Source organism: Zootoca vivipara, chromosome 12 (genome assembly GCF_965207765.1).
Source record: "Zootoca vivipara chromosome 12, rZooViv2.hap1.1, whole genome shotgun sequence".
NCBI lineage: Eukaryota > Metazoa > Chordata > Lepidosauria > Squamata > Lacertidae > Zootoca > Zootoca vivipara.
Window position 1 is genome coordinate 47,813,837 of NC_142595.1, and position 279,685 is coordinate 48,093,521.

General features: G+C 48.5%; 15 protein-coding genes across 23 annotated transcripts in view; 5 read left to right on the forward strand and 10 right to left on the reverse strand.

Moving 5' to 3' along the window:
- Positions 1-12,198: 12,198 nt before the first annotated feature.
- On the reverse strand, positions 12,199-47,611 carry ACIN1 (apoptotic chromatin condensation inducer 1). Of its 2 annotated transcripts, XM_035134784.3 has the most exons (18): positions 47,164-47,611; positions 41,800-41,865; positions 41,380-41,491; positions 33,608-33,696; positions 32,247-33,488; positions 30,183-30,422; positions 29,931-30,031; positions 25,849-25,987; positions 20,316-20,361; positions 18,952-19,097; positions 18,700-18,855; positions 17,875-18,025; positions 17,620-17,765; positions 17,400-17,507; positions 16,222-16,329; positions 14,175-14,493; positions 13,656-13,756; positions 12,199-12,879 (listed from the first exon to the last, which is right to left on the reverse strand). In XM_035134784.3, the coding sequence occupies exons 1-18, from the start codon at positions 47,299-47,301 to the stop codon at positions 12,583-12,585; spliced, it is 3,705 nt and encodes a 1,234-aa protein (XP_034990675.2). In that variant the 5' UTR covers positions 47,302-47,611; the 3' UTR covers positions 12,199-12,582. The 2 variants fall into 2 exon arrangements, with proteins under 2 accessions (XP_034990675.2, XP_088511708.1); XM_088655582.1 differs by lacking the exons at positions 29,931-30,031; positions 30,183-30,422; positions 32,247-33,488; ... (2 more) ...; positions 41,800-41,865; positions 47,164-47,611 and adding an exon at positions 27,731-27,975.
- A 203-nt stretch (positions 47,612-47,814) lies between these two features.
- Positions 47,815-51,358, forward strand: C12H14orf119 (chromosome 12 C14orf119 homolog). Its single transcript, XM_035134785.3, has 2 exons — positions 47,815-47,878; positions 50,826-51,358. Exon 2 carries the CDS (start codon positions 50,827-50,829, stop codon positions 51,172-51,174), a length of 348 nt encoding a protein of 115 aa, XP_034990676.1. The 5' UTR covers positions 47,815-47,878; position 50,826; the 3' UTR covers positions 51,175-51,358.
- Positions 51,359-70,881: 19,523 nt separating this feature from the next.
- On the reverse strand, positions 70,882-74,761 carry CEBPE (CCAAT enhancer binding protein epsilon). Its single transcript, XM_035135430.3, has 2 exons — positions 74,146-74,761; positions 70,882-71,188 (listed from the first exon to the last, which is right to left on the reverse strand). The coding sequence occupies exons 1-2, from the start codon at positions 74,578-74,580 to the stop codon at positions 70,889-70,891; spliced, it is 735 nt and encodes a 244-aa protein (XP_034991321.1). The 5' UTR covers positions 74,581-74,761; the 3' UTR covers positions 70,882-70,888.
- A 2,376-nt stretch (positions 74,762-77,137) lies between these two features.
- SLC7A8 (solute carrier family 7 member 8) lies at positions 77,138-92,511 on the reverse strand. The gene is made up of 11 exons (XM_035135429.3): positions 91,487-92,511; positions 87,719-87,923; positions 87,425-87,576; positions 80,960-81,085; positions 80,499-80,652; positions 80,029-80,152; positions 79,826-79,929; positions 79,148-79,244; positions 78,759-78,908; positions 77,872-78,049; positions 77,138-77,754 (listed from the first exon to the last, which is right to left on the reverse strand). The coding sequence occupies exons 1-11, from the start codon at positions 91,611-91,613 to the stop codon at positions 77,606-77,608; spliced, it is 1,566 nt and encodes a 521-aa protein (XP_034991320.3). The 5' UTR covers positions 91,614-92,511; the 3' UTR covers positions 77,138-77,605.
- A 5,597-nt stretch (positions 92,512-98,108) lies between these two features.
- RNF212B (ring finger protein 212B) lies at positions 98,109-112,347 on the forward strand. Its single transcript, XM_088655589.1, has 15 exons — positions 98,109-98,244; positions 98,750-98,802; positions 100,387-100,461; positions 103,656-103,771; positions 104,378-104,438; positions 104,785-104,813; positions 104,998-105,044; positions 105,428-105,470; positions 105,800-105,857; positions 106,407-106,452; positions 108,813-108,852; positions 108,988-109,112; positions 109,326-109,387; positions 109,477-109,508; positions 111,465-112,347. Exons 1-15 carry the CDS (start codon positions 98,145-98,147, stop codon positions 111,499-111,501), a joined length of 924 nt encoding a protein of 307 aa, XP_088511715.1. The 5' UTR covers positions 98,109-98,144; the 3' UTR covers positions 111,502-112,347.
- On the reverse strand, positions 105,547-121,664 carry HOMEZ (homeobox and leucine zipper encoding). 8 transcript variants are annotated; one of them, XM_088655587.1, is made up of 3 exons: positions 121,483-121,664; positions 114,052-115,574; positions 105,547-105,885 (listed from the first exon to the last, which is right to left on the reverse strand). In XM_088655587.1, the coding sequence occupies exon 2, from the start codon at positions 115,522-115,524 to the stop codon at positions 114,061-114,063; it is 1,464 nt and encodes a 487-aa protein (XP_088511713.1). In that variant the 5' UTR covers positions 115,525-115,574; positions 121,483-121,664; the 3' UTR covers positions 105,547-105,885; positions 114,052-114,060. The 8 variants fall into 8 exon arrangements, with proteins under 8 accessions (XP_088511713.1, XP_034992134.3, XP_088511711.1 ...); XM_035136243.3 differs by having other exon boundaries at positions 121,189-121,591; XM_088655585.1 differs by lacking the exon at positions 121,483-121,664 and adding an exon at positions 118,410-118,693.
- A 2,591-nt stretch (positions 121,665-124,255) lies between these two features.
- On the reverse strand, positions 124,256-130,509 carry LOC118095751 (twisted gastrulation protein homolog 1). Its single transcript, XM_060281847.2, has 5 exons — positions 130,092-130,509; positions 129,178-129,329; positions 127,164-127,263; positions 126,599-126,814; positions 124,256-125,896 (listed from the first exon to the last, which is right to left on the reverse strand). The coding sequence occupies exons 2-5, from the start codon at positions 129,289-129,291 to the stop codon at positions 125,676-125,678; spliced, it is 651 nt and encodes a 216-aa protein (XP_060137830.2). The 5' UTR covers positions 129,292-129,329; positions 130,092-130,509; the 3' UTR covers positions 124,256-125,675.
- Positions 130,510-132,240: 1,731 nt separating this feature from the next.
- Positions 132,241-142,021, reverse strand: PPP1R3E (protein phosphatase 1 regulatory subunit 3E). The gene is made up of 2 exons (XM_035135614.3): positions 140,796-142,021; positions 132,241-135,594 (listed from the first exon to the last, which is right to left on the reverse strand). Exons 1-2 carry the CDS (start codon positions 141,246-141,248, stop codon positions 135,115-135,117), a joined length of 933 nt encoding a protein of 310 aa, XP_034991505.2. The 5' UTR covers positions 141,249-142,021; the 3' UTR covers positions 132,241-135,114.
- Positions 142,022-145,686: 3,665 nt separating this feature from the next.
- Positions 145,687-157,109, forward strand: PABPN1 (poly(A) binding protein nuclear 1). The gene is made up of 7 exons (XM_035135613.3): positions 145,687-147,105; positions 148,885-148,999; positions 151,882-151,949; positions 152,037-152,143; positions 152,235-152,322; positions 154,982-155,136; positions 155,790-157,109. The coding sequence occupies exons 1-7, from the start codon at positions 146,683-146,685 to the stop codon at positions 155,827-155,829; spliced, it is 996 nt and encodes a 331-aa protein (XP_034991504.2). The 5' UTR covers positions 145,687-146,682; the 3' UTR covers positions 155,830-157,109.
- A 4,118-nt stretch (positions 157,110-161,227) lies between these two features.
- Positions 161,228-178,124, reverse strand: SLC22A17 (solute carrier family 22 member 17). Its single transcript, XM_035135611.3, has 10 exons — positions 177,787-178,124; positions 176,105-176,444; positions 174,625-174,728; positions 172,043-172,197; positions 170,249-170,414; positions 169,156-169,289; positions 167,880-167,985; positions 166,355-166,578; positions 165,501-165,612; positions 161,228-163,195 (listed from the first exon to the last, which is right to left on the reverse strand). Exons 2-10 carry the CDS (start codon positions 176,432-176,434, stop codon positions 162,880-162,882), a joined length of 1,647 nt encoding a protein of 548 aa, XP_034991502.2. The 5' UTR covers positions 176,435-176,444; positions 177,787-178,124; the 3' UTR covers positions 161,228-162,879.
- A 1,386-nt stretch (positions 178,125-179,510) lies between these two features.
- On the reverse strand, positions 179,511-196,399 carry EFS (embryonal Fyn-associated substrate). Its single transcript, XM_035136311.3, has 6 exons — positions 193,463-196,399; positions 189,102-189,437; positions 187,900-187,998; positions 184,306-184,980; positions 182,871-182,960; positions 179,511-181,258 (listed from the first exon to the last, which is right to left on the reverse strand). Exons 1-6 carry the CDS (start codon positions 193,466-193,468, stop codon positions 180,845-180,847), a joined length of 1,620 nt encoding a protein of 539 aa, XP_034992202.1. The 5' UTR covers positions 193,469-196,399; the 3' UTR covers positions 179,511-180,844.
- Positions 196,400-202,481: 6,082 nt separating this feature from the next.
- Positions 202,482-205,899, reverse strand: LOC118095750 (interleukin-25). The gene is made up of 3 exons (XM_035136983.2): positions 205,760-205,899; positions 203,720-203,973; positions 202,482-202,941 (listed from the first exon to the last, which is right to left on the reverse strand). Exons 1-3 carry the CDS (start codon positions 205,775-205,777, stop codon positions 202,674-202,676), a joined length of 540 nt encoding a protein of 179 aa, XP_034992874.1. The 5' UTR covers positions 205,778-205,899; the 3' UTR covers positions 202,482-202,673.
- A 9,970-nt stretch (positions 205,900-215,869) lies between these two features.
- On the forward strand, positions 215,870-219,586 carry LOC148684138 (interleukin-25-like). Its single transcript, XM_088654875.1, has 3 exons — positions 215,870-215,887; positions 217,689-217,942; positions 218,736-219,586. Exons 1-3 carry the CDS (start codon positions 215,870-215,872, stop codon positions 219,001-219,003), a joined length of 540 nt encoding a protein of 179 aa, XP_088511001.1. The 3' UTR covers positions 219,004-219,586.
- Positions 219,587-221,822: 2,236 nt separating this feature from the next.
- Positions 221,823-226,536, forward strand: CMTM5 (CKLF like MARVEL transmembrane domain containing 5). Its single transcript, XM_035134723.3, has 5 exons — positions 221,823-222,239; positions 223,940-224,092; positions 224,366-224,461; positions 225,029-225,107; positions 226,184-226,536. Exons 1-5 carry the CDS (start codon positions 222,141-222,143, stop codon positions 226,198-226,200), a joined length of 444 nt encoding a protein of 147 aa, XP_034990614.1. The 5' UTR covers positions 221,823-222,140; the 3' UTR covers positions 226,201-226,536.
- Positions 226,537-228,043: 1,507 nt separating this feature from the next.
- The window catches only part of MYH6 (myosin heavy chain 6), a 55,368-nt gene continuing 3,726 nt past the window's right edge, over positions 228,044-279,685 (reverse strand). The window contains exons 4-40 of the mRNA XM_060281859.2: positions 278,465-278,621; positions 277,982-278,009; positions 277,737-277,845; positions 271,425-271,517; positions 270,598-270,661; positions 263,885-263,983; positions 262,317-262,420; positions 261,470-261,608; positions 260,822-260,940; positions 257,118-257,267; positions 255,533-255,703; positions 253,104-253,413; positions 251,772-251,845; positions 251,334-251,421; positions 250,460-250,577; positions 248,317-248,440; positions 247,975-248,111; positions 246,681-246,807; positions 245,538-245,666; positions 243,492-243,734; positions 241,852-242,028; positions 241,142-241,287; positions 240,011-240,101; positions 239,405-239,794; positions 238,540-238,666; positions 238,046-238,164; positions 237,630-237,826; positions 236,028-236,211; positions 235,746-235,911; positions 235,498-235,622; positions 234,046-234,354; positions 233,650-233,853; positions 232,836-232,961; positions 232,154-232,429; positions 230,756-230,851; positions 229,852-229,986; positions 228,044-228,393 (exon numbers count right to left, since the gene is read on the reverse strand). Of these exons, the coding sequence (XP_060137842.2) occupies positions 228,373-228,393; positions 229,852-229,986; positions 230,756-230,851; positions 232,154-232,429; positions 232,836-232,961; positions 233,650-233,853; positions 234,046-234,354; positions 235,498-235,622; positions 235,746-235,911; positions 236,028-236,211; positions 237,630-237,826; positions 238,046-238,164; positions 238,540-238,666; positions 239,405-239,794; positions 240,011-240,101; positions 241,142-241,287; positions 241,852-242,028; positions 243,492-243,734; positions 245,538-245,666; positions 246,681-246,807; positions 247,975-248,111; positions 248,317-248,440; positions 250,460-250,577; positions 251,334-251,421; positions 251,772-251,845; positions 253,104-253,413; positions 255,533-255,703; positions 257,118-257,267; positions 260,822-260,940; positions 261,470-261,608; positions 262,317-262,420; positions 263,885-263,983; positions 270,598-270,661; positions 271,425-271,517; positions 277,737-277,845; positions 277,982-278,009; positions 278,465-278,621 (5,472 nt within the window). The 3' untranslated portion in view covers positions 228,044-228,372. The remainder of the gene's footprint in view (positions 228,394-229,851; positions 229,987-230,755; positions 230,852-232,153; positions 232,430-232,835; positions 232,962-233,649; positions 233,854-234,045; positions 234,355-235,497; positions 235,623-235,745; positions 235,912-236,027; positions 236,212-237,629; positions 237,827-238,045; positions 238,165-238,539; positions 238,667-239,404; positions 239,795-240,010; positions 240,102-241,141; positions 241,288-241,851; positions 242,029-243,491; positions 243,735-245,537; positions 245,667-246,680; positions 246,808-247,974; positions 248,112-248,316; positions 248,441-250,459; positions 250,578-251,333; positions 251,422-251,771; positions 251,846-253,103; positions 253,414-255,532; positions 255,704-257,117; positions 257,268-260,821; positions 260,941-261,469; positions 261,609-262,316; positions 262,421-263,884; positions 263,984-270,597; positions 270,662-271,424; positions 271,518-277,736; positions 277,846-277,981; positions 278,010-278,464; positions 278,622-279,685) is intronic.

The following is a 279,685-nucleotide window of genomic DNA, read 5'->3' on the forward strand; positions in this document are numbered from 1 at the left end:
ATATGAAGTGGCAGCTGTTATCTGTGTCAACGATCGAGGAAAGGGATGACAGAATAGTCAATACAGAATAAACATTAGCGATTTTGCATATGAGAATATATTTGAGGAAGCTGCCTTATACTGAATGAAACTTATTTGTCCACTTTATCATGTTTAGCCTCCTCTGACTGGCCACGATCCACCATCTTGTTATTATTAAATTTATTATGACTATGTAGCTGGAGACACCAGGGATCGAACCTTGGACTTTTTCCATGCGAAGCGAATAGCTCTGCCAGTGAGCTACAGACCCCCATTTTGCGGGGTTAAAAGGAAGGCCCTCGCATGCTCAAATGTGCTAGGAGGTTTGAACCTATGGTATGTGAGTACAATAGCTGGTTGTGGCTAATGACGGTTGAGGAGAAAGGCATTCTGCCAATGCTCAGAGCACATGCTGCCTTTTTATTATTCCCCCGTGTCCCAAGGCTGGATCCCAGCACTCCAGAGCATCTCAAGCATTAAGACCCGGTAATAATTCAAATTTTTGTTTGTTTAACAAGGACGCCGACACCTTTTAGTCTGGAATCTGTCACTTGCAAATTTTGTGAATGTGGCCCAGAAAGCAGCAAACAGGCGATTATCATGTTTCCGTGATCAAATGTACATTCTTGTTGTCGCTTAACTTACTAGAGATCTGGGAAGTGTTAAGACGGCGGCTTGCTTTTGTTTTTTAAAAAGGAGACAACACGGAAATGTGGATTCTAATAGGCACCAGGGAGTGTGATGATTATGGGATCAGGGGGTGGTACTTGTTCCGGATTAATTAATCCAGATTGAAAGACCGATCATGTCCATATATATATATACCCTCCTCATCTCCGTTAAGTGATTTTGAGCCAGTGCACCCACAGATAGTGTGCTCTCTGCCTGCCTGTTCCTCAGAGAGTTGCCAACTGCTTCCCTGTTCCCCAGCTCCTGTGCTTCTGATGTTAGCCCATTGCTCAGAAACGTAGCCCGCTGAAAAGCTTCTTCTGGCATGGAGATCAGGAGATGAGAAAGGCTTTACCCTGCCTAATTTCTCCTCAGATCAGACTGCCGTTAAAGGCACAAGGGGCAAAGGGCAGTATGATAAAGGTGGCAACTTTTCTAGGACATAAGGAAAGATGAACCTAAAAGACTAGGTCCCTGTTCATTCATGCCCCACTGATTTAAAAGTGCTTGCATTTCTTTATTTTTTTAAAATGCAAAAACAAAAACAAAAGGGGGGAGACATATATAAGTATCTCATTTATTACTTCCCTGTTTAAATGCCAATTTTCAGTAGCCTCTGTAACTGTAAATCTTGTATCCCAGATTTCCTAGATGCCATTAAAATAAATCAGGGGCTCAGAACGAGGCCCTAAGCTGGGACCAGTGCTAGCTGTGTTTGTTTTAATTCCCTCCTGCTTCCTCCTGCAAGTGATTCCCTTCTTTCCAGCCCTCTCCACCCCATCCCTTCCTTCATTTATTCCTTCTCCCCCTCCAGGCAGGCTCTGTCTCTTTCCTCCCTCCCCCTCCCCTCCTGCCCAAATCTAAGCGGATTTTTTAGGATTAGTTATTCCCAGACCCTGGGAGAATAAACCCAGCAAATCTTATTTCGCCTCGTCAGAAAATTGACTCCAAGAGAAAGCGGGGTGGGGGGTGGGGAGTAATGCAACCCTTAGATGTGGGGAGGGAAATATAATGAGGAGGGGGCATGATGGACCTGGAGTTTTTTGGGGGGCAGATTCCCCCTGAAACTAGAAGTCCAAAAAGATATTGGGTGGGGTTGTTTTTTTTTTGGTTTTTGAGAAGCCACAAGCAAATTTGGTTAGAGTCACACTGGGTGTAGATAATGTTGGGGGTGGCTGGGCCTCTGAAGTGCAGTTGGACAGGGTGGTCTAATTCTGGGGGACCCTTGCACCCCAGTTTTACGATTCGGTGTGTTCCTAACGTTTCAGTAGGTGGGGGGGGGGCAGAGTTAGGTCCGAAATGGAGACCTGGAAGTACTGATCAGGACCAAAGCTGGGGTTTATTTGTTTATTTGTTTATTTTTGCGGGTTGGGGGAGAGGGAATCGGATCTGAAATTGAATCTGAGGAGCATCAATAGAAAGAGGGAGGCCAGAACAGGAGGGGTTTTGGCATGGATGGAAGGAAGAGGTCAAGGGCCCTGGGGTCGGTGTGTGTGCGTGGCAACAAGTAATGCAGGAAGGAATCACATTCATTTAAAGATCAGGGGGGCAGCTTTGGGGGGCTGTGGGTCAGGATGACCAAGGTGCATTGAGGAATGCAGAGGGAGGACCAGGATTTTTGGGGGGCGGGCGGGAATAATGGGCTGAGACGGGAGACTGAGGGCAGAGCCACCCCAAATCTATAGCCACCCCATAGCCCTTGTGGAGTACCTAGGACACTTGAAGAGGGGGGTGGGTGAGCTTATGCTGATGCATAAATCAGTCTGGGGAGGGGGGCTGCCATAAAATGCCTTGTAGGGGGGGTCTCTCCAGTGGGATCTGGGTTGGTGTGGAGGGGTTGTGGTGTGGGGGCTGTGGGTCAGGTTCCACCAATCCTCACCATAGCCCTTCCTCTCTCCTGGGAATCGTTGTGGGGCGGGAGGCTGAGGTGGTGGGGGTCTTGATTTATCTCCATCTCCCCCCTCCCTTGGTCATGCCAGCAGGTGTCCCCCCTCTCTTTTTCCAGCCTCCCAATGCCCCCCCCCGCAATCCTTTCCCCCGCGCTGCAGTCTTAAGACTCCCGGGGTAGATTTACAACCCAGGGCTGCGTGAGTGAAATTCCTAATGAGGCGCCTCGGAATCGCGGAATGAGACAGGCAGAAAGAAAGAGAGGAAGAGAAAACGGGGGGGGGGGGTAGGTGAGGGGGGGAAGAGAGAGAGAGAGAAGGAGGGAAAGAAAGGCGAGAGCGCGTCTGTTTGGGGAAAAGGGGGGGGGTCCCTCGTCGTCCCAGCCTCCCCTCCCAGACGGGAATCCCGCCAGCCACAACATTTGTCACAATCAATACGGAATTCTCTCCGGAACGAAGGAACGAAAAAGCCCGGCGGACGGACGAGTGCGGGCGCCGCTGGCTCCCCATCGCTTCCCCCCCTCATCTCTCCCGTCACGTCCCTAATCAAACTTTGATCCCCGACTCCCCCCGGGAATAGGGGGGACGACACACACACATACACAGCTGGGGCTGGAAAGAAGGAATGAGAAAGTGGGAGGGACGGAGAAGTGCGGGATGGAACCGCCCCCCCACCCCAAATAGAATTCTACATATTTTGCCTTTTTATCAATTAGTGATTCCCGCGCTCCTCCCATGCCCTGGAGCCAGGTCTAGAAACAGCCCCCTCCCCAAACAATAATAATAATATTAATAATAATAATATAACATGGTTGGGGAAAGAATGGATAAAGATGGGGGGAACTGAGCTCTTGTAGGGAAGTGGGGGTGGGTTGTGGGGTTCGCCCGCACTCCGTCCCCCCACGCCACCCCCACATTTTGCCGCCCCCCTCTTCTTGTGGGTACCCTCTGGGGGCTCCACCCCTCTATCCTTCTTCTCCCTCTGCCTTCCCCCCCACCCCAAAAGTGAAGGGAACCTACCTGAGTCGCTGGGAGTCCGGGGAAAAGGGTTAAGGAAGGAGGGAACGAGGCAGAGATGTAGAAGGAAGCGGGGGAAGAGAGGGAGAGAGAGAGAGAAAGAGGAGGGAGGTAGAAGAGAAGAGAGAAAGAGAGAGAGAAAAGCAAAGGGCGAGAAGGAAGACGGGAGCGCAGCAGGACCAGCGACAGAGAGATGCAGGGATTCTTCTTCTGCAGAGATGCTCGTCTGATCCTCCCCCCTCCCTCCCTCGTCTTTCTCAGCTACTACTCACTCTCCCCCCTCCCGGCAGGGTGGTCTGAGCAGAGGGAGAGAAATAATGGAGAGGAAGAGATAAGAGCCCCCCACCCACCCAAAAAACCCCAAAAAACTGAAAAGCGCGACCCCCCCCCTGCCTAGCACTGCGACAATGTCTGCCCCCAAACCCTGACCCACAGAAACCCCCGCCAGCCGTGCCACTGTCCCAGTCCTGGACCCCTAGAAGCCTTCGACTAGGACTCCCCCCCCACCCCAATTTTCTGAACTCTCTTCAACCCCCCCCCAATAAGAGTCGTCCCTCCTGGTCTAAAAGGTGTCTCTTCCCTCGCCTCCACCCCCAAGTCCTCACTTGAAGACCCTTCCTCAGAATTGCTGGTATCCTTCCACTCTACTTCCCTCCCTCGCCCCCCCTCAAAAAAAAAACTCCTTTCCTGTCCCGGCACAAATCTATTTATTTATTTCATTCCCCCCACCTGCTATTTGTCAATGTCTTGCAACCCTCCACCCTATCTGGACTCTTAAACTCTGCTGCCCCCCAATTGACGCTCAGAAGCCCCCCAAAAGAGCCCCACAAACAGAGTGCTTAATCCATAGTTTATATCCAACCTTCAGCCTTGCCCCCCACCCCAATATCTCACTCTACAGGACTAGGTTTGGGTCTGTTTCTGACCCATGGAGACCCCTAATCCCTACATCAATTAACCAAACCTTAGTCCAGACCCATCATTAATCCAATATGCTTTATAAGACATTTTTCAATTCTGCCCTAAAACTGCCCCCAATGCCTGTTGAACCCCCCACAACCAGCATCTATAGGCCGGCCCTGCTCAAAACCAGCTCAAAATCCCATGCCACCCACCCCCATTTTGACATATTGGGGGGGGGAGCCTCCAGATATAATGTTCCCCTGACTTGACACCACAGACCTCCAATGGGTGCTTCTCATGAGCCGGGCTTAGCCCCAGAATCGGTTTTCAACGTCCAGGAAAATGGGAACAAGCTGGACAAGAGTGCCCCTGAGCATGTGCAGAGTGTGCTCGGCCTTCCTCACTGGGTAACAACCCCCAGACATAACATGTGGAAAGGTAAGCGGTGAGGGGGCAAAATGGAAGACCCCCCCCAAGGTGGCCTTGAGCCCCCCCCGGCACCTCTCCGTTTGGAGATCTATCGAATACAGTACAAGGTGTCTTGAACCCAAGCCCTGCGCCCAAGTCTTTCAGCTCTGCCTCCCAGCTCTTCCTCCAGCCTCTTCCCTCAGCCAGAATACCCCACCTGCTGCGTGCAAACCCCCCACCCCACCCGAAATGAATTGTTTGGCTGCAATTGCATTTTAATGAGGTCTTGAATATTTTAAGGGACTGCGAGAGGTGAGGGAGGCAGAAATTTGGCCTATTTGGGAGGGAGCGGAAGCCAAGGAAAAATGGCGGGGAGTTGGGAAGGGGGTGGGCAGCCGTGATGCTCGTGAACACCCCACCCGACCCCCGCCCTCTCTCACAGCCAGGATCTTGGAAAGCGGGGCTCCCGTCCCCAAAACCTCCCCACCCCACATTTCTCCCCCCCACCTCCTCAACCCATTCTCTTGTTCCCTGAATTATTCACGAGAAGGAAACTTTGTGAATTCCTAATGAGGGCTCATTTTAAAAAATTGATAGTGGGGCTTGCGCTCCCGCGGACTGCCAGGCAGAACGAAAGAGGGGGGTCCCTTGCCACCGCCCACCCCCCTTTGCCCAAATCCAGAAGAGGGGGAATCAGAGGGCGGGATTGGCGGGGGAATGCTGCAGGTCAACCATCAACACAACTCCGAAGAAGGAATGAGGGAATCGGGGCCCCAACAAAAGTGGGGGAGAAGGGAGACTTGGGGTGTGCAGGATGGTTGAGGTGGAAGGTTAGGCTAGGTGTGGGTCAGGGTTGGGGCTTGTGGTGCAGACATGGGGCTTGAGGGATGTCCTTGGGATCGGGGGGGCGGCTTGAACTTTTGGGGTGCTGTGTGGCTCAGGCCTGAAAGGCATCGGGTGATTTTGGGGTGGGCACAATGGCAGGGAGTGGGCTGGGGGCTGGGGGGGGGGGCGCTGTGAGTCACGCTCGTGGAGGCCCAGCGAGGCTGCTGGCGTATTCATTATTGGTCTGCTTTTAACGATCGATTGAGGTTTAATTAACTGGCTGCGATTATTTGAGGGAATTTAAATAGCGTAATTAACCCGGCGGGGGAAACTGGGCTCTCTGCTGTTGAGGAAGGCTGAGGAACTGGGCTGGACTGGGGCGGTGGGGACTGAGGAATGGGGGGAAAGGGGGGCGAACCCCAAATATTTGGAGAGGGCAAATCCATTTGGGGTGTGTGTGTGTTCAGTGCTGAATCAACCCATTCCGGTCTGAGGGAAATGGGGGGGGTCATTTCGGTTCTTCCTCAACACGGTTTTTTGTGGGGGTCTTGTGGTCAAGCTCTACTTCCCCATAAGTGGACTGAGAGGAAGGGCATGCGTGTGAGAGAGAGAGAGATTAAATATATTAAGCAAAAGCCCTGAAGTTTAAAAAAGGGAGAAGACTTTGAAAAACCATTGTCAGCGCACCAGGCTGGGGTTAAAAGCCATCACCCACCAGAAGTGTGGGGCTGGAGAGCGACATATGGAGGGCCGGGGACAAGTTTGAGGAGTTGCACTGGCCAGAGTGGAAAGGTGAATTTTGGGTGTAGGTCTTTCCAGGGTTGTTTAGGTGGCGAGAGTGGATCGTGGTGGCTAGGGGGTCGGTGTCTATAGGTTAGGCCAAAGCCAGCAAAGGGCAGTTTTGGTAGATATGACTAGACCAGTCTCCCATATAAAGGGGGCCGTGGGTGGGGCAGGGGATCTAGGCTTTGGCATAGGCTGGCAATTGGGGAAGTGGTCAAGGAAATGGTGGACATGCAGGTTCTTAGAAGTGGCCACCAGGGTCAGGAGTCAAAGATCTGACCTGACCGAGAGATGCAGACGGGGATTGTTTTGGGCAGAGCCAATCCTGGCTTCCTCTGAGCCAAGAGCCGCCTCGCAATGCACAACAGCACAACCACAGAAAGAGGTGAAGGAGAAAGGCGATAGCAGAGGAGAGATAAAAATAGACCCGCGAGGAGAAAGAGGACCCGGGGGAATCGCGTGGGAAAAGAGGAATCTTCCCCCCCCCCACATGCATCGCTGGCTGTCACTCAGCGCCTAACCGTTCCCACACCCCTCCGCTCAGGCAGGATCATAAGGGAGTCTCTCTCTGCCTCTGCTTGCCCCATAGCAAGGCCCTGACCCCCAACCCTGGCTAGGGCAGCTATCACATCCAATCCCCACGATGCTCACGAAGCAGTTGCCTCCCAAGGACTAAGAGGACTCAGAAAGTGGACAGGCCCCTCTCGGCACAAGTTTCCACTGTGTGTAGAATAGCAGAAAAACAGTAGCAGAAACAAATGGGCAGCCTAGCCCGAGCTGAAGTGTTGTATAAGCTGTTTTTTAACAAGACGTTTATTGATTTGTAATAGTATTTTTATACCGTTAGTTTGCTTTATGGAGGTGTTTTTTATAGTTACAAGGCTCCTGGGACAGAGGAGAACATACAGGCTAAAAATATTTGAATTTGCCACCCTAAAACTCTTAAACCTTTGCTCCGATCTGCTCCTGCGTTCCTTCCTTTCATCGTTTGTTTTGTCACCTCAACTCACGCTTAACTCTGCCACCACGAGGGCTAGAACCTTATGTAAAACAAAAGCTATGGTTCCCATGGCTGGATTCTGCTTCTCGTACCAATTCCGGCGCTTGCATTTTGCAGAAGGCCAAGCAATCTGCACAGGCCTGTGGGCAAGCTATGAAATAAAATAAATAAATCAGGGGGTATATAATGGATAACAAGGAGAGGCTCCCGTGATCACTTCTGGCCCTATTAAAATATATGATTGTGGCTGCCAGCATCAACGGATTTAAAGACAAGGTGGGATCAGTTTGTGGCCTGTTAACATCAATATCCAATTAGAACCTCCATGTTCAGATGCAACATATCTGTGAATATAATCTACTGTAGATAAACAGCAGGAAGTGAGCTCTCCGAGTGCGGCTTTCTCCCAATTGAAGTGCAGAGTGTTTGAGGACCGGGACATTCACAGGGAAACCAAAATGCTTGTTTACAAAGCTACTGTACTACCAACCTTACTATATGCTTGTGAAACACAGACCACTTATAAACACAATCTCTAACTCCTCGAAATATTCCATCAACGGTTTTTTTTACACATCACTTGGGAAGACAGGCGAACTAATATCAGTGTACTGGAAGAAGCAAAGATCACCAGTGTTGAAAGCAATGATTCTTCAACATCAACTTCGTTGGACTGGTCATGTTGTGCAGATGCCTGATGATTGTCTTTCAAAGCAGCTACTCTATTCCGAACTTAAAAATGGAAAGCGTAAAAACTGTCTCAAGGCAAATCTTTAAAAATGTAGTATAAACACTGACAACTGGGAAACACTGGCCTGCGAGCGCTCCAGTTGGAGAACAGCCTTTACCAAAGGTGCCATGGGCTTTGAAGACACTCGAACTCAGGACGCAAGAGAGAAACATGCTAAGAGGAAGGCACGCTTGGCAAATCCACACCGTGATCAAATCCCGCCCAGAAACTAATGTCCCCGCTGTGGAAGGACGTGTGGATCCAGAATTGGCCTCCATAGTCACTTACGGACTCATTGTTAAAACCGTGTTTATGGAAGACAATCTTACTCAGCTACGAGTGATCGCCATAGGAGAAGAAGTCCACAGACCACCACTGACAGAGAATGGGGGAAATTCTGGATTGGCGGGCATTTCAGGGACAAAATTTGTGCTTTTAATTTGATCTCTTACGCTCACTGTGTGTCTTGGGGGCTTCAGCAGTGGGGCTGGCTGGCAGGGAGGCAGAAAATAAAGGCTATCGCGGCCGCAGTAGTGTACATACATGAAGGACGGCATAAATCTTCAAAGCTGCTCTGCAGCCCGTAAGTTGGCTGAGCATCCCCGTGCGCTCATAATGGAGAATTTGCAGGGGACCCACTGCGACTGGCACTTAGGGGAAACAGCAGAGGGTCCCTGGGTGGGGATTAGCTCCTTCTCCAGCTAGGCCTCTCTTCGCAGGCCACCCCCACCCCCAAATCCCGTTAGGTGATGTAATCCTCCCAAGCTTGAGCCGGAGTTAGGAGGATCGAAAGAGGAAATCTGGTGGATCAAGCAATCTGCTATGGAGAACGAGGCAGAAACAGCGGCCGTGTGGGTGTGGGAATGTGTGCAAAGCTTTAATCATCTGCAAGGTCTAAAACCCTCATCTCTCTACCCACCCAGCTCCCCCTCTCCTGCCCGCCCCACAGGCACACACACGCACACTGCGCCCAACTTTCCAGCAAGACAGGACTGCTGTTAGTCACCTGGCAGAGAAGCACATAGAAAGGGCACCGTCTATCAAGAGGGCTGAGTTTGGAACACTGAACATCGCCACAAGCGGAGCACACACACACACCTGCTGCAAACAGGTGGAGGAAATGGGAGAGGGGGGGAGAATAGGCTCAGCCGGGTACATAGGAAGCTGGTTTGTGCCACTCTTAAATCTCAGGGTCGCGGGTTCGAGCCCCACGTCGGGCAAAAGATTCCTGCATTGCAGGGGGTTGGACTGGATGACCCTCAGGGTCCCTTCCTGTAATTCTTTGAGTCTACCATTCATTCAGCACACTTGCCATCCATTCATTTCCAGGCCCAATTAAAGCCTCCCCCCCTCCCAAATACCTGAAAGACCACCTTCTTCCCTACCCCTGCAGGCCAGTGGGGGCCGTTGTTTCGCCATGCCCAGAAGCTCAGGGGTGGCATCCCAGGAGAGGCTATTCTCTGCAGCAGCCCCTTAGCTGTGGAACCCCCTCCCCACAGGACGCTGTGAAGATGCGCCTCTAGTTTGTCATTTGCACACTTGAAGTCTACATTTTTAGGATCCCGTGTCTGTGATTGTTAAGTTTTAAACTGTTTAACAATATTGTGTTTTGATTGTTCCAAGGCTCTTCAGGATTTTAGATAAGACATTTCCAGCCCTACCCGAAGATGCCACCAGGGACTGAAACTGGGGCCTTCTGCACTCAGAGCATTTGTCCTACTGCTACGGTACGTACGGCCCTTCTGCTGCATTTCCTGCAGCATCCCCGGAGGTGCACCAAAATGTGAAAGGGAAAATTCTATTCTGCCCTGTATGATCTACTCGAGATTCCTGCATTGCAAGGGGTTCGACTAGATGACCCTCGGGGTCCCTTGCAGTTCTGCAGTTCTGGTTTGAGGAGGGTGAAAAAGGCAGAGGGGTGGCTGAACGAAAGGAACTGCTGCATAAAGCCTTTTAAAACTTCAGAGTGTTTCTTCCAGGCATAAAAACTCACCTCTGGTTTTTGTACTGCCGGAACCGCAGCTCATTTTCAGAGGGTTCTTGCATTCTCCTTTTCTCCCATCTAAGTAATTAGCTGTGGAACACTGGTGCCACCTATCAGCCAGGATGGGAATTGCATGCCTAACAAATGCTTTTTAAAACAAAAAAAAATCATTCCAGTAGTAGACCAACTAAGTTTCGTCATTGGTATGAGCTTTTGTGTGCATGCACACTTCTTCAGATACCATGCACACATCAGACAAACACGGCTACCTACCTGTAACTAGAACTATGAAATGCTTTTTAGGCCTTTATACCCCAGACCAAAGGGCAAGTAGATAAAGTGCAAAGTGCAAGTAGATAAATAGGTACCCCTCCAGCGGGAAGGTAAACTGCATTTCCGTGCGCTGCTCTTGTTCGCCAGAAGCGGCTTAGTCATGCTGGCCACAAGACCCGGAAGCTGTACGCCGGCTCCCTCGGCCAATGAAGCGAGATGAGCGCTGCAACCTAAGACGTCCACGACTGGACCTAATGGTCAGGGGCCCCTTTACCTTTACCCCAGACCAGGGGTAGGCAACCTAAGGCCCATGGGCCACAAGTGGCCCACGGGAGTTGTTTAACTGGCCCTCGAGCCGCCCCCGAACCGAGGCACCCGCTTGGAGAGTCCCTGCACGCTGCACTAAACTGGCGCAGCACAGCACAGGGACTCACTTCCGCAGCACTGGAAATCATGTCTGCACATGCAGACTCTGGAAATCGCATCTGCGTAGATGCCAGAAATTGCAGGCATGCGTGCAATCTGGCCCACAAAGGGATCTCTGCTGGAGTGAACTGGCCCAGGCGAGGTAAACCTTGCCGACCCTTGCCCCAGACAAATTCATAGAATTGTAGTTGGAAGGGACCCTGAGGCTCATCTCGTCCAAAACAGTGTGGAGGAGCTTCAGAGACCCAACTCGGGCTTATGAAGCTCATGGGATAAATTTTGGACTAGTCTCTTTCAAGTCTAACTTACCTCAGTGTGTTGATTTGAGAAAAAATGAGGAGCGTAGATGTCCAGGACTGTGCAATTCTTCAGACAGGTTAAAAATGCAAACATCTAGCAAAGTTCTCCATGAGGCAGAAGGGAACCATTGCAAAACTACCTTTCATAAAATAAGACTTTGGGGATAGTTTATCTTTTGCAACACATACCATCCAATTTCTGGAACTTGTTTTTAAATTAAATTCCAAGAGAGGAGCAAAAAGACGGAGGGCTGAAATGGGGTCAGGCTAGATGGCCCCTGTAGGCCCTTCCCATGCTACCATATGGGAGTTCTAGCCATTGACTTTTCCCTCCCATTTTTGCACTCTACTAAGGTCTCTCTTGTTGGAGCTTTATGTACCCAAACACCCAAGATGTGGACCACGGGCAGCTGGTTAACGCAACTTGAAATGTGCAGCGTTTTATTGTATTTGCATGCATTGTGTAAGCTTAGGGGGACCTAGCTTCAGATTTTGTGAGGCACTTCCAAAATCAATACAAGCAAGCAAAGGACTTGGGTTCTCATCTTTGGGTTTCTTTTTGGGTGGATCCAGGTGTCCCCCTGACTGCTTGCGGTCACTTCTTGGGCTTTGCCCAAGCTGTTCGGAGACCAGCAAGGCTTCTTGACAGTTCAAAGGCACCAGTGAAGCCCATCTGGGTACTGGGAGGAGTGGTGGAGCCTCTGCCTTCTGTTCTCAGGCGCCATCTGCTGCCTAATGGCTGTGCAGGCGGAAAATACGTGGTCCCATGAGGGGGGAAAAGATGTTTGACCCCTGTTTCTGAAATTGCCCTTTCCTTTTTTGGCACAAGGGGCTGGAATTGCCGAGCTCTGTTGGTGTGCTGCTAGCAAGCTCCTTCTCTCTCTCTCTCTCTCTCTCTCTCTCTTTCGCACCCCGCTCTGAGCAGGTTCTGGAACTCGACTCCCCAACCCAACAAGAAAGATGCACAGCGGGTATAAAACTAACGCCATCTCTTTATTATGTTCTTTTTTCCTGTATTCATCAGAATAATAAAAAAAAAATTCCCAAAATAAAATACAAATTAACGGGGAGGGAGCTGGCCCCAGGAGAAGAGGGGAGCGGGAGGACTGGGGATAAAAACCGCCCCACATTCCGAGGAGGAAGGCCCCTTCTTCTCCCTGCCGCAGCCATTACATCCGTCGAGCACGCCTCTCCCTCCTCGCAAGAGCTGCTGGAAAAGGGGAAGCCCAATCCCTGGCTGTCCCAGTCCTCTCCCAAAAAACCAGGGCTAGATTTGGGGTAGGGGGTGGGGGAAGGAAGTGCCGCCACCGCTCCCCTTCCCTCCCCGCAGAAGGTCAAAGTAAAGAAGTTGGAATAGGTCAGCGGCGCCCCCCCCTGTCCTGTACAGGCGTGCTGCGACTCCGGCTCCGACTATGGCGGGCCTTTGCCTCGCGCCGCTCGCGGTCCCGGCCACCGCGCTCGCCCCCTCTGCTGCTGGCCCCGCCTCCTGTGGCGTTGGGGCGCTCCCGTTCGCGCTCCCGGCTGTGCTCCCGCCTCTTCTCCCGCTCGGCTTGTCGGCTGCGCTCCCTCTGGCGGGCCTCCTCCGCCTCCTGCTCCTTGCGCCGGCGCTCTCGCTCCCGGGCCCTGGCTGCCCGCTCGGCCTGCTTCTGAACGTACTGGAGGGGAAGAGAATGGGCAAGAAAAGGGAGGTTGGAAATAGCCCCATTTTCTTTTTTTTCTTTCCTTCTTTTTTCCTTTTTGTATTGTTTATGCATCTTTGAAAATAATTGTGGTTTTGCTTAGAATTATTTACAAGAAGACTATATGATCAGCTTATTTTATTATTATTTTGTTATATGATTTTGTATATTATTATTTGAATGTTAGTGTTTGTTTGGTATGCTTGTGTTTTCTTAAGTGTGTGATGAATGTATTTTAATTTAAATTTAAATAAAGTTTATTTTAAAACCTTAAAAAAAAAGAGGAAATAGCCCCATGGACCAGGAGAGCAGAGCTCCTGGTGTACCTGGAGCCAGGCAGAATCCATTTAATGACGCAGTTCGTTGCCAAACTTTCCTTCAGGAAAGGCTGCGTGGCTCTTTGCTCTTTACGACGGCTAGCAGAAGTTGGGCAAAAAAAGTAAAGGATGCATAAAACATCTTGCTTGGCCTGCACCCTGGGAATCTCTTCGCCTTTAGAAATAAAAGTTTCTAGTCCTCAGGGTCACAGAGAAGAGGGAAATGTATGCACCCTCCCGCTGTCCATTTGACCCAGTGTCCCAAAGGATCTGAACGCGAGGGCAGATTTTGACCAACGTTCTGGATTGCTTGGCTTATTCACCCTGAATAATAAACAAGAATAACCCGACAGGGGAAGCCAGCCCATCTCCCTGACAGTCCAGACAGCAGCAAATGATATTACTGTCGCGTTCCTGAAGGACAGTGTCTCTCACCTGGGTGTCTGTCAGAGGAAGCCAATAAATGCAGGGGGCTGCTTTGGTTTTGCGGAAAAGGTCGTCCAGCAGTTTAGCGGGGGGCTCTTCCTGGGCCTTTTCTGTTGGCAGAGAGAGAGAGGAGGAAGCAGAGACCTCAGAGGGGCAAATGCAGCCTCAGACTTCTATTCTTACAGTTGTTATTGATTAAGTACTTTGCACGCCAGAGCGGTCTCTGAAGGGAGGCTTCCTGGGCCTTCTTCCCTCGGCTTCCTAAAGACCTCGGCCCACCCACTCTCCAGATGCTCTCAGCCACTCAAAATGGCAATTGCTGAAAGGCGAGGCGGAGATTTCAAAAATTCATGCTGCCCCAATGGTAATACTCATGTGTCCGCCTGATAATGCCAGAGGGAAGGCTGAATCACAGCATCGTGGAGTTGGAAGGAAGGGGCTGCCCTCTGCCTGCCCCTTCCCACACAGCCCTGGATCCATCATGGAAGGAAGAATTTTTACACACACACACACGGCCCATATACTCACCCTTCTTCTCGGCTTTCTTCTCCTTAGACTTGGGGCGCTCCTTGCGGCGTCTCTCCCGGGACCGGGATCGAGAGCGGGGCCCCTCGCGCACCTTGTCCCGGTCCCACTCCCGCTCGGCCCTCGTCCTCTCCCGCCGCTCCATCTCTCTCTCCCTCTCGGCCCACTGCTCCCGGACCACCGCCTCCCGCTCTCGTGCCTCCGAGCGCCGCGGCATCTCGCGCTCCCCCCGCATGCCCAGGCCCACCCCAGGGAGGGAGAGCGCCTCGTCCGCCTTGGCTTCTGCGGGACGCTCGGCCAGCAGACCCCGGTGGAAATCCAGCTGGGGAAGAGGAGGAAGAGGAAGATCAGACACACATGGCAGCTTTCCTTAAAACGCCCGGCACTCCGATCATTCAAGAAGCATTTCCCAACTGATTCCATTGCCTTTGACTTAGCAGTTTTGTGTTGGACGATTTGAGGCAGGCCAGAGAAAGGACTTCTTTAGTCAGTGCACAGGAGTTTGGTCCATGGGATGCAGTGATGGCCACAAATCTGGGTGGCTTTCAGAGAGAATTAAGACAAATTCATGGAGGGTAAGGCCATTAGCGGAGGATAGAGATATTCACCACTGTCATAGAGGCATTATACTGGGGAATGTAAATGGAAGGGCTGTTGCACTTAGGTTCCCATTGGGGCAGCTGGTTGGCCACCTTGAGAACAGGGCGCCTGACTATATGGGCCTTTGGCCAGATCCAACAACCAGGCTCTTCAGATGTGCCACGGAGGCTCCTCGTGAGCCAAAGGGCAGGATACAAATGGAAATAGGCAGATAAACTGCCCTTATAGAGCAGTGTTATATTTCTTTCTGACTGTGGCCAGCCACTTGCTCTGAGAAATATGCCCACTAGGCCAAGCGATGTCCATCTAGCAAATTGCAGGCCTTCACCCTTGATTTCCACTCCACGTCAACAGGGCTATTATCCCTGGGCAGACAAATGAAACCTCCATACATTGGCCCCATCCTCGAAAACCCCCACCGGCCTCCACCACAACCTTCAACATCAATGAGTTTCACAGGAAAATGTCTTGAAGCAAGACATTCATTTGTGTTCCGTCCTGTCTGAATTCTCCACCAGTTCTGTTTTGGTTGTTTTCACTGCACGAGAAGCCCCGACCTCTTAAGATGCTACACTCCGCCTGCGTTCTACTTTTAGGAGCCTTCGCCTCTCCAGACCCTGCTGGACCACAAGTCCAAACACTCCTGACCACTGGGCAATGCAGCCAGACATCCGTTCGCCTCACTTCAAAAAGGATATTGCAAAATTGGGAAAGATTTGGGAAAGGGACAAGCAAAACAATCGAGGGGGTTGAAGAAAGTTCACAGCATTTAGGGGTTTGGGGTTTAAAGAAAAGGCGAGGACGAAGCAATATGATGGAAGATTATAAAATGCTGTGTGGTGTAGAGAAAGTGGAAAGAGAAAAGGTCCCCTCCTCTCATAACACTAGAAGGGCATCCAATAAAGTTGAAGGCTTCAGAAGTACTTCTTCCTGCATGGCATAACTGAACTGTGGCTCTTGCATCCCCAGGAGGCAGCAATGGGCACCAACTTGGATGGGCTCCAAAAGAGAATGGGTCCCATTCATGGAGGAAAAAGCTATCATTGGCTACTTGCCATGATGGCTCTGTTCTGCCCCCTGCAGTTGGAGGTAGCAATGCTTGTGAATACCAGTTGCCGGAAACCACAGGAGGGGGAGAGGGCTGCTGTGCTCAGGTCCTGCTCCTGGGCTTCCCAGAGGGCATCTGGTCAGCCAAAGCAAGACCAGGATGGTGACTTGAAAGCCACTGGCCTGACCAGCAACGCTCTTGTCTGGATGGCCGGCCCCAAGTGCCCCAGCCCCGCACTGCTGTACCCCTCAAAAGGGGAGGTAAACTGAAAGACTTATTTAAAAATGGGGCTCCTTCTCCCCATCTTCCCAGCTTACTGCATACAGCCTCTCCTGAGACATCGAGGGAACTGACAGCAACAAATCCCACCCTCTATTCTGCCTGATCTCTCACAGTTCATACCTCATCTTGCTCTGCAAAGTCTGCTGATAAGAATTTGGGGTTTGATTGTGGCCACTTGACACCATGGAGGGCGTTGCGAGTTGCTACCGCTTCTTCCACTGTTGAATACTGAAAAGAAAAAGGGAGGTGAAAAGGAAGGAAGATTTAAAAAATAAAGACCAAGTTTGGTTTCCCTTCATGCTTTAGAGCAGGGGATTGTCACTAAGTGAGCACAAGTCCTATAAAATGTTCGGTCGACGAGGTTCACGGGTGGCTCTGGGATTACGCTCCAGTCTTGCATACGGCTCTCTCTCAAATTTGAGTTTTAGTGCTTCAAAAAGCAAGTCTTTCACCTTCAAGGCTGCTACCACCCTTTCCTGGAGAAAGAGTGAATAGTTCTTCCCTGATGGGAAAATGTGCTCTAATCCTGGCTTCATTCAGTGTACAGTCATACCTCGGTTTAAGTATGCCTCGGTTTGAGTACTTTCAGTTTAAGTACTCCGCGGACCCGTCTGGGACGGATTAATCCACTTTCCATTACTTTCAATGGGAAAGTTCGCTTCAGGTTAAGTACGGACTTCCAGAACCAATTACACTCCTACTTCGGGTTAAGTTTGCTTCAGGTTAAGTACACTTCAGGTAAGTACAGACTTCTGGAACCAATTGTGTACTTAAACCGAGGTACCACTGAACAAAACCTATACACCGCTTGCTTGCTTGCCTGATGAAGTTATCAATGAGAAAAATTAACAATTAAAGACATTCAAAATAACAAGGAGTTAAACTTGGTTGAAAACAGTCCGGGGGGGGGGGGGCAGAACCTCTAGGATCAGGAGTGGGGAACTGCAGGCCTGGGGTCCAAATGCAGCCATCCATAATATATCTCTGCCTGGCCCTCTCCCCAAGCCATACCCCACGGTTGGCCTCGCTTGGCCCCTCCATGTGTGCTTGCCTGGATGGAAGACAGAGAGGGGCCTTCAGGTGCGTGGAGAGGCAAGCCCACTGTATAAAGGACAAAGATGACCTTGGTTTCCCTGCCCGCCTTTGCCCCCGGCCCCTGGAAGGCTCCCGGGAAGGGAATGAGGCCCTTGGCTCTATCCCAACCTTTCCCAGGCCATCCGCCAATCCGTTGCAGGGCACTTGCGTTCGAAACAAGGATTTGCTCCTCTGAGCTGGGGGAGGCGGGGCGGAAAACTCACTGTGACGTAGCAGTGGGACTTGATCTTGTCGATCCAGAAGGCTTCCTCCACGAGGGTGCCTGTCCGGCCCAGCAGCTCCTTCAGCTGCCCGAGAGTGAAGGGTCTCACCTGCGCAAAAGGATGCCGCCGGGGTGTTAAGGCAGGTGCTGCCCCCAGTCCAGTGGCTGCTGGAGGGCCACCCTCCCCACCCTACCCCACCCCACCCGGGTCACGGACTCACCAGGTTGCAGATGTGGACGATGCTGCTGACTTTACCGCGGGGCGGAGAGGGGACCTGGGCTGTGCGGACAGGGTCGTCGATGGTGATGGAGACGCCAGAGCGCTGCTGGCTGATGGAGCGCCGCGTCAGAGTGTCGCTCAGCGTAACTACGGGGCGGGATGAAGGGGAGTTGGGGCTCAGAAGCAGGAACTCGGACTTTCCGGCCCCCGCTTGTCATTCCGCCCCTGCAGCCTCCCCTTCTCCCTCGCCCCGCACCTTTTTTCACTTCGTGCTCCACGGGTGGCGGCAGCACGACTGCCTCTACGGCGACAGCGGGAGGGGCCTCGGGCAGCTCTTCCTCGTGCGCCTTCTCCTCCTCTTCCTCCTCCTCTCCTTGGCCGTTCTCTTGACCTTCAGCCGGCACCACCTGGGGGGGAGAGAGAAAAAACAGGTTGTGTTTTTCAGGAGCGAGGGACAGAGGGCTTCCACTGGAAGCAGCAGCAGCAGCAGCAGCGCCTGCCATGTGCCCAATGGCGTAGCCAGAAAAACACGCAGACGGGCTTAGCAAGGGCAATAGGCCTAGAGAGCAACTGGGAGGCGACCTGGCTCAGCTTCATCTCATATGTAAACACCTCGGATGCTACACCTCACGGCTCGTTCTCAACTGACGGAAATGGATCTACTGAAAGAGAGACTCTCTTGGTTATCTCTGTTTAGCTCTGTTTAGTTTAGCTTTTCCCGGGTATTGCTTACTTGCTTATACTATGAAAAATACGACTTGCAACATTTAAAAAAGCACCAACGTGAAGCCCAAAAAAGGAACGAAAGAAAGAAAGAAAGAAAAGGAAAACCCAGTTGTCTTAAAGATATGCATTTTCAAGGGGACATTGTTCTACCCCTTGTGCTAACTTAGGCAGGCAGTTCAGCTGCCATCCTGAGCAGGCAAGACAATGTGGAGGTTGCCTGCCTACGGTGGCCTGGAGGGGGAGGCCCCCAGAGGCTTCCCTTGCGGTTCCACTCAGAAGAGGCTCCGGACCACATTCCTGCGGCTACTTTCTGAGCCAAAACGCCCACCCAGAGCCCACCGCTGACGGGACGAACCTGTGTGACGGTGCGGCAGATCTTGAGGGCTTTCTCGTGGGGGGGCTCCTCCGGGTGCCGCTCGGCCTCATCTTCAGAGATGCGCGAGTCGTCGGCGTGCAGGTCCACCACTGCCTCCTGCCCTCCCGTCGGTGGCTTGATCTCAGGGATCAGGCTCTGGGGGGGGAGGAGGACCAAGGGGGAGGGGTGGGTCAGGCCAGGATTTAAGGAGCTGTGCCGAGCCTAAATAGAGCCGCTGTGAGCCCAGGGTACCTTGAGGGACTCTGTGGTGATGCTGATGGAAGGTTTCTTCTGCGTGGCGGCTGTGCTGGCCCCCCAGCGCCGCTTCCGGCCTCCTGGCTGCCCTCCCTCTGTGTCACTGTTTGTTGCTGCCGCTGTGCCTTTGGCCACCGATGACGCTGAAATCAAGAGGGCAGACCCAAGGCTAAGACCCCTCCCCTCGCAGGGACGCAGCCTGCTCTGTTTTTCAGTGAAATGGCACCTCGGAGGCAGAGGGGGGTACCTCCCTGGCGCCCTCAGGTTCATCTCTCAAGGGATTAATCTCTCGAGACAGCTGCAAGGGCTAAGGCGTAGTCTCGAAGGCTTCTGTAAACCCAGGTGGCTTGGGCAGGAATGCACTCTGCACATGCTCAGTGTCAGGGAAGATATGGCCAGCTCCCCTCCCTTTACTCCAAAATCCAGCCTAAGCCACGCAGTGATGACAGGGGAGGGGAAGGACGAGGAGCTTTGTAAATGTTTAAAGGTAAAGGTAAAGGGACCCCTGACCATTAGGTCCAGTCGTGACCGACTCTGAGGTTGCGCGCTCATCTCGCATTATTGGCCGAGGGAGCCGGCGTATAGCTTCCAGGTCATGTGGCCAGCATGACAAAGCCGCTTCTGGCTAACCAGAGCAGCACATGGAAACGCCGTTTACCTTCCCACTGTAGCAGTTCCTATTTATCTACTTGCATTTTGACGTGCTTTCAAACTGCTAGGTTGGCAGGAGCTGGGACCAAGCAATGGGGGCTCACCCCGTCACAGGGATTCGAACCGCCGACCTTCTGATCAGCAGGCCCTAGGCTCAGTGGTTTAACCACAGCGCCACCTGGGTCCCTTGTAAATGTTTAAAGCCCTGCAAAAACTACTTTAATAAGAGTGATCAGACAACCGATCCTTAATATTGCACTAAAAAGAGATCTGCTTTCTTGAGTTCCAAGGGAGGCAGACTTCCCCAAGAATCACTCATACTCAGCCCAATTTGTGGCCATCTAACATGAGGACTAGAAGCTTGGGAGGAAAGTGGGAGGAAAATGGGCCGGGAGGGGGGGGAGAAAGACACGCTGGCACTTTTCTTCGTCTATTAAACAACATGGGAAAATTCCCTCTGGCCCCACTAAGACCAGCCCCCTGGGTAAAGGCCGACATGCTGTGCCTATACCTAACCAGATTTTCTCCTGGCTAAACCCATCCACCGCGACTCCAGAAAATGCAGCAAAGGCTGCTCATTGCTCCTGGTTTTCCTTCCCCTCAGAACTGCCTTGGAGTGGCGGCAGGGGGAGATCCCAGGAGAACTCCCACCCTTCTCCAACATGTCCGGATGCCATGTGTGGTCGCTGGACCAGGGCTCCTTTACTTACAGACAACAGATATCTTCCTCTTGAAGGCCTTGGGCTGAGTTGAACCCTGCAGAGAAAAAGGGAAGGGGGGAATGGAAAGAGAGAGAAAGAGAGAGAGAAGGGAGGAAGGGGAAGGAGAAAGAGAGAGAAAGCCCCGCATAGAGGGGGTAGTCAGGTCAGCGTCAGGGGTTTGGAAAGTGGCCGCCACACCTTTTTTTGGGGGGGGGAAAGAGACGAGGGCATAAGTAATGAAACAGGGGCCCAGATGAGGAGTTGGGGAGCTGGGCAAGGGTCCTCTGCTGATTCAGGAATAAAGTAGAGATGGCAGAAGCCCTACGCCTCACTCTGCCCCCGCTTGGTAGCTGTATGGCAAGCGCAGCGTCTCCGTGGGAAACATGCTGCCAAAGGGATGCCGATTACGAACCAGGACCTCTTTTGCCTCTCAGAAGTTTATTTGGACTCGAGTCCTCACGAGCGCAAGAGGATCAACACAATGCTCCTCCATGAGCCTACTCAGTCTCTCACAACTGACGCTGGAGGCCCCATTCTCGGTCCTAGAATCACAGAAATGTAGAGTTGGGATGTACCCTGGGGGTCATCTAGTCCAACCCCCTGCAATGCCGGAAGCTCAACTAATGTAAGTTAGTCTCGATGGGTGGGTACAAGAGACAGGACTTATTGGTGGTGGCACCAAAACCTCAGCTTTCTAGCTTGTTCTGAAGATGCAAGATGACTTTCATGAATCATCTTAGAAATGTAGTAAGACATTTTACTGCTGCTTTTTTGTTGTTTTAATGTAGTGGGTTGGCTATATATGTGATTTTTTCCCTGACATTATATAAACATCTTTGGGGGTTTTAATTGAAAAGCAGGTAGATAATACTAAATAACTGCTGCATTGAGACAACATACACTCTAACCCAAGGGCTAAAGATTCTATTACTAGAACACAGATAGAAAGAATCCCTAACTATTAGGACAAACCTGGATGGGATATTATTCTAATTACTTTAATTTTGAATGGTTCAGATAGGGGAAGCTGCTTGTGCATCAATACATGATAGCTATTGAACAAGGCTGGGCGACTTTTATTATTTTACTTTTAAACCATGCCCCTTCTGGTAAGAAAACGTGCAAGCTCTCAAGTTAACACAAAACTATTCAGCTTTCCATCCTGCCCAATGAAGGGCCCAGTGTACTTGAGACCTTGCCAAATTTTCACACACGCAGAATACAACCCAAAGGGCTTTAACTCTTTTCTAGGCTACGGCGAGAATTTAAGGCAGCCTTGTGATTAGCTGCTCAAAGCCTTGGAGAGAAATGGATGGCTCTTCCCTCCTTTTCTTTTTAAGCCAGTTGTGGCACATTAATGAGCAATGCAGGCAATATATTCACAAGCAGATCCTAAAGAGGATAAACTTCAATGGGCATTATCTCTGCAAGGCGAAATGGGCAGCCCAAGTTAATTCCAGGATAAGAGAGGCTTTCACTGCTGCTGCTGCTGCTGCTTTTAAACAAAGGACAAAGAATATCCCAGGTGTCGGCAATGAATTTTAGCCACCACACTACCTGCAATGCTTCTAGTCCTCATGGAGTCCATTTGGCCCAGGCACAGCAGTGACACCACGGTTGTTGGGCCCAACGTGTATTTAGGTTCTCAGACGCAACAGGCAATTATTCAGAGACTGGCCGTCTGCCATGTAACTATGTCTCAACACTTTAGTTGGGATTCCTGCATTGCAAGGGGTTGGACTAGGTAGCCCCTGAGGGTCCCTTCCAACTCTTTTGATTCTGCATTGTTTCTCACACAGATTTTCTTTTGTTAAAGAAGAGGCCTTTCCAAAGTTCCACCGCTTGGTTTTCGGGGGGGGGGGGAGGAATGGCCTTCCTGTCTAAAGTCAAGCATTGAGCTCTCGGGCCTGCGTTGTATGCAAGGGGGTCTGGAAGCCACCAAAATGCCTCCCTCGGTTTCCCTGCAGCTCAGCAGCTGAGAGCCCAGGCGACAGCAAGGCCAGGACCAGCCCTCCCACTTAACCACAGCCACTGGCACAGGGAGGAAACCACATCATTCATCTGCCCTCCACAAGAGGAGAGCTTCACACCTCGTGGGGGTGACCTGGGACCAAGCCACAGGGAACCTTTGTGGAGGCTCCCACGTGGCTTTAGCCCCATGCTAATTAATTAGGCTTCAGCAGGGATAAAGGAGGCGCTGATGCCAATTAAGGAACATTGCTAAATCCTGTTCCTGAGAGGCTGGTGCAAAAGCAGCAATAGGGGAACCTGGAAGCTTCCCGATGTCGAGAGATTCCAGTTCCCATCAGCCTCAGCCATCCCATGGCCAGTAGCCAGGGCTGATGAGAGATGGAGTCCAGCGACACTGGAAGCCCCTCAAGCTCCTTATCCCAGGTGAGCAGAAACAGCCAGCTTGCTAGCATCCCCTTTCTACGTCCACTTTATTCCTCAAACAGCAGGTTCCCAAGGAAATGGAGGGAGCAGGTGGTTGGGAGTCAAGTACCACCCTGTTGATAGCGTACCCCACAGTCTGAGCGAGGATGGGGGCTGGACCAAACCAGGTTGATGCAGGAACTAGCCTCAGAGATCCCCTGCTCCCTCATCATTAAAAATAATAATAAATGCAGGGGAGGGGACCCTCCATTTAAACTGAAACATGACCCACCCGCCTACCCCAGGGAAAGTTGCAAGTGATACTTTTTTTTCCTTTAAAAATTAATTAAACAAAAAATTAAACAAAACAATAAAATCAACAAAATTAGGACAAGTGCTCCAGGTACCCTCTCACACCTGGGGCAGGGTCTTCTGTTCAGCCAATCGCACCTCAGTGTGTGCGCTGTATCTAGGCAACGGCTGGTCCAATCGGAACGAGCCCTCCCTGGCCTGAAAGGTGCGTGCTTGGTTGGGTTGGGTGACAAGAGAGGTGGTGGTTGGTTGGTGGTAGGTAGGAACCTAGCGCTTGATTGGTAGGTGGTCGGAGCCAAGTGTCCCAGAGGAGAGAGGGCGAGACAGAAGCGCCTCCCCCACTGGCAAGGTGCGGTGGGGGGGAGGGTTAAGGCATCAGTTCTTGGCAGGCAGAGACTGGGCCAATGGAGAGCTGAGCACCACCGGTGGTGCATGGCAGCAAGAGTCCCGTGACGGGCGAGGGACTCTGTGATGCCGGGCGGAAAGCGTCAGCAAGCATAATGGAGAACAGAATTCGTAACGGGGCAACCGTCCAGACCACGTGCGGAAAGAGGACGGCTGACATCGACAAGTCCTTTTCTGGAAGAAGTGCCCATGTGGCGATTCAACGGCAGCAAATGCAAGTCCTTGAGGGGGAAAGACCTCCAGAGAACCCTACGTAAACAAAGTCCCCTTAGGCAATGCTTGGCAACTCCAGAGAACTCTGTGGAGGTGGAAGTCCTTGAGGCATGGCGGAGAAAACACGGCCTTGCGTGAGGAAAAACCCGTGCCGAGCAACGAGAGCTGTGGAAACTGGTTAACTTTGCACACCAGCGGGATTGGAAGGGGAGGCCACCTTCAAATTTCGGGAAAGCCTCTCAAGATGCCGAGTCCCAGACTGAACGGAGGAGCTGCCGGACTGCTGCAGCTTCTCAGGAACTGAAGATCATCAGGCCGGGGCCTTATCGCAGATGGCCAAGCGTGATGGAGAACTTGCTGGGAGTCTCTGAAAGCAGACGTTTGCTCCCAAGGTGATGAAGGAAGCTCTCTCAAGTTGACTTCAAACGTTTGGTTTTCAGAGGCAGACAATTCTACCGCAGAATAAACGGAGTCCTTAAAGGCAACCTCATACGAAGCAGAAGCACCTTGAGTGGTGGAAGGAGGCGTAGACATTTCCAACGGGTGGTAAAAGACACCAAACAGCACCAGGCGGGCAACATGAGACTTGAGTGCCCAGAAAAGTCCTGACATTCCTGGAACCGTTTTGCTGATACTGTCGACCAAGCAGGATTCCAACAGCAGCGCTCTTTAAGATTTTGGAGATTGACTATATATCAACCGAAGGCAGAACGGGTCCCAAGGACAAGATGGCACTCTCTTTGACGGACAGGAGAAGAGGCCCATGGATTCAGGAAGAGCCACAGCGCATGTGGGGCTCCCAGACGAGAAGCTCTGTGGTTACGGAGCCAGAGGGCTTTCCACAAAGTGGAGAGCGGTGGCGGAAACGGTCCCAGGAGAGGCCTAGTATGTTGTGGCCCCTCCAAAACTCTCATCCACCTCCACGGGTACCTGTCTGTGCGGCCTGCTCAAGTACGTCTGTGCTCTCTCTCTCCGGTTCTCTCTCTCTCACTCTCTCTTTCGCACTCCCGGTGGATTGGAGCCTCTTTAAAACGGGGATCAGAACAAACGAGTCCAGAGGAGAATGTCAACGGGGTTGTGGGGGGAAACTCTCTTTAGGGTGAGGGGGAAGCAAGGCCTGTCCCCACCCTCCCCTCTTCTCAGCAGCACAGAAAGCAGTCTCGCGTGTGTGTGCTCGCGTTACGTGCGTGTGCGTGGGTGTGTCCTTAAAACAGCCCTGCCTCACCCCGGCCGAGATCCGCCACCCCACCCCCACCCCACCCCGCTTTGGAACAGAGGAGATGGAAGAAGCCAGGTTCATGCCCCGGCTCAGGGGTGGGAAGAGTCAAATTTGGGAAATGCAGGGCAGGGAGGAACGTGGGCAAAACGAACCTTTCGATAACATGACATTCAGCAAACACATCAATAGTTAACCCTCCCAAAATCCAAGTTTGGCTGCTAGCTGACTGCAGGAGGCCCAGTTTATGGGGAGAAAGAGGTATGTGTGTGTGTGTCACTATCTAGCAAATCCATGCAGACGATATTTTGCATTAAACATTTACACCACATTTAAGGCCGGGTGAAGTGTGGTGCGCCACGCTCAGGATTCAGAACTCTTTGCCCCGGGAAAACCCAAATTATGCAGCAAGGAAAGCGGAACTCTTGAGTCCCACCTAAATTATGCAAACTGGGCACCTTTGCATAATTTCATCTTCGTTTTTCATAATTCATTCCACACCACTTTTACACAATTTATTCTGGTTTCCCTAGCTGCGCATAGGGAGGTCAAGGAGTTCTGCAGAGCGCTGGAGACACTTCTCCCTTCCCCCAAAGCGCTGGACACCTTCCTCAGAGACATTCATGCAACTCTTATTACATAAGCATCCAAGCTAGGAACGTGCTTCTCGGCTGATTCTGATTTAAATAATAATAATAATAATTTAAACCCCAAAAGCTAAGAGTGTTCCCAGAAGTTCCCAGCACCCTGGTACCTCAGGATACAAGGGATGAGAGGAAGCTCTGGATTGGGGAGGGGATTAAATTAGAAGCACCTGCCCACCAAGGTTATGGGGTGGAACTGAGAACTGAACAAACAGGAAGCCAGAGACCCACCAGCCCTGGGCACATGGCTGACCTCTCTAAAGAAGGTCTCCCCACAAAAGTCCCCCCTAGGCACCTTTCCACAGGACCTCAGGACTGCCTGCCCCATTGCACCCTGGGGTCCCTTGCCCGTCTGCCGAGCGGAGCCCCAACACACTACCTCTTTCTTCTCCTCGTCTTCGGGGCCTGGTTCGGGTCCGGGGGGCTCCGCGGAGGGGTGTTCGTCAGGGCCAGGCTCAGGGGCCTCGCTCTCTGCTCGGGGCTCGGACGGCTCCATGGGCACCTCTTGCTTCTCCTCACTGTGCAGAGAGAGGGAGAAGTGGTCACTTATGGCATGGGGTGGGGTGGGGAGAACATGGCCATCTCTTCTTGAGAGACAGAAAGCACCTTGGGGGAAAGGCTGAGGCCTAGGAAAATACTACTTGTTACAGCCCTGTGGAACCTTCTCCTTGGGGGTCTCTTTCCCTCTAGCTATCATTACCCCCCATTTCTTCCCTCTTGGCCACTCCCCCCAAAAAACAGCTTTGTGAACAAATATGCTCCAAACAGCCTAGCTTCTCCCCCACTCATGTAACCTTCCTAGAGGTCATTTGGGCCTTCAAGGAACCTCCCTCCGACTGTCCCAGGCTTAATCTCAGCCCCAGAACCTGTGAATCTGCCTGAGCACATGAGGAGTACCATTCTGATATCCAATGCATAAAACACAGCCACCCCTTCCCCCCCCCCCACATCTGGTGTTAGGGGTCAGAAGATAGCCCCTGAGCCCCTTCCCTTTCAGAGATCAACCACAGATCCCTAAAATAACAAACAATTTCCAAAATTATGAGCCCTCCCTTCTAAAGCTCTTATAGACACACTTCACCCCTAGAATGTCACCAAAGGCTGCTTCTTTTGTCTTCCAGGCCACAGAATCCCACAACCAAATCTCTCCCCACCCCAAATTGCTCTCATGCAAAGCCTCCCCCAAAGTATCACAACATCCCCATGGGTCCTCAGAGGCCTGTCCTTAATAAGAGACCAGGGAACTGCCTGCCACAGTGAGGCCTGTGGGGAGGAAGGGGAGGGGGGGAGAATGGACCAGGGAGAGACGGACAGACAGAGAGGGAAAGGAGATGGGAAATAGGAAGTCTGGGGAAGAAAGACACGTGCAATTTGAAGGGGGTGGAGGGAAAGAGCCAGTGTGCAGCTGGAAGGCAAATAGGAGGAAAGAAATGGAAGAAAGAGGAGGGCAGGCAGGAGAAATATTTGCAGAAACAGCAAAGGGAGTGGTGGGGAGGTGTTGTTGAGACCAGCTGGAAGGGAGTAGAGGCAGAGTCCAAGGAAAGGAGAAAATGAGAGGAGAGAGAGATGCTGCAAAATGAGGGCCCTTCAGAAAGGGGAGAAGCAAAGGATTGCTGGAGGAGAGTGACCCTGTCAAATAAAGGGAAGAACTGGGGAAAGGGTGGGGGCATGACAAAGCAGAGGGATGGAGGGAAGGAGGGGGGCTAAAGCCAAGAAGGGAATGGAAGAGAAAATGGATGGCAGAGGGGCCCGGAGGAGGAGGAGGAGAGGGGGAAGGGAGCAGCGAGGCAGAGAAAGGAAGAGGGGGGAGGGGCAGGAGGCAAGTGAATGAATCGGGGGAGAATGAATGGAGGGGAGAAAAAAGGATTTACGCGCGGGGTGGGGGTGGGGAGCAAGCTTGGAGCAGGATGCGGCCGGCGAAGGGAGAGAGAAGAGGGCTCAGGAAGGAGATCGGGACAGATCTGGCAGCGGGTAGGGAAGGAGAGGCGAGCGAGATGGGAATGGCGCAGGGAGAGCAAGGCGCGCGGGGCGGGGGAAGGAGGAATGAAGCGAGGAAAGGGAAAGGGAGAGCGAGGCGACCCGGCCGGGAAGGACGCGGCAGCAGGCGGCGGAGCCCGGGCGGGACTGCGGGGAGCGATGACGGGCGAAGGCCGGCCAGAGGAGGGGACGGGCGAATGAATGGATGGATGGATGGATGGATGGGAGGGAGGGATGGATGGAAGCAGCGGCCGCGCTGCGCCAGGCCGGGCGCCCCGTCTCACCCTCCCTTGCTCTCGGAGAGCAGCATGGCCCGGCCGGCGCTTCCTCCGCTCCGCCTCTAGTCCAGCAGGCGCCGCAGCGACGCGGGGCCGGGCGGGGGCGGCGGCAGGAGCGGCGCAAGCAGCGTCAGGAGCGCACCGGAGCCGCGGACAGGCGGCGGAGCCATCTTGCCGCCGCCGTCTTTCCCAGCAGCCCCCGGGAGGGTTTGGGGAGGAGGGGGGAGGAGGAGGAGATGGAGAGGGGAGAAACCGCGGAGGAGGAAAGGGCATGGGTGGGGGTGGGTGCCAGAGGAAACGCGAGGAGACCGGAGGGGAGGTGATGGGCGGCTGCAGAGCCCAAGCAGCAAATCAAGGCGCGCCCTCCTTGACACACACACACACACACACACACACACCCGACCCACGCTTTGGCCTCGGCACCGCAGCTTCTTTCCCCAACCCCTGCACAACACCCCACTTCCATGTCACCCCAAAAAGAAAGGGGGGGAACAACACGTATGCAGAGACTTTTTTGGGAAGTGGGCTGCTCTCTTGGGGAAGGAATGGCCACATTTGGGGAATGGGCAGGGCGGGGGGGCTTCCCACACTTCTTGGCTGTCAATGATGCAGCCCAGCCAGGTCTGGTCCTTGGCATCTCAGGGCAATGGAGAGTCTGTGCCTGTGACAGCAGCGTCAACAGGCACAAGTTCAACAGGAACAGCTTCCCCTGCCCTGTCTGCCGCACAGCACTGGGTCATGAGCAGGAACAGGGAATTGTGCCCTGTCCCATCAAGGATAATGATGGGAGGTTACTGGGCTTCTTAGGGGTTTATCTGGTTGGCCACTGTAAGAACAGGGTGGTGAAGAGATGAGCCAACGGTCTGATCCAGCAAGCTCTGCTTACTGTGACCTACTCCAGTAAGATCAGGGGGACTCCCCACCTCCGCATCCTGGCCACTATCAGGTAACAAAACTGGGCGGCAGCACCGGCTTTTGGGACACCTGTGCCCTACAAACCAGTTGCATTGTCCCTCCCACCCCAAGTTATTTCGTTTCCCGTGTTTGTTCCAGGGAGAAATTAACTGGCACCGCCCCAATGGTGCAAGATCAGTCAAAGGAGGTTCTCCTCCTCACCATCCCTTGAAAAGCAACTCCATCGCCATCAGTTTGGCCCAGTGGGTCCCAAGCAGAAGCAAGATTTTGTTGGAGCATGTTGCTGCAGAGACTGCAGCTGCTTTTGGGGGGTGGTGAGCCTTTAGATAGAGTACAGTACCTAGCACAGAATGGGAACTGCTTAAACGCTGTACATGTGTACACTACCGGCCTAGCCTAACTGAAGTGGGGTTTCAAGCAGCCCAGGGTGATGTGAAGCAGCTCTGCTGATACCAGAAGCATCTACCTGACCATGGTTGATCTGCACCACCAAGATCCAGAAGTCATGACACCTTGACACTAACGAGGCATGCCAGCTGTTTCCATCCACCCCTCAGCCTTGGACCATGCAGACCACTTTAACAAAATCAAAACTTTTGAATCATCATAAAACCTGTAATAGCATAATCTCTCTACCAGAAATCAAGTCTCCTCGAATGAGAGGTGCAAGAGGAAGGGCAAAGAACTGAGCAGTCCTTGGAGCCTCTTGCATGCAGAAGGACCGGGGTTAATTCCCGGGTGGCATTTCGTGGCACGACTGAGAGGCTCCCCCCTGACAGCACTGAGCAAGGTATATGTCCCTTAGGAGCGCACAGAGGCTGGTTTAGACAGAGACCCCCTGATCATACTGAACTTAACAAGCACTGCTGGGGAAATAACAAAGTTCAGCTAGAAATATGTAGTGTATCAGTCCTGAATTTCTAAAACTAGTAAATTCGGCTGGAATTTTCTGCATTGCAGGGAGTTGAACTAGATGGCCCCTGGGGCCTCTTCCAACTCTATGACTCTATGAAATCACCTCTTCCCCCAGAAACCCTTCCGCAGCCCGCTCTGCACATGCCTCTGACCACCCACGTGTTCTGGAGCTCAAAGGTGAGCCAAACGAAGCCCTGTGTCACATGTTGCGTTGTGTGGCATTGCTGTGTCGTGGCCTCAAGCCAAACCTGAACTCCTGGGCCCGCTGCCGCCCCGGAGGTTCCCTTCTCTATGCGCCTCACTCCCCAGCGGTGCGTGTGGGGCTTGCTCAGCCTCCACCCTCCGCTGCCTGGGTCGCTCGGCCTTGGATACTTACTTTTCGCTGTGCCGCTGTTCGGATGGGCGGTGTGGCTCCGAGGCAGGGACCCCGCTGTCGAGGCCACTGGCCTCCATTGGAGTGGGGGGCTCTGGGCTGCCCTGTGGGGAAAGGCTTAGTTTAGCAGGAAGAGGCCACAGGGTCAGGCTCTCAAGACCTCCCCCGCCCTGTATGCGCCTCCCACTCCAAAAAAGATGCTCGTATGGAGCAGGCACCCCGCCCTGCAACCCTTCCTCTCCCCCCATTCCGTACTCGCTCTGGAACTGTCATCTCCATCTCCTCCTCTTCCTGCTGTTCCTGCTCCTGGCCATAGCTGGGGTGTCTCTGGGGGTCCGACGGCAGGGGAAGGGTGTTTCTTCGCTCTTCCCTAGGGCTTGATGACCCATCTTGCTGGGACGGGGGGCTGTGGCGTGGGGGGCTCTCCCCTGTTGGGGAGGGCTCTTTGGTGTGGGGGTAGCTGGTACCGTCCCTTGAGGCTTCAGGGCTACGGGACTGAAAGCAGAAAAATAGGTGTTTTTTTTTTTTTTAGATGGCTGGCTCCAGCCTGACGAAGGCTGCATCGAAATGAGAAATAATCCACAGACACCTCTCCCCTGCTGCTCACAAGCCGGGGAAGGCGCAATCACGAAGCAAGCTTGTGACTGGATTAAAGGAAAGTAAACTGAGCCAGTCAATTAATTGATTAAATCCGCAACCTGAGAAAGAATAATAGTTTGGGGGAACATGCTTTCTTTGCTTTTAGATGATGATTCACCAATGTGCCACAGTTGGTATAATTTCAGAAAAGCCCTGCCTCTCCCATTAAAAAGGGAACACCTCTTAATATGTTTGCCATTTGCAGTTGCACATGTATTTTATTTTATTTTTAAAGCTGCTTGCCAGTTAGGTGGAGTTACTTTTTTTTTTTACTAGCACAAGTGATTTTTAAAGCAAGTTTTAGATCTCTGCGATTAAAATGACTATCAATACGGCCGTGCTCACAAGAGGCTCATAGCTCCCAGCACCCTTGAACATGCTTTATAGCTAACAGCTATTGAGAATGGTTGTGCGGACAGAATAGCCCAGCATCTAAAGTTATGAATCCTTAAATATGCACAAGAAAACAAACAATGCACTGAGACAGGATTGTTGCTTTTCTTTTTTTAAGAAAAAGAATCCCCTCTTCCACACACACCCTGGGTTTCAAACGCTTGTGCAAATTCAGTTTTCATGCAAGCCTTACAATGCGTATTTTTAAGTTGCTCAAGGCACCAGGGACTGAAAAATTTGGCCAGAGGCAAGTGGGAGGCATCTGAAGCCTGGCAGCTTCTAGTTGGCCAAGCTCCGCCCATGATCTCCCATGGATTAGCTTGCCCTGAGCTAGGAATGCCTGTTTGTTCTTAAGCAGCATCTCGCTTTGAGCCAGACACTCTCCGAATGCCCCGTCTCACGGCAGCTTCAAACAAGGCTCTGGTGATTTAAGCAGGGGGCAGCATCTAGACACAGCGATCAAATGCTGAGCTGCTAGCCATGGGCCTTTTTCACCCCGTCAGAGCACATTTGTTGCCCAGAAGTCAGGGAAGGACCAGAATGGGGCACGTTTCCAGGGGGAAAACATTGCCCTGCTGCTCTGGAAACTTCACCTACTGTTTGAAGCCCAAAGGTTGGTAAGCAGCAGCAGAAGAAGAAGACAGTACATGATCTCAAGTATGGGGATGCTGCTTGTAGCCTGGTAAGTGAGCAGCGTTCTTCAACTTGGGGTGCCCAGATGTTGTTGAACTACAACTCCCATAAGAAAGCACTGGGGAGGGGGAGGATGGGAGTTGTAGTCCATCAATACCTGGGGTCACAGGCCTAGGGGAAGCTGTCATAACAGAGAAAGGGCACTTATATATACACCACTGATGACCAAGGGGCTGGCTAATTACAAGGTGCTTTGAAACACCCGCCAAATGTATTGTTTCTCATTTCCATAATTAAAAAAAAACAACGAGAAGGGGGGAGGGAATCACACACATGAAAACCCTGGTGGCCCCCATGGATAAAAAGACTGGGCTGAGGTGGAGGAGAGCTGGATTCAAATCCTTCCTGCTGGGAAAGGGGCCCTCAACAGGTTGAAGTGGTAATAAAGTAAGAAAAGGGGGAAAGTACTAGGCAGAGGAAGGGGGGGGGAAATGTCAGGTGTTCAAGAAACCACTTTGCCTCTCTGGAAAAATTGCACAATGGGACCATCCAACCAGGACTGAATCTGTGATCCTAAACAGACACAATAATCCAGTGTGGGAAGCCCAGCTTTTTGCCGCCTTCAAGTGACTCGGGAAGAAACTGGGCACTCACCTTTCTGCTGCTGCCGCTGCTGGAAGGCGACCGGGACCGCGACCTGGAGCGAGACCTGGAGCAGGAGCTGCTGTGCCGCTCGGAGCCAGAGCGGGACGGGGACCCCGAGGCCCGCCGCTTCCTGGCAGGCGACTCGGAGGAGCCAGAGCGGGGCCTCCTGGTGCGGGAGCGAGGCTGCGAGCTGCCGCGAGAGCAGGACCTGGAGGAGCTGGACGCCGAAGAGGAAGAGCGGGAGGAGCTGGAGCCTGCGGGCCTTTCCCGCGGGCGCTGCAGGGGAGATGGCGGGTGGCCGGGCTGTTCCTCTGGGGGGCCGGGGCTGGCGGCGGCTGGGACTTCCTGAGCGGGGGGAGATGGCTGAGAGAGTTGAGGGGGGGCCTCTTCGTCTTCTGCAGGGCTGGGCTCGGGGGCCTCCTTGGTCAAGAGAGGGGGAGGGGGCTCCTCGCCCCCGTCATCCTGCTGGGCGTGTTGTGCTTCCGTCAGCTGTGGAGGGGAAGGGGAGGCCTGGACCAGGGCGGCAGCGGCAGCTGCCGTCTCTTCCTCCAGAGTCTTCAGGGCCTCGGCCGCTTCCTCCTGATCCTTGTCTCTCTGGATCTCCTCTGCCACCACCTGCTGTGGCTGCAGAGGGACCCCCCACCCCCGCAGGACCACCCCCTGCTCCCTTTGTGCCTTGTGGGGGGCAGTCGGCCCTCTCTCCTCCAGGCAAGGCCCCTCCACCTTTAAGGCTTCAGGTAGCTGGGCTGCGGCCTCAGCAGGCTGTGCCTCTTCCGGAAGCCCTGGTATCTCAGGGCCCCTCTTTTCCTCCTGGGGCTCCGCCTGTGTCACAGTTGCTGTCTGCTCTTCCCTGCACTCTGGGGCTGTGGGTTCAGCCTCCGCTAGGCCCTTTGAGGGTGGGAGAAGTGGCACGGCCGCTCCACACCCTGGGGCATCCGGGGTTTTGGCCGTGGCCTCTTTTGGCTGAGCCTGCGGGGTAATGGGCAGGGAAGGCTGGCATGCACCCTTCTCCAGGGGAGCTGGGGCGGCGGGCTCAGCTTGCCCCTTCGGCGTCTGTTTGGCCGGCAACGTGGCAGCTTCCTCTTCCTCCTCCTCGTCCTCCTCGTCATCGTCCTCTTCGTCGTCCTCCTCCTCCTCTTCTTCCTCCTCTTTCACAGGAGCCCTCTGGGCTGCCCTCCGACTCCGGAGAGGCGTCTCTCGTTCTTCGCTGCTTGGGGCATGGGCAGCTCCGGGGGTCTTTACAGCTCTGGCCTGAAGGGAAAAGGAAATCACGGCATGCCTCCAACAGCTCTGCACCGGCCCTTCCTGGGGCAAATGCTTCACGCACCTCCCCACGCTGACCTCCCTCAACCCGTGTCACAGCCACTTACCTGCCTGACTCGGGTCGGGTGCTGCTCCGGTCTTCCTGGCCCTTCTTCGTCAGATTCTTCCCTCTCCCGTGACACAATGCAGCTTTTGCCTAGCAAAGGAAGAGGAGGACCGTCAGCTGGGTCAGGTCAGAAATCGACTCTCACACAAGGTAGGCCACCCCAAGGGAAGCTCAGGTGGCAGCTGGGAGAAGCACAAGGTCCGGCATTGTGTTCTCACAGTGGCCAACCAGAGGCATTTTGGAAACCTGCCAGCAGGATTTAAACAAAGGAGCCCTCTCTCCTCCTCTGGTGTCCAGCAAATGGTACTCAGAAGCATTGCTCTCACCGACCATGGGGTCAAAGTACAGCCATCATGGCTAGTAGCCATGGATAGTCTTATTCTTCGTGAATTTGTCCATCCAAGTGGGCGGCCATCACCGCCTCCTGTGTGTGTGTTGGGGGGGGGGGGGAGTTCCATAGTTCCACTGCGTGAGGAAGAACTTTCTTTCATTTAGCTGACTCGATTCCAAATGGATCGGCTGCCAATCCATTTGTCCCCAATACATATAAAAGGGTTCCAACCCCACCCCAGTACCTTCATTTTTGACACTAGGAGCAGAGGAGACCGCCTGGTAACATCTCAGAACATTGGTCCATCAGTCTCAGTATGACCCACCCTATTCCTGTGACTACCATTGGTTTTATCTGTTTTAAAAATTGAATTCTTAATTGGTTGTGATGGCCGAGTTTTAAGTTGCTGTAACCTGCCCAGAGATCTGCTGATGAACGGTGGGCAATAAATTGAACAATGATGATGGTACACTAACCAATAGCAGTAGAAGAAATAATTATAATAGTACACAGACTAGCCCTACCTAGAGATTTCACTGGGGATCGAACCTTTTGCATTCTAAGCAGATAGTCTGCCCCCCGCAAGACATGGGTCTTCCTCCCGATTACTGTCGACGTGAGTACTACCAGAAGCCTCTTGTAATACTCACACAAGCAATGACAAACACAAGTAGTGTGAGTGTGTATGTACACACACACACACACACACACACACAGGGCTAGCAGCAAACATTCCCCTCTGCCATGCCTCTCCATTTTGGCTGAAGTGAGAGCAGATGTGGCTGATCTCTAATCTTGCTGGAGGCATAGCCAGAAGTTGCTCTTCTCCCGGGTGTGTAAACACTCGGAAACAGGCTTGCCTCTGATCTACAGTGGAACAATACTTACTGATAATCCACATTCTGAACAAAAGCTTTGATCAACCGTGATGATCAGCAGGCGTGCAAAGACACGGATGTGGCAACAGGGCATCTAACAGGGCATCGCCTTAAGCCTCAAGGTGTGGAATGCTGCCCGGCTGTTTGGCGGGAGCAACCCCACCCCACCTCGTCCCCCTGGTCATCCAAATCCCTCTGCGGCAGAAGCGTGTGCAAACACATCTTCTGAACATAGAAACTGGATGAGCGCCAAGAGGTTTGCAAATGCCTGTCTGTCTGGGGCACCTCCTCCTGCCCTCTTTCTCTCTGGAAGCCAGGTACATGGGAGTCACATTCTGAGCGGGTCAAGAGCACACACCTTTTAAAAAGCTAGACACTCAAATCCACACTCTGGAATCAACCCCACGAGTATGTTTCTTAGCAATTGAGAGGTGAGGCAAAAGCACATGAACCCTGTAGTTGCATAGCTGTGCTATAACAAGGAAAACAACATGGAACAATATGACTGAACACAGTGTACATCTCCCCCCCCCCCTTTTTTCTTTACTTAAAACTTTTCAAAATCGCAGCCTACCCTACAGAACAAGTACTGTAAAATCTATCATGCCCGTAACAACCCAGACTCTCGATAATGGCATCAGAATACTGTAACCAGCTCCGAACGGTTCATGTTTTCCGAATGCCATTTGTCATAGTCCATGCATTTCTGTAATTAACTAATGCAATCTTGCTGCATCGTGTCTGAATCTGACAGTCTACTAAAATGTCTGTATTTCAGAGCTTTGAAAAATCTGGCTTAAAATCATTCCATCAGACCTTTTACATGGTTACACCTGGTTTTAAAGCAGAATTGTCTAGAGCAGGGGCGGCCCCATTCCCTTTTAAGCAACCTTTTGAGGACAACATACCAGAGACAAAAAGCTGGTGCAGCAAGGAGCATAAAAATTTCCTTTGCACAGGAGTTTTGCTTTCACACACATGCCTCTCTGTCCTCCACCCAAACAAGCGAGAGGCATTATCAGAGCTCAAGGACACATTCCAGACAGGCTAAATAGCAGTGCAGCATTATCAGAATGAGAAACGGAGAATCTCGGTCCACGTGTTCCCCTCCCCCAAGTATGAGGCCCTATGGCGGTATATAAACTCAATCAATCAACCAATCAAGGCTGCAGGGAGGAGTTTGTAAGCATCACTTTCATTTTAGATCAACCACACCTTGCTGTGTCACCCAAACCTGACAAGCCGAAGTTGATCTTGACCATGGTTTGTTGAAATGGCAAATCATCCGGCTGCATCCAAAGTCAGCCATGCACAGAGGGTAGGAAGTTGACATTCGTGGAGATGGCTAATGTAGGTCCACTAATTCCAGTAGGTTTACTATGAGTAGAACCTGGTTAGACACAACCCGGCATTTAAGAAAGTGACTTATTTCAACAAACCATGGTTAAGATAAAACATGGTTTAGGGTTCCGATGTAACGTCTGAAATGGAAGCAGAAGGCTCTGATTTTCCCATGGCTATTCTTGAAGAGAAGAGAGGAAGGGAGGGAGTGTGCGAGGGCAAGGTTTGCTGCACTCATCCCCCCGATTCTAAAATCTGGGTTATGTGCAAACCTAGGTTGCCCCAGAGTTGGTGAGGCTCAAGTGACATCAACACGAAAAAGAGCCTTTAGTGTCATTGGCCCAGTCCTGAGGAATGCTTTGCCAATAGGGCAGTGGTTCCCAACAGGTGGTCCGCGGACCCCCAGGGGTCCGCGAGCTATGCCAGAGGGGTCCGCAAGATGCTATTAGAATAAAAAATATATTAAATATATTTCGTATGATAACAGATTTTTTTGTTTTGGCCGCTTCCTGCATGAGCAGAATCTAGCGCAAAGCTAGAATTAGATAGAGGCAGTAGTTCTACTGTATGCCGTTAGGTGGCGCTTTACAAACACTACTGTTTTGCAAAGAGGCAGCGTGCACATTCTACTAACGCTCACCTCCCCAAGATGCTTTGCGCGCGTCGGCTTCGTTTGTGTGCTACTGCGCAGGTACCCTGTCTTCTCCATTCCCCTCCCTCCTCCCTGGTGCACGCTGCCTCTTTGCAAAACAGTAGTGTTTGTAAACAAAGCGTTGTTTTTCGCGGAAGCTACAGTTCACGTAGTTAAAAATGGACCATTGGTTAAAAAGTGGTTCATCTCATTAAGAACTGAAAATTAAAACTAACTGTATACTGATGGAGTACTCTGTTGTAACTGTAAAAAACATATAAATATAAAATATAAAAAGACTCTTAATTTGGCTCTCACTTTTTAATTTTAGGATTAGGAATTAATGGGGGTCCTTGTCACAATAGCGGCTCGATGAGGGGTCCTCGAGAAAATTTTGTTGGGAACCCCTGCAATAGGGATTCAGCAGGTGCCCTCTGTTTCAACCTATAAATGCCTGCTGAAAACTTGGCTATTTTAGAATGGCAGATTAAATTGATGGGCTATGACGAAACGGCAAAAATGACCAGAAGAATTAGGAAACAGGAAGACCAACATTTTAATAAGAAAAGGGGAAAATATTTAATGTATCTTAAAAAGCATTGTAAACAATTAAAATTAGTGGTAGGATCCGAATGATACTTGTAGTTAATGTTGGACTACGGTTGTGATGGAGATTTAATAGAATTTTATTAACAGAGAAGATGCAGGAGGAAAAAAGTTAACACAAGGACCCACAAAGGGGAGGAGGGAAGTCCATGGGAATTTATGGAATTCTCTTTTTGTTTTGGTTGTTTGATGACGGTTTGTAAATTTCAAAATTTGGAAAATTAAAGAGAGAGAGAGAGAGAGAGAGAAGAAAACTTGGCTATTTTGCCAGGCTTATGGGGGAATTAATAATACATCCTTCTATAACAGTCAGCCAATGGTCTCAGGTTTTAAATTAAATTTATATATGGGCAGTGCTTTTTTCTGGGGAGACGCCCTAAACATGTAGTGAATCTTTGTACTTTTCTCCATTTACTGTATTAATTTTGCGCAATTTGAATGATAAAATGGTGATTTTCTTGAGTCAAAATGAGAGTACCCCTAAACATTTTTTAAAGAAAAGAAGCACTTTATATACCCTGTTTCTCATATTTTAAGACATACCCATAAAATAAGCCATAGCAGGATTTTTAAGCATTCAAGGAATATAAGCCATACCCCGAAAATAAGACATAGTGATAGGCGCAGCAGCAATGCCGGCCGCGGCAGGAGGAGGAGGAAAAAAATAAGACATCCCTTGAAAATAAGCCATAGTGTGTTTTTTTGAGGAAAAAATAAATATAAGACATGTCTTATAATATGAGAAACACGGTAGGTATTACTTTAAATTGTATTGATATATTTTGATCTCTCTGTGGAGTGCTGTGGAGAAAACCTTTGCCCATGTGGTTCTCAACAGACTACAGCAGGGGTCAGCAAACTTTTTCAGCAGGGGGCCGGTCCACTGTCCCTCAGACCCTGTGGGGGGCCAGACTATATTGGGGGGGGGGAATATGAACGAACTCCTATGCCCCACAAATAACCTAGAGATGCATTTTAAATAAAAGCACACATTCTACTCATGTAAAAACACCAGGCAGGCCCCACAAATAACCCAGAGATGCATTTTAAAGAAAAGGACACATTCTACTCATGTAAAAACACGCCGATTCCCGGACCGTCCACAGGCCAGATTTAGAAAGTGATTGGGCCGGGTCCGGCCCCCAGGCCTTAGTTTGCCTACCCATGGAGTACAGTCATTCACTGGCAGGGTCTATCCCGAGTCACAATACAGCTTTAGAGCTCAGAGGTCAGCAGGCAATGTGATTTTCTCACTGTTACAGCTGCAGGAGTATTGCCTTCTATATCGCCTTCATAGACCTGACAAGGGCCTTTGACCTCATCAGCCGAAAAGCGCTCTTTGCACTGCTCAACAAGATAGGATGCCCACCTAAGCTTCACAAGATGATTGTGTTTTTGTAGCAACAAAGGGTTTTTTAAATAAATAAAATAAACTGTCCCTCAATGTTCTTTCCAAATTTCTTAAAGAGGTCAATAAATGACTGACCTTCTTGAAGAACAAACATACACTGCCTATCCTAATGGGGCATGAGGAAGCAACTCATTTAGAGGGAGAAACCCACCAATTATTGATGCCTATATCCTGTTGCACAACCTCAAATTTCAGAGTTTCTTCTTGCAGCATCCCTGAGGAAGGAAGACTTAAACATGACCTTGGTTCATCACAACCTCCAATTTTAAGTAACATAATCTACTCAGGGGTCCTTTTATCTTTACCTAAACTACTTAATGGTTTTATATCGTTATCATGAAAGTTTAATTAATAACTCTCGTGGACTTTCCACAGTATTCCGATACCTGATATAAAACTTCCATGCTATCTTGTCCATCAGAAAATGTGCAGAATATGAACGTGCAGAGTACGAACCCATAATTTACCAGAGTGTACCAGCTGTTTCCCCTCCGTTTCATCAGAAACACTCCACAAGAACAAGTTGTTTCTCCTGAAAAACGTTTTCCAACTCATCAACTTCATTTTAATATTCCCTTTGCTTTTTTACTTGGGGCTTTTTCACAAGGACCCATTAACTTGCCAGGTCATCAAAGTTTGTGTTCCGAGCTACATATTTAATTGTTTTCTATATGGAATTTATAACCTGCCTTTTGACAGACATCCATAAGAATAAAAACAGTGCAGTCAGCAGACAAAAGTACAGTGGTAGCTCTGGTTAAGAACTTGATTTGTTCTGGAGGTCTGTTCTTAACCTGAAACTGTTCTTAACCTGAGGCACCACTTTAGCTAATGGGGCCTCCTGCTGCGCGATTTCTGTTCTCATCCTGAGGTAAAGTTCTTAACCCAAGGTACTATTTCTGGGTTAGCAGAGTCTGTAACCTAAAACGTCTGTAACCTGAAGCGTCTGTAACCCGAGGTACCCCTGCAACAGCATCCTTTCCTCCACCTTTTGGCCCATCATTTCAATCCTCTTATCAGTTTTTCTTTCCACAGGCAAAATATTTCTCGATCTTTCAGTGTTCTTAACCAATTCCTTAATTTAGAACTTAACACATTTTTCTCACTTTTTTTGGTCACTCTTTGGAGTTAGAATTGCAGCCTTGTCAATACAGTGGTACCTCTACTTATGAATAACTCTACTTACGAATGTTTCTACTTACGAACGGAGCTCCCTCCGCCATCTTGGATGCGGTTTAGATAGGATTTTTTCTACTTACGAATTTTTAGATAGGGTTGCTTCGACTTGCAATTTTTTTCTCCCAATGCATTCCTATGGGATTCGACCTACCATTTTTTTCGCCTTACGAATGTGCATTCGGAACACATTAAATTCGTAAGTAGAGGTACCACTGTACCGAAAAGAGCGCCTTCCTTAAAATCAACTACTTCAGCCCCTATAATCCCTCCCAGGTGAGTTGCACCTGGATCCATCATTATTAACTTTCAGGAGGAACTTGAGAACCTTGCTTACCTAGGCGTTTGATGACTGAAAAACACTGTTCATGACAGTCACTGGCTGAGATAATGTTTTCAACTATTTTTAAAATGTGTTTTAAAATGTTTTTATTGCTGATGTGCTTGCTGCCCTGAGCTCCTTTGGGAGGGATGGGTGGCATATAAACTGAAGGAAGAGAGAAAAAGAGAGGGAGCACCCTACATTCACAGTCATGCTTGGTGAGGACGCAGGAGAGGGCCTTCTCAGTGGTTGTTCCCAGACTTTGGATCTCCCTCCCTAGAGAAGTTCGACAGGCTCCTTCCTTGCTGTCCTGCTGGCAGGTGAAGACTTTCTTCTTCCAACAGGCTTATGGGGATTTACTGCTTGTGTCGTGCTGTTTTCATTGCAATTATTGATATATTTTAAACAGATTTTTTTTTTAGATTATATAGCTTTAATTCTATCAGTGTTTAAATGTATTTTAATGATTGCCTTTTCTATGATTTTAGTGGTTCTTGTTTTCATCTGTAAGCTGCCTTGAGTCCCGTCAGGTAAAAAGGCGGGGTATGAATAAATATATATATAAAGGAGGAGGAGGGAAGAAAAGAAGGAAGCTGTCTGTAACCCCAGAGACTTTTCTTTGTATGTTTTGAATTGCCAGAGCTCCATTAAATTTGCACCATTCTTCTTTTCCACCTAAAATGACCACAGACTCTTGTGTAATATAAATATTGTGGAAAATGCCACTAACTGGGAATGAACAAAATCAGTATTTTCAAAAGCGGCACAAGTCTCCGAATGCCACAGGAGCTCCAGGGTGGGCAATACGACTCGTCAGAACACAAACCGTTCCAAGACATCCATTCTGGTTTTATACCAAACTTCCGCAGCAGGCAAAAGATATGCTGGCTACAAATTAGACTTAAGAGTTCCCATTAGCCAGTTCTCCGTTCTGGCTCTTTGGTTACAGAATTAAAAGCCAACAACAGCAACACAAGAATGTGCCTTAATTCTTTGGTTCTGAAAGGCAGTCTGCCTCCCAAGTCTTACTGGGGTAGAGAATCGGAAGAGAGAGAGAACGGGGCTCATTATACTCACTCTCTGAATCCGCGGCTTCCCGAGCTTCCCGTTCCAAACGTTGCCTCAGCAACTCCTGCTGCTTTTCCAGGTACTGTTTGATGAAGCTGTTTTGACTCATCTCCTCGCCAATCTGATAGGACACAATAGAGAAACTGGGCCTTAAAAGAAGGGCAAGAGTTTCGACCCCAACCGTAGGCAGTTATGGTGGATCTAGCAAGTTAGAATGGGAAGTCACAGGCTCCAGGGAAGTTCTGGGAAGGAAGCCTAGGTGTAAAGCTGAGGAGCCCCTAAGTTCACGCTGCATTTGTGGGGACAGGAATGGAACTGGACACATACAATTATCGTGGGACTTTCGGGGCCTACGGCAGAGAGTCAAAGGGAAAGGGATGCTCCCCGCAGACAGTTTGGTGTAGCACAACCACACAGGACATCTCTCACCTGGGAATTGGGTTGGAAGGTGGTGTGAGGGGTTGAGTGCTTCTGGAGGTTTTCAAGCATCAGGGCCTGAAATGAAAAAATGGAGATAGCAGGTCAGATAATCTCACACTGCCCAGAACTTTGGTGGCACCCAAGGCTGACCCATGCCTCAAACATACTAATCACCATCTCTCTCTCTCTCTCTCTCTCTCTCTCTCTCTCTCTCTCTCTCTCTCTCTCTCTCTCTCTCTCTTTTAAAAAAACACCCTACCCCAAAGTCCATCAAGAACCATCTCCCATACACTAAACCATAAAGGACATAACTGGTTACACCAGTTTCCCAAGACATCCAATAATCAACCATCCAATCCATTCTCCGTTCCGTGAATTAAACCCAGCATTCATCTGTCACTTCCTCAGTAAGGACTAACCTTTACCCAACCCTGCATTTCCTAAACTCATCCCAACTCTCACTCAGCAACTTGACTCAAGAAATCCAAAACACCCTACCTACCCCAGCGATTGTGACCTGTCCAAGGACAACTTCTCTTTCATACCCCCCAATAAGCCCAGGTCCTCCAAGTTCTAACACAACGGCACAAACTCAGGGTCACCTCCAAATCACTGCATGCCTTTCCACCAACACACATTGGTGAATCAAAAGTCATTACTTAATAACTTTGCACCACTTCTTTTGCGCCTCTTACTAAAATGTAATTAATCTCACTAGGATTTAGTACAATCCAGGTCATTCACAGATGTCAGCTTGATCAGAAATGGACACTTCAGTTCACCCCAAGCCAGAAACCACCCATGCCACCAGTCTGGAACTTAAGACTCAAGTTGACTCTTTTACACATCAAACCTTCATCAGATATCTTCAAAGGAAGCTCACGTGCGATTCTTGGTAAGAAATTTAGCTACTAACTTGTCAACATCTCACTGGAAGAGCACATCAGTGCAGCACCAAACACGCACACCGTCCAAGTCATCTCTCATCACACAGAACCCTGCCAGATGCATCACAGACATTTCTGCAACAGCTAATCATTTGCAACACACTTCTTTACTTGCAAAAGACGATACAAAATTTTATCCTCTATCTGCACAACAATCCATTCAGGTAGGTCATAGAATCATAGAGTTGGAAGAGACCACAAGGGCCATCCAGTCCAACCCCCTGCCAAGCAGGAAACACCATCAAAGCATTCTTGACATATGCCTGTCAAGCCTCTGCTTAAAGACCTCCAAAGAAGGAGACTCCACCACACTCCTTGGCAGCAAATTCCACTGCCGAACAGCTCTTACTGTCAGGAAGTTGTTCCTAATAACTGACTTTTAAAGAAGAAAAACCAAAGTCATGATGTGTTGAGGCTCATTTAAAATTCTGTGTGCTTTTCAGATAAATCCTGTTATCCTACAGCAACTAAGGCGGTCTTCCACAACCCAGCACCCCCCAGCTTTTTGGACCCCCATCTCCCATTCACCTTGGCCAGCATAACTGTGCTAACCGTGGTAGATGGGAGTTTTAGTCCAAAATCTCTGGAGCGACAAGAGTTGATCTAATGGTAACTAAACTTGATTTAAAGCCAGAGTGTAGCAATGACAACCCCTTCTGCGCACACAGAATGAGGTCTACGATAATAAGAATGTTGAAATCAGGTATCAGTGTCATTCAGTGATGAAAACAAGGACAAATTTCCACTCTTGCCTGAAACTCAGAACATCAAGTCCGACTAAAACAGTGGCAAGAAGTAGGGCTGGTGCATTGGTCAATTGTTAGTTGGCTCAATATTTGACCATGGTCAAATAGTCCATGAGTCTCTAAATGCCAATGTAAAGGTGTTTAGTTTTTAAAATTTCAGTACACTGTCATCTGTTACGCCTGCAAAACCCAATAGCAAAAAAGCAATGCTTCTTATAGTGAACACCTCCTATTAACTGCAGGCATCTTCAAACGGGCACAAGAAGTAATCGGCAACAAAAGCTAATGCCTAGTGAGTAGAGTGTGGAGACTTGGCAGGGGGTTGGACTACATGACCCTCAGGATCCCTTCCAACTCTACTATTGTATGATCTCATGACTAGGGCCAGGGAGATCTAGGTTGAAATCCCCTCTCAGCCATGAAGCTCATTAGGTGATGCTAGGCCTATTACATACCCTCAATTTAACCTACCTCACAGGGTTGTTGTGCAGATATAATGGCAGGATAACCATGTACACCACACTGAGTTCCTTGAGGGAAACGTACATCTAATAAATATATATATTGTTCAACAAATGACAGCCATCTAATTTATGTTTTGAATTTCACATACAACCTGTTGGTCACTGTTTTAAGTACAGTATCTTTAAAGATACTTTCATTTGGTCAATTGACCAAATCTCTTGGGGGCCAAATGACTCTAGCCAGAAGAACAAATCAACAGAAAACATGCAAAATATAGGAGGAAGCGAGTTCTTTACACAGATGGGGGGGATTTACAGTGCCAGCCAGAAATGTACTGACACTCGGAAAATGCAACGGCATTGTATCTAAGCACAAGTAATTCTCAAGTGAAGTTACTGATTCTGTAGCGCAAGCCTTACCTAATAAAGCGCTTCCACCAATAGCTAATTTTTACAAAGAGCGTTACTGGGGCTCAGGTCCACCTGGCAGTCTCTCTATTTAATCCCAATGATGTGAGGCTGGTTGTAGTCACTGATGGAAGAGCGACGCTTCTTTATGAGCACCTTGCAGGTTCCAAGGTGGACTCTCTCAGCACTTCCAACCCCGAATCCTAACAAGTTGCAGCTCAAATTAAGATCTGACTCCCGCCCAAACATAGTCTATTAATGTAGAAAGAATCACACATGTGCAATGAAGTGCAAATAGGATTCATGTAACACGTAACAGACTCACCATACACAGCCCCATGTTGTCTGTTACATTTCTGTCTTGCCCTTCCGTCAGGGAACTCATATGCCACCTGTTTTATCCTCACAACAACCCTGTGGGGTAGGTGAAGCTGAGATACTGACCCCCAATGTGTTTTACGGGTGCATGGCAATTAGAACCCAAGTCTCCCAGTTCTAGTACAACACAGTAACCTGTTACACCAATAGTCTTCAACCCTTCCGGACACTGGACCCACTTTTACCTCAAACCTGCATTTGAGGGCCCATTTCTTAAGCAAGAGACTCTTACTCTCCGGGTCATGGGTTTGAGCCCCATGTTGGGCAAAAGGGTTAGCCTATATGATCCTTGTGGTCCCTTCCAACTCTACAATTCTATGATTCTATGTGTTACATCACACTGCCGTACAGTGGAGGATATGGCTATGGTCTAGCTCAGGCACCCCCAAACTTGGCCCTCCAGATGTTTTGGGACTGCAACTCCCACGACCCCTAGCTAACAGGATCAGTGGTCAGGGATGGTGGGAAATTGTAGTCCCAGAACATCTGGAGGGCCAAGTTTGGGGGTGCCTGGTCTAGTTCCACTGTCAAGAGACGGTATGACTCAGGTAGGAAGAGTGCTGTTGTGCCCAGCTCTTGCCTGCAGGCTACCCTTGGGCATCTGCTGGAGAACAGGACACCAGACTAGCAAAAACAGGACATTAAATTAAATGGGCCTGTGCCCTGATCCAGCAGCTAGGTTCTTCGTATGCTTCTATAATCTAGATTTTCAGCTACACACCAAAGGCTTTGGTCAATTTACTTGGCACAAAGGTACACTAAGCACAGCAGGGCTTATTCACAAATTGGGAAATGGGCATAATACTACAACAGGGGTAGGCAACCTAAGGCCCGTGGGCCGGATGCGGCCCAATCGCCTTCTCAATCCGGCCTGCGGATTGTCCAGGAATCAGCGTGTTTTTACATGAGTAGAATGTGACATTTTATTTAAAATGCATCTATGGGTTATTTTTGGGGCCTGCCTGGTGTTTTTACATGAGTAGAATGTGTGCTTTTATTTAAAATGCATCTCTGGGTTATTGGTGGGGCATAGGAATTTGATCATTCACCCCCTCCCAAAAAAAATATAGTCTGCCCCCCCCCACAAGGTCTGAGGGACAGGGCACCGGCTCACAGCTGAAAAAGGTTGCTGACTCCTGTACTACACTGTAAGCAGCCAGAAAAGCGCTGACACCGAGAAGACTGACAGCTACTGTAACCCAAGAGATTCAACAGTGAAGCAGAAAAGTCCTGGGTTCAAATCTTACCTCTGCCATGAACTCAGCAGGTGTTACTATCATGATCACAGTATTTAAGTCAAGGAAGGGGGGAAGGATAACACCACACATGCACACACGTAAAGTCTGAGAACAGTTCCAATAACATTACATAAGAACGAGCAACATCCATTTATCCCATACTGTACATCCATTTGACATCCCCAAAGTCAGAGAATAACAAACTTTTGCCCAGGACAGGACACCACAACTTGTCTTCCTTTTCAATTGCTCACTCCCTGCCCCATGGCATCAAGAATGAAAGTCCACACAGGGTAAATGCCCAGGTTCCCAATCCCTCACTCTGGACTCCCTATACTTCTGATACATTCACAGATTCTGCTTCCATTTACCGTACTTATATTACATTCGAAACACAGCACTCCTTCGTACTGTCGTACGTGGGACAGATTAGAGAAATGCCTGCTTTCAGCGGGGTACAGTTCTGAAGTTGAAAGACTTGGAGCCGACCTTGTGCAAAGTTCTCAACGTGCTCAAGTGAGATACTCGCAAAACCCTCTGCACACTTTAAAATCTTGCAGAAACTTTACGTAAAATAAAAATGCAATGTGTCTTCAACTGGGAGAGCTCCAACACAGCAGCTCAGCTCTTGCAAAGCTCACCTGGCTCATCCTAACCGCCTATAACATTCGCTAGGGAAGCTCAATGAAGGAATAAAACACAGTGAATTAACCGGGGGGGGGACCCCCCCCATAAAAAATAATTTTGCAAGGGAAAAGGGAATGGTTGTGATAGAACGGGTTATAAAACCTACCACTTCCCCTCCAACACTGGATCCCAATCCCGCTTTGATTTAGTAACAAGAGATCCAGCTTTCACGAGATCTACCCCCCTATTTTTTTTAAAGGAGGACCTCCACTTCCTCCTCCTGCTGCGTGACCCCAAAGTGATGTCAGAAGTGGGGGGCCCTCTCCCTTTGGTGGTGTGGGCAGCGTCCTCCCCCCCCCACTTGTGCAACCGGTGGCTCCCCGCACAAACTCCCCCCGCCACTTGGTGGCAGTAGTGGGATACTGCCCCGCACATGCGTACTAACGATCTGCACCCCGGGGCCACGAGCCCCGTCGCTGAGGCCAAAAAACTGCCTGTCTGAGTCTGCGCATGCGCGGAGCGGCCCGGGCCCCAGGGCCCCATTCCGCCGGGCCCTTTTTCTCACCCCGCGGAGGCGCTTGATCAACGCGCTCTTCTGCCCGCTCTTCGCCAGGCCGCGCTGCTCCAGAGCCGCCTTCAGGTCGGCGACCCTCAACGCCTGGAGCGGCTTCCCGTCCAGAGTAACCTCCTCCCCGTCCGCCATCTTGTGTGGCGCCGCTGCCTGCCCTCCCCGGAGCTTCGGGGGCGTTCGGAAACTTCCGGAGGGGGCTTCGGCGCTCTAAGGCGACCTCCGACACTGCCTTCGACTTCACTCGAGAATCTCCGCCCGCGCTTCGTTCGCAGTCGTGCGTTTCCGGCCACTTCCGCTCAGCATCCAGAACCCCAAATCAGGGGAGGGAGGGAGGGCAAAGGGGGGACTTGCGCTGATGCTACCCTCGCCCGGCGATTCTTTCCGGGCTATTTCGGGTGTTTCCGGTTCTCCGGAGGAGCGCTCCAATCCGGAAGCAAGTTCCGGCAAGGTCCTCGGTAACTTCCGGAAATCGCCGGAACCCCCGGCAGTGTCGCGCGAAACCCCCTCGGCAATTTCCGCCGAGAGGAAGGCAATCGTTGTTCTTTCCTCCTCCCCGCTCAAATCATTGGACTGACGTTCGGGCATTTCCGGACGCGCTCGGCTCTTTCCGTCCCTCCTCCCGAGTCTCCTCCCCGAGGTGAAAAATGGAAGCGGCAACATTGGATGTCGGGACGGGAGGAGGGGCGTGTTGAGCAGGGAGAGGACTCAGGTGAGAACTCGGCGCCGGCTTTCCGGGGATCTTTCTTGGGAGCGTCACCCCCCACCCCCACATGTTATAGGAGGGGAGAGAATCGCGGAATTGCAATGGCAGCCCCTCCCGTTGTGGTATTTGCATGAATGGCTGGGTGGTGGTGGGGAGAGGGTTAGTGACCAAACTTGACCCTCACTTTGCACTGCCACCTTCTGAAATCTCGGGGCTATAGTTGCACTTAAATCAGAACTATACTTAGAGCTGATCTTTCTGAGACATTCCACGTTTTAGGGAGGTGGAGTGGGTGGATGATTGCGGCAGTCCTTCTCAGATCAAAAACTGACACCCGCCCTCCCTCCAGGAGCTAAGGGGTGGTTCAGATTATGCCCCCTGGTGTTAAAAAAAAAAGAGCAAGCTATTTGCTGCAACATTTTTAATTACAGGTAGGTAGCCGTGTTGGTCTGACGTAGTCGAAACAAAATTAAAAAATTCCTTCAATAGCACCTTAAAGACCAACTAAGTTTTTAATTTTGGTATGAGCTTTCGTGTGCTGTAACTAGAACTAGGGAAGGCACCACATTGAGCCACATGAAATGGAAGTCCATCAGGTATCTGAAGAAGTGTGCATGCACACGAAAGCTCATACCAAAATAAAAACTTAGTTGGTCTTTAAGGTGCTACTGAAGGAATTTTTTTATTAGTTACTGGGATGTTTTCCGCCGGTGTATTCATAGGGTATTAGTGGATCCTAGTTTCATTGCTTAAAAAATGATAAGAATGTCATCCAGTGTTTGATCCGACATTCAGGTTCTTCTCAGATCCTACAAGTTGCCTTGAGTTCCTTCAGGGAAAATGAATATATACAATAATATTCTCATTTTAAATCCTTAGCTGATAGAAGGTTTGAACTCAGGTTTCACGTGTAAACATCCTCATTCCCATGCACCATCAGGGCATTCCTTACTGGACACTCATATATTCAGCTTCCTCTCTCCATCTTCCAGAATTCTCTGTTGCAAATCTTCTCTTGTAAGGTCCCTGGTAGTTTGATGAAGCAGCCTTCATAACCTCCCCTGCTGCCAGCATACGGGACCCCAGGACATAATTCTCACTCCGCTCACTTTCAATTGGTCATTTGTGTTGTGCAATTCTTCATCTCCGGGATTCGGAGGGTCTTTTCCATCTCTTGTTTACTTCTGCTGCTCTTCATGAGAGCCTGCCACAGTTTTGCACAGCTCACTGTGGTGTTGCAGCCTTCTAGAGTGGTTGTTACATGCAGGCACCTGGAGCAGCACCATTTCCTGTAAGTTCCTATTGCACCATCAACACCCATTTGCCAATACTCTGCCTTCAAGGCATGCCTTGGTCCCCTCATTTGTATAGGGCAGGCATAGGCAACCTTGGCTCTCCAGATGTTTTGTAACTACAACTCCCATGATCCCTGACCACTGGCCCAGTTAGCTAGGGATCATGGGAGTTGTAGTTCCAAAGCATCTGGAGAGCCAAGGTTGCCTATGCCTGGTATAGGCTGTGTTGCTTTCATAGCCGTAGGTGGAGCACATGGAGTAAAATGCCAGGTTCAATCCGTGGCACCTCCAGGGGACAAATTTTGGCAACTATTCCTGTGGAAGTGGAAATAATAGTTTTGGCTGGTATTCTGTGTCCATTCCTTTGATGGGAACCACATTTTGCTGTATTTCTAAAAGAGAAGAATGGATATCGAGTGAGGAGGAGGAGAGACTAGGATCAGAGAGAGGGAGAGTGAAAGAGAGACACAGGTGATCAAAATGGGAGAGAAGGAAGATGGAGCTGAGAGGAAGGGGAAAAAACCCAGATGCAATAGTGTAGTGGTGAATTTAGAAGGGCAGAGTCCCCTCGTGATAGTCACAAACTTGCCCTTTCGAAGATATTACAACCATCTCAGTTTCCTGTGAAGTTCCATTATATGTAACAGAACGTGCACAAAATTCTCTTGAAAATGTGCCCCGTAATGCTTAGATTTGGAGCGTACAGAACAACTGCATTGCAACGGGTTTGGTTTCAACTCAACACTTCAATGATTCCGTGGATTTCTGAAATGGTTTTCTTCCTGCACACTTTCTGCGGAGTGACCCTAGGAGCCAATCCTCGGTGGCTAAAAAGCTCCTCTTTCATACTGCTGGGGTGACTCTTAAGACGCTGGAGGCCGGGGCCCTGCTGCAGACATAGTAATGGGGTCTTTAACGCTCCACCCCACAGACCCTGAACCGCTACACCCATGTTGCAAGTTAGCATTAAGGGGTACAGTACTTTGCTTGTCTGGAAACATCAAGGACTGACATTACTGGGCTTGGCAGAAGATATGCTATTTCCCACTCTTAATAATAATAATAATAATAAATTTTTATTTATACCCCGCCCTCCCCAGTCAAAAACCGGGCTCAGGGCGGCTCACACCAACAGAATTACAATAAAACATAAAAACAATTAATTAAAATACAGATTAAAATACAGTATTAAAATTTAAAGTGCAGCCTCATTTCAAGTAGTCCATAAGTCCAAGCCATGAGGGAGGAAAACACAGGGGTCAGGCTGAGTCTAACCCAAAGGCCAGGCAGAACAGCTCTGTCTTGCAGGCCCTGCGGAAAGATGACAAATCCCACAGGGCCCTGGTCTCCTGGGAGAGAGCGTTCCACCAAGTTGGGGCCAGTACTGAAAAGGCCCTGGCTCTAGTAGAGGCCAATCTAGTCATCTTATGACTCGGGATCACCAGAATATTGTTGTTTGTGGACCTTAAGGTCCTCCGCGGGGCATACCAGGAGAGGCGGTCCCGTAGGTACGAAGGTCCCGAGCCGCATAGTTTGAATCCCACCCTTCCCCAAAGCCCTGTTTCTCTCTCCCTGTCTCCTGAAGGCTCCTTCGCTTCTCCCGAGGCCACATAATTCCCTTGCCTGTGTTTCTTCACCGCTCTTCCCCTGCCCCGCAGGATGTCTGAACCGTTGCCCCTGTCGTACGTGACCGCACAAGAGATGCGCTGCCTCCTACACTGGCTGTCGGGCTGGGCCCCAGTGCAACGAGAGCAGTTCCTCCGCGACCTGGTGGACAAGGCCGTGCCTTGGAAGGTTCTCCCCCTGCTGGAAGGGCTGGCGGGACTCAGCGTGGGACCCGGGAAGCCCCCCTCCATCTTTGAGTGCCAGATGAGGCTGTGGGATCAGTGGTTCCGCAGCTGGTCGGAGGCCGAGCGGAATGAATTCGTCAGGCAGCTGGAGGAGGCCGTGCCGGATCTGGCCTCCCGGTTTTACCAAGAGGTGGCGGCGACCGCTGGGCAGGCGTAACAGGGGCTGAGTAGTGCCTCCCCCCACTCAAAAACATTATGCAGTGACTACTTTTGCATTCCTCGTGGTTGTGTCAGGTTCTCCTCCCCCCCCCCAATTTTTTCTCAATCTTATTTGTGACTGTCAGCTGTAGGGAAACAGAATAAACGTATATACCAAATGCAAATGGTTGGTTATCCAGAAAGGAGTTGAGCCATCTGTATTTCTCTGTTTTTTTTAATTGTCAGGGCCCCTTTCGTCTGTCACTAACCTCTCCCTTCCTGCAAACAGAAATGCAAGATTGCTTGATTATTATTATTCAATTTCTCAGTTGCTTTATCTTTCCCAGGGCAACCCAAAGTGACTTACAAACAAACAGGCAGTCCCACATACGGTCATACCTCGTGTTGCGTCCGCTTCATGTTGCGTCTTTTCACGTTACGTCCCGCGGCAACCCGGAAGTACCGGAACAGGTTACTTCCTGGTTCCGCTGCCTGCGCATGCGCAGAAGCGCTAAATCGCGCTATGCACGTGCGCAGATGCAACACTTCTGGATGCGAATGCTTCGAGTTGCGGACATGCCTCCGAGATGGATTACGTCCGCAACTCGAGGTTCCACTGTACATACAGGTGAAACTCGGGAAATTAGAATATCGTCGAGAAGTGCATTTATTTCAGTAATGCAACTTATTATTTATTTTTCTTTTAATTTTTACAAAATGCTTTCTTTTGGAAATTTCACAGTAATAAAACAAATAGTTACAATAATACAAAAATAAACATCGCTGTTACATTTCATTAATTACATTCCATTTATAATTGACCCACCTAACGGCAAATAATTACAATTACAACAAATATAGGCTTGGCATATCTTGCTTTGCATGTCATGCATCTGTCTCATATATTGGTTTCACCTTTTAAATTGTGTTACTGAAATAAATGCACTTTTCGACGATATTCTAATTTTCCGAGTTTCACCTGTACAATAAAACCAAGCAGGGGAATAAATGCATTAAAAAAAACATCCCACCCACAGGCTCCTTTGGTTTGAGTAGAAACCATATTTAGGAGAAAACTGAGATGAGAATATTTGGTAAAAAAATTTTATTTTCTATTTTTTGACACTTCCCATATAGGGCATTGATCTTCTGGGGGACGATCTTCTGTTTTTCCTGTACCACAAATGTCTAAATCAGCAGCAGCGAACCTTTTTGGGGCCAAGGATTACATTGACCTATCACTAAGTTTTAGGGGGAGGGGCATGGCAGTGCGGGTGTGGCCAAAAATGTAAAAATAAATGGGCATAACGGGAACTGCAGTTCTCAAATCCGCCTTCATCCTATGTTCTGCACTATTTTAAATGTTTTTCTCATTCATTATTGCATTCACTAGATATTTTTTTATGGACAACTGCATAGGAGATTATACAAAAAACCCAAAGGGAATTTTCTGGAGTCAATTCTTTTTTAAAAATAATAATAATTAAGAATATATATTTTTGAATTTAAAAATAGGGGAAATAGTGGGAAGCCTTGGGACACACATTTTAAAAAGCTTTTGATACCATGGCATTTCAGCAGGGAATCTTTGGGGGGGGGGCAAATACTGTTGTTGTTTTTTTAAAAATTGCAAATGTGGGGTTCTTGTAAGTCCCACAAAAATAATTTGAGTTGGTAGTTATGGTCTGTGGGAATTGGTTGGCTACCCTTGGTCTAAATAATATGGTCTATAATATCTGCCCTTTCTAAGCCAGTGAAGGGCATCTGTTGAAACGTTAAAGTAAATAAAACATTTCTATCTTTGTTAGCCCCCCTTAACATCAGGAAGGTCACCGTGATCAAATTTAATCCTGCCTGCCAAGAGCCCAGCTTTAGGTTGGCCGACCAGGACAAAGCCTGTTCTTGAAAGTTAGCTTTGCTGGCGGCTGACTTAAAAATAGGAATGCGTGCTGGAGAACAATCAGGCGTCTGTATCAATGGGATTAGCCGTTTGCAGGGAAGGGAGGCCCTGTTTGTGCAATCACAGGCAAGCTGTGCCTTATGACAGAGTTCCAGCAACCTCTTAGCAGCCATAGCTCAGGTAGTAAGCCCGTAATTAATACAAATACCTAACAGACTGGAATGCCTGTACTGTACTGTAATGTGTCTAGCTGTGCATATAACTCTTGCAATTATCGTTGAAATGGATTATGATGCCCTGCAAGTCCCAGGAGTGGTCTGAAGGTGTCTAGATTTGCTTCCATTCAGAGGCTGGATGGGGGAGACACACACACACACAGAGAGAGAGGGAGAGAGAGAGAGAGAGACCATTTGTAGCTCCCAGGTAGACTCGAGTTTCCTCATGGAAGAAAGGTGGAACAGGAACGTTAACAAATAAATGGATAGGTAGCAGTGTTGGTCTGAGTCGAAATAAAATAAAAAAAAATCCTTCAGCAGCACCTTAAAGACCAACTAAGTTTTTATTTTGGTATGAGCTTTCGTGTGCATGCACACTTCATCAGATACACTGAAACAGAAGTAGCTAGAATATACATAAGGGTCTAGCTACTTCTGAATATACATAAGGGTCTAGCTACTTCTGTTTCAGTGTATCTGATGAAGTGTGCACGCACACGAAAGCTCATACCAAAATAAAAACTTAGTTGGTCTTTAATGTGCTACTGAAGGAATTTTTTAAAAAAATATATGGATTTCTGCCATTTACAGTTTGCACTCAGTTCTTCACTGTTCCCCCGTTCCAGTAAGATGCACAAGGCCAGGTCTACACTAGTGGCCAAAATTGTGGAAACCTTTTGGGGAAAGTGCATTTCTGAGGTCTGATGGCTCATAACACCGCTTTTTTTTTGGAGTCGCACCGTAAAATTACATATCAGTGGAAAGACAATTTCATGAAGAATGTAATGCAACACTGTTTGTTCAATTATCTGTATTCTATGACAAAAGCTATAGCCAAATAATCAGAAAAAGGAAGCACAACTTGCTTAGGTTGATATGCAGTAGCTTTCCTTCATTTGAATGTGGCCAATGAGCAGGAGTGTTTAGAGAGCCCATCAGGTGCTATGAGCCATCGAACCTCGGAAATACACTTTTCCCAAAAGGTGTCCACAATTTTGGCCACTAGTGTGTCTGTATGTTTTGTTTTTGTTTTGTTTTTGTTTAAAAAAATGAATAAACTTTATTGAAATTCAAATTAAAATAAGCACACACATAAACACATACACGCACTTGAAATGATAATAATAGCATACAAAATCATTTATAATAAAAAATAATAATGAAATAATAACAATACTGATAATAAGAATATAACTAAATTAAATTCATACATTCAACTTAAATCCAACTTAAATTGTAATACCCGTAGCCCTAAAAGAATTACGAGTAAAAAACAAAACAAAGAAAAAAGAAAAAGAAAGAATAAAAAAGAAAAAGAAAAATACGGAAAAAGAAAATACAGACAAAAATCCTTCACTCATTCAAACTCAAGATTATTATATTCATAGTACTACAAATACATCCCACCTATATTCCCCTTTAATTATTCCCCTTTATCTCCTCCTCTCCTATTTGACTTCCACTCATCTCTCTCTCAGGTTCATCAATTGCTATATTACAATACTGCTTCCCCCTATTTCTACCAATATACATTCTAAAATATCCTGTATATAAAAATTCATCATCCATCAACCTCATCAACTTAACATAAATCAGAGCTATTCCGTGTCTGTATGTTTTTTTGTTTTTGTTTGTTATAAAATCAATAAATATATTATTATTATTTTTTAATACTCTTGTGTGTGGACTCGTAGAGTTGGAAGGGACCCCAAGGGGGTCTGCTCTTCCAACTCGCTGCAATGCAGGAACCGCAACCAAAGAAACCCTGACAGTTGTGAAACTCTGCAGTGTCTGTTTTTCCCTACGCACCCTTAGCAGCGTACAGTGGTAGCTCAAGTTAAGTACTTAATTGGTTCCAGAAGTCTGTTCTTAACCTGTAGCGAACTTTCCCATTGAAAGTAATGGAAAGTAGATTGATCCGTTCCAGACGATGGAAAAACACCCCCTAAAACAGGGATTTAACACGAGTTTTACTGTCGTAACAAGACCATTGATCCATAAAATGAAGGCAAATCAATGTACTGTACTATAAAATAAATAAGACAGTATTTTAGATGATAAAAATTAAAATTGATTTTTCCCCCCTTACATGCACTGACGATAGTCAGTTTGGATGGGGGGCTTTTATCCATTTCTGCAGTCACACAATCAACCAGTAGCTGAACTGGGTCACAAGCCACAGTCACAAAAGCAAAGTCACAAGTCAGTCCCGTAAAATGAAGAACAAGTCACAGTAAAAAAAACAACGAAAAAGCCACACAAACCAAAACGCAAAAACAATACCTCCAGCTGGCAGACTCAACAGGAAGCCTCTGATTAGCAGCGAGGGACTCAATGAACAAACGAAACACACTCAACAGGAACCAAACAATGAAAAGCGACCCCTAACACAGCAAATTTACATGAATTTTTTACTATCTAACGAGGCCATTGATTCATAAAATGAAATCAATAAAACAGTACAAAATGAAAATGTGTGTTGTTTTTTATTACCTGCGCTGATGATAGTCATTGTTTGGATGGGGGCTCAGGGTCCTCTTCCACAATCTCAATCGGTGTCTTCTCTCCTGTGGATGTCTGGGCTTTGCTCCGGGCAGCAGAGAGGTCTCCAAGCACTCAGGAAACTTACTTCTGGGTTAAAATAGTTCGTAACCCGAAAATACGTATCCTGAAGCGTTTGTAACCGGAGGTACCACTGTAATGAGCACTGTATCCTCCTTGGGACTTTCTTTCCGCTGGTGAGGTAGTGGGATGCATGGAGGAAATTCAAGCAACACCTACATTTTAGTTGCCTGGAACATGTGCCGCATGAAAAAAGCACGTTCTTTGTTGGTCCAGAACCTTGCAACAATCAGGTTCGCTGGGCGGTCCCAAGTCCTAGCATTAGGAAAAGGAGGGAAAAAATATTATAATAAAATTATTACCGTACTAAGCGAATATAAAACACAATAGAATTAAATTTGAATTAGCAATCGAATATGACAGTAAACAATAAGAATATGACAGCCATTAGAAATGTGGTTTAGGTCTTAGTCTCTAAAATATTACCTAGAGTTTGCATCTGAGGCGTTAGTCTTTGTAATAGCACAGCTTGTTCCCTGAGTTTTATGGCAGCTGCGCAAAATTTGGCCACCCTTAGCATGATCTCTGGTTCCTTATCCTCTATGAGGGATTTTAAGCACTGAGGTTCAGACCCACTTGGAATTTTCTGTATAACGGGTGATAAAGACCGAGCGTATATCTTCATAAAAACGACATCGTAGCAAGACATGAGAGACAGTTTCCACCTCTATCAGGCCGCAGGGGCAGACTCGTTCCGCATACGGTTTACCCAGATATATATGACAGATATATTGCTTGATATTATTTATTACATTTGTACAGTGGTACCTCGGTTTTCGAACACCTCTGTTTCGGAACTCGGACGCCCAAAACCCGGAAGTAAATGCCTCGGGTTTCGAATGCACCGTGGAAATCTGGAAATTGAACAGGAAATGAGGCTTCCCCCTTCAGTTTTCAAACGTTTCGGAACTTGAACAGACTTCCGGAACGGATTAGGTTCAAAAACCGAGGTACCGCTGTATACAGCCCTTCATCCAAACATCCCAGGGTGGTTTGCAACAGAAAAATACAAAAGGAGAAAGTTTTTGGCATCGGTCTGTCTCCCCTTTGGGGGTGAAGTCAAGCTGTTGGACAGTTGCAGCTCCTGCTGTTGGGACCGATGCAGGAGAGACATGCTTTGTTGCATCCGGGGCAGATGAAGGCATCCGGTTGTGCTGCTGTGGGTGTGCAACAGTGTTTCTTCTCTCTGCTCCTCCCAGCAAGTCATTCCTCCTCTGGTCACTGCTATGGATACAAGACCTGACGGATACAAGACCTGACCCAGGCATGGTGGTCCTTTGCAAGGGATTCCTACATTCTTGGGGATTCCTTGCATTCTGTGGACATCAGCAAGCCAGCGTAGAGATCGCTGAGACAGGAGTGCAAACATGCTGGGAATGTGGGCTTGGGAGAGCACACCTTCGTTAGAAATTCTACCCTGCCCTGTGATACCCCATGACGCAGCACAGGTGGAAGGTGTTGAGATATCAGGGTCCCCACTCACCACACACAGGAGGGAGGAGAACCCTGAAGAATGGTGCGCAAGCCCCTATATAGACTCTTGAAATTGCCCACCCTGTAGCCCAGGGACCCCCCCCCCCAAAAAAAACCATCATACATACATCACAGAAGGAGGCGGTCTGCAGCAGAAATCCTGCCTGCCAGGATACCTGATAATGGTCACTGATTGCATTTCCTGGGCAGCTTGGCCATTCTTTTGTGATGGTTAATGTTTAGTTCCTGAATCCAGGTCACAGGCTCACCCTATTCATACACAAATATGCCCTTAAGACAAGATTTGCAAGCAAAAAGACAATGGGAAGGCTTTCCCCATTTGCATCCCTTACTGTAGGAATATTTGAGGTCATTGGGAGAGTAAAAATGGCTTCAGGATTGCTCCTCCATACTGTTTCAGACACGTGGTGCATTTATGAATATTTATTCTATATTTGAGACCTCAGAATTCTTATAACAGGTTGTAAGTTGCCCGTGAGTCACTTCCATAAATCAAAAAAATCCTTCCAGTAGCAGCTTAGACACCAACTAAGTTTGTCATTGGTATGAGCTTTCGTATGCATGCACACTTCTTCAGATACATAAATCCATAAATAAATAAAAAAATCCATAAATCAGCGTGCTCAACATCTTGGTATTGGACGTTTGCATCACGTTCTCCCATACCCTTTTGGAGAGGCGAGCCATTGCCGTAGCTGACAAATGAGGTGCAAAATACATAATGTTGTTTAGTCGTTTAGTCGTGTCCGACTCTTCGTGACCCCATGGACCATAGCACGCCAGGCACTCCTGTCTTGCACTGCCTCCCGCAGCTTGGTCAAACTCATGTTTGTAGCTTCAAGAACACTGTCCAACCATCTCGTCCTCTGTCGTCCCCTTATCCTAGTGCCCTCCATCTTTCCCAACATCAGGGTCTTTTCCAGGGAGTCTTCTCTTCTCATGAGGTGGCCAAAGTTTTGGAGCATCAGCTTCAGGATCTGTCCTTCCAGGGAGCACTCAGGGCTGATTTCCTTAGGAATGGATAGGTTTGATCTTCTTGCAGCCCATGGGACTCTCAAGAGTCTCCTCCAGCACCATAATTCAAAAGCATCAATTCTTCGGCGATCAGCCTTCTTTATGGTCCAGCTCTCACTTCCATACATCACTACTGGGAAAACCATAGCTTTAACTATACGGACCTTTGAAGGAAGGTGATGTCTGCTTTTTAAGATGCTGTCTAGGTTTGTCATTGCTTTTCTCCCAAGAAGCAGGCGTCTTTTAATTTCGTGACTGCTGTCACCATCTGCAGTGATCAAGGAGCCCAAGAAAGTAAAATCTCTCACTGCCTCCATTTCTTCCCCTTCTATTTGCCAGGAGGTGGTGGGACCAGTGGCCATGATCTTAGTTTTTTGGATGTTGTTTTGATATTATGTAAAATACATAAGAATACGAAGAGTTGGACATGACTAAACGACTAAACAACAACAAAAATACATTATAAATATACATAATAAAACAAAACAATACCCCCCCCTGCTTTCTATCTTTTCTCCGCACTGCATGATTTCAGGCACTTATCATGCCCCCCCCCAACTTGCCATTTCTCTAAACCACGGGTGTCAAACACAAGGCCCGGGGGCCAAATCCGGCCCGCCAGACCTCATCATGTGGCCCGCCGAGTGCCCCAGCCAGCGGGACCCAGCAGTGGGACCTTGCTGCTGAAGCGCCGTGCCAACAAAGCGCCGACAAACAGCTGGGGCCGGGGAAATGCTTTTTGCCCCTGGGTCCCTTCACGCTCTTTTCTGGCGCTGAATCAAGGCGGCGACCCCCCTCCCTTTCTTTCTTCCTCTCTCTCGTTCTTATTCTTTCTTTCCCTCTCCTTCCTTCCTTCTTTATCTCTGTCTTATCTCCCTCTTTCTTTTTCTTTCCTTCTTTATTCCTTCTTTCCTACTCTTCTTTATCTCACCTCTTTCCTTCCTCTCTCCCTCCTGCTCCCTCTTTTCTTTCTTTCTTTCTTCCTTACTTCCTTTCTTCCTTCCGTCCTTCCCAACTTCCTTCCTCTCCCTCATTCTTATTCTTTCTTTCCCTCTACTTCCTTCCTTCTTTCTCCCTTTCCGTCTTCTCTCCCTCCCACTCCCTCTTTTCTTCCTTCCTTCCTTCCTTCCTCCCCTCCCTCTCCCTATCCTCAGAAACATAGGGTGCTGCTTTATACTTCTGGCCCTTAAACCCTGGAACCAGGAGAGCAGCTTCAGTGAGTCAACCTCAGCCAGTCCCTTTGGTGAAGGGTGGTGGCTCACTGGCCGAACATCTGTCCTGCATGCAGAAGGACCCCAGCATCTCCAGGTACTAGTAGCTCTGCAAAGGTCCTGCATGAAACCCTAGCCAGCCTCCACCACCCAGTGCAGTTACCAAAAATCATTTTTCAATAAATTGTACAATAATTGTACATTTGAATATCTACTTGCCATTATTCTGACTATGTTTCTGCTTTCAGAGCTAGTTATTACTTACATTATTACAAAAAACAGTAATAATTGAATGCAGTGACAATAATTTATGATAATAAAGAGTGGACACATAGTCCCACAGATACAACCGGCCCTTTGACGGTGACCAAACTGCTGATGCGGCCCCCGATGAATTTGAGTTTGACACCCCTGCTCTAAACTAAAAAGGCGTGGATGTTGCAACCTTTCCTCATTGTGGACTTGCTCCATCTCCTTGATCTGCCTCTTGCTTTCTTGATGTCAATAAGAGAGCCTGTCTGCTTTCAGTTTGCCCCTGCCCCAGCCCTGAGGCAAGACATATTGTCTGCCAATCCCAAAGCCTTTGGCTGTGTTTAGGTAGGACCCGCAATAAATCATCTGAGAAGTGAGACAAGGAAAAAAGGGGGGGACACAGTCATGTTGCAACAGCCCCAGGGCTGCTGTAAATAAGACGCTGTTGATGCAAAGCCCAGACGAACTTGTTGACTTCTCTGGGAAGACAACAAGCACTGATGCCGTAATCTTAGACTCTGAACTTCGTGGTCTTGTGGCAAGTAGGCAGGTGGGCTCGATACGGTACATGTTGCTTAATTCTCCTTAGTTTGGGGATACCAGGAGATCTGCTCCAAGGCCTACCTAGACGGCACTCACTGACCAGAAGGGGGCAGTTTCCAACCTTTAGGTTAGGATCGTGGAGAAAGTCAGCAGTGCATTCTAAAACAATATGCTAACCGAATCAGCCATCCTTAAAAAGTCGCACATCTCTCTCTTCTTCCCCCAAAGTATTTTTATTACTTGTTTTCATGTCCTAAATGGCATCGGTCCAGTATACCTGAAGGAGCATCTCCACCTCCATCGTTCTGCCCGGACACTGAGGTCCAGCTCCGAGGGCCTTCTGGCGGTTCCCTCATTGAAAGAAGCCAAGTTGCAGGGAACCAGGCAGAGGGCCTTCTCGGTAGTGGCACCCTCCCTGTGGAACGCCCTCCCGTCAGATGTCAAAGAGAAAAACAACTACCAGACTTTTAGAGGACACCTGAAGGCAGCCCTGTTTAGGGAGGCTTTTAATGTTTAATAGATCACTGTGTTTTATTTTTCTATTGGAAGCCGCCCAGAGTGGCTGGGGAAACCCAGCCAGATGGGTGGGGTATAAATAATATATTATTATTATTATTATTATTATTATTATTATTATTATTATTATTTCAAGTTGCACATCTCTGTATGCTACTATTCGGTTCAACCAGCGGAGTTAATGTGTGCAAAAACACATTACATTAAAGGGGAAATGCTTTGCAAAATGCTGTGCATATTACGGTGAAAATGCATATATTGGTGAAAATAGCAGGCAAAAATGCATTATAGGGGGAAATTGCTTTGCAAAAATGTACATAGAGTGGAGCCCAAGCCTATGGAACTCCTTCCCACCTGAAATTAGACAGGGACACTCTTTGCATTACTGAGACTTTTCCTGTTCCAGCTGGCTTGTTTTTATGTATGTCACTTAGAAAAATCAATGATCACACAGTTTATACATGTCCCAAATAAATAAAAGCGCATATAAAAATGTGTTTGTTAGCAGAAATTCACACTAGAATGGTGACAAATATTCACGGCGATCCCCCCCCCCTTTTAATTGCAAATTGTTACAACGAAGTGGTGAACTGAATTTAAGGTTGGAAAAATGAGAAATCGAGAAAACTGGGATTGACAGATCCATTAATCCCAACCATTCCCAGGCCAGAGATTTTGCCTCTCTTTTACTTACTTACACAGACACATGTTTTCCCAGTTGCATTCAAACAGGTGTGGCCAGTAATCATTCCTTTCTTGCTGCAACATAAACACAATAAAATACAGTGGTACCTTCGGTTTATGAACATCTTGGATTAAGAACGCTGCAACCCCGGAAGTAGGTGGTTTTTGGTCTGTGAACTTTGCCTTGGAAGCAGAACATGTTCCGCTTCTTGTTGAGCATGTTCCATTTGTAAATTGAGTCCCCTGCTGCTATGGGAAAGCACGCCTTGGTTTATTTAAGAGCGCTTTGGTTTAAGAACGGACTTCCGGAACGGATTAAGTTCGTAAACCAAAGTACCACTGTAAATAAAATCTCCTTCTTCCTAGAGCCTTAGACCTTTGGCCTTCCAATTGTTCCTTGCTGAGTGAAATTAGCTTAGGTGGGGTTTACAGGATATTTTCGAGGAGGGATGTGAGCAGGCTGGCTTCTTCTTCTTTTTTTAAAATATATTTATTAAAGATTTTTTCAAACAACCAGAAACATACAGGAATACAAGACACAAAAAAAGACACAGCAAAAAAATACAAAAATACACAAAAATACATAAAAAAGCAAGAAAAAAAAAAGGAAAAACAAAACTTTCCCGACTTCCCCGCCCTCCCCTTCCCGAATCTACACCCCAATCAGACAGCTTTCATAATATGCAAAAAACAAAAAAACAAAATCTTACATATCCATATCTTAAATTCCATAATACTTATTACTAGAGAAATAAAAATCATACATACACATATCTATCTCTAATTAAACCCCTTTTAGCCTCTAAATTCCCCCCATAAGTACCCCACAATTTCCGGTTCTAATGTGAGCAGGCTGGCTTCTGCATTGCCGTGTCTTTTTTTCCTGTTTGCACTCAAGTCCCTCTCAATTGCTTCCTCTCCTGCACGCACGCACGCACTTTCCTTCGGTTGCCGTCCTTCAGAGTGCGTGTGTATGTGTGTTTATGTGTTAATCTGGAGCAAGGAAGAACAGATTGATCATGTTGACAACAGCCCGCGACATGCCTGTTCAGATGCCTTGCAAGCCAAGCCTTGCGGTGTGTGCCTAAAGAGCAGCCCTTGAAGCACAGAATGGTAGAATTTCTAGAGTTGGAAGGGATCCCATGGGTCATCTAGCCCAACCCCCCTGCAATGCAGGAACCACAGCTCAAGAATCCGTGGCACGTGGCCATGGATGTACAGTATTCATTTGAGAACAGGATGCTGGAACTAGATGGGTCTTTCTCCGAGAGCAGCTGAGGCAACTGGCAGAAATAGTAAGCCAGTTGTTCCAGATTCGATTTCATGTATCACCAGTTGAAAGGATCCAGTAGCAGCGGAGGGAAATAAATACCGGGTAGTACATTCACCTATCAGGAAGTCCTGTATTGACTCCACTCGTGGCCACCAGAGGCCCTTGCAGCCCTGCCCAAGTCTGAGGCTCAATGGCTGTTGGTTTGATGTTTGCAGGCCTAACATTTTACAGTACAGTGTATTTTGCAGCGGTTTTCAAACAGTGTCCTGGGGTCCCTGGAGACATATCAGATTCTTTTAAACATGTTTGGCCCGGGGCATTTTGCTAGCCTGAGGCAAAGGACAAGATGGCTTCTCACCTCCCGCCCCCCGGAAACCAACCCCAAATTCCATTACAGATTGGTAACTACTTCTTCCTTGAACTGGGGGTCTCCTGCGCTGCAAGGGATCTCGGACCGTCTCCCCACAGGGACCACTAGAGAAGGATGAAAATTACCGAGCCCCCCTTGTCACAAAATGGTTTGACATAGTCAGTTGGCAATGACTGACATCGCTCTCTGCTAACACCTAATCCATCATCTCTGGAAATCGCTAAGTCCTTTGCTAAAGCGCTTTCCTTGTGGCAAGGAGTTCCACAGCTCATCTTTTCCTCAAGACAAGTACAGAAACTACTGTATTGTCTGTTCTGGAGGCATTGTGTCTCTCGGCATCCCCAATTTAGGCAGAATTTGCTGTTCCAGAGTCTCATAAGTAGAGAAGGCTTTTTCTCCCCCCCCCCTTCCTATCCTCCCTCGTGTTTCTCATAGTACCGTAGGTGTTTTCTTTTTACCTATCTCTTGTGATTTATTTTCACACTAAACTTATACCTTCCTGTTCCCTGCCCTCCACCCCCAAAACCCTCCTCTGCCAGATTATTTCATCCCTCCTCTCTGGAGGCAAGAGGTTTTGGAAAAACCTCTGTGGCAGATCACTTCTGTGGTATTTCTACTCTGCATTAAGGGCTAATCACTTAATTCCCCCCCTTTTTTTTGTCCCGCTGCATTCCCCGGGAAAACCTGTTTACTGCTGAATTGGAACAAGCACCATTCTATAGAAAACCTGATTGATGTTTCTTCTGATTTGCCCCTAAATCGTGGGTTTTTCAGGCAAAAGTGGCTGGGGGGAACCTCTTGAACCCGTGACTTGAAGCCTACCGGAGAATGCACCAGTTTTCCCCTTTGGGCTTAAGAGGCACCATTTAATTTAAGACATTTAGAGTTACGAGACCCCCCCATTCCCCTCCCAGAGCTGCAATATACCCAGAGTGATGTAACAATAAATCCCTCATGACGGGGAAATCTGAGAATTGTAGCTTTGTGAGGGGGAATTGGGGGTCTTTTAACAACCCTCCGCACCCTTAACAAACCACAGCTCCCGGAATTCTCTGGCAGACCCTCCAAGTGTCCCTATTTTCCAGGGACGCCCCTGATTTAGAGAAGCCGTCCCGGTTTGATTTGATCCCGGAATGTCCCGCTTTCCCTTAGGATGTCCCCGTTTTTATTGGAGAAATGTTGTAGGGTATGGATGTATCCAACCTCCAAGCCGCCTGAAGGCAATCTAGTACAGGTGGAACCTCGCTTTTCGAATGTAATCCATTCCGGAAGACCGTTCAACTTCCGAAATGTTCGAAAACCAAAAACTGAAAGTGGAAGCCTCAATACAATAGGGAAACTCAAAACGGAAGCCGCGTGGCATCTTTGGCTTCTGAAAATCGTTCAAAAACCGAAGCAGTTACTTCCGGGTTTTCGGTGTTTGAGAGCCAAAACGTTCGTCAACGGAGACATCCGAAAACCAAGGTTCCACTGTATAGGGAAGTTTGTTTTTTTTTAAAAAAAAGTTTAATGTTTTATTATGTTTTTTTTAATATATGTTGGAAGCTGCCCAGAGTGGCTGGGGCAAGCCATTGAGATGTGGGGGGTACAAATAGTAAAATTACTGTGATGGAATGGGACGCCCCTATTTTCATCAGAGAAACGTCGGAACAGATTCTCCCCTCTCCCTCCCTCCCATTCCCCTTTAAACACTTCAGGAGAGGAGTTTCGCAAACCCGGCCGGTTGCAATGAGTCTCGGCCTGGGGGGGGGGGAGACCTCAACGGTGTGGAAAGAGGGAAGGTGGCGGGTAGGGGGCCATTTTGTGCCTTCTGGGAGGGTTGCGCTTCTCCCATGGGCCTGGTCTCGGGGAGAGCTGGTTTTGAGGGTGGTGGTCTGTCTTTCCACTTGGGGCTCCCGTTTCTAGTCTGGGTTGGGGGGGACGACACCCTTGCAAGGTTGAGTTGGGGGGTGTTTGTAGCAGGATAGGGGAGCAGAGCAGCTTGTGGTTTGTGGCAGAGTTCCTTCTCCTTCTTGGTGGTGTAACAGGTTATTTCACAAGATGACGCAAGCCTTACCTTGAGGGCCGGCTCCTTTGCACCCCTGCCCGGATGGGGACAGCGAGCAAATTTGGGATACGAGGAGCCGACCTCTGGGCAAAGAGGGCGCTGAGAAAATCCCAAGTACCGGGGGCTTTCTCTAGGTGCAGGGGGGGCCTCTTTGGAGATGCAAGAGCCCAGGGGAGGCAGTGTGGCTAGCAACGTCGCTTCACCTCCATGCAGAAAGCTGCTCCCCAGAGGTTGTAACATCAACCACCTGCTTGTGCAACCCTTGCCTCTGTGTGTGTGTGTGTGTGTGTGTGTGTGTGTCTGAGAGAAAGAGAGAAAAATGAGCACAAAGAAAGGGGCCCAGGAGTCCCACAAGGCAAAGAAGGATCTAAGCCAGCGGCCATCACCACATCTCGGGGCATAGAGAGCCAACCAGTTTCAACCTGATGGCTCTTGAATCATAGAATCGTAGAGTTGGAAGAGACCACAAGGGCCATCCAGTCCAACCCCCTGCCAAGCAGGAAACACCATCAAAGCATTCTTGACATATGCCTGTCAAGCCTCTGCTTAAAGACCTCCAAAGAAGGAGACTCCACCACACTCCTTGGCAGCAAATTCCACTGCCGAACAGCTCTTACTGTCAGGAAGTTCTTCCTAATGTTTAGGTGGAATCTTCTTTCTTGTAGTTTGAATCCATTGCTCCGTGTCCGCTTCTCTGGAGCAGCAGAAAACAGCCTTTTTCCCTCCTCCATATGACATCCTTTAATATATTTGAACATGGCTATCATATCACCCCTTAACCTTCTCTTCTCCAGGCTAAACATACCCAGCTCCCTAAGCCGTTCCTCATAAGGCATCGTTTCCAGGCCTTTGACCATTTTGGTTGCCTTCCTCTGGACATGTTCCAGCATGTCTGTATCCTTCTTGAACTGTGGTGCCCAGAACTGGACACAGTACTCCAGGTGAGGTCTGACCAGAGCAGAATACAGTGGTACTATTACTTCCCTCGATCTAGACACTATACTCCTATTGATGGAGCCCAGGATTGCATTGGCTTTTTTAGCTGCTGCATCACACTGCTGACTCATTTTCGGGACTGAGTTTCGGGATTGTAAGAGATAGGGAAAACTTCTCTCCGTCCAGGTTCAATGCAAGAGGAGAAGATGAGCCCTACCAGATCAGGCCAAAGGCCTATCTAGCCCGGCCTCTGGCTGCTACGCAGGGGCCAACAAGATGCCTCTGGGGAACCCTTAGGAGCAGATTGTGAGAATGCGCCCTTTCCTCCTGGCTGCTATTCCAGGCACCGAGTGTCAGAGACAGACCTTGGCAAGATGGCGCCCCTGCCCCCGCAACCCAAAGCCATGAATCTGCTCAGTCCTCTTCAAGCACCATGCTGTGGGAGCCATTTCCAAAGTCTGACTATTTGCTTTCTTCTATCCATCCTGCATTTCCCAACATTCAGATGCATTGGATCCCACCGAGTGTTGTGAGAGAGGGAGAAAAACTTTCCTCTATGCACTTTTTCGAGGGCATCCATAATTTTATATAAAATTATATCGTGTCCCCTCTTAGTCGCCTTTTCCCTAAACGAAAAGGCCCCAGATGTTGCAACCTTTCCTATTAAATATTTTGTTCCATCCTCTTTATTACTGTATTTCGCTCGCCCTTTTAGTCCAGTGGGCTTGAAAGTAAGTTATGGAATGTATCAAATGCACCAAAATAAACAGGGGTCTAAAACTGCGGTCCACTTTGAGCTTGAGGCCCTCTTGCAACTCCCCCCCCCAAATGCCACAATTGGCTCTGTATAACCCAAGGAGGGACACAGGTGGCGTTGTGGTCTCTAAACCACAGAGCCTAGGGCTTGCCGATCGGAAGGTCGGCGGTTCAAATCCCCACGACGGAGTGAGCTCCCGTTGCTCGGTCCCAGCTCCTGCCAACCTAGCAGTTCGAAAGCATGTCAAAGTGCAAGTAGATAAATAGGTACCACTCCGGCGGGAAGGTAAACGGTGTTTCTGTGCGTTGCTCTGGTTCGCCAGAAGCGGCTTAGTCATGCTGGCCACATGACCTGGAAGCTGTCTGTGGACAAATGCCGGCTCCCTCGGCCTATAGAGCGAGATGAGCGCCGCAATCCCAGAGTCATCCGCAACTGGACCTAACAGACAGGGGTACCTTTACCTTTACCTTTACCCCAAGGAGAAGTCTAGGTTTCCACCAGGTGACAAGAAGAAATGGAGGGTAAGGTTTTATAGGGAAAGCTTTGCCTACTTGATGTCTTCCCCCCCTCCCCAAATGTTTTGGACTATGCATGCTGGAACTGAAGAGAGTTGCAATTCCAAGCATCTAGAGAGCACCAGGCAGGCAAAGGGAGAGGATGCAGCAAGGAGGGAGATCTGAGTTCGAATCCCAGCTCCAGGTTTGAAGGGGCTGTTACGAAGTGTGATATTTGCACACAAGTCTGCAGTTCTCAGACATCCTAACACCCATTTTAGGATTTTTAGACCTGGGAGACCTGGGCGTGTGGCCTGGCAATAGTGCTTTAAAGGTTTATGGAGAAGTCGAACTACTTTATTGAACTCAATGATCTCATATAACACGGCTCTGAACAAAACAGCCTCCTCCATCAGTGGGCCCTGGTGGGCGTACTTGGCTGCAGAGGGCAGTGGCATTCCAAGCAGGCCCATGTGGCTTAGCTGAGCCACCATTTTGATTTCATCACCGTGGCCTGGAGCAAGGCTATGCCAGGAGCATTGTGGGAAATTAAAGCTGGGTTTGAAGTGGGTGGCCGAGTAGGCATAAGGAGTGGTCACAGCTGTGGGCCCTGGCAGTTGCCCAAGGATGCCAGCTGCCGGTGCCGTTCCTGCTGCTCCACCCTGATCTTGTGAAGGATCTTGCGAAGGTCCCAGATCTTGCAAAGGTGGCTCTTTCATGGTTTAAAGTACTTTGCTACTGCACCTTCTGCACGGCGATTGAGGACTAGCTTGTCCCTTGTGCTGAGTGCAGAGAGTACTGGATTGAAAGCATGCCATGCATAAATCGGTCCTTGGGTTGCTGCCCACCCACCCACCCACTCCAGCCTTACACACACACCCCAGCAGCTCAGTAGTTTTGCATATGCGGCCCCAGGTTTGGTCCTTAGATGGGCTGTGGGTGCAATTCGCGACATAGGACCTTGTCTCATTCCAAGTCAGACCGTTGCCCTGTTTAGCCCAGAATTGTCTACATTCGACTGGCAATGGCCATCCAGGGTCTAAGGCTGAGAAAAATACCTGGAGATGTCGGGGTGGAATCTACACACACACATATAAAAACCGTTCTGAAAATGCTTGTAAAGAAAAGCGTTTTTACAAAAATGCATGGAATTTTCCATAAGGCTCGCCATCTCCGTCTCGTGTCACATTGCATATTTCACTTAAAGCACACTTGTGACGTTTTATTTGCAGCTGCATGGCTGAATCCAGAGACTGAGATGGAGGCAAAGTAGACGCTCTGCCAGTGAGCGAAGGATCTTCCCACATTTCCTCCTATAAGGACATAAGATAACCATGTTCAAATATATAAAAGGATGTCATATAAAGGAGGGAGAAAGGTTGTTTTCTGCTGCTCCAGAGAAGCGGACACGGAGCAATGGATTCAAACTACAAGAAAGAAAATTCCACCTAAACATTAGGAAGAACTTCCTGACAGTAAGAGCTGTTCGGCAGTGGAATTTGCTGCCAAGGAGTGTGGTGGAGTCTCCTTCTTTGGAGGTCTTTAAGCAGAGGCTTGACAGCCATCTGTCAGGAATGCTTTGATGGTGTTTCCTGCTTGGCAGGGGGTTGGACTGGATGGCCCTTGTGGTCTCTTCCAACTCTATGATTCTATGATTCTATGATTCTAAGAGAAGCCTCCTAGATCAGGCTTGTGGCCCACCTAGTCCAGCATCCTGTTCTCCCAGTTGCCACCCAGTTGCCTATGGGAAACCAGCAAGCAGGACCCGAGCACAAGATCACTTCCCCCTCCTGCGGATTCCAGCAACTGGTATTCGGAAGCATTACTGCCGCCGACTGTGGAGGCAGAACATAGCCATCGCAGCTAGTAGGCATCAGTAGCCCTTCTCCTCCATGATTTTGTCCAACTCTCTTTCAAAGCCACCAGCCCACATTGCTGGCTGTCACTGTCATAGAGTGGCATATAGTTTACGTACTTTCATTTACCTGCCCCGAATCTTCCAGCGTTCAGTTTCATTGGATAGCCACAAGTTCTACAATTACGAGAGAGGAGGGAAACCTTTTCTCTCTGCATTATTTGATCGGCTTCTGTAATGTCACCTCTTTCTCAAATTTTCTCTGAGCTAAAAGGGCCCCACAATACTGCAAACTTTCCTCAAAGTGGAGCCCCTTAATCATTTCGCTTGCCCTTTGTGAACCTTTTCCCAGTTGGGCTGTTGGTGCAATTGACTGCACAGGAAACTGTCTCACCCTGAAGGACCAGGTGCGCAGCCTGGGAGTCATTTTGGACTCACAGCTGTCCATGGAGGTGCAGGTCAATTCTGTGTCCAGGGCAGCTGTCTATCAGCTCCATCTGGTACGCAAGCTGATACCCTACCTGCCCACAGACTGTCTCGACAGAGTGGTGCATGCTCTAGTTATCTCCCGCTTGGACTACTGCAATGCGCTCTACGTGGGGCTACCTTTGAAGGTGACCCAGAAACTACAACTAATCCAGAATGCAGCAGCTAGACTGGTGACTGGGATTGGCCGCCGAGACCATATAACACCGGTCCTGAAAGAGCTACATTGGCTCCCAGGACGTTTCCAAGCACAATTCAAAGTGTTGGTGCTGACCTTTAAAGTCCTAAAAGGCCTCGGCCCAGTATACCTGAAGGAGTGTCTCCACCCCCATCGTTCAGCCTGGACACTGAGGTCCAGCTCCAAGGACCTTCTGGAGGTTCCCTCGCTACGAGAAGCCAAGTTACAGGGAACCAGGCAGAGGGCCTTCTCGGTGGTGGCGCCCACCATGTGGAATGCCCTCCCATCAGATGTCAAGGAAATAAACAACTACCTGACTTTTAGAAAACGTCTGAAGGCAATCCTGTTTAGGAAAGTTTTAAATGTTTGATGTTTTGTCGTGTTTTTAATATTCTGTTGGAAGCCACCCAGAGTGGCTGGGGAGGCCCGGCCAGATCTCTCTTTTTTTGAGGGGGGGGGCGCGAAAGTACGCATGCCGCTAAACATTTTGTGAATCTAAGTTTGGCCTCATTGAGGGGCAGTATTTCAATATGAAAATGAGAGTACCCCTAAACTTTTTCTTTTAGGGGGGAAAGCACTGATTGCCACTGTTGGCCTGTTTAGCTCAGCACTGCCTGCGATGACCAGCAATTGCTTCCCAGGGTCATGAGTCAAGAAAGGTACCCGGAAAAGCCCACAGCCTTCTGCATGCAAAGCATATGCCCTGCCACGGAGCTACAGGCCTTCCCCAATTCCCTCCTATAAAAGAAAACGACACATCACTAAAGCAAGCATGTGCCATGAGAGATCCTTTTATTTACACACTCAAAATTGCACGCGCCCACCCCCCTCTCGATTTCAAGCGCTGCCCCCTCCTTCCTTGCTCCCCACCCCACCCCGGCCGGCTTCAGCTGCAGCCCCCAAGCCCTTTGATAAGCCCGGCAGCCTCAGGCATCTGGCGGAAAATGTCACGGAGGGTCTCTGTCTCCTGTACCAGCTGCTCCACCCGGCTGCGCAGCCTCTCGTTCTCGCCCAGGAGCTCCACCATCCGCTGCTGGGTCTCCAGCACCCGGCGCTTGGCCTTGTCGCGGCTCTTGCGCACGGCGATGTTGTTGCGCTCGCGGCGTAGCCGGTACTCCAGGCTGTCTTTGTTGACCGATTTCTTCCCCTTGGGGGTGCAGGGCGGGGACGGGCTGCAAGGGGGGCCCTGCGGAGACACAGAGGGAGGAGCAGGAAGGGCCAGGAGTCAGGGATTTTATTGGCTCAAAGGAGGAAAACTTCTCAAGTTTGCAGGTTTCCGAAACAGCTTGCAAAAGCGAAACATGGCCGTCCTTTGGAACTCTCTGAATTTTGCAGTGCAGTTCTCCGGGCAATCAGTGTTGACAAAAATGCATGTTAGCATAAGGTAATAATTACTGTATTAGCAAATGTGCAGTATATTGGGAAAAATCTCTTGCAAAAGGTGTACAGTAGTCAAAACTGCTTACAAAATGTGTTTACTAGGAGAAAATCGTACTAAAACGCCAGTGAATGTTCACGAGGAGTCTTGCTGAAATCTCACATTGTCGCAGAGATGTAAAGAATGGAATTTAATATTGGAAAAAGCAAGAAACCAAGAAAATTGAAATGGGATAGATCCTTCCATGGGTTAGGGACAATAGCACAAGTGTGTGTGTGTGTGTGTGTGTGTGTGTGAGAGAGAGAGAGAGAGAGAGAGAGAGAGAGAGAGAGAGAGCATTGGGCCTCAAAACCCACAGCTGGCCAATACTTTTATCAAATCAAATTGTCATGAAAGTGTAGCCAACTTGAAACAGTATAAAAATTAGTCGTGAAGCCAGCTTGTGGACTCAGGGCATTTCCATTTACAGTATGAAGGAGCTTCATACTGTAAATGGATCGTTCAGATATCGCAAATAGATCATTTAAAGCAGATTTTAATAATAACATAGCTGCCAAGTTATCCCTTTTTTTAAGGGATTTTCCCTTATGCTGAATAGGCTTCCTCACGAGAAAAGGGAAAACTTGGCAGCTATGTAATAATGATGATGATGATGATTAATTTATTTGATTTCCCCGCGAAATGGATAAATTTGGGTTAATGGAGGAAAGATACAGGTTGGCATTTTAATGCCAACCATGTGGGTGGACACTGCGAAACATTTGCACCTGCCTAGAAACGCCCTCCATGCCAAGATGGAGATTGCCAGTTGTAGGAGGGCCCTCCCAGATGCTCTAGATATCGGCTCCACACCCTTGGATTCTGGGATAAGCAGCGGCAGCTGGTGACCATTGAAACTGGTGGGGCCGTAAGTGGAACCACAGCCAATGGCAGGCAGAGACACAGCAGGTTATAGTTTCGTCCCCACCTTCCTGCCTGCCGAGCTCTGCAGAGATAACCCTAAGAAGGAGGAAGCTGGCAGGCAGGGCCACTCCTTGGAATGGGTGCATGCAGGAATCAAAGAAATAATCAAATAAGTAGCAATAAAATAAGGAGGAGAACAAGGTAGGCAGGTGGGGCTGGCTGAGGTTGGTGGGGCTGTGCCTCCAGATGCCCTTATGGGCCCAGCCTGCTCTAGAAGCACTACCCACCCCTCTCATAGAATCCTAGAATTGTAGAGTTGGAAGGGACCCCCAGGGTCATCCAGTCCAACCCCCTTCAAGGCAGGAACCTGATGCTCCATCCAATCTGAAACCAAACCAGACCCTGCTTAGCTTTTGTACGTGTGCTGGCAGTTTTATTGCTGTGCCACTACAAAACCTTGTTTATGAGAAAGTCTGTGCTTGTAACACAGATCCTTGGTTTAGGTTAAAGGAAGTCGGGAAGTCACTGATATATGCATTCTTCTATGTATCTGAAATCTCTCAAGTGTTTTTTAATAGTTAAATAGTCCTGCAATTTTTTCTTGTTGTAATATTTTGCTGGCAGCTCATGTGGTCCCTGTGATTTTACCTAATTTTGCCTGGTCGATCGCTTGTTCCATCATAGGTCCTTGGTTCTCTGCACATCATCTCACAAAATCATCTCTCGTTCACTCGCAGTCGTGGAAAGGGCCCTTTAATGGAGCTGTTGAAGGAGGCTTTGGTATTTTTTTAACCTCTGTTAAGCTCAGCTCTTTCCCCCTTTTTCTTGGTGTAGGTTATAGCTTTTATCAAGCATTTATCCCAGTGTTGCAGAGACAGCATTCACAAGGGCTGACGAGGGACAGTGGGGTCCCGGTTTAAGAGGGCAAGGCAAGTCAGGTTTTAGGAATGGAGGCAAACACTTCAGGACTGAGCCCTATAGTTCCGGATAGAAAGGAACTGGGATCCAAAAAGAACCCATTTTTGCCCCCTCTCTTGGCTCCCTTAAAAACCTCTCCTTGAAACCCACCTTTTCTGTGCGACCTTTGGCAAAACAGGCGCTTCTCCAGGGGCAACAAACATGGTGCCAGACCTTGTTTAACTGCATCATCCCTGACTGTTGGGGCTGATGGGGGGGGGGGCTAGAGCCCAGCAACATCTGGAGGGCACAACATGGGTTACCCCCTGCTCTTGCCCATGCACCCGGTCCCTGCTGTAACTAAACCTAAGTATTTGCAACCGACCTAACTGCATCTTCTTCCCATCTCCCACTGTCTCTCCACTTCCTTCCCCTTCCCCTGCTCTCTCGCCTGTGCATCAGGTTATAGATTTAATCCCCAAAAGGGACAGGCCGCCGCCCCCTTTCTTTTTACTCTCTAAAGCACTTTCAGAAACAATAGTTAACAGTAATAAATACTCGAAGAAGATTGAGGTTGGGGGGTGGGGGAAGGAGCTGTGCCAGTGTGGACAGGATGCCAGGTTTTGAAGTCAGGAAGAGCTCAGACCCTTAGAAGAGCCTGCAGGATCAGGCCAGTGGCCCAGCAAGCCCAGCATCCTGTTCTCACAGGGGCCAGACAGAGGCCTGTAGGAACTTCGCAATGAGGATTTGAGCACCTTCCTGTGCCTTCCAGCAACTGGCATTCAGAAGCATCTCTGCCTCCAACTACAACAGGAGAACGTAGCCGGCAGGGTGAAGTAGCCACCAATAACCTCCAAAGGGGGTCACCATTTTTTAATTTTGTTATAGAGTGAGAAGTTCTCCAAGCTGGGTGAGGGTGATGAAAGCAAAGCTGGGAACAGGGAGACCGTGCTTCTCTTCCTTACCTTGAGGACTCTCAGGGCTTGTCCGGCCCGCATGCCAGGCTGAGCGAGGGCCACCTGGGCGCAGTGGGCTGGCGAGAAGTGCATGGGGCTGTAGGGATGGCGGCCACCTGCACGACCGGCTTCGCCTCCTCGTGGCTCCTCCTTGACAGCGACCGGCCGCGGGTCAAAGGGACCGAGGACCTTGCGCTCCCCTCCGTAAGACAAGTAGGGGTAGGGCTCCCCAGGGAAGAAATTGGAGAAGGGGGTGCTTGGCTTGGGCCCCCTCTGCCCAGCCCCTTGCAGCAGCTCCGAGAGCAGCTGCTCGTCTCCAATGTAGGAGGCCAGCTCCGACTCACAGAGGGGCCCCAGGTCTGTGCCGCTGGGCCTGGCAGGGGGCATCTCCAGGGCCTGGTATTGCCGCTGCTCACTGCCCTCAAAATACCCTCCTTGGGACATGGTGCCAAGTTGAAGTCTCAAATTCCGTGACTTCTCTCCTCTGTGTTGTCCGGGTCTGCTAGCGGCCCCAATGCACTCGTTCCTTGCCTTCCTATATTTCAATGGCTCCTCTCCGAGTTTCTCCAGAATTATTATTATTATTATTATTATTATTATTATTACTTGTTGTTCTTTATGTTGCTTGTTGCTTCAGCTTATGCGAGGGTCCCTTCCTCTCCAGCTGATTCTTTGGTTTCCTTCTTTGACACCAATTTGCCCTCGACTTTTAAAATCTTGTTTGCTCTTTCATACCTCCTTTTCTCAGAATGTCCAATTTTCTTCCTTCTTGGTTCCCCCTCTACCTTTTCTTTCTGTCACTGTCACATTCCTTTTCTCATCTCCCCTCTGTGCACCGTTCCCTCTTTCTGCAGGTCTGCAGCTTCTTCCCTCTTTCTCTCCGTCTTCTTCCTTCCCTCCTTCGTCTCCCTCCCCCTTCCTTCCTCTTTTTCTGAGGCGGACCCCTGCTCCTGCGAAGAGCAATTTGCCTCATCCACCCTAGCAATCTCTCCCCCATGATCCTCATCCACTTCTGGAGGGTCTTCACATTACTGTCATGCAATGAGAATGTGTGATCCTGGGGGCACTTTTCCTCCTCCCCCCCCCCCCGCCATAAGCCGTACCCTGCCTCACTCAAACAGCACCTATCACCACTTGGGATTGAATCAGTGATCTTCTGCATGCAACAATACAACTTTTAGAAGACACCTGAAGGCAGGCCTGTATCGGGAGGTTTTTTATTTTTGATGTTTTATTATATGTGTTGGAAGCTGTCCAGAGTGGCTGGGGCAACCCAGCAAGATGGGTGGGAGATAAATAATAAAACTATCATCATAATCACTATTAATATCATTATTATTAAGGCAGGTGCTCTACCACTGAATGCAGACGGCTGAGGAACCTGTGTCCAATCTGGATGTTGCTGAACTATGGCTCCCATTGCCCCTGTGGATGGTAAATGACAGAATTAAACCAAATAAAGAAATGGGAGCACAATGGTGTGAAAGTTTTCTTGCAGTTTTGCCAGCGTTTGCACCAGAGGGCTTGCTTCTGGAAGCCCCCTTGCCACCTATCAGGGGCCATATTGAAATTTGCAAAAGCTTGCCGTAGTTTTCCTCTGCGGTGTCTCTGAACACCAGCAGGTGGGGCCCTGAGGCCAGTAGTGCAACTGCACTGAGATAGGGAGCAGTGCAAAACAAAACAAAAGTAGTTGTTTTGAGGTTGAAAGGGAAGGCTTGCCCTAGAAGCCTTTGGTGGTGTGCCCACTCACCTGGTGTGTAGAGCTCTTACTAAAGGATGCTTTGGCAGAGACCTCCCAATTAATTTGGTAATGACCTCCAAAAGTTCCTCTTGCGGGAGGCCCAGGTTGCCCTTGCATAGAAAGTTGTCAAAATCACTTCACTTTGCAGTGAAAGAACCAGCCTCTTTTATAATCACCACCGCACCATCTAGATCGCCATAAGGAAACACGGGGTAGGGATTTGCTATATATGAAGGAGATATGAGGATAGACAGCCTGTGTCAGGGAAGACTTAACTTTCACCTGTTTTGTTTCCCATTCTTATATATTATAGTCTTTCCTTTGATAACTTTGACGGTGTGTGTGTGTATTCTCCCCCTGCTCTCCATTTTACCCATAGAACCTTGTGAGGTTGCCTTAAGATGAGAGTGGCTGGCCCCAAATCAGTCAATGAGCCTTGTAGCTGAGTGGATTCGAACCAACCACACGTTTAAAACACCATGACACTGCTTTAACCATCATGGCTTCCCCCAGGACTCATGGGAACTGCAGTTGGTTAGGGATGTTCAGAACTCTGAAAATTGTAGCCCTGTGAGGGGCATAGAAGCCTTGTCACAACTCTCTCAGCACCTTTAACAAACTGTTGTTTAGTCGTGTCCGACTCTTCGTAACAAACTAGTTCCCAAGATTCTTTGTGGGGAGGGGGAAGAAACAAGACTATTGGGTGGTTTAGCTGTACTCTAAGGTGCGGATGTGACCTGAGTCTCCCCAGCTGACACGCATTCTTACCACATGGGCATTTCTGCCATCAGACCTTTTCCTCCTGTTGTAGGAGTAAAGCTAACTCTCTTCTCATCTGACCATCTTCAGTGGTCCTTTGAAGGCTTGGAACCCTGTCAGTCCGGTTGGCTCCAACAGCAGTAGGACACATTATTCAGGATTCTGCAAACCCTTTAAACCTGCCTTAACCTTTAAACCTGCCTTTCCTCACTCCGTAAGGTCTCTCTGATATTCCTGAGTCAGTTTCTACCAGCATGCTATGCCAATGAAAATAATACATTGCCTTCTGGCAAACGTGTTCTGCAAATGGAGGTTTATCTTTCAAAATTTCATTGAGTGGAAAGACTGGCACGCACGATCAAAATAGTGCAATACTTGTCAAGGTGGTAGCAATCTCTGTGAAATAATTCCACTGGGAAAGCAAGAGTTAGCAGACTGGATGGTGTGTACGAAGCAGTATTTTACACATCCTAGAATACACCATTTAAGGCAACAGGGATGGCAAGTTTAGCTTAATTTATTACATCAAAAAAAGAGAGAAAGAAAAGTGAAAAATACAAGGACACAAAAACAATGGGAGAAGACCCTCTCCCACGAAATGAGGTTCAAACCCAAAGAGAATATTCCCAACAATATAAGGCAACAATAACGAAGGGGCCCCTTCCAGCAGGGTGCGCCAGGGACGTGGGTGTGGTGTCGTTGGCTGTGAAGAGAGCTCCCATCTTTTCCAGCTCCAGCAGGGGGCACTGCTGGTGGGGAGTGGTGGATGTGGGCACTCCAGCCCCAGCAGGGGTTTAGTGCAGGAAACTGGGTGAGGCACTAGTGAGGCATTCCCAGCTATTCCAGTCCCAGCGTGTGGTGCTGTTGGGAGCAAGAAGAGAGCTTTGGCTGTGCAAGGAGCTCCCATTTACTTCAGCGCCCCCAAAGGGTACTGCACTGCTTCTTCTACCCCCCAGCCACCAAGAAGGCTCAGTTCTGAGGATACTTCGAGTCTTCAGTTCCACACATTGGCTCCAGCTGTTCTTTGGTCTCTTTGCTGAGGTTGGTTTTAGGTTTCCCTGAATCCATTTCAGGGTACACAACAACACAAAGCTTCTGTCCTAGCCGAGTCACTACCTCTGCAATAAAATAAGGGTAACCGGGTGAGCTTTAAGATAGGAGGAGAAAACCCACAGCGTCATTTTTCAAAATGGAATTTCAAAAAATTCCCACCCAATTATCTGCCCAGGACTCACCAATAAAAGTGTGGAAGGCAGGTGGTTTGTGCTGCCAATGCACACCTAGGTAGTAGACTGGGACACCTGTCAGCATGATGGCTAGGCCAATCCCACACACCACAGGTTCTGACCATAAGCTGAACACCAACAGGAAGGCCCAGAACAGCAGGTAGATTATGGGGAAGAACAGGCTCACCTGGGGAGGAAAGAGATGGGTTGGATCTGGGCAGGAGCATCAGGAAGTGGGATGCAAGGGAAAAGGCTGGGAGAACAGAGGTTTCTCTATCAAGAACAAAGCTAGCAGAGGTGGGATGAATCCTACCCCAGTGGTAGAGGACATGCCTTGCATGCAGAAGGTCCCAAGCTCAGCCTCCAGCACCTCTAGCAATGGGGATCTGCTGCTGCTAGTCAAAATAGGCCAAAAGTGGACCCACACTCCAAGACATCCACCAATTTTGCTAGCAGTGGTGCCGCCATGGGGGAATTCTTTGCTGAGTGCTCCAGAAAAAAGAAATAGTAGTCTGTTCTGCTCCAATGTCTCCCCGACCCTCAGCCTTCACCCTCACTCAGGAAACACTCAGGTTCTGGATTATGTTCCTGGGTCATATAGGATCCTGTGGCCCTTCAGATGCTCTTAAGACTCCAGCTCCCATCAGCTCTAGCTAGCAAGGCCAATGACCAGGAACACTGGGAATGTTCAGCAACAACTGGAGGACTACAGGTTCTGGTATAAAGGTTTGATTCAGTTGGAAACAGGAAATTTAAAACCATGTGTTTTAAATCAGTGATGTGACTATGATTCAGCTCAATCCATCCTGTGTGGTTCCAAGTGAAGACAACACTGGTGTGAGAAGGTGACAGAGGCTGACATAAGTAGAGCAGAAATGTGATGGCAGGCGTCTTACCTTGATGGGACGGTGTCGGTGAGGTTCCCGCCAGCGCAGCACAACTTGTCCAGCCACAGTCACTCCGTAGAACAGGTAGTTGATGAAGCCCACATAATTGATCAAGGTATATATATCACTTGTTACTAGCATAAGCAATGTTGAAAGACACTGCCAGAGACAAAAGGAGAGAGAAAATGCAATTATATTGTTTTCAGAGAAATCACCCAAGGTACTTGGTCTGCCAAACCGACAGCACCTGCTGGCTAATCCCATCAATTCCCAGGAAAATGCCCCTGCCAAGTTCTTCAGTCACTGACAATTCTAACCCTGTACTGGCAGACACTTTCTCCTCATCCCTCACTGATGCATCAACTGTCCCCCTCCCAACTCTTTTTTTGATGACTCACAGTGAAAAGTAGGGCAGGTATGGGAGTGCAGCGTCGCACGTGGATCATAGCCAATACGCTGGGCAGGTGACCTTCCCGGGCTCCAGCAAAAAATAGTCTGTGAATGTTGGAGAGAGAACATCATAAATGCAAGCAGTGTGCTGCAATATTATTTACTTACTTTGATCAGCACTGAGGAAGGAAGCTGGCTCTACACTGTGAACAGGACTTACTAAAGAAAAGACCCCGGGAAAGAATGGGGAAGGCTTAAATGGATGAAGGGCCGGCCAACTTAGTTCCCCAGTCCTAATATAGGTGTTAAAGTAAAGCTGAATTAGAGAGGTAGCACTATGAAGACATGGGTGAGCAATGCAGTTGTGTGTGGAAAGGGAGCTGCTGCTATAATGGCACTTGATAGCTGAGGATTTCAGCAGATGGAACCTGTAAATGAGAATACCTCACTGAATGTCTGCTGAAGGCAGTGGGTTGTGTCAACTGGTGCAATGGGATTTGTGGTTCCTCTCCTCCTCCCATGCCCACCCAAATCTGCTCCAGAGGGTACACAATCCTTCAGAGCTGAATTTGAGGGTGCACCAGGGTGCTGCATGAGACAGAAGAGGAAGCTTAATTGCACACACAAAAGTCTGTTATGCCAGCAGAGCTGCAGCATTTGGGGTATGTACTCCCATGTTTACTCACCTAGAGGAAGTGAAAAGTGATCCATTTACTCCTCCAAAAGTGGAAAGGGCAACAGAGATGGGCATGATCCAAGCCATGACTCCTAACAGTTTCTCTCCAAATGTCTGTGAGGAAGGCAGCAGGAAGAGAGCATGTGGTTAGGGGCATTGTATTTGGAAACAAGGGGAAGGTGAATTTGCACAATGGTGTAGATGGGGCCTCACCACCGCGACAGCATTGGAGGCCAGCAACTCCTGGGGTGACATGGCAGTGACATAGGCGACATTGGCGAAGACGTAGACGAAGGTGACCAGGGGAATGGAGATGAAGATGGCTCGAGGCAAGTTCCTGTGAGGAAAAACAATTACAGTTGTACCTTGGTTCTCAAATGCCTTGGCTCCCAAACAAATCGGCTCCTGAACAATCGAAACCCAGAAGTGAGTGTTCCGGTTTTTGAACAATTTTAGGAATCCAAACATCCAGCACGGCTTCTGCAGCTTCCAATTGGCTGTAGGATGCTCCTGCATCCAATCGGGAGCTGCAGCTTACTTTTTGAACAATTCCAGGAGTAGAATGGACTCCCAGAATGCATTCGGCTGGAGAACCAAGGTACGACTGTGGAGTGGAAGAGAGGAATAAGAGTTAACATGGGTCTCATTCCCCTGTATCGCCACCAAGGGGGACACTGACTCACTTGTAAGGGTCAACCAGTTCTTCAGTGACATAGTTGAGGAAGTTCCAGCCCCCATAGGCAAAAGAGCCCTGTAAGAAGGATAGGGCCACCAATCCCACATCTGGTGTCTGGAAAAACTCAAAAGCATGTTTCGGCTCCAGCCAGAAGTATTCGCCTGCACAAAGGAGATATTGAAATACAAAAAGGGTTCTTTAAACAAAACGGGTGGGCTGTTCTCCCCCCCTTTCCCTGGGTCAGCTAATTCTCCCCCTCTCTGATACAGACTGGGGCAGGAAACTATGGAAGCCAATCCAGTCTCTAAATCAGCTTACTAAGGAATGTTGATAACCCTGAATTTAAAACACTGCAGCTTATTCTCCTTGGTGTGTGTGTGCATGTGGGGCGGGTGAGGGAAGGCAAATACAGTCCGTTGGGGAGTCAGACTCCTGTCCCCTTCTTTGTCTGACCAGGCTGGGCCTCACCTTTGCAGATCTGTACGACTCCCATAACAATGATAAGTCCCAACGCCAGCAGTTTCCCTGCTGTGAAGATATCCTGGACACGTGTGGCCCAACGCACGCTGGCACAGTTCACCCAAGTCAGCAGTACTGTGGAGAAGCAGGACAGTCAGTGGGGGAAGGGACTGTCAACATTCCTATTCTGGCCCAAATCTCTCAGTCAAGGCCAGTTTCATGACTGTGGGACACAACACTAGAGCCAGATAATGCCGGGAGCAATGTGTTTCGTTAGGGGCAAATTCAGATGCTGCACTGGCACTTTCCAGGAACAAACAAGGACAGCTTTCTGGTTCAGAGCAGCCACAGCCTTCCTTGGGTTTTGACTGAGATTGTGATTATGGCCTGGGTTATATTTTGTAAATCTCTTATTATATCATAACCTCTCATAATAAAATAATGGTACAAATATATTCTGCTCCTACAACTGTTTAAGGGTGAAGGTATTCAGAAAGAACAATTTATGATCAGCGGACAAGTGATCACAGATACTGTCCCTTATTATTTGAAGGGGACCAAGGTACATGACCCACCCCTCAGGATTGTAATCTGGGATTAAATCTGTGCCCTGCAGTATATGGGAAGGAAAAAACCACAGTTCCTATAAATGTTCCTGGAAGTTTGAGGGAATGAAAAACAAACAGATGAGGGAGGGGGAGGTGGTGACCTATTTGGCACCCAGCCTGGCTGCATCAAAACATCCCGTCAGCACAAATAGCCCCTGTCCCCTGGTAAGATAACACCACACAAACAGGGTTTACAGATGGGCAGACTGGCAGATAGGTAGAAACCCTTACTCCCCTAAACCTTCCAGTGCCTACCCACCACAGCAAAGAGGAGTGACAAATCAGACCTTCCATTTATCTTGCCCAAATCCATCACACAATCCATCACACTTCCACACTAACCACAATATATGCACAAAACTTTGACAATAGCCAAAATGTAGAGGCAAGCTATCACACATACAAATAGTCTTATACAAGATTGCAGTCGCAACAAAGAATTATTTGGATAACTATGTACAGGAATATTCACTTGCAGATACATTAACCTATCAGCCATTTAGTGGGCAAATGGGGAAGCTGTGGAGCCCTCCAGGTGTTGCTGGACTACAGGTCCCAGCATCCCTGACTAATGGTCATGCTGGCTGCAGGGGCTGATAGGAGTTGGAGTCCAATGGCATCAGGAGGGCCACTGGCCTTCCCATTCGCCACTCCTGATATTGCATATCAATATTCAAACTCAGCAACACCACCAAGGCATAACTGTCTGCCCACATTTACTCTCTGGTTTACACAAAGAAGCAGTTCTTTTACAAAACATGCAAAACCACCCTAGCACAGGAGCTTAATGCTTTGTTTGCAGTGCAGGGAGAAAAGAAACTTGACGTCTAGGGTCACATACATACACACACTCTCTTTCATGCCAACTCTTTTTTAACTTGACAACAATTCCACCACAAGTTGGCATTAAAGTTTGAAAAAAAGTAAACATCTCTGAGGAGTGAGGTACCTGTTCTCCAGATACATAGTCTGTTTACATTATATGAAAAGTATTATGCATCAATACCCATTTACTTTGCTATTCAGAGTATAATTGTAATAAATAATAATAGTAATGATAGGCCAAGAGAAGGTTTAGCAGCCCACACTAGGAATCCTTAATGGTTCTGATAAGGTCCACAAGCCTTCACAGCTCTGCCCTAACATCATGCATGAATACATGCATGTAGAACAGGCATCGGCAACCTCTGGCCCATGGAGGCCGTTTATCCGGCCCACGGGCCACCCGTGAACTGAGCTGCCTGGTTGGCAAGTCCCCCGTGCGCTGCGGTAAACTGGCGCAGCACGGTGCGGGGACTCGCTGAGCGGCGCCGGAAATTGCGTCTACACAGTCGCAGAAGCAATTTCTGGTGCTGCAGACATTTTGGAAATGGGCAGCCAGCACCGGAAATCGCTTCTGTGCAGCCGCGGACATGTGCAAAAGCCATTTCCGGTGTTTGGGACATGGGCAGCGCGGCACTGGAAATCGCTTCTGCGCCTGTGCGGCCCATGTCTGGCCCACGGGCAGAAGACGTTGCCGATGCCTGATGTAGATATATGGCAAGGAAACAAATGTTGCATTGTTTATGTTTCTCCTGACCTTGTTCAGGTTGTGAGACACGGGGCGGAGGAAGGGGGTCCGATGGGGGCGGTCTGCCCTGGGTGTCACCACTGGGGGGTGACAAAATGCCAGGCGGCACTTGCTATGGGGCCTGCAACGCCCCATGGGAGTGACGCAGTGGCTTGGGCGCCCGCAGGCTCCATGCTGCCCCAAGCGGTCCACCCGCCACCTCCCCCTCAGCTGAAGGGCATCTGAGTGGGAGGAGGCAGGCAGACTTCTTGGAGCCCCCCCCCCAGGCACAGGGCACACGTGCCGCCCCAGGCACCCAATCAGCTTCTTCCACCACTGGCGAGAGGTAAAAATGTATCTCATTTGTGCTCTGTCCAATGTCCTCTCCTTGCTTTTTTCTTTGGAGGGTGGGAAGGATGGAAGAGAGAGTTAACAGGACCCCCAAAACACAACAGACCAAGAGGAAGTGGAAACTTCTCTGCTTACTCTGCATCCCTTTGCACAATCAGTTCAAGTCCAAAAGGCTCAAAACAGGAAGCCTGGAGGCAGCTTAACAGAAAACCAGTCTGGGGCTGGGGTGAGGAGAGCAGTGTGTGTGTGCGCGTGCGTGCGCATTTTAAGGCTGTTTAACACATGAAATTTATCTATAAAACAGAGAGATTCTTCACAAAGGAGATTATGTGGAGGTTGGTTGACCATCTGTCATGGATGCTTTAGTTGATATTCCTGCATTGCAGGGAGTTAGACTAGATGGCCCTTGGGGACCCTTCTAACTATGATTCTATTATACATACTGTAGTTATGTACATTCGCTGCATACAAGTTGGAAACCAATATGACTGCCTTTAAACTATACTGTATGTTAATTACCCTGAAAAAGCAACAGAGTATTTAACAAGAGAGTGACATGTGTTAAGAGGTAAGTGGTGTGCATTTATTGCTCCTGAATATGTACTTTAAACAACTTGATTTCATCAGAAACATATTCCATAAACTTCAAGGGGGTTTTCTATATGAGGGATTACAATGACATTGAAGTTATGTGGTCAATTACGTATGAATGGCCCCTTCATGGATCAATGCCTTGTCGTGGCGAAGGGGCTTGAATAACTCAGAGAAGCTATGAGCTATGCCATGCAGGGCCACCCAAGATGGACAGGTCATAGTGGAGAGTTTTGACTAAACGTGATCCACCTGGAGAAGGAACTGGCAAGCCACTCCAGTATCCCTGCCAAGAAAACTCCATGGACAAAGACAACATGAGAAGAGAAGAATCCTTGGAAAAGACCCTGATGTTGGGAAAGATTGAGGGCATAGGGAGAAGGGGATGACAGAGGACGAGTGCAAGACAGGAGGCAGTGCAAGACAGGAGTGCCTGGCGTGCTATGGTCCATGGGGTCACGAAGAGTCGGACACGACTAAACGACTAAACAACACGTATGAATGGAGGGTAAAGGTAGTGAGGATGAGAGTCTGATCTCCTTTCCAGGATAAAGTTGGGTCGAAGAGACCCAATCTGTTTCTGCAGATCCCCAAAAGAGGATCAGAGATCAAGAGCTAGATTTGGTTTGAAGATCCCAATAATAGATCAGGGCTGCCTAAGGTTTCAGAAAGGGATCTTAGCAGGAGCCCAGGAATAACTCCAGGATGAATGGGTGGGTCTGAGTGTAGGATTCTATGGGGAAATATGTCGTGGTTTTGTGTGGGGAGTAGTAGTGTCAAACTGGTACCGGAATGAATATTTCAGGGGTGGGAGGCGGGAGAGCTGGCTTCACAATATTACAGGAACATATGTTATTGCCTTATGTTCCAACTCAGAGTCAAAACTCCTGGAAGTTCCCTTGTTTCTCAGTATTTCTGGCACTCAGCAGGAGTGGATTAAGGCCAGTGAGTCTCCAATTCCATGGGATCCTTTCAGACACAGAATCTCAGAGCTGATGCTAGAGCCAGAGGGTGTGGCTCAGATCTGTTGCTATTTTTTTTAGCACACACTGTCCCAGGGGCTAATCAAAACCAGCCACCCTATTCCTGACCTCAAAATAGATCCAGGGCTTCATTCAGAGAGGTCAGAGACCAGTTATGCCACTTCCATGGCATCTCTGTGTCCTCCTTTAAAGTACCAACAAATTTATCCAGGCCAGTCTGTGGCTACCAAGCTGGGACTGGTACAGGAAAACAACATTCTGGCCTGTTCTAGGCCGCTTGCTTACGTCAGTCAGCACTGGAGACACTAAACAGAAACCATAGTACACTAGATAAAGCGGATAAAGTCTTGCTTCACAAGGCTCTGGTGACACTGCCCAATTCCAGTCTCACAATGATTACCTCCAATCATCAGCCATAGCCCTCTCTCTCATCAGTCTTCCTGCTAAATTTTACCACTGGCTATTCTGAACCACCAGTATTATCTCTGTTTGTTTGTTTGTTTGTTTGAATTAATTTATGAATCACTTCACACAAAGCATCCTGAAGTGATTTAACAATAAAAACATCAACATATAAATGAAATTTCTAGGCAAATATAGATAAAGGCTGGGATAAAAATCTTCACTTGAAAGGCATGCTGGAAGAGAAACAAGACTTCAATCCTTCAACTGTAATTGACAGTCCAATGTTATCTGTTTCCGCAATCCCTCCCGTCTGGTTGTTGTTCTTTACTAATTCCACAGCCTTTGCATTCCAGTACTGTATTCGATTTCAAAATTTGGCCAAAAGGCCCATTAGTGAGCAGCTCCTCGTTGTTGAGGTCTGGAGGCATAGATTTTTCTTCTTCCCTGCCTCTCTTTCATATGCACATTTAATCTCTCCCTTTTTAGCTGACTCAGCTGCTGAGTAACTGGCTTTAACTTGATGGATAAACTCCTGCTGAGCTGCTGCAGCTGGCTTGCATAAGCGCCTCAGCCAAATCCCCTCCCTGGCTGGTGCTTGTCTTTCCCCACCCCCACTCCTGCCCTAGAGCTAGAAAGGAACGAAACTAGTTCAGGCCTGATTTTTCCAGCAACTGATGTCCTAAAGTAACCTCAGGGAGAACTACCCCTCCTAAATGTCTTTTGAGTTCATGGGGAACACAGCTGCCCACTCCCCACTGATTAAGATTGGGGCAACTGTGCAGACATCCAAGACAGGACAGGTGGGGGGAAACCTGTAGACAAACGGACAGAAATGGCTTAAAGCTTTGGTGGAAAGAATCTCCTGGCATTTGGGCATTCCTTATACTTTCTGTGTTCCTCACTCTGACCCTTCTAACCTTTCCGCTTCTGTCTTGTACTCATTGCATGTGGGGTGCTTTTAGAGTGAGGCTGCATACACACCATACATTTAAAGCGCCACACACACTCCAAGAATCCTGAGCACTGCACCCCCTCACAGAGCTACATGTCCCAGCCCCTTAGCAAACTATATTTCCCATAATTATTTGGAGGAGAAATTCCAATGCTGCTTACACAGCCTCTGCTACAGCTGCGGGTAAGGAGCTCTATTTCAGATTAGTAGGATGTAAGATGCATACCAAAGGACACTCAATATTAAATTGCAAAAAGTACCCTATTTTAAGAACGTTTGTTGTCATTATTTATATCTTATAGCTCACAGTACCTAGAGCACAGGTCAAACAGTGATACACCTTTCCAAAAGAGTGAAAGAATTTGTTCTTTCAGTATGCAGGCCAAATGCACATTATTCCACACATTTGTACCCACTCCAACTCCAAAGAGCTCAGGGTGGCTTACATAGATGTGAGTTAACCTGTTTTAATCTTACAACAACCTTGCAAAGTAGACTAGGTGTGAGAGAGGGACTGGCCCAAGGTCACCCAGTAAATTTAGTGGGCCAAGCAAAGATGCAAACTTATATCTTTCTGGTCCAAGCATAACAGCCTAGCTTCAACATCACACGGAATAATATCAGAATAATTACTAAATGTGTAGAAATGGTGAGTTGGCCATAGCTATACATGCCTCTGAGGAATAACTACACATGGTTTGAAACTCTTGAGGGAGAATCTGCTGTTGGCTAGATCAATTGTAACATAACTCCAGGGTCTTTGAGTAGATAAAAAATGCTTCCAGAATGTCACTATTTGGGGGTGTGATTTAGTCACATACCAGCAAGTTCAGGTTGCTAAATCATAATTGATTTTTTGGGGGGTGGTTGCAGTAAGGAAAGTGGTGGGGAAATGCACTGGAAGCTGTGTGATAACTATTGTCTTGGCACAATGTCATCTAACCTCCCTGCAAGGAATTTATAAACTGCCAGTTCAGTCAATCTGAATCAGCCCAATATTCATGGCTAAAGGATGGTAGTGGGCTCAGTACTTACAAAGGCAGACCCCAGCGAGCAGTCGCAATCCCGCTTCTGGGGGAAGGCAGGTAGGGAAGAGTGGCTGTAGTACGTAGTTTGAGAAAGTGAGGGCAATAACAGCCTGGTTGGTGGGGTAGATCACCAGGACAGCAATCCATAACCGCAGGAACCTTGAGAGAAATATTCAAGTGTGAAAGAGATGGACAATCTGCCTCTTAAAACTCATCCCCTCCTACTTTTAATCCTGCTCCACTTCACCATCACATCCCCAGCCCACCCACTTACATCCTTATTTCTTCTTTCCTCACTTACCCAGCCAGTCCCCCAAAGATGTCCTTGACATAGGAATAGTCGCCTCCAGATTTGGGGATGGTGACTCCTAATTCTGCATAGCAGAGAGCCCCCACGGCTGTGATAAGACCCGTTACAATCCACACAATTAGTGCCAGTCCTACTGAGCCTGCATTCTCCAACACACCCTTTGGTGACACAAAGATCCCTGATCCAATGATGTTACCTGGAGAAGAAACAAAGGGGTGCAGAGAGATTAGAAATCATAGAGGGAAATGGTGAGAGGGGAGACTCTCTCTAGTGCAGAGGCCCTCCAGATGTCATTGGACTCCAACTCCCATCAGCTCTAGCCAGCATGTCCAATGATCAGGGATTTTGGGAACTGGAATGCAGCAACTTTCAGAGGGCCACAGGCTAGCTACTGCTGTTTGAGTGCAACAAACATTGAAGTTTGAGTTTCAAATGAGTTTGCAGAGTCTAAGATACTGGCCCGAGAAATGGAATTACCTTCTGTGTCTAATAAGAAAGGTTAATTTAGGGTGACATTTAAATGTCAGCTTCTTCATATATCACCAAATAGAGAACACGCTACCTCTTGTACTAATCAAATTCTCTGGTAAGAAGAAATAGAAATATCCATGTTTGTGTTTTAAACTTTTCAGAATGGAAATTGTTTATACCACTTTGTTATTTAACCTATTTTCTGTTTCTATAACACCAAAGATGATATATGATATGATATATGATATATGATATATGATATGATATACCCAGTTTTTAAGGTGAAGAGGAAAGTCTCAGTCTGAACTTCCAGTCCTGAACTTCCAGAAGTTCAAGACTTCCAGTCCTATTTAAAGGCAACTCATGTTGACTTAACATAAGAATAATAGAAACAAGCACTTAATTCTTAGCAAATAGGTTTAGGACTGGGAAGTAACGATCTATTTTTTTTGCTACAGGTGGCCTGATTGCACACATATGCCAAATACTTGCAGATAATGTCTCCTGTGTCTGGGGAGGCCACGGCTGTATGCTTAGCACCTAGCCCAGGCATCCCCAAACTGTGGCCCTCCAGATGTTTTGGACTACAATCCCCATCATCCCTGACCACTGGTCCTGTTAGCTAGGGATCATGGGAGATGTAGGCCAAAACATCTGGAGGGCCACAGTTTGGGGATGCCTGACCTAGCCTATCTATGATTCCAAGCCTTCCATTTTTTGTAGCCTTGCTTTGATTCAACATCTGGCCCCATGGCCAAAACAGGGAGGATACCACTTTTAAAAGCAAACCTATGGCCCTATAATTCCATCTGAGGCAGGCACATAGCTGCCAAGTTATCCCTTTTTTAAAGGGATTTTCCCTTATGCTGAATAGGCTTCCTCGTGAGAAAAGGGAAAACTTGGCAGCTATGGGCAGGCATCCCCAAACTGTGGCCCTCCAGATGTTTTGGCCTACAACTCCCATGATCCCTAGCTAACAGGACCAGTGGTCAGGGATGATGGGGATTGTAGTCCAAAACATCTGGAGGGCCACAGTTTGGGGATGCCTGATCTGAGGCTTCAATGCATATATAGAGGACATTGTGTGCAAGGGATGATCGTCTGTAACCTGGGAGATGTTCCAAAGGCATCACTGGCGATCTCAGTGTGGCACATTTCTCTTTTTGAAAAAGAGCTTTAAAATTATCAAATAAAATTTCACTGAAATATTCGTCCAGATCAGGCATAGGCAAACTCAGCCTTCCAGATGTTTTGAGACTACAGTTCCCATCATCCCTGACCACTGGTCCTGTTAGCTAGGGATGATGGGAATTGTAGTCCCAAAACATCTGGAGGGCAGAGTTTGCCTATGCCTGGTCCAGATGAACCAGCTCTTTCCTCCTATATACACCTACCTATTATTTATGCATTTGTCCCTGTCACTACATTGCTGGCTGAATACCTCAGAGTGTGCACTGTCCAGCTTTCCATCCTTGTGGACACATTCTGGCTCTTTTCCCATCGCACAGAATCATTCCACTATTTTTCATTAAGAAAATTAAAACTCTGCAGCTGTGAATTGAAGCCAAAGGGCTGGGTGGAGGTGTGGCTAAAAGTACCAGCTGCAGGATAGGATTGGGCTGCATTGCTACAGGCCAATGGAAGTGAGAGGGGCCAGAGAATTATACACAAAACTTGAGAAGATGGGGCAGGGGGTGGCTAAGGGAAGAAAGAGGGATGCGGGAAAGGCTGGAGTGGCTTGAATATGTGGAAAGAAATACAGGAGGAACTGGTTATGTGTCATGGTTTGGGAAAGTGGAAACTCTCCCTAAGGTGGGCTTTAATGATCCTCCTGATTAAGACAGAACCAAAGAAGCAGGGCAAGGAATACTGAAAAGTGTTGATAGATGACAACTTGCCATCCTAGGGTGCAGAAATGGAGAGAAAGCATAGAGCAGTGCAGTACACTGTGGAATGGGGGGCAGATGCAGTGGAAGGAGGGCTCAATAAGTAGGTAGAATTTGGGTGTGAGTGAGGCTTAGACAAGTAGGGAAGCAAGGGTTTTCTCTCTTTCAAAGTGCTTCCTCGTCCTCGTCCTCCTCTGTTTGTTCAGTGGTCTCCTGGCACCTGCTGAAACAAAGCCATCTGGAATGAGACTGATGGAGTTGGAACAAACATGCTCCGAGAGCCAAGTTCCAGCTGCACTGGAGTGGAAAACAAACTCCAGTGACTAACTGTTGGGGGAACTGTAAAGGTACAATCTGCTCCCTCATGGCTCTGCTGGCAGCCTTTAAATCAGAAGTCCCCTAGGCCATGGAACCCTACATAATTTTATTTGTATGCCGCCTTTCTGTGGTTCAAACCATGCTCACGGAAGCTTACATTAAAAAATGCATAACTAAAGTAGTCGTAAACAATAAAACAAACATAAAAATACATAACCAAACTGAAAAAATTCCACATAAATTACAAAATACAAAAAACCAAAAACAACCATCTCCACAACAAAAAACCCCAAACCACACGGCAGCTCAAGAGTCTAAGTTGCATCTCCATATGAGGCAGGGACAACTGGAGGACTTCATTACTTACTTTGGCAAGGGGCAGTTCAGAGAAATCTTGCCCGCCATGAATTTGCAACCCCATCCATGGCAATCAGCTGTGTAGTCTCCCATTCTTGCTTGTTCCTGAGATCGATCTCCTTCTGGGCCATGACAGCAGTACATACAAGCATTCCACACCCACTGCTGAGATGCTAATGTTTTTAGTGTTTTATCAGTGATTCTGTGTGTCCCAAAACATAGAAGGGCTTAGGGTGGTGTACCACAGCAAAATGAGCTGGGAATTGACCAGGAATCTGGTTATCTCAATGGAGAATGAAACAGGCTGGGGTTAAGAGGAATTCAGTTGGTGGTGCTGGAAAGACTAGCTCTAAACGGATTGGTGATGTGAACTGACAGCTCTAAGGTATTTATAGAAAGGAGGAAAGGAAGACAAACAGAAAAAAAAAAGAAATGGTGGCTAAAATTAGAAAGGAGCATAAATAAATAAAGAGAAGGAAGGTTTTCATCCCTCATTCTGGTAACTGCAGAATATGAGGTAGAAACTTCCTAGCCAAGTTGGGGCATGGTGCTAATCACTGCTACAGGAAAGACAGAAGATCCATGGCCATGATAGAGGGTAGTAGCAGGATCTCTGCTTCCTGGGTGATAGGAGAGGATGAATATCACCCAATGTTAGACCAATATGAGAAGATAGTATTGTCCAGCTCAGCAGAGAAAATAACATCCCACCAGAGTCTCCACTTACCCACTATAATGCCACATGCGCTCATCAGCCCAATCTCTTTCTTGAGTGCAACACCACCTCCTCCTGGTTTTTCAGGGCTATCAGAACCCTTCTCGGAACCACCTCGATGACGTGCTCCATCCTCCATAGTGTTGAACTAGTCAGCACCAAGTAACTATAGGTTAGAGGTTGTGGATGGCTCTCCTAGAACTGGAATGACTCTGGATTCACTCTGTGTCTGATGGTCCAGTTACAGGCTTGAATCTTGTGAAAATGGACTTCTGCAAACTTTCCAGCTCCAAATTATACCTGTTCCCAGTCTTGCTCTGCCAGTCCACTTTGGGGGACGCTGTCTGAAATCTTTAGTCAAGATGTCCCAGTCTGTGCTTCAGGTGATGGCCAGATCTGTTGTCTCTCTTCTAGAAGCAAATGAGTTGTATCTTCTTCCTCTGATTAGAAACTTCCTTTCTAATACCAGAAATGCTGGATTTGTTAGAACTGAGTTAGGTCTCTTCTCTCTTGATCTGGGTGTCGGCAGCTAGATTTCCTTTGGTTCTGATATCAAACTGATCCTCTCTCACATGCAGTAAGTACAGTACGATATTTCCCGCTCCAAATCACAGGTGCAGATGATGTGGGATTCCAATCTCACGTTGTTGCTGTTTCTTTTTTTTTGTAGTTTGCCCTGAAGGGAAGGAGAACCGCACAACAGTGCAGGGGAAGCCGACTGGTTTGATCTTGTTTGTGCAGCTCCCACACACTCACTACCACAGTTTTATTCTGATCAGTGGCGCTTGCTCTAAAAAGATTTTCCTAGATCTTCCTTGTGGCTCAGTTTGTACAGGGATCGCTCTAAGTGCCAGGGTGGTTTCTCATCACAGCGTTTCTCTCGCTTTGATGGTCGATTCGCCGGTTTTGTTGTCCCAGCTGAGCTTCTCTCTCCACCAGGTCTCTCGGCTTCTCATGCCTTCTCGCAGACCAGCTCTTGCGCTTCTCCGCTCTGCATTTGTTTTTCTCCCTCTTGAGTTCCTTTCCCCTGCTCTTCTGCTGAACCAGCCGCTGCCGGTCCTGGGGCAAGGCGGGGGGAGATAATTATTCGCTCCAGGAGAGGCAGAGATAGACTCCTCCTCCCTCTCGCCTTACCTCTCCGCTTAAAACTCATCCACGGAAGCTGGTCGTGTTGTCGCTTTGGGATCTCGCCCGCCTTCCTATGCAACTGACTCTCGTTATGCCTTGTTCGGTCTCGTCTTCTAATAGTATCAAAGATGCCCCGTTCGCTGTTGCAGGGGGTGTGGAACACACATTAATCGGCAGCCTAACCCGCGAGGCACCAGCTCGTTACCTGAGCAGTGTCACCACAACTGGAATCTAGCCCCAACAACTCTGTTACATGATCCCATATTGTCATAGGATCACGTGACATAGAGTTCCTCAGGTTAACGGGTTCATTTCATTTCAGAAAGAAATGACCAACTCTTTAATTGCACAATTTTAAAGAATTCTCACTATACATAAATTAGCTTGTTTTTGTTTGTTTAGTCGTGTCCGATTCTTCGTGACCCCATGAACCATAGGACGCCAGGCTATGGTCTGCTCTTGTGCATACATAAATAGGCATACATGAATATGTTCAATCTATTGTACTGGTATTCACTCTATTGTTCACTCTATTGTACTGGTATTCCTCTTTCTACACCCCCTTCCAATTATCTTTTTCTCCACAGAAGCTTTTAGGTCACAGATCAAACTTAACTTTGCTGCATTGTTTTATTGTGCATTATATTATTTGCGTGTTTCATTACTATGACCCACCCTGCAGTCATTGGAGGAAGGGCAGGATGTAAAATTTAAAAATAAAGCTTTCCTTTCGTTAACCCCAATACTTTTCTGGTTACCACCGATACTGTAAGCACGCAAAGCCAAGTTTACATGCTGCTGGATTTCCTCACAAAACGCGTATCCAATCCAGCGCTTTACCAATCTCTTCTTTTCCTCCACCACCCCTGCAACTGTGGCTCCCTTTTGTTACATTTCAGTTTGAAAGAACATGAGTTTAGGTTCATACCCCACCCCACCCCAGTCTTGTAAAGTACCCTATGCTGACACTCACTCAAAGCCTTTCAGTAAGGGCACACACTGACAAAATTGTTCTTTGAAAATAATAGCGGTTTCCGGAAACGGGTTTCTCCGTCTCTGCTGCCCGGGCCGCTACCATTCACTGTGGTGATGCTTCAGTTTATCTGTTTATTGCTCAACAGCGTCTATTACACTAACAACCTTAATCTTTCTCCCTAATCAGCTTGGGGTGTGGGTGTGTGCGCACTGCCAATATACTGTACTGTACAGTAATCCCCTTTTAAAAAGTGGCACGAGTGCCGATTTTGCTCCATGATGGACCTGCTTTTGGAAGCCCCTCATCTTCCAGACCTGGAAAATCAGAAAAGAGACTTGACAACGGGGGGGGGGGAGGACCAGAATGACAGGATTTTGTGTGCCCCCACTTTTCCTGTGTACTATTCCTCTTCCTTCTTCCCCCGCACCTTCTGTTCAATGTCCCCACTTCCCCTTGCTTGGCACATTTCTCCCTCTGCTATCTCTGCTGATCTCGCACGTTCTCCTGCAATGTGGGGGTGAAGTCCAGCCTTTGGGGAGCACCCTTGACTCTTTTTTATCGTCATCTCAGCAGGAACAGGCTAGAGCAAAGGTCAGGGCTGGGAAGGAGAGAAGATAACAGCAGAGAATGAGAAAAAGCAGGGTGTGGGGAGGCAGGGGTAGTGCGTGGCGACTCAGCAGCAGCAGTAACTGCACAACAATCCATTAGAGTTGTGGGTTCAGGCAGTCTCGTGAACGAAAGAAAAAAAGGGAATAACAAGATCAAAGTGGAACTGACATGAAGCAAAACTGCAGTAAACATCTCATGACTAATTCCTTCCCTCCACATCCCCGATCTCAAAATTGAACTAGGATTCAATTGCTGCCTATAGTTTGAGGGTGCTTCTGGATCCAGCTCTTTCACTGGATACTCAGTGAGTAGTATATACAGTAAGTGCATTTTAGCAACTGTGGCAGGCACGGGCGTAAACAAATACAAATACTAACTGACCAATTGTGTTGCAGATAACTCAGGTTCCCCGCCCCCCAACATAATGCCTGCTCCCCTAAAATAAACCCTGGCTACGCCCATGGCGCCTGGTTCGAGAGCTACAGCTATTCCTGAGCCGAGAGGCCTTGCCACAGTAGTTCACACCCTGGTTACTTCAAGACTGGATTACTGCAATGTGCTGTATGTGGGGCTTCCCTTGCGCTTGATTCGGAAGCTGCAGTCAGTGCAGAATGCTGCAGCACGATTGCTGACGGGGCAAGGCCTTGTCAGCATATAGCACCTGCGCTCAGAAATCTGCATTGGCTGCCAATTTGCTACCAAGCAAAGCTCAAGGCATATTCATATTATCATATAAAGTCCTGAATAACTTGGGACCAGTTTATCTCTGAGATCATACCCTACATGCATCTACTTGGCCGCTTCAATTGGCATAATTGGCACTGCCACAGGTGCCACATAATCCCCATTCCGCATTTGTAAAAACTCAAGTGACACTTTGGAACTCCCCGCCAATTGACATCAAGCAGGCGCCTTCCCTGTATTCTTTTTCAGCGCCTGCTAAAAACATTCCCTTTTAGACACACCTACCCAGATGCTTAGAAAGTTGAAGTAATTTTAATCTGTTTTACTATTTTAATTTACATGTATGTTTTAAAGTAGGGTTGTGAATTCGTCTTCATTTTACCGGATTACCTTTTTGCAAACTGCTTTGAGGGTTGTTGTTCCGGATTTTTTAAACAATCAAGTGGTGTATTAATTTTATGAAATAGAATCCACCCTGGCCTTGCTGGTTCTGCCTCCTTCTGGTATCAATTTAAAAGGACCACAACTCCACAGATTAGGATCCCACACCCTCCATATTTAGCTTCTCCTCCCCATCCTAGGCTCCTCCTGCATCCACGGCCCTCAAAAGTCATTTTATCCCCTTATTGCTCCTCACTTCCTGGAGAGTATTTTGGCAGGTTTCTCTCACTAAGCAGCAGGAGGAGATTCCAGCAGCGCAGCTTCCTGAGGCTAAGAAAAAGCAGGTTGGAAATGCTTGGACTTGCTGGATCTTCCTGTGCTGCTTACTGACAAGTGTCTACCATTTTCCCTAAAGCTACCCAAGGACAGATCCAAGGAGCCAACGAGGAGGATCCACAACCCCTGCCAAAACCTCCTTGCTTTTTCTCACCAACGAGGAGGCATCCCAAAATCACCCACTGAGCTGGCGCAGAAATTATGCCTTTAAGGGCAAGAAAAATGGGGACCAGAAACGTTTCCCTGCCCCATCCAAACCCCCGCTGGACCATGAACCAAACTCAGAGTGGGGTGGGGGTGGGGGCACCCATGGAAATTAATGGCCACAAGTTGTTCATGGTTTTCAGCGGGTCAACTCTTGAGTAATACTTAAGTTGAATCCCACCGACTTTTATTGCAGAAACTCTGTGCCCGTCCCCGCCAACTCTCAGAGGCCGCTTTCATATTCCCCAACCTCTCTCCTCTGCCTCCATTCCTTTTTCTTAGTTTTCACAAAGTATCCCCCATCCTATCCTAAAAACCCCTTCCTCACCCACCCACCCACCCCTGCCATTTTTATACGCCTGCTTCTCTCTCCAGAGCCACAACGTCGCCCTCCATCTGCGCCCCTCCCCCCCTCTCCTTAATCCCCTTCAGTCCTCGCGCCGGACTCCCTCCCTCCGCGCAAACCGTTTCCCGCCTTTTTTAACGGTCGTTTTTCGCTCAGCGCCGAGGCGGCCAAGTAGTCTCGGGAAAAGGGCGGGAAACAGGCAGGAGCCGGGGGAGGGGGGGGGTTGGGAACTTGCCTTGGCTATCGGCGTGTGAAGCGACCCTGCTTTAAATTATAAATTTGAGAATTTTATACAGTAACTGACTTTTCAGACGGCAATCGCTGCATGAAAAACAGGCGGGTTAGAAGAGTGGGGGTAAAAAGAAAAGAGGTATTGAAGGAGTGTTCTGATGAAAATCCTTTTTATTAGTGGGTGTGGGGTGGGGGACCCTGGTCCCTGACCCTTTTGGGAAAGGTGCTTTCGAAATACGGATTCCTTCAGCACTTCCTTTAAGTCATGTTCTTTCTTTGTTGTTCTCAATAGGACTTTGCCTCCAGCTGATGGCAGGGACAGTCCCTATTTTCTAGTACCTGTCCTTGATACCATAAATTGTCCCTGCTTTCAGACAATTGTCCCTTTTAGTCCATTTTAGGAGACACAACACACACTCGCGGTGCCTTAAAAGACTAATACTAATCTATTGTGTGTATAAACAGGTGGATCTTTCTAAAGTCATTTGATTTTTGTGTGCAGGCCGTATAAAAACACCCTCAAACCATTTTCAACATCCTTTTTCAGGGACTGCACCATAAAAGCACAGACCTAAATGCACCTAAGGTGCTTCCATGGCACAGAAACATGAATCCACTATACAGATCCTGTCACCAAATTCCCACTCACATCTGTATATCCATGGACTCACATAGTAAAAAACAATGGATCAAACACCAGGTTGTAAGTGTGTGAAAAAATGTATACTTTGGATTTTGCCCTCCAAAATCTACCATCAAATCACACTCTTCAGATTGAACAGTAAAGAATAATGGTTTCAGCACATAGGCACATCAGTGTGGTGCAAAAAATGAATCTGGATCCACACACTGTTGCACATTAAGGTACCTCAAATCCACTGTCAAATCCTAACCTTGCATTCAGGTCCACGGGTACGTTGCAAAAGTCATAGACCCAGTGTTTGTTGGCATCCATCTGTCATAGGAGACAGTGGAGGAGCATGCCTTTTGGGGTGAAGTAAAACACTGTTGAAAGGCTGAAGCACCTGCTGTGGCTGTAGAGACTGATACCCCAGTGTGCTGTGGTACAAAAAAACAAAAACAAAACCCATGGTTATGAGGCACAGAGACCCATCGATCTGCTCATTAATTTTGCAGCCCACCGGGGTGGACTTTGGTAATATGGTGCCCTGACTGAGCCCAAAATTTGGTGCCCCAAAATGGATCTTCTCAATTACGGATCTTCTCGATTTTGCACCCCCTGGCTCAGTACCCTGTACGGGGCAACTGCCCAAACCACCCTAAATCTGGTGCTGAGGCCAGAAAAAGCTGCTGCTTAATCATGATTTACACCAATGCAAACAAAGTACACCATTAAAATTATAGATCTGGTTGCCTCTGCTGCAGCACCACTGTGGACAGAAACATCAATATGACAACACAGATGTGAACTGTCATTTCAAAGCAGGACGATAGTGTTGCTGTTTTTTAAAAAACAACAGCCATGAGGATCTGCACCTCAGATTCACGTTTCTGTCTTATGGTGGTGGCCACAAAGTACTGGACTCTTGGCTAATAGTGCAGCAGAACTGCATCTCATAATATTTTATTCTTGACTGCTACAGTTTTAAATCCTGTGATTTTCTGAACCTGCAATTCAAAGGGAAGGGATTAAGTTTAACTATTCCATTCAAATCAATGTGCCATGTACTGGTAAAATTTGACATATCCTCCTGATACACCTTTCTTAACAGAAGCTGAGGGAGGACCTCTGCCTCACCTGTCCTTCTTGCAACATGGACTGGTTTCATTGCAATCAGTGCTTTATCCAGGACGCATCTGACTATTACGTCACCAGCTGTGGACACATATTTTGCAAAAAATGTGCTGGTACAGGTAAGAGTAACAGCGTGATGTTTATACCATGTCTGGGATGCAACATTCAGTCACCAATGCTGCCTTCCTACACACACCCTCAGAAGATGACTAGGTAGTGAACTTTCCTATTAGTTCCTTGTGTCCTGCACATGTAAACATATTGCTTATGTTTTGATTCGTCAGCCGTACAATAGAACTTGACTGATCAAAAGCCAGCAGTCAGAAGCACTAAAATTTTCAAATCTGCTTTTTAAAGACCATCTAATGCAAGGGTAGCCAACATGGTAGCCTCCATATATTGCTGGATTCCCAACTCCCATGGTCATGGATGATGGGAGATGGGAGTCCGATGACATTTGGAACTCACTATATAGGTCACCTCTGATCTAACAATTTCCACAATTTTGAAGATTCGTTCATAATTATAGAGGATTGACCCATCTTGTGATAGAATAACTTTTATATTATTTATAATAAATTTCCACATATTATTCTAACACCTTTTGCATTTTAATCCTGACAGATAAATGCCCATCATGTGGAACCAGCTGCAAATATTTGCTTCTCAATAATAATGTAAGTTGTAGTTTCTCTAAAGCGGAATCTTATATTCTCCTTTGTTTCCATGGACTTTCTGAAACACAGATGTTCTAGTTGTACCACATCCATTTTGACTAATGTATGGAGTTCTTTTTATGAAACAGAGAAAGAAATATTGAGCAGAATTATGAAAGATGGCACAATTTTGATCCAGCCACCTTCACCACCAGAGAGATCCAGGGCTGCTAGCTTTTCCTATCTGAGGATGTGGTTATGTTTACAAAGCGGCCCTTTTAAAAAGATGCAACCTACCCGCAAACAATTTGCTAGGGCTGTATGGCAAGGGGGGAAAAGCCCATGATTAATGGCTTCCATCCATGTATGGAGCCCAAAAGAATAAAGGCTTTCCCAAGAAAGTGGGAGCATTCAGTATACACAAGACTTTCTTATAAGGCCAAAATGTTACAATTTTGAAAACACTTGTCTAATTTAATTAGTTATTAATACAGGGCTGGGGGCTGGCAGGAGTTGGACTGAGCAAGGTTTCTGCTCTGAACAGCTTCTTTGGCAATCACTCGTGGCTGAGTAAGATTGTCTTCCATTAATATGGTCTTAACAGTGAGTCTGTAAGTGACCGTGGAGGCAAATTCTGGATCTATACGTCTTTCCACAGTAGGGACATAGGTTTCCGGGCGGGAGTTGATCACGTTGAGGGTTTGCCAAACGCACCTTCCTCTTAGTTTGTTTCTCTGAGCAGCACACCAATCAGTAAGAGTATTTCAGGGGATGCAATTAAAATACAGTATGCATAATGCACTTTTAATTTGCAAAGGAGTTTCAATCCATATTCTTACTTACCTTTTTGCCCTACTCTTTCCAGTCACAAGTCCATGCATAAAAGCTCTATGTCCGAGTGTTAGTTATTTTTGCCCTGAAGCTTTCCTTTCCCCATGAAAACCCACTCTTTAGTGCTCAATTGGAGCTAACATCAATTCAGGTTTTCTGTAGAAAGGGTAAAGTGGCCATGTGTTTTGCTGTGAAAACATGCATGTGTGTGCAGCAGGGCGAGGGAATGAGTGAAGTAACTCTGCTGTTAATGCTTGCATGCTTGTGCATTCACACTTAAAGGGACCGCTGACCATTAGGTCCAGTCGTGACCAACTATGGGGTTGCGGCCCTCATCTCGCGTTATTGGCCGAGGGAGCCGGCATACAGCTTCCAGGTCATGATGAAGCCGCTTCTGACGAACCAGAGCAACACACGGAAACGCCGTTTACCTTCCTGCTGTAGCGGTACCTATTTATCTACTTGCACTTTGACGTGCTTTCGAACTGCTAGGTGGGCAGGAGCTGGGACCGAGCAACGGGAGCTCACCCCATCGCGGGGATTCGAACCGCCAACCTTCTGATTGGCAAGCCCTAGGCTCTGTGGTTTATCCCACAGCACCACCCACATCTTGCATTCACACTTAGCCATGGTTTAAACAGAGGATTTGAACATCAGTCTCTTAAATACATCACCAGCTGATTAAACCTAGAATATCTCAGTTTGCTTTACCTCTTTGGAAGATAATAAAGAGTCTGGGCCTTATCTTGTCCTCTTTGTGTTTCTGATCTACAGATGAAAGAAGATGAAAAAAAGTTTTTCAAAAGCCCTGTTGAAACTGCTCTCAACTATATCACCCATCTATCTCAGGTAAGAATGACATACCCTGTGAGCATTGTCTCATAGGTCCTAAAATGCTGGTGACAGCCAAGAAACATGGAGTGGATTTGTGGAATTGTGGGTCTTTGAGAAAAAGCAGGTTAGCTTAAAGACAGATCTGCAATCCAGTCAGAAAAAGCAGGTTAGCTTAAAGATAGTGGGAGAAGTGTATGCTGAAAATGTATTCAGAAGTATGTTTAAGAGGTCCTTCCTGCAAACAAGGAAGAAACAAAAATTGCTTCAGGCAACCTGTTTATTGAGCATTAATCTCATTTGTTTGTGCAAAGTTTTCAGGGAGGTTCTGTGAAATTGGCTGCATAATGAACATTCATTCCAATTTGTTTGTAGGGAGGTTATACCGTACCAAGCAAATATCTCTTACTTTCCAGTACATGTTCTATCACTTTCTTTACCCCTCAAAAGCTTGTTATTTAAAAATTGGCTTGTGTTAATAAATAAATAAATTAATAATGTTGTTGTTGTTGTTTAGTCGTTTAGTCCTGTCCGACTCTTCGTGACCCCATGGACCATAGCACGCCAGGCACTCCTGTCTTGCACTGCCTCCCGCAGTTTGGTCAAACTCATGTTCGTAGCTTCGAGAACACTGTCCAACCATAATAATAATAATAATAATAATAATAATAATAATAATAATTTAATTTAATAATTTATTGGCCAAGTACATTTTCCAACATACTTGGAATTTGTTTCGGCTACATTGTAATGTAAACATACACACACTGTTCCACTCACAATACAAATAAGCAAAGAAACCCACCCATAATTTACATTAAGTAAACTAAACACTGAGCAACCTGGATTTGCTACGGTAATACTGTATGCGATTGAATCCTAGCCGCAAAATAGCAAGTCTGGAAGCAGCTGTAGCAGCTTAATTTCCTATCCTAATAAACAATGAATATGATTTGAAAAGAAGTTACATTTCACCCCATTTCCAATGGCTTGGGGTAAATCCAAGGTCATTTATAGGACTAGTTAATAAGCAATCTGGGGAAGGGTTAATAATAATAGTGGTCCTCTTTGCCAACTTAGCTAATTAATTACTATGACAAATCTAGATAAAAGAGCCATATAAATATGCAGACCAACTACAGTAGTTAATAATCAGGTAGAATTTCAGCAGAATCAGCAGCACCTGAACATTAAAATCTGCCAGGATTGCCATTTTATGTGTATCTCACAAGCCTTGGTATTTATGGACCAGCTTCCTCCCCTGAGCAAGATACTACTTCTCATTGGTGGATATTACTGTAGTGACAATAATAAAGGTATTTATTTATTTGGGAAATATGTATATATCACATCTTCAACAACAAAGTTTCTAAAGTAGTCTACAAGTATTAAAATAATAATAACAAAAGCATAGTCTAATGAAAACAGTGATACCACAGTAGAATCAAGCAGTATTTAAATCAGTGAACGCATTTATAAGGCCTGTAAAAATTAAATGGTCTTCACCTGCTGCTGAAAATACAGCAATGTAGATGCCGGGAAAGCTGACCATGGGAGAGAATTCTAATAACAGGGTGCCACAAGTGTAAAGGGTGTCTCTCTGTCTAGGAATTTCAGGTATTGTAATTGCTGCATTTCCAATATTTTCAGGAACCTCTCCCTTCCTGACCTGCCCCTTTGCACCCCACTAGCTCTGCATGCCCACTACAGATGTCTATCGACTTGATACACTTTTGCAACATGTTTTTTTCCAACATTTTGAACAGGAATTTTATCTCCAAAGTTGTTACTGTGTCTTTATATTGCACTTTAAGTACTGGTAGATACCCTGCCATTCATTACAGTACTGTACACAGTACTTACCTTTAGCCAACTGTTTGAATGGAGCAAGCTTGCAGCTGCCTGTGCCAGTTTTCTGTCAATTTTCCTTTTTAAAAGCTCCCCCTAGCAAATTCATGGGTTGTTTCTTAATTTCTCAGAGTTAAAAAAAACAATTTAGGGGCTCTTATTGAACAAGGTGATAAGAGCCCCTAAATTGTTTTTTAACTCTGAGAAATTAAGAAACAACCCATGAGTTTGCTAGGGGGAGCTTTGGGTTGTTTCTTAATTTCTCAGAGTTAAAAAACAATTTAGGGGCTCTTATCACCTTGTTCAATTACAGCCATTAGCACAAACTCTGATTCACTTGCACAACATGATGTGAATCTCATATGATTGGAGTGAACATGCAAAACTATATAACCTTAAGTCAGACAATTTGTTCATTTAGCCCAGTCTACTCTGATTGGTAAGGGACCCAGGTGGTGCTGTGGGTTAAACTACAGAGTCTAGGCCCAGGGCTTGCTGATCAGAAGGTCGGCGGTTTGAATCCCTGCAATGGGGTGAGCTCCCGTTGCTTGGTCCCAGCTCCTGCCCACCTAGCAGTTCGAAAGCACATCAAAGTGCAAGTAGATAAGTAGGGACCGCTCCAGCGGGAAGGTAAACAGCGTTTCCGTGCGCTCCTCTGGTTCGCCAGAAGCAGCTTTGTCATGCTGGCCACATGATCCAGAAGCTGTCTGTGGACAAACGCTGGCTCCCTCGGCCTATAGAGCGAGATGAGCACCGCAACCCCAGAGTCGGGCACGACTGGACCTGATGGTCAGGGGCCCCTTTACCTTTACTCTGATTGGTAGATACTGAACCTGTTTCTTGTGGTGGCTGGTGCCCATTGGGAATGGCAGGGCAGCAGGCAAAGAGGTCCACCATAGGTGGAACCTAAGACAGACAGAGCCCACTAATTCTGGTTTTGTTCCTATATTTCTCCCTGTCAAGTTGTACAAGGGTAAAACTGAGTCCAAGGAGGAGGAAGCTGACAACCAGTACCACTCACAGGGCTGGTTGTAAGGAGGTAGGCAAGTGGGGACTAACTGGGGGCAGACTGAAATGAGTGGGTCACTGCCCCATTTACCCTGTGACCATCTATATATAAGGCAAATGCTGTACCACTGCACTATGCCACTTGCTTCCTGTCTAGTATGTTCCTTAGAGTTGAAAGGACCCATATTCCATTTCTGATCTCCTGAAGCAAGTCACAGTCCCTGGATTTGACCAGGAGAGCACATAATAATATTAATTTTATTATTTTTACCCCACCCATCTGACTGGGTTGCAGACTGGTTCCCCCCCCCAACTTTTCAATCCTTTTATTTCATTCCCTTTGTTTCTCTTCCTAGGTGTGCATGTTCCAGAAGGGACAGATGGAGCTTTTAGTTTCTTTCTACAAACACAATGCTTCAAAAGCAGAGGGAGCTCTTCAGGAAGCTCACCAGAAACGAACTATCCAGGAAAAGCAGGTTGTGTTCCCATGAACTAAGGCAAACAGTGTTAGTTGTAGCTGTAGGATTTAGTAGAACCATCATGAGGAAGACCATCAAAGTGTTGAACTAGGACTGCAGAAACCTAAGTTCAAATCCCTGTTTAGTCCTAAGACTCACTTGGTGATCTTGGGCCAGTCATTATCTCCCAGTACAGTATATCCTATTCCCCCTCCTTAAAACAATATAAAGAAGGTTCATATGAAATATTCTTGAATTCTTGTTTAATTTGTAAGAAGCTCTTTTATTATTGATTGATGGCAGAATCCTGGTAAGGGGTGGAGTGGGCTCCTGCATTAACATTATTCACATAAAGCAACGAATTGGGGATAAAAATGTATACTGTTATTTTAAAAAAGACTTCATATTCTTATTCCATTAGTACTAGACACTATAACATGTTAATGTGAAATGGAACTATTGGTCTGTATGACCCCACAGACCTACATCCCAGATCTCTCTGCCAAAATGTTCCCACCTAAAGGGTCAACAGTATAACTGGAAGAATACTTAAGGCATTGTAAAATAATTAGTCAGACCACCTATCTTCCATTTCTTTCCCCCTCCTCCCCTTGGCTTAGGAATTTGGAGGCAATACGGAGAGAGAACAGGGAACTGAAGAAAAAGTGGGACAACATGAAGGTAGGAGTCCATTGCTGGAAACAAATAACTTTTTTTGTTACAGGTAGGTAGCCGCGTTGGTCTGACGTAGTCGAAACAAAATAAAAAAATCCTTCCAGTAGCACCTTAGAGACCAACTAAATCTGTCATTTGTATGAGCTTTTATGTGCATGCACTCAAAAGCTCATACCAATTATTTTGTTTCCACATTTTTTGTGATTGAGTTCCAGACACCATCTGCTGGTAGAAACAAGTTCTGCTCCTCTATGCCTTTGTCAATGTTGGGATGGGAAAAGTGAATCAACCTCCCTGCAGGTTACTTATATTTGCATTTGGGTCATGCAAACCCACCCTTTTCTCTCAACAGGCTTTTCCGAGACACCGCCAGAGTAGCAGGTCAGTGTGTTAGTTCTGCTTATTGGAACATTTACCAGGAGCTGCAGCACAGAAAATGTAGACAGCAATCTAACTGTGGCAAAACGATAGAGCTGAGCTTGAGGCCACAGGACAGCAAAACAACTGGGGCACAGTCACATGCCTTTGACCCTGACTGAACAAAATTCATTTCAATTTGCTGCAGAAACAGCACTCCAAGGCCAGTTGGTGTCACACATCCATCACCCAGAGGTAGGTAGAAAGATGGGGCCTCTGTAGGCATGTATCAATGCCCTGCCTTGAGCAAATGTTCACATTACAGTGTATCTGTTTGTGTATGAGCATGTGAATGCATGTGTTCTGGCCCTGAACACATAACAATAAGTAGCTACTTACCCATCTAAAAATGCATTTGCACATGTATACACATGCAATCCAACATGTGTCCCCGAGAGGGATGGACAGGTACAAACATATGCTCAAATATTTCTCTATAAAATCAGGGTAAAGGTTTGCACATGCCTTTTTGGCTCTTGAGTATTTATTACCTTCCTTATAATGACTCAGACCAACATCTTTCCTCTAGCACAGTATGTTGTTACTGTCTTTACAGTAACCTGTTTCATATTTTGCAGTTACACCACAACCTATTTCCCAGCACTCCAGTGAGGTAGTCAGGTAGGTGAAACAGGAAATACATATTCATTGGTTGCAGGTGTGAGGCATTGTTATAAAAACAACAGTAAAAATGTAGGAGTTTGCTCACAATTCCAGAGGAATTTCAGTTTATTTCGTCCTCTTTAAGTAAAACAAAATTCCAACTCTAAACACAGTACACTTCATGCTATGATCCCTCCTCTGTCCAGTAGCCTATCATCAAAAATTGAATTCTAGTTTAGGAATCTAGACCTCTTAGTAGAGGCAATGCATAGATATTATCTGTCTGCTTGCCTATCTAGCCTTCCCACCAGTGACTCCTGGACTTTTTGTGCCTTTATTCTCCATAGTCGCTCATCTTCCATGGATGCAATCTCTTCCAGAATCAGCCAGCTATCAAACTGGCAAGTGAGTCTCCACAACTGCTGTCCTTTATCTAGAAAAGGAAAAGATAAGATGGATATGTTGTTTTTGTTCTTCAAAAACTCAGTGTCACAGAGAATTCTGAGAACCAGGAGCCACTGATATAATATGCCCATGAAAAGAGAAGCCTTGTCCTCGTCACACACTGTTTTGTGTTATCAAGGCTTAGTGCTCAGTACTTAATACATTGCCATGGCAAAAGAACTACTGGTATTCTCCTGTTGCCAACAAGGACCCACCAAGGCAATAACCATAGCTGCCAAGTTTTCCCTTTTCTCGCGAGGAAGCCTATTCAGCATAATGGAAAATCCCTTTAAAAAAGGGATAACTTGGCAGCTATGGCAATAACCACAACAAGGTCAGTGGGAGCTGTTAATATAATCTGTCTGATAAGGCCTACAGCACACATAACAAGTGCAGATTGAATTGTAATGTAAAATTTAGAATTAAGGTGTTTACAATGTTGCCTTATTTTACCATGTAAAAACTCTTCTAGATAATATTAAAAAGCAGAGATTTCTCACTTGTACCCAGCATGCCACAGGATCCACTAGGATGACCCCAACTGACTCTATAAATGGTAAGAAATAGCTTCAGATAAAAGGTAGGGCAACACAAAATTTGGCAAAAGAAATTCAACTAGACAATAACAGTTTGGGGTAGGGAAAAGAATTCAAGGAGCACACCACTAAAATCATTAAGACCAACACTAAAATATTTTTATATACATTAGAAGCAGGAAACCAGCTAGGGAGGTACCGGTAGCTGGATGCTAAAGGAGTCAAAGGTGTGTTAAAGGAGGAAGAGGAGATTGCAGACAAGCTGAATGAATGCTTTACATCTGTTTTCATTGCACAAGATATATCACTATGTGATATATCAGGTCACTATTTCTGAACTAATTTTATCAGGAGGAGAGCCTGAGGAACCAAGGAAAATAGTGGTGACAAGAGACGAAGTCCTAGGCCATACTGACAAATTAAATTTTTTTAAACATCATATCCAAATGGCATCTATTCAAGAATTCTTAAAGAACTCAAAGGTGAAACTGCTGATCTTTTAATGGAAATATGTAACATGTCTGTAAGATCAGCCCCCACACTGGAGGACTGGAAAATGGCCAATGTAACACCAATTTTTAAAAGGCGGATCAAAGGCAGGGGTCAGCAAACTTTTTCAGCAGGACAGTCCACTGTCCCTCAGAACTTGTGGGGGGCCGGACTATATTTTGAAGGGGAAAAAATGAACAAATTCCTATGCCCCACAAATAACCCAGAGGTGCATTTTAAATAAAAGGACAAATTCTACTCATGTAAAAACACCAGGCAGGCCCCACAAATAACCCAGAGATGCATTTTAAATAAAAGGACACATTCTACTCAAGTAAAAACATGCTGATTCCCGGACCATCTGCGAGCCAGATTTAGAAGGCAATTGGGCCGCATCTGGCCCCCGGGCCTTAGTTTGGTGACCCCTGATCCAAGGAGATCTAGGAGAGTACAACCCAATTAGCTTAATGTCAATTGTAGGAAAGCTGGTGGAGAGCATTATGAAGAATTACCAAACATAAAAAGACTTGCTGAATAAAAACTAGCATGTTTACTACAAGTGTAATACTAGTCCCATTAACATTTTGCAGTTCTTTGAGAGTGTCAAACATAGTGCCAAACACTTTCAAAACATTCTTCATCAAAAACTCCTGAGTATGATTACAAACCATGGGACAAGAGGACAGATCCTCACTTCTATCAGTAACTAGCTAAAGAAGAAGCAGAGAGTAGGAATAAATAGAATTTTCATAACACAATATATTATATTATTTCAATACTGGTCATCAAGAATTGGTATTAGTACCTTTGCTTTTTAACCTGTGCAGAAACTATCTGGAATAAGGGATGAGATGCCTATGAGGCCAAATTGTACGGGATAGTAAGAAAAGGGGTGATATATCCAACACAATTATACAAATCTATGGTGCAACCATACTTGAGAATACTGTGCACAGTTCTGGTAACACACCTTTAAAAATATATTGTAGAACAGGAAAAGGTTAAGAAAAAGGTAATGAATATCATCAAGGGACTGAAGCAACTCCCTTATGAGGAAAATCTACTACATTGTGAATAAGGTGGAAGAATGAGAGTGAAGTGTCTAAAATTATGCATGGTATGGAGTTTTTCTCCTCATAATACTAGAAGCCAATAGAGTTTTTCTCCTCAAAGTACTAGAAGCCAATAGATATTTTATAATGAATTTGGCAGATGAAAGGAAGTACTTAGTCACACATGGGGTCACGAAGAGTCGGACACGACTAATCAACTAAACAACTCAGTCACACAGCACATAACTTAACTCTGGAATTTGCTACCAGACAATGTTGTAATGGTCAGCACCTTGGGTGGCTTTAAAAATGTGTTTTAGACAAATTCATGAAGCATAAGACTACAGTATTGAAGGCTGCTAGTGGCATATACCTCCAGTATCAGAAACAGTATACTATACCTCAGAATCCTAGGCTCTATTTTTATTAATGTTGTATATGCTTTGACTACAGATAATACAAAAGACCAAAAGGTGGCAATGGAAGACCAGGAATAGAAGAATGCAAGATTCAGCCTCCTCCAAAGCTTATTCAATGTCCAAGAGGGGAAATTGTCCCCTCTTTTAAATGGGCAGATACATTATTGTATCTAAGAAAAGTAAAGTCCTACATCAGGCATCCCCAAACTGCGGCCCTCCAGATGTTTTGGCCTACAACTCCCATGATCCCTAGCTAACAGGACCAGTGGTCAGGGATGATGGGAATTGTAGTCCAAAACATCTGGAGGGCCGAAGTTTGGGGATGCCTGTCCTACATGCTTACCTTTGTTCTTCTCCTGTCACCTTTCCACAGACCCTCCGATAGTCACTTGAGGCATAATACTTTGTTCTATTTTGCAGCTACTCCTTCTCCAGGTTCCACTCAAAGTTTATTCTTCAGGTGAGTTCCAGGGTGAGGGATTATATTCCCTCCAGGATAATATTATCACATGACCATGAAAAGGCCATGGGACTAGTATTACTTGCCACAGTAACTTGCATTTCTCATCACCATTCATCTCTCCATTTGTTTCAGGGCTTCTCCTGCCTTTTCTCACACCTCCAGCATGACTGTCAACTCACACACGCCTACGGCGAGGCAAAATCAAAGTGCTAGGCAGCAACAAGAAACCCCATACATCAACCTCAACATCTTCTCTGGTGAGAAAGTACCCTGCTGCTAACAGACACAGCTTTTAGTCTTCCATATTTCCTCCAGTACTTAACAATGCTATCATTGTACACTATAGTTCACTGTAGTGATGATTACAATGCAAGTTGCAGTCCAAGGGTTGGGGTGACACACACCACTCAGCCTCAGAACCCCACCATATACTTTCCAGTGATCAATTCTCTATTGGCTTTAACCCATAGATCAGACAGAGGGGGTTTCTATGCCAGAACAGCATAACATTGAGAGACCTCAGCCTATACAGGTGAGGAGCAGTCTGTGATAAGAGTATGGATTGGGCAAAGCTTATCGTTGGAGCATTTTCAACAACTGCTTTTCTTTCTGTCTTCTCAGCTGAGATTCACCCCTCGCTCCTTTCACTGCAGGTAAGTAGTAACCTGTTTAGTTCCCCATCCTCTCACCCAGAGGCATACCTAGGCCCACTTGCGCCCTTGGCATGGAGATACCGGTATATCAGTGCCTCTGAAGCTGGGAGAAACCATGGATTAGAAACTGAAAAAGTCACACTTCTAACAGCACCACTGGCTGACTGGGGAGGGAGCCCTCGGTCAGAGCAGCAGAGGAACAGCCTGGGGAGTGCATGGATGGGCAGGTGGGCTCCTAGCCACTCCAAGCCAGAGTGGAGAGGTGCGGTTTTTGTGCCACTCCTGAGCCTGTGCCCTTAGCAGGGGCCAACCCCTACATATGCCCCTGCTCCCACCAGGAATTAGGGCTGTGCCCCCCACGTTATTTGTGGGCACCAGGGCACCTTTGGGCACTCCCATTTGGGTTTAATTTGAAGAGGGTTGCCTTTATTTTTTGCTTATTTTTTTTAGCTGTATTTTGCCCACTTTTATGGGATCAGGGTTCAAAGCCTCTAGGCCAAAAGCAGTTGGGGACTCCCTGAGTTAGGAGACTACAAGGACTCGTAAAAGAGAGCTTTAAAAGTTCATGAATATAATCCAAACCCAATTTCTGTTGAAGGAGTTGCAACACAGAAAATGATTCCTAATATAAATTAAGATAGCTTTTAGGGGGGGACTTCTAAACTTCAGCATGCTTGCACAGAGCATTAATAAAGCAATATAAAGAAAGCAGCACTTTGCCGCAGAGACAACATGATGAACGTCTGTGCATATTGTTTTGTGAAACTTAATTTTTTAAAGCTAAATGTGTGTGTGTGTGTGTGTGTGTGTGTGTGTGTGTATATATATATATATATATATATATATATATATATATATATATATATATAGGGGCCCCCTAAAACAAGGTTTTGAACTTTTGGGATTTGTAGTATCAAGTATTCTGTCACTTCCTCCTCCTGCTGAGCCAAGCCAGGTACTTGATCTGCATAAGACACAAACTCCTGCCTAAATCCAATATATCAAGAAATATCAACAACCTCAGATATGCAGATGACACAACCTTGATGGCAGAAAGCGAGGAGGAATTAAAGAACCTTTTAATGAGGGTGAAAGAGGAGAGCGCAAAATATGGTCTGAAGCTCAACATCAAAAAAACCAAGATCATGGCCACTGGTCCCATCACCTCCTGGCAAATAGAAGGGGAAGAAATGGAGGCAGTGAGAGATTTCACCTTCTTGGGCTCCTTGATCACTGCAGATGGTGACAGCAGTCACGAAATTAAAAGACGCCTGCTTCTTGGGAGAAAAGCAATGACAAACCTAGACAGCATCTTAAAAAGCAGAGACATCACCTTGCCGACAAAGGTCCGTATAGTTAAAGCTATGGTTTTCCCAGTAGTGATGTATGGAAGTGAGAGCTGGACCATAAAGAAGGCTGATCGCCGAAGAATTGATGCTTTTGAATTATGGTGCTGGAGGAGACTCTTGAGAGTCCCGTGGACTGCAAGAAGATCAAACCTATCCATTCTTAAGGAAATCAGCCCCGAGTGCTCCCTGGAAGGACAGATCGTGAAGCTGAGGCTCCAATACTTTGGCCACCTCATGAGAAGAGAAGAATCCTTGGAAAAGACCCTGATGTTGGGAAAGATTGAGGGCACTAGGAGAAGGGGACGACAGAGGACGAGATGGTTGGACAGTGTTCTTGAAGCTACGAACATGAGTTTGACCAAACTGCGGGAGGCAGTGCAAGACAGGAGTGCCTGGCGTGCTATGGTCCATGGGGTCACGAAGAGTCGGACACGACTAAACGACTAAACAACAACAAAATCCAATATGGTGCTGTAGATACAGGTTGAAGTGCATTACTTAACCATAAACAGAAAGGTTTTGTTGAACATAACTGAGTGATAAGCTGCATTTGTAACTGAAGTGTGAACCCAACAATATGCAACTAGCTCATTTTATTTTCTCACAGGCATTCATCCAACAGCCAAGCCCACCAACAAAGATAGGGAAGACGAAAACTACTCTCTGCTTACCAATCTCAACATGGGCAAGATGGTATTTCCTGTCCCTGCATAAACTCTGCCGAATTTTTAGGGCCTTGGTGGAAAGCCACCCACTAAAAGTATTTTCTTTCTTTCTTTCTTTCTTTCTTTCTTTCTTTCTTTCTTTCTTTCTTTCTTTCTTTCTTTCTCTCTCTCTCTCTTTCTCTCTCTCTCGTAACACAATATATTGTTTCAGGAGATCTAACATGTGATAGACTTAAGTGGTGTAATATATATTTGCAGGAAAGGTGATCAAAGGCATACTTAGTAGGCTTATTTCAAGGCTCAGTGTTACTAGGCTATGACATTTTCTAGCAGACTATTGCAACTTATAAAGCAGTTCGTAGATCATAAAATAAACTTGCCAAAATTGAAATAAGATTCATTTGTTGAGAAGCTAGTATGTATGTATTTTTGAAGTTCTCAGCTGCAATTTAGCCACTGGCAGCTCAATAGAAAAGTTCCTTTTTTTATTCCAGTTGCATAGAATATAGGACTATTTTCTCCATACTGTATAACCAAAGTTGCTTTCCAGAGTAAGGATGTGACAAGTATTCCTTTGAAAGATAAGACTAATTATCAAGAGAATCCCACAGTTATGGCTATTTGAACTAAATCCACACCTCAGTCTATTTTATTTATCTCCAACATCACACAAGTTTGTACAGTCCCATGTTCTGCCTTCTCTCTCTATGACCAGCTTATACAGTACAAATATTTTTAGTTTTTCTTGCAGGGGAAAGAGCTGTTGCTTTTTCAGCTACTCTGTAAAAATGCTTGAAACAGTGATTTAATAAATAGGTTTGTTTTTTTTAAAAAAAAATGCAGATTAGTATCACTATGTACAATCTTCTGCCTACTCATTGTTCCATAAATATCAGAATCCATCTTCCCTATAACCCCTTATAAATGATTTAGGGCCAGTTCTGAGAGTTTACAGCAGCTTTTGATCCCTTAGATTCTGGGGCAGGGAGCAGGGTAGGAAACACATCCCTGTTTCAGTGACAGTATTGGCTTTGTGGATGGAATAAAGATGGCATACAAACAGCAATGCTTCCTCCATTTCTTCCATAAAGGAGATGGTCTCTACACCTTACCTCACCTCCAAGTAAGCTGCAATGGAAAGTGGTGGGTTTCAGTTCATAGCCATCAACCATCTAGTTCAAAATGGATATATGACTGTGGATATATGACCAACGTGAAAACTGATGGATCAAGGCACCAGTAAAGGGAGAGTGAGCACAGGAATGAATAAAAAAGGGTGATGACATCCACCTAAGGAGCTCAGCTGGTAGAGTGTGAGACTCTTACCCATGAGACCCATGGATCTCAGGGTCATGGGTTTGAGCCCCAAGTTGGGCAAAAGATTCCTGCACTGCAGGGGGTTGGACTTGATGATGCTTGTGGTCCTTTCCAAGTCTACAATTCTATTAGCCTAAGATCATCAAGAGCAGAAGAAAAGTTAGAAGCTGTACAAAGAAGAGGCAATTAAAATGCAAGGAGAGAATGAAACGGAAGACAACTTAGATTAAGGCACAAAGTCACCATTCTTGATTGGCAACTGCCAAAAATCAAATATTTATAACTGTAATTTTGGGCCACAATTTTAAAAATGAAAAACAAAATCCCATAAGTAAACAAACAGAAAAAAGCCAAAGGAGAGGTGGGTTAGAGCTAAAAGCTTGGAAGAGCTTAGTCTAAATTCCATTTTTTAAAATGTGATCTGTCAGTAAAGGGACTTTGATTTATAAAGCCAAAATAAATGTTTCTTCATTGTATTCCCTAGGCTGCTGCTTCACTTAGCAGAATGAAATAGGATTGATACATGGGAGAGTAGCCAGATGTTACATATTTTTTGGGTGGAATTCGAAAAAAGACATTGTTCCATAAGTGAAGGTACAGAGAGTCATACAGTATAAGCTATGTCACTGTGCCAGTGAGGAAAACACTGACAAGCAGGAGTCAAAGAATTAGTTGGAAGCAGAGAGACAAAGCAGAATAACATGGTTCTCTTATCCCAGATATCCCGTTTAAAATGAGGGAATGTAGCAGCTTTAGAACTCAAGAACGGCAAGAAGGAAAAATGCACCAGGATTCTAGAAGGAGGAAACAATTTAGACTCTATGAGCACAACACAAAGGCTGCAATTTGAAAGTTTGATACGAAAGAAATTTATAGGTCCAGCACACTACTGAATGGGCTCGTTCTATGGATTCTGGAGAAAGGGTGTAAGAAGCCCCTTATCCTACACCTTTCTAACTCTCTGATTAAACACATCACTGCATGGTACAAATTTATTTTACTTCAATTCTAAAACTTGGGGGGGGGGGGGCGGGCGACACACATAAATATGCTGGAACAGAAAAGGGGACCAAATTCAGTGTTTTGGAACCATGACTAAGGGCGGGAATTTGATGGAACAGAACCTAGTAACACATTTGCCAGTTGAATCTTGATCCTTCCCCCAGACCTATCTCAGAAGTCCAGAATCACTAATATCCATCCAACACTCACACAAGAGCCCTAGGCAACCCAGTCTTCATCCTCCTCCTCCTCGTCCTCATTATCATCATCTTCCTCATAGTCTTCATCTTCTACTTTTATCATAGCGGCTGCCACCTCCTCATCTACTTCGTCCTCATCCCCCAAGCATACCTCTACCTCGCATGGTGCTGGCGAGTGTGAATTGAAATACTTCAGCACCTGCTCAGCCTCCATACCAGACTCATGGCACAGTGCTGACAAGTCATTTTCCTGCAGCTGCAGGTGGCTTGCACGGCACCGTTTCAGTGGGCTTATGTCTGGATGGTGAGCATGCAGTGGGTGAGGAGGTATTGAGGAGACAGGCTCTGGATTCTGTCCTGCATTGTCCCGAAACCATTTCAGCTGGCCATGTTTGAGGGCATAGCGAGTGTCTCCAAACCACTGGATGATCTCTGCTCGTGGTAAACCAGTGATCTTCTCCAGCTGGTGATAATCCTCTCTCCTGGCCCACTGACGACGAAGGAAGAAGGACTTTAACATATCCAGTTGCTCCTTTGTTTTTCGCCTAGGTTTGCGAAGAATGTCTGAGAGGTAACCTGAAGCCTGCTGCTGGTCCCCCACAGGGCACTGATAGTTCTGAAGGCTGTGTGACTCAACATTGGCTGTAGCTGTAGAGGATGATGGGGTAGCTTTGGTGGAAGACACCGCTGGAAGAATCACTGGGTGATTCCCACCATTCACTGCAGGTGTGACAGGTTCAGCCGGCTGCAGGGATGCTTTGGTAAGACCCCAGGTCATAGGGTGAGAGTTATGGAAATTGCGATCCAAGCTGGTGGTTGTGGTAGGTAGATGAGAACTAGAAAGGATTTCTTTGGTATTGTGAAGCTGCACGGAGGTTCCTGAAGGTTCACAGTTCTCCTGAACTTTGTTATGGTGGGACAAGACATTCCCCTTCAATTCCCAAATGTCCTGAGTGATTCTCCCAAGTTCCCTCATTCCTTGGGCTGTGGTGAAGTGGCTTAAGTGAGTTATGGAAGACTGCTGGTTCGGCGGATATTTAGTGGAATGGTGCACAGAGGTAGGAACCGGTCGGTGATATTCCTGACTCTTACAAGTTTGGTGCCAGGGGTCATCATCATTCCTGGCAAGCAGGCAGCTAAAGTGAAGCTGGTCCTGATGGTAGATGAGGCGAGCTCGTGTCTCTTCAATTTCCTCTGCACTCCAACTGATGCCACAGCGTAGGCGCTGTGCCATGAACCAGGCCTTGACCTTTTCCATGTGGAGGCCATGACGCAGGCAGAGCAAGGCCAGATCAGAGAGGCTGGGGTATGGAAAATAGCTGAAAGTTTGTAGCAGATGCTGGTTGCCATCAAGGTCGCTTGTCTGTGCTGCCTGTGTCCACACCAACTGGAGGTCCTCAGAGATGGGTGGTAGGCAGATCAAACCGGGAGGTGAGCCAAGGCAGCCAGGGGCATCCTTGTTGGGAGGCATGACTGCTGTCATCTACAAGAAGTCTTCTATCTCCGGGGATCAGCTTCTGTCCCTCAGAACAGCTAGAACCAAAGAGTAAAGGAAGAATATGGGTCAACAGAAGAAGAAGAAGACATCAGAGGAGGAGGGGACAGGACAGAGATTGCACAATGAGGAAATTGTAGTGTTCACTTCCAGGTGAAGAAAAGAAATATTTTCTATATATAGCAAGCCACTGTCTGGAAGAAGAGTTCTAACCTAGCCTTTCTATGTGCAGAGAATTGGCCAAGGTGGTGTGAGGTGATATAAAAGCATTTACAGTGGTACCTCGGTTTAAGAACAGTCCTGTTTATGAATGATTCGGTTTACGAAGTCCGCAAAACCGGAAGTAGTGTCCCGGTTTGCAAACTTTACCTCAGTCTAAGAATGGAATCCGAACGGTGGAAGGGAAAGTGCACCTTGGTTTAAGAATGGTTTCAGCTTAAGAACAGACGTCTGGAACAGATTAAGTTCATAAACCAAGGTACCACTGTAGTTATCATTAAAGGTCCCACCTGCAATCCAAAGTGCTACAGCCTAGACCAGGCATCCCCAAACTTCGGTCCTCCAAATGTTTTGGACTACATTTCCCATCTTCCCTGACCACTGGTGCTGTTAGCTAAGGATCATGGGAGTTGTAGGCCAAAACATCTGGAGGGCCGCAGTTTGGGGATGCCTGGCCTAGACACAGGGTCACTGCTTTTGAGTCATGGGACTGTTTTACTGATGCAGACCAACACAGCTTCTAGATAACATTTAGGAAGTAAATGGCCTTTTTGGCCTGCTTCAGAAGTAACTTATCAGCCCCCTAACAAGCTGCATGCCATTGCACTCATTCCAGACCCCTTCCCTCCTCTCACGCTCCCAGATTTGCTGCCAATATTGAGGCTTATTTAAACCAGTTTTCCATACATCCAAACTGGCAAACAGATTTAATATCCTTATTAAGCAAGTTATGAAGCCAGAATTAGATCTTGTTTGAGACTAGAAAAACAGGTGGGATATGCAACAAAATGTTACAGTGCACAATGTCCGTTGTTCAGGAGTCCAGCTGCCCCATCCCCCTCCCCATCAGTTCTCTGCCTTCGCTACCCTGCCCCAAACATCCAACCAGCAATTCTATGGCCACTGTATATGCTAAGTCTTCGTTTGGGTGTGTTTCTGTTTTAGGCATTTTCCTCTGATTTTTTTTGTCCTTCTGCAAACCTTGGGGTTCCCCAAAGCCTGCTGATGCCCCCCAAAACAGGGTTTCCCAAACATCTGAGTTCATTTACCCCCTTGATAAGCTTATAAAGTTGTCATTGACAAGTGAAACAATGTTTTGTTTCTTAAATTAATACTGTATATAATAAATAAGAACCACCCATCACCATTCCCAGGAACCATAAAATATAAAAAATAAGGAATAATGTTTTATTGTTGAATCATCTTATTAAGTACTGAGGTTCCTCATAGGCAAGGAAGGTACATTCCCATGCCTTTTATTTCTGATACTCATAGTTCCTGATTAAATTTTCAAACAATACACAGAAATTTTATTTTCCACTCTAGTCCTCTTCAGTGTTCAAAACTCCCATTGTTCTCTAGGATCATTTTGCAACAGGGAATTTCATTAGTACAAGCAGTTTCTGAGCTAAGGGCTCAGTTCAGCGCCTAAGATTTCAAATTAAAACTGCAGAGGGGAAGGAAAGGAGGACCTTTTTCTTCCTCCCCACTTCCAGCTACTCTCTAGGGGAGACACCCTCTTAAGAATATTAAGAGGGGTGGGCAGGGGAAAGACTAGACCATGTGAAAGATGAACACAATATTTTAGGTGCAGTTCATTCACTTTCAGCTTTGTATTGTTATAAAAAAGCACACCTATACATTCCGTTGCTGCGCTCATAACCTAGGTTTAAGGTGCTGTTTAGCTCCTAACTTTCATATCTCAGTTTCTAACACTGGTCCTCTTCTGGTATGGGTTAACACTTCAGCCCCCTTTCGACTCTGAGGTCTGTATTCACTCCCTGCACAGTTCCACCAACCTGGGGTGTGGGGAGCTATATTAGCCATCACTTTGGAAAACTCTGCTCTAGAGCATGGAAACAGATATATAGCTCAGTTTCAACACTGTGTGCATCTGCTTAGTTCCATTATATATGTTCTAGAATTGTTCACTTGGGACTCTAGTTTGATCCAATTTCCGCATTTACCTTCTGCTATTTCACGTGTTCCCTCATATTCATCCACATCTTTTAAACTGCAAGCCTCTGGGGAGCCTGTTATGTATTTCAAAATACAATGATTAACACACACTGGTGTGTGTGTGGGTGTCTGTGTGTATATGTCTGTACACACACACAGCACTGATCAGCCAGACTGAAATTCCAATTTTACTCTAATAGTTCTAGAAAGCAGATGGCCTTTAATTAAATAGGATAATGAAGCAACAATGGAGCAATTAATGCCAATTTCCAAAGGCACCAAAAGATTAAATGCCCCCAAAGTCAGCATTAACAGAAAGTAAATCACAATTCCATCAAAAGCAGACCGTATTCTCCAAGGTTTTGCAACTAGCCATGTAAACATCATAGTACAGTACTAGCTCCCCAGATCCGCTTCATCTGATCTTTAAGGAATTTTGCAGAATATGTGTCTGTGTATAATTATTCTCCAGGTACTCAGACATAAGCATCCCCAAAGGATTTACCCAATCGGTTTTACCCAACCGATATCCTGAGATTTCACAGTACCACCCCCTTTTGCAAGCAACCTACTTTAACTTCAACATTTCCCTTTCCAGTACTGCGTAACCTTCCCTCTTGCTTTTCCTCCCTAGGTCAAAATCCCCTCCCGTCTCCCCAAGCCTGAATTCTCTCCTCTATACAGTACGTACTCACTTTTCTCCCTTGACTCCTCCCCCACTTCAGGACTTTCCTTCCTTCTTTCTCTTCCCTGCTCCCTGCAGTGCACGCTGGGAAACAGGGGGAAGAAGGCGGGGTTTCTCAATCCCCAGGAACCTGGCCCTTTAAGGGGAGCCAGACACGTTGGGTCCTCTCTAACTTGCGTTTACTCGGGTTTTTTGTTTTGTTTATTTAAGGAGTGCTTTCCTTAACCATTTTCATTTTCTCCATCAGCTTCTGCAGATCTGCTCCCATTAAGTTGCCCAAAGCTCCCCACCCCTTTAAAAAATAGCCTAACCCTAGTGTTTATACAGTACACTGAAAATAAATTATAAAAAAGATTTAAGAACTTTTAACCCATCTTCTTTTCAAAAGAAAGTTAAAGTAGTTAACAAATTCTGACATCGCGACAATGATTTTAAAAAAACTCATAAAAATAAAGCCATCTAGGGAAAAATAAAGCCATCTATGGGAAATAAGTGAAATAAATAAATGTGGAGGAATTTGTCCACCTGTACTCAGAGCCAAAGGGACGTGGGTGGCACTGTGGGTTAAACCACAGAGCCTAGGGCTTGCCGATCAGAAAGTCAGCAGTGGGGTGAGCTCCCGTTGCTTGGTCCCAGCTCCTGCCAACCTAGCAGTTCGAAAGCACACCAAAGTGCAAGTAGATAAATAGGTACCGCTCCGGTGTGAAGGTAAATGGGGTTTCCGTGAGCTGCTATGGTTTGCCAGAAGCGGCTTTGTCATGCTGGCCACATGACCTGGAAGCTGTACGCCAGCTCCCTCGGCCAATAATGCGAGATGAGCGCTGCAACTCCAGCGTCGGTCACGACTGGACCTAATGGTCAGGGGTCCATTTACCTTACTCAGAGCCAAGGCTCGTCCCAACTTTCCCACCTACTCATTGCATAGCCCTTGGCAAAGTCCCTCTCCTTCTTTCAACCTCAGCTCCCCACATCCAGCTCCAGCACCCCGCAAGGTCCACGGGAGTTCGGAGGCCCACTGTAGAATGGGAATAGCACAGCAAGGGCAAACAGAACAGCAACTGTATGGAATTCTGCGTGTGAAATGGTTCTGCGGAACTGATGAGTTAACATTCATCCAGTCACACCCTGTCACTGCCTCCTTAATCCCAAATCTGGTGGCTGTCTGTGTTACTGAGTACAGTATACCCAGCAACAAGAAAAAGGTGCTATGCAGACAAATCCCAAATAACCAGGGGTGGGTAGCCAATGTGTCCTTCAGATGTTGTTGGACTACAGTTCCCATCACCACTGGCCTTTGGCCATGCTAGCAAGGGCTCATGGGAGCTGTAGTGTAACAACACCCAAAGGGCACCATGTTGGCAGTCCTGCTGGACCAGATTGGCATTATGTTCCCCAGATACCTATGGGAAGCCCACAAGCAGGGCATGAGCAGTCTACACTCCTATTCATTTCCATCCCCAGCAAATGGATTTCAGGCACCAAGTTGTGTCACACCAAACACATCTACCTACCTGAATCTAGAGTCTGGCAAGTATCTGTTACCAATATGCGTAAGAGATTCAGGAACTATTTACCATCTCAAAGGAATGGCTAGGCTACCCAGAAAATGCAATCAAATAAGGCATTATCAGGCACCCTGGCAGACAGGAGAGATGCAACACTCTCAAATTTCTGATGGAAACCACCTCCTTCTATAATGTATGTATGATTTTTTTTTGGGGGGGCGGTCATTGGGCTACAGGGTGGGCAATTTCAAAAGTCTATACAGTGGTACCTCAGTTTACGAACTTAATCCGTTCCAGAAGTCTGTTCTTAAACCAAAGCCGTTCTTAAACCAAGGCGCGCTTTCCCTAATGAGGCCTCCCGCCGCTGTAAACTCCTAAGGGCAGGGCCCTGTCTTGTGACTCTGTGTAAGGATTCAATCCTGCCGCCTGCAATGGTTTGCTTTTTCACTGCATTCCCTGTAGAGAACACCCTGGCAAAGTAGCACCCAGCAAGACTCTAGTCCCTGCCCATTAGCTTGTGTCACTTGGTAGTTGGGGGGAACCACAGGCCAACCTGGATCTCCCGGGCGGTGCGGAGGGGGGTAAGACTGCCATTCTCAAGTCCCTGCTCTAAAACTTCAGGCACATCACTGCTGACACAACCCCATATTGTCTCCCACCTATTTCACCCCCGAATCCTTTCACAGCATCCCTGTCCCTATCCTATAGCCCTGACTACCTGCTTTAACTACAGTCCCACACAATTGTGAGCACGCCTTACCCTCTCCTCCTCTCTACTCTGCCAGTTCTCCCCCAGGAGCTACTCCAGGGCTCCCACTTTGCCCAGGCACGCTTCCCAGGACAAATAAGGAAGGAAACCGGAAGACTGCTGTTTATATTTCTCCCCACCTTCCTTACTCCACCGCAATATGGTCTTATTTATAGCAGTTTTGGGAACAGAGTGTAAACAAAAGAGAAAGGAAGGGGGGTGGACAGGCCGAAAGAGGCGGAGGGGCAGGGCGAGTGGCGGAAGAGAAAAGGATGAGAGGAGACGGGAAACGGTGGAAAGGGGGGATATTTTTGTATGTGGAAGACGAGAGAGCGAGCAATCTAAAAGAAAGAGGAGAGCAGAAAAGAGGAGCAGGCTTCCTGTGAGAAAAGCCAGGAAGAGGAAAAGGAGGGATGTACCGGTAGCACCAAGGCTACCAAAAGGGGAGGCAATGAAGGAAAGGCTCAGTAGAGGAGGGATCGCAGCAGGCCGAGGCGAAGCGGGAGAGGGGAGGGCGCACTGAGGCTCCCACTCACCCGCCAGGGCCTGCTCCGGCTCTTCTTCTCCCTTGCAGTCGGGTTCCGCCCGCTTGGGGAGCCGACTTGGGGAGCCAGCGGCGGGGATCGAGGAGGTTGGGCTGGGCAGCCGTGCGGGCCGGGGACCTGCCATTGGCTGGAAGAGGCAGCCGGGCAGCAAAGCCGGACTCCTGGGATTTCCAGGCAGAGCGAAACAAGCAGCGAGGCGCCCAACCGGCAGGTCTCCTGGGTTCTACACTCAGGACGTTCGTCTGTTTTTGAATAGGAACCAAGGTTCAAGCCACACCCCCTTACCTGAAAACCCAGCCCCTTCGCCCCAGATGTGTGGGGATGGTTCTTTACTCTGAACGTGCTCGGAAACATCTTTGCGCCCTCCCCCTTTCATTGTGGCTTCAGGCGTTCCAGAATGCTCAGGGAGGAAAGCTGCTCTGTGTCCGATGGGGAGGGACTGCGATTTTAATATATCTCTTTGTATGTGGAGGCTTGTGTGTGTGTGTGTGTGTGTGAATAAGTTGAAATAATATTAAGTAATTGCGAGGATGAGAAAGCATCTGCTTCCCCCCTGAGGCCATTGGGAAGGTATGGGACCACATGAAATCTGAAGCTGGGTGCTGTGGTGGGATTTTGTTGAAAACTCAAGAAGGTATTCAACTAAGTTTTATTCAGAGCTGACCTATAGAAAACAATTAACATGACAAACATTGCTCCATTAATTTCAGCGGACCCACACTCTGAATAAAACTTAAGTTGATTAGCAGTTTGTTAACAGCCCAGCTGGGATTTGGTGACCTTTCTGGTCATCATATGTCTTGCACATAAACCATTACTCTGCACCGGCTTTATAGTTGATTTTGGGGTGCCTCGTTAGTAAAACAAGATGAGTGATTTTGCGGTGCCTCATTGGTAAAACAGGGATTGTTGATCTTCCATCGCCACTCAACTTCCTCTTTACTCTTTGAACCTATCACTGGACAACTGCCTTGTAGGAAGCATGCACAGAAAATTGGTAGGAGGGCAAGAACTCTGGCCGCAGAGGTAAAATAGTGCTGGATTAATGGTTCAAATGATTCAATTTTTTTCAAAAAGTCTCTTTGGATAGATTTATTTCTTGAGGTTTATACACCAGGTGAAGTTTATACGCCAGGACAGGGCCCTGTTTCAAAAATTCTTCAGCTGGAATAAGTTGAATATATATTCGTCAGAGACCCTCATTAATTAACATGAAAATAATATTTTAAAAATCAATCTGTTTAGGGAAGCTTTTAATGTTTGATGGATTTCTGTATTTTAATATTTTGTTGGAAGCCGCCCAGAGTGGCTGGGGGAACCCGGCCAGATGGGCAGGGTATAAATAATAAATTATTATTATTATTATTATTATTATTATTATTATTATTATTAGGATTTACAAGCATATATACAAGAATGTACAATACAATCTTACCGGATAGTCTTAGAGTCAACGTGTACTGGTAGTTTCGAGTTAAATGATATATAAAGCAGAGATTGGGTGTGTTCTAATAAAGATTTAAAGAGGCAGTGGTACACATTCTATCTTAAGGTTACAGTAAGGGGTATAGCAAATTACAAAAAGGGAGTAAAATCCTGATAGTTATTTAAACCTCAGGGGGAAACAGTATTGAAAAGATGGATAAATCTAGTTTCTTGTTGTAGCAGAAGTTTGTCAGTGTTCTTGCGATGAAAGCGATCTGGAGATAGCTTCCAAATTACAAAGAACAAAAGTCTTCTTCTGTGTGTTTATGTTGCATGTAATGTTCCAGGATTTGGTTAACGTATTCTTAGTTCATTGATACTAAGTCTTATTTGCCTGGCGCATATCCTAATGTACATCATTTTGCAAGGACATATCCATACATAAATACAGTTTTTTGTGTTACAATTACTAAAATGTCTAATTTGAAATTTAAACCCAGATTGTTCATTAGAGAATTCCTTAAGCTGTAGGGAATATTTGCAAATGTTGCATCCTCCGCATCGGAAATGTCCCATTGGAAACTCACCAACTGGTTTCATTTGTGCAGTCATATCAGATTTTATTCTATTCTATCTGAAGTCAGAGATGCTGTGATGGAGTCAGACCAGTGTCTGGCAGCAGTGATGGAGGCCAATAAACTGAGACCTCTGGGTCTCAGAGTCTGGGGATGCTGCCAGTTGCAACTTGTCACACGAGTCTCAAGAAGCTGCTGTGGCTACAAATGCTCAGGCCCAGTTTAGGCTGCCTCACAAGCCACTTCCATTCCTGGTCTTGTTTGTCCACGATCTGGTGACCTCCCGCCTGGACTGCTGCAGTGTGCTGTATGTGGGGCTTCCCTTGGAGACGGACCAGAAGATGCAGCTAGTGAGCGGCTAGGCTGAAAAGTGAGGCAGCCTTGATGCTGTTTTCCTGTGTTTCCCCCTGGAAAGCTAGTTTCTGGTTGTTTCTTCATCATTCAGGTCGTGATAACTTTGTCATCCCCATAAAAAGCTGTATGTAAGTAGAACAACCTATTAATAAGGACCGCAATACCTCAAGGACCGCCTGTTTCCATATGAGCCTACCATGACCCTGAGATCACCTTCCGAGATCACCTTCCGAGGCCCTTCTTCGTATGCCTCCTCCTCGAGAGGTCCGGAGGGTGGCAACACGAGAACAAGCCCTTCTCCTTGTCTGTGGAATGCTCTCCCCAAGGAAGTTCGCCTGCCACCTTCATTATACACCTTTAGGCACCAGGCAAAAATGTTCCTTTTTAACCAAGCCTTTGGTTGATCTGATTTACATCCTTTTAAAATGTGTTTGTTTTGGGTGGAAGGCTATTGGGTTGTTGTTTTTATTTTTATTATGTATTTCGTGGTTTTATATCTTGATTTTATTCTGTGATCTGCCCTGAGGCCTCTGGGTTTAGGGTGGTATATAAATTCAATAAATAATAACAACAAATAATCAGCTCAGAAGATAATCTGTCTGGTGAGGCTTCTGCAACACAATTACCTTGTCTTGTGAACTGCCCCGATATCTTGTGATGAAGGACAATATATAAAACGAATAAATAACAATAAGGACAACAACACAGGTAAAAAGATTTATTTTATTATCGTTACAAAGATGGGAAACTGACAAAAGTCTTTATATCTAGGTCCGTGAAGCAATAGACTTGGATGAGGTGTTCAGAAAACTTGGGGCTGCGGAGAGGGGTTGGAAAAGGGGCATTGTTTTTTTCCCCACAAGGTGGCTATAGGCAGGTGCAGTGCTTACAAGCAGAAGACATTTTCTCTTTTGGGAGAGGTGCCTTAAACAGCGAGTATTAGGGAATAAGGCAAAGTCAGCAGGGTTGTAAGAAAGAGCAGAGAGAGGGGACTGTAGTTGGCAAGATATCCATAATAAGCATATCCATAATTAGACTACTGGGCCAAAGCAAACAAGATGAATTTTAACAAGGAGAAATGTAAAGTACTACACTTGGGCAAAAAAAATGAAAGGCACAAATACAGGATAGGAGACACCTGGCTTGAGAGCAGTACATGTGAAAAGGATCTAGGAGTCCTGGTAGACCACAAACTTGACATGAGTCAGCAGTGTGATGCAGCAGCTAAAAAAGCCAATGCAATTCTGGGCTGCATCAATAGGAGTATAGCGTCTAGATCAAGGGAAGTAATAGTACCACTGTATTCTGCTCTGGTCAGACCTCACCTGGAGTACTGTGTCCAGTTCTGGGCACCACAGTTCAAGAAGGATACTGACAAGCTGGAACGTGTCCAGAGGAGGGCAACCAAAATGGTCAAAGGCCTGGAAACAATGCCTTATGAGGAACGGCTTAGGGAGCTGGGTATGTTTAGCCTGGAGAAGAGAAGGTTAAGGGGTGATTTGATAGCCATGTTCAAATACTGTATATAAAAGGATGTCATATAGAGGAGGGTGAAAGGTTGTTTTCTGCTGCTCCAGAGAAAAGGACACGGAGCAATGGATTCAAACTACAAGAAAGAAGATTCCACCTAAACATTAGGAAGAACTTCCTGACAGTAAGAGCTGTTCGGCAGTGGAATTTGCTGCCAAGAAGTGTGGTGGAGTCTCCTTCTTTGGAGGTCTTTAAGCAGAGGCTTGACAGCCATATGTCAAGAATGCTTTGAAGGTGTTTCCTGCTTGGCAGGGGGTTGGACTGGATGGCCCTTGTGGTCTCTTCCAACTCTATGATTCTATGATTCTAAGCAGAGGGAGAAGGTGGGGCAGAAGGCGCTGTTGCTTGGGAGGACCATCGTAGACCAGTGCAGGGGAAGGGATGAGTCCAGAGAGGTCCATAGAACCAAAAAGGTTAATGAACAGCAAGAAAAAGCAAATGCTTCATTCATGTTTGCTCAGTGAATGAAGAGTAGGAAGGAGGCAGGATCAGGAGGAAAAGGAAGCCTGGATGTGACTGGGGCAGGCAGCCCAAGCAGAGGCTAGGGCAAGCGAGTGGGTGGTTTTTGAGGGGGCAAGAGACCCCCCAGAGATCTCAGTCCCGGCAACTGGAACATTGTGCGTGGGCTCCCCCATAGCCCAGGCAGTCTGGCCCCAGACACTGGCAGCAGGCATTGTGGAACCAGCGGTAGCGCCAGGCGCCCACCGACTGGCAAGCCGTCCGGCACCGGCTCATAGACAGGCAATCGTTGAAGAAAATGGACTGGCACGGTGGCGCGGTGGCATTGAAGCCCTTGGCATCTGAGAGGGTCAAGCCTGGAAGCGAGAGGAGAGAAGGTTTGCGGCCGTTGCGGTTGAACCCAGGACAAAGGCCCGCAGCTCAGATGTCGTGCGTCTGCTTTGCACGAAGAAGGTCCCAGGCTCGATCCCCAGGTAGGGCTAGGAAAGAATCCAGACTGAGACCCTGGAGAGCTGCTGCCAGCCTGTGTAGGCAGTATGGAGCTAGCCTGGCCGATGGGAAGGCTGAGAGGCAACGGCTGGGAATGACGAGCTCATGTGTGAATTGAACCAGGGTGAATTGAACAAATAGAATAAGCTGGCCTATCCCGAGTTGGATCAAAAGTCCATCTAACTCTGTATTGTCTGCACTGACTGGCAGCAGTGCTCCAGGATTTCAGACAAGGCATTCCCAATGCTACTAGAAGACGAACCTGCGACCTTCTACATGCAAAGAAGATGTTCTGTCCCTGGGCAATGGCCCTTCTAGGTCACAGCACACATCACTCAAGTAACCCCCACGCCAATCCAAAATAACCCCCAGGTGTCATTGTGAACAGGTATGTGTCATTTATTACTGTAGATCATGCCCTGCTCTCCAAGGTTCTAGTCTGAAGCCCTAACCATTATACCATGCTGCCTCTTAACCCACCTCCCCCATGCAAATGGCATGTATCCTTCCTGCGCCATCTGCTTCTCCCAACAGCCCCCTCGCCCCCTCCCTGCCCGCCACATGCGTACCTGTGTGAGGCCCCAGCAGGAGGTGGCCGGTCTCCGCGTGGTTCTGCCGCAGCTCCTCTTCGACTGGGAGGGTCAGGATGCTCCAGCCCATGGGAGGGTCGTTGTCGGAGATGGCCATGAGTGCCCGGAAGAGCGAGGGCACCGGGGACATTAGGTTGTGCATGGAGCTCCGCAGGGCAGGGCGGGGGGCCGAGGAGGGGCGTTCGTCACACAGCCCTTGCGGAGAGGAGAAATCAAGTCAGAATTCCTCAAGGACCACAGTTCAGCCACTGGGAAGAAGGGGGCAGGGTCCTGGATCTGGAAATCAGCCCTATTTTCCTCGAAGGCCCCATAGTTCCCCCCGCCCCCGGTTTTCCCCCAGGAAAAAAAAAAGTGTGTGGAATATTCAAACTATAACAAACTTTTTTTTCAATTTCCGGGGGGGAAATGGCTTTGGGGGAAAAAAAACCGTTTCCCCCCCTTTTTCCAGGGTTTTTTCCGCCTCTACTTTGGCCCCCACCTTTTCTTCCACCCTGCAATGTGACAGTTGAATACGGGTGTTTAGCACCCCCTGGAATTCACTCACCCACACATTCACAGCACGACTCCCAGAGATTGCCCAAGCAGAAAGCACATTCCCGACAGCATGGGCACCCAGCTCGGTTGGCCTCACACTGGCACACTTCCTGCCAAGAGATACGAAGTAGGGGTGTTAACAGTGACCCCCCCCCCGGTTCCCTTTGTAAAACGATCACACCAGCGCGCACACAAATCTGCCCCCGTTTTGCCCCCAAAGTGAGGAAGGCCAATTCGACAAATACAGCCCTATTACCGAGAAGGCCCTCTGCGTAGTTCCCTGTAACCCCTATAACTTCTCGCAGGGAGGGAACCACCAGAAGGCCCTCGGAGCTGGATCTCAGGGTCCAGGCTGGACGATGGGGTAGAGACACTCCTTCAGGTATACTGGGCCAAGGCCATTTAGGGCTTTAAAGGTCAGCACCAACACTTGGAATTGTGCCCAGAAACGTACTGGGAGCCAATGAAGGTCTTTCAGGACCAGTGTTATAAACTGACTTCAAATTAAATAGTTATATTTTTCATATATTGACTTCCCACCCACACCACATTGTTTTTCTTCATACCCATTTCTACTACATTATATATCAATATTTTATCTATTACAGAAATCCCTCTAATGCAATCACTTTATCCTTTCTTCTCAAATCCTGCCCACAATTTCATTTTATAGGGCTTTTTCAGATAGTCCAAAAAAGGCCCCCATTCTTCCAAAATGTGCACGTGTTGAGAAATAATTAAATACTTAGCAGATCCTGTGAACTCAGGTTGACCCTCCCAGAGGAGGAGGTTGCCCACTGCCTCTCTGCCTGATGCCCTGGCCTGACTCTGTCCAGTCAGCCCCCTGCCATGAATGCGCTGTTCTCCCCTGATTGCTGCATCAGCTGTGACTGGGTAGTTCAGCCTCCCCAAATGAAGAGGTTGCCTTGCTGTGCTTCTGCGTGAGTGACTGTTCTGGGCTGCCAATCCAAAGGAAGCTCGTGGTAGCGGCTCATGCAGATACACAAAGGGTCGTTCGCCACCAAGAAGGAGTACTTGTCACGCATTCTAACCACATTTTGTGTGAGAGCACTGGTTAGTGCTGTGACTGAGCCTCCCATTCAAGGGGGAGAAGAGGTCTCAGGAGCAGTGCTGGATTTACGTAGAAACTAAACAAGCTAAACAAGGGATCCAGGTGGCGCTGTGGGTTAAACCACAGAGTCTAGGGCTTGCTGATCAGAAGGTCGGCGGTTCGAATCCCTGCAACGGGGTGAGCTCCCGTTGCTCGGTCCCAGCTCCTGCCCACCTAGGAGTTTGAAAGCACATCAAAGTGCAAGTAGATAACTAGGGACCGCTCCGGCGGGAAGCTAAACGGCGTTTCCGTGCGCTGCTCTGGTTCGCCAGAAGCAGCTTTGTCATGCTGGCCACATGACCCGGAAGCTGTCTGCGGACAAACGCCGGCTCCCTCGGCCTATAGAGCGAGATGAGCGCCGCAACCCCAGAGTCGGACACGACTGGACCTGATGGTCAGGGGCCCCTTTACTTTTACCTTTAAACAAGCTATAGTTTAGGGCCCCCCCAAAAAAATTAAAGGAAAAAAACCTGGATGTGCATTTCCAAAATATAAGGCAAAAAAACAAATAAAATAAAAGCCACATACAGCAACAGTGTTTTGTGTTGTGTAGGCTCCTATGATGTACGTAATGGGCCCCACCTGCTAGCCTGTTCCCTAAAATATCACTGATTTGCTCATTTCGATATATAGAGTGCCTACATTCTGCATGGACTGGTTGCAGGGCAACATGGGCAAATGGCTTGAGATACCTATAAGGTCCATAAATGAACATATAGCATATATTCAACCCGAAAAACAGTGACAATTTGTTGTTGACAAAGGGCAGCTGGACATATAAAGGGCGCCATTACCTTCAGTAGCTTAGGACCTCATCAAACCTAAATCTGGCTTGGGAAACGCCCACCCCAAAACCAAGTCTGCAGGTTTGCACCAAGATCTGATGCAAGGCAGCACCTTCTCAACCTTTTACCTGCAGCAAGCACTTGCTGACGTCGCTGGCGCAGAGCGCCTTATTGCACCCATCCGCACGGGAGACCACAGCCCATGTGGCTGCCACCAAAAGGAAGGCCACACCGTGGGACATTGCTACAATGTGGGGCGGTGGGGGGCGAGGAGACAGACCTGGAAGAAAGTGGAAGGTAAATGGTTACCTATGGGGAGAGGAACATCGATCAGGTGACAAAAGAATTGAGTAGCCCACAAAAATGTTTATTCGCCAGCTGCCCCACTGTACAGATACCTTTTGGGTCCTAAACAGATGTGGGGGGCTGTACCCCTATCAACACAGATTCCATAACACTTCCCTGGTGCCTCTTTAAGCATTACGGATTTAGTTCCTACAACTACAAAGTGGTTAAATTCACATTTCCCCCTTTCCTCTCTTATACTTTCCATCTAGATCTACTCTAACCGACCAAGGGATCTGTTGATCTCTTCAGCCCCCCAGCTTTTCAATAGAGATACCTATGCTGTGGGGCAGGTCTCTTCTCTCCACTATAGGGACATGGGGGGGGGGGAGAGAGAAGCAGCTAATCTGGGGTAAACTAGTTACTAGTACATTATAAAAGCATCTTGGGGATTACATATCATGGGCTAAAGGAGCTAACACTCCCCCCGCCCTCAAGTAAATCCTAAATAAAACTGAGTACTGTAGTAACAGGAGGGATTACAAAGATGCAGTTCCCCCCCCCCAGTCAAGGTATGGACGTAGCCCGCGGCCAAAGACTCTCTCTCGACCTCCTCGGCATATATCCAGGCCTTTTCTTTTGACGGCGTGGGGGACATAGTGATGGCTAACAGTTGGGGAAAGTGCTCGCCCCCTCCCGCATGCAACCAAGACGACGCGAAGAAGAAGAAAACTTAGTTAAGTGTCGATCGGCTTACCCGGAGAGGGGGGTGAAGTATGCGATCGGTGTATAGGGCTTTTTTTTTTTTAGGGTGTCCGGACCACAGTCGCCCCCCTCTCTCAGTCTCTGCCTGGTAGGAAAAGGAGGAGGGATCTGGAAGAAGGGAGGGCTATGAGGGGTTGGGAGAAGGGGAGATGGAGGAGGGAAGGGATAGAAGGAGGGAGGGAGGGAGGGAGAGAGAAAGAAGAGAGAGAGAGAGAGAGAGAGAGAGAGAGAGAGAGAGAGAGAGAGAGAGAGAGAGAGAGAGAAAGAAAGAAAGAAAGAAAGAAAGAAAGAAAGAAAGAAAGAAAGAAAGAAAGAAAGAAAGAAAGAAAGAAAGAAAGAAAGAAAGAAAGAAGGAGAGGGTGAGGGTGGGGAGACAACCAGCCACTGATTTGGGCTTGCACCCAACTCTTCCAACTCTCTCCCCCCTCCAGAGGACCAAAGAGCAATCCTTTTGTTCCTTTTTCAAGGCTGCAGAAGAAATGAAAGAATGAAAGCAGCATGGATGGCACCAGGCGGTGGTTTGTTAAGGTTTCTGGGAACTGTAGCTCTGTGAGCGGTGAACTACAGTTCCCAGGATTGCTAGGGAGGAATTCGTGTGCTTTAAATGCATGGTGTGTTCTCAGCCTTTGTTCTCCATCCGATCCTTGCTAGGTATATAGGTCCTGAAACTTCCTTCTTGTTCGTTTTTTGTTTGTTTTTTTGTTACGGTATTTTGTGTTGTTATTTTGTAATTATTTTGATGTGAACCACAGCCCTGCGATTTTTGGATGAAGGGCGGTATACATGGTGAATAAACAACACCTATAATTCTTTTTCCCCTCCCTGTGTTGCCAGGTGATGTAAATTGCCCAGTTCTCCTTCCCACCTGCTAGGCAGCCTTTCTCAGACTTGCGTCCCAGTTGTTGGACTACAACTCCCATCATCCCTTACCACTGGTCCTGCTAGCTAGGGATGATGGGAGTGGTAGTTTCGTTCAGTTCTTCATCAGCCAATTAGTTCAACAAACACTCATGAGTGGAAAGATGTGTAATTTCTTCAATAACCAATCTTTTTTCGAATTGATATAATATACATGAGAATATTATGGCCACTAGAAGCCATTCCTGGGGTGCGGCTGCTGTTGTATACATGCAGCTTCCAGGAGCCATAGGTGAGAGCGGAGTGCAGGGTGGAGACCAAAAGTGGACAAACTACCCCAGAAGCATGATGTGTCCCCCCACCAGAGGTACTACCCCTCCCCTAACATCCCATATACCATGCTCTGAATTGCTGGGAATTGCAAGTGAGGAGAATACTGTTGTGCTCAGGTCCTGCTTGCAGGCTTCCCACAGGCATCTGGTTATTATAATAAGAATTTATAATCCGCCCATCTGGCTGGGATACCCCAGCCACTCTGGGCGGCTTCCAACAGAAAAAAAAAAATCAATTAAACATTAAAAGCCTCCCTAAACAGGGCTGCCTTCAGATGTCTTCTAAAAATCTGGTAGCTGTTTTTCTCTTTGACACCTGATGGGAGGGCATTCCACAGGGCGGGCGCCACTACCGAGAAGGCACTGTGCCTGGTTCACTGTAACTTGGCTTCTCGCAATGAGGGAACCACCAGAAGGCCCTCAGTACTGGACCTCAGTGTCCGGGCAGAATGATGGGGGTGGAGACGTTCCTTCAGGTACAGTATACTGGACCGAGGCCATTTAGGGCTCATGGTTGCCACCGTGAGAAGAAAATGCTGGACAAAATAGTTTACTGCCCTGATCCAGCAGGCTCGTCTTACATCCTTGTTGTTGTTTAGTCCAGGCATCCCCAAACTTTGGCCCTCCCGATGTTTTGGACTACAATTCCCATCATGCCTGACCCCTGGTCCTGTTAGCTAGGGATCATGGGAGTTGTAGGCCAAAACATCTGGAGGGCCTCAGTTTGGGGATGCCTGGTTTAGTTGTTTAGTTGTGTCCGACTCTTCGTGACCCCATGGACCAGAGCACACCAGGCACTCCTGTCTTCCACTGCCTCCCGCAGTTTGGTCAAACTCATGTTGGTAGCTTCGAGAACACTGTCCAACCATCTCGTCCTCTGTCGTCCCCTTCTCCTTGTGCCCTCAATCTTTCCCAAGAGGTATGCAAATATAACGCGAGTCCGAGACTTTTCACAGTCTTTTTCACTGTTTTATTTATTTGGTTTTTCAGTCCAATTGCTTGTTTTGGTCACTTACAAACATTAATGTAAACTTTTGTTCACTGCTGCTTTTCATTGTCACATTATGGAACACACCAAAAGCATATATCACTGATCCAATCTCTGCCCAAGCCTAGCGTCTTCCCTCTGTCCAGACAAATAGTCCATTTGCCCCAGAATCTTCTGCCTGGGTTGGAATAGGGAGCAGATGGCACCCAGTAATTAGAGGTGATTTTAGGCAGCTGGCTTTCCCCAATCATTACACTATGGTGGAGGAGAAAAAAATGATGCCATCAGAAATCTATTCTATATTTTGGAAAATGGATTGTCTGTTTTCTGTCGGTTCAGATACGACTCGAGACATCATCACCAAACTTGTCATGAAGACTCCTTCAGTCTTCATTCGATATCTGGATGCCAGTCACCATTTCGAATCAAGATGGTGAAGCAGAACATGACTTTGCCTGATTTTTGGTGTGATGGGCCCAAACTCACAAGTTGCACTAGCCATTTGAAAGTCACAATATTTTGGGGTTTCTGCAAGTTCCCAGGCAGCGCCAGATACTCCTCATTAGTATAAAGAGGCTACCTATTGCGTCTTCCTATGAATAAATGGAGGCCTGCTTTTCCCTTAAACACCAGCCAGGTCACTGCAATTTTCTGGAAAAGACCCCACCTGCCTGACATGTGCCACATGTTCATTTAGCTTCTACTTGAACCAAGAGCAGTAGTACATCATAAGGACTGGATTAGGCCAAGGCTTCCAGTGTAATGGCACTGGTATTTTAGAGCATTGCTCCTATAGCAATTAGGCAGGCACATACAATTCTGATGTTCTCTCAGTGCTGAAAACATTTGTTGTGTCAAACATTTTCAGAGACTTAATTCTGCTAATTGTTGGTCTTTTGGTTTTGTGTTTTATGTTGTTTTCATATTTTATTGTAGTTTTCGGTTGCACATTTTTTGTTGTTGTACACAGCTGCACTGCTTTGCTCATGAGAGAACGGTTTGAACTGCTTGTAGGCACCTAGAACGCACCTAGAACAATGACCGAGTCACGCAGAGAATGGATTATTTTTGCACACATCGGAATAAATATTTTCAGGTGCAAGAGTGAATAATGCTTTCAATCGTAAGAGAATAAATTCATCAGAATTTTGAGAAACACTATTGTGGAGTCTTCAGTTGTTAGGGGTCTTGTGGGTCATGGAAATTTCGAACTTTAACCCATTTTTTCATTAAGGCTTACTCCCCGTGCATTTCAACCAAAGCATGGATGGTATCAGGGGACACCACTGTAAACTACCCTGGACACCATTTTGGGGAGTGCTGCTTCTACACAAGACATTATTATTATTTTCTGCAACATGAAGATAATGAATTTGGCGCAAGTGTTCATTACCCCCCCCTAAACACACAGATCAGGCAGCTACTCTCTGCTTGATCAGTGAAGTGATCTCACAATGACATATTGAAACATGCGCAAGGAACCAGTTCAGAACACACGAGTTGAAAGAACAGCAGTACAATTACATGTAAACATTCATACATTCCACATTTCCCATGTATTCATGCAAGGAGATGCGGGTGGAATTAGCATGTGTGAACAAATCCTCAGGATGAAAGCTCATTGTTCTCAGTGCCACCCATAATCTGTTTGACGGACGAGGAGGAGATCCACCTCTCAGTGACGGTATATGGCAGTGGATCTTTTGTTTCACAAGAGTTCAGTCTTTTTCACCTTACTCCGAGGCCGGAATTTCCTCCTTTCCTCCCTCACGTATGTGTATTTAGCTTACTCTTGCTCAATCTCATGAAAAGGCACCTGCGAGACCCCAACAAAGGGAAGGGATCTCTTGATGATCCTCAAGATTTACAGATGTTGCTTAGTTACATGGGGTGGGGATGGTACTTTGAAGGCTAGCCTCTTTATGCAGATTTTGTTCAGTCTCAGAGAGCCCCCAGTGTGGAGTCTTGAGTTCAAATCCTAGCTTACACCAGATTCAAGTCGCTCTCTTAGGACCTCATTTCCCCTAACTGTAAAATGAGAACAAAGGGCCGGTTTGCCTGACCTTTTTCTGAATATTTCCCATTCAATATATTTGCTTGGTGAAATAGATTGGTGAAAGCACACACAGCTAGATAGCAAGTTAGTATATTGTGGGAAACAGAGTATGTGGTGAACGTTACTGCCCTACTTCAGAGACTGATTTTTGAATTTGTCAGATATCACTCAGCTAGAAACTCCATAGCAGACTTTGACCTGCACAATGTCATGCTAGGGAGCCTGGGAGCAAACCCAAATCATCTGCCTCAAACCTTTGCATACATCTGCTATATATATTTTGGAAAGTTGTTTGCTACGCATTTGGACGCTTCTTAAGAAAAAGTAACTGAAATTTGCATAACGGCTCTTAAGATCAAGAAGCAGGTTTCTGTCTATATTTTGATACAGTGGGGCGCCATTTTGAATCCAGATGGCGGATGGAAACTTTCGAGAATGTGCTGAATTTTACCGCGTTTTGCCTGATTGTTCCTGAGATCAATGAGCAGTTTTTGGCCTATGTTTTGATACCGTTGGGTGCCATTTTGAATCAAGATGGCGGACTTTCAAAACTGCACTGATTTAAATCACTGATTGCAAAACTGTACTGATATTTTGGGTTCTTTGAATTCCCAAGTGTTGCATGAGACCTCTGGCATATTGATAGTTGCCACCCACACTATTCATAGGGCTCAAGGCAAGTACCCTGAATACAGACATTTGACAAGTCCCCCCTTCTGCTCTGTTCTGTCCTTTGGTTCCCTCCCTTCCTCCTATCTTACTGGGATGGCTCTATGTTCCCCTAGAGGAAGTGTATCCACCCTGTCTCACAGCAATCGGCAGTGGGGCTGGGGGGCTCATCCTCCTCATCCACACAGGGTGGAGGCCTCAGGCAATAGTTGCGGCCTTGGTTGTTGTCCCAGAACTCTTCTGCCCCCACAAGGTAGCAAATTGCAAACTCTAGGACAACCCCGGGGACCAGCGGCGTGAGCAGCGGAAGGCGGAAGGCAAAGCGGTCGGCGTGGTCCCGATCCCGGCCTGCAGGAGCGGCGTAGGATGCCCGAACTTCGTGTTGCGTAGCCCAAGAATCCCAGGTGTATCGCAGGGAGACCCGTTTTTCATAGGCCAAGTTGAGGACCCGGATGGTGCCGGATACACAGGAGCCTTCGGCCCGGGCCCCTTCGAGGAGAACGCACTGCGCCAGGAGGCGCGGTAAGAAATCTGGCATGGACAGGGGGTCTGGGAAGGTGGGCTCCAGCAGGTATCGCAGACTCAAAGGATCCTGGAGAGACAAAGGAAGAGGGGAGTGAGAATTGTGGAAGGGCCATGGCTCAGAGGCAGGTCACAGGTTGCTGGAGACAAAGTTGATATGTTTGATTAGAGAAAAACCATTGATGAAATTTATTATTGTTAACAACAACAACAACCCCTTTTGGAGTTTTTGTGTAAAAAAGAAAATGAATCAAAGACATTTGGGTTGGAAGATTGGGAAAATGTTACCTAACAGATAGAAGATCAGTTGGATGTCATTCTAGAGTGAATATATTTTGACTAATTTCTTTTATGAAACTGACAGACAGAAAATCAAAAGTCCTTTAAATTTATTCTCTTCTCTTTTTTTTCTATTCCCCCCCCCCTTTTCCTTGGGTGTTTTCATTTCTTTTTCTCACCTTGTTTTTAAGGGATTTTTAAATGTTTGATGTTTTATCATGTTTTTAATATAGTGGTACCTCAGGTTAGGAACTTAATTCGTTCTGGAGGTCCGTTCTTAACCTGAAACTGAGGTACCACTTTAGCTAATGGGGCCTCCCGCTGCCGCCGCGCTGCCAGAGCACAATTTCTGTTCTCATCCTGAAGCAAAGTTCTTAACCCGAGTTACTATTTCTAGGTTAGCGGAGTCTGTAACCTGAAGCATCTGTAACCTGAAGCATCTGTACCACTGTATTCTCTTGGGAGCCGCCCAAAGTGGCTAGGGAAACCCAGCCAGATGGGCGGGGTATAAATAATAAATTATATTATTATTATTATTATTATTATTATTATTATTATTATTTTCTGGCATTTCCCTGTTTGTCTGGGAAAGATTTGAAACCTTGGTGACCCACTGCCAGTCAGTGTAGACAAGACATAAGATAAGATGGACTAATTGGTCTAACTCTGTATAAGGCACCCTCCCTGTGTTCCTAATTAGAAAATGGAGCATGTGAAGGACTATTTGTGTGTTAGGGGGAAAACAGAGGGGGAAATGGTGAGTGGGAACAAACCATGAGAATTTAGAAAGAAAAGACCAAATAAGATGGAAAGAGAAAACATTATACAGGATATACGGTATGACTACATAAATTTAAACAAGTGAAAAGAAAACAGAAGGAATTCTAGAGAACGCAGGCAGAGAGAGACTAAAAGCTGGCAGGAAACAGTGTGTGCCCATGTGGTAAAGTGGTTTGAATGTGAGACTTGGACCTGGAACCTGCGAGACTCGGGTTCAAGTCCTCACTAGGCCAGGAAGCTCCCAGGGTAGGCCTGGGTCAGCCTTTGTTTCTCAGATTAACCTTCTTCACCCGGCTGTCATGGGGATAAAATGGGATATAATAAGCACATGACCAAGTAAATAAAGAGGAAAGGAATTCTCGAATCAGGTCAGGAGGACCAAGAAGAAGGAAAGTCAATGGATGGGAGGTGAGGAAAAGGGGCAATAAAGATGAAAGATAAAGATACTGGCTGGCCAGCAGAAAAAGAACAGGAGGAAAACAAGAGAGAGAGGTGGAGGAAGAGGGTGAGAAAGAGAAAGAGAAAGAGAAAGAGGAGCGAGGCCACATTTGCACCATACATTTAAGACACTCTGATACCTCTTTAAACAGTCATGGCTTCCCCCAAAGAATCCTGGGAACTGTAGTTTGTTAAGGGTGTAGAGAGTTGTTTGGCAGCCCCTATTCCCCTCATGGAGTTGCAATTCCCTAAAAACGGTAGCTCCCAGAATTCTCTGAGGGAAGCCACGACTGTTTCAAGTGGTACCATAACGCTTTAAATGTATAGTGTGGATGCGGCCCTTTAAAGCACGTTCTTTCCCCTCAAAGGATTCTGGGAACTGTAGTCGACCCCTCACAAGAGATACAATTCCCAGCGACCCTTAACAAACTCCAGTGCCCAGAATTCTTTGAGGGGAAAGGAATGTGCTTTGAATGTGCCTTAAATGTACAGGTCACACAGGGAAAAGGAAAGAAGTCAAGGGGGGAGATGAAGGGGTGGGACAAGGCGAAGAAGAGAAGAGACTGGAGATCCAAGATGGCAGCGTGTGGAGAAGGGAAGGGCGGGTGGATGAGGAGGCAGGCAAGGTGGAAAGCAAGGGAGGCGCTGATGGATCCTGTTATAGAAAATTATATGGGGGGGGGGAGCAGGACACCATTATTAATGAACAGAGAGGGGTGACAGCTGCAATACCCAGAATCCTGTTCAACGCCATCTTCCCAGTCTCCGCTCTGCTTCAAAGACCTTCACCCCTCCTGCTTGGACGCAACCCTGCCTTGAGGAAGGCTTAAGGATCTGCATATGCACAACAGTTAGCATAAGCTCACACATTTCCCTTCTCCACCTTCCCCTCTGCCCCGACTCCTTTAGATTATCACTACAGAACCTTTTGCCTTAAATTATGCTAGATTCTCTCTGTATTAGAATTGCTGTCTTATTCATGACGTATGCTAGGATCTCTCTGTATTATAATTGCTGTTTTATGTCCCAGAACCTTTATATACCAGGAGTCCAGGACTACTACCTTTTGCATAGAATTCTCTGTATTAGATATGTCTCCTGTAAAAGGAAATGCTGCATAACCCGTGCATGACCCCAGCCCACCTGAACCTTGCCCCATCGCCATCCTGATTCAAAAGACACACATGGACAAAGATGGATTAACTGGGACAGTTTATTCAAACCTCCAGAAGTGTCACCTTTTACATAATCCCAGGGATCATCCTTGCGTGACCTGGGGGAAAACACCTGCCGGATGGACCCCAACCCCTCAGCAATCGCCAGGAACGGCCCCACCTCAACTCCCATCTAGACTGATCAAACAAAGGGAAACCCATCAGCAATGGAGGAGAACAATTGACATTTCACCATATGAAGAAATAGTCGTATCAACACCCAGTTAATCCCATCAGCACCCATTTTCCTTGTCTTTCCCGTCCCTCCCAGTCCAGGGATTTCCATGTGGGGACAGAAAGGTATAAAAGGGAGATTCACCATTTCCCGGGGTTCCTTCCTACATTCTTTGAGGCAGGGACCCTACCGCTGTAGTTCTTTCTTTTCTGTAATAAAAGGGATCAGTTTGTTTTTCCTGACAGCATCGTGTGGTCTCTGTCATTTCCCGGCGGAGCTGAACTTAGGGCAAATTTTGGACCTTCCGACCCGCGTCTGTCCTTCCTAAAAGGCTGCGCATTTTAGGGGCAATTTTCCATAACAATCCTAAGTGCCATTTGAGAGTCACTTTCAGGAAAGAGAAGGGAGACTTCTGGTCTCCGGACAACATTTAAAAAACCCCTTTCCCAGCACCACCAGCCCATCTATGTTAATTCCTTTGGCTGGAATGGAGTCGTTATGGAGACATCTCTAATGCAGCCAGCAAAACTCTCACCAGCCCAAGCAAGCACAGCCACTTTTGGACCACAACTCCCATCAACAGCAGCCAGCCACAGAGTTATGGTCCTGGACGGCAGCTGGTTGGCGAAGGCAAGGCTGCCTTTATATAAAGGCCCTACGAGCAGACTAGTGAGGGCTGGGGGCCCAAAATAAAAGCATTTTTCATGTTGGCATGACTGTGTGGGCTCAGAATGGGAGGAACGGCCTTTCTTTAAGCCTGAGGACTCTCTTTGGAGACGGAGGGATCCCCTCAGCCTGCCAAGGGTGAGGAGATCTTATATCCCCTCCCAGCTCCTTGCACAACCACCATCCCTGGAGATTTGGGGCCATCTCAAGAGATGCTCAATAATTCTCAGGGGGGAAAGCTTAAGGCGAACTGCGAAAGACCTTAACTGCCCAAAGGTGGGCAGAATCTTGAATGCCTCCGAAGCCTTGTAGGTTAGCTCCACCTGGAAACTGTGGAAACAACCTTTCAAGGCATATTTTGGATTCATGCCTTTTGTATAATAATAGATCTAAGGCCTCTTCAGGGGTTACAAAGAGGGAAATGCAAATGCATTGGGGGGCAATGCAGATTAGTATCCATGCCCCATCGCTGTTTCTGCCTCCTAACTCTTGGAAGGCAACTGACTGAAAGAAGGAGACACCCGTATCTGCGGAGGCCTCTTGACACCTTTTAATAACCTCCTGTTATGCCAAATTTGAAAATGCATGAGAAATCTCTGTGGATACTAAAGGCTCTGTGCTTCTGTGCCTTGCTTTGTAAAGTAGGAAGGCAGGCAGGGAGTGGAAATGATGGCGGAGAGGCTTGCATTTTCACAACACACCTCCCCCAGCAACCATAGAATCATAGAATTAGAAGGGACCCTACGGGTCATCTAGTCCAACCCCCTGCAACGCAGAAATCAATGCAGGAGTGCACTTTAACACTGAAAGAAATATACTGGCCAGTTACCTTTCCTTCCCTATTTACAGGACTCCTGCAAAGGCTCAGAGACGTGGATATAGGTTACTACAGGGTAATAACGTGACTTTATGGTAAGAAACGAAGGCTGCAATCCCATGTACGCTTATCTCGGGACAAGGGTCACAGCTCAAGGGCATAGCATCTACTTTGCATGCAAGATGTCCCAAGTTCAATCCCAAGTGGCAACTCCTCAGGTAAGGATGGGAATGCCCTCTGCTTGAAACCCGGAGAGCCCGGAGAGTCACTGTACTGCCTTCCTTAGTTGTTACAACTCCCATCAGCTCCAGGCAACAGGTTCAAAACTTGCGGCAAGTAAATACAGAACACTATTTATTAGACCTAGCTGCCTGTTTTGATGTCTCATAGCCTCTGGATGGCACCAGCTTCCCCCCATGGCCAAAAGAGGCATTGCACATGGGAATATGGAAAGCTGCTTTCTACTGAGTCAGACCTCTGGTCCACCTCACTTGGTATTGTCTGCACTGACCGGCAGCAGCAGCAGCAGCAGCAGCAGGGGACACTCCCAGCCCTATCTGGGAGATGCCAGGGTTTGAACCTGGGACCTTGTGCATGCAACACAGATGTTCTACCCCTGGGCTACAGTCCTTATCTGAAAATGCTACAGTTGATGCTAGTTGATGCAATATAATGCATTTTGGACCAGTCCAATGCTGGTTATTTGGCTCTTTAAGGCGCTTGTGGGGGGTAATGAGTAGGAATTATTATTCTCCACGGAATTACTGTAATGCTTCCTTTGCCCTCAGAAAGGGGCTGCTGAAGGGAAATCTATGGTTGATTTCCTTCCCTCCCACCTTTCTGCCACTTCCCATTCTGCCCCAGGATTCATCCCACCACTAGGCTGGCTAACCTCCCGTTACCTTCACAGGTGGGCAAAAAGGCAGGCACGGGGCAAAGTGGCTGAGTGAGTCGCGCCTCAGCTGGGCATGGACACGCTCCGGCACCTCTGGAAGGTCGTTGGGCCAGAACTGGCGGACGCTGGTGAGCTCCAGGCCCAGGGAGTCGGCAAAGCGAACCCTCTTGCGTGTCCCGGGGCTGCGGCTGCGTGAGGCCCCCCGACTTCTGCCCCGGGCAGGGGCCGAGCGAGTCCGGCGCCTTCCTTTTCGCTTGTGCCCTCCAAAGACGTGCCGTCGCCTCCGGGGCCTGCTCCGGGGCCTGCTCTCCGATTCGGATTCGGAGCCCTCGGTCCCCGAGTCCTCTGCTATGCTCGGCCGGGCGGTGCGGTAGTAGGCTCGTTCATACAGGCCTGCGATGTAGCTCAGGTTCCGTGGGATGTTGCTAGGGGTCAGAGGGGACGGTGGGGCACGAGCCATGGGGGCAAAGCTGCAGACCCCAAGGCTTGGCTCTTCTACGCAGCTCAGGCCCAAGAATGACTTTTGGGGAGTGTGTGGTGGCAATCCAGTTCTTCACGCCCTTCGCCGGACCTTCCTCCACTGTTGCTCCGTTTGGGACGGACTGCCTTATTGCACGTTTGGGAGGGAAGATGTTCCTTTGCGGCTCTGTTGTCCACCGCCCTGCCTCTCAGTCTTCTTCAGCGCTCTGATTCTCCCTCAGCATCTTACCTCCTCTGATTTCTCCCGCTAGAGTCTCTTTGCCATGCTTCCGGTTGTCTGCAGACTCTCGGTCTGTCTGTGGGTCACTTCTTCACTTATTACCACTCCATCATCTTCTGCTCTCTCTCCCTCAGTCCATCTGGGCTGGTGTTTTCGCTCTACCTTTCCATTTTTCAGTGTATTCCACTGCTCTTCCTTCTGAAGACTTTCTCTCCCTCGTTCTACCTCATTCTTTTTGCTTTGTCACTGTGCCTTTTGGAGATGCTCTGTGTTTTATTATTCCATCCGTGCTCTGTATCTTTCTGTTGATTCAACTGTGTGACTTTGCCTTCTTCCCAAGGACACCGCCACTCTCGTCTGCCTTTGAGGAGTCAAGTCGGTCAAGTCATCGATCTGCTCTCTCCTGTATCTTTTCACTGTACTTCATCTCTGATGCTCTCTTGTGTATATTTAAAATGTTATATGTGTCTGTATCAAGATATATTTCCCTCGCTGCTTCTTCCTTCTTCTATCTGTCCATCGCTTCACTTCCACGCTCTCCCACTCCAGAGATTCCCAGACTTTCTCTCTCTCTGGAAGATGCTGTTAAATATTTTTGCTTCCTGGAGAGTTTTCAGTCTCTCTAGCTTTTTGTTCAGTGTGGTCCAGCTAAAGGTGACTCACAATCCTCAGAGATGCAGCTCCTTGACAACCTGACTGCCCATCCAGAATCTGAAGGGCCGGCACTCCAGAGGAGATCTCTCCAAGGAACGCAGACAGGCACAACTCAGCCAAGAATGGGAGGCTTGGGCTGGTGGGAAGGAGAAGATCTTTGCTTCCAGACCCAAAAAGGTTTTATTACTGCTAGGAAAAGGGCTCCCTCTCCCTCACACCTTGCCCCTCTAGGTTCCAGAGACAAGATGTACCTTTAAAAAAAGTATACGTGCCCAGAAATGTTTCTTTGGGAGATGAATTATTCAGAAGAGAAAATGGAACTAATGGATTATGCAAGAGCCATCAAGCCCCACAAAGATCAGGAAAAGGGGGGTGGGATTCAAAATCGGGGGCAGATTTGGCAGTGGGAGCTCAGAAATGGGAAATGTGTGTGGGTTTTTTTTTTGGGGGGGCTTCAAGCTGGCAACAAGGGAAGTCAGTAGAGCTGGGGAGCTTGTTTTGAGGGGCAGAGATGAAGCTGTTAACTGAGGTGGAGCTGCTCCTTTGGCTTCATGCCGCGTTAACCAGGTGCCTGAGAGCGTCTCTGTACATGAAACTGCAGGCATCCGGTCATGAATAATGGAGCAAGCCTAAAGCTTTCTGCCCTCCTCTCCTTAACATCCCTCCTGCCTGCTTTCACCACGAAGCACAAAAGGAGTTATAGGATGTTTACTGTACTATCTTTATTGCAAAGGAAGGAGCCTCTTCTCTCTCCCTTCCCTAAATTGATAGAATCACACTTTTCCTTTCCACTGACAGCCACCTTAGATCAGCTTCAGAAAACAGGCAACCGCATCACGCCACCTCCCTGAATCTCATGAAGGTACAGAAATGGTTACGGACAGCTCTACAAATACGTAGCCTTTTCACTCTTGGGAGCAGAGTGAGTTCAATGACATCCTCCTCATCTTATTTTTATCGCAGCTGTTCTGTCCCTCTGCTCAACTTGCCTCATTTCCCAAGGTCATGTGAAATTGAGCTTGGTTTGTCTCGGGCCCGAACGTTAATGCATCCCTTGCAGACACATGCAAACAGCCAATGTTTGTTTTGCACCTAAAACAATCTGTCTGTCTCTTACGCCTATGAAGTCCGGCTTTTTACACTCTGCACAATTTCTCTGGGACAGCCTTTCCAGGCATCTCCAAACTGCGGCCATCCAGATGTTTTGGCCTAAAACTCCCATGATCCCTAGCTAACAGGACCAGTGGTCAGGGATGGTGGGAATTGTAGTCCAAAACGTCTAGAGGGACCGAAGTTTGGGGATGCCTGACCTTTGCTCACTCGGCAAAGGAGTTGTTGGACTACAATTCCCATCAGACTGTGCCAATATGGCTGTGTCGGCAGGGGTTGATGGGAGTTGTAATCCAACAATATCTGGAGGGCACCTGGTGGTCGAAGGCTGAGATATACCTTTGCAAGGTCATAGGAAATGACCGGGCACACATTTTCATGTTGTGCCTTTTTCACTTGCCTTTTTCACTTGCCAAAAGGTGTTTCATTACCAGTTACCTCTCCACAGCTGGAGACTGGCCCACAGGTCCATCTCATTATACATGATAAAGCTATCTTTAGCCTTCTCACCCCTTGCTTTTTCCTGTAAGATCAATTGCAGTTGTTAACAGTCACCAACAGGTTTACCACACCTATCAATCACCCATTCCCACCATCCTTCTGAGTAATACCCCTCCCCACCCTCTCACTATATATAAGGGTCTGGTGACTTCTGTTTCAGTGTATCTGAAGAAGTGTGCATGCACACGAAAACTCATACCAATGACAAACTTAGTTGGTCTCTAAGGTGCTACTGGAAGGAATTTTTTTTATTTTGTTTCGACAACATCAGACCAACACGGCTACCTACCTGTAACTAGACAATTCAGTGTCTTTGGGGATTAATTCCGAGTGACGGGATCCATTAAGCAATAGTCTCAAAGAACCAAGGAGCAGGTGAACGTTGAGGTTAAAGAAATATTTACAAAACACAACAGAAAGGCAGCCCCAACCCCAAAGTCCACCATGATCTGCTGACTTCCAGTTCCAATTAGAATGAGCGCCAGGAGTGGTAAGAGTACAAAAAAGAAAAGAAAAAGAAAACAATATTGTGAAAATGTAAACAAAGAAAGAAGCATTCATGGCACTCTGTGAGCCCAGTGTCACTTTGCGAGAATCACAAGAACAGCATTGGGCTCTCAGGGCGGCATGGGCGAGGATGCACAATGTCCTGTCCCCCCAAACTGCATCCAGAGCGACGACCCCCCCCAGTCCCCCATGCTACGCCTCTGGTCTAGCATTTGCCACAACATCCTTGAACTGCATGTGGTGGTTTTTAATCTTGTTGGCTGGTTGTAAGTCACTTTGCGTTGCTCTGGGGAAGGTAAAGCAACTAACAACTTCAACAAATAGCAATAATAATCATCTGCCCCCTTATTTTCAGATGGACTAGAATTCTGAGTTTCTTCTGGTGGTTGAACAGATTGGCAAGGAGACAGCAGACAGGAGGAGACGCTCGTTATTCAGCGGATGGACTTAATGTCTCTTGCTTATAAATAAGAGATTTCCCTGTCCAGTACTGTACTTGTAAATTTGCAAACATCCCTATGCATTTTTACTCAGAAGAAAACCCCACTTTTACTTTAAAATCCCATTTTGATGCAATATACTCCCGAGTAATTCTGCAAAGTGTAGCCAGCTCAGCAATCCTCTAAAGATAGGAAGCCGCCTTATATAGACCATTGGCCTATATAGTCCGAAACTGAGAGACAGCACATCTCTAGAGTTTAAGGCAGACAGTCTTTCCCTTCACCTGGAATCCTTTCAGACACGACTTTCTGCCCGCAAAGCAGAAAAGCTCTCCTGCCTGCCTCGTTTTGCTGCAAGTAATGCTAGCAGTCTGCTTAGAATTTAAATATCTGAAAGAGCCCATCAGAAAAATAATCCAGACAAAATGGTTTGCTAGCAGAGAGGCAGAAAAGCGTGGCTCTGGCCTGCTCACCCTGATAATGGAGTTTTGCCTTCAGCTCTCATGACCAAAAAGCTGCTGATAAGCCTCTACACCTCGTTCAATTTGTCTAACCTCCCTTTAAATCTGCCTTAGTCAAGCGCCACCCCAACACCCTGTGGCATCAAACGGCAAATATAAAGATCTGAAAACGCTGACAGCATTAAGATAAATTCAACAGTGTAAATAAGTTGTGACGGATTCAATAATGGAATACTGAATGGTATAGTTTTTGTAAAATATGCAGGGATTTATGATATGTAAAATGAACCATGGAAAGAGAAGAATGGAAGTCATTTAAGGATGTAAAACGAGTATTTTGAAGGAAATAACAGTCCGACTGCAGCAGCCATGGGAAACAGGGCCTTTTCAGTGGCGGCCCCATCTCCTGCAATTCCTTTCTGAGAGAAATACAACAGGCTTCATTAGTTCCAAGTTTTGAAGAAAGTTTTCCCTGGTTTTTAATTTAAAGTTTTATTGTATATTCTACTTCTCGATAGTGAAATGAATTTCTGTTTATTTAAAACTGTTTTATCGTACATTTGATTGTATGTTTTCATATTACTGCTACTATGGATAACATATTTCAATTTCAATAACATTGTATATATAACGTAGGGCCCCCCTGGGAAGGCTTGTAGGAGGCACGGAAGGCCGTTAAACGGCTTTTCCAGTACCGTAGCTACAGAGACGTTGGGGACATTAGCCAATGAAAAACTGCCGCTTCAAACGCGATTAGAGAAAAGGGCCCGGAACCAAAGCGGCGTTCTACCACTTACAGTAGAACATGAAGAATCTCTGCTTGGCCAATAGGAGAGCTATTCTCGATATGATTGGCACAACTCCATCCAAAGGTTTCAGACCCAATGAAAATACGAATGTATGTAATTGACAGGCATCTCACCCAATAATCACGTGAGGCGGGTCAAAAATGAAAAAGCAATCGTTATTTCACTGTTGCTAACCAATAATGTACCACGGTCCGATTGATTGACGCATCGAGTTAGTAGCGGAGAAGGCAGACTATGATAGTTTGTCTGCCCCAATGAGAACACTCCGATTTGGTCCTTCAGCGCCCTGACAAATCATTTTCCAGTACGTTTTGATTGGCGTGCTTGCTCTCCAATTCAACTTCACGACGGAGGCAAATCGGGCGGGCGGGAAACTTCGCGAAGCCACCCAATCATACAGAAACGCCGCTAAGGCGGGCGCAAGACGTTCCCGGACCAATCACTATTCCAAATTGCAAAAGGGAGGGGGTGCAAAAAAACCCACCAACCCTTGCCCAACTCCGATCCAATCGCCGATCGAAACCTTACGAGCGGCGGCTGTCCCGAGCCAATGCCTGCAGAGCCTGAGTTCGCGAGACCGCGGGCTGCCCCGCGGACCAATGGCAAGAGGGCGCCGGGCCTCGTGGGGAGCCAATGAGCGAAGCCGCGGGCGGGCGGCCAATCAGAGCGCGACGGCGGGCGGCTAGTGCGGCAGGCGGCTGCGGCGGGGTCTATGGCGTCCGTGCGGGGCACGAGCAGCGTCGGCGGCGGGCGAGGGGCCGCGGCGGCCTTGGGGGGCGAAGGGGAGCCCGGCGGGGGGCTGGTCGGGGCCCCTCCTTCCTCCCAGTACGGGAACGGGCTCGGGGGGAGCGGCCCCGAGGGGGAGCAGGGCGGGGGGCTCCGCGAGTTGGAGGAAGAGGAGGAGGAGGGGCTGCTCCTCGAGGCCGCGACGGGCGGAGGAGCCGCGGGCGGCGGCGGGATCCGAGGCTCCGGCCCCCGGGGCGCCCTTTCCTCCTCCTCCTCCTCCTCCCACGCGCCCTCCAGGGCCGGCCAGGCGGGAGTGGGGGGGCCCCACCACCACCCTCACTCCGAAGAGCTGGAGGAGGAGGCCGGCCTGGGAGAGAGCGACCCCGGAGACTCCGCCATCGAAGACCCGGTGAGTGGCCCCTGGGTACGCCGAGGAGAGGGGAAAGGGCCCGGTGAAGCCCGAGGCTTGAATTGCTTTCCCGCGTGATCTTTGTAACCCCCACCCCTCTCTTTCAGCGTAGCCTACCTCGCAGGAGTGTTGTGAGGCCTGGCTTATTTATTTGCTGCATTTATAGTCAGCCTTTCCCCAAGGAGTTCAAGGTGGCGCACGTGGCTCTCCCCACCCCATTTGATCATCGCAACCAACCTGTGTGGTAGGATAGGCTTGAGAGGTGTTGGCTAGCCGGAGGTCTCCCAGTGAGCTTCGTGGCTGAGTGGGAATTCGAACCCTTGTCTCCCAGTTCACATAGTTCGACCTTAGTCTAACCATTGCATTGCACTGGCTTAAGAGAAAGAGAGGGGTGGTGGATGAGGAGATAATGTGTGTTGAATAATAGAATTGTGGTGTTCAAAAGGACTGCAAGGTCATCTAGTCCAGTGTTTCCCAACCTTGTGCCTCCAGATGTTTTGGGGCTACAACTATCATCCCTAGCTAGCAACACCAGTGGTCAGGAATGATGGGAAGTGTAGTCCGAAAACAGCTGGAGGCACAAGGTTGGGAAACACTGATCTAGTCCAATCCCCTCGAATGCAGGAATCCTTAGCGTAATGTGGGGCTCAGACCCACAACCATGAGATTAAGTCTCTTACTTTATATATACTGGAAACAGTTGGAAAGATATGATTTTTCAGAAATTGCATACATGCCACACGTGGCTGCTTATTTGTTGCGTTTATATCCCACCTTTTCCTCCAAGAAACTTGAGGGTGTATGTGGTTTCCCCCCCCCCCCAAATACCCCCTATACAGTACAGTGGTGCTTCGGGTTACAGACACTTCAGGTTACAGACTCCGCTAACCCAGAAGTAGTACCTCAGGTTAAGAACTTTGCTTCAGGATGAGAACAGAAATTGCACGGCGGCAGCGGAGGCCCCATTAGCTAAAGTGGTACCTCAGGTCAGGTTAAGAACAGTTTCTGGTTAAGAACAGACCTCCAGAATGAATTAGGTTCTTAACCAGAGGCGCCACTGTAGTTACCACAACAACCCCACGAGGTAGGATTATGCTGAGAGGCAGTGAGTGGACCCAAGGTCATGCAGTGAGTGGGGGATTCAAACCCGGGTCTCTCAGGTCCTGGCTCACTGCTTCATAAGGAGAGAGCGTGGCTTCAGGGAGGAGATTCTTCTCTAATGGGGGATGGTGGGCAAAAAACGTACTGGAAGGTGATTGGAGAGTACATTCAGAATATTAATATGTGATGCTCAGTGATAGTGCAGAAGCAGTTTTAATTTGGACCTGCTGACTTGGGCAGATGAGAAGTTCATTATAGTGTAAAAATGGAGTCTGGGGTTGCCGTTTGGCAATTGGATGCAGATTATAGCTTTGACACTGATTTGTAGAAGCAAAAAAAGTGGGCAGAGCTAAGGCCCTGCGTAGTGGGTGGTGACAGTAAGATTGGAAAGAGCAGAGGTAGAGTGGGAAAATAGCTAAAACCGTGGGAAAGACAGATCTCTCAGGGAGAGATCAGACGAAGCAAATGCCGGCGGAGCTGTCTTGGCATAAACAAGTGGTTGGGGGTAGATAATTGTAAAATGTCTTACAGCAGCAACCTTGAAAAGTACCAGTAATCAGTGCCATTAAAGAAGTGGAAGAAGAGAAGGGAGTCTTGGTTGGTTTGAGCTCTTAAGAACTACTGCAATGTTTCTTAATTTGCTCCCCACTTTTCCTTGCCCATTCTTCCCACTCTCAGGAGTTGGAAGCCATTAAAGCTCGAGTGCGAGAGATGGAGGAGGAAGCAGAGAAGCTAAAAGAGCTGCAGAACGAAGTTGAGAAACAAATGAATATGAGCCCCCCGCCTGGCAACGGTAAGTCTCTTATAATTAATTTGTGCTCACTCCTCGTCTTCCCTCCCCTCCCCTCCCCTCCCCTCCTGCAAAAGGTGGCAAGTATTCAGATACGGGTGGTGGTGAGAAGTTTGGAATTGTGTAATGGGTAAGAAACATCTATACAGGTGTCTTAAGTACGCGAACGATATGTTATTACTGACACCTTGAGGCTCTTGAATTCTGTGTTGGCCAGATCAAATTGATGTCATCCCTCTTAGGCTATTGTTTAAAAGGACATGGGGAAATTACATTGGAACAAAGGAAGATGCTTTATCCTGAGTGGCACCCATGGTCCATCTAGCTCAGGTAGAAGGGTTTATGCACATCTTGAGTTGCTCTACCTGCAGAAAGGGCATTGATGTGGAATAGGCTAAATGGCTTTTCTGGGTGTTGGAGTTGTTCTGAGAGATCGGATTCATGGATTGATTGTTTTTAAAATATTTGTAAACCTCTCTTCCATGGGAAAATATAGCAAGGCAGGATATGGCACGAAGACAAAAAACAAAAAAAAGGTTTAATTTCCTTGGCATTGTCTTTTTTAAAAATATATTTATTGATTTTAACACATAAAACACAAAAATAGAAAATACCAAACAAAATACAAAAAGCAAAAGAAACCACATTTATCCTAACATTTTTGACTTCCTCATGTCCCTCCTAATTGTGTTTCATTATATATCATCCTTAGTAATTTCTCAATCATACTTCAACCATCTTATTTTTACCTTAGCAAATTATAATTCAATCCTTTTATTAATTCCTTAACAAACATTTCATATCTTATTTCACACTTATATCTAAATCTTAATATACTATAATATCTCTACAAATCCTCCCCTACAACCTCCATGTACTTCCAAATCTTATATTAAACATTTCCAGTATTACAATTATTTCTTAAATACACTTTGAATTTCTTCCAATCTTCTTACTTGGCATTGCCTTTACAGGGATTTGTAAAAATCCCAGTTTGGGCTCTGGTATACATTAGCTAACCAGAGGCTAGAATTAAAACATTTTACAAGCAGCAGCATTACTGAAGTACAAGAAATTACCTATCAATATGAGGCACTTTCATTGCACTGTTTTCAACAGCTGCTAAAGACTTATTTTGGTTAAGCAAGCCAGACATGTACGTAACTTTATTGTGTCTACTTGTTTTAAAACAAGATAAAAGCAGCATAGAGCTAGAACTATTCCGGTGCAGAACGGGACAAAGCAAGCTACTCTCCTCAACAATTAGGATAAATGGAAGGTTACCTTGATGCCTTTAAAATTCACTTCAGGAAATTCATTTTTCCCTTGTCAGCAGAGGACATGGGAGTGTGTTTTAGATGATACGCATTTACCCCATTCATTTATCGGCTGTGGGGTTCCAAATTCTGTGCGAGTCTTGTGGCACTGAAGTGGGATGAATGATTTATTTGTTTCATAAAATATATTTACAACCCTACTTTAAAACATAAACATTAAAAATACTTGAACTTTCTAAGCATCTGAGTAGGTGTGTCTAACAGGTACCTGCTGGATCTCAAAAGGCAGGGAGTTCCAAAGTGTAGGCGCTGCCACCACACTTAACAGTCAAGTTCTTACAAATGCAGAACACCTGGGGTAGAGAAAGGAAGTTGCTTAAAGCACCTCCAAACCTCTGATTCTCCATCACAAATGGATGTGTGCAAGTGAGACTCAGGTAAGGGTGTGAATGTGCCGACTCTGCAATGACATTATTTTAGCAAACAGCTTTGCGGAGATGGCCTGATTAAGGCTGGATTGTTTTGCTGTATCAGATGTGTAGCTAGTCGCTTTTGAATATAGTTTTCTAGAAGGGCAGGATAGAAGTTGTTAAATAAATCTTAAAAAATTAAAATGTAGCTGTGCCTCAAGTCTGGAGACTTGTTTTGCCAGGTGTCTTGTGCCAAAGTAAGATGTGCTTGTGTAGATGAGAGCCATTTTGCAGATGAGTGAAGAGGTGTTTCAGCTCTTACAACATCAACATTGTTTGGCTAAGGATTTTGAGCTGGCTTCTTCCTCTTTCCCACCCACCCCCTTTGCAAGACGCTTCAATCAGTCAAATACAGGCTGGTGCTGATTGGGAGTTGTAGTCCAGCAAAATCTGGAGGGCACCAAATTTTGCTTTATATCCAGGAAGTCTCTGATTTAACCTCTGGCATCCCCAGGTAGACCTGGCAATGCCCCCCCCCCCCGAAATCCTGGAGAATTGCTGCCACAAAGGTGGCTTCCTTTGTTCCTAGTTAAAATTGTTCAAACCAACTTTCAGATGCTAAAAGAAAGGTGCCGTGTTGTACTTACCTGGAGAGAGAATTCCATGCAGAGGGTTTGTGAGGCTGGTGGTGTCGCAGTCAGAAACAGTGTCAAGATTGTTTTGCCCAGGTGCTGGGCCTTTCCCCGCCTCATTTTGTTGCTTTCCAGCAGACTTGGCTAGCCACTTCTGGAGGAAGTGCTGGCCAATCAGCATGTGCCTTTCCCCGGGCCCCAGAATCATTGGAGGCAATTCTTCCACCTCCAGCATTTTTCCGGCTTTACGCCAGGGTTTGAAATTTGCCAGGTGCATTTTGCACCTGGCTATCGGCCACTGGGGGCCAAGTGAAGATGCCCGGGCAGTTTCCACCATCTGGAGGTGCATGCCTGGGGATCCTTGGATCTTGACTGTTTTCACACACTAGCAACACATCCTGTAGAATTCTATCTGTTATATTTTATCTGCACTATCGGAACGAATTTCAGGAACCAAAAGGTTGTATTGAAAAATACGATTTTCGAGCCATCTGGTCCGTTTATTGGTGGCCAGCTTATATCTCCGAGTATCTTACCACTGCCTTACACTGTTTCTTTCTCCCCAGCTGGCCCAGTCATCATGTCTTTAGAAGAAAAGATGGAAGCAGATGCCAGGTCCATATATGTAGGCAACGTAAGTCTGTTCCCTGCAGCCCAGCTCAATCAGGAGGCCAAGAGAAGTATCTTGGGTTTCCTCACCATTCTCTATCCTCGGTTTCAGGTGGATTATGGGGCGACAGCAGAGGAGCTGGAGGCTCACTTCCACGGCTGTGGCTCCGTCAACCGGGTGACCATCCTCTGTGATAAGTTCACCGGCCATCCCAAGGGGTGAGTGCGTGTGACGAGAGAGGGAAGCTGGGTGTGTTTTTTCCTCGCGGTGAGTGATTGCCTTTTAAGCCTGCCCATTCTCTCTCCCCAGGTTTGCCTACATTGAATTCTCGGACAAGGAGTCGGTGAGGACATCTTTAGCGTTAGATGAGTCGCTGTTCAGGGGAAGGCAGATTAAGGTGTGTACACTCTTTGACCAGGCCCTTTCCCCCTCTGAAACGTCATTTTGTGGGTGAGAAGTTTGTATAGTGCGGTGGCTGGGCGATGAAGGCTCTGAGTTGCTGGAATTGTTTTTGAATTTATTTATTTTTACTGACACTTAATTCAGAACTACACAAAAATTCATGCCCATTACAAAGTAACTTTTAATAATATAAACAGCTACTTAGTCTAAAAAAGAACAAAGGCAGAAAGGAGAAAAGGCAAGAAGAAGGAAAAGAGAGAAGAGAGAATAAAAGAGAAAAGGCAAGAAGAAGGAAAAGAGAGAAAGAAAAGATTAGAGAAAGACAAGAATAAAAAGCACTTCTGGCCTTCTGGCCTGCAGCTATAGTATTCACTCCTTAAGATCCAACCATTCTATCTTCTATAGACCAGTATTTTTTCAATTTTCAAATCCAGCTATTACAAGTTGATTTTCTCTTTCACACAAAAAGCCCATAAGAAAGTTCTAATCCTTAAGACATGTCCTTAATTATTTTTCTCTGATTAAACATGTAAACTTTGCCACTTCAGCTGAGTCCAACAGTATTACCAGCCATTCTTCTACAGTGAGTAAGGCTGTATCTTTCCATATTTGTGCATGTAGCAATCTCGCCGCTATAATCGTACATTGGAATAATTGTCCATAACCCTTTTCCAGTTGTATATCATAGAATCATAGAATTTCAGAGTAGGAAGGGACCCTGAGGATCATCTATTCCAACTACTTGCAATGCAGGAATATGCAGCGACAATCCCATACATATTCCTGCATGGATCAATCCTGCAACCTTTGTGTTATCAACACCACACTTTAACCATTAACCCTAAAAAAGAAGAGTTCTGGCTTCAATTCAATATTAACCTTTAAAATCCAATATTTTAAAGGTCAATATTTGTATCCAATATTTTTTACCCTTTTTACGTGTCCACTAAGCATGATCGAATGTCCCTTCACGTTCTTGGCATTTTCAGCAAACATTTGAAGCACCTTTATACATTCTGAATAGTTTCTCAGGAGTTAAATACCAGCGATGCATCATTTTATGAAAATTATCTATAAGATCATATAACCCAATGTAAATTCTAACTGCTTCGTCCACATATGTCCCCACCGTTCTGCCTGTATATTATAACCAAAATTTGTGAGGTACTTGATTTGGATCTCGCACATCTTTTCTGGATGATAGACAGTGTGAAGAACTCTAGTGATACTCACACCACTGATATTCTTGCATTTCCTTTATTATCTTGCCTTTCTGCTGCTGAAATCTGTGCTCGCAAGTACCTTTGAGCAGGGAAATACTTAAGTTACTCTGTAAAGAATCGCATCCCTGGATATAAATTTTACTTGGAGGGTGAAAGCTAGTGTGTCACAGTGGTTAGGGGGTCTGCCTGGGACCAGGAAGCTGGGGATCAAACCTCCAGTTGGCCTCTCTGGGTGTCCTTGGGGGCCAGTGGCTGCCTCTCAGCCTAACCTACCTCTTAGGGCTGTTGATGGGATTTTATATACCACCTTGAGTTCCTTGCGGGGAAAAGGTGGGGTATACATGCAATATATGAAATGCAAGAAAGCAGTTAAAGACAGAAAAGAAAAGAAAACTTGGGAATTGTGGGCTGACTATTTCATCTATGAATTGCTTTCTACGGAAACATGTAACGCAATTGCGATACGTAAGCATGGTGGCGACACGGGTGGCGCTGTGGTCTAAAACACAGAGCCTAGGGCTTGCCAAACGGAAGGTCGGCGATTTGAATCTCCACGACGGGATGAGCTCCCATTGCTCGGTCCCAGCTCCTGCCCACCTAGCAGTTTGAAAGCACGTCAAGTGCAAGTAGATAAATAGGTACTGCTCCGGCGGGAAGGTAAACGGTGTTTCCGTGCACTGCTCTGGTTCGCCAGAAGCGGCTTAGTCATGCTGGCCACATGACCCGGAAGCTGTCTGCGGACAAATGCCAGCTCCCTCGCCCTATAGAGCAGGATGAGTGCCGCAACCCCAGAGTCATCTGCGACTGGACCTAATGGTCAGGGCTACCTTTACCCTTAAGCAGAGTTTAAAAACAATTGCATAAGGGACTTAGAAACATTTACCTTTTAAACCTAAAAGTACCTTTCCAAAAAAACCAGTCTTTTTTGTTGGGGACAATTCAAAGGGAAATTCCCAGGTATCAAAAAAAAATATTTATGTATGCTACTACTGTGGCCCAATAATGGCAGCTTTAACTGATGGAAAACACACAGCTTGCAGATTTAAGATATAGGATAAGAGAACAAGAAGAATACACATTTAAAGAAGACTAGGAAATGTTTACTGAATATATGGGTGAAAATTGTGTTCGTTTAAAAACACTGGTAGCATTAAGTTAAATTCAACAGTGTAAATAAGGTTTGATGGATGTAACAATGGATTACTGAATGGTTGAGTTCATCTAGAATATGCAGGGATGTATGGAATTCAAAACGAACCACCGAAAGAGAAGAAGGGAAGTCATTGATTTAAGGTTGTTTAAATGAATATTTTGAAAAGAAAATGTAATGAAAATTATATATAAAAAGTTGCAGAAGGATGGGCTGGGGGTGGTTTCTGGGGTGGTGCCTACCCTTACTCGTGAGGCTAAGGGGATCTTGTCCTTTTGAAGGTGATTCCCAAACGGACCAACCGCCCTGGGATCAGCACCACAGACCGGGGTTTCCCCCGGACCCGGTACAGAGGGAGAGGATCCGGCTACAGCAGTTCTCGGGCCCGTTTCTACAGCGGCTTTAGCAGCAGGCCACCCCGAGGGCGCGCTTACAGGTCTGGCACGACGGTGGCGGAAGGTTGGGGGGGAGGCGCTTCTACACTCCTGCCTTGCAGGGGTTCCTGTGGGGTGGCGGCTGGAGTAGGGGAGATCTATTGGCTTAGAGTGGGAGGACTCTTGATGCCCCCAGACTGGAAGTAGACTGCAGCACCAAGTGAGAGGTGACGGGCTGGGAACCACGACTGCTCTTTTAAGCAGCAGCGCTGAGACAAAACGACTTTGTAACTTGAATCAGCATTTTAATGACATTTCCAGTTGTAGATGCTGCTGGATTTGGGACTTCGAAGGAGGAAGCAATTCCAAGTATTGGAGTTGGGTCAGTTTTAATGTCACATTGCCAGTATTTTGAGTGTTCTTCAATCAGATTTGTTAACTTTGGAAAGCCAGAGTTTTGGGTTGGGTTATTATTATTATTATCATTAGGTGGTCAGGTTCTCAATCTCGGGCTTTAGAAGTTTTTAGTCAGGACAGAAACTTTGGAAGCCAGAAAAGAAACTTAAGAACTCAAAACCTGGGCTCGCACAGACCAAAAGCAAGCCATTCTCAAGGAGCTGAGCCTTGTCCCAACTCCAAGGTCTTTAGGGTTTTGAGTTACTTAGCAAACCTTTCATCTATCTTTCATTAACCTGTGTCCTTCTTCTCTCCACAGGGGCCGGGCCAGAGCGACCTCATGGTATTCCCCTTACTAAAAACAAAAAAGTGGTTGTTTTAGGAAGGAGGAAAAAAAAAGAAAAAAAATGAAGATTGTTACCATGACGGAAAAAAAAAATACTGTTGGTGGGAGGTGGAAGTTTCTAATGCTGTGCAGAGAAAGAGGGCTGACTTATTGGGAGGGGGGAAGATGTAAACATGGGGCAGGGGGTCAAATCCTGTTGTCAAATTTCCACCTGCTGGTATTGCTGACTTGAGCCCCGTCCCCCACCCCACCCCGTCCAGCCCCTCTTCCTTTTCTCTTCCATCTGCAGAGATTGTTGGGCACAACCGAGCCATTCTTCCTCTCATGCCTTTTTTAATTGTTGCCCTACATTTGGGGGAGGGGGCAGATGTGGGGGGAGGGTTTGCCGACACCCCGAAATCTTTTGTGATACTATTTGTGTGTGTGTGTGAGAGAGAGAGTTTCGTAGTTTTTGTTCATCTTCCCAACCTTTCCTTCTGCAGCCTTTGCCCATTCGGTATGCCTGTGTCCCCCCTCCCTCTCTTGTGTGCTTGGTTCTCCCCAAATCTCATTTGCTTCCCTTCCCCTTTGCTTCAGGAATTGGCAGGGAGGGGGACCTGGGGTTCCTGCCTCCCGCGGTGACGATCCTGCCCGTTTCGAGACGTCCTCCACCCTCTTTCTCACTTTGGGCAGACAAGTCTCTCTTGGCATCCCTTTCTAGGTGTGTGTATGTGTATGTGTGTCTACGTCAGACAGGGGAGCCTGCCTTGGGGTTTTCCCTTACCCCATTGATCCTTGTCCCCAGACTCCCCAATGGAGAAATGCTAATTTTAAAACAGGCTGGCGGGTGGGGAAGCTCCTGCAAAAATAGGCACCCCTCACTCAGAGCCATACATAACTGCGACTGTGTCCCTTTTTGCTCTTCCTGTCTTTGCCCCTGCGTCGCTGCCTCTCCCTCCCACCTCCCCCTGGGGGTATGTTATATGCCTTGTTTGAGTGTCTTTATCTTTACAGGTTTCTCTATTTTTTAGCCTGAAGAAATGACACCGAAACCTGAAGCTGTAGAGACCAGGGGCCGGGGAGAGGACACCCTTTTTGGGGGCAGGGGATGGGGGGATGGAGGGGGTGGGGAGGAATTGAGGCCCATATTTCCATGTGGGAGAATGGTTTTTTTAAAATAAAAAAAGAGAGAAAGAGGGAGGAGATCCAGATTGGGAGGGGGGGCAGGGAAGAGGAAAGGGGGAGAAATAGAATAAAATGTTATGAGGGCAAAAAAAAAAATTAATAAAAAATAAAGATGTTTTTTGGAAGAAAGATGAGTGTTGAGTGATTTTTTAAATTAGTTTTCAATTACAATCCAGTAATAGCCTCATTATAACAATTCCAATTTATAATACCAATCATTTATAATGCCAATCATTCAAATATTGGATTATATAATTTAGATAAAGTGGCGTCCACCAGATTTGATGATTTGGTTATTTTCTTTATTTCTGCATTCCATAACCTTACCAATTTCCATTGCATTCTGGTCATCATAATAATCCCTTATACAACAAATGCAGCATTAATAGCTTCTACAGTATTCATGTTGGCCCATTAAATGATTTATAAAACTGCAAGTGAAGTACTCAAACTATATCCTCCTTCCTGTGTGGGGCAGTTAATCTATCTTTCTGTGGTGTTTCTTCCTGTCCTTGTAAGATGTTATGTCTTCCTTTCCCCCAGTTGTTGCCGTTTCCCGGCAGGCCTTGGGCGGGGCTGGTGAGTACTGAGTGATCTTGCAGCCAGGACTCCCGGGTTCCACTCATACGAATAAAGACACATAACCTCTTCCTTTTGGAAAATTTAATTTAATTTCTTGTGCACTTTAACTGCTTTCCTCAAAGCAGGAAGTTGATTTTAGAAATTGTTTAAGAGCACAGTTCAGGACCTCTGCCGCTCCTTAGCAAGCAAGCAGCTCCTCTCTGGCTGATAGAAATATCACCTGCATCAAGTTGCCTTCAGCCAGATTGGAAACACACACACACACACACACACACACACACACACACACACACACACACACACAGTGGCTGCAGTGTCAGGGATGAGCTGTGGCAGCTGCATTCCCTTTTTTTAGTTAGCCGCAGAGCACCAATGTGGCCATTGTCTGTTCCTGTGGGACTGTGGCAGGTAATCCTTAGTGAGCAAGCAATTGAGTTTGCAAACCAGGCGCTTCGAGCGAGGAAACAAGCTAGGAGACTGCTCGGATGCCGGTGGAGGAAAAGCGGTCTAAAACAAGTGGACACTGGTGAGGGCTAAACATTGAGCCTCCTTGGTGGCAGTGAAGGCAGAAAAGAAGGTATATTTTGCTGCCTCCACTGTTCTGGGTCCTGTCTGGCCTGAAGGAGGTGGTGGAACAGACGGAAGCTCACTGTTGACTTGTTTGCAAAGCATTTTGAAGATGAATCTGCTTTAATCCCCTGGAACCTTGGCTGCTGTTAACGGCAGATGGATCTCAAGGCTTTTCCAGAACACAGTCTAGTCCTGTCGCATTGGATGAGTTTCGCTTAGTAAGGCTCCGTGGACAAGGCCGCATGTACTCTGGGCCCTTTCCTAAGGAGGCATTAATCCAGCGCTCTGGCCCAGCCAGTTGTCTCTTCCCTGTTAGTTTTTATCAGCCACAAGGGCCAAGGAGCCAGAGCTCAGGTGGCTGTCCTGCCTGACCCAAACAACTGGAGGTGAATGCCTCCTTTGAAAAGAGGGAAATGTTAAGTAACTACTGGGCAGTTGCCAATCTCCCTTTGGGAAGGGTTCTAGAGCAGGTGGTGGTGGACCAGATCCAGAAGCTCTTGGGATAACAACTGATTTTCTAGATCCATTCCAATCGGGGTTTGGGCACAGAAACTGCTTTGATTGCCCTATGTCTGGGGTGGCCAACTCCCAAGAGACTGCGATCTACTCACAGAGTTAAAAGCGTGGTGATCTATCCCCTTTTGGGGGGTTCAGGTCAAAGTTGAGCTTTTGGGGGGGGAGGAAGAAAGCCCTGTTTCTTTGGGGTGCAGGGAAAAATCCAATGTTGTTCAGCTGCTTTGGGGGGAGCCAGTGATATACCAGTGATCTATCAGAGACGTCCAATGATCTACCTGTTGGACGTACCTGCCCTATACGATGACTGTTGGGAGAGAGATGGGAAACATCCCTGTTAATTCTCGACCTCTCAGTGGCTTTCGATACCACCAAGTTTGGGGTGGGTGGCACCGCTTGGGGTCATTCTGGTCCTACTCGGATGCTCATTTCTAGAGGGCAAAGCTTGGGGAGTGGTCTTTGGCCCCTGGTGTGTGGGGCTCCTCAGGGTTCAGTTTTATTCCTCTTGTTGTGGAGCACTGAGTGGAATTACGGGCTTGGAATTTCATTGTCAACAATATGCTGACAACACCCAGCTCCACTTTACATCTGCAGGTGAGGCAGCGATGTGCTGGGCCGCTGCCTTGCCTTGGTAATGGACTGGATGAGAGCCAACAAACAGAAGCTCAATCCAGATTTAAGACTGAAGCCCAGCTATGCCTCTATCCGGGCAGGGATAACCTAAACCTGTTGTCCCTGCTCTCATAACCAGGTTTAGAAACTTCAGCTAGTGCAGAATTAGGGGCCCATTTTGAGCCTATTGCACCAATCCTGGCTCAATTGCACTAGCTGCCAAGTAGCTTCTGGGCCCAATTCAAAGTGCCAGTGTTTGACATATAAAGTCTTAAGCGATTCAGGACCGCGACCCAGGCCCTGCGATCAGCACCCGAGGCCCTTCTTTGTCTGCCTCCATGAGAGGTGTGGAGGGCAGCAACACGAGGACGGGCCTTTTTCTGTGGTGGCTCAGTGTTTGTGCCTTGCTCCTTCATTACATATATTTAGGTCCCAGACGAAAACATTCTTCTCCCAGGCCTTTGATCAATATTCTATGGCCTTGGAAATGTGTTGGGTGTGTGTTATTGCTTTGTTTCCATTACCAGCTTTCTGTTGTATTTTCATGTTGTGAACTATCCCAAGAGCTTCAGGTGAAGGGCAGTATACAAATTTAATAAATAATAATAGTACTCATGTCGTCCCATGGGAGCAATGCTACCATTCTGGGCTTTAGAAGTCTGGTGCAATGGAATTAGCTTCTGGAAATCCTGGCCATCTTTTGAGGAATCTGCAGTGTTTCTGAGAGAGGGGGAATATACAGGCAAGCCTGAAACTTATTACCTGAACTTGGCTGCGTATTGCCTTTCTGCCCCGTTTATTGGTCTACGTACTGAGCCTAGGGCTTGCCGATTGGAAGGTCGGCGGTTTGAACCCCCGTGACAGGGTGAGCTCTCATTGCTCGGTCCCAGCTCCTGCCAACCTAGCAGTTCAAAAGCACATCAAAGTGCAAGTAGATAAATAGGTACTGCTGTGGTGGGAAGGTAAAGTCACAACAATCCCTAGATAGTCCACTTGGAGGACTGAGGAGGAACACATGACTAAGCCTAGTTTCCTGTTCCTCCCACATGCTAATTAGATGGGAAAGGTGGCAGATAAATTCAGAAGCCAGATGCCATTTCCCTCTCTTACTCCTGGACTCTTGGAATACACACATCTAAGAAGCAACATCTTAGTGAGACTCTCTCTAGGCTTCCAGCCCAGAGAGAGATGAGATGGAGTCTCACTTCCTATAAGTGAACTTCACATGTAGGTATATACAGTATATCACTTTTTACCTAAGCCAGTCTACCTCTTGAGTGTGCTGTATCTCAGGAAGCCTGTAAGTAAATGTCTTTTATACTTTTAAGAGCATTGTGTCATGTCTTTTCTTTTAAGAGGGATAAAGGGGAAAATACACTTTATTTTACAGGCTTAAATTAAGCCTGCTTTTCTGCTGTGCATTTGCAAAAGGGAATGTTACTCTGCTAACTTTTGGAGCTTGCTAGCACAAGCTGGGATAGGAGATATCTAACAATATTTCCTCATCCACATTCCTGAACATTCCCACACATCTGAGCAGCAAACTTGCTGGGCATGCCATACAGCTCTGCATCGAGAGAGACCCAGTTGGCTTTTCCGTGCAAGGACCTCTCAGGGCAGCCTTCCCCCCAGATGCTTCGAACTACAAATCCCATCAGCCCTAGATGCCTTAGGACAGGGCAGCCTCTGCCCCCAACCCCCAGGTCTTGAGAACGCCCAACTCCCACCATCCCTGCCCATTGGCCCATACTGCCTGGAGTGGGAAGGAGCTGTGACATCAGGAGGGCTGTAGGCCCCCTACCTGCGCTTGAGGGAAATGCTAGCATTTGGGGGGGGGAGCGGGCAAGGGTCCTGGGACAGTTGCTGTTCCATGTTGAGGAAGGGCATCCGCTGCAGTTGCATCCCAACTCCACGAGGAACCCGGGCAAACGTTTTTAGCACCGCTGAAATAAATGGGGCGAAGCAAAGGATTCTGAAGAAGTCCCCCCCCAACTTTAATTTGCATTTAGCTTATTAACAGTCAGTAGTTTGTTTCCCGTAGAAAGCAGACAGCCATCTTCCCAGAGTCTCCTGTGTGGGTTGCGTTTTGAGTCACCAAAAGAGCAGGTGGAGTGGTCCAGTCTGTTCCTTCCCACAGTCAGGCATCTCCCCCCCCCCTTCCTCCTCGGTGATAAAAATTGGCATTTTATTTGGGCCCAGAGGAGTGGAACAACCAGTTGTACCTGATGTGTGCATGTCAATGCTTTATAAAGTATACAAATGGGCAGGGAGGGAGGAAGAGAAGGAATTAGGTTTCTTTGCTCTTAATGCCGTAAGTAAGGCTGCAGCTCGCTGCTTCCTTTTGGCAGTAAGGAAGCAGAAATCCAACAAGGTTTTGCTCCCTCCAGGATGGTAAAACAGGGAAACGCCGCTCAGCTTAAAAGATGCAATCCTGACCCCCCCAAGTATTGAGTAATGGCCATGGAGTGCAGCAGGGGATTGTGGGATAGGGGTTGAGTGAGCAGCCCTCTTTTGCAAGATAATGGAGAAGAATATAGAACAGCCCACTTTTAAAAGGCTCTTGCTTCCATTTTGGGGTTAAGTCAACTCTGGCAAGAGTGAGATTCAAAGCCCTTTGTGCTATGAAAATGATGACTGAATGTAGTGCATAGGTTGAAAGCTGTGACCCTAACTTTGAAAATGGCCTCTAAACTTTCCATCTTGGCCTCAGTTTTCTAAATCTGTGAAATGGGAACAGAAGCAATCTAATCCGAACGAATCCTCTACGGTTCAGTATCATGGGGCAAGTTATATCCCCAAGATGGTTAAATATCCAATACGGATGTTTTTTTCCCCAGACTGGAGAGCAGCCAAGCATTTTTAGGGGGGAAACTACAAAAACAGATGGGAGGTGAGGAAACACCTCTCTAAATCTGGCACCCTGTTATTTCTGCCAGGGCTCCTGAGCCTTTGAACACCTGACTGCCAGAAATATGGCAGGGAAATAATAATAATAATTTATTATTTGTACCACCTGTCAATTTCCACTTGCACAATGGCCAAGACGAGGGATCAAGGCAGACAGCTGCTCTTTCGGGGCGGGGAACTCGGGAGAAAGGATCTGGCTTTCTGGAAATACTGTACCTAGGAGGTTATTATTATTATTGCACACAGAGCGGTCTTGTTTTGTGAGGGTTCTCTGTAGCCTCCCAACCACGAAAGCCTGCATGGTCAGGGTGTGGGTGTGTGTGGTCTCGGGCCAGGCTTTGTCCAGTGAGCCACACCAAATCGCCAACTGAACTGCATGTGCGTGAGGAGCCGGGGGCCCAGCCAGTTCATGGCTTAAAAAAAAAAGAATCAAAAAATATAAATGGTCAGCGTTGCTAATGGTTTACCCCCACCCACCCTGCGACGTGGAGGAAACGGCAGCTCTCCTGCCGCTGCTTCTCATGCTACGCCGCGGAACGAAACGGAGAAAGGTGGAGGCCCACTCGGCGATGTCTTCTTCTAGCCTTGCCTTTCGCCTGCTGAGCCAGCCCTAAGCTGGGGGTCGCTGCGAGGCCTCGGTGAAGCCCCAAGCCACGCGGCAGGCAAAGGTGGTCCAAATCCAGCCAGGGTGCGTACGGCGGCGGCAGAGGGTGCATCAGCTGGCCGGGTTTGGCGTGGACAGCAGAGGGACGTCGTCCCGCCGGGTGGCTCCTTCGGCGTCCCGGCCTTCTCCTCCTCCGGACCGGCGGAGCAGCGAAGGCCTCCGGTAGAGTTCCCCGTCGCGGAGGCCCTCGGGCAGCCCCTTCCGCTTGCTCTCGGGCAGCAACATCAGGCAGAGGAGGGCCAGGATGTTGAGGGAGGCCAGGACGATGTGCTCGAGGAAGGAGCCATGCTGCTCTCGCAGCCGCAGCAGAGGGGCGCTTAGCCCACCCAGGGATGCCACGGCCAGGATCAGGCCCAGGCCCTTGCCCCTGTGGAGGGAGAGAGAGAGAGAGAGAGAGAGAAAGGGCCTTGGTGATGTGAGCCTGAAACCAGCTGCCATAGGGACGTTATCACGAAGGTTGCGGAGTTTGGGGTGCTTCAAGGGCAAGGCTGAACAAGCAGCAGGATGTTGTAAATCCTTGCTCCTGCGTTATCTAACAAAGTTATCCAAAACAGGTGGATGGCGAAGGCTAGAGAAAGAGCTGTGAGCGGAAAGGAGCGGCAAGGCTGCTGGAAATGGAATGAAAGAGAATATAGAAGCTCAGAATTGTAGACTTGGAAGGGACCCCGAGGGTCATTCAGTCCAACCCCCTGCAAGGCAGGAATCTGGACTAAAGCAGCCGTCCAACCTCTGCTTAAAAACCTCCAAAGGAAGGGGAGTACACAAGTATGAGGGGGAATTGAAAATTATTGCGCCCTTAAAGTGCTTGGTGGCTTATGGAGTTTGGAAGGGCTCTGCCCCAAGCAGCATGACATTTTACTTGGGTTAGTCACAAAACGTTACGCAGGGCACTGAAGGATGAGCCCCGACGGCTAAAGGCACCTCGGCTCCAGCCATTCGCCTGCCTTCCTCGCTCTCAGCATTTTAAAGAGTTCAGCAAGCTGTGCCCATGTGCTTATGTTCCCAGTCTTAAGGACTAGAAACTTATTTTGTTTTATATATAAAGGTAAAGGTACCCCTGACCGTTAGGTCCAGTCGCGGACAACTCTGGGGTTGCACGCTCATCTTGCTCTATAGGCCGAGGGAGCCAATGTACAGCTTCCAGGTCATGTGACCAGCATGACAAAGCCGCATCTGGTGAACCAGAGCAGCACACGGAAACGCCGTTTACCTTCCCACTGTAGCGGTCCCTATTTATCTACTTGCACTTTGACATGCTTTCGAACTGCCAGGTAGGCAGGAGCTGGGACCGAGCAACGGGAGCTCACCCCGTCGCAGGGATTCGAACCGCTGACCTTCTGATCGGCAAGCCCTAGGCTCTGTGGTTTAACCCACAGCGCCACCCATGTCCCTGTTATATATATAATTTTTTATTACATTTTCTGTTTTACAATTTAGAATAGTCATTTAAACATCCTTAAAATATCAGTGAACTTCCCTTCTTCTCTTTCCATGGTTCATTTTGCGTACCATAAATCCCTGCATATTTTACAAAAACTATACCATTCAGTATTCCATTATTACATCTGCCAAAACTTACTTACACGGTTGAATTTATCTTAATGCTGCCAGCGTTTTCAAATGAACACAATTCCCCCCCCCATATATTCAATAAACCTTTTCCAATCTTCTCTAAACGTATGTTCTTCTTGTTCTCTTATTCTATATGTTAAGTCTGCAAGCTGTGCATATTCTGTCATCTTAAATTGCCATTCTTTTTTCATTTGGACCTCGCTCGTTTTCCAATGACTAGAAACCTTTTTGAAAAAAGGACAGCATGGTCTTCATGAAGCAGAACTCTGTCCTGATACCAGTACCAAACACTTTTAGATTTTTATAGTTCTTTAGATATACCTTCTATTTTGATACTCCAAAACGTTATATAGATTATAAATGATTGTGCTACACCCTACTTATGCTGGTCTACAACCGTAATAAAGATTTGATTGATTACCAAATTCTGTGCATGTGTGGCAATGCCGCCACGAATTTATAGAGACACAGGAATATACTGCTGGTCCATCTAGGTTAGTAGAGTCTACACTGACAGGCAGCAGCTCTCCTGGGTTTCAGGAGGGGGAAATTCCAAGTCCTACCTTCAGATGTTGAGGAGTTGAACTCGGGACCTTTCAAAGCAGGCATTAGACCAGGCAGGGCCAAACTTGGCCCTCCAGCTGTTTTGGGACTACAGCTCCCACCATCCCTGACCACTGGTCCTGTTAGCTAGGGATGATGGAAGTTGTAGTCCCAAAACAGCTGGAGGGCCAAGTTTGGCCACACCTGCATTAGACCCTACTGAGCTACAGCACTTCCTCACCTGCAGCTGCTGGGGAAGCGAAATAAGGAGAGCAACAAAAGGACAGTTAATGGCCACAGCTTGAGGGCTAGAAACATGAAAGAGAAAAATGGGGTCCAGGGCAGCTGTTCCCAAGCCGTTGGCGAAAGAAGGGTGGGCTGCAAAGTACCGAAGGAGATATAGCCGGGGTGGAGTTTTAAAACAGGGCCACCTTCTCACAGTTTCACAACCCCCCGTCCACAACTGCACCTTACATTATTGTACAGTTCCCCAAAGAATCCTGGGAGCTGTAGTTTGTTAAGGGACTGAGAGAGGCCTCTCGCTCTCTCCACCTCACCTGATCACGGTGGGGATGACCTCCGAGGCGAAGAAGATGCTGAGGGATCCAGCAGCGTGGGAGGAGAAGAGGCCAAGGATGGAGAAGGTTCTCCGCGCAGCATCGTTGAGATCTGCAATGCGGAGGGAGGGAATGGGCAGAAACAGGGTGAAAAGGGGTTGCCTAAGAGAGGTCTCAACCAACAGAAGTGGCTCCAAATATTTTTCCACTCAAAGCATAGAATCATAGAGTTGGAAGAGACCACAAGGGCCACCCAGTCCAACCCAGTACTCCAGGTGAGGTCTGACCAGAGCAGAATACAGTGGTACTATTACGTCCCTTGATCTAGATGCTATACTCCTATTGATGCAGCCCAGAATTGCATTGGCTTTTTTAGCTGCTGCATCACACTGCTGACTCATGTCAAGTTTGTGGTCTACTAAGACTCCTAGATCCTTTTCACATCTACTGCTCTCAAGCCAGGTGTCACCCATCCTGTATTCGTGCCTTTCATATTTTATTTTATTTTTTGCCCAAGTGTAGTACTTTACATTTCTCCTTGTTAAAATTCATCTTGTTTGCTTTGGCCCAGTTGTCTAATCTGTTAAGGTCATTTTGAAGTGTGATCCTGTCCTCTGGGGTATTAGCCACCTCTCCCAATTTGGTGTCATCTGCAAACTTGCTCTGGATGCCCTCAAGCCCATCATCCAAGTCATTGATAAAGATGTTGAATAAGACTGGGCCCAAGACAGAACCCTGTGGCACCCCACTAGTCACTACTCTCCAGGATGAAGAGGAGCCATTGATGAGCACCCTTTGGGTTCGGTCAGCCAGCCAGTTAAAAATCCACTGAATGGTAGCTCAAAGCGACTTACACTCTCCCAGGCCCAGCAGGATCAGGGAAGCGATGCCAGCCAGCGTGGTGGTGAGGAGAAGGATCCCACGACGTCCGTAACGGTCCACGCTCAGGCACAGGAAGAGGCAGCCGAGTCCCGCACTGCCGGATGAGAGCAAGTAGGAGAGGTAGAAGTTGGCCCGTGGGTCCTCCAGGGATTCCCAGGCCAGCAGGTAACAATGGCAGATGGCGTGGGCGATGAATCTGGAGAGGTGCCATGCAGAAAACAACAACAACGCAATTTAATTTTTAGTATTTATATCCAATAATTGGGGGATTGGAGGGAATGAAAGGTGACCCGGAAACTACAACTAATCCAGAATGCGGCAGCTAGACTGGTGACTGGGAGCGGCAGCCAAGACCACTGAAAGACGTACATTGGCTCCCAGTACCTTTCCGAGCACAATTCAAGGTGTTGGTGCTGACCTTTAAAGCCCTTAATGGCCTCGGCCCAGTATACCTGAAGGAGCGTCTCCATCCCCATCGTTCTGCCCGGACACTGAGGTCCAACACCGAGGGCCTTCTGGCAGTTCTCTCCCTGTGAGGTTACAGGGAACCAGGCAGAGGGCCTTCTCGGTAGTGGTGCCCGCCCCGTGGAACGCCCTCCCATCCGATGTCAAGGAAATAAACAACTCTCTAACTTTCAGAAGACATCTGAAGGCAGCCCTGTTTAGGTTTTTATGGATTTTTGCTTTTATTATGTTTTTAGATATGTTGTAACCCGCCCAGAGTGGCTGGGGAAACCCAGCCAGATGGACGGGGAAGGAAGGAAGGAAGGAAGGAAGGAAGGAAGGAAGGAAGGAAGGAAGGAAGGAAGGAAGGAAGGAAGGAATAATAATGAAAGCATCTTGTGGGAAGAAAATGCATCCAAACCAAAATCACCCCAATGAAAAACAAAAAGAAAACAGAACAAAAATTAAAGCAGCAGGAGTTTTTTAAAATATAAAAATCATGGAAACGTAGGGTAGGGAGAAAATAACAGGGAAAACTGACGAATACCTTTAAAAATATTTTTAAAAGAGCAACCAAACAGTGATCTACTCAGTTTCGATACAGTTGTAAATGGCTAGTGCATAAATCTCATAGTTTCTCTCAAAGGGAAGTTGAGATGAAATTGTATGTTATAAAAAGGAAAGGAATTAGGACCACTGCAATGGTTATACACATTCTAGATCCTCGCATGGTGTGATGGCTGATTAAAAGTTCTGTAAGAGTGGATCCCGATGTTAAAAGCCACCTAGTGGTCTGTGCTCCCCCTTAGGCTGCGTTTCCTATCAAGAGAGGAGACTCCAAATCGAGGTTCTTGGCTCTCACACCCAATTCACAGGTCTGGAAGAACATGCGAGTGCCAAAGAGCCTTCCCCAAAAAGTTACGGCCAGTTTCACCCCTACGAGGTGTTTCCTCATCGCTGAATAACTTCCTCATCTCGAAGCCCCATTTATACCTCCCTGACCCCCACCAATGCCAAGACTTTCTGCTTCAGGACAAAGAAAGGTGGACTTACGTAGTGAAACCGAGGATGAGAACATTCTTCCAGATGTTTCTGCAGGACAGCACGGCCCGGAACGAAATCTGGGCTGCAGCAGGGAGGTGGCAGACACTATCAAGTTCTTCAGAAGCAGATTTTTTTTGGGGGGGGGACACACACAAAACAAAGAGGTTGAAGAGAAGGGCATTCCATCCATGAGGAGACGCTGCTGTCACACAGCTCTCCTCCTGCATTGCTCCTTTTTACTGAAATCTATGCCAAGTCTTCATTGAGCCCCATTTATTAAATCTGCCAGGACAATCAAAAGGCATCTCTCGCTTTCAAAACTCGCCAGGAATTGACCCCAGGCATTTTGCAGCCTCCCTCATAGAATCATAGAATCATAGAGTTGGAACAGACCACAAGGGCCATCCAGTCCAACCCCCTGCCAAGCAGGAAACACCATCAAAGCATTCTTGACATATGGCTGTCAAGCCTCTGCTTAAAGACCTCCAAAGAAGGAGACTCCACCCCACTCCTTGGTAGCAAATTCCACTGCCGAACAGCTCTTACTGTCAGGAAGTTCTTCCTAATGTTTAGGTGGAATCTTCTTTCTTGTAGTTTGAATCCATTGCTCCGTGTCCGCTTCTCTGGAGCAGCAGAAAACAACCTTTCTCTCTCCTCTATATGGCATCCTTTCATATATTTGAACATGGCTATCATATCACCCCTTAACCTTCTCTTCTCCAGGCTAAACATACCCAGCTCCCTAAGCCGTTCCTCATAAGGCATCGTATCCAGGCCTTTGACCATTTTCGTTGCCCTCTTCTGGACACGTTCCAGCTTGTCTGTATCCTCCTTGAACTGTGGTGCCCAGAACTGGACACAGTACTCCAGGTGAGGTCTGACCAGAGCAGAATACAGTGGTACTATTACTTCCCTTGATCTAGATGCTATACTCCTATTGATACTCCCTCTTTGGAGTTCGTGATAGGACTATAAATTCTAATTTTGTTGCTGCCTATATAATCTCTTGCGACTTTCATTTATGTTGCTCTGCCCTGTAATACGTATCTGAATAATGTGCTTCGTTTCCTTTTAAAAAAAATCCCTTTGCTTTCTTAATGCTGGTTATTGTCCGCCTCAATAAAGGTTTGAGAGGTATGTATATATTTCTATATATATTTTAAAGGGGCAGGTGGAAAGGAGGGCAGAGGCTTCCCACTGAAAATGGCAGAAAATGGCCTGCTCCCTGTAAAGGCTCCCAGTCTTTGGATCAAAGCCCTCTTGGCATATTCTTCTTGAGACTCACCTTCCAGTGCCTCCTGAGCCTCCGACTCCTGGCTACCACTGCCCTGAGACAGGGCTATCAGGATCTCCTTGGCTTGGGCTGTCCGTCGAGTGGCCAAGAGCCACCGGGGTGAGTCTGGGTACAATCCAGGGCAGCTAAGCAGGATCAGGGCAGGGGAAAAAAAATCAGGGGTATCAGGCAGCGTTAGAAACTGAGATATGAAAGCTAGGAGCGAAATGCCACCTTAAACCTAGGTTATGGGGAATGCAACAACACAATGTCTAGGCACACTTTTTTAATGGCAAGAATACAAAGCTGAAAATGAATGAACTGCAGCTAAAATCTTATGTTCATTTTTGGCATGGTCTAATCCTCATCTGAAGACTGCAGCAAACAACAACAACAACAACCATTTATTATTTATACCCCGGGTGCTAGAATGGATGGTTTGATGATTTACTTTATTTCTGCGTCCCCAAATCTTACGAATTTCAATTACACTCCAGTCAAAATAGCAACCCGTTATACAACAATTGCAATATTAACGACTTCCATTCGTATTGACACATTAAATCAGGGATCCCCAAACTAAGGCCCAGGGTCCGGATGCGGCCCAATCGCCTTCTAAATCCGGCCCGTGGACGGTCCAGGAATCAGCGTGTTTTTTACATGAGTAGAATGTGTCCTTCTATTTAAAATGCATCTCTGGGTTATTTGTGGGGGATAGGAATTCGTTCATTCCCCCCCAAAAAATATAGTCTGGCCCCCCACAAGGTCTGAGGGACAGTGGACCGGCCCCCTGCTGAAAAAGTTTGCTGACCCCTGAAATGATTTATAAATCTACAGGTGAAGCATTCAAACTATATCCTTGTTCTTCCCACGTGTGGCAATTATTATTCTGTCTGTGATGTTTCTTTTTTTGTCCTTGTAAAATATTATGTTTACCTTTTCCCGGTTGTTGCTGTTCTCCTCCATGCCTTGGGCGGAGTTAATATCCCATTCTTATTGTATTATTGTAATTGAAAACTAATAAACTAATAAAAATATTATCCAAAAAAGAAAGGCCTTCTGCCTGGTTTTGGCAAGAGGTTTCAGTGACGCAGCCACAACTTACCCATAGAGGAGGCAGAGGCCCAGCCCAGCCGCCATGACGCCCTGCAAGACCCTCCAACCTCCACACGCCAACGCCAGCCCCAGAAGCAGGAAGTGCCCCCCAACCATGAGGAGGTCCGCCGCCATCGTCACGGGCAGCCGCTGGGGAGGGCAGCACAGCTCCAAGCCTGGAAAGGAGGAGAGGAGGCGGGCGAGTCAAGGCACGGCCAGGCGAAGGGGGGGGATTTTTAAGCTGCAATTAAATATTTTCCAGGGGCAGGGAGGGTAACAGAGTGGGGGGTTGACATGGGAAACAATGAAAACGCCAGACGAAAACATCAACAAAACTCCCAAAAGCGGTGGTTCCCAACCTTTTTTTGGGCCATGCCCCACCTAAGCATCTCTAAAATCCTGGTGCCCACCCCCATATGACATATAATTCTTATTATTCAAAAAGTGAACTCCTATTCACATGGAGGAAGCCTAAAAGGCCGTTAACTATTAATAGCTCATTCTCAAATTGCCCCCCTTAAAAATCAAATTGTTGGGAACCACAGCCCTAAAGCAAAGTATAAGAGCAAAACTAAGTAGTCGTAACCTTGGATCTCGAACGCCTTGGCTCTTGAACGATCGAAACCTGGAAGTGAGTGTTCCGGTTTTCGAATGGTTTTCGGAACCTGAACATCCGACGGGGATTCTGTGGCTTCCAATTGGCTGTAGGAGCTTCCTGCAGCCAATCAGAAGCCGCGCTTTGGTTTCCGAACGTTTTGGAAGTCGAATGGACTTCTGGAACAGATTCCGTTCGACTTCCAAGGTACGACTGTATCTCACAGAGTTAGTATTTAAGAGTCAAACTCCTGAAAGGCCGTAGCTCAGGGTTAAAGTGTCTGCTTTGGACGCAGGAGACCCCAGGTTCAAATCCCTGCAGGGTAGGACTGGGAGAGAGCCCTGCCTGAAATTCAGGAGAGCGTTTGCCCATCTGCTAGATAAGGTGATTTCCCAGCCATTACCCTCCTAGTTCCATCAACTCATCTCCAGTGCCTGCTCTGTAAAAATGCATGATAAACTGTGGTTTGCACAATCCACTAAGTAATATAATAACACAAAACAGCAACAATCCATTGCACCTTTAGGGGGAAAAAAGGTAAAGGGCCCCTGTTAAGTCCAGTCAAAGGAGACTCTGGAGTTGCAGCGCTTATCTCGCTTTCAGACCGAGGGAGACAGCGTTTATCCACAGACAGCTTTCTGGGGTCATGTGACCAGCAGAAAGGACTGTGATGGAAACCAGTGCGCACGGAAATGCTGTTTACCTTCCCGCCGCAGTGGTACCTGTTCATCTACTTGCAGTGGCGTGCTTTCGAACTGCTAGGTTGGCAGGAGCTGGGACAGAGCAACGCGAACTGCCGACCTTCCGATCAGCAAGCCCAAGAGGCTCAGTGGTTTAGACCACAGCGCCACCCGCGTCCCAACAATCCATTGCACCTTTATTCAAACCCCAATTAAAACTATTTAAGGAATGCAACAAAAACGATTTGTTTTAATTAAGGCAACCAAACAAAGCTGGATTCAGCGCCAGCAGCCTGTCAAGTGCAGTGGTCATTTACACCTGCTGCCCCTTGCCTATTTGCACCCCCCCTAGTGAAACTCACCACCCCCCAGAGGGCCGCAGCACCCACTTGGAGAACCACTGAGCTAGGTGCACCAATGACTTGATTCAGCACAAAACAGCGTCTTGTGTTTCCTACGTTGCGGCCTTCAAAGGAGGAACCCTACCAACCGATGGATTCGCTTGCACAACGTACGAGAGGATACTCACGGCTAAGGTAGAGGGAGAGCTCCATGCCCCCCAGCATCGCCCCCCAGAGGCAACGGCCCAACATGAAGACGGAGGGCGAGGCGGCAAAGGCAGCCAAGAGGCCCGCAGGACAACCCAGAGCCAGGGCCAGGAGGAGGGTCCCACGCCGCCCCACACTGCGGATGAAAAGACAAAGAGGGTGAGAGGTTGCTCTGCCGATTCTTCTCTCTCCCCCTTCCTAGCCCAAGCTCTTCCGAGTCTTCCACAAAGGTCTGGATTAAAAGGTCAACTTTGCGACTTTCTTGAAGAAGCAGCTAAGCAGTAAACCCTATGCAAATCCAGGTTCAGGGATATTTTTAATGATTTTCATCAAGGTTTGGGGATTTATTTATTTTCTAATTGTAAGTTGTGTGTCCTCGTTTCTCAATTTGACCCTTTTAAATGGTTTTGTATGTTTTGTGGTAGTATCATAGTATCTTTAATTTTACTTTTTACTATTATATTCAAATGAAGGATTGAATATTGCTCTATCAGCCAATCACCCATTCCCACCACCCTTCTGAGTAATAATAATAATAATAATAATAATAATTATTATAATTATTATTATTATTTATACCCCTCTCATCTGGCCGGGTTCCCCCAGCCACTCTGGGCGGCTTCCAACAAAATATTAAAATACAGGAATCCATCAAACATTAAAAGCTTCCCTAAACAGGGCTGCCTTGAGATGCCTTCTAAAGGTCTGGTAATTGTTGTTCTCTTTGACCTCTGGTGGGAGGGCGTTCCACAGGGAGGGTGCCACTACCGAGAAGGCCCTCTGCCTGGTTCCATGTAACTTGGCTTCTCGTAGCGAGGGAACCACCAGAAGGCCCTCAGCGCTGGACCTCAGTGTCCGGGCAGAACGATGGGGGAGGAGACGCTCCTTCAGGTATACCGGACCGAGGCTGTTTAGGGCTTTAAAGGTCAGCACCAACACTTTGAATTGTGCTCGGAAACGTACTGGGAGCCAATGTAGGTCTTTCAGGACCGGTGTTATGTGGTCTCGGCGGCCGCTCCCAGTCACCAGTCTAGCTGCCGCATTATGGGTTAGTTGTAGTTTCCGGGTCACCTTCAAAGGTAGCCCCACATAGAGCGCATTGCAGTAGTCCAAGCGAGAGATAACTAGAGCATGCACCACTCTGGCGAGACAGTCTGAAGGCAGGTAGGGTCTCAGCCTGCGTACCAGATGGAGCTGATAGACAGCTGCCCTGGACACAGAATTGACCTGTGCCTCCATGGACAGCTTTGAGTCCAGAATGACTCCCAGGCTGCACACCTGGTCCTTCAGGGGCACAGTTACCCCATTCAGGACCAGGGAGTCCTCCACACCTGCCTGCCTCCTGTCCCCCACAAACAGTGCTTCTGTCTTGTCAGGATTCAATCTCAATCTGTTAGCCGCCATCCATCCTTCAACCGCCTCCAGGCACTCACATAGGACCTTCACCGCCTTCACCATGGACACGAAAGCTCACACCAATGACAAACTTAGTTGGTCTCTGAGGTGCTACTGGAAGGATTTTTTTTTTTTACTACGTCAGACCAACACGGCTACCTACCTGTAACTTGAAATATTATTGTAAGCAATTAACATCACTAGCAGGGTTACCTGAAGGCTTGCAATGAGAAGTTGTCTACCTTTCCATATTTATTTAAATTGTGAACTATTTTGTAATGAGTGTAATTGGAACGGGAAAAGCGTACAAAACGCAATGACATAGAGGTTAATTTTGAAAGCCATGAGGAGGGAGGGAAGGAAGTCGATAGGCTCTAAAGAGCAAGGGAAGTAAAAGTAGATACCCCGTATTTCTCCAAAAAAGAAGACACCGTCTTATATTTATTTTTCCTCAAAAAAACACACACTATGGCTTATTTTCAGGGGATGTCTTATTTTTTTCCTCCTCCTCCTCCTCTTCCTGCCGCGGCCGGCGTTGCTGCTGTGCCTATCACTATGCCTTATTTTCGGGGAGGGCCTTCTCCGTGGTGGCGCCTGCCCTGTGGAACGCTCTCCCAACAGATGTCAAAGAGGAAAACAACTACCAGACTTTTAGAAGACATCTGAAGGCAGCCCTGTTCAGGGAGGCTTTTAATGTTTAATAGACTAATGGGTTTTATTTTTCTGTTGGAAGCCGCCCAGAGTGGCTGGGGAAACCCAGCCAGATGGGCGGGGTATAAATAATAAATTATTATTATTATTATTATTATTATTATTATTATTATTATTATTATTATTATTATTATATTCCTTGAATGCTTAAAAATCCTGTTACGTCTTGTTTCATGGCTACGTCTTATTTTCAGAGAAACAGGGTAATAATAATGTGAATGTATATTATTAAATGGAAAATAAATAAGAATCCTATATGAAAATAAATAAATAAAAGAGTCACGTCGGACAGAAGCTGGAATGGATGTGCTTGGCCCAATGAGCCACTGGCCGGATCCGGCAGGCTTTCCTTATGGATCTCGTGGGAGCGAATGCCATCGTCTTCATGAGAAATGGCTTCCCCTGCCAGCTGCCAGCTGCCCCATCGACAGGCCCGCTGCCTCACCCTCTGGCTTACCTGTCGGCCAGGTGTCCCAGGAGCAGCGCCCCTGCGGCAAAGCCCAGGAGGAAGCAGAGCTGCTCCAAGGGGACAATCCATCCACGGAGACAGTCCAGGGACCACTGAGGAGAAAGAGAGATTAAAAGCAGCAGAACAATGGAGAACATCACGTTTATACGAGGGCAGAAATATTGGCGGGTGGATGCAGCCCAGGTCACTTCCAACTTTTGAGGCCCGTAACTGTAACTAAAATAAAAATTAAAAGGACCACCAGCCAGTAGAGCGAGGGACTCTTAATCTCAGGGTTGCGGGTTCGAGCCCCGCGTTAGATTCCTCCATTACATGGGGCTGGACTAGATGGCCCTCAGGGGTCCCATTTAACTCTACGATTCTATGATTCTGTGACCACACACACAAAAAACATATCCAGGTTTCCCCCCCCCCCTCCCAAAGAGTGAGTGGTTTGTTTCTATAATCAGCTGATGGGAAAGGTCTAACCTTGTGCCATCAGAACCAATATATTTATTAACATTTATATGCACATTTCTCTGTATTTAATACGCCAAAATCTTTATCAGCGATATAGATTTTTACCCAATGCTTCTCTTATTTGCTTAAATTTGCAGCTCTGAGTTGAGAGAGTTGCATCGCATTTTGGCTCGATGTATTTAAAAAACAGGTTGCAAACTTTATCAATAACCCGCAAATGAACAAGGATGTAAATTTGAGATCCTAGAAGTCCGGAGCCAAACTGGCCCTGAATGGATGCATTCTTGTGGCAGCAGACAGACGTCAAAGAGCTGGAAGGGAGGATGGGGCAAGTGTGACCCCCATGTTCCCCAATCCTGCTTTCAGGGTCTGGCAGTGACTATCCAGCAGTATGGGAACAGGGAGAATATACCCTGCACATGCTCAGGAGCATGGCAACAACAAGCGTTTACACAGTGCTTTTGAGCAAAGGGTGCGGAAGCTAAAATTCAAAACAAGTGGGGGGGGGAGGCAAAGCATAGCAAGGAATCTGTGCATGGGCTCAGATGCAATCTTCCCATTATTATTATTATTATTATTATTATTATTATTATTATTATTATTGCAGTACAGTACATCATGTGATTCAGGTTGAGCCCAGCGTTGAAAGCCAGTTTGGGGATTGGCTCCAATTAACTGCTTTGTGTAGGAGTTAAGGAACATGTTCTATAAGAAAGTTTCTGGCACTATATATTTGTTTGTGTGTGTGTGCGTGTGTGTTTGCGTCTGCCTCCTTTAAAGAACTCAGAACAGGCATAACTGCTTATTCCCACTTCATCCATTTTATATAGACACAACCACCATGTAATGCAGTTAACTCAGTTAACTTCCTGGGGATTCGAACTCGGGTCTCCTTGGTCTAGCACGAGAACCACTGCACCCCTCAGCCTCTCCTGGGTCCGGCGAGGGTAGGTGGGGGCAGGAAATGGACCTCGGTGGCAACGTTGAGAGGGGATTTGGGGAATCTCACCTCGGTCACCGGATTGTTGGTGAGGGCCGGGAGGCCTCCATATTCCCAGCTCTGGCAGCGGGGGTCCCAGCAGGTCGCGTTGTCCGGGAACTGGGTGCTGTTGGGATCTCGGCAGTGGCGTGGAGGCGTCAGAGTGAAGAGGGCGTCCGAGCCGGCTCCGAGCCCCAGGATGAGGCATGGCAGGCAGGTCAGGGCCAAGAGGAGGCGCTGCCTTCGCCCCCCAGCCCCCAGCCGCCCCAGAAGCCCCTCAAAAGACGGGGGCCCTTGGTCAGAAGCCACAAAGTCCCTCCGTGGGTCCCCGGGGTCCGGAGTCGGGGGGCTGGTATCCATGGGGTAGTGTCTGCAGTGAGAGAAAGAGCAGATCATAGAATTGAACTAGGGGTCATCTAGCCGAACCCGCTACCGTGAAAGAATCGTTAACGCTTGGCAACGGCTTCCTGCACCAAGGAGCCTTCAGTTGAGAACAGGGGTCCCCAAACTTTGACCCCAGTTGTACGCGAGCGTCAGGCTATGGCCAGGAAGATCTGGGTTCAAATCAGTCATGAAGTTCCCTGAGTGACCGTGGGGAAGTCTCATGCTTCTCTGCCCAGCCTAACTCTCAGGGTTGTTGTTGAGAGGACGGAAGAGAGAGGAATGAACTGTGTACGTAGCTCTGACCTCCTTGAAGTGTCCCCCACCCCCTTAAATGTAATAAGTAACTAAATACACAAGGCCAGCAATAAAGCGGCCAGCCGCTCGGGTTTCATCCCGCAAATCCCCAAATGAGCAGAAGCGTAAAAGGTGGGGTCAAACAGAAGGGAGGGAGGGAGAAGGGCAGGTGGCAGGAATAGGGAGGGCCTGGAAAGCACACAAAAGGGGGCAGAGGAGAAGAAGGGGTCCACATTTATCTGGCTCAGGGGTAAAGCATCTGTCTTGAATGCAAAACACCCCCAATTCAATCCCTGGGATTTCTATGGTGAATTATGGGTTGAATGAAAGGGGAAAGGGGCGGGCACTGTGGTGTTGTGTAGTGGTTAGAGTGTCATCGGACTAGGACCCAGGAGAGAGACCAGGGTTCGAATCCCCACTTGGCCATGAAGGCGTGACCTTGAGCCCAGTCACCTGCCTCTTTGCCTAACCTACTTTGCAGGGTTGTCCTGCGGATTAAAGGGGGGGGAGCATCATGAGGCCCACCCCCTTGAGAAAAAGGTGGGGATAGAAATGCAAATAGATAAATAAAATACAGGGGGACAGAGGTGGAGGTGAGCAAAAATCGGGTGGGTGGGGTCGTTTTCGCTGCAGGGAGGGAAACATAATAACGGGCTGCGTGTGTTTTAAGCGGGGGGGAGTCCAAAAAGGGAAGAAGGGGGTGTGTGGGTGATGGAGGGAGCCGGGAGAGGGAAGGGGGGCGTCCCCTGGCGTGGAGAGCCGAGGCAGGCCTCCCGTTTCCGCATTCCGGGTCCCAGGGAGGCGGAGAGAAAGAAAAAACGACGGTGGGAATAGGAAGAGGGAGAGCGAGGCGGGACATGGGCGCGGGGGGGGGGGGGCAGAAGTCTTGGGGGAGAAAAGAGAGAAGGGCGGATGGATGAGGCCGGAAGAGGGATGGAGAGGGGCGCGCGCAGAGCAAAGAGGGGGAAATGGATGGAAGAAGAGAGGGAGAGAAAGAGAGACAAAGGACGGGCGCACCGGGTGACCAGACTCACCACCAGGCGCGGGGCGAGGGCGGGTGGCCGCGCTCCGGGAGGGTCCCCATGGGCGAAGAAGGGTGCTGGAGCAGCGGAGGTGGCCGGGGGGACGCTGCGCTCCGAGATCGGGCTCCGTGCGCGTCCAGAGGCTGGGATCGCGCAAGGGGGCGACGCAGGCCGGGGCGGAGCGAGGCTGCCTCCGCCCCACAGCCGCGTCCCCCCTGGCACAGCCTGCTCCGCCCTGCAACCTCGAGCCGGGCAGGCGCGGCGAGGGACGCCGGCCAAGGGCGAGAGCGCGATCGCGGCGCCGCCGCCGCCAGCCCTTCTCTCTCTCTCTCCAAATGCGTTCAGCCAGTGCGTCACGCGCCCTGCACCTTTTGGCACATCAGCGAATCCGGATTATTCGCAACCCGTCTTTCTCCAGAATCTCATTCTGGGGTCTAGTTCAGCTCAGGTTTCGCTGGCCAACCCGGCGCAGGTCTTTGGGTCAAAGGGCTCTCCTTGAAATGCTTGGCAGTGTGGCACAGTGGTTATAGAGTGCTGAGCTAGATCTAGGTTCAAATGGCTGGCCACAAAGGCTCCCAGGGCGATCTCTCAGCAAGGTGCCTTATACCGGAGTCAAGAGCACCGCGGGTCTGTCTTAACTCAGAATTGTCCACACTGACGGGTGTGTGTGTGGGTGGATCCCAAACCTAACTGGAGACACCAGGGATTGAACCCAAGGCAGGCGAAGCAGATGCTCAATAACTGAGCCCTTTTCTTAGCCTAATCTACCTCACAAGGCGTGGGCACTGCTTCAAGTTCCTCGGAAAAACGGACATAAATGAAATCATTAATTAAAATGTACCTGGCGACACTGAAAATCATGTGAATTCAAGACTCCATTGAAAGGGCGGAGAGATTCTCTTGCTTAATTTTGCAGTGCAGTTTTCGCCTCTCGCTGGCCTTGGGCAAATTCTCGCCACTGCACCTCACCCATCATTCTAGGCTAATAAACAAGATCAGTGTTTTCCCCCCTGGAAGGTGATGCGATATAGGCCACCTTTGCCCCCAGTGTCTCACGTTCCTTCGCTTCTTAACTGTTTATAGCCACAAGTCTTCTAGACCCCATGACTAAAGCAAGGACCTGGGAAAAGGGCGTCAAGAACGGGAATTGCAGGAGGCAGATCTAGAAATATAATTTTGGTTTTTCAAAATTTTACAGGGAGGTACTCCACTAAACTTTACTCAGAGCAGCCCTGTCAAAACGAATGGACCATATTTAAGTCATATTTCAGTGGGTATACCCTGAATTAAACTTAGTTACCTATCACCCAGTTTTTAATTTTGCAGCTTGGAAATTCATTCTGGCATTTAATGACCTTGGACCCACACGTCATTCTCCCATTCTGCCAGGTGGTCAACTTTATTAGACCGCGTCTAGATCTCTCAGAGCCTTTTCTTGTAAAACTCTTACATTCATTCCCAGTTTGCCTTTGAAAACGGATTGCTGCCTCCCCCTAGTTTATGGCTGTTTTGCCGTGTTGTTTCTTGTGTGTGGGTGTGTCTGCTTTTAACGGATGCTTTATCATTTTTTTGTTGCTCATGTTTTAAATCTGTAAAGTTGTATTTCCTGAACAGCAGCGTATCAATAATCAGAAATGGAATCAAAGCACGCCAGAGTTGTCGGGGGGAGATTTGCGGGGCGGGGAGAGGAGGGGAAAACCAATCAGGATGTGGAAGGAAGCAACACAGCATGGGTGTTTGTTTTTTCACCCATTTTTATTGTCATCAAACCTAGAAAATAACTTGGCAAATATTTCCTGAGAGAGATATTCTTGACCCCGTTTGTTTCCTGGTGAGGAAGTGAGATGAGGGTCGTCGCAGGGAGCCTGTATATGTGTGTGTGTGTGCGTGCTGTAAACTGCAGAATTGTCTGGCAGTTGTCCAATATCTAAAGGGTTTTTTTTTTTCAGAGGAAGACAACAATCCTGAGGAATGAATCCGTAGATCAAGCTGAAGGACTTTCATTATTAAGGATACTGACCCCTTCCAGGTGCTGGCATTATTCCGCTGACCTAGCAGTGGCTCAATAACCCCCTGCCCAGTTATTTGTGTTGCTAGTTCACACTGTGCATCATAACAGTGTCCATACTGACCCGCCCCCGTTGTCCATTTTTTTATCGTTTCCTATTCACCCTCGGCTTCCTCCCTTCTGCCCCAGATGAATTTGCTTCTTTTCACATTTGGCTGCCTCTCTGCATTTTGTCTTCTTTTGCCCCGTTGGCAATTTCCCATAAACCTCTCTGCTGCAGCAATATTGGCCATTCTCCCAATCCCCGCTCTTTCTCTAGCCGTTGCTCCATAATCTTTTGTTTCAGGATGACAAGGGTCATTTCCCATCAATTCTGTTTCCCTTCAGCTCCTTTCCCATTCAGGTTTGGGTTTTTTTTTCACTCTTAAGAACTGTTGTCAAGTCTACGAAGAGCCAGCGAGGAGATGTGTCTTTGGTCTTACGACCTCACGCCGCCATCTTTATCGAGGGGCGTCTGAGAAACCTTTGATGTTTTCAGGGTGGAACCTATGTCAGAATTAGCAAAACCTAACCGGAGCGGGGAAATGGGTGTCACGATGCGCAGTGTCGGGTCAGAGGCTGAAGGTCTGGAACGTTCTTTGGTTAGGAAACTGTCCAAGATGGCTGCTCGCAGGTGCAAGGGCTAGGGAGTAAAACCAAAGAGGCAAAGGTCTGGCACTGACAAGGACCATTTCTTGTCATGAAGTCGAGCAAGGCCGTCTCCTCTGTGGGTCGAAACTGAGCACCCAAGGGTCAAAGGTCACTAAACGTTGCTTCTGGCTGCAGACCCTGAACGCCATGGGGGGTTAAGAGGCCCTGACAAGATGGCTGCTGGAACTTAAGGGAAACATTTGTCCTTAGGCAAGGGCCAGAGTTATCCATGGGGCAGGTTCGGGCCTCCTCAGTCCCAGAAAACCACCAAGCAGCATTGCAGTTATTGCCACAGGAGGGGGTCGTAGTGTCTCACAGCTTCAGGGCAGGAGTTTGCTGGCGGTGAATCGGCACTGACACACGACGCAGGATTCAAGATGGCGCCAGGGTGCCAAGCAAGGAAGTGAAGGCCAAGGCTTGCCGGGAGAGCTCTGCCACGCACTCGCGCATCTCCCGGGCGGCGGGCGGAGAGGGGTAGTGCAGGGCGGCCCCCTTGACCGAGAGCACGGCGTCCTTCAGGGCCTGGCAGAGGGTGCCGCTTGCCGCCCCTACCCTGGCCCGAACCGTTGCCGAGGATGCCAGGCGGGACACGGTGTCCCCCACGAAGACCAGTTTGTGCGCCGTGACGATGACAAACTTCCCATGGGGCACGAAGACCCACGGTGGCTGGTGGGCACTGGCGCTGGCCAGGAGCGCCTCGATGGCTGAGAGCAGGGTGGTGTAATGTGTCTGGCACTGCCCCGTGTAGAACTGCAGAAGCTGGCTGTCCTCGGGCGAAGGCGGAGCCTATAAACCGAAGAGAAAAAGGTTAGACGGCTGCCATTTTGCTCACTCTGGCTGTGTGGTTGTGGGCATTATTTTCAGAGACGAGAGATGGCTGGCTGCTTCCTTCGCCTGGGAAATCTTTCCCGTTGGGCGCCAGAGAACATGTCTGTGTGCAATTCTGAAAATTCAAGCAGATCGAACATGGGGAGACTTATTTAAGTGGCATGCTTTTTACAACAGAACAAAAACCTCCCTCATTGGCACAAGAGAAGGTTTGAGGGGGGCAATTTGATGGTTTTGAGGGCAAGGACCTCAAAATTCCCCAATGCTCTTCTCTGTTCCTCGCTGCTGCTGCTGGCTCCCAACTCCAATTTCCCATAATGCCCCCAGAACTACCCTAGCTGCCATGATCAGAGGATCTCTTGCTTTGCACATGTCAGAGGAACCCAGTGAGGATGAGATCTGGGCTTCTTCATTGTGGGGGGAGAGGAGCTTCAGGCCCAGAAGCTGTATGTGGCCCTCCATGCCCTCACATCAGGCTCTCAGGTCCCTCGCTAGGCCATACCCCTCCTCAGCCCTGCTCCACACTCTCCTCTCAAGTGCTTCCGTGTGGCTGGAATATTGCCTTCTAAGCTGAAATTAAGAGTCTGTGGCCGCCTCCATTTGCTGCCTCTGGCCCTGGAACATGGCCCCCAAGCTGTCAAAAAGGCTCCACTTCTTGCTTGTGCCTTATTTTGGGCCTTCCTGCCAAGGTTTTCACTGGGAGGAAGAACCTAGCAAAATCCTGGCCTACGTAAGACTTCAGTGGGAGCTAACTGCCCCCTCATCTGTAGCCGCCTTGTTGTATGTGTGCCTCCTTGGCTCTTGTGACATAACCAAATGCAGTTATGTAGCATCCCTCCCGGGGGCATTATGGGAAATTCAAGATGGCAACCTTCGTTGCCATCCAACATGGCAGCCGCCTTCCCCCTCTGCCTGCTTATGTTGTAAGGGTGCGTGTGTGTCATGCACACTGCTGGACCAAGGCTGAGCGTGGTTTGTGGGAAGACCACCTTAGAACCCCACCCCTAGGTAAAAGGTAACGGTAAAGGACCCCTGGATGTTTAAGTCCAGTCAAAGGTGACTATGGGGTTGCGGCGCTCATCTCACTTTCGGGCCAAGGGAGATGGTGTTTGTCCACAGACAGCTTTTCAGGGTCATGTGGCCAGCATGACTAAACTTCTTCTGGCGCAACGGGACACCGTGACGGAAACCAGAGCGCACGGAAACGCTATTTACCTTCCTGCCTCAGCGGTACCTATTTATCTACTTGCATTGGTGTGCTTCCAAACTGCTAGGGTGGCAGAGCAACGGGCGCCCACCCCGTCATGGGGATTCGAACTGCCAACCTTCTGATTGGCAAGCCCAAGGGGCTCAGTGGTTTAGACTGCAGCGCCAGGCACGTCCCACCCCACCTTGACAACAGACCGACTGCGTGGCCTTGGCAGAGTCTCTTCAGGGTCTCGGGCCGGCTCTCCTTTGGGGGAAACCCCCCCTGAAAAACCAAGAGGCCTGCTTCACAGGGAGGGAAATGCCAGGATCCGTCCCCAGCCTAAGCTGAAGACATTAGTACCTTTTAAAAAGCGAAACATACCATTTCCTCAGCCTGGGTCGTGTCTCCAGAAAGGGCGAGTCCTAGGCTTCCTTCAGAAGTTGTAGCTTTGGGCTGCGTTTTATCTGCTCCCTGGGAAGGAAGAGAGAGGCAGAATTGTGGGTATGTGTGCAAGGTAAAGTGGAACAGAAAGCTTAGGAGGTGATGAGGTGTTTGGTCTCCCGAGAAGATCAAATTTCGTATCAAATGATCCAGAAAACGTCATCAGTAGCACAACAAAGAAACCAGCCACATTTCCAGAGTACATTCAGGTAGCCTTCACAGGTCCTTGCAACCTGTTCCTGCTGCTCTATGCCTCATTATGGTTTGACACTTTCCCCCCATCCCTTTCCCAGTCTCCTTGAGAAACATATTTGGTGGGAATGTACCGTGGTCCATGCCTTTTTTGGGGGAAGTCTTTTATCTGACTACCAAAATTGCTGCACAATCTAACTATCCACACAGAATGAGACCTTCTGCTCAGAGATCTGCCTCCTCAGACATATAATGTAGTTCTCTCTGTTTTAAGAGTTTTATGAATTTTATGTGTTTTAGTGATACTTATCTTGTATACATTTGTGTCAGTGAGTTTCGTACACTTCAGCTGTGTTTCACAGGTAGCTTTATTTATTAGAGCTTTGTGATTAAGCAATGTACAAATCTTTCTTTCTAAATGTTTTTTTTTTAAATCAACATCATGTAAATGATGCACAGTTCGGCTTGTTTGCCACGGATTTTGGGTGAAGACCGCAGAAATGTGGTGGTGGCGGCGATAATAATTTCAATGGTTTTTGGGAGCTGGAAGCAGAGCTTCACTGCAAATGGCTCAGGTGTTTTAAAATCCGGTTCAGCTGTCAAGACACCCAAGGGATTGCATTTCATGAGGATGCTATGTTTAGAGAACACTGATCCCATTTCCCAGGATCCCTTGGGAGTGAAGCCACGAAAAATTAAATTCATAGAGTTCGAAAGGGCCCCCGAGGGTCATCTAGTCCAACCCCCTGCAATGCAGGAATCCTTCACCCAATGTGGGGCTCAAACCCACTCCCCTGAGATGCTCTACCAACTGAGGGGTCTCTACCAGAGGTCGAAGGCAACTGCTACGGGGGATTTTCAGAGTGAGGATACAGTGATGGAAAAACAACTCCACCTGTTGGATTTCTGCCTGCCATTCCGCGGTTAAGCAGATTTACTATTCTGGAAAATCACCAACACTTATTGAACTTCACTGAAATAACAGTAACAATAGCAGTACAATTAAAACCGATGCAAACAATTAATTTCAGTGCAGGAAAACAAATGATTTTTGTGCGTGAGAGCTTGGTCGGATCAAATGCAAACCCAGAGCGAGGATGAAGGGGTTTCTGACCCTGCCTTGGCCCTGGGGTCAAGGGCTGACGCACACACATTGCGGCAAGCCGTTCACCGCTGAACTCACCTTAAGGTGAACGTAGTCGTATTCCTCCGCCAGACGGATTCCCTCGTATTCGTTGTGCCCGTCATCTGCGACTTGCTCCAGGTGCTCTCCTGCCCCAAGACCCCCCAGCCGGGGTGGGGGCGGGGGCAGAGGGCGGTCCTGGATGCTCCCTTTCCGCACAATGCTCGGGGACGGGGGCGGGGGCTCGACGGAAAGCCGCTCCTCACTGGGAAGGGCAGGCAGGGGGCGCCGCGACAGGCTTTCGGCCGAGGGCAAGCGGGGTCTCGAAGGGGGTCCCGGATCCCGCAAGCTCAGTCCTTGGAGCGCCCCCTCAAGAGGCGGGGAGCCGGGCGCCAGCAGAGGGACGTCATAGATGCCCCCGTCCTCTTCCTCCTCTCCGCCTCCCGCCAACACTTCCTCGGGCGACTCGTACAAGTTCAGCAAGGCCGAGGCGCGCCGCAGGTTTGACGGGGTGGCGTAGACAAGGGGCATCTCCGAGCCCCCGTCATCCGCCTCCCCTTCCTCTTCCAAACCGGCGGGCTTCTTGAAGGTGAGGGGCACGTCATAGGGGTCGTTGGAGGGCGGAGGGGCGGAGGGCTGAGGGGCGACGCGGGCCACTTTCTTTGGGCAAGGGGAAGGCGAGTCGTACGTGTCGGACAGAGAGTCTCGGATCAGGGAGGAGGGGACGTCGTAAACCTGAGGAGCACAGAAGGATACGGACGATGATGAAGGAGAGAGATAACGAGGTTTAAGGTGCTGGGTGGAAACGCCAAAATTTGGGTTCAAATCAGTCACTTTTTATAACGTTGCCTGGAGTGCACTGTTTCACGTAGGGAATGAGGAGTCGCACCTCTGAGTGTTCCTTCACATCAAAATCTCCTCACCTGTTGAAAACTAGCCTGCTTGTGAGAAGGTTCTAGGCCAGGCATCCCCAAACTCGGGCCTCCAGATGTTTTGGGACTACAATTCCCATCATCCCTGTTAGCTAGGGATGATGGGAGTTGTAGTCCCAAAACATCTGGAGGGCCGAGTTTGGGGATGCCTGCTTTACACCTCACCCCTCCCCTTGCCTATCCCCACACAGTTCGACCAACCCCCCCACAGCCCTTTTTAAAGAGGGGGTGGCCCTTTGGAGAGGGGTTTGCCAAGCAACTTGCCTGGGCCACCTGCCCTCCCCCCCGCCCCGTGCTTGCTCACCTGCCTTTCTGCTGTCACCCTGGATTCAAACTCTAACACGACAACAGCCTTACCTTTCTATGTATATAGGAAGAGGTGTCTTATGTGGAGATATGGGGAAGTGTTTGGATACATACAACCCCCTAACATCAGACTGAAATGGTAGCCTCCCAGGAATTCTGTACTATGTTAATCAACTCCAGGAAACGAGGAGAACCACAGATTTGGGAGGAAGGGGATTTCTGGCTCGTTTACAACAGGGGTGGCAAACTCTTGACAGCCGGGGGGGAGGATATCTCATAGAATCATAGAATCGTAGAGTTGGAAGAGACCACAAGGGCCATCAAGTCCAACCCCCTGCCGAGCAGGAAACACCATCAAAGCATTCTTGACATATGCCTGTCAAGTCTCTGCTTAAAGACCTCCAAAGAAGGAGACTCCACCACACTCCTTGGTAGCAAATTCCACTGCCGAACAGCTCTTACTGTCAGGAAGTTCTTCCTAACGTTTAGGTGGAATCTTCTTTCTTGTAGTTTGAATCCATTGCTCCGTGTCCACTTCTCTGGAGCAGCAGAAAACAACCTTTCTCCCTCCTTTATATGACATCCTTTTATATATTTGAACATGGCTATCATATCACCCCTTAACCTTCTCTTCTCCAGGCTAAACATACGCAGCTCCCTAAGCCGTTCCTCATAAGGCATCGTTTCTAGGCCTTTGACCATTTTGGTTGCCCTCTTCTGGACACGTTCCAGCTTGTCAGTATCCTTCTTGAACTGTGGTGCCCAGAACTGGACACAGTAGTCCAGGTGAGGTCTGACCAGAGCAGAATACAGTGGTACTATTACTTCCCTTGATCTAGATGCTATACTCCTATTGATGCAGCCCAGAATTGCATTGGCTTTTTTAGCTGCTGCATCACACTGTTGACTCATGTCAAGTTTGTGGTCTACCAAGACTCCTAGATCTCATCATGGGCAATTCTCCAAGGGCCACAGGTTGGGTGGGTAGGGCTGGAGGGGGAAAACCCTGCAAAGAACTGGCACACACAGAATTGAACCCCACCTCTTAATGAGTGTCACTTGCCCACTGGAGCGATGCCAAATGATTGACAGGTGGGCATGGCTTTGAAGATCTGGCCCTGTGGGCCAAACTGGTACCCCTGCTGGGCCATGACTGACCCATGGGCTGCAGGCTGCCCACCCCTAATAGGGAGATTTCTGACCTAGATGGAGCAATGGTGTTAACTTGGTATACGATGGCTTCTGACATTCCGGCCATTTTAAGTTGCCGTTCCCAGCTTCCTGATCCCAAACAAATTCACCTTGAAGAGATCCCCCCCCAAACCCAAAGAGCCCCACGGCAGATGTCTGCGGCTTGTTCCCCCAAGATGCTGCCCCCTATCCTTTGGCACAGACCCACACACTCAGCACCCCCAAACTCAAGAGTGTATCTCTTACATTCAGCCCTTCGGATCCAAGTGGTCCCCTCTCCGCCCAACCCCTCCTGCCACTCCCCACGAAGCTTTCGGCCATCTAGGGCAACCTCTGGCCATCTAGGGGCTGAAAAGGACACCAGTTTGGTCTGGAGACAACAGTCTCCACATTTGGGCTGAGATACAGTTACCCTCGGAGACCGGCACGGCCGCAGCTGTCTTTAGCAACAGACGGGTCCAGCTGTCCACAAAGGCAGCTCTCCAATGGAGGGGGGATGCTTGACAGCAGGCAGCCGAATCCCAGTTGTCTTAAACGGCATGGTTATCAAATGCATCTTCCCACCCACAGTTCAGGCTACAAGGCAGGGCCTTCACCCTTGGGGGACAAGGTTAAAAAACAGGACTCGGGGGGGGGGGGGGAAGCCCTGGGAGCTGAGGGATTAAGGGGGCTAGATTTTGAAACGAATACACTGCTATTGCGACAAAGCGGAAGGCTGTTATTAGCCTTACTACTGCAACACCGCATACAAAAGCGTCGCAGAGTTGGAAGGGACCCCCAAGGGTCATCTAGCCCAACCCGCAGCAACGCAGGAATTGTTGCCTTCAGTCGGAAACAGGGGTCCTCAAACTTTGCTCTATACAGGCACCCAGCAAACCGAAGCCCTCTCGCCAACTGAAAACGCTGCTTCCGCCATCTGCAGTCCCTGTGCCAATCCTACAGGCAGTGTTGCGCTGTGGTCGGAGCGTCAGACGACAGCCAAGAAGACCTGGCTTCAAATCATCCACGAAGCTCCCAGTCACACGCCTTCTCCCCGGCCTACCTCTCAGGGTTGTTGAGAGGATGGGAGAGAGAGGGATGAACCGTCTGCAAAGCTCCAATCTCCTTGAAGGGATTGAGATTTTTTTAAATGTGTTAATTAACTAAACACCATCACAGTCAACGATAATGCAGCCAGCCGCTTGGATTTCATCGTGCAGTTCCCCCAGTGAGCGTAAGCACTAACCTCTGCGGGGTCCCCGTCTCTTCTGGTGCTCCGAGGCACCCTATAGATCCCCTCGGGGGGCAGAGGGCAGGGTCTGGCGGGCGGTGGCACCTCATAAACCTGGGGGCGGAGGAGGAAGAGAGAGGAATCAAACCAGGATCAACAAAAGGAAGTCGTGGCTACATCCTGAGGTTCATGGATGGGATTGTTTTGCAGTAGCGAAAGGCAGCCAGTACAAGCCGTGAGATTTGGCCGTAGCCCCAGAGGAATACCTTAAGAGCAACCTTCGCCAACCTGGTGCCCTCCAGTGTTTTGGAAAACAACACTGGCAGGAATGACCTAAAAAGGCTTATAAGGCTGAAAATTCTACCTTTTTACAGATAAATTAAAAAGGACATGGGAATAATGTAAGGTAAAAACGGGGATATTAGAAATGTGACGATACAGCAAAGAAACAAAGTAACCATGAGGTGGGAAGTTGATGAGCTCAGATGAGTTTGAACCTATGTGGAAAAACAAAGATTGTATTCATATGTTATAAAATGGAAACTCAATAAATATCATTTTTAAAAAAGGAAAACAACTCCCACTGGCGGGGGAAGGCTGCTTTAAATAAATTTACTCCACAGAGGTCCAGAGGGCGGCTACATGAGAACAGGGCCTTTTCTGCGGTGGCTCCCCATTTGTGGGACACACTCCCCAGGAAGGCTTGCCTAGCACCTTCATTATACACCTCCCAAGCATCAGGCAAAAACGTTCCTCTTCAGCCTTTGGCTGATTAATATTCCACGGCCTTTTAAATGTGTTGTGGACGGGGGAATTATGGGTTCATTTTCGTTCTCATTTTTCACTGCGTATTCTGCGTTTGTTATATTTGTCGTTGTGAACCACCCCGAGATCTACGGATAAAGTATACGATTCTAATTAAGAACGACAAGAATGCTCTTTCTGTCAGGGGGGAGGTGGCAGCGCTAAAGGGGGCGTGGCTGAAAGAGAAGGGGTGGAGCTAATAAACCGGCAGCTGCACCCCCCCCCACCCAGGGGTTACACCTAGTGGAATATTGGCCTCAAATCTCAAGGTTTGGGGTTCTAAGGAATAGAGCTAAATCTGCTTTGCATGCAGAAGGTCCCAAGTTCAATTTCTGACAGCAGCTCCAAGCAGGGCCCAGGAGAGAATCCTCGCCTGAAAACCTGGGTCAAATAAATAAATGACCTTTCCTCACCTCCTGCTCCTCCTTCCTGAGCCCCCTCCTCCTCCGCTCATCCTGGGGCCCTTCGTAGGCAGTCCCGACCGCCGCTGCCGCCTCCTTCCTGGGCACCTGGTAGACGTCTGCTGGGACGTGGTTCCGGCGAGCGGTGGGCCCTGGGGACCCTGGCTCGGGGAGGACTCTGACCCGGTTGGCTGGCACAATCCCCTGCTGCCCATGCAAGGAGCACAGGTGCCAGCCCTCCAGGCCCGGGGCTTCGGGCTGCAGCAGGACCATCAAGTCGCCCTTGCGGAAGGAGAGCTCGTCCGGGCACTCGGCTGCGTTGTCGTACAGGGCACGGCAGAGCTGGGCCTGGCAGGAAGCAGAGGGCAGGTCAGGTATCCCTCAAAATGCCGGCAGAGTAACGACATCTCTATATGAACTCACAGAATCACAGAGTTGGAAGGGGCCACGAGGATCGTATAGCCCCACCCCCTGCAGTGTAGGAATCTCCCGCCCAACGTGGGGCTCGAACCCACCACCCTGAGGTTAAGAGTCTCCTGCTCTGCCAACTGAGCTGTATCTTCTTCACAAAACTCCACGTATGCTGACGTGGCTGCTTCAATCTGCCCAACTTGCTCCGGGTGCCACCTAATACTTGATCTGCATTGAATACTTGTTCCGTTTGTGTGGCCGTGCCTAGACTTTGGAACTCCCTGCCTCTTGACATCAGGAAAGGCGCCTTTGCTGCACTCTTTTCGCTTAGGCGAGCCTACCCAGGTATGTGGAATGCCGGGCGTGTGTTTTTCATATGCTTTTAGCTTGCTGTTGTTTGAATTGCTGTTCTTCGCAGCTTTTGCCGATCGCTTTATTCTTTTTTGCGAACCGCTTTGAAGGCCCCCACCTCCTTTACAATCAAGCAGTGTATAAATTTAAAGGAACAGATGAAATGATATCCCAGTACAGACTGCAGAATTCTCCCAGGGATGTGCAAATCGCACACACACACAGAGAGAACCTGAGAAGTTCTTGAGGGTCTGCCTAGCCAGTGTGTTTCTCAAGCTTGCTGTTGTTGAACTACAACTCCCATCATCCCTGTCCACTGATCCTGCTAGCCAGGGATGATGGGAGTTGTAGTCCCGACAGCAGCTGGGATCCCAGCTTTCAGAAACACTCTGCATTTCACAACCACCACTAGATGCTACCAGGAAGCACATGAGGACGGCACAGAGACACCCCCCCTTCCACACTGTTTGTCCCTGTCTGCCCTGCCCGCAGGGAGGTTACATTGAGCTCCAAGGCCTTTGATAAGACAGCTTCACTGTCAACAGAAAGGTGGAAAGGAGCTGGCTGCCTCAAACAAAAGACCTCGCTTGCTTAAGTGCCATAATAAAGTTTGATCAGCTGGTTGGCGCCAGCGAGATGCCTTTGGGAGGGTGGGTCAGTTCTTGATTTGGCCCCCGGCACTTGAGCATACCCAGGAGAGGCAAACGCCCAGACTTGCCTGGTTGTTGGTAGTTTTAAGGACATAACACACAGCCGTAAGGACAGGCCATCACACAGCCTCCTGCTACTGCAGACGGGCACACGCTGTCCTTTTTGGGGGGATGCTCAGACACAGCGAGACTCAGCAGGAAACAAACCCTTGGCGTACAACCCTGTGTCCAAGACAGGCGCCCGAAACTTCACCTACGGATCAGCAGCCACACAAAGAGGCTGTATCCCCTCTTCCTGACTCCGCACAACCCTAGAATTGACTCAGGATTCGCCCGCCTGGAGACAGATCGTTCCGCCTGGAGACAGATCTGCAAGGGTGGGTGTGTCCTTCTGGACTACAACTCCCACCCTCCCTGACCCTTTGTCGTGCGGGCCGAGCCTCATGTTGGGCAAAATATCCCTGCATTGTTGGGGGGGGTTGGACTGGATGACCCTCGGGGTCCCTTCCAACTCTACGATCCTGTGATTCTATACTCCTTGGCTGGGAGCTGGAGGACCCACCCGCTCCCCACATGGGATATACCGGTATATTGCATCACAAGGGTTGTCCCTCGATCCAGGGTGTTTCCCAGACAGAGCTGCTCTGAATGCATATGTTCACACATCTGTGTTAACCCTAGATAGCCACAGGCCCAGATGCCGGTAGCCCAGTTAGTTAGATGCAGCCCAGGAGGCGATAAATGAGCTCAGGGCGAGCCCCCCTATCTTGTGCAGAGCAATGCATTCTCTCCAACACTCTCGCTTTTGCCACCCAAATCCCCCTAAATCCCAGGCTGCCATCTGTTTCTCCCAAGTCGTAGCTTATAACTCACAGCCACCCGCACAGGCAAGCCAAAGGCCAAATGTGGCAGGGACTGGGCTACCGGCTAAGCAGAAGTGCATGCAGATAGAAATAGGCACCACAAAACAAGTACAACCCTCCCTGCATTTGGGAAGCGAGGCTCTGCCACTTTAAACAGCAGAGAGTTGCAGAGAAGGATTCAACTCTCTCTCTCTCCCCCCCCCCCAATATTCTGAAGTAGTATAGTCCAAGAAAGGCTGTACCATGATTTTTTATTTTTTTGGATGCATGCATCTGCCTTCCCTTTTTAATATTGCCTGCTTGAAACTCTTCCTGGAGTGGAAGAAGCTGAACAGATGCCTTCCTAAGAGGTTTTTTTTTAAAAAAAAACAGTCGTACCTTGGATCTCGAACGCCTTTGCTCCCGAAGAGATCGAAACCCAGAAGTGAGTGTTGGAATGATTTTTGGAAGCTGAATGTCCGACACGGCTTCCGCTTGGCTTCAGGAGCTTCCTGCGGCCAGCTGGAAGCCGCGCTTTGGTTTCCGAATGTTTTGGAAGTCGAACCGACTTCCGGAATGGATTCTGTTTGACTTCCAAGGTACGACTGTACTGCTCATATTTTGTTGTTGTTTAGTCGTTTAGTCGTGTCCACACACACACACACACACACACCCATTTTCCAGATGGCAGTTGCATTTTGCAACACAAACTGGCAGCCCTTTGCAGGTATCCGGGCTCCGCAGTAAAGTTGCCTCATCAGTAAGAGCACATTAGTAAGAGATGCTATGGAACATGCATATTCACGCTCCACATGACTTGCAAATGTGAACATTCAAATCCCAAAGGAGAGATGAGACACTGAACTGGGGAATCGGTGAAATCTTCGAGACATTGGGTTTGTCTTTTTGCTGAAATGACTGACACATCTGGAAATGAGTCCCACAGCTTTGAAAAGCAATGGGTTGTATGTATCCAATACTCAAGAGAAGACCCACTGAAGTTAATGGCCACGGCTAACTTAGGTCCATTCATTTCAATGGGCCACCTCTGCGTAGGGTTAGCATCGACTACAACCCAGTGACCTTACGCGCAAAAAGAGGGGGCATTTTATTGTGTTACTGATCCCTTGATTAAAATTTAGGAAGAGTTTCTGGGGGGCGGGGGGGGGCAGATAAAATAGCCCTTAGGGGGCCAGATCCCTGTCGCTACTGCTAGCTTGCTTTCCAGTCAAACCAGTTCCGAAAGTGGCCTACGACAATAAAAAGAATCAGATTAAAATATAAGGCAGATCTTGGCCATTAATATGTGGCAATCAAGGGGTGTGGGGTGGGGAGGGAAAGAGCCAATTTGGGTGCTGACAGATAATTCTTTGCCAGAGATGATCTCATTGGGGAGTTGGGTGCAGGGCTGCTTAGAAATGAGGGCAATGTTCAAGAAGTTAGCATGTGTTTCTCTATAGGGGGAGGGTCCTTTCTGAGGGGTCCCTGACCTTCTCTCTCTCTCTCTCTCTCTCTCTCTCTCTCTCTCTCTCTCTCTCTCTCTGGTAAAGCTGCAGAAAGTAAGATAAAATCAACTGAGATGTGCCTTGATTTGAGAAAGTGGAAAGGCCCGGGGGCTCAAACCTACAAAAGCACCCAGATCCTCTGCCCCCAAATGTATTAAGTCACGTTATTAAGCAAAGACCTACTGAATATACTTGGGGACACCCGGGTATTCTGAGCTTCAACATTCAAACAGGTGCTGGGTTGCTAAGGCCCAGTGACAGCAAGGACCCTTCTTCAACCAAGAAGCAAGGCCATCCAATTTCACCTGAAGCAAAATCTCAGGTGAATCTGGGACCCACACACACAGAGATTAAACATCTTCAGGGAATTGTGAGGGAAATTTAAAATGATTTTCCATTGGCAAACGTTCCCAGGAGAGGTTTTTTTTTACAGCTCTGTACTTCTTTCCCTAGTCTTCACTGTTTGTACACCTGGAACATGCTGTGGCCCAGTGACCCTGAAACTAATCTTTTGTCCTAGGTCAAAAGAGCTCCGGATTCCAGATTCAACTCTAGACTTTGCTCTCAGGGCTAGCTAAATACCTGGCTCTCTTTTCCTAGCTGAGCATACTTACAGACATGTTGCTTTGCAAAAGGCAGGGTGTCGAAGACTGAGAAGTGGGAAAGGGACAACCGCAGACCCAGGAGATTGTGAACGAAGATTACACCTCTGTTCCTCCGGCTTCCGAAAACAATATCCCCGCCTCTAGGTGCATTATTTTGTCCACACACTTGGTTGTTCCGAAACAAAGAGGAGATTCCTGAGAAATTCAACACTGGTTTCTTATATCCTTGAAAAAAAAATATCCAGTGCTTTGGGGATGGAAGAAGCCAGAGCAGATTCAAAACAAAGAGTTTCTCAACAAACAAAAAAGTTGGCAAATTTGTCAATGCAAAGCGGGAGGGAAAAAGGTAATTTCCAACCGAACTCAAACACTCCCTGTCCTTTGATTGCTAGGAGTCTGGTTTCTCAGAAGTCCAGCCACTTTCAATTTGCAATGCTCTTTCCCCCACACCCCAGAAGTTTTTGTAAGCCTTCCCAAATCTCTTGGTCAGCAAAAGCTTCCCAGAAAAACCATCTGAGTAGGCCTGGCTGCTTCCAGGCCGCTCAGGCTGCATGGATTGATGAAGCAGACAAGGCGAAAGAGTAACAAGTTGGAACATGGGCTTGTGTTGCAACCGCAGAGTGGAATTGCAACCCAAAACAGAGGCATTTGCAATACTTCTCTCCAAAGGTCCTTGTTTTTAAAAAAAACTGGCACGCTCGGAAGAACGACCACGGATTTTTGCATCGTCATGAAATCCAGAAAGCCTTCCTGAGCTATTCCTTTCAAGCCAAAAGCCTTGCCAGCAGAAAGTCTGTAGATCCACAGATGCTAACAAACTTTCCTACTTCTCCGAAATAGATTAAAAAAGCACACACACACACACCCAGCAGGTCAGTTTTTTCCTGAGAGTGCAGGCAGTATTTACCATGTCTTGAAATTTCCATGGTGTTTTGCAAACTTTCCCCAAGACCCAGGACACTAAATTCTTTTTTAAATCCTGAGGTTTGATCCAATTTTTCTCCCAAATAATAATAATAATAATAATAATAATAAGTCTGTGTACAAATCCAGCCTGCTTTGCAGAAATCTCCAAATCTCCAGGAGACGTGAAGCTTGAAAATGCTAATACTGACAAAAATCAAACTTCAAAAATAGTGATGCACATTAGTGTAAGCTCATTGCCTAAGAAAGACCCATGTTTTCTCCCTCAGACTACAGAGGAGATGTAAGATTTGGTGATGGGGGAGATGACACACCATAATTTTAGCTTTTTCAAAGCATGGGAAACTTGATGCTCTTCAGAAAACCCCCCAAAATCATTTGTAAACTTTGAGGAATCCCACATGATGTTGTTTCCGCACCCTTTATAATCCAGAAAAAGCAGCGTTTTTTCCAACAACAACAACAACAACGAAAGTAATTGGGAGGGCTGCCAAAATCTAGAAAAATAACTCGCTAGCGCAAATATTCAATCCAGCCCAAATCCAGAATCAGTGTTCGACGAATGACGGGGTCCAACATCCAGAAAATGTATACATGTGTGCTGCAACCCCAATCCAAGTGGACACAGGTGGACTTTAGAAGTTGAATTAATCTGCAGCATCCAGAAAAAAGACTGCGCAATCCAGATGAAAAAGCAGCTGATCCAAACCAACCATACTCCTCTCTGTCATTTGCCACAAGCAAAGTCCAAACAGTCAGCTTGGATAAACCAGACTTCAGCTTTCCATATTAACCTGAAGTAGTAATTTTCTCTCTCAAGACTCCCAAGTTGTGTTTTCCCTCTTCTGTGGGTTTAAAATGAGAGACTGGCGGTTTGCTTTCCAGATGCTCTGCATTTTGGAGGGAGACCAGTTCTCTTGAAATGTCGCAAGTCCATCTTTTTTCCTTTCTTTTTTTTTGGGGGGGGAATATTATTAGCTCCTTCCTACACACATCTATTTTATGCTGAGGCAGGCTTAATTTTGCTGCAGGCTTAATTTGGGGGGAACTCTCTTCCAAGGAAAAGCAGATACCCACACCCACAAAATTTAGGGTTTTTTTTGGCCTTTTCCCCTTCGGCTGGGATCCTGGCTCCCACTCAAGCCAATAATAGAAGGGTCCGGCCTGCTTGCTTCCTTGCAAGATAGCAATTTATCCGGCCAAGTCAGAAACCAAGTTGCTGGATGGAAACTAGGTGAGGGGGAAGAAAAGGAGGCCAGTCGAAAAAAGAAAAAATTACAGCTGGCTGGGAGGCAGAAAGTAGGCGACGAAGAGGAAAAGGAGGGGAGGCGAAAGAGGGGACCAAAAGGAGAAAGCAGGGATCAGGTGGAAGGAAGGGAAACGCGCGGTCCTGGCTGGCTGGTGCGCAATCCTGGTGCGCAAAGCGACCCGGGGAAAGGAGGTCGTGGGGAAAGAAAAGATTGAATGAGAGTTGGGTAAGAAAAGCAGAAAGAGGGCAGGAGGTGGAAGCAGAGCGGAGGCTCCTCGAGGACTTCAAAGCGCCTTCTCCATCATTGTCTCCTTCTTCCTTCCTTCTCTCCTCTCCACGCGCGTCTCTCCTTTCTCTTTTTCCCCCTCCCAGTTTGGGCGAAGGGATTACTTCTTCTCGCTCCCATCTGTTGGAGGGCGAACGGCGCCCTCGCCTCCTCCTCCTCCCTCTCCCATTTTGTCCTCTTCCCTTCTTTCTCCCTGCAAAAGTCTCGCCTCCCGCCCCCTCTCCGGCTCCGGTATGGCCGGATGTGTTACTTCTTCTCCTCCTCCTTTCAGCTTTTGCCACTCTTTCTTTCTCTTTCTCTCTTTTCTTTCTCCCTCCCGCGGCTGCCGGGAGAATCACCTTCTTTCTCTCGCCCTTTCTTTCCTTTCTCTTCTTTCTTTCCTGCTCTCCTCCTTTTGCAATCGGGTCCTTCCTCCTTTTCTTTCCCACCAAAACGTGCTGAGCGAGAGAGAGAGAGACCTTTAGAAAAAGGCAGAGAGGGGAGGGGGGAAAGGGCGAAGGAGGAGGAAAAAAAAGAAGGGCAGGCAGCTGGATTTGGCTCACAGCCCAGCTCCCTCCCCTCCCTCCTCGGGCTCACACTCGCGTCTATTCCTTCTCCAGACCCTGACCCCTCCCTCTCTCCTGCCTCCAAGTCCTGGGTCCTAGAGGCTCCTCTCTCCTCGAAAAGAAAGGGAGAAGAATCACCTTGCAGAATCTTAAGGACTAGCAGCACGGTTGGAAGAAGCCAGCTCAAAGAATTGGCCCTGTACCTTTAAAGCAAACACACCTGCCCAAAGAATCCTGGGAACTGTAGTTTGCCCCTCGTAGAGCTACATTTCCCCCACCCCCACCCCCCCGAAGGAGAGGAAAAGAAAGAAAGAAAGAAAGAAAGAAAGAAAGAAAGAAAGAAAGAAAGAAAGAAAGAAAGAAAGAAAGAAAGAAAGAAAGAAAGAAAGAAAGAAAGAAAGAAAGAAAGAATCGTATGGAAACTTGAGGACTAGCAGTACATTTGGCAGAAGCTGACCCCAAGCATTGGCTGTTTACGCACCATGCCTTTAAAACACACCCCTCCCTCCGAAAGATTCATGGGAACTGTAGTTTACCCCTCATCGAGCTACAGCTCCCTGTCTGCTACCCAGTGATATTGAAGAAAGTTTCAACATCTGGTAGGGAAGACTTTTGCACATTCCTGGTCCTTGGCATCAGGCATCAAAATGGCTTCATGCACACCCATACATTTAAAACACACACACCCCGTATATCCTGGGAACTGATGCATCACAGACCTACAGCATATTATTATATCACAACTGGAGAGAGACCTGTTGGGATGTAATGTAAAAGTGCTGTCTGAAATGTATAAAATATTATTGGAATGGGAGGCACAAGATGGGCAAGTAAAACCCTCAATGTTACATTGGGCAAGAGATATTTGGCATAATATAGGCATGGAAGCATGAAGACGATTGTGGAATAGGGATATAAAATTTACAGCATGTTATGGTCTCAGAGAGGGATGCGGATAGCGCTGTGGTCTCTAAATCACAGAGCCTAGACTCGAGCTTGCTGAACAGAAGGTCGTCGGTTCGAATCCCTGTGACGGGGTGAGCTCCTGTTGCTGGGTCCCATCTCCTGCCAACCTAGCAGTTCGAAAGCATGTCAAGTGCAAGTAGATAAATAGGTACCGCTCCGGTGGGAAGGTAAATGGCGTTTCCATGCGCTGCTCTGGTTCGCCAGAAGCGGCTTAGTCATGCTGGCCACATTACCTGGAAGCTGTACACCGGCTCCCTCGGCCAATAACGCGAGATGAGCGCCACAACCCCAGAGTCGTCTGCGACTGGACCTAATGGTCGGGGTCCCTTTCCCTTTATATTGGCAAAAATGTATAAATTTAATCAAATAAGTGTAGGAAATGTAAAGAGAAAGAAGGTTCTTTTCATATGTGCTGGTCTTGTACTAAGCTTAAAGCTTACTGGGAAATGATATATAATGAATTGAAAAGGATGTTTAAAATAAAGTTTGCAAAACAACCAGAAGCTTTTCTTTTGGGAATTATAGGGACAGAACTACCAGAACTGTATAGAAACTTATTCATGTATGCTACTACAGCTGCAAGAATGCTACTCACCCCAAAATGGAAAGAAGCAGAAGTCCCAGCAAAGGAAGAATGGATACAAAAACTTATGGAATATGCAGAAATGGCAAAACTTACTGGAAGAATAAGAAATCAAGATGACAAACTTTTGATAAAAGAATGGAAATGGTTTATTGAATATTTACAGATAAATTGGCAGGATTATTGTAATAACCTGCAGTTTGATAAGAGTATATATTTAAAGCAGATGAATAAATGAACAAATTTAGTTAATTTGGATATGCAGAAGATATTAAAAATAAATTTTAAGGAACCACAAAATGAGGGGAAAGGAAGTCAAGTTTTGAAATGTTAAAATGATTGAATTTTTAAATAAATGTATAAACCTGAAAAGTATAATTTTTTAAAAATATAAAAAAACATGAATCTTATAACTCTCCAATGGTTTGACTCCTCCCCCCCCAGGCACATTCTTCCATTGTCTCCCAAGAAAGACAGATGACGACAAAAGCATTTTTATATCCCATCTTTTTATTCATGGCGACTTGCATGGTTCTTCCTCTCCTCGTTTTAATCTCCACAACACCCCTGTGAGGTAGGCCAGGCTGAGAGGCAGTTACGTCCTGAGCTTCATGGCCGAGTGGGGATTTGAACCCTAGTCTCCCAAGTCTTAGTCCAGCACTCTAACCACTACACCACCGCTGCCTCACAGCTCCCAGTTCCACTAACAAACTGCAGTTCCCAGGATACTCTCACTGTGTGTGTGCGCGTGCGCTTTAAATGTATCTATTTAAATTCGTATATGGCCCTTCATCCGGTTGGCAACATAAAAATACAAGATAAAAACACAAAATAATAAATGTACAGTTGCACATACAAACTTTCTGCTGCCTGAAGCAATGGACCGAGATGGCACTTTCCACATTCCAAGTACAAATATCTGTGGTCAGCAGGAGGTTAGCCTAGGGAGGGCAGGCTCCTCAGAATCTGCCGCCTGAGGCAGCCCATTCACTCTGTACACAGGAGTGTGTGAGTCAATCCATTTGTCCATTTAGCACAGTATTGCCTACGCTTTCCAAGGATCCAGGCCTCTGCCTCGAGATCCCAGGGATTGAACCTGGGACTTTCTGCCTGCAGAGCAGATGCTGCGCCCCTGAGCTACGGCCCGTTCCCCACCCGACCCTCCTGCCAAACGGCAGGGCCGGCCCTGTTTCACAGATTGAAGCCCACAATGTGAACTGTTATCCTTGACCGGCACATGCAAACACGTGAGCGCATGCACACCGATGGGAGGGGGTGGGAGCCAGAATTGTAAACAATGAGTTCAAAAGAGACTAGATTTGCATGTGATCCAGTCTGGGGACATTTCTCTGCGGAGCCACAATGCCTGTGAGATAAACACACAATGATCACTCACTCTCAAGGGCAGCCGGGCATTATTGGCTATGCTTGAGAACCTTGCTCTTCCTCGATGTGGCCTCTATGCTTATCTGGTTTTAGATTTGAGCTCCCAACCACCCCTTTTATTACCAACCTCTCCCAAGTCTGCATCTGTCTTGGAATCACTTTTAGATGTTGTAATCGCTTTGTGTGTCGGCTGCTCTTGTCTCCTTTGAAAGGAAGAGCAGGATATAAATTTAATAAATAATAATGGAATAATAATTGCAGTGGGTTGCATCAAAGGTACCAAGAAGTGTTGTCTGTTTGTTGATAAACTGCATTTTTAGGCCACTTTTTTTTTTACTCCCAAGAGCTCAAAAATATGTTCAATATATTGATACAAGTCACAAATCACGGGCAGGCATCTCCCCACCCAACCACACCAGTGAGATCCCACAGAATCTGGAAATATCTAAATGCTGAGCTCAGTCAGGAGCCAAACTGCCCCCCCCCCATCCACCTGCTCGGTCCAGAGTCCACACTCCACCTGGTTCTGGAAGAGAACTCCCATTCCTAATCTTCCAGGCTTACCCGAACTCTCCTGCTCTCTCCCAAACATACCCCCTGGATTCTGATTCTCGCAGGCAGGCAGGCAGGCAGGCAGGCAGGCAATGTCAGAGTGACACGACACACATGGCAAAGATTCCACCTAAACATTAGGAAGAACTTCCTGACAGTAAGAGCTGTTCGGCAGTGGAATTTGCTACCAAGGAGTGTGGTGGGGTCTCCTTCTTTGGAGGTCTTTAAGCAGAGGCTTGACAGGCATATGTCAAGAATGCTTTGATGGTGTTTCCTGCTGGGCAGGGGGTTGGACTGGATGGCCCTTGTGGTCTCTTCCAACTCTATGATTCTATGATTCTATGATTCACATTTATAAAAATACAAATAGCAGGAAGGGAATGTAGAGAGACAGAGTCTTCTTATGTCCTCATGGTCACTGTTTTCTTTTCCCAGAATTCCCTTCGCACTGATGTGTCATCCAGGTGTTCCTGTGTGGATGGAGAAGGTGGGGCAGAGCCCCCCCCCACTTGCCAGAGGTTTTTCTCCTGTCTCCCAGGGACACCCATGTCACTTTGTTTCGGAAGGAAATCCCAGCCGGCTTTCCACGGCTACTGCAGGAGATTTGCATCTCACAGACGGGCAGGAAAATACCTGCGATAATACGATGGGTAACCATGGCAAAGTAAACAGAGTGGGAATCTCAAGAACAGGAATGCTATGGATGTGAATTCTGGGGCACCGGGGAGATAGCGAGCTCTCATTTTCCCTGGGCCCAAGGAGCCTCTGATTCCACCTTCCAAAACCTCAATCCCGGAAGTCAAAATTCCATCCGAGAATATGTACAGTAACCAACACAGGCATGGCCTCTTGGAGCATGTGCAGAGTGCCACCACACCTATCACCGCGTAGCTACAACTCACATACAAAGGGAGGAAGTCCCAAGAAGGTTCTCACACCTTCCCTTGCCTGGAAAATGTTAGCATTAATACAGGGGGATTTGGTGTCTGTAATATCCAGCTCCCCATCTCTCTCAATGAAGCCAGATAAGCCACACAGCCCATGGGAGGTAGCATTGCCCAGTGGTTAGAGAGCGGGATACCATCTCCTGCTGCCCTTGCTGGACTTCTGAGCCTGGGTCTTCTGTGCAGCAGGAGGAAATGCAACAGGTGATGTGCTCTCTTTCCTGCCTACTGTCTTGCATCACCTGTGACATTTCTGTCTGTTCGACAGCTGTTCCGTGCACCGGATTCTTGCCCCGAATGAAGCTGAGGGACATTGAAACGTGGCAAATTCACGGCACAAGCTGGTTCTCTGTGCTCTTGGGTGGTGGCAAGTAGGATGACATCATGCGGCAGGCAGAGTGACATCATCGTTGCAGGTAGCAGGGTGGATACATCAAAGGAATATCTCCAAAGGAAAAGTAGCGTAACAGCTTCATTCGGGAATCATGCAGAATATCTAAGGTGGGAGCAGTGGGCACACTTTGGCGGGAGAGGAAAGCGGAGGGAGAGGGAAAGATCAATCTGGGACTCTCAAGGCAAGGAGGAGTCGGCAGCGGAGGGGTGGGGGCCATCGACTCAGCCGCAGGGAATCACAGAATCGTAGAAGGGCTGACTTGGAAGGGACCCAGTGGATCATCTAACCGGGGGGGTCCTCAAAGGGAGGGGGAGTTCTGTTTTCTCTGGATGAAGAAGGCAAGACACATTCTGCTGTCTTTGGAACGTTTTATTGAAAATTTAAAAATAAATACATTAAGGCAAGATGGTTAAGTTTCTTTGGGACAGCAGACAAGAGACAGCGGATTTTAGTGCAAGTGTACAAATAGTTGAGAAACGATCCTGACCTATAAATGTGGGCATTGCTAGCTATAGGGATGAGCAGAGGGTCACACTCACAAGCCAGGATAGGGGATGGCAAGGCTTACCAGGGGATATTCTTCTGTAACAAGTTGCTCCTGCAACAATTCATGTGTGAACATTTCCCCTCTTGCCATTTCGTTTGGCTCTTCCTAACTTTATTCTCTAATGTCACTTAGAGTTGCCAGCTTGGACCCTGCTCCTATGTCTTTAGAAGAAGTCGGCCAGATGTAGCGATATTTAGTGGGTGACCAACTTTTTTTCTTGCCAATGCTCCTCTACATCTAACAGAAAATCCGCAGCTAAGCACACGTTAGAAGGCAGAGGAGCATTTGCAGGAGAAAAAGTTGGTGCTCGACTTTTGGCAGAGTGGGCAAACTGCAATAAGAGAGAGACAAGGATTTACCTGGCAACTTAATCTGGGTTTATCTGCAAGAGAATCCGATATCCCCCAATTGATATATCTGAGTGTATTAGAACAAGCCCTTTCGCTTTCTCCCAGTATGCTCTACACTGCAAAACCCAACCATATCTAGGATAAGCTGTCATGACAGCCCCCCAAAGGGCACAGAGGGGGCCGGGATTCCGCAAGAGCGCAAGAAATTCCATCCCCGACCCCTGTTCCTTATTGATGCTGTTCAAGCTGGTCCTCAGCGACCTTTGGGGAAAGCTAAAGATTTGAATCCATTTTCAACCGGACAGTTGAGGATGCTTTTCATTTTCACTGCAATTAATTCTGAAGTTAAAAAATAAACAATCAGACAGTGATGTTCTAGTGTACCCAGGTCCTGAGGGTGGACACACGGGTGGCAGCCTGTGAGGGAAATAAACTCTGCACATGTTCAGAGGCTCCCTCCCTCTGAATCCAATCCACGGTCCAGCTTCAAAGCCTCACTGTGTGGCCACACAGGTGCAGGCCACGGGCAAAGGATATTTCCGCCGCTCAAGGTAGAATGACTTGTGGTCATTCTCACAACGCCTTCGATAGTAGACGGTTGTGTCGGCAAAGATCGGTTCGGAGACTCCGTTTCCCTCCTTCTGGACGAAGGTCTTTTGGGTGACCTTTTTCACAGGGTGCCTCAAGGAGACGCAGGAATCTTGGCAGATGCACTCGGCTCTCCAGAGGAGTCGAGGGTAGCGGGAATCCTCAATGTCTTCCCTGGGGGAGGCAAGAGAAAGGACAGGTCTGTCTTTGAGCCATTGATGGCTGGATGGGGGTCTGATGGGGGGAATGCGCTGGGATGCTGGTTGCGGAGTAATGGACGGGGCAATAAAATAAAAATAAAATAAAATAGTGTGGGATGAGGAGCTTTGGGGGACTAATGCAGGGTTAGATAGCCTTCCCCAACCCGGTGCCCTCCGGATACCTGGGAAAGGAACTCCAGTTACCCCTGACACTGGTCTTACTGGAAGGGACCCTGAGGGGCAACCAGTCCCTGCAAGGCAGGTATATGCAGCTGTCCCATTCGGGGATCGAAGCTGCAATCTCAGCCTCCTCTGCACCATGCTCTAACCCAGGCACCCGCAAACTGCGGCCCTCCAGATGTTTTGGGACTACAACTCCCATGATCCCTAGCTAAGAGGACCAGTGGTCAGGGATGATGGGAATTGTAGTCCAAAACATCTGGAGGGCCGAAGTTTGGCAATGCCTGCTCTAACCAGCTGAGCTCTCCAGGAAATCTAGAGGGCAGTTTTGGTTGTGCCTGGCAGGGCAAAAGGGATGCCTCTATCTTACCAGTCGGTGGTGCGGCAATAAAACTGCTAGCATGTTTGGAAAGCTAAGCAGGGTCCGCTATGGTTTCAAATTGGATGGGAAACCACACTTCAAGATTCCTGCATTGGAGCGATGGAGGTTGGACTAGAGGACCCTGGGGGTTCTATGTAAATGGGACGCATGAGGGGGCAAAGGAATAAAAGGTACGATTGTTCTCTCTTACACATATCGCCAAGGAGAACTGGAGGCCATGTTCTTCCCTAGACCAGTAATCGCGCTGCAGTTGTCAGAGGAAGACGCAGACCTGGAGGATCGGGCGGAATGAACAGACTGGGTGGAATGGGCAGACTGGGAGGAATGGCTGTTGAGTTCCTTCACGACTTCATTGAGTGTCGTCTCTTTACAACAGTTTGAGGAGGACATACATTGGAAGGCCTGGCTGGCCACAAATGCCGAGAGCAGGAAGCACATCGCAGCCTAGGAGAAGGAAGGAAGGCCAAGGGAGGGCAGCGGTCACAACTGGTCATGGTGGAACAGCCCAAACCACAGCTCAAAGCATTCCTTTGCCTTACAGAGAAATCTAGTAGCCCATTTCCCACTCCCTTTTCCACGCAGCCTTCGTAAGTTGGAGTACTCCGTTCCCAGAATAACGTGGGCAGGGATATCTCCAAAAATCAGCCTGGAAAATTGGCAGAATCAAGTGGTACAGTCTATCCTGGACTGTGTCATTTCCACCTGCTACATTTTTATAAAATACTGTAAAATCATTTTAAATGCTTACAATATATATGATCCATTAACTATTATTATATTCATGCTCTAATGATATGATATAGTAAATGATATATTTTATATGTAACAATGCAAAATATCTATATAGATATACAGATATAGATACACACTTGAAATTTAAGCTGTGTTTTATGTGCATTTTTTCCACACACCACTTGGAGCTCTTCGATGAAGCTGCTTGTCAATCATTCTAAGGAAATGCATAACCAAAATTGGAATCCTCCCCATGTGAGGGATGGAAGGAAGAAGACAACAGCCACAACTTCCTTGCACATCAAAATCTAGCATATCAGGAACAAGGCTGGTTTACAGGTAGTCCTATTTTCCTGACATGCTACTTTTCTACATTTAGGGCGCTCACCGCTTAATGGGGGGAGATTCAGACTCACAGCCCAACCATTCCTCCCCCATTTGGAAATCTCATGTGCCAAAGTCAGGACAATGCTTGTGCTTCGGACAAAGTGGCCTTTGCTCTCCCCCCTCTTTTTCTAGCTCACCTCAATGAGCCAAGGAGCAAAGTGGGGGCAGCCCCACACAGTCACTAGACTGAGTGAACTGAGAGTGGAAATTCCTTCCTGTCTCCAGAATACAGGGCTCAATATGGCTGCTGTGTCCCTCCCACCTATTGCCTACCAAGCTTCCAGATGGACAGAAATTAAACAGATGAGGAGTCAATAAATAATAAAGAGCACAACTTATGATCAATAATCAGATTCCATTTAGATCGGGCAGGGGAGACCCAGTTTGTGTGGCTAGACTACAACACCCATCATCCCTGACCACTGCTCCTGCTTGCTAGGGTTGATGGGAGTTGTAGTCCCACAACAGCTGGAGACCCAAGTTTGAGAAACACTAGACTGGGAGTCATCGCAGAAAGGAAACTTGCGAAAGGGGGACAAGATGATAAATCAAGGGGTTGCCCTCCGGTTATATTTAAAGCTACCACTCTCACCAGTGCCAGCCAGCTTGGCCAATGTAAGGAATGATGGGGAGGCGGCGTTAAAAATAATTCCCCCCAGCCAACAAGATGGCCGAAGGCCACGGTCTGACGTGGCTTTGACAGGGGGATCGGGCGAAGCTGTGGAGGAGGAGGGAAGGCCCTTGGACAGCTCTCAGCTTTGATGACAAAATTGGAACCTCCAGGACCAGCAGCACTCTACCTCTGAATAGCAGTTCCTAGCAAGGAAGAGTGGGAGGGGGCCGGCTGGGGCCTCCGAGTGCCTCAGGAGCCAAATGGATCTCCGCTTGGATCCAAGAAGACCCTACTCAGGTTCTTGTGAGAGACGGTTGAAGGTTTTGAGGATGGGGTCTATACACCTGTTATTCTACTTGGAAGTCAACAGCACAATTTATAGCCCCCCAAACATTTCTTGGAACTAGCAGCAGAACCCAAAGGGCCTCCCTATGGACCCTGCTTCAGCCTCCCCCCTGCCCCTTCCCTCCGTGTAAGGAGCAGAATTGGCACACTTACCAGCTGAGTCTTCTCCATGTCAGATCTCCGGGAGCGGGGCCTCGTGTCTGTAGAGAGCTCAGGGAACTGCTGTCACTACGAGCCTCGGGATCCCTATTTTATGGCCTGCAAGATTCCATTCATTCATTCCATGCAAATTTTGGGGGTGAACGAGCACCTGTTTCTGGAACATATAATCAATGTCTCCTTTGTTCAGTTTATGCTTAATGGGTGACAGAAGGTGCCTTGCAGGATCAAGGGGCCCATCGGCCTCATCCAGACGGACTCGTCTTACTGACCTCTGAATCCAGAGTCTTTCTTCTGAGAGGGGACACAACCACATGAAAACCCAAAACGAGCCATGAGAGTGTGAGTTCTCCCCTTCCAGCTCTTCCCTGGCACCTGGTATTCAGAGAAGATAGATTGCCCCTGACCATGGAGGTTCTCTCTGGTGCTCCACAGCTTGCTGCAAGGCTCTCCCTCAAAGGGCTGTTGCACCAGTACTGAGCAATGGAGGCTGAGAGCTCTTAATGCCCCTCTCTTCTTGGAAGTGCATGGAGTTCTGGACAGGGGAATAGCTTCATGGGTGTCAAGAGCGAGTCAGCAGTCGATCACAATGTGCATGTTCCAGTTAACTCTTCATTAGCAAAACTCTGTTCTGCAGAGGTGTGTCAGACCTCATGAGCACAGAAACTCCTCTCCGGCACGTCTTGCCTCCATGAAGCAGTGCTGAGACTGAGGGTTCCTGTCTCCTCACAGCTGTTGATGTCCCCTCCTCTCCAGGGTTTTCCCCAAGCAATCAGAGACTGCGCCAGCATGAAGCCAACCTCTCCCCCGCCCTTTTCACGCCTCTGCCAGCTCCAGGAGACCAGGTGGAGGGCAGCTGGTTGCAGGAGGTGGAGGAGACACCCAGCACTCTGTACCGGTCTGACCCATCTCTGCCTCTTGGCCTCCTTCCTCTCCTGCTTCAGCTTCTACCAGAATCTCCCCACTCACTAAACCCTGTTGCCTCTTCAGTCCTTGACCCCTCCCCCTCCCAGTCTTCTCCCTCTGACCACCCATTTTCCTCCAACCACCGATCCTCAGGCTCTGAGCCCTCTTCCCTTGGGGGTTCCCCAGCTGGTTCCTCCCACCATTCCTCTGGGGGCATCCAGTACATGACAATGGGGTTGGCCCCACACCTTGGCCAGGAGGAGGGGGCTCTTCACTTGGAAATGTGGCGCTAGACTTGACCTTCGCCCAGGCCCTCTGGGTCCCTGGCATCTCAGTTCTCAGGGGTGGCAGCACACCAGCGAGACCCCACGGCCTCCAGAAGGATCCAGATGCTGAGCTCAGGAGCCGTCCACCTGCTTGGTCCAGAGTCCGCACCCCTCCTGGTTCTGGCAGAGAGCATCTTGCAAGGGAAGCAGATCCTCTGGGAGAAGCACAGCAAGAGGGAAGTGGGGGTGGGGGTGGGGGTTAAGTCCCAGGAAGCGGAGAGGGCTGCTCAAAGGCAAAGCTCACTTTCGGGGGGCGGGAGGGTTGTCTGCCAGTGACAACGATGTTGCTTCTTGCTCTGCTAATGCGCAGAGCCATTTCCTTTGTGGATCCTTACTTAGGCCATTTCCTCACCTGGCTATTCCGGGAATTGAACCTTTGCTGGATCCGGGAATTAGAAGGGGGTTCAGGCACGCAGCCTACCCCTGCCCAAACTCACAATAATACATACTGCCCCCCCCGCCCAGTTCCCACCCCTCCTCCTCACCATCCCATAATTCCTGTCTGTCCATCCCTGGGGTTCAGCCCTCATTCAAATTATGCCCTAGTCGAAGTTGGAGGGGAATATTTACATTAACAACCACACGACCCATTTTTTAAAATGCGTCATCAAGGCATTTCTGCAGAAAGGAGCCCTTTCCCCCAGATACACCTCCTTGCCAGAGGTTTCCCTCCTGTCACCCAGGGACCCTGTTTCCCTTTGTTTCGGAGATAAATCCCAGCCGGCTTCCCATAGCTATTGCAGGAGATTTGCATCTCCGCGGTTTTGACTGGCAGGAAAATGCCTGCGATAATACGATGGGTAACCATAGCAAACTAAACAGAGTGGGAATCCCAAGAACAGGGTTATCGGGGATGGGGGGGCCAGAGGGAATGAAGCTGGGGGAGCAGTGATCTCTAATTTCCTTCAGGTCTAAACAGCCTCAAGTCTCACCTCTGGGATCTCTCAAATCTCCACCTTAGAATGTGTGCATCAATACCCAAGGTAAGACCTCAATGGGCATGTGCAGAGTGCCACCCCCCTTCACTCATAACCCCCACACAAATGTAGGTTTTTCCAGGAAGGATCTGATAGCCTTCCTTACTTTGCATGCATGACCACTGATTCTGGAGAACTCGGGGTGAGAATGACCCAGCTCAGCCCCTGGCTCAGTGGGACTGAGGTTTCCCAAAGATCTTGCCCATCCCTCAAGGGTTAGAGAGCAGGGTGCCACCTTTTCCCCTTTGCCAGGCCTCTGCACCTCGATCTGCTCAGCATCAGGCAGAAATTCAACAGGTTATTTGCTTTTTGGCGCAGATACGAGGCCCAGAACAGCTGCCCTGCGGAAATATCATAAGAAGGCAGTGGCACTTCACCTGTTGAATTTCTTCCTGCTCACAATTGACTTGCCTTGAACCGGGTTTGTGTGTGGAAAGTTTTGCCATGCTCTCTTGCCACTAGACCACTACAGCTGTGGGAGCGCACACTTAGCAATGCCAAGCCAGGAGTCGGTTTCCAAAATCGGAGGTTATATTTGAAATGTAGGTACAGGTATGGCATCCTTCCTGGAGCTGCCGACCCTAGTTTGTGGGTCATGTGACTCCTCAGTGCTGTGGGGGGTGGTAGTTCACTGCACATGCTCTTGAAGACCCTGCCTGTGTCACAACTCTACATATTATAACGATGGATATTTGATCCTTGTGGTGAGGTTTGGTAGGTCGAACCAGAGACTGTTGAGACCCAGAGAAAATGAGAACATACCTTCCAAGTGCCTCCCCCCCAAAAAAAGGGACACCTGGTTTTTTTGTGCCAGATCTCGGTGGGGAAGATTGCTTCTGCGGGTTCAAGTATGGAGGCTCATCTCAGATTCCCAATCGGCCAGAATTTACTCTGGGATGCATTATAGGACAGAGCCCAAGAGTCTGTGAGAGCATTTCCATAGGGGCAAACACTATATGCAAACATATGTCATCTTATGGCTCATTCACGCCCCTCTGCTTTCCCCCAAGGAAAAGCCAGCACTCAATCAGAGCACGGTAATTTGCTCCGATTTAGCACTAAAGAGTGGATTTTCCCTGGGAAAGGAGCGGGGCAAGGGCGAAAGCAGAAGTGTGGGCGAGCCCTTAGCTGTTTAGCTTCTACCCAAAATCATGGATGGGCTGGATGCCAAGGAGCGGTGGCAGGGACCGGCTGCAGAACGCCCAGGGGAAGACGGTTCAGAGCCAGGGGATTGGTGGTGTTGGGATGACGATGAGTGGTCAGAGGGCGAAAAGGGAGCAGACTGGAAGGAGGAGGTGTCAGAGGCTGAAGAGGTAACAGGGTTTCGTGAGCAGGAAGAGTCGGTGGCAGAAAGCAGTCCAGAGAGAGAAGAGGAGGCTGGAGAGGAGCAAGGCCCAAGAGGCAGAGAAGGAACCAGGGCAATGAGCTTCCTCTCTCCTGGCCTCCCAGAACCAGGAGAGGTATGAAGAGGGCAAAGCAGAGACAGACCCCTTGACGGAGTCTCAGATTGCTTGGGAAGGACTTGGGAGAAGAGGAGGGAAAGCGGCCCTTGCAACTGCGTCATTGGTGCAAGATCTACTGGGAAGAGAGGCTGAGATCACCAGGCCTGGCCTCCTGAGCTGTTTGTTTCTTTGAATAAAGCATTAACTTCACAAATACCATGTGTGTTATACCTGACCTGCTTCTGGCACCCATCATTGGCCCCCAAACACCCCCAGCACCTCACCATCTCTCCGCTGGCCATGACCCATGAGATACAACTTGCGCAACCTGTTTTTTACTGTACGTGTCAGGACTCTTGTCCTGACGGTGGTCAGTTCTTACCAGCCTTGTGGTCGGGTCGCATTCCTGTGTAAAATGACACAGTCCCCACCCGCTAATAATGGGCCGAACGGTAATTCCACCTTAACTCTGGGAGTTGCCTTTGGCTGAGGGAATCCTGGAAAAAGGAAACAGCGTGCAATTTCACTGAAGCAGGATTTCCATAACCACAAGGAACCCCTTTCCCCAAAATCAATGTGAAAATGAGGCTGCACTGCCCCCACCCCTGACAGCCACCCCCCCACCTACAGGGATTGGCGTTCCTGGGATTCCCACTCTGCTTACTTTGCTATGGTTACCCAGCGTATTATCAACCAACCGCACAGGTATTTTCCTGCCCAGCTAAACCACAGAGTGAGATGCAAATCTGCAATAGCCGTGGAAAGCTGGCTGGGATTTCTCTCCGAAACAAAGCAATCGGCCATGTGTCCCTGGGAGACAGTAGGGAAGCCTCCATCAGGGGGGCAAGGGGAGAAAAGGTTTCTTCCCGGACAGCTCCACCCTTTCTCCAGAAACACCTTGGTGAGGCAGAAGAAAACGGGAAGAACAATTGTGCAGCGGCAGCTTTCCGACTACGACCTAATTTGACTGCGGATTGAACCCCAGAGATGGACGGATAATGATTACGTGGCATTGGTGAGGAGCGATGGGGTTGAAAAAATTCTTGCTCCTATCCTCACACTCGCAATAGAAATATTATATAACCTGATGTTGGCTTTGACGGGGAATATAATGTGCACAAATGCATCTATGGATAATGTCAGAAATGTGGGGATTGTTGACATTTACTAGTGTTTAGACTGTTGCACGTGTGTGTGTGTGTGTGTGTGTGTGTGTGTGTCCGTGCGCACCCCTGCAGATCCTCCAAGTGTCCCTATTTTCCAGGGTCAGTCCCAGATTTACAGAAGCCATCCCAGTTTCTGGTTTGATCCCAGTTTCTGGTTTGATCCCAGAACATCCTGCTTTTCCTTAAAGGTAAAGGGACCCCTGACCATTAGGTCCAGTCGCCATGACCGACTCTGGGGTTGCGGCGCTCATCTCACGTTATTGGTCGAGGGAGCCGGCGTACAGCTTCCAGGTCATGTGACCAGCATGACAAAGCTGCTTCTGGCAAACCAGAGCAGCACACAGAAACACTGTTTACCTTCTACTTGCACTATGAAGTGCTTTCGAACTGCTAGGTTAGCAGGAGCTGGGACCAAGCAATGAGAGCTCACCCCGTCGCAGGGATATGAACTGCCGACCTTCTGATCAGCAAGCCCTAGGCTTTGTGGTTTAACCCACAGCACCACCTGCGTCCCCCTGCTGTTCCTTAAAGGGTAAAGGGGCCCCTGACCATCAGGTCCAGTCGTGTCCGACTCTGGGGTTGCGGCGCTCATCTCACTCTATAGGCCGAGGGAGCCGGCGTTTGTCCACAGACAGCTTCCGGGTCATGTGGTCAGCATGACAAAGCTGCTTCTGGCGAACCAGAGCAGTGCACGGAAACCCCGTATACCTTCCTGCCGGAGTGGTCCCTATTTATCTAATTGCACTTTGATGTGCTTTTGAACTGCTAGGTGGGCAGGAGCTGGGACCGAGCAACGGGAGCTCACCCCGTCGCAGGGATTCGAACCACCGACCTTCTGATCAGCAAGCCCTAGGCTCCGTGGTTTAACCCACAGCGCCACCTGGGTCCTCCCGCTTTTCCTTAGGACATCCCTATTTTCATTGGATAAATGTTGCAGGGTATGGAGTTAAGCAACCACCGAGCCAAGGAAACCATACAACTATACAACCTTTAGAAGACATCTGAATCTCCTGTATAGGGGAGATTCTTTAATGTTTAATGTTTTATTAGGTTTTTATTTTTTGTTGTTGTTTAGTCGTTTAGTCGTGTCCGACTCTTCGTGACCCCATGGACCATAGCACGCCAGGCACTCCTGTCTTCCACTGCCTCCCGCAGTTTGGTCAAACTCATGTTGGTAGCTTCGAGAACACTGTCCAACCATCTCGTCCCCTGTCGTCCCCTTCTCCTTGAGCCCTCCATCTTTCCCAACATCAGGGTCTTTTCCAGGGAGTCTTCTCTTCTCATGAGGTGACCAAAGTATTGGAGCCTCAGCTTCAGGATCTGTCCTTCCAGTGAGCACTCAGGGCTGATTTCCTTCAGAATGGATAGGTTTGATCTTCTTGCAGTCCATGGGACTCTCAAGAGTCTCCTCCAGCACCATAATTCAAAAGCATCATTTATTCGTCAGAGTGGCTGGAACTATTATTTCATTAAGGAATAGGACATCCCTATTTTCATCAGAGAAATGTTAGAGGTTATGTTCCTGTTCAGGGGACCCTCATTGGAAATACCCATCCCAGCCTGTTTCCAAGGGGTTCCAAAAGTAGGAAAGCAGCAAGCAGTGAGCTCCTCTTCTTGTAGACTCCTTTTGTGAAGACCAAGGTACGCTGGCTCTCCACTCAACTGCAAGACTCTTCAAGCATTCTGCATTTTCTCACCCCATCCTTCACCATCAGCAAGCTCTGCTTAGGCAAGTCACGTTGCAGAGGAGCCTGCGAGCACAGAAAAGTTGGCAACCCTACTTTGCTCAAGGACCAAGCTCCACCACTCATCGCTGTCTATGCACGTGGTTAAGCTAAGGGCTCACTTCTGGGGAGCGTTAGCAGAGCAAGAAGCGATATCATTGTCACTGGCAGAGTCCTCCTGCCCAAAAAGTGAGCTTTGCCTTTTAGCAGCCCTCTCCGCTTCCTGGGGCTTAACCCCCACCCCCACCCCCAGTTCCCTCTTGCTGTGCTTCTCCCAGAGGATCTGCTTCCCTTGCAAGATGCTTTTGCCCCTCGTGTGGCAGGGATGTATGTTGTCCTGTGTCCCTGATGGTACAGATCCAGGAAGAATGCCATATCTGTACCTACATTTCAAATATAACCTCCGATTTTGGAAAACAACTCCTAGCTTGGCATTGCCAAGTGTGCGCTCCCACAGCCGTAGAGGTCTAGTGGCAAGAGAGCATAGCACCACATTCCACACACAAACCTGGTTCAAGGCCTTTGTGCCTCGGTCAACTGTGAGCAGGAAGAAATTCAACAGGTCAAGTGTTTGGATGCCACTGCCTTGCTGAGCACCTTTTCTTACGAGACTTGAGGTGAGACTTGAGGCTGTTTAGACCTGAAGGAAATTAGAAGTCACTGCTCCCCCAGCTTCATTCCCTCTGGCCCCCCCATCCCCGATAACCCTGTTCTTGGGATTCCCACTCTGTTTAGTTTGCTATGGTTACCCATCGTATTATCGCAGGCATTTTCCTGCCAGTCAAAACCGCGGAGATGCAAATCTCCTGCAATAGCTATGGGAAGCCGGCTGGGATTTATCTCCGAAACAAAGGGAAACAGGGTCCCTGGGTGACAGGAGGGAAACCTCTGGCAAGGAGGTGTATCTGGGGGAAAGGGCTCCTTTCTGCAGAAATGCCTTGATGACGCATTTTAAAAAATGGGTCGTGTGGTTGTTAATGTAAATATTCCCCTCCAACTTCGACTAGGGCATAATTTGAATGAGGGCTGAACCCCAGGGATGGACAGACAGGAATTATGGGATGGTGAGGAGGAGGGGTGGGGACTGGGCGGGGGGGCAGTATGTATTATTGTGAGTTTGGGCAGGGGTAGGCTGCGTGCCTGAACCCCCTTCTAATTCCCGGATCCAGCACAGGTTCAATTCCCGGAATAGCCAGGTGAGGAAATGGCCTAAGTAAGGATCCACAAAGGAAATGGCTCTGCGCATTAGCAGAGCAAGAAGCAACATCGTTGTCACTGGCAGACAACCCTCCCACCCCCCGAAAGTGAGCTTTGCCTTTGAGCAGCCCTCTCCGCTTCCTGGGGCTTAACCCCCACCCCCACCCCCAGTTCCCTCTTGCTGTGCTTCTCCCAGAGGATCTGCTTCCCTTGCAAGATTCTTTTGCCCCTCGTGAAGCAGGGATGTTGTGCTGTGTCCCTGATGGCGTTCCTGGTCCTCGGGAATAGCTGAACTCGTCTCCTGCATCCCTCCTGTGTGCCCCCCACTTACTGGGCCTCAGAAGTGTCGGGGGGGGGGGTCTTTTCCAACATTGCACCAATCCAAAGCCCAGTGGCAGCAAAGCAAACCAGTGGCATCATCCATGGCCTTGATTCTCCTACTATCTGGTTGTTTTCCTAATCGGCACTTAAAATTCACTAATATTTCTATACGTTTCCAACATGACGGCATTTTAATATGCAACGAGCTATGTAGCCCTGTCCTGACTGAGGAAGGTTCCCCTGTGTTTTGCACCCTTTCGTGGTGTTGAGGAAAGGAGAAAGGCAGCAGAGGAAAAGCCTCACTCAGGGCAGAGGAAAAACGGGTCTCCGCTGAGCCCTGGAGATCAGAAAAAGGGAGGTCCTGGGGTTCAGCTGTGGTATACAAAGAAGGTTCCCCCTGACTGTAGCCGCTTCGGGGTGATGTGCACTAACGGTGTCCCACAGGGGTCAACTCTCCCTGCCGCAGATCTTCATTTGACTGAGTGACTCAGGGACAGCCGGCTTATCATTCAGGGAGGGGACAGCAGCCTTGTGAGAAGCACCTTTGGCGGAGGGAATCCTGGAAAAACAAAATAGCTTTCAGACTTTTCATAACCACCAGGAGAGCCCAGGCCAAAGATCAATATGGCTGCCCACACATCAAACTGTTCGCCTCAGGGGACATCCCTCCGCAAGGGCCCCACCTTGACCACACGGCCTGGGCTCTCTGCCAGAACCAGGAGGGGTGTGGACTCTGGACCGAGCAGGTGGACGGCTCCTGAGCTCAGGATCTAGATCTTTCCGGAGGCCGTGGGGTCTCGCTGGTGTGCTGCCACCCCTGAGAACTGAGACGCCAGGGACCCAGAGGGCCTGGGCGAAGGTCAAGTCTAGCGCCACATTTCCCAGTGCAGAGCCCCCTCCTCCTCGCCAAGGTGTGGGGCCAACCCCATTGTCATGGACTGGATGGCCCCAGAGGAATGGTGGGAGGAACCAGCTGGGGAACCCCCAAGAGAAAAGGGGTCAGAGCCTGAGGATTGGTGGTTGGAGGAAAACGGGTGGTCAGAGGGAGAAGACTGGGAGGTTTCAGGGACTGAAGAGGCAACAGGGTTTAGCGAGTGGGGAGATTCTGGTAGGAGCTGAAGCAGGAGAGGAAGGAGGCCAAGAGGCAGAGATGGGTCAGACCGGTACAGCGTGCTGGGTGTCTCCTCCACCTCCTGCAACAAACTGCCCTCCACCTGGTCTCCTGGAGCTGGCAGAGGCGTGAAAAGGGCGGAGGAGAGGTTGGCTTCATGCTGGCGCAGTCTCTGATTGCTTGGGGAAAACCCTGGAGAGGAGGAGACATCAACAGCTGTGAGGAGACAGGAACCCTCAGTCTCAGCACTGCTTCATGGAGGCAAGACCGGCCGGAGAGGAGTTTCTGTGCTCATGAGGTCTGACACACCTCTGCAGAACAGAGTTTTGCTAATGAAGAGTTAACTGGAACATGCACATTGTGATCGACTGCTGGCTTGCTCTTGACACCCAGGACTCCATGCACTTCCAAGAAGAGAGGGACATTAAGAGCTCTCAGTTCTATGCCTCCATTGCTCAGTACTGGTGCAACAGCCCTTTGAGAGAGAGCCTTGCAGCAAGCTGTGGAGCACCAGAGAGAACCTCCATGGTTAGGGGCAATCTATCGTCTCTGAATACCAAGTACCAGGGAAGAGCTGGAAGGGGAGAACTCACACTCTCATGGCTCGTTTTGGGTTTTCATGGGGTTGTGTCCCCTCTCAGAAGAAAGACTCTGGATTCAGAGGTCAGTAAGACGAGTCCGTCTGGATGAGGCCGATGGGCCCCTTGATCCAGTAGGGCACCTTCTGTTACCCATTAAGCATAAACTGAACAAAGGAGACATTGATTATACGTTCCAGAAACAGGTGCTCGTTCATTTTTTTTCACCCCCCAAAATTTGCATGGAATGAATGAATGGAATCTTGCAGGCCATAAAATAGGGATCCCGAGGCTCGTAGTGACAGCAGTTCCCTGAGCCCTCTACAGACACGAGGCCCCGCTCCCGGAGATCTGACATGGAGAAGACTCAGCTGGTAAGTGTGCCAATTCTGCTCCTTACACGGAGGGAAGGGGCAGGGGGGAGCCTGAAGCAGGGTCCATAGGGAGGCCCTTTGGGTTCTGCTGCTAGTTCCAAGAGATGTTTGGGGGGCTATAAATTGTGCTGTTGACTTCCAGGTAGAATAACAGGTGTATAGACCCCATCCTCAAACCCTTCAACCGTCTCTCACAAGAACCTGAGTAGGCTCTTCTTGGATCCAAGCGGAGATCCGTTCGGCTCCTGAGAGTGGGCAACCAGATGATCTTTTTGAGGCACTCGGAGGCCCCAGCCAGCCCCCTCCCGCTCTTCCTTGCTAGGAACTGCTATTCAGAGGTAGAGTGCTGCTGGTCCTGGAGGTTCCATTTTTGTCATCAAAGCTGAGAGCTGTCCAAGGGCCTTCCCTCCTCCGCCACAGCTTCGCCCAATCCCCCTGTCAAAGCCATGTGAGACCATGGCCATCGGCATCTTGTGGGGTGGCAGGAATTATTTTTAACGCCGCCTCCCCATCATTCCTTACATTGGCCAAGCTGGCTGGCACTGGTGAGAGTGGTAGCTTTAAATATAACCGGAGGGCAACCCCTTGATTTATCATCTTGTCCACCAGTTTCCTTTCTGCGATGACTCCCAGTCTAGTGTTTCTCAAACTTGGGTCTCCAGCTGTTGTGGGACTACAACTCCCATCAACCCTAGCAAGCAGGACCAGTGGTCAGGGAGGATGGGTGTTGTAGTCTAGCCCCACAAATTGGGTCTCCCCTACCCAATCTAAATGGAATCTGATTATTGATCATTAGTTGTGCTCTTTATTATTTATTGACTCCTCGTCTGTTTAATTTCTGTCCATCTGGAAGCTTGGTAGGCAATAGGTGGGAGGGACACAGCAGCCATATTGATTCCTGTATTTTGGAGACAGGAGGGAATTTCCACGCTCTCTTCACTCAGTCTAGCGACTGTGTGGGGCTGCCCCCACTTTGCTCCTTGGCTCATTGAGGTGAGGTAGAAAAAGACGGGGGAGAGCAAAGGCCACTTTGTCCGAAGGGCAAGCATTGTCCTGACTTTGGCACATGAGATTTCCAAATGGGGGAGGAATGGTTGGGCTGTGAGTCTGAATTCCCCCCCCCACTAAGCGGTGAGCGCCCTAAATGTAGAAAAGTAGCATGTCAGGAAAATAGGACTACCTGTAAACCAGCCTTGTTCCTGATATGCTAGATGTTGATGTGCAAGGAAGTTGTGGCTGTTGTCTTCTTCCTTCCATCCCTCACATGGGGAGGATTCCAATTTTGGTTACGCATTTCCTTAGAATGATTGACAAGCAGCTTCATCGAAGAGCTCCAAGTGGTGTGTGAAAAAATGCACATAAAACACAGCTTAAATTTTAAGTGTGTATCTATATCTGTATATCTATATAGATATATTGCATTGTCACATATAAAGTATATCATTTACTATATAATATCATTAGAGAATGAATATAATAATAGCTATTGGATCATATGTATCGTAAGCATTTAAAATGATTTTATTTTATAAAAATGTAGCAGGTGGAAATGACACAGTCCAGGATAGACTGTACCACTTGATTCTGCCAATTTTTCAGGGTGGTTTTGGGAGAGATCCCTGCCCACGTTATTCTGGGAACAGAGTACTCCAACTTACAAAGGCTGCATGGAAAAGGGAGGGGGAAATGGGCTACTAGATTTCTCTGTAAGGCAAAGGAATGCTTTGAGCTGTGGTTTGGGCTGTTCCACCATGACCAGTTGTGACCGCTGCCCTCCCTTGGCCTTCCTTCCTTCTCCTAGGCTGCAATGTGCTTCCTGCTCTCGACATTTGTGGCCAGCCAGGCCTTCCAATGTATGTCCTCCTCGAACTGTTGTAAAGAGACAACACTCAATGAAGTCGTGAAGGAACTCAACAACCATTCCTCCCAGTCTGCCCATTCTACTCAGTCTGTTCGTTCCGCCCGATCCTCCCGGTCCGCGTCTTCCTCTGACAACTGCAGCGCGATTACTGGTCAAGGGAAGAACATGGCCTCCAGTTCTCCTTGGCGATATGTGTAAGAGAGAACAATCGTACCTTTTATTCCTTTGCCCCCTCATCCGTCCCATTTTCATAGAACTGCAGAGTTGGAAGGAACCCCCAGGGTCCTCTAGTCCAACCCCCCTTCCCTGCAATGCAGGAATCTTGAAGTGTGGTTTCCCATCCAATTTGAAACCATAGCGGACCCTGCTTAGCTTTCCAAACATGCTAGCAGTTTTATTGCCGCACCACCGACTGGTAAGAAAGAGGCATCCCTTTTGCCCTGCCAGGCACAACCAAAACTGCCCTCTAGATTTCCTGGAGAGCTCAGCTGGTTAGAGCAGGCATTGCCAAACTAAGGCCCTCCAGATGTTTTGGACTACAATTCCCATCATCCCTGACCACTGGTCCTCTTAGCTAGGGATCATGGGAGTTGTAGGCCAAAACATCTGCAGGGGCGCAGTTTGCGGGTGCCTGGGTTAGAGCATGGTGCTGAGGAGGCTGAGATTGCAGCTTCGATCCCCGAATGGGACAGCTGCATATTCCTGCCTTGCAGGGACTGGTTGCCCCTCAGGGTCCCTTCCAGTAAGACCAGTGTCAGGGGTAACTGGAGTTCCTTTCCCAGATATCTGGAGGGCACCGGGTTGGGGAAGGCTAATCCAACCCAGCTTTGGTCCCCCAAAGCTCCTCACCCCACACTATTTTATTTTATTTTATTATTGCTCCCTCCTTCGCTCCGCAAGCAGCATCCCAGCACATTCCCCCCATCAGACCACCATCCAGCCATAATGGCTCAAAGACAGACCTGTCCTTTCTCTTGCCTCCTCCAGGGAAGACATCGAGGATTCCCGCTACCCTCGACTCCTCTGGAGAGCCGAGTGCATCTGCCAAGATTCCTGCGTCTCCTTGAGGCACCCTGTGAAAAAGGTCACCCATAAGACCTTCGTCCAGAAAGAGGGAAACGGAGTCTCCGAACCGATCTTTGCCGACACAAGCGTCTACTATCGAAGGCGTTGTGAGAATGACAACACGTCATTCTACCTTGAGCGGCGGAAATATCCTTTGGCCGTGGCCTGCACCTGTGTGGCCACACAGTGAGGCTTTGAAGCTGGAAGGGGATCTCTAGAGCAAAACCGTGGATTGGATTCAGAGGGAGGGAACCTCTGAACATGTGCAGAGTTTTTTCCCCTCACAGGCTGCCACCTGCATGTCCAACTTTTTCTCCTGCAAATGCTCTTCTGCCTTATAATGTGTGCTTAGCTGCGAATTTTCTGTTAGAAGTAGAGGAGCATTCACAAGAAAAAAAGTTGGTCACTCACTAAATATCGCAGGGAGCAGGGTCCAAACTGCCAACTCTAAGTAACGTTAGAGAATGAAGTTAGCGAGAGCCAAACAAAATGGCAAGGGTGGAAATGTTCACGCATGAAATGTTGCAGGAGTAACTTGTTACGGAAGAATATCCCCTGGTAAGCCTTGCCATCCCCTATCCTGGCTTGTGAGTGTGACCCTCTGCTCATCCCTATAAGTTAGCAATGCCCACATTTATAGGTCAGGATCATTTCTCAACTATTTGTACACTTGCACTAAAATCCGCTGTCTCTTGTCTGCTGTCTCAAAGAAACTTAACCATCTTGCCTTACTGTATTTATTTTTGAATTTTCAATAAAACATTCCAAAGACAGCAGAATGTGTCTTGCCTTCTTCATCCAGAGAAAACAAAACTCCCCCTCGATTTGAGGACCCCTGGATTAGATGATCCACTGGGTCCCTTCCAACTCAGCCCTTCTACGATTCTGTGGTTCCCTGCGGCTGATACGTCGATGGTTCCCAGCCCTCTGTTGCTGACTCCTCCTTGCCTTGAGAGTCCCTGATTGATCCCCAGGAATATCTTTCCCTCTCCCTCTGCTTTCCTCTCTCGCCAAAGTGTGCCCACTGCTCCCGCCTTAGATATTCTGCATGATTCCCGAATGAAGCTGTTACGCTACTTTTCCTTTGGGGATATACTTAAGGCTTGATGTATCCACACTGCTACCTGCAAAGATGATGTCACTCTGCCTGCCGCATGATGTCATCCTACTTGCCACCACCCAAGAGCACAGAGAACCAGCTTGTGCCGTGAATTTGCCACGTTTCAATGTCCCTCAGCTTCATTCGGGGCAAGAATCCGGTGCACGGAGCAGCTGTCGAACAGACAGAAATGTCACAGGTGATGCAAGACAGTAGACAGGAAAGAGAGCACATCACCTGTTGCATTTCCTCCTGCTGCACAGAAGATCCAGGCTCAGAAGTCCAGCAAGGGCAGCAGGAGATGGTATCCCGCTCTCTAACCACTGGGCAATGCTACTTCCCAAGGGCTGTGTGGCTTATCTGGCTTCATTGAGAGAGATGGGGAGCTGGATATTACAGACACCAAATTCCCCTCTATTAGTGCTAAGGAAAGATGTGAGAACGTTCCTGGGATTTCCTCCCTTTGTGTGTGAGTTGTAGCTACGCAGTGATAGGTGTGATGGCACTCTGCACATGCTCCAAGAGGCCATGCCTGTGTTGGTTACTGTACATATTCTCGGATGGAACTTTGTCTTCCGGGATTGAGGTTTTGGAAGGTGGAATCAGAGGCTCCTTGGGCCCAGGGAAAATGAGAGATCACTATCCCCCGGTGCCCCATAATTCACATCCATAGCATTCCCGTTCTTGAGATTCCCACTCTGTTTACTCTGCCATGGTTACCCATCGTATTATCGCAGGTATTTTCCTGCCCGTCTGTGAGATGCAAATCTCTTGCAGTAGCCATGGAAAGCCGGCTGGGATTTCCTTCCGAAACAAAGTGATATTGGTGTCCCTGGGAGACAGGAGAAAAACCTCTGGCAAGTGGGGGGGGCTCTACCCCACCTGCTCCATCTACACAGGAACACCTGGATGACACATCAGAGCGAAGGAATCTTGGGAATAGAAAACTGTAAGGCAGTGGTTTTCAACCTTTTTGAGTCCATCACATAGCTGTCAAGTTCTCCCTTTTTTAAAAGGGAAATTCCCTTATGCTGAATAGGCTTCCTCGCGAGAAAAGGGAAAACTTGACAACTATGAGTCCATGGCTCCCAACACTTACATTTACCTGGATACAGGTAGGTAGCCGTGTTGGTCTGAGTAGAAGCAAAATAGAAAAAAATTCCTTCAGTAGCACCTTAAAGACCAACTAATTAGTTGGTCTTTAAGGTGCTACTGAAGGAATTATTTACCTGGATAGCTCAGAGCATGGTGCTGATAATAGCAGGGCTGCAGGTTCGAATCCCGGATGGGACAGTTGGATTAGAGTCGGGCCCCTTCCAACATGTCTGAGATTCTTCTTGATCACTTCACTTGATCATTTGTGTACTTGCCCCCCCCCCCCCGATCCACTGCGCTTGGCTTTCTGAATCAGAGAACCTTAAAGACACCATTGGTTTTTCGCAACTCCCAACGAAACCTTTCCAAGAGAGCGGGACGCGCCCTGCCCTCTTCATCCAGCGACCCCTGCTGGCGGAAAAGCGCAAGTCCCTTTCCCCCATCCCCGAGGCGCCTCCCCTGCTCTCTACCTCCCCCTGGCGGCCTTTTCTCGCCACGACAGTCCCGGATCCGTCCACGCCCCCCCCCCGCCCCTCGCGCCCCACACTTCTTTCTTTTCCCTCCCACGCTCTTGCGAAGCATCTGAACGGGTCGCGGCGGAGAGAATGTGGACCATTCACTTCTGCCCTCCGGCCTCCCGGCCCCCAGACAATGCGGCCCTTGTTCTCCCCGGGGCAGCCCGTTCCTGGCCCTCGAGAGACAATCCCCCTCCTTGTCCGGCCATGGGGTGGGGGGCTGAGTGGGCAGGTGGGCCCAGAGACCCGCCACCCGCGCCACGGCCACCCCTCGTGGTGCTGGGGGCCGGAGAGGCACTCGGGGGCCAGAAAGCAGAGTCTCCCTCCTTGAGCTGAGACCCAGCCTGGACGGGGCGGACCCTTTTCGTTCCTCTCTCCTTCTTCTCCATTCCTTCCATCCTCTCGCTTCATTTCATTTTTCCTCCTCTCCCTCCAGCCCCCTTTCTTCGGGCTTCCTCCCCGCCTCCCCGGCGTGGAAATCCGGCTGGGTGCCAGGTGGAGAGAAACAGGCTCCGTCTTTCATCTTCCCCCCCTTCTTTTTTTCCTTGGGTCTTCGCCACCCCCCTCGACCCTCTTCCCCCAGCAGCGCCCTCCCTCCGGCCAGAGGCAGCCAGCAGGATGGGCGAGCCCGAGGCGGGACCTGGGGGGCTGCGGGGCTTCTCCCTCGACAAGGAGTTCCTGCGCTCCCCCAAGGGGGTGGTGATGGAGGCAGAGCTGGTAACGGAAGACCCCCACCCACCGCACCCTCGTCCTCCTTCCCTGCTCCCCCCTGCTTCTCCCCCCCTCTTCCCACCCAACACTTTCTCTCCATCCCACCAGCTTCCCCCCCCCTCTAACTCGGTGGTGCCATGATGAGCTAATATTTTTTAGACTTAAAATGGTCTTCTGGGGAAGCCCCTCTCTGGGATCATGTTTCACTTAGCTAACTCAGAAGTGGTTCAGCCAGCTAGCCAATCCTGCTGGTGGGGGGGCTTTGATTTGTGGGGGGTGGGGTAAGATCCCGCTCGTTCTTTTGAGTGGGGCCCTATCCTGGTGGCCCCTCTCTCCTTGCTTTCCTTCCCTTCCGTCTTTCTTCATTAATTCATTCATTTGATTCAACCCCTCCTTTTTGGACTGTCCTTTCCCCCCCCTTCCCCGCTTTCCCCACTCGTTCCTCTTTTTTTCTTTCTTTTTTTGCACAAAACCAAAGAATTGGAGAGTTAGAAGGGGGTCTCCCAAGAGTCAGCTAGTCCAGCCCCATGCAGTGCAGAAACCTTGGCTTTTCTTAATTCCCCTTTCACAGACCTTTCCCTTCTTCCTTTTTCCTCCGTTTGTCTTTCAATCCTTCCAGCTGGCTGAATTTTCATTCCCTCCCCTGCTAATTCCAATGAATCCACTGGATCTCTTTCCAAGCCTCTCTCTTGCCTTTTTGCTCACCTTCCTTCTTTGGCAGGGGGGGGTCCCCTCTCTGATGGAGGCTTGGGTGGGTGGGGGTCTGCTTCTTTATCCCAAATGTATAGCAGGGGGGGGGGTTAAGGCAAGGACTGTGGGGGGAAAGGGGTTATGGGAGAGTTGACGGTCCATTTTATTCCAAAAGTCTGTGCGGTGGGGTGGATGAAGAAATGAGAGAGGGATAAGTTTTTGCTTTGGACAAAACCACTGATTTTCCACTGGCCCTGAGCACAGGTTGATTATATTTGTGTATACATCATATACACATTATTATCATTATTATTATTATATATACTGTATTGATATAGAATCCAAAAAACAAAAGCACAGGTCTATGTGAGTGTCTGGATTTCATACATTCAAATGTTCTCTTTTTAAATCCTCTTAAAAAAACAACCCCCGAATTGCTTTGATTTTGATCATGGACCCCTTTGTAATTATGGACCACACCCCCATTGCCTCTTGCTATCTAGTTCCAATACTTCTTATTGGCAATTACGACAACTTTTCTTTTCTGTTTTCTTTCAAAAAACCCATTTTTTCTTTCGTTTCTTTTTTCCGAAACTCGTTTGCTGTTATCAAATTTCAATTCAAATATTTGGGGAAGCGGAATCAAATATTGATGGGGGGGTGCACTCTTGGGTGAGGGGAGAGCAGCCAAAATGTAGAATCATAGAATTGCAGAGTTGGAAGGGACACCAGGGGGTCATCTAGCCCCACCCCCTTGCAATGCAGGAATCACAGCTGAAGAATCCCTGACAGAGAGCCACCCAACCTCTGCTTGAAAACCTCCAATGGAGAGGAGACCATGGCGGTGGGGGTCCACTTTTGAGTTCTCCAGAAATCTTCATGGGGGAGATGTCACTCAAAGCAGGGGGGAGCGTTTCACCTGAAAGGTATTTTAGAAGGATGGAAGTGGTGGGAGCCCCACTTGGGAAAGCACACCACCCTTGCCCTTTTGTCTTCCGGTTGCCCCCTTCCTCCAGGGCCTCTGCTTCCTGGTCTTCCTGCTGCTCACAGCTTCTATTTCCGCCTACATGGGTGCAGCCCTCCTGGAAATTCTGGTGACGCTGGCGTTCTTGGGGCTGCGGGCAACGCACTACTACGAGCGGCTGACTCGCGTCAACTGGCCTTGTCTGGTGAGTAGCCATGCTTTCCCCACAATCTCCTTTGCAGCGCTCGGTCGTGCTCTTGCCAAAAGAGGCATTGGAGTCGATTTAGCAACACCAAAGTGCATCGACATGCCTTCCTCTGTGCCAGATTTGCTTCTCGTGCTGTGGCGGCAGGACTGTACCTTTGCCTGCCTTCCTGGATTGGATTTTGCAATTTGCACGCTTTCTGGTACTGGTTTCAACTGGTCTTTCCGCCCACAGCTCAGCCCTCGATGACCCTTCTCTTTCCTCCCGCCACAGGATTTTCTTCGCTGCATCAGCGCCGCAATAGTCTTCACGGTAGTGGCCTTTGCCGTCATCGCTGCCAGCCACGAGGGATCTGCGGTGTCTGCCTTTGTGAGTTATCAACCCTCTCCCTAGAAACTTCCCTTTCTGCCCTTATCAGAGCCCCTCCACAAGGGGGATGGCATATAAACAGACAGCCAACCCGTTGCAAGGCCTCAGATGTCCTTCCAAATGTGGGGTGCTTGAGGGGTAAAGGTAAAGGGACCCCTGACCGTTAGGTCCAGTCGCAGACGACTCTGGGGTTGCGGTGCTCATCTCGCTTTATTGGCCGAGGGAACAACTTCTGGGTCATGTGGCCAGCATGACTAAGCCGCTTCTGGCGAACCAGAGCAGCGCACAGAAATGCTGTTTACCTTCCCGCTGTAGCGGTACCTATTTATCTACTTGCACTTTGATGTGCTTTTGTACTGCTAGGTTGGCAGGAGAAGGGACCGAGCAACGGGAGCTCACCCCGTCACGGGGATTCGAACTGCCAACCTTCTGATCGGCAAGCCCTAGGCTCAGTGGTTTAACCCACAGCACCACCCCCAATTCCCCCCCCATGTTTCCCGAATCTGTTCTCATTCCCTCCCCTCCGACCTCATGCCATTCACTCACAATTCTTGGTCCCCTTCGCAGGTCTTCAGCCTGATTCTGATTGCCGTCTTCTGTTTCGATGCCTACAAAACATACAGGGCAGAAATGGGGGCAGACCAGGGTGAGTGGCGCCGGGGAGAGGGTGGGATCCTGTTGCTGCCAATGGTGGCATGGATGAAGTCTGGGGCAGAAAAACGCGGGCCTGCCTGTGGCGGTGAATGGAACGATCCTCAACGTGCCTGGCATTTTATACCGAATTTAAGAGGGCAGGTCCCTGCCCCACTGAGCCTACAGTCTAAAGTTTGACACAGCGGAGGGAAGTGGAGCGGGTGGATCAACCGAGAGGCAGCATGTCAGGGGTCGCCAACAGTGTGCCCATGGGCGCAGCGGTGCTCTTAAGTTCTTCCCCTGGTGCCCACGAGCCCTTCCTCGTTGCCCCCTTGCTCATGAGGCGGTGGGGGTGGTTACCTAGGATTACATAGAGTTGAAGGAGGAAGTTGGAAGAGGGGTGCTCTGTCCCATTTCCTCTTTCAGCTCTATGTGCTTTTAAGGCTCAGGTCAATCCTGCCGGATGCAACATTTACCTAGATCTCTTGGAAAAGCAGAGCGTGATCTCTCTCTCTCTCTCTTGGGAGTTGCTAGGGGAGGTTGATCCTGGGTTTGAAGTGACACCCAGAGCACCTGCAAAGCAACAAGTTTTTCTAAACTTCCACCATGTTGCCTCCTACTCTCCAGTGTGGTGTAGTGGTTAAGAGCAGCAGACTCGTAATCTGGGGAACCGGGTTCGAGTCCCTGCTCCTCCACATGCAGCTGCTGGGCGACCTTGGGCTAGTCACAATTCTCTGAATTCTCTCAGCCCCACTTACCTCACAGAGTGTTTGTTGTGGGGGAGGAAGGGAAAGGAGAATGTTAGCCGCTTTGAGACTCCTTAGGGTAGTGATAAAGAGGGATATCAAATCCAAACTCTTCTTCTCTTCTTCCTCAGGACTTAAAAAGCCCCCAGATGCTGCACCTTTCCTTCACTGGGTTTACTCTGAGTAGGGCTCGCATTGAGCTTTTGCTGAGGGAGGGACTGAGAGGAAAGGCAGACAAGCACAGATGACGAAGGAAACAATGGACAACTTGCTGTCCTCATGGCAGGGTTGACTCTGACCCAGAGAGGCAACTGACCTTTTTAATGCTCTTTCTCTCTTGTAGACCCAGATCTGGGCTGAGGATCCCTGCGATCAACACACAGCTGATGCTGCCCTACATCCCTCGCTCCCCAGCCCCACAGCCTTTTTCTGCAGCTTCCTTGGCCCCTTCTCCCCTTCCTCCTCGGCTCTGAAGACGATGCTTCTGCCATCTTCCCACCAGGGGCCAGTGGGCTGCTGCTCACTGCTTCTGTGGGAGCAAAGGCCCACGCCACAACAGACCTCTGCTGAATCCCACCCCCCATCAAACTGGAACGTGGACCCTGGGTGGCTGAGCTCCTGGGTGTTTCCCCCCCCTTTCCCTTTTGTATTTAACTTGACGAGGAGACGAAATTAAAAGGTGCTTTTAATATGGTACGCTGGCCTTTTATGTGCCCACACGCGCACGAGTGGGGGGTTCACATGGGTGAGCTTGAGCGCATGCATGTACGACCGCTGCGCTTGGGTCCTGCTTGTGGGCTTCTGGTCGCTGCTGTGAGAACAGGATTTCAGGCCCAATCCTGCGGCCGTACTCTTCTGATGCTCTTACCACTGCGCAAGGAGCACGTCCCACGAGTGTGTGTACACGAAAAAGCTTGGGCTTTTGTCTCCACTCGCAGGCGCCTGGATTTGCGGGTGGCACCCAGGGAGGCTCGGAGATGTGCGAATCTGAGAGAGTGTGTGAAAGTGTGAGTTCAGAAAGAGGTGCAGAAGGAGGGCGGCGGCTAGGAAAAACAGAAGCAGAGCATTGCGGAGGGGATAGTCTCTTGGTAGAGATGAAATGAGATGATGCCTTGAAGGCAGGATGAAAAGGTGGACAAGTCCATGTATTAAGTTGGAAACCGTTGCCTGTAGGAGACCCCACATAACGTTCACAAACACTCTTAACTTCTGAGCGAGGGGAGGAAGGGGGAAATCAGTCTCAGAGAAACCCTGGCAGGGACCTCTCCTGTCAATGTTCAGTTTGACCACAAGAGGGAGCAACCGACACCAGTATGAGCCAGAGAAAGCTATTGAGGAAACTTCAAGCTATCACAGTTGTTTGGAAAATGAGATTTTCACATTACAGTCATACTTGGTTTAAGTACGCTTCGGTTTGAGTACTTTCAGTTTAAGTACTCCATGGACCTGCCTGGAACGGATTAATCCACTTTCCATTACTTTCAATGGGAAAGTTCGCTTCAGGTTAAGTACGGACTTCCAGAACCAATTTACACTCATACTTCGGGTTAAGTACGCTTCAGGTTGAGTACTCCGCGGACCGTCTGGAATGGATTAATCCACTTTTCATTACAGTGGAACCTCGGTTTATGAACACCTCAGTTTACGAATTTTTCGGTTTACGAACGCCGCGGACCCATCTGGAATGGATTAATTCACTTTCCATTACTTTCAATGGGAAAGTTCGCTTCAGTTTATGAACGCTTCAGTTTAAGTACTCCGCGGATCGTTTGGAACAGATTAATCCACTTTCCATAACTTTCAATGGGAAAGTTCGTTTCAGTTTATGAACGCTTCAGTTTATGAACAGACTTCCGGAACCAATTTTGTTCATAAACCAAGGTACCACTGTACTTTCAATGGGAAAGTTCGCTTCAGGTTAAGTATGCTTCAGGTTAAGTACAGACTTCCGGACCCAATTGTGTACGTAAACCGAGGTACCACTGTAATAGAATAATGAAAGTCTTCTATGAACAAGAACATAAGAAGCAGAGAGAGAGAGAGGCAGCTTTGTGTTTATAGAATCATAGAGTTGGAAGAGACCACAAGGGCCATCCAGTCCAACCCCCTGCCAAGCAGGAAACACCATCAAAGCATTCTTGACATATGCCTGTCAAGCCTCTGCTTAAAGACCTCCAAAGAAGGAGACTCCACCACACTCCTTGGCAGCAAATTGTTAAGAGTTGCCCTAATTTTATTTCATGGGAAGGTTCTTGTGCTTTTTCAATAGCTCCATGGCAGGCAGGCATTCAATAGGTGATGTTAATAATCTATTCGTGTTGGATTTCTGCCTGTTGCAAGGCTGTCAGTGGCAAAGCGCAGCAACCCTATTCTCCCTGTTCAGCAGCTGGGCAACACATGATGAAGACGACAATGTCAGGATTAAATTTGCTGTTCAACTTTATTAATTGGATTATATTAATGCTACATCTTATTCAGTGACAGGAGCTGGAGATAAAGCCCTTCAGTTCAACCGAGGATCTGAAAACCTCCTCACTCTTCATCATGAAGTTTCTGGAAGAGAAGCACAGAAGGACAGGATGAAGTGGGATAATTAAAAGGAGGAGAGTATGATGAGCACAGAAATAAAACAAGGGAGACAGGAGCAGGATGCAACATTTAAAAGGGTAGAAGATGAAGAGTTTGGATTTGATATCCCGCTTTATCACTACCCTAAGGAGTCTCAAAGCGGCTAACATTCTCCTTTCCCTTCCTCCCCCACAACAAACACTCTGTGAGGTGAGTGGGGCTGAGAGACTTCAGAGAAGTGTGACTAGCCCAAGGTCACCCAGTAGCTGCATGTGGAGGAGCGGAGACGCGAACCCAGTTCACCAGATTACGAGTCTACCACTCTTAACCACTACACCACACTGGATCTCGGTGTGCTCCAAAATCACCTTTGCTGCCATGAAAACATGCATACGTATTCCTGTCCTAGGGAAAAACCTAAACAATTCTGGAACTTTTCACTGTATTCGAGAAAAGCTAGCTTTAAGCAGGGGGGGGGGGTCTATTGGCTCATGCCAATGCCATCGGCAACATACCAAAAACTACATCTCAACATTTTGGAGCAGCTCTCCCATATGTTAACATTTCTGACTCAGAGAAGACCCTTTGAAATGAATTACCATGGCTAACTATTAATTTCAGTGGATCTACTCTGAGTAAAATTTACTTTATCTTTGTGAATTTTGGGAGGGAGGGATGGGGGTGAATGTGCAGGGTGTGGAGCTTAAGTGCATAAATGCACAGCCTGATTCAGTGGAATTGAAAATAAACGCCAAAGGCTTGTTCACACAATATGCTGAACCCAGGTACAAGCTCACTGGCCATGAAGCTCACTGGGTGACTTTGGGTCAGTCTCTGCCCCTCAGCCTAACCTTTTGTTGGAGGGGGAGAAGAGCTGTGCAGACGACTTTGAGCTCCAAGGCGGGGTATAAAGGTGATTAATAACAAAAACGATGATACAGTCATACCTCGGTTTAAGTACGCTTCAGTTTGAGTATTTTCAGTTTAAGTACTCCGTGGACCCATCTGGAATGGATTAATTCACTTTCCATTACTTTCAATGGGAAAGTTCGCTTCAGGTTAAGTACGCTTCAGGTTAAGTACGGACTTCCAGAACCAATTACACTCATATTTCGGGTTAAGTACGCTTCAGGTTGAGTACTCCGCGGACCGTCTGGAACGGATTAATCCACTTTCCATTACTTTCAATGGGAAAGTTCGCTTCAGGTTAAGTACGCTTCAGGTTAAGTACAGACTTCCGGAACCAATTGTGAACTTAAACCGAGGTACCACTGTAATGCATTGTGTAGAAAGACTGTACATGCATTGAACATCACGTGTGCAACTCAGTTGCTTGTGTACAGATTGTGGTTGGACTGAATGTAATGTGTGAACAGGACAAAGGGCAAGTTGGGGTCCCTCCCCAGAGCCCACCTGCCCCTCTCAGCCAGCCATGACACTCACCTTCCCTCCCACATCACGGGTCTTGGCCTTCAGCTTGTTGACTTGGGACTCGGCAATGTCTGCCCGCTCCTCGGCCTCATCCAGCTCGTGCTGAACCTTCCGGAACTTGGCCAGGTTGCTGTTGGCCTGCTCTTCCTGCGGGTGGGGCAGGGGGTAGAGGGGAAGAGAAGGTGGAAAAGCTCAGAGAAGGGCAGGCAAAATGACCCAGATTCATCGATAAGGGAAGGTGGCAGTGGCTTACGTTCTTAAGGACACCACGGTGGGTGGTGTTCATCAGACCTGCGTGGGATTTGCTAACACCCAGCGTCACAGCTTGGCAAAAGTCCCTGCTGTGACCCATTGCAAGGATTGGGGAGGAGAACGGAAGGTATTTACTGATCTGCTTGTAAGAGAGATGGAACTGGGGGCAGAAGGGATGTGGCTAATTCACCAGACCCCCTGAGATTTCAGCCAAGGGTTTCCAGATTAACCACGTGCGTCCTTTACCTCCGCCGAAATACCAAAACCTGCTTCATTTCATCACGTTCCACCCAACCTGATCTGCTCGGCACCTGTAGAACTTGATCGTGAAAAGCCAGCTAAGGTCTTGCAAAGTTTGTTCAGGAGACTTAAAACGAGAGCCACTAGTTGCTCAGGTTTAGGAAAGTTTTATCCTGCAAAGAAGCTCAAGCACCACAGGGCCGGCTGTTTATACAGTCTAGCAAACTGTACCTTGCAAAGCATCAGGCAACCTTAGTTCAATCTAAGCACCCTGGCAGCTCAGGTTTAGCAAAGCTTTTCCTGATTTGCCAAGGAGTAGGCGCTGTGGAAGGTGCTGTAATTTGACCTAGTGGCTATTGGGTCTCTGCAGCCATTGTTTTTGACAAGGCTGGCAGATAACTGTGGAGAGAAGCTAGGAACTCACTGCTTCCTCTGCCTGTCTCTTGTAGGCTTTGACCTTCAGTTGCAACTTGTCCACTAGATCCTGGAGCCTCAGCAAGTTTTTCTTGTCCTCCTCAGTCTGCAGATGAGGAGAAATGGGAAGGAAAATGGGGGAGAAACCGTCAGATGGCATCCACACCTGTTTCTCCATAAACTAGTGCACTTGTAACACCAAACTGTGGTTTAAACTAACACCATCTGACAAACCATAGTTTGCAAGTAGCCACCAAACTAGGATCCAAAATCAAGGTTTGAAGCTGGTTTGCACACTGCACTTTGGGCAGGCTGTGTCTTGGGGTTACATCTGAGTTTACAAAATGAGATTTGGAATAGTACTCCTCCTGCCCTTGGAGGTCACTGTTTTGGATAGGGTAAGGGGATTCTCAGAGAAAAAAGACACTGCACAAACAGCCATTTTGCACGTAAACCTAGAACACAGGTTTGGAGTGTAAATGATGGCATAAATCACAGTTTGGAGTTACATCTGAACCAACCCTATATGTTACTTTCTATAGGTAAAATCAGTGCCTTTTTTTCTAAAAAAAATGTTTAGGCGTACTGTACTCTCATTTTGACGCTCCTTCAGGTATACTGGGCCGAAGCCGTTTAGGGCTTTAAAGGTCAGCACCAACACTTTGAATTGTGCTCAGAAACGTACTGGGAGCCAATGTAGGTCTTTCAAGACCGGTGTTATATGGTCTCGGCGGCCACTCCCAGTCACCAATCTAGCTGCCGCATACTGGATTAATTGTACCGGTAGTTTCCGAGTCACCTTCAAAGGTAGCCCCACGTAGAGCAAGTTGCAGTAGTCCAAGCGGGAGATAACCAGAGCATGCACCACTCTGGCGAGATAGTCCGGGGGCAGGGAGGGTCTCATCCTGCTTACCAGATGGAGCTGGTAAACAGCTGCCCTGGGCACAGAATTGACCTGCGCCTCCATGGACAGCAGTGAGTCCAAAATGACTCCCAGGCTGCCCACCTGGTCCTTCAGGGGCACAGTTACCCCATTCAGGACCAGGGAGTCCTCCACATCCGCCCGCTCCCTGTCCTCCCAAAACAGTACTTCTGTCTTGTCAGGATTCAACCTCAATCTGTTAGCCGCTATCCATCCTCCAACCGCCTTCAGGCACTCACACAGGACCTTCACTGCCTTCACTGGTTCAAAAAAAGTTTCTTATAATGGAATACTGTACAGCCTTCCAGCTGAGAAAGGTTCCCATCCCTTTTCTACGCCTCTCCTATGGCCATTGTATTTTCCACGCTGGTCTCTTCTATGCTGAGAGAAGATATGATGCACCCTGATCGTCATACACTTGGTTTCGCTGCATAGCCTCGCAACTTCCCCAGCCCATCCAGACGGACGCCACCTGAGCCCCCGCACCTGGTAGGTGAGCTCCTTGATGCGCCTCTCGCACTTGCGCATGCCCTTGACGGTCTCGGCGTTGCGCTTCTGCTCCATCTCCAGCTCGTTCTCCAGCTCCCGCACTCGGGCCTCCAGCTTCTGCAGCTGCTTCTTGCCGCCCTTCAGGGCCAGCTGCTCCGCCTCGTCCAAGCGCAGCTGCAGGTCCTTGATGGTCTGCTCCATGTTCTTCTTCATCCTCTCCAGGTGAGCGCTGGTGTCCTGCTCCTTCTTCAGCTCCTCCGCCATCATGGCCGCCTGGAGGAAGCAGAGAGGACGCGGAGAATTACCTCAGTCTGGCAAACCCAATGCAGGCCTTAAAAATCCTGAGGGGAGGAGGTGAAGGGGCCAGGAGCCCATAGTCCTCTCTAAACAGGCGCCGCTACACCGAACTCCTGACCCTTGAAGGCCCTGTCAGCCTTCAGGTGATGGTGGTCCTTTGCTGAGACAACATCATCTTTCACGGCTCAGCCAACAGGGCCCACTGGGAGCTGTCTGTGGTGCTGAACCTGACTGGCCGTGTGCAAATTCCAGCAGAACAAGATAGACGGTTAGAGGGTCAATACTTGTGAGGACAGGCAATTGGTGGAGGGGAGGGAGCAGAACTAAGCTTTAGGGTCGCCAGTTGTGGACCCCACCTTTCCATGATCTGATTTGTACTCACATCAGTGATGGCCTTCTTGGCCTTCTCCTCGGCGTTCCTGCACTCCTGAATTGCCTCCTCCACCTCCGACTGAAGCTGGGACAGGTCATTCTCCATCTTCTTCTTCTGGTTGATGAGGCTGGTGTTCTGAGGGGAGATGGGTGAGTCAGAATGAGAGAAGGTGGAGTAGCGTCATGGAAAGTATTTGGCCAAAGGTCCACCTGGTCCATCATTCTGTTCTCACAGCGGCCAACCAGATGCCCATTGTAAGAAGCCACCAAGTACGGCATTAGCTCAACCCACTGGTGATTCCTAGAAATGGGCAGATTCAGAAGCACACTGCCTCCAACAGTGGCTAGTAGTCATTCCTGGTCAATTCAGCTCAGATCCCATTACTGGGTATGTGAAATTGGGGGTCAGGAGGGGGTGGCACAGCTGCCCGTCTGTGGCTTCATCAGTCCCACGAACCAACTGGAAGGTGATCTGGGTGGAGTGGAAGGGAAGAGGCAATGACAAGGAAGACACAGAGGAGCAAATCCAGCTGGAGGATAAAGTGACAGCTGGCTGAGCATCAGTAGCAGGCCCCGAGCTAGAGGAAGATGAGGATGAAGGGGCAGGAGGAGAGGCTATCAATGGAAGCAGGCTAAATTGAGGAATGAAAGATGGAGGCAATGAAGGAGATGAGAAGATTGAAGGAGGGGAGGGAGAGTGACAGGCAGGAATGGAGTTGGCAAGCGGAAGGATGAGAGAAGGACTGGGGCAGGAAACCAGCCCCCTCAAATTAGTGTTTGTTTGTTTGTTTTTACATATGAAATCAGGGCCACCCCCTCTTCACCTGGGAGTGGAGGAGCTGGACCCGCTCGCTGGCCTCGATCAGCTCCTGCTCGGCGAGTTTCCGGCCGCGTTCTGTTTGCTCCACCAAGCTGCGTAGCTCTTCGAGCTCGGCCTGCAGCAGGGAGTTCCGCCTCTCTACTATGGCAATGTTCTCCTTCAGGTCTTCATTAGCTCGCAGGGCGTCATCCAGTTGGATCTGGTTGTCCTGGGCAACCACACACACACACACATTTATATTGTTTCAAGTTGTGAGTAAGCCTCTTTCTTCCCTTGGCAGGTATAAATCTCCTCATAAACACCTCCCCACCCTCTTGTGTGGGGCTGTGTGTATCTCCCCTCCCCGCTCCTCAGGCTGTGGTCCACTGAGGCAGGGGACAAAGGCCTCGAGCCTCATTACCTTGAGGTGGGTGTGAGCAATCTTGAGGTGTTTCTGGGCCTCAGCTGCCACCCGGTTGGCTTGGCTGAGCTGGATCTCCATCTCGTTGAGGTCGCCCTCCATCTTCTTCTTGACCCTCAGCGCCTCGTTGCGGCTGCGGGTCTCGGCGTCGAGGGAGGCCTGGAGCGAGTCCACCATCCTCAAGTGGTTGCGCTTGGCCTGCTCCATCTCCTCGTCCTTCTCGGCCAGCTTGCGCTCGATGTCGGCCTTGATCTGGTTGAACTCCAGCTGGGCCCGCAGGATCTTGCCTTCCTCGTGCTCCAGAGAGGCCTGGAAGGTCAGGAAATGACGGGTTGGAGCAAGGGCTCTATCATGTCAACAGTTACACAGTTGTTTCTATTTTGGACCTGTTCTCCAGAATTGCTTATTATTTTTATGGGAAAGTCCTCAAGACAATGCTGATGTCAAGTCATTGCATTCCAGTATTTTCATCTTGGGTTTCCTCCCGACCCGATTTGCACCAATGAAATGCAATTGAAATGCCAGCCTGCCCAGTACAGAGAGGCAAAGCAACGTTGAAACTTTCAAGGACTACTGTGCCTTTAATTAAACACTTCCTGTTTGCAAGTTCCACTCATTTTATGGTTTCTTTTGGGATGTGGCTGAAGATAAGCGATGAATTGCTCCTTGTTGGCTTCTGTTCCCAACCTTGGGGTGGTAGTGGGCCTACAAATATGGGGCTTCCCCATCTTCCCCCCCCACTGTTTATACAGAAATAAAGGAAAAAATTATAAATGCAAGTAAACTGGCAATTATAGTTCTCACACCCCACATGAGGAGCAGAAGTTGCCGAAATAAGGGCCAATTCATCACTTATCCCACAGTCGGGATGGGGGCGGGGAATGGACAGAACCAGAAAGGAGGAAGAGTTTAATTAATGTTGCAGGGGACTTTTGTGTTGTGAGTGTTTTTTGTAAACATGATGGATGATCTTGGTTATGCGGTGGGCACTATTAAAATAATATAGTACTATACTGTTTGTGCAGAACCTCAGTTTCCAGGTATTTCCGGGCTGGAAAGAGAGGGGGGAGAGGGGGGATGGATAAAGGCCAATAGCTCTGAGCAGGAAATGTTAGGAAAAGTTTATTTGGCCCCCCGACTTCAAGTGGTGCCTCTTGCCGTAAAACAACAATGATAAATTCAATAACTGGTTGTTTACTTTCCTTTTGTGGTGCCCCAAACTGCCCCCCCGGGTCTCAGCCTGCCTCATGGCGGAGCAGACCGTTGGGCTAGGGAGAATTTCTTAACTGCCGGGGTTCCTTGTGGGGGGAAACTGTGGTGATTAAAGTGATTTTTAAAAGGGGAGGAGGACGGAAGTGAAGAGGAGGTGAAGAGAAAAGAAGTAAAAGCACAGATAGGAGGACAAGGAGGGGCAAAGGTGGGTGTTTAAGGGAGAACAGCGTTTGGTATCACCTCAGCCTCTTCCAGAGCTGCCTGCAACTCCATCTTCTCGGCCTCCAGCTGCTTCCGGACCTTTTCTAGTTCGTGCATGCTCTTGCCCCCCTCGCCCAACTGCTCAGTGAGATCAGAAATCTCCTCTGTGGGGAGAGAGTAGGAAGCGGGAGACTTGGCTCAGACAGGTGAGAAGGATAAGCTCAAGTGAGGGATAGGCTGTGAAGCAGCAAGGCTTTGCCGAAGGCCTTGTTCTCACCCCAACTCACCCTGTAAGTTCTTGTTCTCCCTCCTCAAGGTCTCCAGCTGCTCCAGAGACTCCTCATAGGCGTTCTTCAGCTTGAAGAGCTCGGTGCTGAGCGCCCGGGACTCCTTCTGCGAGGCCTCCAGCTCTGCCTGGGTCTCCTCGTATTTCTGCTTCCACTCCAAGAGGATCTAAGGGGATGGAGAGGGGAAACAACAACCAAAACTCGTAACTTGAGCTGGAGGACGTTACCCTGGTTTCGCTCTAAATTGCGCCCATTTCCCTTTCTCCCAGCTGAGTCACTCGCCTTGTCGAAGTTCCTCTGCTTCTTGTCCAGGGCAGCCGCGGCCGCGTTTGAGCGCTCCACGTCCACCATGAGGTCTTCGATCTCGTTCTGCAGGCGGTGCTTGGTCTTCTCCAGCGAAGAGCACTTGGCGTTCACGGCCTCCACCGCCTCCTCGGCGTCCTGGAGGCGCTGCGCCAGCTTCTTCCTGACATGCAAATTTGTGGGTGGGGTGGGGAGTGAATCAATTATTCCTCAGTCTATGGCTTACCTGCCAAGTTCCGGCCTGAGAAATAAGGGACTGGACCGGAAGTAGCAGACCGGAAGTAGCGCTGCCGCCATTTTGGAACTGGGCGGAGCATGCTCAGAAGCGATTTTTGATGCTGCTCTGCCCTGTTCCAAAATGGCCGCCGCAACAGAAGTCGCGCAGCAGCCATTTTGGAACTGGGCAAAGCAGCATCAAAAGTCGCTTCTGAGCATGCTCCATGCTCCGCCCAGTTCCAAAATGGCCGCCATGCCAGAATAAACCAGGAAAAAACAAAAAAAATCCGTTTTTTCGGCTGGGGGCAGCTGGAAAACGGGGGTTTCCCGGGGAATACGGGAGACTTGGCAGCTATGGTCTATGGATGGGGGAGAGGAGGAACAGCAGAGAGAAAATGGGCCTCCCCAATGACCTCGCCAGGTCGCTCCAGGAAGTCGTCTCAATGGTCTTACCTCAGAGGTGGGGGCCCTTTCTTTTCCCAGTCCAGGAGCCACATTCCCTTGTGGCCAACCTTCCGAGGGCCGAATGCCAGTGATTGGGGACAGAGGTAAAAGTATACGGGCCAATGGCTTCGACTCCTACCTTTGTACTGTAGGCTGTACTCCAGCCATACAGAAGTGAGAGGGTTTTACACACACAGAGAGAGAGGAGGAACAGAGGCTGCTGGGGGGCACATGAGTGTTCCCCACCCCTGCTCTACCTGGGACAGCAGTAATCATAGTGGGGCAGCGTGTGGCTGCACAGGCGAGGCCCACAACTGCTCTTTTGGCCTCATTGGGCACTGTGAATGTATCCCCCACCCTGGCCACCAACGCCGCAGTTGCTCCTACCTCAACCTACCTTTGTGCCTTTTTTGTTTTGTTTTTTAAGTGGGGGATTTCTCCTCCAACCAACAAGCTTTTTGCTCGTCTTATACACTGCCATTAAAAAATATAACCCGAGCCAAAAGCTTCGCCGTTAGAGGAACCGAAGAGCGATGTCCGTGGGGCTTTGGGGGTGGGGGCAGGCAGGGCTGGAGGGGGGGAGCAGCGGTGGTGTGTGTGAGAGAGCCATACCCGCAGCAGACCCCAAAGGTAGCCAAGGGGGCCCACATCCCCGTCTCGAGTGCCGGCCAAGGGAAGGAGGAGGAAAGAAAACCAGCCGCCTGCTTCAACCCCTGTTAGCCCAGAGGAGGCCATGTGGCAAGTTTGGCCTGCTATCAGAACCAGGCCTGGTTCTTTGGTCTGAGCCTCCTGCTGCTCAAATGCCATGGCTTGTCCATCTCCACCTGGGCCCTCAAGCCCAGACACCATTCCACGAGAGCCAGGCAGGCCTATGAGTTGGCAGGGTTGAGGTAGACCTCCGCTGTGGACCTCCTCACTTACTTGGCCTCCTCCAGCTCCTCCGTCCTCTGGATGGCGTCGGTCTCGTACTTGGTCCTCCACTGCGCCACCTCGGAGTTGGCCTTGGATAGAGAACGCTGGAGCTCCGCTTTGGCCTCTAATTCTTCCTCATACTGCTCCCTCAGAAGGTCGCAGTCATGGCGGGCCGACTGCAGCGCATGCGCCAGAGCATTCTTGGCCTGAGTGAAGGACGGGCATGAGAAAACCTCCCTCAGCGCCTCCTTCATGCCTTCTCCCACTGCAACCTCTGAATCTTGAGCTACGACCCCCCTGGTTCCTATATTCCACTGATTTCCCCTCAGGCTCCGATCCCTGACCCATAGTTCCTGTGATTCTCTTGTTCCGTTTTCTCTCAGCGTCCCTCCGCCTCGGACCTACGGTTCTCGTGGCTCTTTTACCTTGGCCTCCTCTTCCAGCTGCCTCTTCAAGTCCTCCATTTGCTGGGTGTACGACTGCTTCCCTCGAGTGAGCTGAGAAATGAGAGCCTCTTTCTCTTCGAGTTGGCGGGCGAGTTCTCCTGAGGGGGCAGGGAAGACGGCATGTTTGCTTCTGCAAAGCTAATGAGCTCCGTCCGGGGCCCAAGGCATTTCGTGGCCTGAGGTGACGGCCAAGATGGCCGCCCACTCTCCATTCCACATACGGAAACCAAATGGACTGGAAGATGAACATTGGCTGAATAGCACCCTCCGCGGCACCTAAAGCCATGGCCAGATTAGGGGCCCCAAGAAAAACTGAGGGGCAACAAAGAGGAATATCCAAGGGTTGCTGCTGCCCCCCAATATCTGCCACCTGAGGTGCTCACTATGCCTAACGGCAGGGCCAGCCCTAGATTTCGTTCCCTCTAGGAAAGTAAATAATCAGAATGGCGGTGGGAAAACGATGTGTGTTTTACCATTTTCCGTCTGGAGTTTGGCCCGCTGTGTGTTGGTGTCGTTGAGGGTCCTCTGGGTCTCCTCAAACTTGGCGCGGTAATCTGCAGCCTGGTCCTCCACGGTGCGACACATCTTCTCCAAATTCACCTGCCGGCCGAGAGGGGAAGGGGGAAAATCAAGGAAGGTGAGAGAGGATCGAGGAGGACAGCTCCAGATGCCAGCAACATGAGGAAGGTGGGCCAAAACCTTCAAGCAAACAGGCCACATGCTGCCCTTTTAATCTTAATCGGGCTTAACTGAGCACCTCAGTTTAAAGGAACCTGCTGTATTTGTACACAGTGTTCTGGACAATATGGCGTTTGCCGTGTCGCTCAGTTGGCTTGAATACGTCATTTGGAGACAATCCCCCAAAGGACATCCCTGTAAGACAGGGGTCCCCAAACTTACCTCGCCGAGGGCCAGTGCTGCCAGCACCGATTGCGCTGCGGGTCGGAGCGCGCACCCATACGCGTGCGCACATGCGGTTTCCGGCGCGCTTCCGGGTTGCCGGAATACCGGAAATAGCTTGTGCACATGCGCATGGGCCTCCTCTGGCCTGGAAGTGCGCTGGAAATGACACTTGCGCATGCGCACAAGCTATTTCCGACACTCCCGGTGACCTGGAAGTGGGCCGCCGCGCTGGTAAAAGCGGGGGTCGGTGGGGGGCCGCATAAATGAGCTTCACGGGCCGCATCTGGCCCACGGGCCTTAGTTTGGGGAAGCCTACTGTAAGATGTCCCTTGGCTCAGCCTGGTCTCTAGAAGGTACCAGGATAATACCTTCCCAGGTTTCACCTCCAGATACCCGTTTGAGCTAACTTTAGCTCCTCCTCCATCCATACGGCACCTTGGCTTTTAGGAGCTGCTCCATATTGGAGCCCACATCATCCAATTCCAGCTTCAACTCGCTCTTCTCCTTCTCCAGCTTCTGCTTCACGCGCTGCAGGTTGTCAATCTGCTCCCCCAGCTCCGCCGCCGAGTCGGCGTGCTTCTTGCGGAGCGTGGCCGCCGTGGCCTCGTGCTGCAGAGTCGCCTCCTCCAGGTCGCGGCGCATCTTCTGGAACTCCGCCTCCCGCTTCTTGTTCAGCTCGACCTGCACGGTCGTGGCCCCGCCGGCCTCCTCCAGCCGCTCGCTGATCTCCTCCAGCTCCCGCGAGAGGTCGGAGCGCTGCTTCTCCACCTTGGCCCGGGATGCGCGCTCCGCCTCCAGCTCCTCTTCCAGCTCCTCGATCCGCGCCTGGACAGCAGAAAAAAGATGGGTCCCTCCATCCATCCAGCATATTGGCTCAAGGGCAAGAACCTTTGCGTTGCATGCGGCTTGTCCCAGGGCCAAACTCACAGGGGGTTGGTTCTAGGTCAGAAGGTGGTTCTAGAACGTAAAGCAAGAGTTGGGGAAAGTCCATCCCAGGGCATATCTAGAGCAGAGAGACCCCTGAAAGCTGAAGGCACCTACCTGAAGTTCCTTCAGCTTCTTCTGCAACTGTGAAGCCAGGGCCTGCTCATCTTCAATCTTGCTGTTCTGCTGGTTGATGTCAAACTCCTTCCTGAAAAAGGCATTTTGGGGAGTAAACACCACCACCCTCTCATCCCCGGTCTGCATGATTTTCACCTGACCACTGCATCATTCCCTAAGCCACCACCAGAATGAGGCTCTTTGGTCCAGACCAGGGCTCTTCAACCTTGGGCATGTTGCAATAGTGTCAACAACACCCTCCTTAATCCCTGGTGGACAGAACTGGACACAGTTCACATGCATTTGTTTTAGATATTTATAAGGATATAAAGAAGAGCCTGCTGGATCAGGCCAATGGTCCACCTAGTCCAACATCCTGTTCTTGCGGTGACCGACTAGATGCCCCCATGGGAAGCCGACAAGCACAACCTGAGCACAAGAGCCTTCTCCTCTCCTGTGGTTTCCAGCAAAAGGTATTTGGAAAGATTACTGAGGTCCAGCTCCGAGGGCCTTCTGGCAGTTCCCTCCCTGCGAGAAGTGAAGCTACAGGGAACCAGGCAGAGGGCCTTCTTGGTGGTGGCGCCCGCCCTGTGGAATGCCCTCCCATCAGATGTCAAGGAAATAAACAACTACCTGACTTTTAGAAGACACCTGAAGGCAGCCCTGTTTAGGGAAGTTTTTAATGGTTGATATTTTATTGTGTTTTTAATATTCTGTTGGGAGCTGCTAGGGAAACCCAGCCAGATGGGCGGGGTATAAATGCTATATTTATTATTATTATTATTATTATTATTATTATTATTATTATTATTATTATTACTGCCTCCAGCTATGAAGGCACAGCACAGCCGTCAGGGCTACTAGCCACCAATAGCCTCCCCCTCCACGAATATGCTACCCAATAATAAACAGTGAAAACAGTGAAAAGAGTTTGGTAGTGAACGGCAGAGAAGAGGCAGCCTCTCTCTCTCTCTCTCTCTGGATCTTCCTGTTTCCAATAATAAACAGTGAAAACAGTGAAAAGAGTTTGGTAGTGAACGGCAGAGAAGAGGCAGCCTCTCTCTCTCTCTCTGGATCTTCCTGTTTCCCGAGGCTCCTGCAAAGAGTGCTGAGATGAGCCACGTCCCCTACTTTTTCAGTTTGTCCTCCAGCTGTTGCTTGTCGTTCTCCAGGTCCATGATGTTCTCCTGGGTCAGCTTCAAGTCCCCTTCCAGCTTCCTCTTGGCCCGTTCCAGGTCCATACGGATCTTCCTCTCCTGTTCCAGGGAGCCTTCCAGCTGGTTTGAAAGAGGCAGACAAGAAGAAGAAACGGGTGTTACTCACAGGTGGTTTCTTGTGCTTTGGACTGCATAATTTATTTGGGGGAGTCTACTAGATCTATTGGGACGCAGGTGGCGCTGTGGGTTAAAATATGCAGGGATTTATGTTTTGCAAAATGAACCATGGAAAGAGAAGAAGGGAAGTTTTTGATATTTTAAGGTTGCTTAAATGAATATTCTAAACTGTAAAACAGGAAATTTAATAAAAATCACATTAAAAAATAAAATAAAATGTCCCCCACCCCTCCTGTGGCAGAGAAACTGCGACAGCTAAAGGTGGGGAAAGCTTCTCACTCCTACCAAGAAGATCTGCCAGAGCAGGAGATCTTCAGTTGGACGCAAGGATGGAGGATTTGCATCCTTCTGGATGTTGCTGGACTACATCTCCCATCAGCCCCAGCAGCCAGTGGTCAGGGCTGATGGGAGTTGGAGTCCGCCAGCACTTGGAAGGCCCAAGCTCTGATAAGAGCTCCTTATATGCTCATATTCATGAGACTCTCCAGTCTCTGCCTGTTGACTCACATCGTCCGCCTGCTGCTCCAGCTTCAGCTTGGCTTTGGTGAGCGTGTTGACTTTGTCCTCTTCGACCTGCAGGTCATCCAAGGCTTGCTGGTGGGCCTCTTGCAAGGATTTCTTCTCCTTGGTCAGCTTGGCGATGATCTCATCCAGACCGGCCATTTCCTCTGTGAGATTTTTCACCTGGCGGGAAGGCCAAACCCCAGAGATGTGAGGAGTTGTGGGGAAGGGACAACCTTGAATCTACATGTGGGGGGTCCCGGGAGCATGTGGGGAAGAAGCTCTTAGCTGGAGGGCAGCCATCAGCACTCAGCCTGGTCTGTGGCGACTGGTGGAACAGAAAGCAAGTCTTAGCCTGCCAGTAGAATATGTTGCAGAAGCCTTAGCCTGCTGGTGGAAGGGAGAACAAAAGAGAACTATCTGTGAAGTTTTGTCAGGGACTGGGCCATAGCTGCCAAGTCTCCCGTTTCCCCCGGGAAATCCCCGTTTTTCCAGCTGTTCCTAGCTGAAAAAACGGATTTTTTTGTTTCCCCCCGGTTTATTCTGGCGCGGTGGCCATTTTGGAACTGGGCGGAGCATGCTCAGAAGCTTTTGATGCTGCTTTGCCCAGTTCCAAAATGGCTGCAGTGCGACTTTTGGCGCAACGGCCATTTTGGAACTGGGCAATGCAGCATCAAAAGTCACTTCTGAGCATGCTCCGCCCAGTTCCAAAATGGCGGCAGCGCTACTTCCGGTCTGCTATTTCCGGCCCGGTCCCTTATTTCTCTGACAGCAACTTGGCAGGTATGGACTGGGCAGAGGAAGGAATGGTGGAGACCGCTTCCCTATCCTGACCCCTCCAGGGAGGTGGAAGAGGAAGACAGTGTAGGTTTACAACAGGGGTTTGAGGGAGGTCACAGCTCAGAGGCAGATGAGGGGGAAAGCTGGGAAATAATAGGAGAGGGGGAGGCAGAACCGGAGAGGCAGCTGGCTGACATGGTGTCATTAGAAAGCATCCCAGACCCTCCATCTCCCAGAACCCAGTGAGCCTTAAAAGTAGGAGAGCAAAGAGCTCAAAGGCAGAGGGCACATAGCAGCACCCATAGAAGTGATGAATGGGAAGTGGGAGAGGTGGGGGGGCGGGGGGCTGGGTTTTATAGCCTCTCTCTGTAAATACTGAAATGAAAAAGGACGGTAAGAAACTTTTCCTTGTCTTTATACTTTCCTGGGCAAACAGCCGGGAGCCGCTGACAGCATCCTGGCAGGTTTGGGTATTTGCCACCTATGCCCTCATCTAGTCAGGTGAAATGACATATATTAAGAATGTATAAACATTTGTTTGGGTGCGGGCAAAGCCATCTCCTTGCTGCGGTGTCTGCAAAGGCTAGGAGAACTGGCAGACTGCTTTGCCTAAGCTGACACCTTCTCTAGAACTGGCCATTCTGAGGTTTTTGGCATCCTCCTTTGGTCTCCCTGCACCCAGCCACTCCCACAAGCCCTCCTTTGGGCCTGCAGTTCAGAACAGGGAGCCACCACCGAAAAGGCCCTGTCTTGTGTCCCCACCAGCTGTGCCACTGAGGTCGAAGGGGCTGGGAGAAGGTGCTCTCCTGAGGACCTTATCACCTGGGCAGGTTCGCATAGGGAGCTTGCTCCCGCTCTAAGCGCACCTTGTTCTCTGTGGCATGCTTCTCCTTCTCCACTTTCGCCAGGGTCAGCTCCAGGTCGTCAATGTCCTTCTTGAGCTCCGAACACTCGTCCTCTAGCTTCCGCTTCTTGGCCGTCAGCTCGGCGTTCATCTCCTCCTCGTCCTCCATCCGCTCGGTCAGCTCCTTCACCTTGGCCTCCAGCTGAATCTTGTTCTTGATCAGCTGATCGCACCGTTCCTCAGCGTCGTTCAGATTATCTTGCTCCTGGGAGAGGAGAGGAAGGAAAGAAAGGGTTTTTTTGGGGAAAGCAAGTGTTTGTTTGGGCATTTGAGGATGATGGAGTAAACAGGAACAAGGAGGTGCTGCAAAGAGATGGGATGTGAAAGGTCAAAAGTGCTTTTTATGTTTTGATTTTATGTTGTGAACCGCCCTGAGATCTACGGGTAGAGGGCAGTATGCAAATTTAATAAATAAAAATAAAACAAATACGTTAGGACTTTTTGATAATGTAAAAGGCTGTTTTGATCCCAATGCACCTTCTAGTCTTCTTAAGAGATAGCAACAGTGCACTTTGACCTTTGCTTCATATCTGCCCCAGTATCCTGAACAATTTTGTTAATTCCATATGCACCCATTTCACAGAAACATAGGAAGCTGCTTTATACTGAGTCAAACTATTGGCCCATATAGCTCAGTATTTTCTACTTTGACTGGCAGTGGCTGTCCAGGGTTTCAGACGGGGGAAATTCCTGGCCCTGCCTGGAGATGCTGGAGTTGAACCTGGGAAAGCAAATGTTCTTCCGCTGAGCTATGACCCTTTCCTCAAACAACTTGTTTCTATAGAGGCCGATGCAATTTAGGTGGGAAGGATGCATTTCATCCACACTGTCCACCCACCAGGTGGCGCTGTGGTCTAACCACCAAGCCCCATGGGTAGGCAAACTAAGGCCTGGGGGCCGGATCTGGCCCAATCGCCTTCTAAATCCGTCCCGCAGATGGCCCGGGAATCAGCGTGTTTTTACATGAGTAGAATGTGTCCTTTTATTTGAAATGCATCTCTGGCTTATTTGTGGGGCATAGGAATTCAGTCTCTTTTTTTTAAAATAAAAAATATAGTCCGACACCCTACAAGGTCTGAGGAACAATGGACCGGCCCCCTGCTGAAAAAGTTTGCTGAACCCTGCTCTATCGGCAGGTCGGTGGTTCGAATCCCTGCGACGGGGTGAGCTCCTGTTGCTCTGTCCCAGCTCCTGCCAATGTAGCAGTTTGAAAGCACGCCAGTGCAAGTAGATAAGTAGGTACTGATGCGGCGGGAAGGTAAACAGCATTTCCGTGCGCTCTGGCTTCCGTCATGGTGTTCCATTACACCAGAAGCAGCTTAGTTTAGTCATGCTGGCCACATGGACAAACGCCGGCTCCCTCGGCCTGAAGAGAGATGAGCGCCGCAACCCCATAGTCGCCTTTGACTGGACTTAACCGTCCAGGGGTCATTTGCCTTTTACCTTTTTACCATCTACCAGGAAGGTAAAAATAGAGGCCGTTGATTACAGAGTCAAGTATTGCTGCCAAATGGGATCCTTTGGTGTCAGCAGCTCAGTGGCAGAGCTGATAGTTTGCATTCAGAAGCTCCCGGATCCAGACTCCGGCATCTCCAGGTACGAAAGGGAATGACCCCCATCTAAAATCCCGAAGAGCTGCTGGCAGCCAGGGCAGTGGTGGGAAATCTGCAGGGCCCATGAGTGTGGCTAGACCGCAGCTTCTTGCCAACTTTGGGTGTGATTCAGTCATATACCAGTCAATTCAGGTTTCGCCATTAAAGTTGATTCGTCGTGTAACAAGAGCAATAAGGAGATGAGGAATGTGAGGTGATGCTTGCTCGACGCAGCAGCACCGACACTCTCTGCAAGCAAACCAGAATCAACGCCCAACAGATCACCAACGTCGTCTAACCTCCCCACAAACCTTATGCAAACAAATCCGGAAATAGGCTCAGTGAGCCGGTCACATGGAAGCAACCGAGGTCTCTTTCAAGGACCTTGCAGTTTGTCCTGGTGGGTTTATACTCACAGCTTGAACTTGCAATTGGAGGTCATTTTTCTCCTGCAACAGGGAGACCATCTTTTCCTCCAGCTCCTTCCTCCGCGTCTCCGATTTCTCCAGGGCTTCCTTCAGCCGCCCAAATTCTTCCTTCATTGTCTGCGGAGAAGAAAACGAGACTGATGGACTCAACCAGCCAGCCAGCGGTAGCTGCTCCAAAGGAAAAGCGAATGGCAGGTTTATATATTGGGAAGGGATATTTCAAAGCTGGTAGAGAAAAGCTGGTTCGGGACCTTTTTCAACTTCAGATTACAGGTTGTGTGCTTGAACGGTTTCGCAACCCCAAAATAACGGCCCTCGTTTGTAGAAGACTAGCATGCAAAGGGTGTTCATCCTGGCCTCCACTGTTTGTGTATTTATTTCACAAAAATTTATGTACCACTTGATTGTAAAATAAAACCCCAGCGACCTCAAAGCAGGTTACAAACAGAGTTTTAAAAATGAAACTATCAGCAAACAGTTTTTAAATAAATTGAAAACCTTCCAAAACATTGTTATTAAAACCAATCAGCAAAAACTTACGATTAAAGCGTCAATACCCTACACATCCGGATAGGCTTGCCTAAACACAAATATTTCCAGGAGGCACCGGAAGGAGTAACAGCAAAGGCACGATGTCAAGAGGCAGGAAAGTGTGGGAGCTGCCACATTGAAAGACTAATTTCTTGCAAATGTGGAATGAGCATCGTGTCAAACATGTAACAGGGCCAATTCTGCGTTCATCACCCTGTTGAGCAATGTGTTTATATATTTGTGGAGTGTATAAACTGCCTGCAATGAACCCCTGTGAGCAAATCAGGGCTACCCTGGGGAACTCGATGGCCATCCAGGTGTTTTTGGATGGACTCAGTGTGGCAGCCCTTAAATGTTTTGCTTTGTTTAACCCTTAGCAGTTCCTAGAATCATAGAATCATAGAGTTGGAAGAGACCACAAGGGCCATCCAGTCCAACCCCCTGCCAAGCAGAAAACACCATCAAAGCATTTTTGACATATGGCTGTCAAGCCTCTGCTTAAAGACCTCCAAAGAAGGAGACTCCACCACACTCCTTGGCAGCAAATTGACAGCTCTTACTGTCAGGAATCAACTTCGGTCATAATCCGAGAACCATTACCTGCATCTCCTTCTCGGTCTCTGCGCTCTTGAGCAGAGGCTTGATTTTGAAGAACAGCTTCATCCAAGGCCAGTTCTTCACCCCCATGAACGCCCGGATGTTCCACTGAATCACCAGCAACGCATCCCTGGGGAAAGGAGGGTAAAGAAACAGGGGATTTAGCCCCTAAACAGGGGGAAGCGTCCCCCCCCCCCACCTCACTGCCAGAAACCCTGGAGGGACTTTGCCTGTCACAATGGGCAATACTGAGCTAGGGGACTCAATATTCCGACTTGAGGGTAAGGCAGCCCTCTATGTCCCTGTGGTTTTCAGTGATTGGTCAAAAGTGCAACTCTTTAGCCTCCAGGCCTTTGACCGATTGGCTGCCTTGCCTCCTCTTCCATTGCTGCACATTGTATTCCGTGCCACTGCTTTTTAATTATTTATTCTGATACGGATTCCTTTTTGGTTTTGAAAACAAGGTTCCAGGCAAGGAGAAGAAAAAAAAGAAACTGCAATTCGTGAGGTCTTGGTGGTCATTGTTGTAGAGTTCCACAGGTTTTTTCCTTCCCATGGGTCCCCTTTTTCACTTTATTCATTTATTTTATTAAATTTCTGCACTGCCCTTCATCCGAGGATCACAGGGCAGTTTATGGTATACTGTAAAATGCAATATAAAATGATTTTTAAAGTGATTCTAACTGTACGTTCTTGCTTACTTTAATTGCGGGTGTTTGTAACTTGCCCTGGGAACCATTTGGCGAAGGACAGACTACAAGTGCAAATGAATAAGTACTGTATAAGTACTGGCCAAATAAATGTTAAACAGGCACGTTGCCTAGCAAAAGCAACTGCCCGCCAGCATTTCCGACCATCAAGAGCGGGTCTTCTTTTGACCCCAACAGGTGCTTCCAAGCTGTCCCTATTTTCAGATGGGGTTCTGTCCCATGCTGCTAAATTTCGGCTGCACAATTACGGTCGTTTGAGGAGATGAGCTCGCCCGCCCCTAAATATCAGACTTCTTTTTCCTGCGATAAGGAAAATGATGGGGAAACGCACTTGCTTTGATGCAACGCCATCTAAGCACCCGTAAACAAATCGGGACAAATGCTCATTAAATAGCCAAAGCTGACTAAGATTCCCCGCGAACCAAATCAAGCTGAAATGCTCTGAAACTGCATTTGGAAAGTGCCTGTAGCATCTTTGTTGAAATGGAAATCCTGTTATTATGAATCTCCCTCTTCCAGATACAGTGGGAATCAATTCTTCCTCCCGCCCAACCTGCAAGATAAGAAGGGATAATCACGGCACTCACCTACGATCCATAATCTTCTTAAACTCGATGCGCATGAGCTGACCCCTGGCCTGCGCTTGGATGCGGGTGATGATGCGGGAAAGGCGTTCATCTCGCATTTCCTCCAATTGGCCCAGAAGCCCAGCCTTGAAAAACACCTGGAAAGAGAGGGAAAGGTGGTGGGCACCTCTGGCTAAGCCTCTGTCTGTCTGTCTGTCTGTCTGTCTGTCTGTCTGTCTGTCTATCATCACCTATCTATCTGGATATCATCTAATGACCACATACGTTCTGTGAAAGTTAATCAGGATGGATGCTGAAAAAACAGGTTGCCTAGAAGTGGTTGCAAAGGCTCCACCCTCTCACCTTGGTGTGGCCAAACTTGTACTGGTTTTGGTCGATATCTAAGGAGCCCAAGAGCTTCTCTGCTCCCTTCCGGCTGTCGATGAACTGGCCCTCGGGGATGGAAGCTGGGTTCAGGATACGGTACCTGGTGCGGAGGGAAATATTCTGTTAGATTTCCCTTGCCAAAGCTGTAAGATTCTTCTGATGGGAAGAAAGTAGAGGGGCGTAAAACCAGGGTGGCATATTTCTTAACTGACCTGTTTTAGGCCTATTTTCAACTTGGGTCAGTGAACGATTAATGGTTGTTGTTGTTGTTTTGAACCGTTGTTGTTCTTAATCAATTTATATATCACTTAGTGCTGAAATAGCCTTCTAAGCAGTTTACAAGTATAAAGGCCAATGGCACAAACATGAAATAAGCATCCATAATGAAAACACAAAATAAAGCAGTCCCATTAAAACATGTAATGTACTGTACTATTCGTTTTAAATATTACGTACTGGGATCTCACTTGTGGGGTGCCTCAGGGTTCCGTCCTCTCCCCCATGCTTTTTAACATCTATAGGAAGCCGCTGGGAAAGATCATCAAGGGGTTTGGGCTGTGTGTTCATCAGTATGCGGATGACACCCAGCTCTATCTCTCTTTTAAACAGAACCAGTGAAGGCAGTGAATGTCCTGTGTGAGTGTCTGGAGGCGGTTGGAGGATGGATGGCGGCTAACAGATTGAGGTTGAATCCTGACAAGACAGAAGCACTGTTTCGGGGGGACAGGGGGCGGGCGGGGGCAGGGGACTCCCTGGTCCTGAATGGGATAACTGTGCCCTTGAAGGACCAGGTGCGTAGCCTGGGAGTCATTTTGGACTCACAGCTGTCCATGGAGCCCCAGGTTAATTCTGTGTCCACGGCGGCTGTCTATCAGCTCCATCTGGTAAGCAGGCTGAGACCCTACCTGCCCGCAGACTGTCTCGCCAGAGTGGTGCATGCTCTAGTTATCTCCCGCTTGGACTACTGCAATGCGCTCCATGTGGGGCTACCTTTGAAGGTGACCCAGAAACTGCAATTAATGCAGCAGCTAGACTAGTGACTGGGAGCGGCTGCTGAGAACACATAACACCGGTCTTGAAAGATCTACATTGGCTCCCAGTACGTTTCCGAGCACAATTCAAAGTGTTGGTGCTGACCTTTAAAGCCCTAAACGGCCTAGGTCCTATAAACCTGAAGGAGCGTCTCCACCCCCATCATTCAGCCCGGACACTGAGATCCAGCGCCGAGAGCCTTCTGGCAGTTCCCTCATTGCGAGAAGCAAAGCTACAGGGAACCAGGCAGAGGGCTTTCTTGGTAGTGGCGCCCACCCTGTGGAACGCCCTTCCATCGGAGGTCAGGGAGATGAACAACTACCTGACATTTAGAAAACACCTAAAGGCAGCCCTGTTTAGGGAAGTTTTTAATCTGTGATACTTTAATGTATTTTTGTATTTGTTGGAAGCCGCCCAGAGTGGTAGGGGAAGCCCAGCCAGATGGGCGGGGTATAAATAAATAAATAAATAAATAAATAAATAATATTTGGCTATATGGTTAGGGGTGCAGAAACAAGTGCCTGGGGGGCAGTTCTAGTTCTAAGAGAACACCAGAATTCCAGATTGCAATTCCATCTCCTCCAAAACCTTTTAAGGAATAATCGGTCAGAGCAGAGCTACTACGCTGGTGTGTAAATGCGACTCGTGCTCCAGATATTTTTACTGGCTAATTAATTGCACGTTGCTGTCCGCTGTCCGCCATCAATGACCAGACCGTTTCATGACCTCCAAAGAGAGCCATTACATTAGGAAGAACTTCCTGACAGTAAGAGCTGTTCGACAGTGGAATTTGCTGCCAAGGAGTGTGGTGGAGTCTCCTTCTTTGGGGGTCTTTAAGCAGAGGCTTGACAGCCATCTGTCAGGAATGCTTTGATGGTGTTTCCTGCTTGGCAGGGGGTTGGACTGGATGGCCCTTGTGGTCTCTTCTGACTCTATGATTCTATGATTCATTTGCCCTCACAACAACAGTACTGTTATGAAAGGCATTTTTCAATGGCGGGGAAGGTAGCAAATGTTACAGGTTGCGGCAGGCAGAGTGCAGGGAAGGGCCACCCTCCACCCAGCGTGACCCCGAAAGCAGATTCACCTTTGCCTGAAGTCCCCGTAAAGGACCCGGTTAGGGAATCCCTTCCGGCAGATCCGGATCCCCTCCAGGACTCCGTTACAGCGCAGCTGGTGCATGACCAGAGCATTATCCATCACCCCTGGCGAAGGGAGAGAGAGAGGGGAGGTATCACCCGTGTTAGAAATGGGCCTCCTCTGTGCCCTCCATTCGGCTGGTGTCCCATCCAACCTTAGCTGACGTCTGTTATTTAGCTACACATCCCATAGCATCTCTCTAAAACAAGGGTGGGAAGTCTTAGGTCCAGGGGCCACACCCCACACCGTTTTGCAACCTCCTTGAGTATCTTTGCCTGGATGGAATGTGTCATTAATGCCTCTTGCTCGCCTGGTTGGAGGAGAGAGAGAGGTGTGGGTGGGTGTGTTGAAACCAGCCTACCGTACAGAGGTATAATTTGCATCTATAGCTCCGCCCTCTTTTCCCTCTGACCCCACCCACAAGGTTGCCCAGGATGGAATGTGGTCTTCAGGCGGAAAAAAAGACGCCCCCACTCCTGCTCTAGAACTGCAGAGTCGATAGAGGATGAGACTCTTAACCTCAGGGTCACGGGTTCGAGCCCCGCGCTGGGCAAAAATATTCCTGCATTGCAGGGGACGGACTGCTCTGTGTAGCTCCTGCCCCATTCCATCTGCCGCTAGCCTTATGCTAAATATGCCAACAGAGGCAGATTCCCTGTCTTTTGCACCACTGTTCCTTTTGCTGGTATGCATTTCAAGTAATCACAGCTGGGGGGACGTGAAATGGTAGACACGTCCCTGTCTGTGAGTTAGCTGCCCAAGGGCCTCCTCTAACCAGCACCTCCCAGTCCGGTCCACCAGCCCTGTCCCTGTCCGGTTACCGGGGGCCTTCCGTTCGTTGGGGATGAGGCACCTCACAAAGTGAGGGTGGGTGGTTTTGAGGTTGGCCATCAGCTTGTTGAGGTTCTCCTGCCAGAGAAAGAGGGAGAGGGAGAAGCAGGTGGAGGGGAGAGAAAGAGGGAGGGGAAAGGAGAGAGGGACAGAAGAGAGGCAGAAATGGGAGAGAGAGGGTGGGAGGGAAAAGTGGAAAAGAAGAGAAGAAGAGGTGAGGGAAGACAGAAATAGAGAGGGAGGCAGCCGCAGGGAAAGGGGGAAGACGAAAGGAGAGAAGGAGGGAAAGAGAGGGAGGAATGTGGGTCAATAACTTATTTAGTTTCCAGCAGTGCCTTCTTTCCTCCCCCTTGCTTGACTTGGGAGGGGGGAATCAAACAAGCACCCCCCCTCCCATCTTTTTCATGGGGCGGCCTTTGGTTTCCTACCCGATGAACTGCAGAAACGGTCTGGAAAGACGATCCTTTCTTCTTTGATCCTTTTCCCTTCCCTCCATCTCCACCTGAGGACAGAAGTGCAGAGAGTGAAGGCTTTGAAAACTCAGGCAAGCCTCCCTCATCAAAGGGGTGAGCAAATCAAGTCAGTTCGGGTTTCTTTCAGTTTCTCTTCTTCTTTTTCCGATCTTAAATTCAGTCCTCCTACACTGGTCTCCTTCCCAATGACTGTCATTGAAATCTCTCTAACTAACCACTACACTGCTCTGCTCTCATTTCCTGCAGTGCCTCTTGCTTCCTTCAATGTATTTTATTTTATTTTATTTATTGAATTTATATACAGCTCTATACCCGGAGGTCTCAGGGCGGTTCACGGAATAAAATCAAAATATAAAACCACAAAATATATAATCAAAATAAAACCAACAACCCAATATACCCCCCACAAAAAACACACATTTTAAAAGGGCATAGGATGTCAATCAAATTAACCAAAGGAATGTTTTGGCCTGGGGCCTAAAGATGTATAATGACGGCGTCAGGCAAACTTCCCTGGGGAGAGAATTCCACAGCTGGGGAGCCACTGCAGAGAAGGCCCTGTTCTCGTGTTGCCACCCTCCAGACCTCTCAAGGAGGAGGCACACAAAGAAGGGCCCCAGAAGATTCAGTTTAGGGTAGATTTTAAAGTGAACCTCCCACATCCGTGCTTTATGAAACAATGCACAAACTGAAATGCAGATGGCTTTTAAATTTGCACTTGTCCGCATTTTGTGATGCTCGAACTGGGGAAAGGCGTGCACTGTGCAAAGACATGCACATATGTGTGAAAAAGAACACATTGCATTAGTGGAAAATTGCTTGTGTTTAAATACTTTTTTGGAAGCCGCCTGGAGTGGCTGGGGAACCGCAGTCAGATGGGCGGCATATACAAATTAAAATTATCACAATGATGTTTTCATCAGGCAAAACTGAATACTGAAAACGTGCGTAGTTGGGAGAAATTTGCTCTGAATGCTGACAAATTTCCATGAGGCTTTTCTTCTAAATAATAATAATAATAAAGATAAATTGCAAACTGAAGCAGAAACGTAGGGAGGTGAACTTCAGGCTGGAAAAAAATGAGAAGAAACAGAGAGAACCCAAAGCTAATAGATTGATCTGCCCCCTAATTTGAAGGGTTTCAGGAAATTAAAATGGCGCCCACTCATACCACACCCACCCCCTGAGTTCCCTGATGCCAGGGCAACTGCCCAAGGATTCTGAGTGCTGGGCCTGGTTCTCTCCTTTCCTCCTTCTCCCTCTCTCATGCTTGCCCATCAATCTCACCAGCCTCTACGCTGGCGTAGCTGGAGAAAAGCGTAGCAAGGAGCTTCAGGGCCGACTTCTGGTAGAGTCCCACCACCGTTTCGTTGAGGGGGTCCTTGTTCTTCTGCAGCCAGCCAAGGATGTTGTAGTCGACAGTGCCGGCATAATGGTTGAGGGAGAAATGGGCTTCGGGCTTGCCCTTGGGGTTGCGCGGCTTCCCAAAGTTGTTTGACTTGCCCAAGTGGTTGTCGTAGAGCTTGGCCTTGAAGGTCATGTCGGAGGCTTTTGGGAACATGCACTCCTCCTCTAGGATGGACATGATGCCCAGCGGCTGCTCGGGAAGAGGGCAAAAACAGAGCCAAAGCAGCAAGTCAGGGAGACCCAACTAACCATAGTTTCCTGTTGCATCCAAACCAGGAAACTATAGCAAATAGTTCCCTAACAAGCCAGAATATGAAGCCATGGTTTAAAGTTGTTTGGCAGCCGTTAGCCATAGTGAAATCAGATGAAACCACAGAATGAATTGGAAGGACAGGTGAAGAACCCAGAAATGGTTGGACCCATCTCCCCAAAAGTGTACAGAAAAGCGAATTTATTTTAGCAAGGCACAACAAGGGTGCTAATGGCCAGTCTGCTTATATTCAAGGCTGTGTTACACAGTGGTAAGGGGCTAAGCAAATCTAGTAACTGGCACTGGGTGAAAAAGGATTACTTGCCTTTAAAACAAACAAGTTTCTAGTCCTTAACGTGGCAGGGTTCTAGGCTGTGCTTCCACAATCACATCTCAGCTTAATAAAGGGAAAGGTGCATGAGCTTTGTACAATCTCGCTTTCTCCCTCCCCGTTCATGCAAACAGGGCAGGGAGCCACAGCTACCTATGGATTCCTGCTACCTCTGAACAAGGAACAATGCTTAATAGATTCCTAGCACCTTTATGCCATCGCTTCATAGTCTGGCCTGTTAGTGAATTATTTGCTATAGTTTCCCAGCTCAAATGTAATGGGAAACCATGGTTAACAGAAAGGCATGGCAAGGAAACAGCAGCTACATAAGTGATAACGTTGCACCTGCACGTTTGTAAATACGGAAAGTATTTTGAAGATGCTCTGGCCCACTTCTCAATTCACACTAGCAATTCCCAAACCATTGTTTGGTGATCAGCAGTGTCCCACGATGCTCCTGTACTCCCTCCCCTCTTCCCATATTAATCCCACCCTCCCTTAGGAAGAACTATAATTTATCACCATGTCTGAACTGGCGCAAACAGTTGCTGTATAACAAGGTTTTGCTCACAAACCAGAGACTGAAAACAGGAACAGATTCTGGTTTCAAATCCTGCCAGTAAACTATGGTTAGTGGTAACAATGGTTTCACCAATTTGGATGTCATGGACTACAGTTCCCATCCACTTCAGCCAATGCTGGCAGGGGCTGATGGGAGTTTTAGTCCCAAACATCTGTGGGCACCAGGTGGGGGAAGGCTCAGCTAATTAATAAAGAGAGGGAAGGAGAGAAAGCGAGAGGCTCTGACTGGGTGAGGCTTGGAGGCAGGGCCGGATTTAGGTTTGATTTAAGCTCCTGAAGGTAACGGATTTAAGCTCCTGAAGGTAACGGAGCCCTTTATATGTCCAGCTGTCCTTTGTCAACAACAAATTGTCGCTGTTTATTTGTGTTGAAAATATGCTATATGGTAACTTATAGGTATCTAAAGCCACAACGGACGCGGGTGGCGCTGTGGGTTAAACCACCGAGCCTAGAGCTTGCTGATCAGATGGTCGGCAGTTCGAATCCCTGCGACGGGGTGAGCTCCCGTTGCTCAGTCCCAGCTCCTGCCAATCTAGCAGTTCGAAAGCACGTCAAAGTGCAAGTAGATAAATAGGTACCGCTACAGCGGGAAGGTAAACGGCATTTCCGTGTGCTGCTCTGGTTTGCCAGAAGCGGCGTAGTCATGCTGTCACATGACCTGGAAGCTGTACGCCGGCTCCCTCGGCCAATAAAGTGAGATGAGCATTACAACCCCAGAGTCGGTCACGACTGGACCTAATGGTCAGGGGTCCCTTTACCTTTAAAGCCACAAAACACTGTTGCTGTATGTAGGTTTCATTTTATTTGTTTTTTATCTTATATTTTGGAAATGTACATCCAGTTTTTTCCCCTTTAATTTTTTTGGGGCCCCCCCATGAGAGTGGGGCCCTAAGCTATAGCTTGTTTAGCTTATACATAAATCTGGCAATGCCTGATCACCAAACCCCAGTTTGTACCTCAAAGAGACAAATAGGGCAAGACCTTGAATCTCCCCTGTTGTTGTTGTTTCTTTAGGTCCAAAGGATTGTGGGACAGAGGGGGCAAATTGGGAAGCCAATGATAAACCCTTCCCCTCCTCCCTCCTGTTTCCCTGATCTCAATATGGAGGCGCGATTCCATCCCTCAGAGAGCACCTCCTAACCACACCTTCTCGATGAGGTCGATGCAGGCCTGGAGGTCCATGCCGAAGTCGATGAAGACCCACTCAATGCCCTCCTTCTTGTACTCTTCCTGCTCCAGCACAAACATGTGGTGGTTGAAGAACTGCTGCAGCTTCTCGTTGGTGAAGTTGATGCAGAGCTGCTCGAAGCTGTTGAACTGAGACAGGGAGCGAGGAAGGGAAACGAAATCAAGGGTTTGAGCAATTTGAAAAAGCAGTCTGTCCAGGGTTCAAAGCCCCACTCAGCTAGGATAATAATAATAATAATAATAATAATAATAATAATAATAATAATAATTTATAACCCCGCAGTGAGAGATTTTACTTTCTTGGGCTCCTTGATCACTGCAGATTGTGACAGCAGTCACGGAATTAAAAGACGCCTGCTTCTTGGGAGAAAAGCAATGACAAACCTAGACAGCATCTTAAAAAACAGGGACATCACCTTGCCTACAAAGGTCCATATAGTTAAAGCTATAGCTTTCCCAGTAGTGATGTATGGAAGTGAGAGCTGGACCATAAAGAAGGCTGATCGCCGAAGAATTGATGCTTTTGAATTATGGTGCTGGAGGAGACTCTTGAGAGTCCCATGGACTGCAAGAAGATCAAACCTATCCATTCTGAAGGAAATCAGCCCTGAGTGCTCACTGGAAGGACAGATCGTGAAGCTGAGGCTCCAATACTTTGGCCACCTCATGAGAAGAGAAGAATCCTTGGAAAAGACCCTGATGTTGGGAAAGATTGAGGGCACTAGGAGAAGGGGACGACAGAGGACGAGATGGTTGGACAGTGTTCTTGAAGCTACGAACATGAGTTTGACCAAACTGCAGGAGGCAGTGCAAGACAGGAGTGCCTGGCATGCTATGGTCCATGGGGTCACGAAGAGTCGGACACGACTAAACGACTAAACAACAACAACAACAACCCCGCCCATCTGGCTGGGTTTCCCCAGCCACTCTGGGCAGCTCCCAACAGAATATTATTATTATTATTATTATTATTATTATTATTATTATTATAGCAATAAAACATCAAACATTAAAAACTTCCCTAAACAGGGCTGCCTTCAGATGTCTTCTAAAAGTCAGGTAGTTGTTTATTTCCTTGACATCTGATGGGAGGGCATTCTACAGGGTGGGTGCCACTACCGAGAAAGCCCTCTGCCTGGTTCCCTGTAATTGGCTTCTCGCAGGGAGGGAACCGCCAGAAGGCCCTCGGTGCTGGACCTCAGTGTCCGGGCAGAACGATGAGGGTGGAGACGCTCCTTCAGGTATACTGGACCGAGGCCGTTTAGGGCTTTAAAGGTCAGCACCAACACTTTGAATTGTGCTCGGAAATGTACTATGAGGCTGACTGGGCAAATCACAAACCCTTAGCCTAACCTAGCCAAGCGGAGGAGGGATGAGCAGCTCGGAAAACAAGTCGCACTTGGAGGAAACAAAACATGACATGCTTGTGGTCTGCTGAACAATCCGTGTTCGCCCCCAATTGGAAGAGACCAGTCCTCCAGGTAGGGGATATCTACCTAAGGAGAATGATCCTATCTTGTGGCACCCACCGCAATGTACTCACATCAAAGATCTCGAAGCCTGCGATGTCCAGCACCCCGATGAAATACTGTCGGGGTTGCTTGGTCTCCAAAGAGTTGTTGATTCTGACTACCATCCAGCTGAACATCTTTTCATACACAGACTTGGCCAAGGCCCCAATGGAGTAGTACACCTGAGCGGAGGAAGCAGGGGAGGAAGGAAAAGAAAAGAAAAGAAAAGTGAGCAACACTGCGGGGAAAGCAATCTGGGCCCCTGGAGCTGGTGGTGCCCTCCAGATTTTTTGGACTCAGCTCCCATCAGCCCCAGCTGGCACACTTGGAGTTGCAGAAAAATAAATCAAGAGTGCATCGGCGGGTGCAGAGCAGGCCTCAGCACCGGATCCTGCACAGGCATGGCAGGGACTGATGTCGTCCTGGCCAAGGAGAGCAGGCGAATGGAGCCTGGTCTTCTCATGGTAAATTGTTCAAACTGATTATTAGTACAGTCATACCTTGGGTTACGTACGCTTCGGGTTGCGTACTTTCGGCTTACGAACGCGGCGGACCCGGAAGTGTTTACTTCCGGGTTCACAGCGCGCGCCTGCACAGAAGTGTTCTGCGCAGTTCGCGCATGCGCAGAAGTGCGCTATCGTGCTTTTGCGCATGCGCGAAAGCACACTGTTCGGGTTACATACTTTTCGGGTTGTGAATGGCACCCCGGAACGGATCAGGTACATAAACCGAGGTACCACTGTCCTGTGTTTTTAAGGTGTTGTAAGCTGCCCTGGGACCTCATGGCAGATAAGATTCCACCATCGTGACTGCGGCTCGTGTTTCTTTAGCCCCCGAATGGAAAACGAGTGAAGTCACAACTAAAGAAGAATGGCAACTTAAAACTGACGGAATATGCGCACCTTGCGGACGTAGCACATAGAATAAAGAGAACAAGAAGAACATGCGCTTAAAGGAGATTGGAAAATGTTTATTGAATATATGGAGGGAAACTGTGTTTATTTGAAAACGTGGGCAGCATTAAGATAAATTCAGCAGTGTAAATAAGTTCGGATGGATGTAATAATGCAATACTAAATGGTTTAGTTTACAGTGGAACCTCGGGTTGTGGATGTAATCCGTGACGGAGGCACGTTCGCAACCTGCAGCGTTCGCATCCTGAAGCGCCGCATCTGCGCTGGCGCGATTTGCTGCTTCTGCACATGCAGCAAAACCCAGAAGTAACCCGTTCCGGTACTTCTGGGTTTCCCATATTCCGCAACCTGAAAACACGTAACCTGAAGCGGCCGTAACATGAGGTATGGCTGTATATAAAATATGCAGGGTTTTATGCTGTGCAAAATGAACCATGGAAAGAGAAGGGAAGTCAGTGGTATTTAAAGGTTGTTTAAATGAATATTCTAAATTTTAAAACAGAAGATTTAATAAAAATTATAGGGGAGGGAAAGACCCCCAACATCATCTTCAGCAGCATCCTTGATCAAGGAGGTTTCTGCTGCGTTCCTTGTGAGCATCTCCCTCTTTATCTTTCAAAGGCTGCCGAGTCTTTAAAGTGCTCCAGGGATGCAGAACTTCAAAGAAGGCGGCAGACTGTCCGCTCATTCCTTGACCAGTGGTTCTCAAAGGGAGAGGGTGGCAAGGACCATCAAAGAAACATATAAACCAGGCATCCCCAAACTGCGGCCCTCCAGATGTTTTGGCCTACAACTCCCATGATCCCTAGCTAAGAGGACCAGTGGTCGGGGATGATGGGAATTGGAGTCCAAAACATCTGGAGGGCCAAAGTTTGGGGGTGCCTGATATAAACATTTCAGCATAGTATAGCATAGTATCAAAACATTTCTTCTTATCTGCAGAATATGGATAGATATCTTTTCAAAACCAAGCACTGCGAGGAGTTGTTCCCCCCCCCCGCCCAATGTATTTATCAATTAGAAAATTGGTGTGGGACGAGCAAATTTGTATTCTGAAACTGTGACCTGGAGGGGGGGAAAGTTTGTGAATCGCTGCCCTAGACCAAATGGCTCCTCAGGTCAAGAGTTCCTTTGGTGACCTTTGTTTTAACCCCCACACTACCCAATTTTAGGCACCCCATATCCCATTTTGCGACTTTGCTGCATGGCCTGACTGCAAGAAGGCTGATCCCTGCCATGGTGGCTGATGATGATGAACTTGTGCATAAGGGGTTTTATTTGCGGCCTCCGAACTGTTTGTTCTGTTAGTTTCAGCTGTCGAACTCAGGGCGGAGCGGATTGCCTGTGTGACAGGTGCGCCCTGAAGGGAGCCTGGCACCCCCCAAACCAAACGCCCCAGGCAGTCATCTGGGTCACCTGCCCCTAAATCCAACTAGGCTCATTCCAGCTAAGCGGTTTGGGGTTTTTTTTAGAAAGGTTTCTATCCCTCCTTTTTTTAGAAGGGTTTCTATCCTTTATTATGACAACAACAATTCAACAACCCTGGGCCTAACATTACATTTCTATTCATGATTAATTCGAAGTTGGTTCTCCCCGTTTCCACAACAGTTTGTGATGTTATTGTTTGTTTGTTTGTTTTAAAAAAAGTTCTCGTGAGAATTCACCCGCATTTTAGTGCTCCAATCTCCTAATACAAACATTTTTGGGATGCAACCTTGCCCAAAACACTCACGGTTGCAGAGCAACTTTCTCTAACGTTAATGCATGTTGATGTGTTATTTTCACTAATATATAGACATTTTTGTGCACGTTAATTGTGATGGGGCGCGGGAACCGCATTGCAAGCGCAAATTTCGGAAGATGGCTGTATTTCAGTTCATGCATTGTTACAGAAAGCGCAAATGGCGTAAGTTCGCCTTTAAATGGAAACTGGATCAAATTTCTCCCCATCTCCAGTCTGAACTGATGTGAATAATGAGGCCACCGCCATCGACGGCTCCAGCTGCACCCAGGTCAAGCTTGCCCAACTGTAAATACCTTATAACACCGTTTTTCAACTTTAGATCCCCAGATGTTGTAGGACTACAACTCCCATCATCCCCTGCTAGCTTAGCCAATAGGGGTGATGGAAGCTGTAGTGTTACAACATCTGGGAACCCAAGGCTGAAGAAAAATGGCCTACCACACCCTCTGGAACCCGAGGCCCTGCTGCAGAGCGGTCTGCGAAAAGACATAGAATCATAGAATCATAGAGTTGGAAGAGACCACAAGGGCCATCCAGTCCAACCCCCTGCCAAGCAGGAAACACCATCAAATCATTCTTGACATATGGCTGTCAAGCCTCTGCTTAAAGACCTCCAAAGAAGGAGACTCCACCACACTTCTTGGCAGCAAATTCCACTGCCGAACAGCTCTTACTGTCAGGGAGTTCTTCCTAATGTTTAGGTGGAATCTTCTTTCTTGTAGTTTGAATCCATTGCTCCGTGTCCGCTTCTCTGGAGCAGCAGAAAACAATCTTTCTCCCTCCTCCATATGACATCCTTTCATATATTTGAACATGGCTATCATATCACCCCTTAACCTTCTCTTCTCCAGGCTAAACATACCCAGCTCCCTAAGCCGTTCCTCATAAGGCATCGTTTCCAGGCCTTTGACCATTTTGGTTGCCCTCTTCTGGACACGTTCCAGCTTGTCAGTATCCTTCTTGAACTGTGGTGCCCAGAACTGGACACAGTACTCCAGGTGAGGTCTGACCAGAGCAGAATACAGTGGTACTATTACTTCCCTTGATCTAGACGCTATACTCCTATTGACATCCTCACCTGTTGGACATTTTGCCCCTTGGTGACATATTCGTTGCCAACTTTCACCCTCGGGTGGCAGAGCCCCTTGAGGAGGTCGGCTGAGTTCAGGCCCATCAGGTAGGCAGATTTATCTGCATCTGGGGAGGAAAGGAAATGTGTATGGTAGATAGCGCGGGTGGGATCCTACATTTTCTACTCCTGCAATGTATTTTTTAAAGGGTGGAGGCGTCTGTCCGTTTCAGCTTTGCTACGTTTCTCATTTCTTCCATCTTAAGGTCAGTTCTCCACCTCAATTTGCAATTTATTTGTTTTTTAAAGCAAGCCCTCACCAACAAATTCCACACACAATGGTATGTCATTTTGCCTAATATTTGAACCTCTGCAAAGCGATTCCCCCTAATTTAATGCATTTTGGGATGGTATCCCCCCCCCCATACATACATTTTAATGTACACATCATCCTAGTATATGTATTATTTGTGCACATGATTTGGCTGGAGAACTGCAAAATTCAGAGAAGCGCTCATTTCTGAGGATGGCTGAGCTTTGTTTGACATATTTTTCGGAAAGCCCTGCTTCTTTCCCCTTCCGCAAATCCCTTTCCCGCTTCTCCCTGACATTCCCCTTTATCCGACAGATCTCTCCTGCCCCTTGCAAACCACACACCTTCGGTCCCATCGGCCTCAGCCTGCTCCTCTCGCTGTTTCTGCTTAAATTTCATGTTGCCGTAGTGCATGATGGCGCCTGTCAGCTTGTAAACCCCGACTTTCTCCTCTGGGGTGAAACCCAGGACATCAAAGGCACTCTGTGTGTATATTGGAAGGAGAAAGAAAGAAAGAAAGAAAGAAAGAAAGAAAGAAAGAAAGAAAGAAAGAAAGAAAGAAAGAAAGAAAGAAAGAAAGACGTCACAGAGGACACTTCTCAAATTGGCACCCTTCACTTTTGACCCCGCCCCCTCCAGCTGCATTTCCTGCACTCCAGGAGCTGCCAGCAGGTGGTGCTGTTCGAGTTCTGTAGCTCCAAGATAGCTCTACCTTATGGAATATGCAGAAATGGCGAAACTTACCGGAAGAGCAAGAAATTAAGATAACAAACTTTTTTTAAAAAAAGGAATGGAAATGCCTTATTGAGTATTGACAGATAAATTTTAAACAGGTAAGAGCAGGGTTATTGTGATAACCTGCAGTTTTATAAGAGTATATATTTAAAGTAGATGAATAAATGAGCAAATTAAGTTCATTTGGATATGCAGAAGATGTTAAAAAACAAATTTAAGGAAACGCAGAAAGAGGGAGAAGGAAGTCAAGCTATGAAATGTTAAAATGATTGTAAAATTAGTGAAATGTATAAACCTGAAAAGCATTTTTAAAAAAATACAAGATAGCTCTACCCAGGGATTGCTCCACCCAGGAATTTGGCCATCTTTTTGAATATAGCGCCCTGTGCGAGCCCAAATTTTGACGCCCGTAAATGGATCTTCTTCCCCACCCTGTGTTTATGCAAAGAGACTCACGTCTGTAGCCATCAGCTCCTCTGAGTCGTCGATGGAGGCCACAGTCACCTCTCCTTGGGAGATGTAGCTGTAGTCGTAGGGGTTGTTTGTGACCAGAAGCAGGTCTTTTGGGGGAAGAAACAGGGGAATGAAGAGGGGGGTTAGTAGCAGACTGTGTTCAGGGCACCCCAGAAACCATCGGCTCAAAGAAAGATTTGCTCAGAATGCGGATATTTCATTTAAACCTATTTAAACTGAATTGTCTATTTATTGTTAGACTTGTTATCGCCTGGTTTCGGAAAGACTCGCATCCTTATCAAATTGGCTTAGTAATTTGGTTTGGTGGTTAAAGCAGTGTTTCTCGAACTTGGGTCTCCAGCTGTTTTCTGACTACAATTCCCATCACCCTTGACCACTGGCTAACAAGGGATGGTGGGCATTGTGGTCCAAAAACAGCTGGGGGTCCAAGTTTGGGAAACACTGGGTTAGAGTGTGAGGCCAGAACCTGGGAGAGACCAGGGTTCAAATTCCCACTTGGCCATTAAGCTCACTGGGTGATTTTCGGCCACTTGATACCTCTCCGCCTAACCTACCTCGCAGGGTTGTTGTGAGAATAAAATGGAGAGGAAGAAGAGAAGCATGAGCTCCTTGGAGGAAAGGTGGGATAGAAATGTAATAAATAAATGATTTTACAACTGACTGGTACTGTTCTGTGGATGACGTAAGAATAACAATCCTGTATTTCCACGGACATCAAGATTGTTCACCCCACACTTTTCAATGCATTTCTCTTTCCTATACTGCAGAAAGTTCGCTTGCTGCACTAGGCTGGCAGAGCCCCTTATTCTGCTTGATTACTGCAATGCGCTGTTTGTGGGGCTGCCCTTGTATATAGCCTAGAAGCCACAGCTAAGGCAGAATGTGGTGGCCAAACGGTTCACTGGCAACACACTACACTTCTGCTGAGAGACGGGTTGCCAGTTTGCTACTGAATCAGGTGCAAGGTTCTTGTGTTAACTCACAAAACCCTCAACACCTCGAGACAAAATTCCCTTTAAGAACCGTATGGTCCCCTTACGTTCTGCCTCGATCACGGAGATCCTCTGATGGGGCATTTCTGGTGGTTCCCCCATGCCCCAAAGACTTGGTCAGCCTTCACTAGGGACCAAGCCTTGAGTGCAGCAGGACCTGGCCGGTGGAACTCCTTGCCACTAAAGGTTCAGCAGGAATCGCCCCAGACGTCTTTTAGGCATCCCCGAAAAGTGGTGTTGTTTAGACAGGCCTTTGAATCACGGAACCTTCTTTTAACTAATCAGCATTTATTTGATGTTTCTACTGATGTCTTTACGAATGTTTTTATTTATGCTATTGTAAATTTGTTTGCGAGATACTGCCTTGCTGTATTTTTTTCATGAAAGAGCAGTCTATAAAATAAAAAATATAAAATAAATAAATGTGCAAACCTAAAGTTCTGGTATGCACATGAATCCCTCTGTCTAGAGGCAACTTGATTCGATTACCCACTGGGAAGTTTGGTATATACTCCCCCCCCCATAGAAAAACACACAAAATCCAAATATGGTACTCACCCAGAAGCTCTGGCTTCTTGTTGGACAGGATCTGGTAGAATATATGGTAGTTTCTCTCAGCTTTGAGCTGGAAAATCACCCGGGACTTTTCCAGGAGATCTGAGAGAGAGGGGGGGGGGGTTGTATGAAAACTGAATTGATGCAAACTGTGTAAAGTCTAGAACAGCCACTTACACCTTGCCAAAAAACAACAACACAAAAAAACACATCGTTGCACAGGATTGGCATATATTAATTTATATGCCTAGATGCAAATTTAGATATAACTACTACCGGTACATATAAGTATTTATTTATTTGCAGCAACTATTGCTTATCCTTTTAGGCTCTCTCAGAGCAGCGTACAAAATCAGTTCTAAGATACTCCTGGCCCTCAGGTATAACAAATGGGGAAGAGGGGAAACACCAGTTTTTAAATGGATGAAACAGGCTAGTTGCTTGGAGAGTTTGTAGAGATGGTTTCATTGCATTAGAGTTTGTTGAATTGATATTATTGTTATGGGAGCTTGTGTTTCTGTTTCATTCTGTTTTTACTGTGTACACCCCTCCAATGGCTTTACACCGTGAAGTTTTCTGTAAATTTGTTTTAATAATAACAACTGCTACTCTTTCTTAACTGGAGTATGTATGGCTGGATAAGGAATTTGAAGAGGGAGGCAGGAGTTGCCAAGCTTTTGGGGCCAGTGGAATTTTTGGGGAAGTGCAGTGGGTGCCAGTCACAAGATGGCTGCCGTGGGGCCTGTGGCATAGCACAAGATGGCCGCCGTGGGGTGTGTGGAATAGCACAAGATGGCTGCCGACTGCTGTGGGGTGTGTGGCATAGCTGCCAAGTATCCCGTATCCGCCGGGAAAACCCCTTTTTTCTTACCGTTTCCCGGCGGTCTCCCGTTTGGCGGAAAATCCCGGCATTGTCCCTTTAATTTGCTTCTTCCCGGCGGCCATTTTTCTGGTGCCGCTTTGCCCTTCTATGGGCACCAGAAAATGGCGGCGCCGGCATCGGAAGTCGCTTCCGCGCATGACCGGAAGTTGCGTGACGCGACTTCCGGTTGCGGTTTGCCCTTCTATGGGCATCAGAAAATGGCGGCGCCGGCGTCGGAAGTCGCTTTTACGTGTTTCCGGTCATGCGCGGAAGCGACTTCCGGCGCTGGCCCCCGCCATTTTCTGGTGCCCATAGAAGGGCGAAGCGCCACCGGAAGTTGCGTCACGCAACTTCCGGTTATGCGCGCGCTGCCGATCCCGGATCTTTACGATCCGGACTTGGCAGCTATGGTGTGTGGCATAGCACAAGACGGCTGCCGTGGTGTGTGTGGCATAGCACAAGATGGCTGCCGCGGGGTGTGTGGCATAGCACAAGATGGCTGCTGTGGGGTGTGTGGAATAGTACAACATGGCTGCCGTGTGTGTGGCATAGCACAAGACGGCTGCCACGGGGTGTGTGGCATACTACAAGATGGCTGCCGCGGGGTGTGTGGCTAGGGTTGCTAGACTCAATAGTGGACAGGACTTCTGTGCCTTTAATTGCCCTGCTCTCTTTTGAGCCTGGAAACCCAGAAATTAAACAAAGGGTCTGCTGGTTTCTCTTTAAGGTTTCCAGACTCAAAAGAGAGCAGGGCAGTTGTTATGTACTGAGCTGAATCCTAGAACAATAGGATTCAGAATCAGCGGGAGCTACCCAATCCAACTCCAGGTGGAAGTGAATCCGCAACCTGATTGGCCTGCTGGAGCAGCCAATCAGGCGGCTGGCAGAAGTGAATCTGCTACCTGATTGGCCTGTAGGAGCAGCCAATCAGGCTGCAGGCAGAAGTCAATCCACAATATAATTGGCCCACAGTTGTAGCCCTGAAGTAGCCAATCATGCAAGGCCCATTGTGTAAATAATGTATATAAGCAGATGGTTTTGGGAAAAGAGCCATTCGTCTTCTCTTCTTCTCCTGGATGAATATGAGCTGAATAAAGAGCATGAAATTCACTCTCGACTCCGAGTATATTTCACTGGCGACGAAGGTGGGATCCTGCTGAGCTGACCGCCACCACGCACTGCACCGCAGCACCGCCACCTGCTGCACCGCTGCATCGCACCGTGCATCCAGGCTTCAGCTCCAGGACCCAAGGAACCCAGAATGGCAACCGACAGCAGCTTCTTGCCATTCAAACCAGCATCAGGAGACTGGGAAGGGTACGCCGCCCGTTTCAACTTCCTCCTGCAAGCGAAAGAAGTCACCAACGATGCCATGAAGAGGGCGACATTCTTCAGCGTCTGTGGAGAGGAGACGTTTGAAATCGCCCGGGCTCTCCTTGCACCTAGAGATGTCGCTACCGTCTCTTACAAAACAATAATGGAACGGCTGAAGGAGCACTTTTCACCACAGCCCTCGGTGGTAGCTTGCCGAAATGCCTTCTACGCAAAGCGGCAAGCCCCAGGGGAAACCATAACTGGGTTTGTGACCTCCCTCCGCCAAGCCGCCCGGTTATGCAACTTCTCAGAGTTGGAGAACATGCTTCGTGACCGCCTCGTCGGTGGCCTGAGGGACGAGATGTTGCAACGACGCCTCTACGCCAAAAAAGACCTCACGTTCCAGATTGCTCTGGAGGAAGCCCTGGCAACCGAAGCCGCCGAGAGGTCAACGCAAGAGGCACGACCGGCCCCGCCATCCCAACCGAGGGTCTACCACGAAGACCTCACCGACGAATCCGAATCTGACAGGGAGGAAGTACACCGAGTACAGCGGCGCACTCAAGCAGCACACACACCACAGCAGCCTCGACGAGAAGGAGGGAACTGTGCAAGCTGCGGGGAGAACCACGAGAGGAGGACCTGTCGTTTCCGCAACGCAGAGTGCAGGCAGTGCAGAAAATTGGGACACATCGCCCGGGTGTGTCGGGCTCGACTCACCCGTCGACAAGCATCAGATGACCGACCCAGGAGCCCCAGGTCACACGGCACCATGCACCAAGGCAACTCGACGGAGATCACGGACTACCAGGTATTCCAGTTGCCCCATCCCAGCACAGAGAAAATTTATATAGAGGTACAGATAGAGGGAGCCCCATGCCGCATGGAGCTGGACACGGGTTCAACTCTATCCATAATCTCGGCCCGAACATTAAGGGAACTGTGCCCTAATGGGGGTCCCAAACTAAGGCCGGCCCCATTCACCCTCCGGGACTTCCAGAAACGTAAGGTCCCTACAATGGGGGTGGGGACCTTCAGGGTGCAATATCGAGGGCAAAAGCAACAATTGGACTTGCTGGTAGTTAAGGGCCCCTACGTTAGCTTACTGGGACTGGCATGGTTTGGACCTCTGGGGCTAGCCGTTACCGGGGTGAACCGCACTAGCTTACAAGTGGACGTGGACGCCATATGCAAAGAGTTTCCAGGGGTTTTCGATGGGGCATTGGGACGATATACAGGACCCCCCATTGCCCTACAGCTAGACCCCGCTGTACGACCCATCAGGCACAAGGCCCGCCGGGTCCCGTTCGCCCTGAAACCCCGCATAGACGAGGAATTGGACCGGCTCGTGGAGCAAGGAGTGCTGGAGCCGGTGCCCAACGCCCCCTGGGAAACTCCAATTGTCACACCCGTCAAGCCTAACGGTTCGGTCCGCATCTGTGCAGACTACAAATGCACCATAAACAAGGCTCTCACGGCCCATGCATACCCAGTGCCAGTGGTCAGCCATGTCCTCGCCACCCTGGCTGGGTCAAAAATCTTTGGCAAACTGGACTTGGCCCAAGCGTATCAACAGTTGCCTGTGGACGAAGCCACAGCAGAGGCTCAGACGATTGTGACGCACAGAGGGGCATTCAGAGTAAAGCGGCTGCAATTTGGCGTTAGCGTGGCACCAGGCATATTCCAGAATCTAATGGACTCTCTCCTTAAAGGGATTCCTGGCGTCACCCCCTTCTTCGATGATGTACTGATCGCCGGGCCCACACCAGAGGAATTTGAGGACCGCCTCCGCTCCGTCCTGCACCGTTTCCAGACGGCGGGCCTCAAGGTGAAGCGGGAAAAGTGTTTACTGGGAGTGCCGCAGGTGGACTTTCTGGGATTTAAGGTGGACGCAGAAGGGGTCCATCCAACCGGTGACAAGGTACGGGCCATTTGTGAGGCCCCAGCGCCCAAGAGCAAGCCCGAACTTCAGTCATTCTTGGGACTATTGAACTTTTACCATGCCTTCCTTCCCCATAAGGCAGCGGTAGCGGAGCCCCTACACAGACTCCTAGATAAAAGGGCCCCTTGGGTGTGGGGCCAGCGACAAAGGGCCGCATTCCAGGCAGTCAAGGACTTGCTCGTCTCGAACTCGGTCTTGGCACACTTCGACGAGAGGCTGCCAGTGGTGCTGGCATGCGACGCCTCTCCCTATGGCATCGGCGCTGTCCTGGGACACCAACTCCCGGATGGAAGAGAGGTGCCGGTGGCATACTTCTCCCAGACGCTTGCTGCAGCCGAACGAAACTACTCACAGATTGACAAGGAGGGTCTGGCAATCGTGAAGGGCGTAAAAAAATTCCATGATTTCTTGTACGGGCGGCCCTTTACCATAGTGACTGACCACAAGCCGTTGCTTGGCCTGTTTGCCCCCGAGAAGCAGACCCCCCAAGTGTTGTCTCCACGTGTCCTCAGGTGGTCAATTTTCCTTGCCGGCTACCAGTATGCACTAATCCACCGCCCTGGGAAGGCGATGGGCCACGCAGACGCACTCAGCAGGCTACCACTACCAGAAACAGGCCCCGACCCAGCACCTGCGCAAGAGGTTATGACCCTGGAGCTGCTTCCCGACCGACCCATTCAGGCACAAGAAGTTGCGCACCATTCCACAAAAGATAGGGTCATCTCCCGGGTCCTGGACTGGGTGTGGCGAGGATGGCCCAGCAGCAGCCCCGGGCCAGAATTCGCTGGCTACACAAACCGCAAACATGAACTGTCGGCCCACAAGGGGTGCCTGTTATGGGGAAGCAGGGTCGTTGTTCCCCAGCCCCTCCGCAAAAGGGTCCTCACAGCCCTACACGAGACACACCCAGGGGTAGTGAGGATGAAGGCCCTTGCCAGGAGTTATGTGTGGTGGCCGGGGATTGACAGAGAGATAGAGGCCTGGGTTCAACACTGCCAGACCTGCCAAGAATCCCACCCGGACCCCCCAAGGGCCCCAGTCCAGCCCTGGGAGTCCGCCCGACATCCATGGTCACGCTTGCACGTGGACTTCGCTGGCCCCTTCCAGGGAAAAACATTCTTCATAGTGGTGGATTCCTACACCAAATGGCTGGAGGTCGCACTGGTACCGTCCACTTCTACGGCGGCAGCCATCCGGGTACTACGTAAGCTGTTTGCAACCCACGGGCTCCCTGACACCCTCGTCTCGGACAATGGAACCGCATTCACGTCAGAGGAGTTCCAGACCTTCACAGCGCAGAACGCCATCCGCCACATCCGCTCAGCACCATTCCACCCTGCCACCAATGGCCAAGCGGAGCGCATGGTGCGGACCACCAAGGACAGCCTCCGCCGCATAACACAAGGGGACTGGGAATACCGCCTTGCCGCATTTCTTCTAGCACAGCACAGCACCCCAAGCACAACGACGGGCCGGAGCCCAGCTGAACTACTCATGGGCCGGCGCCTTGCAACTAGACTGGACCGACTTCACCCCGACAGAGCTCAGGATGAGGTAGTGGTGGGGAAAGGCAGGAACCCCCGGACATTTGTGGCCCAGGACCCAGTGTATGCAAAGAATTTTGGGGCAGGCCCAGCATGGGTACCCGCCACAGTCACCAAGGTGACCGGTCCCGTGTCGTACGAGGTACTAACGGAAGGGGGGCAATGTTGGCGCCGCCACTGCGACTAGCTACGGCGACGATTCCCAGGAGGAACCCAGGAGGAGAGCGGGACAGAGGGGTCCCAAGGGGACAGCAGGGCAGTGAGGCCTGTAGAGCGAGAGGGGTGGGCAGGGGAAGCAGAAGCAGTAGGCACAGAGGGGCGCCCCGAGGCTGGAAGGACACCGGAACCAGAGTCACAACCTAGTGGTTCAGTGGCGCCAGACCAGACAGCCCCGGCACAGCCAGCAGCCTCGGAACACGAGCCAGAACCAGAACCCCTGACCAAGGAACACCCCAGGCCACAACGCACACGGAGGCGGCCAGCAGACCTTGGGGACTACGAATGCAACTTCCCGGGCAGGACTGGAACTTAGAGGGGAGGGGTGTTATGTACTGAGCTGAATCCTAGAACAATAGGATTCAGAATCAGCGGGAGCTACCCAATCCAACTCCAGGTGGAAGTGAATCCGCAACCTGATTGGCCTGCTGGAGCAGCCAATCAGGCGGCTGGCAGAAGTGAATCTGCTACCTGATTGGCCTGTAGGAGCAGCCAATCAGGCTGCAGGCAGAAGTCAATCCACAATATAATTGGCCCACAGTTGTAGCCCTGAAGTAGCCAATCACGCAAGGCCCATTGTGTAAATAATGTATATAAGCAGATGGTTTTGGGAAAAGAGCCATTCGTCTTCTCTTCTTCTCCTGGATGAATATGAGCTGAATAAAGAGCATGAAATTCACTCTCGACTCCGAGTATATTTCAGCAGTTAAAGGCACAGAAGTCCTGTCCACTATTGAGTCTGGCAACCCTATGTGTGGCATAGCACAAGATGGCTGCTGAGGGGGACAGAAACATAGCTGGATGCACAGATCAAACTTCCCTTCGCAGTCTGACTTACAGGTTTCTATGTCGGCTGATGCCAACTTTCCGGTTGCCCCGAAGTGGATTCGGATGAATTTACCCTAGACAGAAAAAGAAGGGCATGACTATATGAGAGCGCTGGACTCTGATAAAGAAGTCTTGGGTTCAAATCATTCTCTAAGCTGTGAAGTTCATGGGATGGCTTCGGGTAAGGCAGAAGCTACCTCTCTGCACTGCCAAGCCTACCTAGCAGGGGTGTTAGGCAACAATGCCGTTCCGAACTGTTTTGAGGGAGAACATGAGACACAGAAACAGAACAACAGCAATGTTTAATTGCAATTTGGGTTGCTTTGCATGCAGAACGTTGCAGGTTTCATCTCTGGCATCTGCAGGTTGGGCCGGGGGTGTCCCCAGCCAGAAACCCTGGAGAGCTGCTGCCAGTCAGTGTGGATAATACTGAGCTAGATGGAGTCCTGGTCTGACTCAGCTTCCTATGTGCCCAAGGGCATAGGCTGATATACAGGACGCACACCCCACAAGTGTCCCGGAAAAACCAGGACACCCCCCCCATGGGTGCTATGGTCTTGCAAGATTTCATGCCGACATCTCACCCTGAAAAAAGCACTTTTCTTCACCCCACAGTTTTGCAAGGCACCCCAAATCACACATTTTTTAGGGCTGCGAGAGCATGGCCTCTCAAAAAAGCATGTATTTGGGGCTCCGTGATCTCACGTGGGGTCTTGCGAGGGGGCACGGACGAGAAGACATGCAACCCAGTTGTGGGACTCAACATGTTGGAGGGCAGGCAGGGCTTCCATATGTGGGGTCTTCCATACACTTCCCTAAGCAGCCAGATTCACTCACAAATCGGGACGAGTTGTCGTTCCGCAAGGTCTTGGCGTTGCCGAAGGCCTCCAGGGCAGGGTTGGCCTGGATGATTTGATCTTCCAGCGTCCCCTGAAAAGCAGAGCGAATGGTTAGAGCAAAAAGAGGGCAGCTTAAACCCACATCTTCAGATCCTACGTCATGCTCTCTGGCACACTGCTGTGGGGAAATTCAGAGCATGCCAGGGTCCACTGCGGGGAATTTTTTTCGGCCGCAGGGGTTGCCATGTTGGACTAAACACAAGGCTGCATTTGCACTGAATGGTTAGGGCACTGTGAGGCCCGCTTTGAACCATCATGGCTTCCCCCAAAGCATTCTGGGAGCTGCCTCTCTTTGCTGAGTGTTGTGACGTGGGGTTTGTGATTTCAGCTCTCTTGACAAAACATGCTGGAGACAGTTCTCTAGTAACAGCTCTTTATTACAGTGAACAAGACTGAAGACTGAGGAGAGGAAAGCTACATTTATAGGGACAGGGGACTAGCTAGGAAGGGATACATTTTGGAGGGAACAATATCAAGCAATCACAGTGCTGCCTTTTGGAGGAAACCAATAAGACAGAGGATCCAAATACAGCAGCTTAAATGAACCAATAGTAGCTGTACCCTCTGGAACCAAAAGGCAGTTACTTTATCCTAATGCAAATACAGACAATAATAATACAGATATAAAATCCTTTGACTCAATACACAACACCCCTCCCCCCCTAGTGAGCACAGCAGACGTAATCCCTCAGGTACTGTGGGGTCCTACAACTTCTACCTGATCTCCTGACAACAGGTGTTGCAGGTTCTGGATTGGGTGTTACCTGTGGTGGAGGGGCTGCTATAGGGGTTTCATCAGGAACAGATGGAGTCCCAGACATCTCAGGGTCCCCGACCTGTACCTCGTCATCATGAGGACTAGCAGACCCTGGTTCATTTGCTGAAGCCCCTGGTGACTGTACCTCTGGACCATTTTCACTCTGGTCTTGCAGCTGTGCGTCATTAGCCAGGGATGAATTATCTGACTCCTCCCTGCTGAGCGCCCGGCGCCTCAGCTGATCTATATGTCTCTTCCAAACTTGCCCATTTTCCAAGGTCACATAATAGGACACAGGTCCACTAGCCCGGGTGATCACACCGGCCACCCACCGCGGACCTCGTGAATAGTTCCTCACCCAGACCAGATCTTCAGGGGCGAGATACCTTGTTGTGTCAGTCTCAGCCTGGGAGGTTGCTCTTGAATTACGGTTTGGCATTTTATCTGGGTGGACATAATCCAGCACCGTTACCAGTCTTCTACCTAAGAGCAGCTCGGCTGGCGACTTGCCCGTCGCAGTACACGGCGTCGCATGCTGCAAAAATAACATTCGCGCAATGCGAGCCGACCAGTTACCCTCCATTAAGCGCGCAATGGATTCTTTGGCTGTTCTTACCATGCGCTCAGCCTGCCCATTGGAGGATGGGTGAAAGGGCGCGGATGTGACCCCTCTTATAAAGTTATCAGCCAAGAATGCCCTGAATTCTTGGGATACAAAAGCTGCCCCATTATCTGATACAATGGTCTCAGGTAACCCGTGGGTAGCAAACAGCTGCCTCAACACCTTGATTACGGCAGCTGATGCCATGCTAGGGACCATCGCCACTTCTAACCATTTGGAATATGCATCAACGATAACCAAAAAGACCTTCCCTTGGAATGGCCCAGCAAAATCTATGTGCAGCCGGCTCCAGGGAGTCCTGGACTGCTCCCACCAGTGGACTGGTGCTCTGGCCACTTCTGGCCGCACCTCTTGGCATGCCTTGCATGTTCGTACCCATTGTTCTATGTTCTGGTCCATTCCAGGCCACCACACATAACATCGGGCTAGCGACTTCATCCTGACCATTCCCGGGTGTCCCATGTGAAGCGTCTCAAGAACCCTGTTTCTCAGTGGTGCTGGGATGATCACCCTATCTCCCCATAGGAGACAACCCTTATGCATGGACAATTCGTGCTGCCTTGTCGCATAAGGCCTGAATTTTTCTTCATGCGGACCACCTGGCCACCCCCTCCCCACCCAAGTGAGCACACGGGAGAGAACAGCATCTTTCCTAGTTTTCTCAGCTATATCCGTAGCTGTTACAGGAGCCCCCGGAAGTGTTTCTAGCATCATAATGTGCTCCGCCGGAGCAGGATCCTCATTGCTCCCGCCAGGAAGGGGCAATCGACTCAGCGCATCAGCATGGCACAACTGTTTCCCCGGCACATGGGTCAAGGTGTACTGGAACCCATTCAGGAATATTGACCAACGCAACATTCTGGGGGAGAGAATTTGTGGCGTTTGTTTGTTTGGGTTGAACAACCCTAACAGTGGTTTGTGGTCCGTTTCAATGGAGAAATGGCGACCGTACAAATAATCATAGAACCTTTTGATTCCGGACACAATAGCCAGTGTCTCTTTATCAATTTGAGCATAGTTGCGCTCTGTGGGCGACAACGTACGGGAATAGAAAGAGATGGGCTTTTCCGACCCATCCGGTTCCCTATGACTCAGCACAGCCCCCAGACCGTATTGAGAGGCATCACATGCCAGGACCAGCGGCTTTGACTCATCATAATGAGCAAGGACGCTCCTGCTACTCAGCATTCCTCGCAAGGAGTCAAAAGCCTTCTGCTGCTCCCGCCCCCATCGCCACACATTCTTTTTCTGCAATAGTCTATGTAATGGTTCAGCTACCGAAGCTTTCTGGGGTAAGAACGAATGATAAAAGTTAATAAGTCCCAGGAATGACTGCAACTCCGTCTTGTTCTGTGGTCGTGGTGCCTCGATGATGGCCTTAATCTTAGCATCTGTGGGGTGGATGCCTGATGCATCAATTTTAAACCCCAAGAAATCCACAGTTGGCACCCCAAAACTGCATTTTTCTTTTTTCAGTTGCAACCCCACCTCCTTGAACTTGAGCAACACTGCACGGACACGCGCAACCAGTTCCTGTGGGTCTTTTCCAGCAATCAAAACATCATCAAAAAATGGCAAGACCCCCGGCAGACCTCTTAACAGGCGTTCCATGAGCCCTTGAAAAATCCCTGGGGCCACACAAACTCCGAACTGTAATCTGTTAACTCTGAACGCCCCTTTATGTGTGACAATAGTCTGTGCTTCCGCTGATTGTGGGGTTACTGGCAGCTGTTGGTAAGCTTGTGCCAGGTCAATTTTGGCGAACACCTTGCCCCCAGCCAGTTTAGCCAACAGATGTGATACGACTGGAATGGGGTATGAGTTTCCCCTGAGTGCCTTATTGATAGTACATTTGTAATCTGCACATATCCTGACTTCCCCATTTGCTTTAAGGGGTGTGACGATTGGAGTCTCCCACTTAGCAGAGTCCACGGGTGAGAGAACTCCCTGCTTGACCAATTTATCCAGCTCTGCCTCGATCTTGGGTTGCAGTGCAAATGGCACTCGCCTTGGTTTGAGTCGGATTGGAGCCACCCCGGGGTCCAACTCGAAGTCAACTGGGGGCCCTTTATAACAACCCAGTTTTCCATTAAAGAGACCAGCAAATTCCTTGCATAATACCTCACTCATCTCAGGGCAGGTTTGGATTGAATTAAGCCCTGAGATACTCAGTCCCAGGGCAGGGAACCAGTCAGTGCCCAGGAGACTGGGGCGACTGCCCTTCGCAATCACCAGTTTGAGTACAGCCTGTTTGTCCCGGAACTGTACTCTCACGGCACACATTCCCATAACATGGATGCGGCCTGCTGAGTACGACTGCAAGGTTGCCGGAAAGGGCTCCAGAGGGGGCAACTTACCCCTGGGGAAGAATGTCTTCGCGGTCTGGTCCGACACGATGGTGAATGCGGATCCGGAGTCCACCTCCATGTCGCACTGCTGACCCTCAATCTTCACCTTGACGTGTGCCTTGCCTTGCGCTGGAAACTGCACGGCCCTCCCGTTGATCTCCGTTACGTAGTGGCAGTCCTTTAGAAAACGAGTTGCTGTGGGCGGTCTGCGATGCTCCAGTCTAGGTGCTCCTGTCGCTCCCGACGCCGCCGATCTACAGACCCTGGCGATGTGACCCGTCTTTCCGCACGTCCGGCAGATAGCATCCCTGAAACGACAACTCTTCCTTTCATGGTTTCCGCCACAACCTGGGCAACTGCCTCGGCGATCTCTGTGCACTGTGCAGGCCTGACGCACCGACTCGACCCCACGGACTGGGCTCTGGCTCGGAGTAGCCTCTAGCTCGTCCATGGCATGCGCAACTTCTATCTGTGGCTTAGTGGCCTTGCGACTGGCATCAAGCTCCTCTCTTTCATAATTCTCCGTGGCGGTGGCCTCTTTCAAGGCTGAAGCAAGGGTAACCTCTTCTTTAGCCACGATGCGTCTTCTGGCTTTCTTGCTGCTCAGACCACCAATAAACCGATCCAGGAGAGTCTCTTCCAGATTTTGGAAGCCGCAGTGCTGAGCGAGCTTCCGGAGTTCAGCCAGAAATGTGGATACAGACTCCCCAGCATGCTGCTGCCTCTTATGGAACTCCATCCGCCGGGCCATCTTGGTCTCAGTAGGCGCCAAGTGGCTTGTTAGGCAGGCAAGAATATCTTTGAGAGATGTCTCACTCAGCTTCGCTGGAGCAAGTAATGCCTTGGCCAGCTTGAAGGTCTCGGGCCCACAGTAGCTCAGGAATGTGGCCCTTCTTTTGCTGGCATCGGTGATCCCTTGAGCCACTGCGAAGAACTCGAAGCGTTCGACGTAGTCTTCCCAGGTGTGGGGCTCTGATGGCTGGAAGGGCTCCAATACCCTTGGACTCTCCATTGTCCTAGCGGCAGGGTCGTCTTCTCAGCTGGCCAGTGAGTCTTGTTCTCAGCTGCAATCCGGACTCTGAGGCAGGGTTGTGTTTAACCGCTCCTCAGCATTCCGGATCCCACCTTCGTCGCCAGTTGTTGTGATGTGGGGTTTGTGATTTCAGCTCTCTTGACAAAACATGCTGGAGACAGTTCTCTAGTAACAGCTCTTTATTACAGTGAACAAGACTGAAGACTGAGGAGAGGAAAGCTACATTTATAGGGACAGGGGACTAGCTAGGAAGGGATACATTTTGGAGGGAACAATATCAAGCAATCACAGTGCTGCCTTTTGGAGGAAACCAATAAGACAGAGGATCCAAATACAGCAGCTTAAATGAACCAATAGTAGCTGTACCCTCTGGAACCAAAAGGCAGTTACTTTATCCTAATGCAAATACAGACAATAATAATACAGATATAAAATCCTTTGACTCAATACACAACACTGAGAGTTGTTAGGAGACCCCCATTCCCCTCACAGAGGTGCAATTCTCAGAGTGGTCTAACAGCCAATCCCTCTTCCCAGAGAACTCAGGGAAATGGGGTGGACTGGGGTGGGTGGGTCCCCAAACAACTCTCAGCACCATGAATAAGCCGCAGCTCCCAGAATTCTTTGGGGGAAAGCCATGACCGCTCAAAGCAGTACATGACCTCCTAGTGGTGCAGCAATAAAACCACTGGCACATTCGCAAAGCTAAGCAGGGCCTGATATGGTTTCCAATTGGATGGGAGACGGCGTGTTGAGATTCCTGCAAAAGGAGTTGGACTAGACGGCCCTCGGGGTCACTTCCAACTCTGTGATTGAAATGTACGATGTTAATGGGACCTTAGCCAGCTATGCCAAGGGCCTAATTCTCCCTGGGGTGGGAAACCTATGTCTGGGCTGCACCAGTTTCAGATGTAAATGGGGGCTCCCAGAATGGATTCCTACGCAAGAAAGCTAGCATGTCAGAAACCAGAGTTTCTTCACATCCATGCCTTCGTTTCAAGCAGCTCTCAGGGAAACTGAGTTCTCCAAGGGGCAACACTGAGACTAAGGAGGAGGAAGCTGGTTCCTGGGTTGGATATGCGAAGGTAGACATTTGGGGGCTGGCTGGGGGCAAGCTGCGGTCGGTGAGGCAGTGCCCCATACACCCCAATGGACCAGCCACAGCTGAGCACTCTTATACTGATTTGAGAGTCACGGCTTTCCCCAAAGAATCCTGGGAACTATAGTTTAAAAGAGTGCCTTCCCCATTATCAACCATCTTGGACCTTACGATCAGCTGGTGAGGCCTTGTTGGTGGCTCAACCTGCCTGGCAGTGACAGGGCCTTTTTGGTGGTGGCTCCCCATTTGTGGAATGCGTTCCCTGCGCCCCTCTTCCTCGTTGCAGACTTTCAAGAGGAATTTAAGTGCATTACTCGGCTGGAAGAGGAGGCGGGAGGCCTTCGCGCAGGAGGGAAAGGCCTGCGCTTCGCACACGATCACTCGTGGGTACCTTGTTGGTGTTGGCGGCATCCTTCTTGCGGTCGCCGATGGCAGCGATGCTGGCAAAGTACTGGATCACCCGTTTGGTGTTCACCGTCTTCCCTGCACCGGATTCTCCGCTGGAATTAGGACAGAATACGGCTGTGAGGCAGCCGGTCAGAAGGGAAGCCTGCAGCTGCTTATGCAGTCAGAAAATACTTTGGGTTTTTCACAACATGCCAAATTGGGAGAAGGGGGTCATTTTGAGGCACTCACGTGATGAGGACAGACTGGTTTTCTCGGTCTAGAAGGAAAGAGAGAATGTAAGAATGGGTGAGATTGAGGACCAATGTCTCTGGTGTTGAGCGGCTAACCAGAGGTTGCTCAGAAATGTTCACATGCAAGGTAAGGGACTGAAAATTGCCCCCTCCTCTTTTGCCCTTAATACCAGGTGGTCAAAGATAGAGTCCTTCAGAACATGGTAGTTCCCTTGCTTTGGTAAACAGCCATAGGCTATGGGTTTCTCCAGTTCTCCAATTATTTATTTAAAAAGGCCGCTTATACCTTGTAGCATCATGGAATGCAGTGAATTTGAGCATATTATGAGATTTTAGACTAGCTTTTCACCGCCCAGCGCCTTCCAAATGCTTTGGGCTACAATTCCCTGGAGCAGATTAGCCAGGAGGGTTCTGGGATAAACTTGCCCTTGCCGCCACACAAAATAAAATCCCCACACAAGGGCAATGAATCTTTTTGTACCCGTCAACATGTATTGGTACGCATTGTCGGAGATGGAGAAGATGTGAGGAGGGGCTTCGCTTCGCTTCTTGCCCCTGTAGGCAGCCACGACCTCAGCGCTGTAGACCGGCAGCCATTTGTAAGGGTTAACAGTCACACAGAAGAGGCCGGAGTATGTCTGGGGGGGGGAGAAAGGAAGAGGGAACGAAAAGCTGAGGGGGACATGCATGCCGAGAACCAAGTTAGAATAAAGTGTATTTATTCTAGAATACAGTACGTTTCCAAGCACAGGTCAAAGTGTTGGTGCTGACCTTTAAAGCCCTAAATGGCCTCGGTCCAGTATACCTGAAGGAGCGTCTCCACCTCCATCATTCTGCCCGGACACTGAGGTCCAGTACCGAGGGCCTTCTGGCGGTTCCCTCGTTGCGAGAAGCCAAGTTGCAGGGAACCAGGCAGAGGGCCTTTTCGGTGGTGGCGCCTGCCCTGTGGAACACCCTCCCACCAGATGTCAAAGAGAAAAACAGCTACCAGATTTTTAGAAGACATCTGAAGGCAGCCCTGTTTAGGGAGACTTTTAATGTTTAATAAAAAAAATTATTTCATTTTTCTGTTGGAAGCCGCCCAGAGTGGCTGGGAAAACCCTGCCAGATGGGCGGGGTATAAATAATAAATTATTATTATTATTATTATTATTATTATTATTATTATTATTATTCATACCCTCCGACATTTATCCGATGAAACTAGGGACATCCCATTTCATCAGTATACTTTTACTATTTGTATCGCAGATATCTTACTAGGTTTCCCCAGCTGCTCTGGGCAACTTTCAACATATGTAAAAACATAATAAAACATTAAACATAAAAAAACCCCTTCCCTATACAGGATTGTCTCTAGACGGCTCACGGGTCAGATAGCTCCAGAACAGGCATCCCCAAACTGCGGCCCTCCAGATGTTTTGGCCTACAACTCCCATGATCCCTAACTAACAGGACCAGTGGTTGGGGAAGATGGGAAATGTAGTCCAAAACATATTTGAGGGCCGAAGTTTGGGGATGCCTGCTACAGACCCTCCAACATTTCTCCAATGAAAATAGGGGCACCCCAAGGAAAAGTGGGACATTCCGGGATGAAATCAGAAACCGGGACAGCTTCTCTGAATCAGAGACATCCCTGGGAAATAGGGACACTTGGTGGGTCTGGGAGTGGGCATTCGATCTGTGGCTGGTTTGCTGGAAA

Bases quoted from the DNA above. Each gene is read 5' to 3' on its own strand.
- SLC7A8 (XM_035135429.3), bottom strand. From the start codon at position 91,613: ATGGAGGATGGAGCACGTCATCGAGGTGGTTCCGAGAAGGGTTCTGAT. The intron at 78,050-78,758 runs GTAAGACGCCTG...TTTCCTCCCCAG, and splicing joins ACCGACACCGTCCCATCAAG to GTGAGCCTGTTCTTCCCCAT. The intron at 77,755-77,871 runs GTGAGTCCTGGG...ATTTTATTGCAG, and splicing joins TGCCTTCCACACTTTTATTG to AGGTAGTGACTCGGCTAGGA.
- ACIN1 (XM_035134784.3), bottom strand. From the start codon at position 47,301: ATGGCGGACGGGGAGGAGGTTACTCTGGACGGGAAGCCGCTCCAGGCG. The intron at 33,697-41,379 runs GTGAGTATAATG...TTCCTTTGCTAG, and splicing joins GGAAGCCGCGGATTCAGAGA to GCAAAAGCTGCATTGTGTCA. The intron at 33,489-33,607 runs GTAAGTGGCTGT...TTTTCCCTTCAG, and splicing joins ACCCGACCCGAGTCAGGCAG to GCCAGAGCTGTAAAGACCCC.
- PABPN1 (XM_035135613.3), top strand. From the start codon at position 146,683: ATGGCGTCCGTGCGGGGCACGAGCAGCGTCGGCGGCGGGCGAGGGGCC. The intron at 151,950-152,036 runs GTAAGTCTGTTC...CCTCGGTTTCAG, and splicing joins GGTCCATATATGTAGGCAAC to GTGGATTATGGGGCGACAGC. The intron at 152,144-152,234 runs GTGAGTGCGTGT...CTCTCTCCCCAG, and splicing joins TTCACCGGCCATCCCAAGGG to GTTTGCCTACATTGAATTCT.
- PPP1R3E (XM_035135614.3), bottom strand. From the start codon at position 141,248: ATGGCTCGTGCCCCACCGTCCCCTCTGACCCCTAGCAACATCCCACGG. The intron at 135,595-140,795 runs GTAACGGGAGGT...TTGTCTCTCCAG, and splicing joins CTTTTTGCCCACCTGTGAAG to GATCCTTTGAGTCTGCGATA.
- LOC148684138 (XM_088654875.1), top strand. The intron at 217,943-218,735 runs GTAAGAGAGAAC...TGCCTCCTCCAG, and splicing joins AGTTCTCCTTGGCGATATGT to GGAAGACATCGAGGATTCCC.
- C12H14orf119 (XM_035134785.3), top strand. From the start codon at position 50,827: ATGTCTGAACCGTTGCCCCTGTCGTACGTGACCGCACAAGAGATGCGC.
- LOC118095751 (XM_060281847.2), bottom strand. From the start codon at position 129,291: ATGTCCCACGGTGTGGCCTTCCTTTTGGTGGCAGCCACATGGGCTGTG. The intron at 127,264-129,177 runs GTAAAAGGTTGA...ATCTCTTGGCAG, and splicing joins TCAGCAAGTGCTTGCTGCAG to GAAGTGTGCCAGTGTGAGGC. The intron at 125,897-126,598 runs GTACGCATGTGG...TCTCGCTTCCAG, and splicing joins CCTGCTGGGGCCTCACACAG to GCTTGACCCTCTCAGATGCC.
- EFS (XM_035136311.3), bottom strand. The intron at 184,981-187,899 runs GTTAGTGCTTAC...TGTGCTCCTCAG, and splicing joins GAGACGGGGACCCCGCAGAG to GTTTACGACGTCCCCTCCTC. The intron at 182,961-184,305 runs GTGAGTTCAGCG...CTTCCTTCCCAG, and splicing joins ACGACTACGTTCACCTTAAG to GGAGCAGATAAAACGCAGCC.
- LOC118095750 (XM_035136983.2), bottom strand. The intron at 202,942-203,719 runs GTAAGAGAGAAC...TGCCTCCCCCAG, and splicing joins AGTTCTCCTTGGCGATATGT to GGAAGACATTGAGGATTCCC.
- RNF212B (XM_088655589.1), top strand. From the start codon at position 98,145: ATGGACTGGTTTCATTGCAATCAGTGCTTTATCCAGGACGCATCTGAC. The intron at 104,814-104,997 runs GTCAGTGTGTTA...AATTTGCTGCAG, and splicing joins AGACACCGCCAGAGTAGCAG to AAACAGCACTCCAAGGCCAG. The intron at 106,453-108,812 runs GTAAGAAATAGC...TCTATTTTGCAG, and splicing joins CCCAACTGACTCTATAAATG to CTACTCCTTCTCCAGGTTCC.
- CEBPE (XM_035135430.3), bottom strand. From the start codon at position 74,580: ATGTCCCAAGGAGGGTATTTTGAGGGCAGTGAGCAGCGGCAATACCAG. The intron at 71,189-74,145 runs GTAAGGAAGAGA...GTGTCTCCGCAG, and splicing joins AAGCCCTGAGAGTCCTCAAG to GGCCCCCCTTGCAGCCCGTC.
- SLC22A17 (XM_035135611.3), bottom strand. From the start codon at position 176,434: ATGGATACCAGCCCCCCGACTCCGGACCCCGGGGACCCACGGAGGGAC. The intron at 174,729-176,104 runs GTGAGATTCCCC...CTTTCTCCTCAG, and splicing joins CCAACAATCCGGTGACCGAG to TGGTCCCTGGACTGTCTCCG. The intron at 163,196-165,500 runs GTGAGGTGGAGA...CTCCCTCCACAG, and splicing joins GTCATCCCCACCGTGATCAG to GGGCAAGGGCCTGGGCCTGA.
- HOMEZ (XM_088655587.1), bottom strand. From the start codon at position 115,524: ATGACAGCAGTCATGCCTCCCAACAAGGATGCCCCTGGCTGCCTTGGC.
- CMTM5 (XM_035134723.3), top strand. From the start codon at position 222,141: ATGGGCGAGCCCGAGGCGGGACCTGGGGGGCTGCGGGGCTTCTCCCTC. The intron at 224,093-224,365 runs GTGAGTAGCCAT...CTCCCGCCACAG, and splicing joins GCGTCAACTGGCCTTGTCTG to GATTTTCTTCGCTGCATCAG. The intron at 224,462-225,028 runs GTGAGTTATCAA...TCCCCTTCGCAG, and splicing joins GATCTGCGGTGTCTGCCTTT to GTCTTCAGCCTGATTCTGAT.